This window comes from Eleutherodactylus coqui, chromosome 1, assembly GCF_035609145.1.
Source record: "Eleutherodactylus coqui strain aEleCoq1 chromosome 1, aEleCoq1.hap1, whole genome shotgun sequence".
NCBI classification, from domain to species: domain Eukaryota; kingdom Metazoa; phylum Chordata; class Amphibia; order Anura; family Eleutherodactylidae; genus Eleutherodactylus; species Eleutherodactylus coqui.
Genome location: NC_089837.1, coordinates 267,860,867 through 268,149,224, shown reverse-complemented (window position 1 = coordinate 268,149,224; position 288,358 = coordinate 267,860,867). Strand labels below are relative to the sequence as shown.

At 47.2% G+C, this 288,358-nt stretch overlaps 2 protein-coding genes and 1 long non-coding RNA gene across 3 annotated transcripts in view; all 3 read left to right on the top strand.

Moving 5' to 3' along the window:
* Positions 1–74,840: 74,840 nt before the first annotated feature.
* LOC136633173 (uncharacterized) lies at positions 74,841–86,032 on the top strand. Its single transcript, XR_010793239.1, has 3 exons — positions 74,841–74,855; positions 85,441–85,605; positions 86,001–86,032. It is a non-coding gene; the product is annotated as an uncharacterized lncRNA (long non-coding RNA).
* An 18,584-nt stretch (positions 86,033–104,616) lies between these two features.
* On the top strand, positions 104,617–239,287 carry TNNI1 (troponin I1, slow skeletal type). The gene is made up of 6 exons (XM_066608655.1): positions 104,617–104,654; positions 123,476–123,607; positions 124,520–124,609; positions 171,695–171,871; positions 172,568–172,679; positions 237,745–239,287. Exons 2-5 carry the CDS (start codon positions 123,482–123,484, stop codon positions 172,673–172,675), a joined length of 501 nt encoding a protein of 166 aa, XP_066464752.1. The 5' UTR covers positions 104,617–104,654; positions 123,476–123,481; the 3' UTR covers positions 172,676–172,679; positions 237,745–239,287.
* A 44,685-nt stretch (positions 239,288–283,972) lies between these two features.
* The window catches only part of LOC136611720 (troponin T, cardiac muscle isoforms-like), a 465,566-nt gene continuing 461,180 nt past the window's right edge, over positions 283,973–288,358 (top strand). Inside the window, exon 1 of the mRNA XM_066591524.1 lies at positions 283,973–283,979. The gene's annotated coding sequence lies outside the window, so the exon portion shown is untranslated. The remainder of the gene's footprint in view (positions 283,980–288,358) is intronic.

The following is a 288,358-nucleotide window of genomic DNA, read 5'->3' as shown; positions in this document are numbered from 1 at the left end:
TTCTATGATGGAGGAGAAGGGAGATTGTAGTTTTTTTATGGGGGCACTATAACGAAGGGCCACAAACAGGTCCCTTTAACAAAGGCGGTCCAGAGGCAATCAATATAACTAGGGGCACAGAGGGGCACTTTTTTTTACTAAGGGAGAATTACTGAGAGATAGCATAGCTTGTGATGGCAGTCTGGGCCCAGATAGAGAAGTAAAACAAAAAGAGACATAACCAATCAGAGAATAACATTTTCATAAGGGTTTTCTATAGTCCACCAAATATAACAGAAGCCACTGAAAATGCATTAATAAAGCAAAAAGATGAAGCGGCAAACCATGAGGTAATTTTTATGGGAGACATTATCCGTCGAAGTAGTGTTAGTTAGCAGAACGACCAGCATAGGGCTCCAAAGCGGTCATACTACTAACTGATGAGAAAAAACATATGTGTGGGTGTGGCAGGGAGGAAGATAAAAGCGTCAGTTTCTGCCACACTAAGAAATTCTTCAAAGCTGGAAGAGACTGCGCTCTCTGGGATGAAGGCCTGTGAGATCCCAGAGAGGAGTATATATGTTTGCTGTCCTGAGATGGTTCCTGAGAGAACTCCTGAATGAATTATTATTGATGGACTATGCAGAACGGGTATGCTTTAACAGAAATAATAGCATGAAGCCTGGATACCTGCATCACAGAAGGGGAAATAAAAATAAAAAAAATTAAAAGCAATCACAGAAAATGGCCGTTGCTTACTGACTGGGGAGTGCATATAGATGCATCCTCCTCTCACCATGCAGGTAGCTGACTACCAAATGGAGGAGCCAATTTCCCCTTCTGTAATGCATTTATATTAGTGTAGGGACCCACTACAACGCAAGGAACCGTGAAGTGGTTAGTTGGCTCATGTATCTTGGCCAACATTCAACCAATGCCTTGCATTTATTATCTATCATTCACATGCAGCGTGGCATTAAGACTCCAGGGGGAGCCCAGGGTGGCAGTACCAATGTGGTTCACTGATGGAAATGCAGCGCAACCTGCCGAATTATCATGGCGTCATTAATAGGTTGCTGGTCTGCATGGTGAACTACATATATCAGAATGGTCTGGCACCCTGTATCCACTATGTGTGGGAGTATACACCAAGCATCCACCCCCCTCATTATCAAGAGGCAATGTGAGTGGTTGTTTTATCGGTGTCCTACACAGGTGTTATCGGCTCCTCCATTTGGTAGTCAGCTACCTGCATGGTGAGAGGAGGATGCATCTATATGCACTCCCCAGTCAGTAAGTAACTGCCATTTTCTGTGAAGCCTGGATACCTGTATTATCTTGAAAATAAATAGACTTGCTTTACTTTCACTAAAAACTGGCCTGTGTGGGTTTTCTGAGTGCTGCCACCAATCGTCTCAGAGTAGAAGACAGCAATCCTGAGCGAGTGACAATCCCCAGATATTCATATGTAGTGTAACGTGATGCAGGCAATGAAAATGGCGCAGGTTCAAGCCATGATAAGCCAGAGCTAATGTGGTGAGCACTACTGTGAGAAGTCTATGGAGACTGAGAAGTACAGGAGGCCAGAAAGTGCAGTTGCCATGGGCAATGGATGTGTCATGCAGCAGATGACAGCTGCAAACAAGCCCTTGGAATTTCTTTCATGTTGGTGCTACAGCCTGGAGGCATATACACCTGGTCATTCTCTGGCTTGAAAGCCACCTCAGTACAAAAGAAAGGTTGAGTGTGAACTGTGTCCAAGTCCGGAGGAGCTGCACTGCTGCACATCAAGCCTTGAGAGTGGTGAGATGATTCCCAGGGTTCGTGAAGGTTTGCGTCTTCTTCAAAAGTACAGTGTGAATGAGGCACACCTGAGTCATTTACCTCTAGAATTCATGGTAACTAGCAACAATAAGAGTGTGTTATGTAATGAACATGCCGTTACTATGTTTAACCAAATGTATGCTGTTGCAGTGAACATCTTGGGTGAAAGTGAAGTGGTCATTAATAGCAACCTGCTGTCTCCTACACCTACAAGTAAAAGAAAGGTATGTGAGATGAATGTTGTTGAAAACTGTGAGCTGGAGAATGAACAAAGTGATTATGTTGCAGTACATTCTGAGCTGACAAGTGAAATGTAAACAACTAGAGATGAGCGAGCACCAAAATGCTTGGGTGCTTGTTGCTCAAGTCGAACTTTCTGCGATGCTTGAGAGTTCGTTTTGTGTAACGAACCCCATTGAAGTCAATGGGCGACTCGAGCATTTTTGTATATGACCCATACTCCGCTAAGGTTTTCATTTGTGAAAGTCTGGAAAACCTACGAAAGTGATGGAAACGACACAGAAATGGATAGGGCAGGCAAGGGGCAACATGCAGGGCTGCATCTCAGGTTCCCAGGTCTCACTATTAAGCCACAATAGCGGCAAGAGTGCCCCTTCCCCCCTAACAATTTTTACTTCGGACAAACCCTCATTAGCAAGGCACACCTTAGCTAAGCACCACACTACCTCCAACCAAGTACAATCACTGCCTGCGGGGCACACCGCTGCCTCTTCTCCTGGGTTACATGCTGCCCAACCCCCCCCCCCCCACTGCATGACCCTGCGTCCGCAGCGCACACAAAAGTGTCCCTGCGCAGCCTTCAGCTGCCCTCATGCCACACGCTCGCTGCATAGCCACACCACCCTCATGTCTATTTCTAAGTGCGTCTGCGATGAGGAGGAATCGGAGGCGACCCTCTTCAAAAGGGGGTTGGGGGGGCGATAGCCCACAATGCTGTAGAGAATCGATGAGAAATTGACATTCGATCTTCATTCTAATCCTGCGCCACCTCCGTCAGGAGCTGCAAACGTGGGCATAAAGGGGACTCAGGTGCCAGCCCAGCACTTCTACACATCCACAATGCAGTAATACTCTGTGTGGGAAGTATGTGAGCGGGCCCTGGTCAGCCTCTGTCCCAGCAAACACCTTGTGTGGCCCAAGGTGCTGTGATTGACATAGCAATGGGGACTCCATGTGTTCACACACTATTCATTCTGTTTGGGTGTCGGATACCTCATCAACAACGCAAGGGGTAAACCATCTGCACTCTGCACCCTACCCGAGTCTGTCAGTGTTTTGAGGACAGACAGGTAAAACACCTCTATGGGAAGTCTGTGTGCACCCACAGCATGGGTGGGTCCCAGCAACCCACAGACAGTACATGAAGAAATCCCATTGCAGTGCCCCAGATAGCTGTGGTAACGTGAGAGGAAATACATGTTGGCCTCGGCCCACACTCCATGCCCGAGTAAGTCAGTGTTTTTTGGGGGGCCAGATAGGTAGAACACCACAATGGGAAAACTTAGTGCACCCATAGTATGCACAGACCCCTGTAATATTCCTGTAGCAAAAGTATAAGCTAACCCCAGTAGTAGTTATGTTGCAGAAGTCTAGGGAGACCCCAGTAACATTTCTGTAGTAACAGTATAGGCAGACCCCTGTAACATTTCTGTAGCAGAAGTCTAGAGAGACCCCAGTAACATTTCTGTAGTAACAGTATAGGCAGACCCCTGTAACATTTCTGTAGCAGAAGTATAGGCAGACCCATGTAACATTTCAGTAGCAGCAGTATAGACAGACCCCAGTAACATTTCTGTAGCAACAGTATTGGCAGACCCCAGTAACATTTCTGTAGCAACAGTATTGGCAGACCCCAGTAACATTTCTGTAGCAACAGTATTGGCAGACCCCAGTAACATTTATGTACCAACAGTATAGGCAGACCCCAGTAACATTTCTGTAGCAGCAGTATAGGCAGACCCCAGTAACATTTCTGTAGCAGCAGTATAGGCAGACCCCAGTAACATTTCTGTAGCAGCAGTATAGGCAGACCCCAGTACCATTTCTGTAGCAGCAGTATAGGCAGACCCCAGTACCATTTCTGTAGCAGCAGTATAGGCAGACCCCAGTACCATTTCTGTAGCAGCAGTATAGGCAGACCCCAGTACCATTTCTGTAGCAGCAGTATAGGCAGACCCCAGTACCATTTCTGTAGCAGCAGTATAGGCAGACCCCAGTACCATTTCTGTAGTACAAGTATAGGCAGACCCCAGTACCATTTCTGTAGTACAAGTATAGGCAGACCCCAGTAACATTTCTGTAGCAGCAGTATAGGCAGACCCCTGGAACATTTATGTGGCAGAAGTATAGGCAGACCCCAGTAACATTTTAGTAGCAGAAGTATACGCAGACCCCTGTAACATTTCAGTAGTAACTGTATAGATAGATCCCAGTAACTTTTCTGTAGCAGAAGTATAGGCAGACCCCTGTAACATTTCTGTGGCAGCAGTATCAGCAGACCTCTGTAACATTTATGTAGCAGAAGCATATGCAGACCCCAGTACCATTTTTGTAGCAGCAGTATAGGCTGTAAGGAAGGACTAGCAGCCAGAGGATTCAGAATTTCAGCAGTGGACTGCGTAGAAGACTGGGTGCCCGATACATTGCTGGATGCATTTTCTGCCATCCACGTCAGGACCTGCTCACACTGCTCTGTTTGCAATAAAGGTCTACCACATGGACCCATAAATTGTGATATGAAGCTGGGGACCCCAGAAACTTGCCTCTCTCCTAATCCCGCAGCAGCCAGCTGGGAATCACCTGGACCAGGAACTCGGCCTGTGCCCACACCCTCACTGGGAACTCCGCTTCCTCGCCTGCGTCCATGTCCTCGACCCCTACCCCTCAGCATGGAGGATTACGAATAGAGCAGACACAGACCACTGTAAATAATTATGGAATTATATGCGTACACTTTCACGCAGAGAGCGGAATTGTAACGCTAACTCCAGGCAGAAAAAAATGGAAGGAATGCCGCAAACAGGCCTAGCAGTGCTATAGTGATGCACCAAAACTCCCACCAGGCACCCAGTGAAATGCAGACGGTCAGAGGTAGCCCAACAAAAGAGCTTTTGGGGGGGGTTGAAAAAGAAGACAGGCTATATACTGTGTATATCACTTTCCCTCTATAAGTACCTGTGTTGGCGGTACGCTGAGCGTCAAATTCACTGCAGACACAGGCCGGTGTAAATAATATTGGAATTATGTGCATACACTTTCTTGCTAAGAGCGGTATAGTAAGGCAGACTCCAGGCAGAAAAAAATAGTCAGGAAGGCCGCAAACAGGCCTAACTGCAATAGTGATAGACTAAAACTCCCACCAGACAACCAGTAAAATTTAAACGGTCAAAGGTAGCCCAACTGAGGAGCTTTTATTATTTTTTTTTGTAAAAGAATGCAGGCTGTATTGTGTGTATATCACATTCCCTCTATAAGTGGCTGCATTGGCCATACACTGTGTGTCTCTAATTCACTGCGGACACAGACCGGTGTAAATAATTATGGAATTGTTTGCGTACACTTTGTTGCTGAGAGCGGTGTTGTAAAGCAAACTGCAGGGAGAAAAAAAAATTATACGGAAGGCTGCAAACAATTCCAATAGTGATGCACTACAACTCCCAGCAGAGCCCTGTAAAATTTAGACGGTCAGCGGTAGCCCTAAGAAGGAGCTTTTTTTTTTTTGTTAAAATACAGGCTATATAGTGTGTATATCACTTTCCCTCTATCAGTCACTGTGGCCGTACGCTGTGCGTCAAATTCACTGCAGACACAGCCCAGTGTAAATAATTATGGAATTGTTTGCGTACACATTGTCACTGAGGGCGGTATTGTAAACCATACTCCAGGGAGAAAAAAATTATACGGAAGGCTGCAAATAGGCCTAGCTGTGCAATAGTGATGGACTACAACTCCCAGCAGAACCCTGTAAAATTTAGACGGTCAGAGGTAGCCCTAAGAAGGACCTTAGTGGTTCTTGGAGACAGGATCCTACACTACACTACCACTTTCCCTTTCTCAGCAGCACTTTCCCTATACTCTGTATTACAGACTGCAGCCTGAGAACGCTATACCTGTAATGGCCTGCAGAGCCCGATATAAAAAAAAAAAATGTGCAAAACTGCTACCAGCAGCCAAAACAGTAATGCACACGGTCAGATGTGGCCCTAAGAAGGACCGTTGGGGTTCTTGTACACAGGATCCTACACTAAGGCCGCCTGCAGACGAGCGGGTCGGATCCGGCAGCGAGAATTCTCGCCGCGGGACCCGACCCAAGAGCCTGCAGGGACGAGCGCGTACTCTCCCGCGCCTGGCGGCCCCAGCTCTTTCATGTGCCGGCTGCAGCGCAGCCAGCGCATGTGCAGACCGGAGCCGGCGGCCGGGTGAGTGCGTTCCCCGCACAAAAATAGGACATGTCGCGGTTTGCTTGCAGCGCGAGATTTCGCGCGGCCAAACCGCGGCCGTCTGCATAGGAGTGCGTATTGTAATGCACTCCTATGCAAACTTTCAGTGGCGGAAATCCCGCGGGAAATCCCGCCGCGGGATTTCCGCCCATGTGCAGGCGGCCTAACACGATCCCTTTATAAGCAACAGCACTGTCCCTGATCTCTCCCAGTGTGTGTCTGTGGCGAGCCGCGGGCGTCCCCACTTTAAATACTCGATGGTCACTTGATCTTGCCAGCCACTCACTGCAGGGGGGTGGGATAGGGCTTGAACATCACAGGAGGAAGTTGTAATGCCTTCCCTGCATGTCTATTGGCCAGAAAATGGCGCTAAACATTCAGGGAAGGAAATGGAATTGACTCGAATATCGCGTGGTGCTCGCCTCGAGTAACGAGCATCTCGAGTACCCTAATACTCGAACGAGCATCAAGCTCGGATGAGTACGTTCGCTCATCTCTATAAACAACCTTGGCTGATAAAGTTAACCCCAAAGTGGATGGAGTGTGTAATGAAAAACTGTTGTTGGTTGACAATGTGGCGACCAGGCGTAAGACCCAGGAAAGGGAAGCAGTGGGGAGACAAAATGGTAGTCACGGTGGCTCTGCTGCTCCTCCTGGAAGGTAGAACGCAGTCCCTTCCAACTCTACCACTCTATGATTCTATAACCCCCCTGCTCAGTGCAGAATTCACTAAACCATCCCAGACGGATATTTGTCCAGCCTTTGTTTGAAAAAAGAAAAGTAAGGACAGCGGTCCTTCCTCTAATGCCAATATAAATGTAAATTACAGTGGTGTAGAAGAGAACTTACCCGGCGTAGGTGGAAAAGTTCCCCCAGTGCACAGGGAAACTCTCCACCCGACACCTCCACGTCCCAGTATGCACGTAGAATAATTCCAACAGATGGTTTCCTAAACTTCCCAGAGGTGTGGGAAGTTGCTGGCCCAGGTTAGTTGTATCCCCAAATTATTGAGGCTCAACCCCTTTAAGAAAAGGAAGCAGTGGATGGCAAGAATGAAAATGTTACCTTAGGCACTCTGAGGAACCATGGAAGCCAAGATGGAAAATGCAGGTATAAACCTGCTTGATTTATTGTAAAAAGCAATCCTAAAAATATATATACACACACACATATGTACCAATGCACAAAATGCAATGCGTTTCGGCGCACCAAAAGGCGACTTTATCAAGCATCATGCATACAATAAATCAAGCAGGTTTATACCTGCATTTTCCATCTTGGCTTCCATGGTTCCTCAGAGCGCCTAAGGTAACATTTTCATTCTTGCCATCTATTAAAGGAGAACTCACCACCTCCTGTGGTAACCTGTTCCACTCATTGAGCGCCCTCACTGTCAGAAAGTTTTTTTCCTAATATCTAATTTTGTCTTCTCCCTTTCAGTTTCATCCCATTGCTTCTAGGCTTTCCTTGTGCAAATGAGAAAAGGGATAATCCCTCTGCACTGTGGCAGCCCTTCAGATATTTGTAGACAACTATTAAGTCTCCTCTCAACCTTCTTTTTTTGCCAGCGAAACACTTGCTATACTGCAAATATATCCAAGTCTTTTTCGCATGTGCTGGTGCTCAGCCCAATTCCTCCCATTCTGTATGTGCTTTTTTCATTTTTCTTGCCCACATGTAGGACTTTGCATTTCTCCTTGTTAAATACCATTCTATTAGTCGCAGCCCACTATTCAAGCTTTTCTAGATCTTTTTGAATACTCTCTCTCTTTTCCCTTGTGTTAGCTATCCCTCCTAGACTTGTGTTGTTGGCAAATTTGATCAGTTTTCCATCAATTTCCTCCTCCAGATCATTTATAACAATGTTGAACAACACTGGGTTTAGGACAAAGCCTTGTAGTACCCCACTTGATACATTCTTCCACTTGGATGTGCAGCCATTTATGACCACTCTTTAAATACGATCACACAGCCAGTTGTGAATCCACCTAACGGTTGCCTTGTCAATCCCATATTTGGTCATTTTTTTCAATAAGTATGGTATAAGATATTTTGTCAAATGCTATACTAAAGTCAAGATATACTATATCCACCGCATTTCCCTGATCAACCCAGTTGGTGATTCAGTTATAGAAAGAAATTAGATTCATCTGGCATGACTTGTTTGTTACAAACCCATGCTGACTCTGGTTAATTACTCTATTTTTATCCAAGTACTTGCATACATGCTGTTTAATAATTTGTTCAATGATCTTTCACGGTATAGAAGTCAGGCTCAAAGGCTTGCAGTTTCCTGGATCCACCTTCTTCCCATTTTTGGAGATAAGGACAACATTTACCCTTTTCCAATCTTCTGGGACTTTATGAATTTTCAAAGATTATGGCGAGTGGTTCAGCAATTACCTCCGCTGCTTCCTTTAGGATGTAATTTATCTGGACCTTGAGACTTAAATTCATTTACAGTTGCTAAGTGTTCCCCCACCATCTCTCTGCTTATAGATAGTCTGCATTCAGTGGTAAATTGGCAGTTGTTATGGCCCGCTGCCGCTGGGATAGGTCAGGGTAAGATGGTGATACCCCAGTGGAGTGCTACCTGTGAAGTCGAATATGGGAAGCTGTTGACTTGTTGTGACGCCAGCTTGTGTATAGGTAGACACTAGAGATGAGCGAACGTATTCGTCCGAGCTTGATATTCGTGCGAATATTAGGGTGTTCGGGATGTTCGTTATTCGTAACGAACACCATGCGGTATTTGGGTTACTTTCACTTCCTTCCCTGAGACGTTAGCGCGCTTTTCTGGCCAATTGAAAGACAGGGAAGGCATTACAACTTCCCCCTGTGACGTTCAAGCCCTATACCACCCCCCTGCTGTGAGTGGCTGGGAAGATCAGATGTCACCCGAATATAAAAGTCGGCCCCTCCCGCGGCTCGCCTCAGATGCCTTGTGAGTTAGATGAGGGACAGTGCTGCTGGTACCGGAGCTGCTGTAGGGAGAGAAATAGCAGTTAGTGTAGGCTTCAAGAACCCCAAAGGTCCTTATTAGGGCCAGTAATACCTGTGTGTTGGCTGCTGTTAGCAGTGACTTTTTTTTTTTTTTCTCAAAATCGCCTCTGCAGACCGTTGCACCTGGCATTAGGGACAGAAGTGTTGGATAGGCAGGGAGAGTGTTAGGAGTGAGTGTAGCCTTCAAGAACCTCAACGGTCCTTTCTAGGGACATATTTAACCGTGTGCAGTACTGTGCTGGCTGCTGTTCGCAGTGCTGCATATTTTTTTTTCTTCTCAAAATCGCCTCTGCAGAGCATTGCACCCTCCATTGATACTACAGGGAAAGAATTGTGTAGGCAGGGCCACAACACAGTTATTAGTTATTGAATATACGCAGTGGGTCCTTTTGATGTAAAAAAAGGGAAAAGAAATCTATTTGTCCTGCCTCTGTCCGTCCTAAGGGCTGTGGACACGTGTGAGCTGCGTGTACAACGTTAAAAAATCAGACGCACCCAGCTACGGTTTACTGCTGGCTTCGCCATTTGCTTTCCTTAATTGGGAAAAAAATACCTGCTCTGCCAGAGTTAATAACTCTGCTACCCTCAAGTTCTGTGACACATTAGCAGGGCCACAGCACAGTTATTAAACTTAGATTATTCATTCGCTAGAGGCAGTGGAGCGTTTCGTTTTCAAAAAAGGGAAAAAAATTATATTTGGCCTGCAGTCTTGCGCCAATTTATTTCCTGCCTGTGAAATCAAATCACTGGTAATACAGCATGCTGAGGGGTAGGGGTAGGCCTAGAGGACGTGGACGCGGCCGAGGACGCGGAGGGCCAAGTCAGGGTGTGGGCACAGGCCGAACTCCTGTTCTAGGTGTATCGCAGCCGTCTGCTGCGCGATTAGTAGACAGGCACGTTTCTGGCGTCCCGACAGTCATCGCACAATTCATGGGTCCACGCGGGAGACGGTTATTAGAAAATGAGCAGTGTGAGCAGGTCCTGTTGTGGATGGCAGAAAGTGCTTCGAGCAACCTATCGTCCAGCCACAGTTCTGCGCCGTCCACTGCTGCAAATCCGAATCCTCTGTCTGCTGCTCCTCCTTCCTCCCAGCCTCCTCACTCCACTACAATGACACATGCTCAGGAGCGGGAAGACTCACAGGAAGTGTTCTCGGGCCCCTGCTCAGATTGGGCAGCAGTGGTTCCTCTCCCACCAGAGGAGTTTATCGTCACTGATGCCCAACCATTTGAAAGTTCCCGGGGTCCGGGGGAAGAGGCTGGGGACTTCCGCCAACTGTCTCAAGAACTTTCTGTGGGTGAGGAGGACGATGACGATGAGACACAGTTGTCTTGCAGTGAGGTAGTAGTAAGGGCAGTAAGTCCGAGGGAGCAGCGCACAGAGGATTCGGAGGAAGAGCAGCAGGACGATGAGGTAACTGACCCCACCTGGTGTGCAAGGCCTACACAGGACAGGTCTTCAGAGGGGGAGGCACGGGCAGCAGCAGGGCAGGTTGCAAGAGGCAGTGCGGTGGCCAGGGGTAGAGGCAGGGCCAGACCGAATAATCCACCAACTGTTTCCCAAAGCGCCCCCTTGCGCCATGCCACCCTGCAGAGGCCGAGGTGCTCTAAGGTCTGGCAGTTTTTCACAGAGACGCCTGACGACCGACGAACAGTGGTGTGCAACCTTTGTCGCGCAAAGCTCAGCCGGGGAGCCAACACCAACAGCCTCACCACCACCAGCATGCGCAGACATATGATGGCCAAGCACCCCACAAGGTGGGACGAAGGCCGTTCACCGCCTCCGGTTTGCACCCCTGCCTCTCCCCCTGTGCCCCAACCTGCCACTGAGATCCAACCCCCCTCTCAGGACACGGGCACTACCGCCTCATGGCCTGCACCCACACCCTCACCTCCGCTGTCCTCGGCCCCATCCACCAGTGTAGTTCAGCGCACCGTCCAGCCGTCACTTGCGCAACTGTTGGAGCGCAAGCGCAAGTACGCCGCCACGCACCCGCACGCTCAAACGTTAACCGTCCGCATAGCAAAATTCATCAGCCTTGAGATGCTGCCGTATAGGGTTGTGGAAACGGAGTCCTTCAAAAATATCATGGAGGCGGCGGCCCCGCGCTACTCAGTTCCCAGTCGCCACTACTTTTCCCGATGTGCCGTCCCAGCCCTGCACGACCACGTCTCCCGCAACAATGTACGCGCCCTCACCAATGCGGTTAGTGGCAAGGTCCACTTAACTACGGACACGTGGACAAGCACAGGCGGCCAGGGCCACTACATCTCCCTGACGGCACATTGGGTGAATTTAGTGGAGGCTGGGACAGAGTCAGAGCCTGGGACCGCTCACGTCCTACCCACCCCCAGAATTGCGGGCCACAGCTCGGTGGTGGTATCTGCGGAGGTGTATGCTTCCTCCACTAAAGCACCCTCCTCCTCCTCCTCCTCCGCAACCTCTGTTTCGCAATCAAGATGTGTTAGCAGCAGCATGTCGCCAGCAGTCGGTGTCGCGCGGTGTGGCAGCACAGCGGTGGGCAAGCGTCAGCAGGCCGTGCTGAAACTACTCAGCTTAGGAGATAAGAGGCACACGGCCCACGAACTGCTGCAGGGTCTGACACAGCAGACCGACCGCTGGCTTGCGCCGCTGAGCCTCCAACCGGGCATGGTCGTGTGTGACAACGGCCGTAACCTGGTGGCGGCTCTGCAGCTCGGCAGCCTCACGCACGTGCCATGCCTGGCCCACGTCTTTAATTTGGTGGTTCAGCGCTTTCTGAAAAGCTACCCACGCTTGTCAGACCTGCTCGGAAAGGCGCGCCGGATCTGCGCACATTTCCGCAAGTCCCACACGGACGCTGCCACCCTGCGCACCCTGCAACATCGCTTTAAGCTGCCAGTGCACCGACTGCTGTGCGACGTGCCCACACGGTGGAACTCTACGCTCCACATGTTGGCCAGGCTCTATGAACAGCGTAGAGCTATAGTCGAATACCAACTCCAACATGGGCGGCGCAGTGGGAGTCAGCCTCCTCAATTCTTTTCAGAAGAGTGGGCCTGGTTGGCAGACATCTGCCATGTCCTTGGTAATTTTGAGGAGTCTACCCAGGTGGTGAGCGGCGATGCTGCAGTCATTAGCGTCACCATTCCTCTGCTATGCATCTTGAAAAATTCCCTGCAAAGCATAAAGGCAGCTGCTTTGCGCTCGGAAACGGGGGCGGGGGAAGACAGTATGCCGCTGGATAGTCAGGGCAACCTCCTGTCTATTTCTCAGCGCGTACAGGAGGAGGAGGAGGAGCATGAGGAGGAGGAGGAGGAGGGGGAAGAGACAGCTTGGCCCGCTGCTGACGATACACCGGCTGATTGCCTGTCATCCTTTCAGCGTGTATGGCCTGAGGATGAGGAGGAGGAGGAGGAGGAGGAGGAGGATCCTGCAAGTGATCTTCCTACTGAAGACAGCCATGTGTTGCATACAGGTACCCTGGCACACATGGCTGACTTCATGTTAGGATGCCTTTCTCGTGACCCTCGCGTTGCACGCATTCTGGCCACAACGGATTACTGGGTGTACACACTGCTCGACCCACGCTATAAGGAGAACCTGCCCACTCTGATTCCCGAAGAGGAAAGGGGTTCGAGAGTGTTGCTATACCACAGGACCCTTGCGGACAAGCTGATGGTAAAATTCCCATCCGACAGCGCTAGTGGCAGAAGGCGCAGTACCGAGGGCAAGGTAGCAGGGGAGGTGCGGAGATCGAGCAGCATGTACATCCCAGGCAGTGCAACAGTCTCTAAGGGCCTGGACAGCTTTATGGCTCCCCACCAAGACTGTGTCACCGCTCCCCAGTCAAGGCTGAGTCGGCGGGAGCACTGTAAAAGGATGGTGAGGGAGTACGTAGCCGATCGCACGACCGTCCTCCGTAACGCCTCTGCCACCTACAACTACTGGGTGTCGAAGCTGGACACGAGGCCTGAACTAGCGCTGTATGCCCTGGAGGTGCTTGCTTGTCCTGCGGCTAGCGTCTTGTCGGAGAGGGTGTTTAGTGCGGCTGGGGGAATCATCACAGATAAGCGTACCCGCTTGTCAACCGACAGTGCCGACAGACTAACACTCATCAAGATGAACAAAGCCTGGATTTCCCCAGACTTCTCTTCTCCACCAGCGAACAGCAAGGATACGTAAGCAATACGTAGGCTGCACCCGCGGATGGAAGCTACGTTCTCTCTCACCATCCAAAACGGGGACATTTCTGCTTCATCAATCTGTGTCTAATATTCCTCCTCCTCCTCCTGCTCCTCCTCCTGAAACCTCACGTAATCACGCTGAACGGGCAATTTTTCTTAGGGCCACAAGGCTCACTCAAATAATTTTTCTGAACAATTTTTAAAAGTTTCAATGCGCTTAAAAGCGTTGGAACTTTAACTTGAACCAATTTTTCGTTAAACTGGGCTGCCTCCAGGCCTAGTTACCACTTAAACCACATTAACCAAAGCGATTAATGGGTTTCACCTGCCCTCTTGGCTGGCCATGGCCAATTTTTTGGATGTACATTAGTACTGTTGATACAGCAATTTTTGTGGGCCCTCGCCTACAGTGTAATCAAATGAATTTTTAGCCCACCTGCATTACAGCTGACGTTACCTCAGCTGTGTTGGGCAATGCAATGGGATATTTTTATGTACCGCCGGTGGGTTCCAGGGAGCCACCCATGCTGTAGGTGCACACGGAGTGTAACCTACATGTGTCCACTTGTAAAGAACCCCAGTCTGACTGGGGCATGCAGTGTGGGCCGAAGCCCACCTGCATTAAGCACGACATTACTACCTCAGATGTGTTGGGCAATGCAATGGGATATAGTTTTATGTACCGCCGGTGGCTTCCTGGCACCCACCCATGCTATGGGTCCACAGAGAATTATAAATGCATCTGAAAGCACATCTAAAGAACCCCAGTCAGACTGGGGCATGCAGTGTGGGCCGAAGCCCACCTGCATTAAGCACGACATTACTACCTCAGCTGTGTTGGGCAATGCAATGGGATATTTTTATGTACCGCCGGTGGGTTCCAGGGAGCCACCCATGCTGTCGGTCCACAGGGACTTCACAATAGGGGGTTGTACCTGCCTGTGTCTATGAATTAAAAAGCCCGGTCTGACTGGGGCATGCAGACACCTTGACAGAATGAATAGTGTGTGGCACATAGGTTCCCCATTGCTATGCCCACGTGTGCAGCTCCTGATGGCGGTGGCACAGGATTATATTTCTCATTGCTTCTGTACAGCGTTGTGGGCTATCGCCCCGCCCCTTTTAAAGAGGGTCGCTGCCTAGCTGTGCCAACCCTCTGCAGTGTGTGCCTGCGGTTCCTCCTCATGGCAGACGCACTTATAAATAGACATGAGTATGGCGTGGCATGAGGGCAGCTGAAGGCTGCGCAGGGACAACTTGGTGTGCGCTGTGGACACTGGGTCGTGCGGGGGGGGGGGTTGGTCAGCATGTAACCCAGGAGAAGTGGCAGCGGAGTGTCATGCAGGCAGTGATTGTGCTTTGTTGGAGGTAGTGTGGTGCTTAGCTAAGGTATGCATTGCTAATGAGGGCTTTTCAGAAGTAAAAGTTGTTGGGAGGGGGGGGGGGCACTCTTGCTGGTATTGTGGCTTAATAGTGGGACCTGTGAACTTGAGATGCAGCCCAACATGTAGCCCCTCGCCTGCCCTATCCGTTGCTGTGTCGTTCCCATCACTTTCTTGAATTGCCCAGATTTTCACACATGAAAACCTTAGCGACCATCGGCGAAATACAAAAATGCTCCGGTCGCCCATTGACTTCAATGGGGTTCGTTATTCGAAACGAACCCTCGAACATCGCGGGAAGTTCGTTTCGAATAACGAACACTCGAGCATTTTGGTGTTCGCTCATCTTTAGTAGACACTAGAGATGAGCGAACGTACTCGTCCGAGCTTGATACTCGTTCGACTATTAGCGTGTTTGAGATGCTCGTTACTAGAGGCGAGCACCACGCGATGTTCGAGTTACTTTCACTTTCATCTCTGAGATGTTAGCGCGCTTTTCTGGCCAATAGAAAGACAGGGAAAGCATTACAACTTCCCCCTGCGACGTTCAAGCCCTATACCACCCCCCTGCAGTGAGTGGCTGGCGAGATCAGGTGTCACCCGAGTATATAAATCGGCCCCTCCCGTGACTCGCCACAGATGCATTCTGACAGAGATCAGGGAAAGTGCTGCTGGTGCCGGAGCTGCTATAGGGAGAGCGTTAGGAGTGATTTTAGGCTTCAAGAACCCCAACGGTCCTTCTTAGGGCCACATCTGACCGTGTGCAGTACTGTTGAGGCTGCTTTTAGCAGTGTTGCACAATTTTTTTTTTTGTATATCGGCCGTGCAGAGCATTGCGTCCTCAGTCTGCAGTCATTGTACAGAGTATAGGGCCAGTACTGGTGAGGCAGGGAAAGAGATATTTAGGCTATATAGGCAGTGGGCTTTTTCCAAAAAATTGGGGAAAAATACTATATTTGGGCTGCCTATGACCGTCTTCAGTTTACTGCGTGGCTGCTGGGGGTAGTAGTCCTAATTAATACGCAGCTAAGCGTTACAGCAGGCTTGCGCAAAATTGTTTCCTGGATCTGCTGTCTGTTACATCAGCGCCGTCATCCCGCCAGAGGGAAACAGTACACATAATATTATACGCTGCCTACAGTATCTATCTGCTGGGGGTAGTAGTCCTAATTAATACGCAGCTAAGCGTTACAGCAGCCTTGCGCAAAATTGTTTCCTGGATCTGCTGTCTCTGTTACATCAGCGCCGTCATCCCGCCAGAGGGAAACAGTATACATAATATTATACGCTGCCTACAGAATCTATCTGCTGGGGGTAGTAGTCCTAATTAATACGCAGCTAAGCGTTACAGCAGCCTTGCGCAAAATTGTTTCCTGGATCTGCTGTCTGTTACATCAGCGCCGTCATCCCGCCAGAGGGAAACAGTATACATAATATACGCTGCCTACAGTATCTATCTGCTGGGGGTAGTAGTCCCAATTAATACGCAGCTAAGCGTTACAGCAGCCTTGCACAAAATTCTTTCCTGGATCTGCTGTGCGTTCCGTAAGGGAAGTCAGCCTCCAACCACAGGCCAATAAGCGGCACATTTAATTACAGCGTTCTGTTTCTGCACTACTGGTAATACAGCATGCTGAGGGGTAGGGGTAGGCCTAGAGGACGTGGATGCGGCCAAGGACGCGGAGGCCCAAGTCAGGGTGTGGGCACAGGCCGAGCTCCTGATCCAGGTGTATCGCATGCCGACAGCTGCGGGATTAGGAGAGAGGCACGTTTCTGGCGTCCCCACATTCATCTCACAATTAATGGGTCCACGCGGTAGACCTTTATTAGAAAATGAGCAGTGTGAGTAGGTCCTGTCGTGGATGGCAGAAAGTGCATCCAGCAATCTATCGACCACCCAGAATTCTGCGCCGTCCACTGCTGCAACTCTGAATCCTCTGGCTGCTGCTCCTCCTTCCTCCCAGCCTCCTCAGTCCATTAAAATGACACATTCTGAGGAGCAGGCAGACTCCCAGGAACTGTTCCCGGGCCCCTGCCCAGAATGGCCAGCAATGGTTCCTCTCCCACCGGAGGAGTTTGTCGTGACCGATGCCCAACCTTTGGAAAGTTCCTGGGGTCCGGGGAATGAGGCTGGGGACTTCCGGCAACTGTCTCAAGAGCTTTCAGTGGGTGAGGAGGACGATGACGATGAGACACAGTTGTCTATCACTCAGGTAGTAGTAATTGGAGTAAGTCCGAGGGAGGAGCGCACAGAGGATTCGGAGGAAGAGCAGCAGGACGATGAGGTGACTGACCCCACCTGGTTTGCTACGCCTACTGAGGACAGGTCTTCAGAGGGGGAGGCAAGTGCAGCAGCAGGGCAGGTTGGAAGAGGCAGTGCGGTGGCCAGGGGTAGAGGCAGGGCCAGACCGAATAATCCACCAACTGTTTCCCAAAGCGCCCCCTCGCGCCATGGCACCCTGCAGAGGCCGAGGTGCTCAAAGGTCTGGCAGTTTTTCACTGAGAGTGCAGACGACCGACGAACAGTGGTGTGCAACCTTTGTCGCGCCAAGATCAGCCGGGGAGCCACCACCACCAGCTTCACCACCACCAGCATACGCAGACATATGATGGCCAAGCACCCCACAAGGTGGGACGAAGGCCGTTCACCGCCTCCGGTTTGCACTGCTGCCTCTCCCCCTGTGCCCCAACCTGCCACTGAGATCCAACCCTCCTCTCAGGACACAGGCACTACTGTCTCCTGGCCTGCACCCACACCCTCACCTCCGCTGTACTCGGCCCCATCCACCAATGTCTCTCAGCGCACCGTCCAGCCGTCGCTAGCGCAAGTGTTGGAGCGCAAGCGCAAGTACGCCGCCACGCACCCGCACGCTCAAGCGTTAAACGTGCACATAGCCAAATTTATCAGCCAGGAGATGCTGCCATATAGGGTTGTGGAAACGGAGGCTTTCAAAGGTATGATGGCGGCGGCGGCCCCGCGCTACTCAGTTCCCAGTCACCACTACTTTTCCCGATGTGCCGTCCCAGGCCTGCAGGACCACGTCTCCCGCAACATTGTACGCGCCCTCACCAACGCGGGTACTGGCAAGGTCCACTTAACAACGGACACGTGGACAAGCACAGCGGGCAGGGCCACTATATCTCCCTGACGGCACATTGGGTGAATTTAGTGGAGGCTGGGACAGAGTCAGAGCCTGGGACCGCTCATGTCCTACCCACCCCCCGAATTGCGTGCCCCAGCTCGGTGGTGGTATCTGCGGAGGTGTATGCTTCCTCCACTAAACCATCCTCCTCCTCCTCCTACGCAACCTCTGTCTCGCAATCAAGATGTGTCAGCAGCAGCACGTCGCCAGCAGTCGGTGTCGCGCGTCGTGGCAGCACAGCGGTGGGCAAGCGACAGCAGGCCGTGCTGAAACTACTCAGCTTAGGAGAGAAGAGGCACACGGCCCACGAACTGCTGCAGGGTGTGACAGAGCAGACCGACCGCTGGCTTGCGCCGCTGAGCCTCCAACCGGGCATGGTCGTGTGTGACAATGGCCGTAACCTGGTGGCGGCTCTGCAGCTCGGCAGCCTCAGGCACGTGCCATGCCTGGCCCACATCTTTAATTTGGTGGTTCAGCGCTTTCTGAAAAGCTACCCACGCTTGTCAGACCTGCTTGGAAAGGTGCGCCGGCTCTGCGCACATTTCCGCAGGTCCTACAAGGACGCTGCCACCCTGCAACATCGGTTTCATCTGCCAGTGCAACGACTGCTGTGCGACGTGCCCACACGGTGGAACTCTATGCTCCACATGTTGGCCAGGCTCTATGAGCAGCGTAGAGCTATAGTGGAATACCAACTCCAACATGGGCGGCGCAGTGGGAGTCAGCCTCCTCAATTCTTTACAGAAGAGTGGGCCTGGTTGGCGAACATCTGCCAGGTCCTTGGAAACTTTGAGGAGTCTACCCAGATGGTGAGCGGGGATGCTGCAATCATTAGTGTCACCATTCCTCTGCTATGCCTCTTGAGAAGTTCCCTGCAAAGCATAAAGGCAGACGCTTTGCGCTCGGAAACAGAGCCGGGGAAGACAGTATGTCGCTGGATAGTCAGAGCACCCTCCTGTCTATATCTCAGCGCGTTCAGGAGGAGGAGGAGGGGGAGGAGGATGAGGAGGAGGGGGAAGAGACAGCTTGGCCCACTGCTGAGGGTACCCATGCTGCTTGCCTGTCATCCTTTCAGCGTGTATGGCCTGAGGAGGAGGAGGAGGAGGATCCTGAAAGTGATCTTCCTAGTGAGGACAGCCATGTGTTGCGTACAGGTACCCTGGCACACATGGCTGACTTCATGTTAGGATGCCTTTCTCGTGACCCTCGCATTCTGGCCACTACGGATTACTGGGTGTACACACTGCTCGACCCACGGTATAAGAAGAACCTTTCCACTCTCATACCCGAAGAGGAAAGGGGTTCGAGAGTGATGCTATACCACAGGACCCTGGCGGATAAAACTGATGGTAAAATTCCCATCCGACAGCGCTAGTGGCAGAAGGCGCAGTTCCGAGGGCCAGGTAGCAGGGGAGGCGCTGAGATCAGGCAGCATGTACAGCACAGGCAGGGGAACACTCTCTAAGGCCTTTGACAGCTTTCTGGCTCCCCAGCAAGACTGTGTCACCGCTCCCCAGTCAAGGCTGAGTCGGCGGGAGCACTGTAAAAGGATGGTGAGGGAGTACGTAGCCGATCGCACGACCGTCCTCCGTGATGACTCTGCCCCCTACAACTACTGGGTGTCGAAGCTGGACACGTGGCCTGAACTCGCGCTGTATGCCCTGGAGGTGCTTGCTTGTCCTGCGGCTAGCGTCTTGTCAGAGAGGGTGTTTAGTGCGGCTGGGGGAATCATCACAGATAAGCGTACCCGCCTGTCAACCGACAGTGCCGACAGGCTTACACTCATCAAGATGAACAAAGCCTGGATTTCCCCAGACTTCTCTTCTCCACCAGCGGACAGCAGCGATACCTAAACAATACGTAGGCTGCACCCGCGAATGGAAGCATTGTTCCCTATCACCATCAAAAACGTGGACCTTTTAGCTTCATCAATCTGTGTATAATATTCATCCTCCTCCTCCTGCTCCTCCTCCTGAAACCTGACGTAATCACGCCGAACGGGCAATTTTTCTTAGGCCCACAAGGCTCAGTCATATAATTTTTCTAAACAATTTTTATACGTTTCAATGCTCATTAAAGCGTTGAAACTTGCACCTGAACCAATTTTAATTTTAACTGGGCTGCCTCCAGGCCTAGTTACAAATTAAGCCACATTAACCAAAGCGATTAATGGGTTTCACCTGCCCTCTTGGTTGGGCATGGGCAATTTTTCTGACGTACATTAGTACTGTTGGTACACCAATTTTTTGGGGCCCTCGCCTACATTGTAATCCAATTAATTTTTTGCCCACCTGCATTAAAGCTGACGTTACATCAGCTGTGATGGTCACTGCAATGGGATACATTTATGTACAGCCGGTGGGTTCCAGGGAGCCACCCATGCTGTCGGTCCACACGGAGTTGTAACTGCATGTGTCCACTTCTAAAGAACCCCAGTCTGACTGGGGCATGCAGTGTGGGCCGAAGCCCACCTGCATTAAATATGACATTACCTCAGCTGTGATGGGCAATGCAATGGGATATATTTATGTACCGCCGGTGGCTTACTGGCACCCACCAATGCTGTCGGTCCACAGGGACTTCACAATAGGGAGTTGTACCTGCCTGTGTCTATGAATTAAAAACCCTGGTCAGGTTGGGGCATGCAGTGTGGGCCGAAGCCCACCTGCATTACAGCTGACGTTACCTCAGCTGTGATGGGCACTGCAATGGGATACATTTATGTACAGCCGGTGGGTTCCAGGGAGCCATGCATGCTGTGGGTGCACACGGAATTCCCATTGCGGAGTTGTACCTGCCTGTGACTATTTATAAAAAAACCGCAGTCTGACTGGGGCATGCAGACACCTTGACAGAATGAATAGTGTGTGGCACATAGGTTCCCCATTGCTATGCCCACGTGTGCAGCTCCTGATGGCGGTGGCACAGGATTATATTTCTCATTGCTTCTGTACAGCATTGTGGGCCATCGCCCCGCCCCTTTTAAAGAGGGTCGCTGCCTAGCCATGCCAACCCTCTGCAGTGTGTGCCTGCGATTCCTCCTCATGGCAGACGCACTTATAAATAGACATGAGGGTGGTGTGGCTATGAGGCCAGCGTGTGGCATGAGTGCAGCTGAAGGCTGTACAAGGACACTTTTGTGTGCGCTGTGGACAGTGCGTCGTGCGCGCGCGCGCGCGCGCGCGCGGGGGGGGGGGGGGGGGGGGGGGGGTTGGGCAGCATGTAACCCAGGAGAAGTGGCAGCGGAGTGTCATGCAGGCAGTGATTGTGCTTTGTTGGAGGTAGTGTGGTGCTTAGCTAAGGTATGCATTGCTAATGAGGGCTTTTCAGAAGTAAAAGTTGTTGGGAGGGGGGGGGGCACTCTTGCCGTTATTGTGGCTTAATAGTGGGACCTGGGAACTTGAGATGCAGCCCAACATGTAGCCCCTCGCCTGCCCTATCCGTTGCTGTGTCGTTCCCATCACTTTCTTGAATTGCCCAGATTTTCACAAATGGAAACCTTAGCGAGCATCGGCGATATACAAAAATGCTCGAGTCGCCCATTGACTTCAATGGGGTTCGTTACTCGAAACGAACCCTCGAGCATCGCGAAAATTTCGTCCCGAGTAACGAGCACCTGAGCATTTTGGTGCTTGCTCATCTCTAGTAGACACACATTCTGATTAAAATATTAAATGCAAAAAGTGGAGAACTAAACTAAAAAAAGGGGTGAACCATCTTTTCCCCCAGGAGCACGAAGGTGTGGTACCTCAGTGCAGTTGGTGAGTAGGTGAGAAGGGACTCCAGGGGTTGGGTTAAAAGTAAACCAAACCAAAGGGAGTTTATTTTACACAAACAGAGAAGGGTTCCAGTTAATGTGCTTGGGGCAGTTCTAGAGATGAGTGAGCATACTCATCCGAGCTTGATGCTCATTCGAGTATTAGGGTGTTCAAGATGCTCGTTACTCGAGACGGTGTTCGAGTCAGTTCCATCTCCTTCCCTGAGAAATTTGTGCCATTTTCTGGCCAATAGACTAGCAGGGAAGGCATTACAACTTTCTCCTGTGACGTTCCAGCCCTATCCCACCCCCCTGCAGTGAGTGGCTGGCGAGATCAAGTGACCGCCGAGTATATAAAGTGGCACCGCCCGCGGCTCGCCACAGACGCACGCTGGCAGAGATTAGGGAGAGTGCTGCTGCTGCTGGTATAGGGATAGTGTTAGCCTCTACAAGAACCCCAACGGTCCCTCCTAGGGCCACAGCTCACCTAGTGCACTACTGTTGTGGCTGCTTGGAGCAGTTTTGCAGTTTTTTTTTTAATATATCGGGCGTGCAGCCCTATTACAGCTATAGCGTTCTCAGGCTGCAGTCTGTACTACGTAGTATAGGGAAGTATTGGTGAGGCAGGGACAGTGGTAGTGTGGAATACTGTCTACAACAATCCCAACGCTCCTTCTTAGGGCTACCTGTGCATTTAACTGGTTGCTGAGAGTTGTAGTACCTCACCATTGCACAGCAAGGCCTGAGTTCAGCCTTCAGTTACATTTTTTGCTGGGGGCAGTTAGCGTAAAGTAAGCGCTCTCTGCCTGCAAGTGCACACCAAGAAAGCACTAATTTTTTTCACCGCTCTGTGTTACCAGTCAGTTGCCGGCACAGTGTACATTGCCAGACAGCCATAGAGGGAAAGTCCAATACACACTCCATTGCCTGCATTGCATTGAAAAAAACAACAATTTTAAACAAGAAATCCTTTTTACGGCTGCTTGTAACCCAGTGCATATTACTGCATGGCCTGTGGGACTTGAGGTGCATCTCAACTGCATAGTGCACAGCAAGGCCTGCGTTCAGCCTTCAGTTACAATTTTTGCTGGGGGCAGTTAGCGTAATGTAAGCGCTCTCTGCCTGCAAGTGCACGCCAAGAAAGCACTAATTTTTTTCACCGCTCTGTGTTACCAGTCAGTTGCCGACACAGTGTACGATGCCAGACAGCCATAGAGGGAAAGTCCAATACACGCTCCATTGCCTGCATTGCATTGGAAAAAAACAATTTAAAAAAAGAAATCCTTTTTACGGCTGCTTGTAACCTAGTGCATATTACTGCGTGGCCTCTGGGACTTCAGGTGCATCACAACTGCATATTGCACAATTAGTCCTGCTTGCATCATTCCTTATAATTTATCTCTGGCATTATTTTGCGTTGTATAACCGCTGGCAGCCACCAACTGCGCGGCAATAATTCACAAAATTTTTTACACCGCTCAGTGTCTGCTTGATTCTTAATCCCCCATGCTGAAGGGTAGTGGTAGGCGTAGATGACGCGGGCGAGGACACGGAGTTTCAAGTGAGGGTGTGGGTATAGGCCGAGTTCCTGGTCCAGGAGAATCACAGCCAGCTGCTGCGGGAGTAGGAGAGAGGACAGTTTCTGGGGTCCCCAGCTTCATATCACAATTTTTGGGTCCACGCCGTAGACCTTTATTAAAAACCGAGCAGTGTGAGCAGGTCCTGTCGTGGATGGCAGAAAGTGCATCCAGCAATCTATCGACCACCCAGTCTTCTACGCCGTCCACTGCTGCAACTCTGAATCCTCTGGCTGCTGCTCCTACTTCCTCCCAGCCTCCTTCCTCCATGAAAATGACACATTCTGAGGAGCAGGCAGACTCCCAGGAACTGTTCTCGGGCCCCTGCCTTGATTGGGCAACAATGGTTGCCCAATGCTGTGGGTGCACACACAATTCGCATAGGGGAGTTGTACCTGCCTGTGTCTACTTATAAAAAACCCCAGTCTGACTGGGGCATGCAGTGTGGGTCGAAGCCTACCTGTATTTTATCTGACGTTAGCTCTGCTGTCCAGGGCACTGCAATGGGATTTATTTATGTACCGCCGGTGGGTTCAAGGGAGCCACCCCTGCTGTGGGTCCACAGGGACTTCACATAGGGGAGTTGTACCTGCCTGTGACTATTTATCAAAAAACCCCAGTCTGACTGGGGCATGCAGTGTAGGCCGAAGCCCACCTGTTTTTCATCTGACGTTAGCTCTACTATCCGTGGCACTGCACTGGGACAAACTACAGGAGCAATACAGCGCTAATGAGACGTGCACAGCTACGCTAGCATTGGAGTCTGCTCCTGGCCCACAATTGCTGAGGGTTTGTGCAGAGGCCTATGTCCTGGGTGCAGTGAAAGTCCGCTTCCTGCCTACGATTGCTGAAGTTGTGGGCCGAGGCCTATGTCGTGGGCGCAGTGCAAGTCTGCCATGTTTGGCCGCTCAGATTTATTAATTGTTCATGTCTTGGGTTGCCTAGGATCCACCTATGCTGTTGGTGCCCACTTAGGTCCCATCGCGGTATTTGACCTGTCTGGCACAAAGACACTGACTGACTTGGGTAGGGGGCAGAGTGCAGATGGCTTTTCCCTTGCGGTGTCGATTGAGCTAGGCGACACCTTGACAGAATGAATACTGTATGGGCACATGGATTCCCCATTGCAATGCCCACGTTTGCAGCTCCTGACGGAGGTGGCACAGGATTGGATTTCTCATTGCTTCTGTACAGCATTGTGGGGTATCGCCCCACCCCTTTTAAAGAGGGTCGCTGCCTGGCCCTGCCAACCCTCTGCAGTGTGTGCCTCCAGTTCCTCCTCATCGCAGATGTACTGAGAAATAGACATGAGGGTGGTGTGGCTATGCAGCCAGCATGTGGAATGAGGGCAGCTGAAGGCTGCGCAGGGACACTTTTGTGTGCGCTGCGGACACAGGGTCGTGTGGGGGTGGGGTGGGGGTTGGGCAGCATGTAACACAGGAGAAGAGGCAGCGGTGTGTCCCGCAGGCAGTGATTGTACTTAGTTGGAGGTAGTGTGGTGCTTAGCTAAGGTGTGCCTTGCTAATGAGGGTTTGTCCAAAGTAAAAATTGATGGGGGGGGGGGCACTCTTGCCGCTATTGTGGCTTAATAGTGGGACCTGGGAACCTGAGATGCCGCCCAGCATGTTGCCCGTCGCCTGCCCTATCCGTTTCTGTGTCGTTTCCATCACTTTTGTGGGTTTTCCAGATTTTCACAAATGAAAACCTTAGCGGAGCATGGGTCATATACAAAAATGCTCGAGTCGACCATTGACTTCAATGGGGTTCGTTACTCGAAACGAACTCTCGAGCATCGCGGAAAGTTCGACTCGAGCAACGAGCACCCGAGCATTTTGGTGCTCGCTCATCTCTAGACAGTTCCCATTGGATGATGTTAGTTCCAACAATTACATTTGCAGGCATTGCTTACTTCTGCATTAGTGCTCAGGGAATTATTCTCAGTATCTAGACTGGTAGATTTTGCTTTTCCTTCCAGCTCGTATTCCTTGGCTGTGCCTATGGCTGGCAAACTTGATTTCTGTTCTTTCTATGTCTATGAATGGCTGACATATGCTCTCTTCTCCTTTTCCTTTTCTCTCTCGTGTCAAATCGTTCTTGCTCTTTGTGTACTCACACTTGTAGTTGTTATCTCCTTCCCACTGCACTGGCTGTTACTGGTGTTCTCTTGGTTCCTCTCCGGTCTCTACCTCTGGGAAGTCTTGACACGTCTAACTCCAGGACTAGACTAACTTAACTCTGCCTACTCCTTACCTTATAGTGTCACACTAATCCAATCTGAAGGGGGAATCTATTATGCAATCCCAAGCTGTCTCTGATACCTGGCTAAACACTCCCCAGACTGTTGCTAGGTGACCTTGACTTTCCATGGGAATCAACACATTACCAATGCATATAATACAGTGAGGAATATGAACAGAACAACATCATACCACTTCACACTTATCATACACCATATTGAACTTGATTTACCACTGAGATCATCATAGAAAGTGCTGAAGTACCCAATTCTGGGGTACTACGCTTCCCCACAACTTAAAGGAAAGCCATCCTCAGTGCTCTCTATACCTGAAAGGTGAAATTAGAATCAACTAGTGATAGACTAGAGTGGTATATTTTCCATCAATCATCTCCTAACATCCCCAGTAAAGCTTTAGTCACAGTAAAGGGGCATATTAGGGAAAATTAATCACTCACGAGGCTGGAGAGGGCATAAATTACCACACCTCACTCCTCCCTCGGCTGGGTTACAGCCCACTCCAGCATGATCATTGGAGTTTCACTTCCGGTGCCAGTATAGTTAATGCAACAGCATGCAGGGAAATAAAGGTATGGGTACTATCTTTTTTTAAATATTTGCTGAGCCAGGCCTAACCCGGAATACATCAGCATTTACTATGTGGACCTTACATGATACTTCTCCCCAAAGCCTAAGAAAACAGAGCTTGCACACCAAAACTGTCACACAGATAGAAAGAGTTGCCTGCAAGGTAAAACTCCTAGTGAAAGGAGTGGAAACATCACACATCTCTTCCTGACCTAGGAGACTGGAAACGAAAGTAGTGGAAACATCATATGTCTCTTCCTGACTATGGATACGGATAAGTTCAACATCTCAGACTCTTTCAAAAATAGATGGAGTTTTACATCAGGATGGAGCCCTTTGGAATTGCACAAACAGACACTAGAATTAATCCTTATGAGCTGGTTGCCTAAAATTTACTTTTTGTTTTTGGAAATTCTTTTGCCAACACAGATCTGTATGACCAAACCACTTAAAACTTGGATTCTTCTTTTTTCCTCTTGCAATGACAATTAAACCAAGCATTACAAACATGATAAGCCTTCTCTTACTTTCCAACAGCACATTTCTTAAAGGAGATGTCTCGAGGAAGCAGTGATTTTTTTTTTTGCCCAGTCCCCCTAATTAAACATACATTACTAATTACCCCTGTAAATGACTTTTCTAGCTGGTTCGTATTTACCGTTCCAGCGTTTCAGCAACTTATAAAAGTTTCCCCAAGATGGCCGCCGGCTCTTTCCCCGTCGCTCGCTGCAGCCCGACGTGCGCGCTCCCGAGACGCTGCCAGCTGTGTCTCCATGGCAACCGGACGCCCCGCAGCCGCCGACCAGACGCCCCGCACCGCCAGGCAGCAGGTAACCGGCGCTACGCTCCCGGCTCCCCAGCGCTAGACCCTCAGCCCAGGTGAAGGCCCCGGAGCCCAGCGCTAGGTTCCGGGGCCTTCACCTGTCAGTGAACATCACCCCCGGCCCAGCGCTAGTTCCCCCGGCCTAGCGACAGCCCCCCCCCGGCCTAGCGACAGCCCCCCCATCGCAGCGGCAGCCCCCCCCGGCCTAGCGACAGCCCCCCCCATCGCAGCGGCAGCCCCCCCCCCCCGGCGCAGCGACGACAGCCCCCCCCCGGCCCATCACTTACCTGGACGGCAGGACAGCTGGACGGCAGGACGGCAGGACAGCTGGACGGCAGGACAGCTGGGCGGCTTCTCCGGACAGCTGGGCGGCTCTGCACCTTCCTCTAACAGAGGATGGTACAGAATGGCCGCTCCAGCGCGCTCCCGAGCAGTGACAGCTCCTCTGCGCATGCGCAGAAGAGCTGTAGCGGGGAGCACACTGAAGCGGCTCGTGCTGAAAGGAGAAGACCGGACTGCTCAAGCGCGTCTAAAAAAGCAAGCTGCCAGCGAATTTAGACGGAACCATGGAGACGAGGACGCTAGCAACGGAGCAGGTAAGTGAATAACTTCTGTATGGCTCATATTTAATGCACGATGTATATTACAAAGTGCATTAATATGGCCATACGGAAGTGTAGAACCCCACTTGGTTTCGCGAGACCACCCCTTTAAGCATAATAATAATAAATATTATTATGCGATCTTTAGCAGTAGTCATTATAAAAGTCCTCACACTAGCCACTTTCAAATTTAGATGAGTCCTTTAAAGAAATGTTGGTGGACATTGATGGACAATACAGCCATAATTAGAGGTGTTTGAGCTTTGGAATAAGTTGGCGCAATACAAATAAAGATTATTATTATTCTATGCTTCTTCCCTAATGCATCTCGGGGCACACAGTCCATAATAAATAGAGTGCATCTTGGCTGAATCCATTGTGGCAGGGTCCACATTAATAAAGGACAAGGGCTCGGCCTACGGGACTTCATAAAGTTTGTACGTTGATTATCAATTTAATGACACTGTGACTTCGAAATATTGACTAAATGTGGAAGTATTAAACTCAGCTCCAACATTATAGTAATAATAATCTAAGGATCACGTGCAGAAAAACAATAAACCCCTTGGAATTTCTAATGCACATGATGAGCTGGTGGATTGCAAAAAAAAAAAAAAGCTCAATGAACAACAGGCTCAACAGTTTGGAAACTAAATGTCTCTACCAATGTTGGAGTCTCTGGAAAATAACAAAGAAATGCAGCAGGAACAGCTCAGACTGGCACGGAAGTCTTTTGGAAATAAACAAAGTGGCAGTCTTTAGCTCAACCAAGTTGAGAGTCTTTTATTTGGGTCACCACTGAGCTTTTCCTTCCTAATCTACAGATTCAGGGTCAGTGGTGAACACAGTGGGAGAAGCCACTGAGCCAAATGAACTACCCTTAGCTGAGGAAAATGGGGACACCCTCCAGGATTGATATAATTCTTCATCGTGGTCCCACTCAAGCTCAGATTGTGCAGCAGAGCATGTGCTGCTGGTTGTAAGCTGCAACCGTTATTTATTACATTACTTTCAAATTTAGGCATAGGCGCTGCTTTATATATAGCCTTCAGCACATGCACCTGTGCTCCTGGGGTAGTCTGTGACTTTTTAGGCCTCGGAGGCCATGCAGAACAATCCAGTTTTGCGGCTAGAGCTATATTTCACCTTCCCTGGTGAACTATGGCTCCAGTCAGCTTGGGCTTAGCTAGCTGTGCTCTGCATTCCACTGTGAGGGATTGATGACCCCGTACCCCTAGTGGTAGAGCATAGAAATTGTGAAGGCATTTCATGTAGTGCAGGAAATAAAAGCAAACTAGAAAGAAGTGTTGCAAGTATAGTTTCCTGTGAAGCTAGTAGCAACCAAATGTCCCTTGGGACTAAAATAGTAAAATTGCAAAGGAAAAGAAGAAGAAAAAGACTGCATGCAGTCCTAAGAGTGAAGGCAAACTAGAAAAATGTGTTGCCAGTGTAGTTTTCTGTAAAGCTCAGGTAGTTGCTAGTAGCAACCAGATGTCCCCTAGCACTACAAATGGTAAAATTGCAAAGGAAAAGAAGAAAAAAAAGATAGACTGCTTCTCTGATGTAGTCAGTGCAAACTCTAAGGGCCAAGAAAGTGAACAGCTGTACAGAGTTCAGGATGAACTTGTCATGATGTGTGATGTAATGGATGCTCTTGTGAGGCAAGGGTTACTGGTAGAAGAGAACGTTAGCCTTAAGCAGTTAGAGAAAGATGTAGAGACAAAGATAAGCCTGTCAAAACAGATCTCAAGACTTCATAATATGGTTACAGATATGACAAAGAAAATTAAGGAGAATACTGCATGCTTGGTCTCGATTGTGGAGCAAAAGAGAGAAAATCCTGGAAGGATTGAAAGCTGCAAATCAACAGTATGAAGAAAAAGCAGCTGTTTATGACAAACTGAAGAAGAAAAAAAAGATGTGTGAATAGTGGCTCACTAAATTGAAAATCACATCTGTGAGATATGCCCTTAAACACAACCGTGCTGAGGAAAAGGCTTGCCAGAACAAGGCCGAAGTGCTCTCCTTGACACACCCTGAAAGTGGTGTTGGAAGAAAAGGCTGTGTTTCAAAGGCTCATCCATGAAATTGAACAAAAAAGTAAGGCACTGGGTGTCGGTTATTTGTATTGTGGAAAGGAAGATTCAGAGATTAGAAAGGTCTAGTAGCCAGTTCAGGCGCAAGTAAAAGACCTTGTTTAAAGAATCTTAAAGAAATTACACCTGCACCAAGTGATGAGTTCTGCAGCCTGAAAAGATTGCATCAAATGAGGTGAAACCAGAAGAATTGTCTGCCTTGCAAAGGAGTTCCAGGCTGAAGTGGTTTTAGGTGCATCAAATGAACTACAGTTTGAAGTTAGTTGTGTGTCAAGTGAGGTAAAGAATAAAGAAATTCCTCTTCCAGAAGCAGAGGAGACAGAAGTTATTTCTGTCAGCGCTGATAGTGAGAATAAAAGTGGTGTTTTAGCATCAGGGAAGGCGAAAGTTGAAGAATGTCTGAAGGTGCCAGTTAAGGAACAGGCTTAAGAGAATGTCAGCTTATCAGTTAATGCTGATACAAAGTATCACATTTAGAGATGAGCGAACGTACTCGTCCGAGCTTGATGCTCGCTCGAGTATTAGGGTACTCGAGAGGCTCGTTACTCGAGACGAGCACCACGCGGTACTTGAGTCAATTCCATTTCCTTCCCTGCATGTTTTGCGCCATTTTCTGGCCAATAGACATGCAGGGGAGGCATTACAACTTCCTCCTGTGACGTGGCAGCCCTATCCCACCCCCCTGCAGTGAGTGGCTGGTGAGATCAAGTGACCGCCGAGTACTTAAAGCGGTCCCGCCCGCGGCTCGCCTCAGACACATGCTTGCAGAGATTAGGGAAGGTGCTGTTGCTCATTCAGGCATAGCGTTAGCATCTTCAAGAACCCCAACAGTTCTTCTTAGGGCCACATCTGACCGTGTGCATTACTCTTGTGGCTGTTGGGAGCAGTTTTGCACCCCAATTTTTTTTTCCATCTCGCGCTCTGCAGGCTATTACAGCTATAGCGTTCTCAGTCTGCAGCCAATTATACAGAGTAAAGGGGCAGCACTGGTCAGGCAGGGACAGTGGTAGTGTAGAATCCTGTCAACAAGTACCCCAAAAAAGCTCCTCCTTAGAGCTACCTGTGAGCGTGTGCATTACTGTTGTAGTGGCTCACTATTAGCCAGCTAGGCTTTTCTGCAGCCCAGCGTATAATTTTTTCGGCCTACAGTGTGCGTTACATAACCGCTGTGACCCTCCAAGTGCAGGCCAATAATTGCCTAATTTTTTACACCGCTCTGTGCGTCCCGTCAACTTCACGCACAGCGTATGCCCACAGCCGCTGATAGAGGGAAAGACATATACACGCTATCTAGGCGGCTGTTTTTTTTTTAAAAACTGAAAGAACACTCCTCCTTAGGGCTACCTGTGAGCGTGTGCATTACTGTTGTAGTGGCTCACTATTAGCCAGCTAGGCCTTTTTGCAGCCTAGCGTATAATTTTTTGCGGACTGCAGTGTGCGTAACATAACCGCTGTCAGCCTCCAACTGCACGCCACTAATTGCATAATTATTCAGACCGCTCTATGTCTGCTCTATTGGTAATACACCATGCTGAGGGGTAGGGGTAGGGGTAGGCCTGAATTCTCTCGCTGCTGCTCCTTCTTCCTCCCAGCCTCCTCACTCCATGAAAATGACACAATCTGATGAGCAGACAGACTCCTAGGAACTGTTCTCGGGCCCCTGCCTTGATTGGGAAAAAATGGTTCCTCTCCCACCTGAGGAGTTTGTTGTGACCGATGCCCAACCTTTGGAAAGTTCCCGGGGTCCGGGTGATGAGGCTGGGGACTTCCAGCAACTGTCTCAAGAGCTTTCAATGGGTGAGGAGGTCGATGATGAGACGCAGTTGTCTATCTGTGAGGTAGTAGTAAGGGCAGTAAGTCCGAGGGCGTGTGGGCCGCAGCCAACATGTATTTCCTCTCATGTAACCTCAGCTATCCAGCACACTGCAATGGGATTTTTTTCTGTACCGTCTGTGTGTTCCTGCTAGCCACCCATGCTGCGGGTGCACACAGACTTGCCATAGCAGAGTTGTACCTGCCGGGCACTTTTAAAAGTAACCCTGAATGTCTAGGGCATGGCGTGTGGGCCGCAGCCAACATGTATTTCCTCTCACATATCCTCAGCTATCTGGAGCACTGCAATGAGATTTCTTTCTGTACCGTCTGTGTGTTCCTGCTAGCCACCCATGCTGCGGGTGCACACAGACTTGCCATAGCGGAGTTGTACCTGCCTGGCACTTTTAAAAGTAACCCTGAATGTCTAGGGCATGGCATGTGGGTCGCAGCCAACATGTATTTCCTCTCACGTAACCTCAGCTATCCGGGGCACTGCAATGGGATTTCTTTCTGTACCGTCTGTGTGTACCTGCTAGCCACCCATGCTGCGGGTGCACACAGACTAGCCATAGAGGAGATGTACCTGTCTGTCCCTAAAACACTAAAAGACGGGTAGAGTGCAGAGTGCTGATGGTTTACCCATTGTGTTGTCGATGAGGTATCCGACACCCAAACAGAATGAGTAGTGTGTGGACACATGGAGTCCCCATTGCTATCTCACTCGCAGCACCTTGGGCCACACAAGGTGTTTGCTGGGACAGAGGCTGACCCAGGGCCCGCTCACATACTTCCCACACCGAGTATTGCTGCATTGTGGAGATGTGTAGAAGTGCTGGACTGGCAGCGGACTCCCCTTTATGCCCACGTTTGTAGCTCCTGACGGAGGTGGCAAAGGATTGGAATGAATATGGAACGTCAATCTATTATCAGTTCTCAACAGCATTGTGGGCTATCGCCCCCCCCCCCCCCCTTGCCTTTCGAAGAGGGTCGTTGCCTGGCCCTGCCAACCCTCTGCAGTGTGTGCCTCCGGTTTCTCCTCATGGCAGACGTACTTATAAATAGACATGAGGGTGGTGTGGCTATGAAGCCAGTGTGTGGCATGAGAGCAGCTGAAGGCTGCACAGGGGCACTTTTGTGTGCGCTGTGGATGCAGGGTCGTGCGGGGGAGGGGGGGGGGTTGGGCAGCATGTAACCCAGGAGAAGAGGCAGCGGTGTGTCCCGCAGGAAGTGATTGTGCTTGGTTGGAGGTAGTGTGGTGCTTAGCTAAGGTGTGCCTTGCTGATGAGGGTTTGTCTGAAGTAAAAATTGTTAGGGGGGGGGGGCACTCTTGCCGCTATTGTGGCTTAAAGGGGTTGTCTCATGAAAGCATGTGGGGTTATGCACTTCTGTATGGCCATATTAATGCACTTTGTAATATACATCGTGCATTAATTATGAGCCATACAGAAGTTATTCACTTACCTGTTCCGTTGCTGGCGTCCTCGTCTCCATGGATCCGTCTAAAATCGTCTCTTCTGGCGATTTTAGACGCGTTTGCGCTGTGCGGTCTTCTCCCTTCTGAATGGGGCCGCTCGTGCCGGAGAGCTGCTCCTCGTAGCTCCGCCCCGTCACGTGTGCCGATTCCAGCCAATCAGGAGGCTGGAATCGGCAATGGACCTCACAGTGAAGATCCCGGCGGCCATCTTACTAAGGTAAGTAAGAAGAAGGAAGAAGTCGCCGTAGCGCGGGGATTCGGGTAAGTACTACCCGTTTTTTTTTTTTAACACATGCATCGGGTTTGTCTCGCGCCGAACGGGGGGGCCTATTGAATAAAAAAAAAACCTGTTTCGGCGTGAGACAACCCCTTTAATAGTGAGACCTGGGAACCTGAGATGCAGCCCTGCATGTTGCCCTCTCGCCTGCCCTATCCGTTTCTGTGTCGTTTCCATCACTTTCGTAGGTTTTGCAGATTTGCATAAATGAAAACCTTAGCGAGCATCGGTCATATACAAAAATGCTCGAGTCGCCCATTGACTTCAATGGGGTTCATTACTCGAAACGAACCGTCGAGCATCGCTGAAAGCTCGACTCGAGCAACGAGCACCCGAGCATTTTGGTGCTCGCTTATCTCTAATCACATTGCTAGCTGAGGTGCAAGCTGGAGAAAGTGTTCCTGTGGCAGATTAGGTAGAAGTTGAAGTTGGGTCCAGTGTGTTAGCTGAAGTGAAGACTGAAAAAAATGTTTTTAAGGTAGTTGAGAATGTGCAAGAAAGTGAAAAGGGTTCTCAGTTTACAGAACATGAAGAAAGTTACAGTGATAATTGAGCACAGAGAGATCCCCTATCATGGTGCTTTGACCCTAGTTATTCTGCTAGCATAGTTAGCAGAATAACCAGCAGATGGCTCCAAAGAGGTCATTCTGCTAACTGATGTAGCAAAAAAGGTGGCAGCATATAATGATGCAAGATGAACTCCTTGTCTAAAGGAACATGCTTTATTGTTTAATAGTTTAAAATTTAGGCGACGTTTCGACCTAGAAAAGGTCTTTTTCAAGCCTACAAAGACAATAACAAAAATGTATAACACTGGATATAAATCTACACATACATATCTAAAATATTTACATAGAAATAAAACAACAAGAGACTAAAAACAAAATGATACGCACCAAAAAACTGATGAAACACAGTGTGGAATTCATGTTCCGTATGCCCAGTGGGTGCAGCAGCGAGCTCTTAAATAGCATAGTGGTGAAAAAGTTATAGACATAGCTCCACCCATATGATGTCATATCCGGTTTGCATTAAATAAAGAGTTGCTTAGTAACCAACAAACAAAGGGCACCACCCATATGATGTCATATCCGGTTTGCATTAAATAAGGAGTTGCTTAGTAACCAACAAGCAAAGGGCAAAGCCTAACCGCAAAACTGTCAATGTATACAAAAATATTAATCCATACTACTGTGTCACATAATGCAATTATCGTTATTAACCAGGCGCTACCAAGGAGTGAATATATATAGCTACCGAGGTGATCAGCGCGGGATAGCGTGGAAGGGCTGGCATATATAGAGAGGCATATATGAGTGTAAAAACACAAGTGAGGATGTTAATGCGCAATGCAGTAAGGGGGCGTGTCAACACATGACAAATCAAGCCCAGATGCGCTCGGCATAACAGCGCACGTCGAGGAGTGACGTAAGCACGAGCGCCACATGGGGGCGTAATGTCACATAATAAAAGGCATTAGTGTGTGATGTCGCATAGGGGCGTGTCATTGAGTGACAACTCACATCTGAATACGCCCAGCGCAACAGCGGACATCAGGGAAGGACGTCAGCGCATGCGCTGGATGGGGGCGTGTCAATACATAGCGTCTGACATCACTGCGTTCCCCACGGCAGTGAGCGTCAAGGAGTGATGTAAATGCGTCCAGCGCAAGGCCCGTATGGATCCAGCATCAACACTAATGAAACCTAACAGTGGCAAAGCCGTGCTGCGCATGTCAAACAAGAAAACTATTAATGGCATATCGCCGCAGTAAAGCGCTGAATATATGGCAGCTCCCACATATTAGAAGATAATATTAAACCACTATAGAAAGACATGATGGGAATAATAGCATGAAATCTGGATACCTGTCTTATGTTGAAAATAAATGGACTTGCTTTACTTTCACCAAATTCTGGCCTGTGTGAGTTTTCTGAGTGCTGCTAACCATCTCACAGTAAGGCCTCATTCACACGAGCGATGAAGTTGCGCGATTTTGTCACGTTGCTACAATGCTACAAATCACATGTATGAGAAGCCCATGCTTTCCTATGGGTTACTTCTCACATGCGATGTTTTGCAGCATGCAACAACCCGACACAAAAACCTTGCGGGTCTGGAGATAGGCCTGCGACACACGTGGTTTAGTAGCCCATGTTTTCCTGTTGCATCACATCACATTTTTGTGCGGTGCAATGCAACTTTGACAGTAGGAAATCCTCCTGTCAAAGCCAAATATGAGCCCCAAACTGCAAGAAAACATAAAAAAAGACATACATCACCTTCGAAGCGCTCTCCGCCACCGCAGCTTCTCCCCGGGTCCTGGCACTGCTTCTCTTCTTCATCCTCTGGCTGGGGATTGAAAAATCCGTGCCTATTGGAAGCGCTGGCTGTGATTGGCTGACGCTTAGCCAATCACAGCAAGTGCTAGATGAATGGCAGTGATTGAACCAACCAACTAAGCATCAGCCAATCATAGCCAGCGCTTCCAGCAGCCGGGAATTTTTCAATCCCCGGACAGAAGATGAAGAAGATGATCAGTGCGGGGACCCGGGGAGAAGCTGCCGCGGCGCCCCATACAGCGTGGGAGAGGTGATGTATACTTTTTTTTTTACTTCAGTTACAGCTTATTTTCGGGGTAGGGCTTATATTTCAAGCCCCACCCACCAAAAACTCCTTGCATGTGATGCTACACATGAGTCTTTGTAGAGTCACATGCGACTTGGTAGCGCTACAAAATCGTGGTATCGCTGCGAGAAGACGCAGCGATATTGCACTGCGATTCTGTGTCGCCCGTGTAAAAGAGGCCTAAAAGACTGCGATCCTGCGCGAGTGACAATCGCCCAAGTTGTCACATCGAATATAAACAGGGAACCTGAAACTTGCAGATTTCATAAAGGAAACAAATTTCTGACAATAACTAAAGACCATTACCTCACCCAATTTGTGCAAGACCCAACTAAAGGGACGACCATTGGACATAATATTAACCAACAGACCTGACAGAATAACACAGGTGCAGGTTGGGGGCACCTGGGAAATGGTCACCATGATATAAAAAATTTCCACTTGTCTTTCAATAGTGAGTTTTATCGGGGAGCTACAAAAATACTAAACTTTAAGGCCTCATGTCCACGGTACAATTAACATTTTAAATCCGCAGCGCTTTTCCTGCACGTGGATCCGCGCCTCATAGGGATGCATTAGACACCCGCAGGTAGTTGAATACCTGCGGATGTCATTTTTCCCTGCAGGCGCGGGTCCCGCGTGCAGGAAAATACCCGGACATGCTTCATTTAGGTGCAGGTCTCCGGCGGGTACGGCTTCCGCAGGCTTCTATTGAGGCCTATGGAAGCCATCCAGATCCGCAGGAGACTCGTGCCTGAATTAAACTCACCTGCTCCAGGCGATGCAGGTCTTCCTTCCTTCGCGGCCAGAAACATCTTTCTTCGGCCCGGCGGATGTGCCCGGCAGCCAGCGGGCCGAGCACATCCGCCGGGCCAAAGAAAGAAGATCCAGCCGTGAAAAGGGAAGACACGCACAGCCGGCAGCAGGTGAGTTTTTTCTTATTTTCAGCCCTCATGTCTGCGGGGCAGGAGGGACCCGCTACGGATTCTCCATGGAGAATCCGTAGCGGGCCTGATTTTCCCTGTAGACATGAGGCCTAAGAAGGCAAAGTTCAAACTGCTTAGCGATGTTCTAAACCTTATTACCTGGGACAGACAGAAAACATTTTTAAAACAAGCTTAAAATCGCCCTGTGAGCGGTTCATACCTTACAGAAGTAAAAAAGTTAGGAATAGGAAAAAAACAATGCGGCTTAATAAGGATCAGAGATGAGCTAGCACCACAATGCTTGGGTGCTCGTTACTCGAGACGAAATTTTCGCGATGCTCGAGGGTTCGTTTCGAGTAACAAACCCCATTGAAGTCAATGGGCGACGCGAGCATTTTTGTATATCGCCGATGCTCGCTAAGGTTTCCATTTGTGAAAATCTGGGCAATTCAAGAAAGTGATGGGAACGACACAGCAACGGATAGGGTAGGCAAGGGGCTACATGTTGGGCTGCATCTCAAGTTCCCAGGTCCCACTAATAAGCCACAATAGCGGCAAGAGTGGGCCCCCCCCTCCCAACATTTTTTACCTCTGAAAAACCCTCATTAGCAATGCATACCTTAACTAAGCACCACACTACCTCCAACAAAGCACAATCACTGCCTTATGACACTCCGCTGCCACTTCTCCTGGGTTACATGCTGCCCAACCCCCCCCCCCCCCCCTCCGCACGACCCAGTGTCCACAGCGCACACCAAAGTGTCCCTGCGCAGCCTTCAGCTGCTCTCATGCCACACCACCCTCATGTCTATTTATAAGCGCGTCTGCCATGGAGAGGAACCGCAGGCACACACTGCAGAGGGTTGGCACGGCCAGGCAGCAACCCTCTTTAAAAGGGGCGGGGCGATAGCCCATAATGCTGTACAGAAGCAATGAGAAATCCAATCCTGTGCCACCTCCATCAGGAGCTGCACACGTGGGCATAGCAATGGGGAACCTATGTGCCACACACTATTCATTCTGTCAAGGTGTCTGCATGCCCCAGTCAGAGCGGGGTTTTTTATAAATAGTCACAGGCAGGTACAACTCCGCAATGGGAATTCCGTGTGCACCCACAGCATGGGTGGCTCCCTGGAACCCACCGGCTGTACATAAATAAATCCCATTGCATTGCCCATCACAGCTGAGGCAACGTCAGGTTTAATGCAGGTGGGCTTCGGCCCACACTGCATGCCCCAGTCAGACTGGGGTTCTTTAGAAGTGGACACATGCAGTTACAACTCCGTGTGGACCGACAGCATGGGTGGGTCCCAGGAAGCCACCGGCGGTACGTAAATATATCCCATTGCAGTGCCCAACACAGCTGAGGTAACGTCAGGTTTAATGCAGGTGGTCTTCAGCCCACAGTGCATGCCCCAGTCTGACCGGGGTTTTTAATACATAGACACTGGCAGGTACAAATCCCTAATGTGAAGTCCCTGTGGACCCACAGCGTGGGTGGCTCCCTGGAACTCACCGGCGGTTCATAAATAAATCCCATTGCAGTGCCCATCACAGCTGAGGTAACGTCAGGTTTAATGCAGGTGGTCTTCGGCCCACACTGCATGCCCCAGTCAGACTGGGGTTCTTTAGAAGTGGACACATGCAGTTACAACTACATGTGGACCGACAGCATGGGTGGGTCCCAGGAAGCCACCAGCGGTACATAAATAAATCCCATTGCAGTGCCCATCACAGCTGAGGTAACGTCCGATTAAATGCAGGTGGTCTTCGGCCCACACTCCATTCCCCAGTCAGACTGGGGTTCTTTAGAAGTGGACACATGCAGTTACAACTCCGTGTGGACCGACAGCATGGGGGGGTCCCAGGAAGCCACCGGCGGTACATAAATATATCCCATTGCATTGCCCATCACAGCTGAGGTAACGTCAGGTTTAATGCAGGTGGTCTTCGGCCCACACTGCATGCCCCAGTCAGACTGGGGTTCTTTAGAAGTGGACACATGCAGTTACAACTCCGTGTGGACCGACAGCATGGGTGGTTCCCTGGAACCCACCGGCGGTACATAAATATATCCCATTGCAGTGCCCAGCACAGCTGAGGTAACGTCAGCTTTAATGCAGGTGGGCTAAAAATTACTAGGATTACAATGTAGGCGAGGGCCCAAAAAAATTGGTGTACCAACAGTACAAATATACTTCAGAAAAATTGCCCATGCCCAACCAAGAGGGCAGGTGAAACCCATTAATCGCTTTGGTTAATCTGGCTTAATTTGTAACTAGGCCTGTAGGCGGCCCAGTTAAAATAAAAATTGGTTCAGGTGCATGTTTCAACGCTTTATTGAATTGAGAATTGAAACGTATAAACATTGTTTACAAAAGTTATATGACTGAGCCTTGTGGGCCTCAGAAAAATTGCCCGTTCGGCGTGATTACGTGAGGTTTCAGGAGGAGGAGCAGGAGGAGGAGGATGAATATAATACACAGATTGATGAAGCTAAAAGGTCCCTGTTTTTTATGGTGATAGAGAATGATGCTTCCATCCGCGGGTGCAGCCTACGTATTGTTTAGGTACCGCTGCTGTCCGCTGGTGGACAAGAGAAGTCTGGGGAAATCCAGGCTTTGTTCATCTTTATGATTGTAAGCCTGTCGGCTCTGTCGGTTGACAGGCGGGTACGCTTATCCGTGATGATTCCCCCAGCCGCACTAAACACCCTCTCTGACAAGACGCTAGCCGCAGGACAAGCAAGCACCTCAAGGGCATACAGCGCGAGTTCAGGCCACGTGTCCAGCTTCGACACCTAGTAGTTGTAGGGGGCAGAGGCATCACGGAGGACGGTCGTGCGATCGGCTACGTACTCCCTCACCATCCTTTTACAGTGCTCCCGCCGACTCAGCCTTGACTGGGGAGCGGTGACACAGTCTTGCTGGGGAGCCATAAGGCTGTCAAAGGCCTTGGACAGTGTTCCCCTGCCTGTGCTGCACATGCTGCCTGATCTCCGCGCCTCCCCTGCTACCTGGCCCTCGGAACTGCACCTTCTGCCACTAGCGCTGTCGGATGGGAATATTACCATCAGTTTGTCCGCCAGGGTCCTGTGGTATAGCATCACTCTCGAACCCCTTTCCTCTTCGGGTATGAGAGTGGAAAGGTTCTCCTTTTACCGTGGGTCGAGCAGTGTGTACACCCAGTAATCCGTAGTGGCCAGAATGCGTGTAACGCGAGGGTCTCGAGAAAGGCATCCTAACATGAAGTCAGCCATGTGTGCCAGGGTACCTGTACGCAACACATGGCTGTCCTCACTAGGAAGATCACTTTCAGGATCTTCCTCCTCCTCCGGCCATACACGCTGAAAGGATGACAGGCAAGCAGCATGGGTACCCTCAGCAGTGGGCCAAGCTGTCTCTTCCCCCTCTTCCTCATGCTCCTCCCCCTCCTCCTCAACGCGCTGAGATATAAACATGAGGGTGCTCTGACTATCCAGCGACATACTGTCTTCCCCCACCTCCGTTTCTGAGTGCAAAGCGTCTGCCTTTATGCTTTGCAGGGAACTTCTCAAGAGGCATAGCAGAGGAATGGTGACGCTAATGATTGCAGCATCCCCGCTCACCATCTGGGTAGACTCCTCAAAGTTTCCAAGGACCTGGCAGATGGCTGCCAAGCAGGCCCACTCTTCTGTAAAGAATTGAGGAGGCTGACTCCCACTACGCTGCCCATGTTGGAGTTGGTATTCCACTATAGCTCTACGCTGCTCATAGAGTCTGGCCAACATGTGGAGCGTAGAGTTCCACCGTGTGAGCACGTCGCACAGCAGTCGTTGCACTGGCAGATTAAACCGATGTTGCAGGGTCCGCAGGGTGGCAGCGTCCGTCTTGGACTTGCAGAAATGTGCGCTGACCCGGCACACCTTTCCGAGCAGGTATGACAAGTGTGGGTAGCTTTTCAGAAAGCGCTGAACCACCAAATTAAAGACATGGGCCAGGCATGGCACGTGCGTGAGGCTGCCGAGCTGCCGAGCCGCCACAAGGTTACAGCCTTTGTCACACACGACCATGCCCGGTTGGAGGCTCAGCGGCGAAAGCCAGCGGTCGGTCTGCTCTGTCAGACCCTGCAGCAGTTCGTGGGCCGTGTGCCTCTTCTCTCCTAAACTGAGTAGTTTCAGCACGGCCTGCTGACGCTTGCCCACCGTTGTGCTGCCACGCCGCGCGACACCGACTGCTGGCGATGTGCTGCTGTTGACACATCTTGATTGCGAGACAGAGGTTGCGTTGGAGGAGGAGGAGGGTGGTTTAGTGGAGGAAGCATACACCGCCGCAGATACCAGCACCGAGCTGGGGCCCGCAATTCTGTGGGTGGGTAGGACGTGAGCGGTCCCAGGCTCTGACTCGGTCCCAGCCTCCACTAAATTCACCCAATGTGCCGTCAGGGAGATATAGTGGCCCTGCCCGCCTGTGCTTGTCCACGTGTCCATTGTTAAGTGGACCTTGGCAGTAACCGCGTTGTTGAGGGCGCGTACAATGTTGCGGGAGACGTGGTCGTGCAGGGCTGGGACGGCACATCGGGAAAAGTAGTGGCGACTGGGAACCGAGTAGCGCGGGGCCGCCGCCGCCATCATGCTTTTGAAAGCCTCCGTTTCCACAAGCCTATACGGCAGCATCTCCAGGCTGATCAATTTGGCTATGTGCACGTTTAACGCTTGAGCGTGCGGGTGCGTGGCGGCGTACTTGCGCTTGTGCTCAAACAGTTGCGCTAGCGACGTCTGGACGCTGCGCTGAGAGACATTGCTGGATGGGGCCGAGGACAGCGGAGGTGAGGGTGTGGGTGCAGGCCGGTAGGCACTCGTGCCTGTGTCCTCAGAGGGGGGTTGGATCTCAGTGGCAGGTTGGGGCACAGGGGGAGAGGCAGTGGTGCAAACCGGAGGCGGTGAACGGCCTTCGTTCCACCTTGTGGGGTGCTTGGCCATCATATGCCTGCGCATGCTGGTGGCTCCCCAGCTGATCTTGGCGCGACAAAGGTTGCACACCACTGTTCGTCAGTCGTCTGGTGTCTCTGTGAAAAACTGCCACACCTTAGAGCACCTTGGCCTCTGCAGGGTGGCATGGCGCGAGGGGGCGCTTTGGGAAACAGTTGGTGGATCATTCGGTCTGGCCCTGCCTCTACCCCTGGCCACCGCACTGGCTCGGCCTGTGCCCACACCCTGACTTGGGCCTCCGCGTCCTCGCCCGCGTCCACGTCCTCTAGGCCTACCCCTACCCCTCACCATACTGTATTACCAGTAGTGCAGAAGCAGAACGCTGTAATTAAATGTGCCGCTTATTGGCCCTTGGTTGGAGGCTGACTTCGCTTACGGAACGCACAGCAGAGGCAGGAAACAATTTTGCGCAAGCCTGCTGTAACACTTAGCTGGCTGCGTATGAATTAGGACAACTACCCCCAGCAGAGACCCAGTACACTTGTGGACAGGAATACAGCGGTGATGTAAGAGGTAACACAGAGGCAGAAAAGAATTTTGCGCAAGCCTGCTGTAACACTTAGCCGGCTGCGTATGAATTAGGACAACTACCCCCAGCAGAGACCCAGTACACTTGTGGACAGGAATACAGCGGTGATGTAAGAGGCAACACAGAGGCAGAAAAGAATTTTGCGCAAGCCTGCTGTAACACTTAGCTGGCTGCGTATGAATTAGGACAACTACCCCCAGCAGAGACCCAGTACACTGAGGACGGTCACAGGGAGCCCAAATGGATTTTTTTTCCCAAATGTTTTTGGAAAGGCCCACTGCCCATATACACTTAATATGTCTTCTGTCCCTGCCTCACCACTACTGGCCCTGGACAATGTAAAATTACTGCAGGACGCAATGCTCTGCACGGCCGATATACAAAAAAAAAAAAAAAATGTGCAACACTGCAAAAAGCAGCCTCCACACTACTGCACACAGTTAGATGTGGCCCTAAGAAGGACCGTTGGGGTTCTTGAAGCCTAAAATAACTCCTAACACTCTCCCTATAGCAACTTCAGCAAGACAGCACTTTCCCTGAACTATGTCAGAATGCATCTGTGGCGAGCCGCGGGAGGGGCCGATTTATGTACTCGGGTGACACCTGATCTCGCCAGCCACTCACTGCAGGGGGGTGGTATAGGGCTTGAACGTCGCAGGGGGGAGTTGTAATGCCTTCCCTGTCTTTCTATTGGCCAGAAAAGCGCGCTAACGTCTCAGAGATGAAAGTGAAAGTAACTCGAACATCGCGTGGTACTCGTCTCGAGTAACGAGCATCTCGAACACGCTAATACTCGAACGAGTATCAAGCTCGGACGAGTACGTTCGCTCATGTCTAGTTGGAACAAAAAATCGTTCTGAAAATCTGGAGAAAATATTTACTTAATTTATTTAAACACCACTTGGCCAACCTGCATACGTTGTATCTTTATACAAATAGAGTTATTGTGTTAAATAGACAATAACTGTTTCATTAACTCTTTCTATGGACTATCATAGTTGCAGCGACATTATTAAACTATTGTATTGCGTTTTCCATGGTACTAAATCAAACTAAAATGTAGGTTTCTTGTTACATCTTTAAAACTAGAGTATATAGCTGCCCCTATGTTGTTGATTTGGTCTGCATATTTGAGGCTTTATTTGTAGCTATTCAGTCAGCACAATCGAGTGCAGACCAATGATGGGGAAAAAGCAGCAGGAAATAAGATGGTAGTCATGGTGACTCTGCTGCTTCCCTAAAATCGTGATCTGGTGCAATGCGCTGAGCACTGTGGTAAACTTGGCAGTTATTCTGTGCTGCCCGTGAGGTCATGTGGAGTAAGATGGTGGTACCCCGATGGAGTGCTAACTGGGAAGTCAGGTAGGGGAAGGTGTTGTTTTGTCATGATGTTAGCTCGTGTACACATAGGGACCCATTCCGAGCAAAGCAATAAAATATAGAAAGTGGACAACAAAACAAAAATAGTGGTAAAATATCTGTCCTCACTGGAGTGCTTAGTGTGGTACCTCAGTGCAGATATAGATGGTGGAAAGGGACCCCAGGTGTTGGGTGGTAATGTAAACCAAAAACAGTTTTATACTTCAAAGTAGAAAAGGAAGTAATTTGACTTGTTGCACTCAGTTCACATTAGATGACTTTAGAAGAAACAATTACAGTTGCAGGAATTAATTACTTCTGCAGTTGCTCAGGGGCTTGATACAGGGAACTACATTGATCCCCTGTGCTTTTCCTTCCAGTTTTGCTCCCTGGCTGTGTCTATGTCTAGCTGACTTAGTTTCCTCCCTTGCTGTTCTTATGCATGCCTGACTTAGATCTCATACTCCTCTTCTTCACTTCTCTATCTTTCCTCTTGTAGTTTACAGCTCTTGAGTACTGACACTTTAGTTGTTCTCCTTCCCATCACACTGCCTTTATCCTTAATCCTCCCTGGTCTCTCTCAAATTTAAGCTTAACTCTATACTTGGAAGATTGACTTAACTCCTCCCACTCTCTATTCTTACATTGTCATCCCAACCCAGCTTATAGAGTGTATCAACCAATTACAGGCCCTCTAAACCTGGCTAAACACTCACGTGACTATTGCCAGGTGAACAGATGCAGCAAAGGAATTATTCATCCCTGCGGGGAATAAAGAATTCCCTACCACAGCTGTCACAGATGACAGCTGCGGTAAGGTATCCAGCTGCCGGCAGCCTGTAATTATTTTTCAGGATAGGGCTTTAAATATAAGCCCTTCCCTAAATTTAAAAAAAAAAACCTCACCTTTCTGCAGCTGCCGTGGCTCAGTTGCGTCCAATCGGCTCTTCTCCTGCACTGCTCTGAGTAGTATTGAGCAGGCAGGGATTTAAAATCCCTGCCTGCTAAATGGGCTGACTCTGATTGGTTGAGTACTGTGACCAATCAGAGGCAGCTCTCAGCTATTGAATGACAGCTGAGAGCTGCCTCTGATTGGTCCCTGCGCTCAGCCAATCAGAGCAGCACCATTGAAAAGGGATTTTTGTAGAATTGTATTTTTCAGACCATATGAGATAACAGAAGCAGGTTGTTTGTTTTTTTTCCCTCTCCTCCCCTTTTTTACTTCATTGTACCATTGGAGTTAATAGAGAGAGGTTCACAATCTGAGTTGTCCTTGTTGGGATGGGTTCTACATTGAGGCAGTGTGTTTACTAGGGCTACAACGGGTAGTATTTTTGAGGAGTTCAATATAATTTATGTTGAAACTCAACTTTTAATTTATATCTTTAAACAAAGGTTTATTTCTGTCTGTAAGGTTCTTCAATTTAATTACCCTAGACTCCTTTTGGATGGGATTTCAAACCCCTGCATATAGTCAGTCTGCTAGTGAAGTCTTTGATTATACTGTGTTTATACAAAAAATAGCATGCAAGCTCATAGCTACAGTATGACCTTTCATCAGAACAATACTCAAAGGTACAAATGGTTAAAAATAGGAACAACAGCTGATGTTAGACTTTTATTCTTAAACCTTGGCAAGACTTCAAACAGCTGATCACCAACAAAGCATGTCTAAAGATATAACTGTCGTCAATAATAAGTCGTTTTTATAAGCATTGTCAGGGTATGCTTTCCATAAAACATTATTGCTGTAAATAGACAAGTCATTTTATCGTGTTTATTGCCTCTGTTTTCATAATTGTGGTAAAGCTACTGCACTTTATTCAAAAACCTCAATAAAAATAACTCGCAGAGTTACAATGGATCCAAAAATACAGTAACAGGCATCATGAAAAAAATTGCATACGCTTTTTCTTTTTAAACACAAAAAAACCCAGAAGAAAGACTGGTTGACGGGCATTTTCTTGGTAGTTTCAGGTCATATTATGCTGAAGTGGATCTGCCATAGCAACGTGACAAATCAGAGGCTGAGCTTTACAATTCTGCCACAGATTTGCTTGTGGACCCTAAAGTGAATTTAGCTCAATTCCACAAATCTGCTTGTAGCCATGTCAAGAATTGACATGTGAAATCTATTTTTTTCCACAACATGGACTTTAAAATCCCCGTCAGGAAAAATCTGCAGTGTATGAATTATAGTACAGGCTCTCATTCAGTTCCATGGGATGTAAAAATAGTGTGGATTCTGCACAAAGGTCCACATAGCTAGTGCAAATTTTAATGCAGGCAGATTTAAGCTATTTTCAATTCTGTATGAAAATCCGTATGCTAGCCATTCCAATGTTGGTGTGGAATTTTTCGCAGGACCAGAAAATGTCACTGCATCCTGGCAGAATAACTCTGCGTCTTATACAATGGATAACGGCGATCGCGGAAAAGTTGAGAAAAAAGTAAAAAAAACAAAAGCTTCACCTCCCCTCATGGATCGGATCCATGAGGGAAGGTGAAAATACTCACCCCCCTTCCTCCGTGTCCTCCAGCCGGTGTCGGGACCATCCGCTGGCTTCTGCGATGTGCCGATGTGGCGCGCATGCGCAGAAGGCCGGCGAGCCCGGCAAATTCAAAATCTCCATGCACCCGGCTGTCACAGATAGCCGAGTGCAGGGAGATATGACTGGGGACCGCTGTATGTGGTTTCCAGTCATATGATCACCATTATCCATCGGATAACGGTGATCATATAAAGTTAAAAAGTTTAAAAAAAAAAAAGTTAAAAGTTAAAAGTTAAAAAAAAGTTTAAAAAGTTAAAGTTTCATCTCCCCTTACGGATCATATCCGTAAGGGGAGATTACATTACGTACCCAAGGTCCCGGATTTGTTCCCTGGTGGGATGTTGATCCGTGGACCTTACCCCAGCTTCTGCGCATGCGCCCGTCAGCATGATGGCGGACGCATGCGCAAAAGTGAAAGATTGCCCAAGAAATTTAAAATCTCCCTGCTGCTGGCTACCAAAGGTAGCCAAGAGCCTGGAGATGTCACGGGGGGCGATGAAACATCTTCTCGGAGGCTTCCGCATTTGAATGCAGATGCGATTATCCTCCATGGACCCTTCTGGCTGCTGCGCATGCGCCCACCGGCAAAATGCCGGACACGTTCGCAGGAGTCGGGGAGCCCAGGAAATTTTAAATCTCCTTGCTCCCAGCGACCGTCGCTGAGTGCTTGGAGCTGTGACCAGTGGCCCCGCTGAGCGGTCCCCGGTCACGTGATAAAGTAGTGATCTAACATTAGGCCGGTCATGCATGACCGGAGAGGAATTACGGGTTCTGCATGCGTTTGATCAGCAGTAATCCACAGATCAATCGCATGCATTGGATTACACAATTCCCCCCAATTAGCAGGTCGAAATTGCGTAATCCACTTGCAGAAAACAGAACACAGCATGTTATATTTTACCGCGGATATCCGCAACCTAGAGCCCCTTGTGCTCTATGACCGCAGATATACCTGCAGCCCATATGCAAACACATTGTGAACGGGCTGCGGGTACCCAGGTCATCTCTAAGCGACGGCGCAGGTAGTATTTTTAGGAAGTCAATTTATTTTCTGTATAAGTGGGCAATGGGGCCTGGAATTTATTCAGTTGTACCCTGAAATCCAGCGGGCATTCCCTCCATTATGGGCCTAGCCATGTGTCCTGTAAGTGGTTTAGGGCCACAATGGGTATGTTTCTGAACACGGGACAAACAGGGCTATCCATTTTGGGGTGAACGTCTTCATTCCTATGTTTACCGTACAAAAAAACCTGTTTTTAAATTGACACAATTGCCAAAAAAATGAAAATCATAATTTTTTCCTTCTGCTTGGCTTAGATTCATTTAAAAACTGTGAAGTCAAAAAAGTCATCATACCCCTAGATAAATTCGTTAAGGGGTTTACTTTTCAAAGTGGGGTCACTTGTGGGGGTTCTCCATCGCTTTGGTCACTCAAGGGCTCTACAAGTGGGCAATGGGGACTAAATCTCCTTCAAGCAAAATTTATGTTCCGAAAGCCACCGGTTGCTCCTTTCATTCTGGGCCCCATTGTGCATACAGATGTAATAATAGGGCCACAATGGGTATGTTCCTGAACACAGGACAAACAGGGGTATCCATTTTGGGGTGAAAGTCTTCATTCATATATGTGCTGTACAAAAAAACTGCTTTTAAAATGACAGAATTACCAAAAAAATGAAAATTGTATCTTTTTTCCTTCTGCTCGACTTAGATTCATTCAAAAACTATGAAGTCAAGAAAGTCATCGTACCCTTAGATAAATTCGTTAAGGGGTCTACTTTTCAAAATAGGGTCACTTGTGGGGGTTCTCCATCGTTTTGGTCACTCAATGGCTCTACAAGTGTGCAATAGGGCCTAAATCTCCTTCAAGCAAAATTTCTGTTCCGAAAGCCACCGGTTGCTCCTTTCATTTTGGGCCCAATTGTGCATACAGACGTAATACTAGGGCCACAATGGGTATGTTTCTGAGCACGAGACAAACAGGGGTATCCATTCTGGGGTGCAAATCCTCATTTTCATGTGTATTATAGAAAAAAGTCCTGTCTTTAAAATGACATATTTGCAAAAATGAAATTTTAGTTTTTCTCTTCTAAATTGCATTGACTCCTGAAAAAAAACTGTGGAGTTAAAATACTAATGACACCCCTCAGTGAATACGTTAAGGGGTGTAGTTTTTAAAATGGGGTCACTTGTGGGGGTATCAATCATTTTGACTCCTATGAGCCTTTTCAATCTTGGCTTGGTGTAGGAAAACAAAGTGTTCCTCAAAGTGCTGAAAAGTAATGTTAAATTTGTATGTCTCCTAAATGGTTAAAAAAAAAACGAGAGTTTTTCCAATATGCACCCAAAATAAAGTAAACGGATGGAAATATATATCTTAGCAAAAATTTCTATATTATGTTTGCACATATTTGAGATATTGCAGTTGGAAATGTGAAAAAATGACGATTTTTTCAAAATGTTCCCAATTTTGGCGCTTTTAATAAATAAACACAAATTCTATCGGTCTTTTTTTTCCGCCTAAATGAAGTACAACATGTGGTGAAAAAACAATGTCAGAATCGCTTGGATATGCAAAACTTTTCTGGTGTTTTTCCATGTTAAAGTGACACATGTCAGATTTGCAAAATTTGGCCTGGTCATTAAGGCGCAAAGAGGCTTGGTCACTAAGGGGTTAAAACCTTGCGAGCTTTGTGTGTTACGAGATGCACAAATATTAAACGAAAATGAACCCCATTCTTTTGTATAGGGTAATATACATGAGTGTCAAGTCCTATCTTTGGTTTTTCCCTCTGAATGTCTCGCCAATTGTTTTCAATGGGACAGGAAATGACATCGCACAGCATGCGATGTGCATGTGATTGCGATGCAAGGTTTCCCATTTAAATAATGGGAAACACTTGCTGATCCTCCGCGCGACTAAAAGCACAATGCACAAAACTCGCACTAGAATATCTGCCTTGTAAATATGGCCTAAAAGTGAATCATAGCAAATAAAGAAATCCAGTAGCTCCACATTTAAAATTTAGTGCTTGAGGACTTCCGGTTCCAGCGCAGGGATGTAAAGACACCAGACTAGGAGCTCCTTCTCCCTCAGAGTGAAGTGATAGGAAATTAGTTGTTCAGGAAGCTGCGGAGAAACTTCTGGATCGCAAATGCCCACCATGCCGACATTGCTCTCCTGTTGGCAGACACCATCTTGCCACCACCATGTGCTGTATACAGTGTGCGCCACAGTGAGGGTAGAGACATCAAACTAGTATGTATTATACCTCTTGCAGTTCACAGAGGTCCTTTACCAATGTGGAACATCTTACTGCCAGTTACCCTCCAATCGGGATCAACTGGTGTGCACTTAGCAGTTAACAAGTAGCAGCTGATACAACTTCCAACAGCATCACTGGTGAGTGCCCTGCCTTAAACATCTATTTTATAAATCCATTCAGAACAACGCTGCTTATGTTCAAGACAGTGACTTTAATTTTACCAACCTCTCCAGGCACTCCATTTTATATAACAAAACCCGCAGGCTACATTTTTAAGTACTTTTTATGGACCACATGTCCTCATGTGATCAGATATATTGGGAAATCCACTTCCGTTCACACATTCACACTGTTAAAGTATCTGGGAATGTTTAGCTTGCAAAAAAGAAGGCTGAAAGGAGACTTAATAGCTGTCTACAAATATTTGAAGGGCTGTCACAGTGCAGAGGGATTAGCCCTATTCTCATTTGCACAAGAAAAGACCAGAAGCAATGGGATGAAACTGAAAGGGAGAAAACACAAATTACATATTAGAAAAAAATTTCTGACAGTGAGGGTGATCAATGAGTGGAACAGGTTGCCACAGGAGGTGGTGAGTTCTCCTTCACTGGAAGTGTTCAAAGGCTGGAAAAATATCTGTCTGGGATGATTTAGTGAATCCTGCACTGAGCAGGGGGGTTGGACCAGATGGAAGTCCCTTCCAACTCTACCATTCTATGATTCTAAAGGCTCTTTCCCACGAGCATATATCAGTTTTCACGGCCGTCCAATTTACACTGTGATCTAATGCATTGGATTCCAATGTATCAGATCACATGGCCGTATTCCTGAGACGTGAAAGCGTATGGCCAGACCAATATTGCGTTGGTATTTTTTTATGTTGGGCCCAAAAGATAGTCCTGGAACTATCTTTTGGGACGGAATATGGGAGCCCATGGCAGCGGCTGGAGGTGGCAGGGAGTTTAGCAGCGTGGCTGCAAAACTGCCTCCCTCTGCTCTCCTCCACTCTCCCCCATGCAGGCTCACCCCTGCTCTCCTCCCCGCTGGCTCTTTGCAATGGGAGGGGGTGGGCAAGGGGTGGGGCATGGGCAGAGATAAGCTCCCTCCCTCTCCCTGCCCCTTGTCCATAGCCATCAATGGAAGGAGGCTGGACGGCTCCTCCCCTGCCCCGCCCCCTCCCATTGCAAAGAATGAGTGGGGAGGAGAGCGGAGGTGAGCCTGAGATAGAGAGGGAGAGGAAAGAGGTGACGGCATGGTAGTCTCAGCGTATATGTGCTGGGACCAATGCCATCTGACGGGCACAAAAATGTTTGATTTGTGCACCCATTCACCAGTTTTATCCCTCCAAACGTAGCATATATAGCGTTCGGCTGTAAAAACGGCCGCCGATTTACGCTCGTGGGAAAGAAGCATAAGTAAGAGCAGGAGGGAGATAGAGGAGTAAATTGTGTTGTGAGAAAGAAAGGTGTAGTTTAATACAAGAGAAGATTATAATAGAAAGATATAGAAAGGCCGAATAAAGGACATAAAAAGAAGAATTGTATTAAGAAAGGAAAGATATAAGAAAACGAATATATATATATATATATATATATATATATATATATATATATATATATATATATATATAGCGAGAGACAGAGAGAGAGAGACAGGAGATTGGAGAGACAAATATTTCTCTAAAACTCAAACTCCAGAAAGGTCATCTGTTACCTGTTAACTACCTAAACTCAATGAAAATTAAGAATAAACAGGAGTTATATGGTTTTACCCATTAACCTAACTCCTGGAGCTTCCTTCACACCCAAGACCAGCTGCATAGCATTGAATACTACACCTCCCTCCTGGGGAAGGGACTATACATCCTACTGGTGGTCGATGCAAAACACAACTAAGGCTGGGTTCACACAGGGCGGATTTGCCGCGGAAATTCCGTCCGGAATTTCGCCGCAGCAAACCCGCCTGTGGCCGCTAATCTCGGGGTTAGCCAGCCATGTGGACGAGATTTCTCAGAAATCTCGTCCACACAGGACGGCCAATCTGCTGCAGTTAATCCGGCCGAAACCCCAGCTGCGGCGCGGCTTTGCCGAACGCAGCATGTCCGTTCCTTTTCCTTTCTGCTGCGGCCACGCTCTCCTCTGTGGGAGCGCCGGCCGCAGCGGAAGAGCGAGCAGCCGGGACGCTTCAAAGCCGCCGTGGGTTTTTCCGCGGCGCTTCTCCCGGCGGAAATCTTGCCCCATGGGAACCCAGCCTAAGGGCTCCTGTCCAATAGTGCGTTGCATTACTCGCGGCGATAATCCGGCCCCGCTTGTCTTCTGTATCCCCCGCTCAGAGTGCAAGGTGATCGCTCAACGTTTGAGCAATCACCTTGCGCTGTAAAAAAGCGCACAACGATTATCGCTCAAAAATCACTCAATAGATTTTCTCAGCGATAATCTTTGTGTCTAAACCAGGCTTTACTCCTCTCAACTACACACATGGTCACGCTGACTAACTATATGGTTCATTTGTTTAACAGCCGTCTTACTGACAAACTCTGCGTACTTTACTGTTTTGATCTAACTGAAATCTCACTGACTGACTATCTTTTCTCACTATTATTATGACACAGCTACTCCCCTACCTCTCTCTCTCTTCCCTCCCCAGACCAGCACGATCAAATGCCTCCCAACTGTCACTCCACTGGCTTGTAGCCAATCAGAGTTCTATCCGCTGGCAACCAAACAAAATTAACTGTCTACCTGGCAGATTATTAAGGCTGGGTTCACACAGGGCGGATTTGCACAGAAATTCCGTCCGTAATTTGCTGTCGGCTACACTCTCTATCATAGGGACAGGCTGCATCTTAATGGGGAGGGTGCAGCTGTACTGGGGGATAAGATAGCTAAAAGGCTGGAGGAGTGTTTAAACTAGGGACTGGGAGGGAGGGTAAAATGAGAAATAGTGGGGTAGCCAGTGTAACTAGCGACCCGGGTCCAAGCAAAGGGAATGGGGGTCGAGCAGGGGGTGGGGTTAGTACAGTTAGAACTGATATATCAGCCATAAGTACGAATAGCAACAAAACAAATTTAAAAAACAAAAAAAACGATATAAATTGTATGACCACGAATGCAAGAAGTCTGATTGGTAAAGTGGGTGAGCTTGAAGCGAGAATGACTGATGAAAATTATGATATAGTCGGAATTATGGAAACATGGCTGGATGATAAGTGCGATTGGGCGGTGAATTTGCAGGGGTACAATCTCTTCAGAACGGACCGAAGGAACCAGAAAGGGGGAGGGGTATGTCTGTACGTCAAATCGAACTTGAAGCCGAGGCTACGGGAGGATATAGGGGTAGGAGAAGAACAGGTGGAATCTCTGTGGGTAGAAATACAGGGAGGAAAAAATAACAAAATCCTGATAGGGGTCTTCTATAGACCACCAAAAGCAACAGAAGAAACTGAAAACTTACTACTAAGGCAGATAGAAGAGGTGTCAAACCGCAATGAAGTAATTATCATGGGGGACTTTAATTACCCAGGTATAACATGGGAGAACGAAACCTGTAAATCACAGAGGGGCAATAAGTTCTTGAGAGTAATTAAAGATAATTACCTGAACCAACTTGTGCAGGAACCAACAAGAGGGAGGGCCATTCTGGACTTAGTACTAACTAACAAACCGGAACGTATAAAGGGGGTACAGGTTGAGGGCCACTTGGGGAACAGTGACCACAATATAATCAATTTCCAGCTGTCATTCAATAGGAAGCCTTATCAGGGAGAGACAAAGAAACTAAACTTTAGTAAAGCAAAATTTGATGAACTTAGAACTACTATCGGTAACATTAATTGGGACAACATCCTCAAAAATAACGGTACAGAGGACAAATGGGAAAAGTTTAAAAGGATCCTAATCACCTCATGTGAGCAGTTCATTCCCTTTAAACTAAAAGAAACTCAACTAAAAGGAAGCCAATGTGGCTCAACAAGACGGTAAGGGAGGCAATAAATGAAAAAAAGAAAGCGTTCAAACTACTAAAGCAACAAGGCAGCGAAGAAGCGCTAAAATCGTACAGGGGAAAAAAACAAAATATGCAAAGATAAGATCAAAACTGCCAAAGAGGAAGCAGAAAGATTGATTGCCAAAGAGAGCAAAAACAACCCGAAGCTATTTTTCAACTATTTTAACAGCAAAAGGATTTACAGGGAGAGCACTGGCTCTTTAAAAAATAATGCAGGAGAGATCACTGAAGATGACGGAGGGAAGGCAAATCTACTAAACAGTTTCTTCTCAAGTGTATTCACAAACGAAAAGAAAATGCCACACGAGATGCAGGGGAATAAAAGGAACCCATCACAAAATATCTTATACCTAACGCAGGAGGAGGTGCGGAAGCGACTAAAGAAGACTAAAATCGATAAATCGCCGGGCGCAGATGGATTACACACAAGGATACTAAGGGAACTAAGTGACGAGATAGCTAGGCCGCTATATCTAATATTTCTAGACACTATCAAGACCGGTGTAGTACCATTGGATTTGCGCATTGCCAACGTGGTTCCAATTTACAAAAAGGAGAGCAAAAGTGAGCCTGGTAACTACAGGCCAGTAAGTCTCACTTCAGTAACGGGAAAAATTTTTCGAGGGGATTCTGAGAGACGCCATCGATGAATACCTCAAGGAGAACAAGGGAATAACTCCTCACCAGCATGGATTCATGAAGGGTCGCTCATGTCAGACAAATCTGATCAGTTTCTACGATGAAGTAAGCTCTAAGCTGGACCAGGGAGAATCTATTGATCTCGTATATCTGGACTTCTCTAAAGCCTTTGACACCGTGCCACATAATAGGCTAATATACAAAATGAGGCAGCTAGGATTAGGTGAAAAGGTGTGTAAGTGGGTAAAAAATTGTCTCAATGATAGAAAGCAGAGGGTGGTAATAAATGGTTTGTGCTCTGATTGGACCACAGTCGCTAGCGAGGTGCCACAGGGTTCAGTATTAGGCCCCACTCTGTTCAACATATTTATCAACGACCTGATAGAGGGGCTGCACAGCAAAATATCAATATTTGCAGATGACACAAAATTATACAATATAATTAATGCAACAGAGGACAATGTGCGGCTACAAACGGACCTAGATGAGCTGGGGGCTTGGGCAGAAAAAGGGCAAATGAAGTTCAATGTTGATAAATGTAAGTTTATGCACATGGGCAGGAGAAACGGATGTCACCAATATTCAATTAATGGAGTACCGCTAGGAAAAAGTGATATGGAAAAGGACCTGGGGGTATTAGTGGATAGTAGACTAAACTGGAGTAACCAATGCCAGTCAGCTGCTGCAAAGGCAAATAAAGTCTTGGGGTGCATTAAATTGGTATAGGGGCGAAGGATGAGAACATTATCCTTCCATTATATAAGGCACTAGTCAGGCCTCACATGGAATAATGCGTACAGTTCTGGTCACCGGTGCTCAGGAAAGATGTTACAGTACTGGAGGGGATTCAAAGAAGGGCAACTAAACTAATACATGGAATGAAGGGACTGGAATACCCAGAGACGTTCTCAAAATTGGGATTATTTACTCTAGAAAAAAGACGGCTAAGGGGTGACCAAATAACTATGTATAAATACATGAGGGGACAATACAAGGATCTCTCCCATGATCTGTTTACACCCAGGACCGCGACGGTAACAAGAGGACATCCCTTACAATTAGAGGAAAGCAGGTTTCATCACCAACATAGAAGGGGATTCTTTACTGTAAGAGCAGTTAGACTGTGGAATTCTCTGCCGGAGGAAGTGGTGATGGCAAAATCCATAGAGGAGTTTAAAAGGGGACTTGATGTCTTTCTGGAGAGGAAGAACATTACAGGTTATAAATCTTAGGTTAATTGTTAATCCGGGTTACAGGCAGGTAGGAACTGTTAGGGGTTAATCCAGGGAACAGTCTGATTGCCATTAGGGAGTCGGGAAGGAATTTTTTCCCCAAAAGGGCTATCTGGCTTCTGCATAGAGCATGGGGCAGGCTAGACAGGTCCTAGTAGTGGGAGACTCAATTATTAGGGGGACGCACAGGGCAATCTGCCACAAAGACCCATATTGTCACGGTGTGTTGTCTTCCTGGCACTCCAGTTTGTCACATCGCAGATCGGGTTGACAGATTGGGATGGGTTGGTGAGTATCCAGTGGTCATTGTACACATTGGCCCTAATGACAAAGTTAGAGGTAGGTGGAAGCTCCTTAAAAACTATTTCAGGGAACTAAGATGTAAGCTTTGGGCAAGGACTTCCAAAGTAGTATTTTCTGAAATATTACCTGTACCATGTGCCACAACAGAAAGGCAGCGGGAGATTAGGGAGGTAAACAAGTAGCTCCAGAGTTGGCGTAGGAAGGAGGGGTTTGGATTCCTGGAGAACTGGACTGACTTTACTGTTGGCTACAGGCTCTACCGTAGGAATCGGATGCATCTTAATGGAGAGGGTGCAGCTGTGCTGGGGAGAAGATGGCTAGAAGTTTGCAGGAGTGTTTAAACTAGGGACTGGGGGTGAGGGTAACAAGAATGATAGAGGGGAAGACAGTGTAAACCATTACCTGGACTAAGTAATAGAAATGGAGATGGAGCAGTGGGAGGATTTAGTACAGTTAGAACGGGCAGAACAGTTAGTAGGGATATATGTAATATAAAAAATAGCCCAAACCTTCAAAACTGTATAGTGATTAATGCTAAAAGTCTGACCAATAAAGTAGACAAACTAGAATTAATAATGTGCAAGGAAAATTATGACATAAGGGGAATAACGAAGACCTGGTTGGATGAAAGCTGTGACTGGGCGGTGAACTTACAGGGTTACAGTGTGTTCACAAGAGATCATAAATAACTAAAAGGGAGAGGGGCTTGTCTTTATGTGAAATCCAGTTAAAAGTCCATATTACGAGAATAAATATGGGACGGAAATGAACATTTTGAATCTCTATTGGTGGAAATACATAGAGAGAAAAACAATAATAAAATACTCATAGGGGTTTTTTTACAGACCACCAAATATAACAGAAGCTACTGAAAATCTATTATTGAAGCACATAGATGAAGCAGTAAATCACAATGAGGTAATTATTATAGGGGGCTTTAACTATCAGGATATAAATTGGCAAGCAGAAACCTGTGGATCTCATAAAGGTAACAACTTTCTGTCAATTACCTTACCCAACTTGTACAAAACCCGACTAGAGGGATTGCCATTTTGGACTTAATATTAACCAACAGACCTGACAATAACAGGGCTGCAGGTTAGGACAGCACCTAAGAAATAGTGAAAATAATAAAAAACACTAGTGAAAAACACTAGGTGCAAGGAAGTGCACCACCAGCGGGTGACACCACTGCCTCTTCTCCTGGGTTACATGCTGGCATTGCTGTTCAATCGCCCACGCGAGCCTGCGCCCACAGCGCACACAAAATTTTCCCAGGCAGCGTTCAGCTGCCCTCATGCCACACGCTCGCTTGATAGCCACACCACCCTCATGTCTATTTATAAGTGCGTCTTCTGAGGAGAAACTGGAGACGCACACTGCAGAGATTGGCAGGGCCTGGCAGCCACCCTCTTTGAAATTGTGGGAGATAGACCACAATGCTGATGAGACTTGCTGATAAATTACCGTACGATCATAATTCCAATCCTGTGCCACCTCCGTCACAAATTGTCAGGAGCCGCAAATGTGGGCATAAAGGAGACTCAGACGCCAGTACTTCTACATATCTCCACAATGCAGCAGTGCATACTAACACCAAAGAGTGGTTTGAAGCAGAAGGGGTCGCAAAAGTAGCCACCACAGTAACATAGTTAGGTTGAATGAAGACAATGTCCATCTAGTCCAGCCTGTCTATCCTCTTGTGTTGATCCAGAGGAAGGCAAAAAAAACCCAGAGCAGAAGCCAAATAGCCCTCTTGGGGAAAATAATTCCTTCCCGACTCCCTAAAGGCAATCAGACTGTTCCCTGGATCAACCCCTAAAATTTCCTACCTACCTGTAACCCGGATTAACAATTAACCTAAGATTTATAACCTATAATATCCTTCCTCTCTAGAAAGACATCTAGTTCCCTTTTAAACTCCTCTATGGATTTTGCCATCACCACTTCCTCCGGCAGAGAATTCCACAGTCTAACTGCTCTTACAGTAAAGAACCCCTTTCTATGTTGGTGATGAAACCTACTTTCCTCTAAACGCAATGAGTGCCCTCTTGTTACCGTCGCGGTCCTGGGTATGAACAGATCATGGGAGAGATCCTTGTATTGTCCCCTCATGTATTTATACATAGTTATTTGGTCACCCCTTAGCCATCTTTTTTCTAGAGTAAATAATCCCAGTTTGGATAGCCTCTCTGGGTATTTCAGTCCCTTCATTCCCTGTATTAGTTTAGTTGCTCTTCTTTGAATCCCCTCCAGTACTGTAACATCTTTCCTGAGCAACGGTGACCAGAACTGTGCGCAGTATTCCATGTGGGGCCTGACTAGTGCCTTATATAATGGAAGGATAATGTTCTCGTCCTTCACCCCTATACCTCTTTTAATGCACCCCAAGACTTTATTTGCCTTTTCAGCAGCTGACTGTCATTGGTTACTCCAGTTTAGTCTACTATCCACTAGTACCCCCAGGTCCTTTTCCATATCACTTTTTCCTAGCGGTACTCCATTAATTGAATATTGGTGACATCCGTTTCTCCTGCCCATGTGCATAGTCTTACATTTTTCAACATTGAACTTCATTTGCCATTTTCCTGCACAAGCCCCGAGCTCATCTAGGTCCGTTTGTAGCCGCACATTGTCCTCCGTTGCATTAATTATATTGTATAATTTTGTGTCATCTGCAAATATTGATATTTTGCTGTGCAGACCCTCTATCAGGTCGTTGATAAATATATTGAACAGAGTGGGGCCTAATAGTGAACACTGTGGCACCTCGATAGCGACTGTGGTCCAATCCGAGTACGAACCATTTATTACCACCCTCTGCTTTCTATCATTGAGACAATTGTTTACCCACTTACACACGTTTTCACCTAATCCGAGCTGCCTCATTTTGTATATTAGCCTAATATGTGGCACGGTGTCAAAGGCTTTAGAGAAGTCCAGATATACGAGATCAATAGACTCTCCCAGGTCCAGCTTAGAGCTTACTTCGTTGTAGAAACTGATCAGATTTGTTTGATGTGAGCGACCCTTCATGAATCCATGTTGGTGAGTTATTCCCTTGTTCTCCTTGAGGTATTCATCGATGGCATCTCTCAGAATCCCCTCGAAATTTTTTCCCGTTACTGAAGTGAGACTTACTGGACTGTAGTTACCAGGCTCACTTTTGCTCCCCATTTTGTAAGTTGGAACCATGTTGGCAATGCGCCAATCCAATGGTACTACGCCGGTCTTGATAGTGTCTAGAAATATTAGATATAGCGGCCTAGCTATCTCGCCACTTAGTTACCTTAGTATCCTTAGGTGGAATCCATCTGGGCACGGCGATTTATCGATTTTAGTCTTCTTTAGTCGCTTCCGCACCTCCTCCTGCATTAGGTATGAGATATTTTGTGAAAGTCTCATTAAATCAGTTACACTTCCTTTGAATGCTCCCGTCCAGTATCTTGGATAACTGTGGTAACACAAAACATGAGAAATAATACATGCGGACCAGCGCTGACCCCCAGGGATGCGTGCGTTTATCACACCTAAACCAATCCGGCTGTTGACCACTCAGGGCATTATACATCAGCGGACATTCAAAAACAGTCAGTGTACAATCAGTTGACCTGTTATATAGCCGGGATGCTTGCGAAAGCCTAGTGCGCACTAATAGGCACAACAAATGTGGGCATAGAACGAATTTGGATGCTAGTACTGCTTTGAACCTCTCATTAAATCAGTTACGCTTCTTTTGAGTGGTCCAAACCAGTGTCTCAGATAACTGCGGTAACACGAGAGCAAATACATGTCAACCAGCGCTGATCCCCAGACCCCAAGAAGGAGGAGGAGGTGGCATACTTATTCCAAGAAACTGTGATCGAGGTAAGACCCGACAATCCTCTGTGTGGGAACCACGTGAGCGGGCCCAGGGTCAGACTCTGTCCCAGCCTCCACCTGGTTGACCCAATGTGCCGTCAGTTATGGTTCATTTCATTGCTCCAAAGACTGGATGAAAAACAAAAACACTGCTATGGGAAACCCTTGTGTACCCACACAATTCTGTGTATGTGTCAGATAGCTGAACACCGCTATGGGAAACCCTTGTACCCAGAGTATAGGCGAATCCCTGAAACCTTTCGGTAACAAGAGTATAGGCGAACCCCTGAAACCTTTCGGTAGCCAGAGTATAGGCAAACCCCTGAAACCTTTCTGTAGCAAGAGTATAGGCGAACCCCTGAAACCGTTCTGTAGCAAGAGTATAGGCGAACCCCTGAAACCGTTCTATAGCAAGAGTATAGGCGAACCCCTGAAACCGTTCTGTAGCAAGAGTATAGGCGAACCCCTGAAACATTTCTGTAGCAAGAGTAAAGCCGACTTCCGGAAAAATTGCTGTACCAAGAGTATAGGTGAACCCATGAAAAATTGGTGTACTAAGAGTATAGGCAAACACCTCAAACATTTATTTACTAACAGTATAGGCAAAGGCCTGAAAAATTGGTTTGCTATGAGTATAGGCGAAGCCCAGAACAATTAGTTTGCTATGACTTTGGACTAAGCCCGGAAAAATTGGTTTGCTGTGAGTATAGGCGAAGCCCAGAACAATTGGTTTGCTATGAGTTTGGACGAAGCCCGGAAAAATTGGTTTGCTGTGAGTATAGGCGAAGCACAGAACCATTAGTTTACTATGAGTTTGGACAAAGCCCGGAAAAATTGGTTTGCGAAGTGAGCAAAAATGTGTGTACCAAGAGCACAGGTGTACCTCTTAAAAATTAGTTTACCCATGGTGCAGGTGAAACCCAGAAACATTTTTTTAAAGATAGAGCTCGTAGTTGCTTAATTTGCAAACAGAGCCTGGAGGCAGTCCTTGGAAAAAAATAGTTTTAACAGAGCCTTTCGGCCCTCTAAAAAATTGGCTGTTCAGTGTGGTCACATGCTGGTTTAGGCTAAGGAAGATCAGAGAGGGATAGATCAAGCAACTTATCCCCTTTTTGGGGGGGATATAGGATGCATGGTTCTCCTGTTCAAGCTGAAAGAATCTTTATGTTCTACTGCTTTCCACCACTGAAGAAGAGAAGTCTGGGGAAACCCAGCCTTTGTTCATCTTAATGAGTGTAAGCCTGTCGGCACTGTCAGTTGACAGGCGGGTACGCTTATCAGCGATGATCCCCCCAGCAGCACTAAACACCCTCTCTGATAAGCGCTGCGGAATAAGTTGGCGCTATACAAATAAAGATTATTATTATTGTAATTATAACACGCTAGTGGCAGTGCAGGCCCGTACCTCCAAGGCATACAGAGCAAGTTTGTGCCACATGTCCAGCTTTGACACCCAATAGTTGTATGGAGCAGAGGGATTATGGAGGACGTTGGTACGGTCGGCAATGTACTTCCTGACAATGTTTTTACAGCGAGTACAGCCTAGACAGGGGAGTGGTGACACCGTCTGGCTGGGGAGCCATAAAACTGGCTAAGGTCTTGGAGAGTGTTCCCCTGCCTGCGCTGGACAGGCTGCCTGATCCCCGCGCCTCCCCTGCTACTTGGCCCACTGAAGTACGTCCTCTACCACTAGCGTTGTCAGATGCGAACCTTAGCATCAGCTTTTCCACCAGGGCCTTGTGGTATTGCATCACTCTCGTACTCCTTTCTTCTTCGGGAATGAGAGTGGAAATGTTCTCCTTATACCGCGGGTCGAGAATGGTGAACACCCAATAATCCTAGTTGGCCAGAATGCATCTAACGCAAGGGTCACAGGAAAAGCAGCTTAACAGGAAGTCAGCCATGTGTGCCAGAGTCACAGTGCACAACACACCGCTTTCCTCACTAGGAGGATGACTTTCATGATCCTCCTCCTCCTCCTACTCTTCAGCCCATACACTCTGAACAGATGTGGGGGAAGTAGTATGGGTACCCTCTTTAGTGTAAGCAGCAGTCTCTTCCCCCTCCTTCTTCTTCTCCTCCTCATCCCCCTTCTCCTCCTCCTCCAATACGCGCTGAGAAACAGGCATGAGGGTGGTCTGGCTATCAAGCGACATACTGTCATCCCCATCTCCTGTTCTAAGCACAAAGCGTCAGCCTTTATGCTTAGCAGCAAATTTCTCAGCAGGCAAAGCAGCGGAATGGTTACACTGATAAGGGCCTCGTCAACACTCACCATTTGTGTAGACTCCTCAAAGTTTCCTAGGACCTGACAGATGTCTGACATCTATGCCCACTCCTCTGTGAAGAACTGCGGAGGCTGACTACCACTCCTCGGCCATGTTGCAGCTGGTATTCTACAATGGCTCTACGCTGCTCGTACAGCCTGGCCAACATGTGCAGAGTAGAATTCCAGTGCGTGGGCACGTCGCACAGCAATCGGTGCACTGGCAGCTGGAAGTGCTGTTGCATCTGTGGTGGACTTCCTGAAATGGGCGCACATGCGACGCACCTTGGTGAGCAGGTCAGAAAAATGGGGGTAGTTTTTCAGAAAGCACTGAACCGCCAGATTGAACACGTGGGCCAGGCATGGCACATGTGTTAGGGCTCCCACCCACTGGCGATTTTTTTTCCTTTGCGTTTTGCGTTTTTTCTCAAGAGCAATTAGAATTTAATGTGTTCCTGTCCACTTGCGTTTTTTTTTTCAGTCCGTTGCAATTTTTAACATAGGAACTGTCAGTTGCATATGTGTCCTTATTTTTCTCTTAATGCACCCATGAATGTCAATGGAAATTAACGGAAAAGGCGCAAAAAAGCCGCGAAAAACGCACGGAAACCGCGCCGAAAACGCTGCGTTTTTCACGCACGAAAATCGCAAACGCCAGTGGGTGGGCGCCCTAAGTCTGCAAAGTTGCATAGTCGCCACCAGGTTATGCCTATTATCACACACGACCATAGCCCTCTGCATGGGGGCTTGCCGTGAGGGGGTACTATGGGGATTAGTTGGTGGATTATCTGCTCTGGCCCTGCTTCTCCCCCAGGCCACCCCACTGACTCTTCCAACCTGTTCTGCTGCAGCACTTGCCTCCCCCTCTGAAGCCCTGTCTTCACTAGGCTTTGCAAGCCAGGTGGGGTCAGTCACCCCATCGTCCACCAGCTCTTCCTCTGACTCCTCAGTCTGCTCCTCCCTTAGGGTGACTACCCACTACATTTTTTTTCACTGTGAAATTTGCAGCGTTTTTTTTTCTGCAGGGGTCTATGGGACTTGTAATGTTAAAATTGTGATTGCCCAAAATCGCGATTTCGTGGTAAATTGCGATTTCACGCGATCGCGATTTTAACATTACAAGTCCCATAGACCCCTGCAGAAAAAAAGATGTTGCGAATTTCGCAGTGAAAAAAAAATGTAGTCTGTAGTCACCCTTAGACTTATTGCTTTAACAACCACCTCACTGACAGGCAACCGTGTCTCATCCTCATCATCCACAAAAAGCTCTGGAGACAGTAATTCAAAGTTCCCACCCTCATCCGTCTGTGACAGTTCCACATTTTTGGCATCGGTCACGACAAACTCCTCACGTGGCTGTGGAACCATTTTTTCAGACTCAGGGCAGGGACCTGAGAAGAGTTCTTGGGTGTATGCCTGTTCATCATAATCTCTCCTTTTTCAGGAGTGACCAGGCTGGGAGGAAGGAGGAGCAGCCTAAGGATTTAGAGGTGCATTCCTTGGGGTGGCATGAGTGGACAGCGTGGAAGACTGGGTGTTGGATAAAGTACTGAAGGCGTTATCCGCTATCCACGTCAGCACCTGATGGCACTGCTGTGCTTTTAATAATGGTCTACCACACAGACCTGCAAAATGTGACATAAAGCTGGGGAGTGGAGGTACGCGGCGCTCTACCAATCCCTCAGCAGCAGGCACTGTTTCACCCCACCCAGGACCTCTGCCCACACCCTCATCGGGACACGCACGTCCACATTCTTGGCCTCGACCCTTACCCCTATTCTTTATCATATAGGATAAAAGATAGAGCAGGGACAGAAAAAATTTAATCAGCGGATACCGCTGATCCCTGGGGCTAATTCACCGCCCACAGAGACTGCTAGATTTGAGAGACTCTGACCAAGGCCAGAATAAATGTAACCAGTGTATAACACTGAGACCTAGGCCTAAATCACCGGCTACAGAGACTGGTAGATTTGACAGACTCTGAGCAAAGCCAGAAATAATTAACCCACTGTATAGTGATGAGAACTAGGCCTAATTCACCGCACTCAGACTTAGCTCTATAGACTTTGAGCAAGGCCAGAAAAAATTAACTCACTGTGTAGCGATAAGAACTACGGGTAATTCACCGCACACAGAGACTGGTAGCTTTTATAGACTCTGCAGGGGGCCAGAAAAAATTAAACCATTGTATAGCGATGAGAACTATGGCTAATTCACCACACACAGAGATTCTCAGCTTTTATAGACTTTGAGCAAGGCCAGAAAAAATTAACCCACTGTATAGCAATGAGAACTACGGCTAATTCAAGGCACATAAAGAATGGTAGCTTATATAGACTCTGAGCAAGGCCAGAAAAAATTAACCCACTGTATAGTCATGAGAACTAGGCCTAATTCCCCACACACAAGAGATTCTTAGCTTTAGAGACTTTGAGCAAGGCCAGAAAAAATTAACCACTGTATAGAGATGAGAACTACGGCTAATTCACCGCACACAGAGACTGGTAGCTTTTATAGACTCTGCAGAGGGCCAGAAAAAATTAACCCACTGTATAGTGATGAGAACTATGGCTAATTCACCGCACACAGAGAATGGTAGCTTTTATAGACTTTGAGCAAGGCCAGAAAAAAATTAACCCACTATATAGCGATGAGAACTAATTCATCGCACACAGAGACTCTTAGTTTTATAAACTTTGAGCAAGGCCAGAAAAAATTAACCCACTGTATAGCACACAAAAGATAGTCAAACAGCTCAGCAGCACTCACTTTACAGGCAATCAAAGTGCAGAGCGGTACAAACGTATCTCCCCAATGCAGAGCTTTCACAGGATCGGATCTCAGTTCCCACAATTCGTCCGGTAACAAAAAATATAGAGGAAGCAGCATCCACAGCAATCTTCAAATCTTTAAAAGGACTTTATTCCACATGGTCCAGGTATTAGCAGACAACGACGTTTTGATCGCAACCTGGGATCTTTGTCAAGCTCAATACACACACTAAAAAACACCCTTATATACATACACCCATTAAAACAATTAGAGCAATTAAAATAAAACTCCTACCGGCTGTGAGTGTTGTCATCAGCTGGCGCCAGGAGGAGCACGTCATTAGTCTTCAGCATAGTGTCGATGCCCATAAGCCAACTGCGCATGCGCGAGATGTATTAACTCTCACGATATCACGCTACACTAGTGAATGCTGATATAGTTCTAGCACTTGCGCAATAGATAAATAAAGTGCCGACACCAGTAAGACCACCACGCATGCGAGGAATGCGCCAACTCTCATGATCTCTCGCTACACTGGTAGATACCAATATACATCCAGCGCATGCGCAATAGGCTTGCCATGAGGGGGTGCTGTGGGAATTAGTTGGTGGATTATTTACTCTAGCCCTGCTTCTCCCCCTGGCCACCCCACTGCCTCTTCCAACTTGTTCTGCTGCAGCACTTGCCTCCAGCTATGAAGCCCTGTCTTCAGTAGGCTTTGCAAGCCAGGTGGGGTCAGTACGCTTTGAACCCCAAAATTCAAATTTAAACTGTGTATACTGTTGTTAGATAGCATAGATTGACAGCACCCACATATGGGTATATAGCGTATGCTTTGAACCCCAAAAATACAAATTTAACCTCTGATACTGTTGTTAGATAGCGTGGATTGACAGCACCCACACAAGGGTATATAGCGTACACTTTCAACTCCAAAAATATAAACTTAAACTGTGCATACTGTTGTTAAATAAGGTAGATTGACAGCACCCACACACGGGTATATAGCGTACGCTTTGAACCCCCAAAATTCAAATTTAAAATATGTATACAGTTGTTAGTTAGCGTGAATTGACAGCACCCACACACGGGTATATAGCGTATACTTTGAACCCCAAAAATACAAATTTACACTGTATATACTGTTGTTAGATAGCGTGGATTGACAAAACCCACACATGGGTATATAGCGTACGCTTTGAACCACAAAAATACAAATTTAACCTCTGATACTGTTGTTAGATAGCGTAGATCGACAGCACCCACACACGGGTACATAGCATACGCTTTGAACCCCAAAAATACAAATTTAAACTCTTATACTGTTGTTAGATAGCGTACATTGACAGCACCCACACATGGGAATACAGCGTACGCTTTGAACCCCAAAAATACACATTTAAACTGTGCATACTGTTGTTAGATAGCGTAGATTGAGTGCACCCAGACACGGGTATATAGCGTATGCTTTGAACCCCCCCCCCCCCCCCAAAAAAAAAAAATGAAAACTGCGTACAGTCAAGTTAGATAGCGTGGATTGACAGGACACACACACGAGTAGATAGCATATGCTTTCAGCCCCAAAATATACACAGGAAGCAGCGTCCAGTCTTATTAGATAGGGTGGATTGACAGGATGCATACAGGGGGATATAGTGTACGCTTAAAGCCCCCCCCCCCCCCCAAAAAAAAAAAGAAAAGATAAAATTTAAATGATAGGAGTTTTGTTACTTCCTATCTAGTCTCTGTACACCACTAGCATCATGCTGCATAAAGCCGGTAACAGTATGCAGTATACAGCCGGGATGCTTGAGAATACTTTGTGTGCACTACTGCTCCCAGCCAGCCAAACTGCTGATGCACACAATGAGAGGAGTTGTAGTCCTAGAAAGGACTGTTGGGTTCTTGGAACAAGGATCCCTGCCTAACCGCAACCTCTAACCTACATTATCACTTTCCCTGAATAGCAGCGGGTCTGTTCTTCAGTTAATGCATCATGCGTGTGAGGCGAGCCTCAGGTGACCAGAGTTTTTATACTCGGAGGTCACCTGATCAGGCCATCCAGTCACTGCTACAGACATGTACAGGGTTGGCACGTCACAGCAGAAGGTGCCAAAGTCTTCCCTGCATGTTTATTGGCTAAAAAATGGCGCTAAACATGTGGGGAGGGGAGATGAAATTTTCTCGATTACCGCGTGGTGCTCGCTCGAGTAACAAGCACCTTCGAGTATGCTACTGATTGAACGAGCATTAAGCTCGGGCGAGTATGCTCGCTCATCTCTAGAAAAGATGGAAACATCTGCTCTGGTACTTCGAGTATCAGGCAAGTTTTTATGACTGGAATAGTGTAACTGAGCAATCGGAAAAAAAACATTAAGAAATCAATGCTTAACTGTTTGTTATTACCAACCCTGTAAATTGGTGGCCTAGTTGTATATTTAATTTTTACATGCATCGGCCCTTCATACTTGGGGAAGGAGGTCCCCATTGAAAAGCTTGCTAAGGGGCCTATTTTTTAGTTATGCCCTGAACATTTACCCAGCCTATCAGCCAAACACAGGATTGATGATTGTGAGGAAGAGTAATAGGAAATTACTGATTTCCTTGAACACACTTGTATATACTGTACATATTTATCTCAGTATATTATTGTCTCGATAATGATTGATGATTATCCATTCAGTCGCATCCGACTTTCGGTCACTCTATGGACCAATGTTCTCCATGCATTCCTGTCTTTCATCGCTTCTTTCAGTTCGAAGATTGATATGTTCCTGGTGGCCTTGATTGTATCTAACCATCTTGTTCTTTGTTGTCCTGATCTTCTCTTTCCACTGACCTTGCACTGCATCAATACTGTTTCCTGTGAGTTAGTGCGCATCACGTGTCCAAAAAGAGAGAGCCGCTGTTTGACGATTTTTCCCTCTAGTGATATTTTCGGTTTCACGTAGAGATGAGCGAGCACCAAAATGCTCGGGTGCTCGTTACGCGGGACGAAATTTTCGCGATGCTCGAGGGTTCGTTTCGAGTAACGAACCCCATTGAAGTCAATAGGCGACCCGAGCATTTTTGTATATCGCCGATGCTCGCTAAGGTTTCCATTTGTGAAAATCTGGGCAATTCAAGAAAGTGATGGGAACGACACAGCAATGGATAGGGCAGGCGAGGGGCTACATGTTGGGCTGCATCTCAAGTTACCAGGTCCCACTATTAAGCCACAATAGCGGCAAGAGTGGGCCCCCCCTCCCAATAATTTTTACTTCTGAAAAGCACTCATTAGCAATGCATACCTTAGCTAAGCACCACACTACCTCCAACAAAGCACAATCACTGCCTGCATGACACTCCGCTGCCACTTCTCCTGGGTTACATGCTGCCCACCCCCACCCCCGCACGACCCAGTGTCCACAGCGCACACCAAAGTGCCCCTGCGCAGCCTTCAGCTGCCTTCATGTCACACCACCCTTATGTCTATTTATAAGTGCGTCTGCCATGAGAAGGAACCGCAAGCACACACTGCAGAGGGTTGGCACGGCAAGGCAGCGACCCTCTTTAAAAGGGGCGGGGCGATAGCCCACAATGCTGTACAGAAGCAATGAGAAATATAATCCTGTGCCACCGCCATCAGGAGCTGCACACGTGGGCATAGCAATGGGGAACCTATGTGCCACACACTATTCATTCTGTCAAGGTGTCTGCATGCCCCAGTCAGACCGCGTTTTTTTATAAATAGTCACAGGCAGGTACAACTCCGCAATGGGAATTCCGTGTGCACCCACAGCATGGCTGGCTCCCTGGAACCCACAGGCTGTACATAAATGTATCCCATTGCAGTGCCCTGGACAGCAGAGCTAACGTCAGATTAAATGCAGGTGGGCTTCGGCCCACACTGCATGCCCCAACCTGACCGGGGTTTTTAATTCATAGACACAGGCAGGTACAACTCCCTATTGTGAAGTCCCTGTGGACCGACAGCATGGGTGGGTGCCAGGAAGCCACTGGCAGTACATAAATATATCCCATTGCATTGCCCATCACAGCTGAGGTAATGTCATGTTTAATGCAGGTGGGCTTCGGCCCACACTGCATGCCCCAGTCAGACTGGGGTTCTTTAGAAGTGGACACATGCAGTTACAACTCCGTGTGGACCGACAGCATGGGTGGCTCCCTGGAACTCACCGGCTGTACATAAATATATCCCATTGCAGTGCCCTGGACAGCAGAGCTAACGTCAGATTAAATGCAGGTGGGCTTCGGCCCACACTGCATGCCCCAGTCAGACTGGGGTCCTTTATAAGTAGACACAGGCAGGTACAACTCCCTATTGTGAAGTCCGTGTGGACCGACAGCATGGGAGGGTCCCAGGAAGCCACCGGCAGTACATAAATATATCCCATTGCATTGCCCAGCACAGCTGAGGTAATGTCATGTTTAATGCAGGTGGGCTTCGGCCCACACTGCATGCCCCAGTCAGACTGGGGTTCTTTATCAGTAGAAATAGGCAGGTACAACTCCGTGTGGACCGACAGCATGGGTGGCTCCCTGGAACCCACCGGCGGTACATAAATATATCCCATTGCAGTGCCCAGCACAGCTGAGGTAATGTCATGTTTAATGCAGGTGGGCTTCGGCCCACACTGCATGCCCCAGTCAGACTGGGGTTCTTTAGAAGTGGACACATGCAGTTACAACTCCGTGTGAACCGACAGCATGGGTGGGTGCCAGGAAGGCACCGGCGGTACATAAATATATCCCATTGCAGTGCCCAGCACAGCCGATGTAACGTCAGCTTTAATGCAGGTGGGCAAAAAATTAATTGGATTACACTGTAGGCGAGGGCCCCAAAAAATTGGTGTACCAACAGTACTAATGTACGTCAGAAAAATTGCCCATGCTCAACCAAGAGGGCAGGTGAAACCCATTAATCGCTTTGGTTAATGTGGCTTAATTTGTAACTAGGCCTGGAGGCAGCCCAGTTAAAATAAAAATTGGTTCAGGTGCAAGTTTCAACGCTTTAATGAGCATTGAAACGTATAAAAATTGTTTAAAAAAATTATATGACTGAGCCTTGTGGGCCTAAGAAAAATTGCCCATTCGGCGTGATTACGTCAGGTTTCAGGGGGAGGAGCAAGAGGAGGAGGATGAATATTATACACAGATTGATGAAGCTAAAAGGTCCACGTTTTTGATGGTGATAGAGAACAATGCTTCCATCTGCGGGTGCAGCCTACGTATTGTTTAGGTATCGCTGCTGTCCCCTGGTGGAGAAGAGAAGTCTGGGGAAATCCAGGCTTTGTTCATCTTGATGAGTGTAAGCCTGTCGGCACTGTCGGTTGACAGGCGGGTACGCTTATCTGTGATGATTCCCCCAGCCGCACTAAACACCCTCTCTGACAAGACGCTAGCCGCAGGACAAGCAAGCACCTCCAGGGCATACAGCGCGTGTTCAGGCCACGTGTCCAGCTTCGACACCCAGTAGTTGTAGGGGGCAGAGGCGTCGTGCGATCGGCTACGTACTCCCTCACCATCCTTTTACAGTGCTCCCGCCAACTCAGCCTTGACTGGGGAGCGGTGACACAGTCTTGCTGGGGAGCCAGAAAGCTGTCAAAGGCCTTAGAGAGTGTTCCCCTGCCTGCGCTGTACATGCTGCCTGATCTCCGCGCCTCCCCTGCTACCTGGCCCTCGGAACTGCGCCTTCTGCCACTAGCGCTGTTGGATGGGAATTTTACCATCAGCTTGTCCGCCAGGGTCCTGTGGTATAGCATCACTCTCGAACCCCTTTCCTCTTCGGGTATGAGAGTGGAAAGGTTCTCCTTATACCGTGGGTCGAGCAGTGTGTACACCCAGTAATCCATAGTGGCCAGAATGCGTGTAACGCGAGGGTCACGAGAAAGGCATCCTAACATGAAGTCAGCCATGTGTGCCAGGGTACCTGTACGCAACACATGGCTGTCCTCACTAGGAAGATCACTTTCAGGATCCTCCTCCTCCTCCTCCTCAGGCCATACACGCTGAAAGGATGACAGGCAAGCAGCATGGGTACCCTCACCAGTGGGCCAAGCTGTCTCTTCCCCCTCCTCCTCATCCTCCTCATGCTCTTCCTCCTCCTCCTCAAAGTGCTGAGATATAGACAGGAGGGTGCTCTGACTATCCAGCGACATACTGTCTTCCCCCGCCTCTGTTTCCGAGCGCAAAGCGTCTGCCTTTATGCTTTGCAGGGAACTTCTCAAGAGGCATAGCAGAGGAATGGTGACGCTAATGATTGCAGCATCGCCGCTCACCATCTGGGTAGACTCCTCAAAGTTTCCAAGGACCTGGCAGATGTCTGCCAACCAGGCCCACTCTTCTGTAAAGAATTGAGGAGGCTGACTCCCACTGAGCCGCCCATGTTGGAGTTGGTATTCCACTATAGCTCTACGCTGCTCATAGAGCCTGGCCAACATGTGGAGTGTAGAGTTCCACCGTGTGGGCACGTCGCACAGCAGTCGGTGCACTGGCAGATGAAACCGATGTTGCAGGGTGCGCAGGGTGACAGCGTCCGTGTGGGACTTGCGGAAATGTGCGCAGAGCCGGCGCACCTTTCCGAGCAGGTCTGACAAGCGTGGGTAGCTTTTCAGAAAGCGCTGAACCACCAAATTAAAGACGTGGACCAGGTATGGCACGTGCGTGAGGCTGCCGAGCTGCAGAGCCGCCACCAGGTTACGGCCGTTGTCACACACGACCATGCCCGGTTGGAGGCTCAGCGGCGCAAGCCAGCAGTCGGTCTGCTCTGTCAGACCCTGCAGCAGTTCGTGGGCCATGTGCCTCTTCTCTCCTAAGCTGAGTAGTTTCAGCACGGCCTGCTGACACTTGCCCACCGCTGTGCTGCCACGCCGCGCGACACCAACTGCTGGCGATGTGCTGCTGCTGTTGACACATCTTGATTGCGAGACAGAGGTTGCGTAGGAGGAGGAGGGTGGTTTAGTGGAGGAAGCATACACCGCCGCAGATACCACCACCGAGCTGGGGCCCGCAATTCTGGGGGTGGGTAGGACGTGAGCGGTCCCAGGCTCTGACTCTGTCCCAGCCTCCACTAAATTCACCCACTGTACCGTCAGGGAGATATAGTGGCCCTGCCCGCCTGTGCTTGTCCACGTGTCCGTTGTTCAGTGGACCTTGGCAGTAACTGCGTTGGTGAGGGCGCGTACAATGTTGTGGGAGACGTGGTCGTGCAGGGCTGGGACGGCACATCGGGAAAAGTAGTGGCGACTGGTAACTGAGTAGCGCGGGGCCGCCGCCGCCATCATACCTTTGAAAGCCTCCGTTTCCACAACCCTATACGGCAGCATCTCCAGGCTGATAAATTTGGCTATCTGCACGTTTAACGCTTGAGCGTGCGGGTGCGCGGCGGCGTACTTGTGCTTGCGCTCCAACACTTGCGCTAGCAACGGCTGGACAGTGCGCTGAGAGACATTGGTGGAATGGGGCCGAGGACAGTGGAGGTGAGGGTGTGGGTGCAGGCGAGGAGACGGTAGTGCCTGTGTCCTGAGAGGGGGGTTGGATCTCAGTGGCAGGTTGGGGCACAGGGGGAGAGGCAGCGGTGCAAACCGGAGGCGGTGAACGGCCTTCGTCCCACCTTGTGGGGTGCTTGGCCATCATATGTCTGCGCATGCTGGTGGTGGTGAGGCTGGTAGTGGTGGCTCCCCGGCTGATCTTGGCGCGACAAAGGTTGCACACCACTGTTCGTCGGCCGTCTGCACTCTCAGTGAAAAACTGCCAGACCTTTGAGCACCTCGGCCTCTGCAGGGTGGCATGGCGCGAGGGGGCACTTTGGGAAACAGTTGGTGGATTATTCGGTCTGACCCTGCCTCTACCCCTGGCCACCGCACTGCCTCTTCCAACCTGCCCTGCTGCTGTACTTGCCTCCCCCTCTGAAGACCTGTCCTCAGTAGGTGTAGCAAACCAGGTGGGGTCAGTCACCTCATCGTCCTGCTGCTCTTCCTCCGAATCCTCTGTGCGCTCCTCCCTTGGACTTACTCCAATTACTACTACCTGAGTGATAGACAACTGTGTCTCATCGTCCTCCTCACCCACTGAAAGCTCTTGAGACAGTTGCCGGAAGTCCCCAGCCTCTTCCCCCGGACCCTGGGAACTTTCCAAAGGTTGGTCATCGGTCACAACAAACTCCTCCAGTGGGAGAGGATTCGGAACCATTGCTGCCCATTCTGGGCAGGGGCCCGAGAACAGTTCCTGGGAGTCTGCCTGCTCCTCAGAATGTGTCATTGTAATGGAGTGAGGAGGCTGGGAGGAAGGAGGAGCAGCAGCCAGAGGATTCAGAGTTGCAGTAGTGGACGGCGCAGAACTCTGGGTGGTCGATAGATTGCTGGATGCACTTTCTGCCATCCAGGACAGGACCTGCTCACACTGCTCATTTTCTAATAAAGGTCTACCGCGTGGACCCATTAATTGTGAGATGAATGTGGGGACGCCAGAAACGTGCCTCTCTCCTAATCCCGCAGCAGTCGGCTGCGATACACTTGGATCAGGAGCTCGGCCTGTGCCCACACCCTGACTTGGGCCTCCGCGTCCTCGCCCGCGTCCACGTCCTCTAGGCCTACCCCTACCCCTCACCATGCTGTATTACCAGTAGTGCAGAAACAGAACGCTGTAATTAAATGTGCCACTTATTGGCCTGTGGTTGGAGGCTGACTTCGCTTACGGAACGCACAGCAGAGCCAGGAAAGAATTTTGCGCAAGCCTGCTGTAACACTTACCTGGCTGCATATGAATTAGGACAAGTACCCCCAGCAGAGACGCAGTATAGTCAGGACAGTCACAGGCAGCCCAAATAGATTTTTTTTCCCAGATTTTTTTGGAAAAGCCCACTGCCTATATAGACTGTATATGTCTTTCACTGTCCCTGCCTCACCACCACTACTGGCCCTGGACTATGCAAAATTACTGCAGACTGTTTCACTCTCAACAGGATGACAGCGGTGATGTAAGAAGCAACGCAGAGCCAGGAAAGAATTTTGCGCAAGCCTGCTGTAACACTTAGCTGGCTGCGTATGAATTAGGACAACTACCCCCAGCAGAGACGCAGTACAGTCAGGACGGTCACAGGCAGCCCAAATTGATTTTTTTTTCTCAAATTTTTTTGGAAGAGCCCACTGCCTATATAGACTCTATATGTCTTTCACTGCCCCTGCCTCACCACCACTACTGGCCGTGGACTATGTAAAATTACTGCAGGACGCAATGCTCTGGACGCAATGCTCTGCACGGCCGATATACAAAAAAAAATGTGCAACACTGCAAAAAGCAGCCTCAACAGTACTGCACACGGTCAGATGTGGCCCTAAGAAGGACCGTTGGGGTTTCTGAAGCCTAAAATCAATCCTAACACTCTCCCTATAGCAGCTCCGGCATCAGCAGCACTTTCCCTGATCTCTGTCAGAATGCATCTATGGCGAGCCGCGGGAGGGGCCGATTTATATACTCGGGTGACACCTGATCTCGCCAGCCACTCACTGAAGGGGGTGGTATAGGGCTTGAACATCACAGGAGGAAGTTGTAATGCTTTCCCTGTCTTTCTATTGGCCAGAAAAGCGTGCTAACGTCTCAGAGATGAAAGTGAAAGTAACTCGAACATCGCGTGGTGCTCGCCTCTAGTAACGAGCATCTCGAACATGCTAATACTCAAACGAGTATCAAGCTCGGACGAGTACGTTCGCTCATCTCTAGTTTCACGTGATCTAATACTACCTTGTTCGTTTTCATGGCAGTCCAAGGTATCTATAGCATTTTCCTCCAGCACCACAGCTCAAATGCATCAAATTTCCTTCTGTTTGTTTTTCTGAGCGTCCAGCTTTCGCATATGTAGTTATTGGAAAGATGATTGCATTGACCAGTCTGGTTTTTGTTGCAATGCTAATGTCCTTGCTTTTCCAGATCTTCTGTATTCCTTTCATTGCAATCCTACCAAGTGTAATCTATCTATTGACTGCCAATTGCAATCCATTTTGGATCCAAGGAAGATATGCTTGTTAAATAGGATATATTTTCACAATGGACAGATCATTTCCTTTGACTGGGAATAGATTTTGGACCCTCTGAATTCCTCTCTCACAATAGTGCCTTGGATTAAAATTGCATGCATTGTAGTCCCTTCTTTGTTCAGAGAACAAGATCTGCCGTACAAAGACAGGTGCACAATAATCAGTCTGACCCCTCCCCTTCTAAAAAAGAATAGCTGTCTGCAAGTTTCTAAATCCCTACGAATGTTACTCACTATTTAAAAATCTGTACATTGCAAAGAGCTTCCAGTCTGATTTTACAGCTTGCCCAGACCAGTTTAAACAAAGGTAAGTGCAAAACCATTATTGCTTTTAGACAAAAAATGTCACAAAAGCATGTTACCTTATTAAATATTTTTAATGAGAAGATGAATACTTGTACATTATCACAGCAGAAGTGTCGCTATGTTTTCCTGCACCCAGGGAAAAGATTCAGCTTGGCACCCCAAGCTTAACTAAGTTAGCCATGCACCCCACCAACGAACTGTAATGTAACCCATTTTTTCAGTATTGCATTCTAAATGCCATAAGTTTCTCTTTTAGCATAGTAACATAGCCATATGACTTTTGTGTAAGGAGTCATATTTGTAAAGAATTATTTTGGAGTTGCATTTATATTTTTAAAAATGTTAATACATTTTTGTAGAATGAGTTATGGTTTTTATACTATTTTGGGGTACATAAGGTTTTTAAAATCATTTTTATGGCTTTTCTTGAGAAGCAGGAGGTACAAAATAACCTGCAATTGATCTGACATTTAACATGCAGAACCATAACTTTGCACTGGGCAGTGCATTTGCTGAGGTAAACATCTGACACCCAGCGAGTACCATGCAAGGGTCCTATTTTAATTAATAGAACCATGCACAATACTTGCTAGGTGTCAGACAATTATCGTGGCTGATGTGCTGCTATTGCGCTCTATTTAGGATGTCAAATTAGATAGGAGAGCATGCCTATACAACCCCTTTAATAACTCTTTTTTTGTGTAAAACTGATGGTACAGCATCCTGTAGTTATAAACCATTTACATGTAGATGGTAATGGAGTACTCCGAGAATTGACTTTTTTTTTTTTTTTTTAAATCAAATTTTATTGCCATTTTTTTTTTTTTAAATTAACAATACAAACAGCATCAACATATCATATACCAAATATGTACAGGTCTGAATATCTATTGTTTCTAGAAGCGTTCAGCTTAGCTTTGGCCCGAGGGGGAAGGAGGGAGGTACCCCACCAACTTCCAAAAATTCGAAACAGGCTAGATAAATCAGTGCGAGTCCATCCGGATCCCCACAGGCGTACGACAGGACAGACCGTATACATATGCAAATATAACATAAAAAGAAGAACGAGTAACGGACAAAATAATAGAGACAATACGAGAAGAGACATGAAAAGGAAAGCAGACTGAGAAGGGAAGAAAAGAGGGAAAAGAGGGAGGGGGGTATAGGGAGGAAGGGAAGGGAGGTGGGGCGGGAGTCCCGGCCATCCTCGGATAGTGTCTAGCAACAGGGAGCTGATGCCCGTCGTCCGGGTCCACCCCTACAATCTGATTCCACTACGTAGGAGTCTCGCCCAGCTAGTACACCTGAGGCTTTCATGGTTGTGATTATGACTATCCAACTGGTAGCTAAGCCTACCAGATGACCGCTCTCCACGGAGCCCACATTTCAACATATTTATCGTGGGTTCCCTTAGACCAAGCAGAGAGCTCCTCAAAGTTTGCTAGGGTATCCACTCTGTCCTTCCACTGGGTGACTGTCAATGGCTCCTTCTGCTTCCACCTTAGTGGAATGAGGGCTTTTGCTGCATCTATTATTAAGGCAACCAGTTTATGCCGCAATGGATGGAATGTCCCGGACGGTTTCCACAGGAGGACCGACTCAGGGGAGAGGATCAATTCCGGGGAGATCTTCCTCAACACCTCCCCCACTTCTTCCCAGAATATCGCTAGGACAGGACATTCCCACCAAATATGTAAAAAGGAGCCAGTTGCCCTCTCGCATCTCCAACAAACACCCTGTTCTATTAGTTTGTGGTCAAAAAGCCACTGGGGAGTCCTGTACCACCTCGCTAGAAGCTTGTAATGGGTCTCCTGCGAGGTGACACAAGGGGAGAGTCCGAAGGCGGTTTTCAGGATAAGTTTGGTCTCACTTGGAGACAGAGAGATGCGGAGTTCTCTCTCCCATGAGACCAGGAAGGCAGGGCGCGTATCCGCTGGTGGGGAGATGAAGTGCCGACGAATATAAGACACTTTTCTAGCTAGGGGGTTACCCCCCGATATTGCTGTCTCAAATGGAGTCAGTGGTCTTTCCAGTTTGTAAGTTTTAAGAAAGGTGTTGAGGACTTTAAGCAGATGGGCCGAGATAAGAAAAGTGGAGGTATGATCAGGAAGTAGGTCTTCCAGCGAGGTGAGAGGGTATTTATGTGAGATGTCGAAAACATCTTGCAATTTTTGTTTGCTAATGTCTGCCACACTCTGGCAGTACAAGGATCTAACTTGAGATCCATGAGCCTATGCAACGAGGAGAGGGGGGCTATAGGGGAGGGGTTCGGGGCCAGGGTCGGCCCGATAGCCTTCCAAGTCTCCAAAGCGCCCTTCGTTAGCGGGTTAGAACTCTGTTTCTTGTTATATCTCACCTCTGGGAACTAAAGTTCCTCAATGAGGTGTGGGCCATGGGCTCCTTTAGCTAGAATCTGTAAAAGCGGGTCCTTAATGGGATGTGTCAGTTCCATCCAGTGATTAAGTTGTGCGGCTCTATAGAATTCTTTGGGACATGGCAGATCCACTCCTCCCTCCGAGCGCCTTCTGATTAGTAAACAATGGGCTAATCTCGGCCTCCCTCCCATCCAAAGGTATCTGAGGAAAATTGTGCGTATACTCTTGAAAAAGTTGAGAGGTATAAAGACTGGGAGGAGCCTGATTTTGTATAGTATGATAGGAATGATATAAGATTTCAGCACATTCTTCCTTCCCAGCCAGGAAATAAAAGGTAGGTCATAGGATCGTAATAGTTTTTTAACTTTCGCTAGTAGGGGAAGGAAATTAATAGCATATAAATCCTCGGCTTTTTTAGTAATTTTGACGCCTAGGAAATCAATAGCCGTGTCCGACCAGGTGAAAGGGGAGCTGTTTTTAATTTTTTGGAATCTGTTGGATGGTATGGAGATATTTAGGGCTATTGATTTAGATTGGTTAGTTTTAAAGTTTGAGAGAGTTCCGAACTCTTCCAACAGGGAGACAAGGTGGGGGAGACCTCCCTCCGGATTTGTAATGAGAAATGCTATATCGTCAGCATACGCTGAAATTGAGAGGGCCTCTCCTCCCACCCTGAGGCCCCATATCAGAGGGTCGAGTCTCACCTTTTGAAGAAATGGCTCCAGGGCGAGGATAAAAAGGGAGGGGGAGAGGGGGCAGCCCTGTCTAGTGCCGTTGTTTATATTAAACGGTGGGGAGAGGGAGTTATTAATTTTCAGTCTCGCATGGGGCATTGCGTATAAGGAGAAGATCGCCTTGACGAATTTGCTTGGGATATTGAAGTGCAGAAGAACCTGTTCCATATAGACCCAGTTGATGCGGTCAAACGCTTTTTCCGCGTCAGTGCTCACAAGAGCAAGTGGGATATTATGCGTCTGAACGTATCTTGTTGCGTGTAGTAACCTAAGACAACCGTCTCTACCTTCTCTCCCCCTGACAAACCCCGATTGTTCGAAGTTGATTAGTTTTGTTATATGGATTTCTAAACGTTTCGTGAGAATTTTAGCCCAGAGCTTCATGTCGAAGCTTATCAAGGAGATTGGGCGGTAGCTACCACAAGATTCAGGGTCTTTATTCTCCTTTCGGACCAGAGTGATGTGCGCCTCTTGTGCCTGCCTTGGGAGGGGAGCTCCCTGCAGCAAAGTGTTAAAGAGTTCTGTTAATTGAGGGACTAGGGTATCTTTGAAAGTTTTATAATAAATCAGGGGGAGACCATCTGGGCCGGGACTCTTCCCGGGAGGGGAGGAGTCTATGAGTTCTACTATTTCCTGGTCAGTAATAGTTTCTAGAAAATTATCGGTGTCTTCCTGGCTGAGTTTTGGTAAGTTTAAGTCGTTAGGAAAGCGGTTTATCTGTTCTTTCATATTAGTAGAGGCTTCTGGAGTTAGGGGGTCCCTAAGATTGTAGAGAGAGGAGTAAAAGCTTAGGAATTCGGTGGTAATCTCCTGTGTGGTAGAGACTTTTTGACCTTTCGGGGTTTTAATCGACTGTATATGATTTCTAGTCCTGGCTTTCTTTATAAGGGCGGACATGTATTTGCTCCCTCTATTTCCTTGGGCGTAGGTGATGTGTTTTAAGTACAGGTGTTTTTTGTTATATTTATTCTCAAGTAGGAGTTTGAGTTCTTTCCTGAGAGAGGCTAATTCCTCTAGCGAGGCCTCGCACATCGACTGCTTCGACGCCCGCTCAAGCTTAGCAATTTGGCAAAGTTTGTTGTCTATTTCTTTTTGTTGTTTTTTTTTAGGCCTGGAGCCTGCTGCAATCAGGAGGCCTCTGACGAAGGCCTTATGGGCCTCCCAGGTTGTAGGGATCAAGACATCTTCGGATTTGTTTAGCTGGAAATATTCCTCTATCGCCTTCTTCAGTTGTAGTTTCTCCTCCTCCGGGTCCAACAAAGAGGGATTGAGTCTCCAACGCCATTCCCTAGGGGACGGGCTAGGAAGACGGAGGTCTAAGTGGACTGGGGCGTGATCAGTGATTGCAATAGGGTCAATAGACGCTTTGGACACGTACTGCAACAGGGAGGGAGACACGAAGATATAATCAAGGCGCTGGAAAGAGGAGTGGACCCGCGAGAAAAATGTATAATCTCTGGAGTTTGTATTTAAACATCTCCAGCTGTCTACTATATTGGTTTCTGATAGTACCCGTATGAGATTTTTAAGTTTTCTTTGGGATATTTGAGATTTTCCTACAGAGGAGTCTAGGAGTGGGCAGATTGTGAGGTTCAAATCGCCCCCTAATATTATCTGGCCAGTGGCAAAATGTTTTAATGCTTCTATTTGTTTGACCAGCCAGGGTATTTGGTTGGTATTAGGAGCATACAAGTTCGCCAGAGTGACTTTGTTATCATTAAGAACCCCCTTAACAAATAGGGCCCTACCCTCCTCGTCTGAGTACTGTCCCTCACAGGAAAAGGTAAGAGATTTATGTAAAAGGACAGAAACTCCCTTTGCGGCCGACGAGGGGTGTGTGTTATGAAATGCGAGAGGGAACTGCCTTCCCGGTAGGGACAGACACCGGTCTCCCCTGTAGTGGGTCTCCTGTAGAAAAACAATTTTTGATCCATACCTTTTAAGCAGTAATGCGATATGATGCCTCTTGACTGGGGAGTTCAGACCATTTACATTCAGCGTAGTGACTCGGATCTGCTCATCCATGTTGTCGCAGTAGTAATTTTATACTGGTCTCTCTCTCTATACAATAGCGGGCGAATAGAATGGAAGAGAAAATCGTTAGTCACACGTGATAAACTTTGCTCCGCTGCTCAAAAGACACAAGGGTCAGCCGGGACTAAGAGGGCCCCAAGGGGGGGGGAGGCGGGGTAGAGGGGTTAAGGATAAAGTGGTAGGGTAAGAATAAGAAGGGTAAGCAAAGAGATAAACAATAAAATGCACGTATGAGTGCAAGAAAGACAATTAAAACAAAGAGCACACTATAAATGTGTTGCGAATACAACCTTCGTGCCCCCGAGGCCGGCACACTCCAAGGAGCCAGCCGGGCCCAGGACAAGAAGGGGGGGGGGGGGGCGAGTTGTCTACTCCTCCAGCTGTGAGGGGCAGACAACAGGATTCAGCCTGCTCATCCAGGCGCCCCCGGGTCACTGAAACAGATATTAATGCATACAAATTACATCGGCCACAGCCTGTGAAAAGAAAGGGTTTAACAGATATTCTATATAGCACGAGAATTACTTCACATTAACAAATTAACACCGTCCCAGAGATCATATCGCCGTCCCGAATATCTCCACGTCCACTACTGTAGGAGGCAGTAGGGATCTCAATAAAGAGCAAAAAATTCAAAAAAGGCAAAGAATGAACATTTGACAGTATAGGAAAAAGGTAACCTTAAGAAATGTCCTTCCAAACTTCGGCGAAGGGCTCCCTGGAGACTCGCCGGCAGGCAAAATATGAACCACAGACAACGTCCAGAGGGCCCGTCAAGTGTCCAAGTTGTCCACCAGCTCTCTTGCTTTTTTCTTTTTGGGTTTTGGGGATTTGGGGTTGCTGGCTAGTTGCCACGGCTCGGGTGGTGTTAGCTTGGGGAGTTTAGGAAACTCCGGAAGTGGCATCCAACAGGGCAGTTCAATGGGATCCATCCCCAGGTGTTCCCAGCAGGCGTGAAGATCTTCTGGAGAGCGGACAATCATCCTTCGGCTCTTGTAGGATATGCTAATTCCGAAGGGGAATAGCCAGGTGTAGCGGATTTCCCTTTCTCTGAGCGCCTCCAGCAGAGGGCGAAGTAAACGACGCTTCGCCAGGGTTGCAGGGGAAAGGTCCTGATAAATCTGGATCAGAGCATCCTCATACTTAATTTCTTTGCGGGATCTTGCTGTTTTTAGGATGATAGCAGTGTCCTGGAAGGATAACAGCCTACAGATAATGTCCCGAGGGGGCTCAGCAGGTCCAGGAGGGGGTCTAAGAGCCCTATGGATACGCTCTATGACTATCGAGGAAGCCCTCTCTGCACCCACCAGCTGCTGAAAAATCTCCATGGTTACCTTATGGAGGGACTCCGCTGCCCAGGATTCTGGAATACCTTTAAGCCTTAAGTTATTCCTCCTGCTGCGGTTTTCAAGATCCTCTTGAAGAATAAGGGCTCGATTAAGATTTTCGTGCTGGTCCTTTAAGATTTTTTCAATTGCTATGGCATGAGAAGAAACAGAGGCTGAGGTAGCCTCCAGGTCCTCAACCCTGCGCCCCAGCTGTTTAATGTCCTCCTTTATCTCAGTAAGATCGGCGATGATGGGGGACAGTGCATTACTTATGAGTTCTCTCATAAATCCTCTAGAGACTCCTCCAGAGTCCTCCTCATCTGAAGAGGACTCTCCCTCCCCAGCTTTACTGTGTGAAGCACCGGCCTCGTGTGCCGGCGCCATTTTGGAAGGGGGGTGCGGGGAGCGGGAGCTGCGCTCCTTTAGGTAGCGCTGCATACCCGCTTGACTTTTAGCCGGTTTGGGGGTGCAGGGGAGTTCTCCAACCTTTTCCCTTGAAGCTTTCTTCATTTTGAAGGCTGCGGTCGGCGTAGCGGGACCTCCGTGGGCGCCGTTAAGAGGGAGCTCCGGGCTTAAGCGGCCATCTTGTTCCACGGCAGGCTCCGCCCCCCGAGAATTGACATTTATCAAATCTCCGCAGCTGCCCTTTTTTATGCCCCACTCAGTAATAATTCTCCCCATGAGCTTCTTTAAGTAATAATGCCCCTCTTGGGCCCATTTAGTAGTAATAATAATGCCCCTCCTGGCTTCATTTAGTAACAATAATGCCCACTTGTCTTTTGTTTAGTAAAAATAATGGCTTTGCTGGCCCCTGTTTTGTAATAATAATACCACTCTTGACCCTATTTAGTAATCATAATGCCCCCTTGTCCCCTTTTTAATAATAACAATGCGCCACGTAGCCCCATTTAATAATAATAATAATGTCCCCATGTGCCTCATTTAGTAATAATAATGCCCCTTTTGACACCCATTTCATAATAACATTGCCTCTTCTGGCCTGCATTTCGTAATAATGCTCATCAGGGCCACCTTTTAGTAAAATACAATTCAGGGCCCTTTTAGTAATAATACCCTTCAGGAATACTCTAGTAATAATAAGGCCTTCCTTGTTTCCTTTTCCTTAATAATAATACCCCTTTTATTCCCTAATGGTAATGTTGCCTGTTATATGCATGATAAAAATAAAAAACACAGACTCATCTCTGCTGTCCCTCACAGCATCCGGCCTCTGTAGTTTATGCGGTATCATTCACATGCTGACTTCTGCATTGCACGATCTCTGTGCTCAATCCTCAGCCTCAGCATTGATGAGGCTGAGGACTGGACGTAGTGATCACGTGATCGGGCAACACGGAAGTCAATGTCAGACCAATGCTGCATGAACTACAGAGACCAGGCACCAGAAGAATCAGCAAGTGTGAGTATATGTGTTTATTCTATGTAAAACAAAAACAAAAAAGTGGTGTCAGCCCCAGGACCCAACTGGCCCACCAGGATATTTACTGGTGGCTTAAATTTCCAATTTGACCCTGATCAGAACACAGGCAAGGGTCAGAACCAGAACATATAAACGGGGGTTTTGTCACAAATGGCAGGATGAGACCACCTATCGAGTGGATGCCTAATATAGTGGGTGCAAGAATGTGATTGGAGATACTGGTTAGGGGAGCACTGGCCCTTTAAGAGGAGGGGTTGCAGCATGTGAGCCCCAGAATGGAAGCCTTAGAGCTAGCAGAGGAGAGGCATGGAAAATATGAATGACAGCATCACCTGACCACAGTCTCAGCAGGAGATGAGCAGGGTAAACAACTGTGGGGTACTTTAACAGTGCGCCCTCTTAGTCCTTCTGCTTCTTGCTGAGTAAAATTTATTTTGATTAAATTAATCGAGAGGGTTCTTCAGAGTTTCCCATGATCTTTTTTGGGGGTGTATCACTTCCAATCCACTAAATAGAACAGTTTCTCTATTATCTTCTTCATGTCTAAGATCTCTTGGTTTAGAAGATGTGGAAGATTGCGCATATCTATTAAGAATTAAAGTCTTTAAGAGGGATATGTAGAATGAATTTGTGATCCTCCAAGAGGATGATTGGCGGAGATTGTATGTCACTGCGTTGACTTGGAAAGGACCAAGAAAGAGGGACAAACTTGAATGAAGGCATCTTGAGGTGTATGTCCCTGGACGATAAGCAGACTCAATCTGCTGGAGAGTGTTTTGGAGGAGTTGTCCATTTTTTTTTATTAGCAGCCTTTTTAATGGGAACAGTAGTATGTGATAGAGAGTGCTTAGTCTGGTCCCAATTTTTCAAAAATTCCTGGTGACAGTGGTTCACAGCAGGCACAGCTAATAAATGGATCATACTCTGATTGGGCCACCGTTGCTAGTGGGATATCACAGTGTTCAGTACTAGGCCCCATTCTGTTCAGTATATTTATCAATGACCTGATAGAGGGACTGAACAGTAAAATATCAGTATTTGCAGATGATACAAGATTATATAAGGTAATTAATACAAATGGACCTAGATAAGATGGGGGTTTGAGTAGAAAAATGGCAAATGAAGTTCAATATTGATAAATGTAAGGTTAGGCACATGGGTAGGAGAAACGGATGTCACCAATATACACTAAATGGGGTATTGCTAGGAAAAAGTGATATGGAAAAAACCTGGGGGTACTAGTTGACTGTAGACTTAAAGGGGTTGTCCCACAGAAGCAAGTGCAGTTATGCACTTCTGTATGGCCATATTAATGCACTTTGTAATATACATCGTGCATTAAATATTGGCCATACAGAAGTTATATACTTACCCCCTCCGATGCTGGCGTCCCCATCTCCATGGCGATGACCAAACTTCTCCTCTGGTTGCCGCAACAGTCACGCTTGCGCAGAGAAGAATCCTCTTCTGGAGGGTCCGGGCTCACGAGCCGCGTCCTGGCTCCTCCCCCTTCTCAGCGTCATCACGTAGCTCCGCCCCCATCACGTGGTGCCGATCAGCCAATGAGGTGGCTGTAATCGGCAGTGGAGCTCAGACTGGAGAAGAACATCCACGGTGCACCATGGGAGAAGACCCGCAGTGCACCATGGGAGAAGACCAGCTGTGCACCTTGGGAAATGACGGTGGCCATCTTGGAAGAAGATTTTTATAACTTCATGAAACAGCTTCATGTTGAGTAGAAACGCTCTAAAAAAAACGATTTAAATGGGTAGTTTGTGATGCTTGCTTAACATGGGGGACTGGGGTGTGAAAATTTTTTTCGTTTTGGCCGCGGGACAACCCCTTTAACTGGAGCAATCAATGCCAATCAACCACTGCAAAGGCAAATAAAGTCTTGGGGTGCATTAAGAGAGGTATATAGGACCACTGGACGAGAACATTATTCTTCTGCTATATAAGGCACTTGTCAGGCCTCACATGGAATACTGTATACAGTTCTGGACACCGATGCTCCCGAAAGACATTGCAGTGCTTGAGGAGGTACAAAGAGTCTTGGAGGTCAGGTAGGAATTTCAAACACTGATCCAGGAAGGAATTTTTTTCCCCCAAGGAGGGTAATTTGCTTCTGCCTCATTGGGGTTTTTTTTTTGCCTTCCTCTGCATCAACAATGGGGGGAGGAAACATGCTGAACTAGATGGACATTGTCTCCCTTCAGCCTAACATACTATGTTACTATGTTACATCTGTGGAAGAAGAGATGTTAGGCAGGTAGATGTGGAACTGCCTTGACACACACCGGTTTGGCTGAGGGCTAACTGTGATGGCAGCACCTGCGTAACTCTGATCTTCACGCTTAACTTCTCCAAGCGGATATCGGCTCTGTACACATAGAGGCTACACTGAACTTAGGAGCGATTCCAGAAGGTCTGAACAGGTGAGTAGTGAAAGGACAGGTTTGAGTTAGGGCTAACTCAGTGGTGCATAAACAAGGAACAGACTGTAGGTCAAGGCAGGTAGCAAACAAATAGCAGAGTTCAGAATAAAGAGCCGAGGTCAGGGAACACGGAAGTCAGATTAGTCAGAACACAGGCAAGGATCAGAACCAGAAAAGAATGAATGTCAGCTTTATCCAAAATTTTAAAATGAGACCAATTGTTTTGGTATCCACCCTAGGATTGAGTGCAAGAATGTAATTGGAGAGGAAGAGGTTAGAGGAGTGCATGCAGGTCCTTTAAGAAGAAGGGCAAAAGCATGAGCCGGCCGTATGGGTAGAAACCTAGGAGCGAACAGAGGAGAGGCATGCAGAGTGAGAATGACAGTGACATCTGACAGCAGCAGGTGAGTGGGGAGAGCAGCGACAGTGTGCTGTAACAGATTGGTCTAGTTTTGATACTGGTCTAGTTTCGATTTCAACAAAAAAGTGCACCCAAAACTAGGACTACATGGTGACACCACATTAATGTAAGGAAATGCAGTCACATTGTGATTTGCAAGTTGACAAATCCTGCAATCATAAGAAATTCATCAGGCTTGGAATTCTTGTGACTGTTGAGTTATGACAACTTGTTGTATTTGATGTGATGAACTGTAGCAGGGCCGTAGTATAATCTATGGCCATGCAATGTCTGTCACAGCCAAGGGCTCTGTGATAACAATGTGTAACATTTTTAACCATTTGTAAAAAGAAAAAAAAAATCATTTTCTCTTGCTTTCTTTTTTTTTTGTTTCTTCAGGAGATCTGTTTAATTTTCATCATGCCAGAGCCGTAAGTATACATTGAGTTTGGGTGGTAGGAAACTAAATTGGCATTTTTTTAATGCAACAATTTACTAACATGCAAAGAGTAGTTAAAAAGCCTGATCCAGAGCTATATCTCAATACTGGTGTCCTATATTGAAATAACAATAGTGTACTTGAATAGGAAAGCATAGATGAGCAACATAATGGTATGGCACATGAGCCCCTGTGAGCCCCAGAACATGGATTTCAATTTTGCGTTGTGGCACCTGTAAGAGATAGAGAGTGAAACTCTATTGCAAAGTTGAAGAGTAGCATGTGAGAAGCACATCCTGGGGTGAGGCACACCCCAGGATGGTCAAAAAGCCACCTCAGATTCATGTCTGTACTTTTGCCAGGCATAAGACCAGACTGGTCAGCGTGTATAATCTCATTAAGAACAGAATTTATGTGCGTCGCCAGTATTTTTGCCAAAATTGTAAAGTTGTTATTAAGAAGCGAGATGGGCCTATAGGAACCACAATCTGTAGGATCTTTTCCAGCTTTAGGGTCAGCCCACATAGGCAATCTGTTTGATACCGAGGCAGCTGGATCTAAAATAAGATTGAAGTCCCCCCAAAATATTATTGGGGCAGATTTGAGCAAGACCATCTGGAATTTAACATCAGCGGGGGGCGGCAAATAAATATTGAATATCGTGAGGAGCCGGCCATGAAAGGTGCCCTGAAGGATCAGAAACCGACCCCCAGAATCAATACGGATTTGTCGGAATATAAATTGGGCTGACTAAGCCATCAGGACACTGACTCCTCTGGCATAGTTGGAATAAATAGCGTGATACCCAGAGCCTATATTGGCCCTCTTAAGAACTAGTATCTTTGAGCCCTACAAATGCGTCTCCTGGAATAATATGATGTGGGGAGAATGAACCTTTAGAAAGTTGAAAGCCAAGGCTGTTGAATTTAGAATTCAAGCCCCTAACATTCCAGGAGATCAACTTGAGATGCATACTAGCCATTGCTATAGAATTGGGCATTGCGCAGAACACCCGCATAACACCGAAAGAAGAGTCGTGCCAAAGAAAAGTGCAATAGAGCAGAATAATTATCTTAGACATATAAACCATAACAAAAAACCCTTCCCACCCTACCCATCTTCCGAAAATTAGGACAGGTTTGGATCCCATAATACGCAACTTTGTGAATGGCGTTAAGCCTGCCCCAGAAAACCAACAGAGAAACCTGAGACAGAAAGAGCAAATATAGTCATATGATCACCCTGCGAAAGAGTATGAGACACAATCGTGTAAGTATGGGCTGTATTACCACAGCTCGCATAGACTCGGCTATAATATGGGCTACTGATATATAGGCTGGTTCCCCTATGGGGAGCCCCCTTAGGCCATTGGCCGCGTATGGTCCAGTTTTGATGCTCATGTGCCACTGTAAGTGCATGGGCATTATAACCGATCTGCAGCTACTTAGCAAACTGCGATGTACTGTGTGTTTTCACAGCCTTCTATCATAACCAGTATTAACATTTTCAGCAAGTTGTACTATAGTAGCTATTCTGTGGGATCAGATCATACAGACTTGCATTTGCTGCACATGCATATCAATGAGCCTTGGCCATTCATGACCGTGTTATCAGTTATCCTTCTGTGTAGCACTTTTGGTAGATATTAGCTTCTGCATACTGGGAACTCCCCATATAACCTTCCATTTTCAAGATGCTTTTGTCCAGTAACTAAATTAATTTTCACTCACAGAATGATATACCATATTGCCCTCTGACAGGTATCATTATAACAAGATACACACTGCTATTCACTTCACCTGTCAGTGGTTTAAAACCCTAGTGATTGCCAATACAACTTTTAATGGCAGTCAGTATGGGGCTTTAAACTTGCCAACATGATTTTTTACAGCACAGCAGATGTAGCCCAACAGGAGTTCTTCATCAAATCTTTTTCCCATAATCTGAGATAGGGAGAGAGAGTGAAGGGAAAGGGAATAACTAGTTGTGTCACATTGTGCTTCAGGGAACTATAGTTCTATGACTTTCTTGGAACACACTGCTACAGGTGTGGTTGATTTTTTTGGCTGATGGTTTGGTCTCATGCACATAAATACCAGCCCCTAAAGGGTGCTAATCATTTTGCCATTTATCCATTTCCCTTTCAGAACTCTGATGCTTAGGGTGCGTTCACACGAGCGCATAAACGGCGCGTTTTTGCGACCAAACGTATATACGTGACCATCTGAGGCAATGGTTTCGAATGTATTCGTTCACATGGGCGATTTTACGGCGCGGAAAAACAGACATACGTGACCGAAATACGTGCCGGCGAATATTCGATGGCCGAAAAGACCGTTTGAAAAGTAGAAACAAACGAAAATACGCTTTCTAGCTCTGGTCGTGATCGGCGAAAAACGTTCTTTCCGGCGATTATACGCTGCGCTTGTGCGAACGTAAATACGCCTACGCTCGTGTGAACGCACCCTTAGAGTCATACATGTTCTGTTTCAGTGTAAGTGCACCCACGGCCACATTTCAAATCTTTTTCAGTTACTGCCTTGGAACAGATTTCGTCTAAAAATCTGGAGAGATTTAAGACTTTAAGAAGACGTGAGATGTTCTGGATCTTAAAACTAAACATTTTGTCACCTATGGGCCTGAACATAGCCCTCGAGAACACGAAGATTCTCCATTCATTTTTTATGTTTGTGTACACATTTAGCAGTTTACTAAATAGGGCTAATAACAACTCCAGTTTATTAAACAGTCATTGCGTTTCCCAACTGTTTTTTATCAAAATAAAAAAAATCACCGTTTTTAAAATTTGAAAAGGTGCGCATTTTACATAAAAGGTATGCACCATCCTACCAGCCATTTTTGGACTTTTTCGTTTCATATACTTCTAGAGGCAGCATAAGTAAGCACCCTCCTTCACTTTCTGTTACTAGAGAGGGGCATCACTTGCCGAAAAGCAGTGTACAGCAAATTAGAAGGAAAGTGAGATGTCTAGTAGCCGGAAATTTAGAGTAATTCTTAGTCCATAAACTAAAATTCAAATAATTAATTTGCACTTTTACCAGTTATCACATTGGCTGTGACCTCATTTACACTGAGAGATGATCGCTCAAACGACAGCTTGAGTGACAGTTTTGAGCGATCATCTTTGCATAGTCTATAGTAGCTAAGTAGCTACTAAAAAGCTATGCAGGCGGAGCGGGACACCACCGCTATCGCTCGGCGAACAATACAGCTGTTTTGCATAAGCAAACAGCTGCATTGTTCTCCCCGCTTACAGCTCATGTCCCGCTGTGAACTACCAGCGGGACGCGAGCTGAAAGAATATTATCAGCGCTGCCGACTGTGATAACAGCCTGCACCACTGACAAGAGTTCATCACTCAATTCTAGAAAACTAGAGTTGAGTGAGGAACGAATCATGCACGAAAACTGCACACTGTCTTGCATTTAGACGCAACGGTTATCGCTCAAAAGACGACTTTGAGCGAATTTTGAGTGAGAATCGTGATGTCCAAATGGGCCTTAACATGCAGAAAGCACGAATTATTTGAAAAGTTATGAGCATTTAAGCATCTCTATGTAAATAAACATCCAAATCTAAATAATTTACCTGGTTAACCTATTTTTCTGCTTCTTTCTTTATGCAAACAACATAAAACAGAGAGGTAAGCAAATATATTTTTAATAGATGTGTTTACTTGTTAGTATTTTTAGTTTTCACATTGCTTCAAAGAATGAAATAGAAGGAAAAAACCTTTTTGTATAGATATATACTTGCAAGAAAAAGTCAATGAACGCTTTGAAATTACCTGGATTTCTGCATTACTAACCAATAACGTGATCAGACTGTAATCTAAATTCTAATTATAGACAAAGACAATCTAACTAAACTAAGAATACACAATCAGTTGTATCATTTATATCTTTGATTGAGCATATTGAATAAACACTCATAGTGCGGAATTTAGTGATCAATTAATTTTATAACTTACAACGTTTGGCCTCTTTCACATGACCGTATGCGTTTTACACTTAGCCGATCACGGCTAAAAAAAAAAAAAATTGTATAAATGAAGAATAGCTGTGATCAAGTCCCGAGCTTTAGCCACGTTTTCTCATCCATGCACATGGGCGGCTGCAGTGTATCGGTGAAAAAATACACTGCAGTATGATAAACCCTTAATCGGCCGAAATCCTCGGAATGACTATTAATGCTTAAATATAGCCAGCTGTCTTTGTTTTCCAGTGTTGGACATAGCTAAACTCCCTTTTTTTGAGCTCCTGTAGAAGCCTATGGGAGTCTCCAGTGTATCTTGGCAAAAGATAGGTCAAAATTTGTTTTTTCACGCGCCATATAAAATATGACACTGATTTCGGTTGGCGATGCCTTAATATTCCCAGCTCAGTTTTTTAATGCGGCTGAAAATCACTCATCTGAATGTATATATTGGAATCCAATGCTTCAGATGGTCGTGTGAATAAGGCCTTAAGAAGGACTTTGGATCATTCCTCACTGCAAATGGGTTTCAATTCATCAATATTTCTAGGAAACATAGCTTGAATAGCCCTCTTTCAGATCATGCGGCAACATCTTGGTAGGATTAGGCCCACTTCTGAGCCTGTAACTGAGTAAACTCGGACAGAACTTGAACCAATTAAAAGCAGTGAGGCAATTTTTGTCATGGACTGATGGTCTGTGTAAAAAAATTGCAGCATGTCCTACTTTTGACTGTTTCATAGATCACTCAAAATGAGGCCAGCAGGGAGGCGGGTGGCTGGGGGAGCATTCTTCCCCGCACGCCTCTATTCACTGCAAGCAGCAGTCGTTCAGTACTTCCCATCCCAAATCTGTTTTGACCGGGGATTCTACTTTCCCCTGGAGCAGGCAAATGCAATCCCAAGAGCAAGAGTGAACTGAGCCTATGTTGGATCTCAAACCTGGGACTTCCTGCACTCCAGGTGACATCTCTCCCCAGTGAGCTAACCAGCTCATGCCTCTACCTGTGTTATGTAAGCAGATGTGGATCCACTGTGTTGCCCAACTAGTAGATTGATCAGGCTGGCAGGGCTGACAACTGACTCTGGAACCCTGGATGCTCACAGCTGAAGACGTGACTTGGAATGCGAAAGTTACCAGGGAATCTAGCCCTATGCTGGTAGCAGGTGGTGGAAAGTCCCTGCCCATAAACAGCAAAGAATTCGCCCTGACAAGGGCAGCCCTGCACAGGAATCTGGGTGCTGTTTAACCCTGTCAGGACTAGTAACCAGGAAGCCAGGAACTAGATAGCACCAAGCCATCCAAAGAATGAAGGAGTGAGCAGGCAAGTTCAGGTATAATCTGGAAGTACCTATCAAACAGAAGATTAAGCACCAACTGGAAACACAGGAACAGCAGGAGCGACTCCAACACGTGTCTTCATGTGAGGACTCATACAATAACACTGCAGCACAGGCTGTCAGATCTGAGATATCTATATAGTGGTGAAGAGATGACAAACAATCTGCAGCTGGGTGGGAGAGGCAGAACCAATTTAACCATGGATGTGCTGGAAAAAGGCAATCACAAATTCAGAGAGCGACGCCCATGTCTGCCATACCTAACAACCTACTCCCTTAAACGAAAATTGCTCTTTTGTATACCGACCACCGGCTTGTTCCTGACTATGTCGCTGCTGAACCCTCTGTACTGCATTGCCCTCTCTGTGTACCGAGCCCTGGCCTGTCTGACCACATTGCCCTCTTTTTCACCCGAGACTCCAATCCAGTGCCAGACTGTGACAGCCTAAATAGTAAGGTATCACACACATATGATGCTGGGGGGGCATATGATTTTGTGGTGTGATGGCAGTCCTGGATTCCATGGAAATACATTACAACACAAAACAGGCAGCAAAGAAAATGCAGAATGGATTTCAACAACGGTCTCTGGGCCCATTAAGACCTCACTGAGACTGGAATGACAATCTCTGAGAACAGAATCTGTGCTAGGGAATTGCAATGACAGGTGCCACACCAGAATAACACCTCTATGTAACAGAATCTGTTCTCTGGCAGAAGAATGACAGGTCCAACTTTGCACATCCCAGTCCCACATAGAGATGAGTGAACTTTGAGACATTCAGCTCAGCAGATTCACCGTACTTCCGCATAATTTTTGGTTCAGACCCAAATAGTTCTATCAGCGGTAAAGCTGGTACTATTGACAGGGGTCTGAACTGCCACCAGATAGTGTAGGGAAGCCCGTTGATGCCTTTGTGATGGCCCCCGTCCAGGGGCAGCAATAACAAATCAGTAGTGACTTCTCTCCACTGTCACTGACTAGTACTGCCCGCCCAGCAGCATTACTACCTCACTACCCCCTTCTCCAAGTGCAGTGTGTGCAGGAGACGAGGAATGAGGTGGTGCCTGTGCTGAGAAAGCAGTGCTAGTGTGACACTATCACTGCCCTCACAGCATCATCACTGTATCAACCTTCCCCTTCCAGGACAGATTGTACTTAAAGAGGGAGGGAGTGAGGTGGTGACACTATTGTGAGGGCAATACTAGTCAGTGGCAGTGGAAAGAAGTCACTGCTGCCACTTGATGATGTGGGGGCCAAAATGGAGACATGGGTTCAGCAGTATTGAACCACCCAAAGTTTGGGTTTGCAGAAAACAGAACCTTGGGTAAAGTCTGACCCAAATTCAGGTTCTACGGGTTCACTTATACATATTTCCATAGTACATATTCTGTTCTCAGAGGCTTTTATTCTGATTTGGGACCTGTCATTGCAGTGCCAGACTAGATAGTGTTCCCAGGGGTTGTCATTTCACTTTGGGAGTTGTCATAAAGTTAAGGAGATTGGCTAATCTGCAGTAAAGAATTGTATTTAATCATATGTACAATGATTGTTTAATAAACTTGAGTTGTTGCTATTAGCCCTATTTAAAAACCTTATTTTGTCCATGTGGGCAACTTTCCATGCAGGCAATTTTTCTGTGGACATTCATGGCTGTGAGCTTTTTTTCTGTGGGCATTTCCTTTGGGCATTTTTCTGGTTCTGCATATTATGTTACTATCTCATTATTGAAAATCTATACGGGCTTCAAATAGAGTGAAATAAAGAAAAACTGAATACTCGCCTCTTCCAGTTTCTCCGCATTCAATGCTGCAGCTTGGCACTCGGTAGAAGTGATGGGTGGTTGCCTGCTGTTCATTGTGGACATAATCACTCAGCTAATCACATGCTTCAGTAGTCATGAGTGCTGAAACCATTGATTTTCTAAACAGTCACGTGCACAATGAACAGCGTGTGACCACCCGCCACTCCTTCCAGACTCCAAGCAGCGGCTGCAGCACAAGTTGGGGGGTCAATGGAATAGGTGATTATTCATTTTTTCACAATATTTTAAGCCCATAGAAGTTTTTTTCAATGTTCCAGAAAACCCCTATAATGTACCTAACACCTAATTCTTGTGGCCTTTTCCACCTTCATGTGTCTCTTTAACATGTTTTCTGAGCTTTTCTGAAACTGTTTGCATCAAGGAATGGTTCACACTAACACATCTCTCAGCAGAAAACCAGATGTGTCAGTAACCAGGCACTGTGCCTTAATTTAATGCGTGAAACACCTGTGAAATCTACAGTCTCATCTCTGTAACTGGAACTCAAGTTTTCCAAATAACTTTCGGAAATGTTATTAACATGGATGTTCATTTATTTTGTTTTTCACCCCGCACTGTGGATGTTTTCATCAATGTGCTCAAATAAAGACATGAACAGTACACTTACATGTAAATTTGTAGGTATGTGTCTGTGTGTGTGCTTGTACGTATGTGTGTGTATATATATAAATATATATGTGTGTGTGTGTGTAAAGAACTATAGGGTGTCCCCAAAAAATGTATATACACGTTGAGTGACTATTATAAAGTCAGTGTTTACTAACATATGCAAAAATGAATAATTATTTTTGTCTAATTGTTTTTGTATTTTTCTCAAAGCTTGTTTTTAAATTGATGACCGTTCAGGCACTGCCGATTAATATGAGGCAATGGAATGCGAAGTATGGTTTTAACATACATACAAATAGCACCACTATACCATACACAAAACTAGTAAGGGCGGATTCAGAAACACTGATTTCAAAAGGATTTCAGTGGTTTTGTTTTCACTAGCTCTCTAAACTTATCTTTAATTCGAGTGATAGTAAGTTGGCTAGGTAGGTTTTTTTGTTTTTTTTTGTTTTAAACTTGTCCGAAACTCTCTTTGCACTTCAACTTCCAGCAGCACTTTAGTATAAATTTCCTTTATTCTATTGCTTCATCAATTATTTCTAAACTGTTAAGCCTGAAAAGAAGTGAAAATTTAGTGGGGGAGATAAATCAAAACTGGTGCAAAGGAAAACTGGTTTAGTTACCCATAGCAGCCAATAAGGTCTATGCTTTCATTTTGCAGAGGTGGAATCTAATTGGTTGCTAAGTTGCTTTTCCTTTGTACCAGTTGTGAATTATTCCCTCCAGTGAGCTAGTGAGTTGTAAGCTGTTAAAGTGTCTGCACTAGAGATGAGCGAGCACCAAAATGCTCGGGTGCTCGTTACTCGGGACGAACTTTTCGCGATGCTCGAGGGTTCGTTTCGAGTAACGAACCCCATTGAAGTCAATGGGCGACCCGAGCATTTTTGTATTTCGCCGATGCTCGCTAAGGTTTCCTTGTGTGAAAATCTGGGCAATTCAAGAAAGTGATGGGAACGACACAGCAACGGATAGGGCAGGCAAGGGGCTACATGTTGGGCTGCATCTCAAGTTCACAGGTCCCACTATTAAGCCACAATAGCGGCAAGAGTGCCCCCCCCCCCTCCCAAAAACTTTTACTTCTGAAAAGCCCTCATTAGCATGGCATACCTTTGCTAAGCACCACACTACCTCCAACAAAGCACAATCACTGCCTGCATGACACTCCACTGCCACTTCTCCTGGGTTACATGCTGCCCAACCGCCCCCCCTCCCCCCCACAGCGCACACCAAAGTGTCCCTGCGCAGCCTTCAGCTGCCCTCATGCCACACCACCCTCATGTCTATTTAGAAGTGCGTCTGCCATGAGGAGGAACCGCAGGCACACACCGCAGAGGTTGGCATGGCTAGGCAGCGACCCTCTTTAAAAGGGGCGGGGCGATAGCCCACAATGCTGTACAGAAGCAATGAGAAATAGAATCCTGTGCCACCGCCATCAGGAGCTGCACACGTGGGCCTAGCAATGGGGAACCTATGTGCCACACACTATTCATTCTGTCAAGGTGTCTCTGCATGCCCCAGTCAGACCGGGCTTTTTAATTCATAGACACAGGCAGGTACAACTCCCTATTGTGAAGTCCCTGTGGACCGACAGCATGGGTGGGTGCCAGGAAGCCACCGGCGGTACATAGAAATATCCCATTGCATTGCCCAACACAGCTGAGGTAGTAATGTCGTGCTTAATGCAGGTGGGCTTCGGCCCACACTGCATGCCCCAGTCAGACTGGGGTTCTTTACAAGTGGACACATGTAGGTTAAACTCCGTGTGCACCTACAGCATGGGTGGCTCCCTGGAACCCACCGGCGATACACAAAAATATCCCATTGCATTGCCCAACACAGCTGAGGTAGTAATGTCGTGCTTAATGCAGGTGGGCTTCGGCCCACACTGCATGCCCCAGTCAGACTGGGGTTCTTTACAAGTGGAAACAGATGCATTTATAATTCCCTGTGGACCCACAGCATGGGTGGGTGCCAGGAAGCCACCGGCGGTACATAGAAATATGCCATTGCATTGCCCAACACAGCTGAGGTAGTAATGTCGTGCTTAATGCAGGTGGGCTTCGGCCCACACTGCATGCCCCAGTCAGACTGGGGTTCTTTACAAGTGGAAACAGATGCATTTATAATTCCCTGTGGACCCACAGCATGGGTGGGTGCCAGGAAGCCACCGGCGGTACATAGAAATATCCCATTGCATTGCCCAACACAGCTGAGGTAGTAATGTCGTGCTTAATGCAGGTGGGCTTCGGCCCACACTGCATGCCCCAGTCAGACTGGGGTTCTTTACAAGTGGAAACAGATGCATTTATAATTCCCTGTGGACCCACAGCATGGGTGGGTGCCAGGAAGCCACCGGCGGTACATAGAAATATCCCATTGCATTGCCCAACACAGCTGAGGTAGTAATGTCGTGCTTAATGCAGGTGGGCTTCGGCCCACACTGCATGCCCCAGTCAGACTGGGGTTCTTTACAAGTGGAAACAGATGCATTTATAATTCCCTGTGGACCCACAGCATGGGTGGGTGCCAGGAAGCCACCGGCGGTACATAGAAATATCCCATTGCATTGCCCAACACAGCTGAGGTAGTAATGTCGTGCTTAATGCAGGTGGGCTTCGGCCCACACTGCATGCCCCAGTCAGACTGGGGTTCTTTACAAGTGGAAACAGATGCATTTATAATTCCCTGTGGACCCACAGCATGGGTGGGTGCCAGGAAGCCACCGGCGGTACATAGAAATATCCCATTGCATTGCCCAACACAGCTGAGGTAGTAATGTCGTGCTTAATGCAGGTGGGCTTCGGCCCACACTGCATGCCCCAGTCAGACTGGGGTTCTTTACAAGTGGAAACAGATGCATTTATAATTCCCTGTGGACCCACAGCATGGGTGGGTGCCAGGAAGCCACCGGCGGTACATAGAAATATCCCATTGCATTGCCCAACACAGCTGAGGTAGTAATGTCGTGCTTAATGCAGGTGGGCTTCGGCCCACACTGCATGCCCCAGTCAGACTGGGGTTCTTTACAAGTGGAAACAGATGCATTTATAATTCCCTGTGGACCCACAGCATGGGTGGGTGCCAGGAAGCCACCGGCGGTACATAGAAATATCCCATTGCATTGCCCAACACAGCTGAGGTAGTAATGTCGTGCTTAATGCAGGTGGGCTTCGGCCCACACTGCATGCCCCAGTCAGACTGGGGTTCTTTACAAGTGGAAACAGATGCATTTATAATTCCCTGTGGACCCACAGCATGGGTGGGTGCCAGGAAGCCACCGGCGGTACATAGAAATATCCCATTGCATTGCCCAACACAGCTGAGGTAGTAATGTCGTGCTTAATGCAGGTGGGCTTCGGCCCACACTGCATGCCCCAGTCAGACTGGGGTTCTTTACAAGTGGAAACAGATGCATTTATAATTCCCTGTGGACCCACAGCATGGGTGGGTGCCAGGAAGCCACCGGCGGTACATAGAAATATCCCATTGCATTGCCCAACACAGCTGAGGTAGTAATGTCGTGCTTAATGCAGGTGGGCTTCGGCCCACACTGCATGCCCCAGTCAGACTGGGGTTCTTTACAAGTGGAAACAGATGCATTTATAATTCCCTGTGGACCCACAGCATGGGTGGGTGCCAGGAAGCCACCGGCGGTACATAGAAATATCCCATTGCATTGCCCAACACAGCTGAGGTAGTAATGTCGTGCTTAATGCAGGTGGGCTTCGGCCCACACTGCATGCCCCAGTCAGACTGGGGTTCTTTACAAGTGGAAACAGATGCATTTATAATTCCCTGTGGACCCACAGCATGGGTGGCTCCCTGGAACCCACCGGCGGTACATAAAAATATCCCATTGCATTGCCCAACACAGCGGATGTAACGTCAGCTGTAATGCAGGTGGGCTAAAAATTCATTTGATTACACTGTAGGCGAGGGCCCACAAAAATTGCTGTATCAACAGTACTAATGTACATCCAAAAAATTGGCCATGGCCAACCAAGAGGGCAGGTGAAACCCATTAATCGCTTTGGTTAATGTGGCTTAAGTGGTAACTAGGCCTGGAGGCAGCCCAGTTTAACTAAAAATTGGTTCAAGTTAAAGTTTCAACGCTTTTAAGAGCATTGAAACATATAAAAATTGTTTCGAAAAATTAGATGAGTGAGCTTTGTGGCCCTAAGAAAAATTGCCCGTTCAGCGTGATTACGTGAGGTTTCAGGAGGAGGAGCAGGAGGAGGAGGAGGAATATTAGACACAGATTGATGAAGCAGAAATGTCCCCGTTTTGGATGGTGAGAGAGAACGTAGCTTCCATCCGCGGGTGCAGCCTACGTATTGCTTACGTATCGCTGCTGTCCGCTGGTGGAGAAGAGAAGTCTGGAGAAATCCAGGCTTTGTTCATCTTGATGAGTGTTAGCCTGTCGGCACTGTCGGTTGACAAGTGGGTACGCTTATCTGTGATGATTCCCCCAGCCGCACTAAACACCCTTTCCGACAAGACGCTAGCCGCAGGACAAGCAAGCACCTCCAGGGCATACAGCGCTAGTTCAGGCCACGTGTCCAGCTTCGACACCCAGTAGTTGTAGGGGGCAGAGGCGTCACGGAGGACGGTCGTGCGATCGGCTACGTACTCCCTCACCATCCTTTTACAGTGCTCCCGCCGACTCAGCCTTGACTGGGGAGCGGTGACACAGTCTTGCTGGGGAGCAATAAAGCTGTCCAGGCCCTTAAAGACTGTTGCACTGCCTGGGCTGTACATGCTGCTCGATCTCCGCACCTCCCCTGCTACCTGGCCCTCGGAACTGCGCCTTCTGCCACTACCGCTGTCGGATGGGAATTTTACCATCAGCTTGTCCGCCAGGGTCATGTGGTATAGCAACACTCTCGAACCCCTTTCCTCTTCGGGAATGAGAGTGGGAAGGTTCTCCTTATAGCGTGGGTCGAGCAGTGTGTACACCCAGTAATCCGTAGTGGCCAGAATGCGTGTAATGCGAGGGTCACGAGAAAGGCATCCTAACATGAAGTCAGCCATGTGTGCCAGGGTACCTGTACGCAACACATGGCTGTCCGCACTAGGAAGATCACTTTCAGGATCCTCCTCCTCCTCCTCAGGCCATACACGCTGAAATGATGACAGGCAAGCAGCATGGGTACCGTCAGCAGTGGGCCAAGCTGTCTCTTCCCCCTCCTCCTCATCCTCCTCATGCTCCTCCTCCTCCTCCTGAACGCGCTGAGATATAGACAGGAGGGTGCTCTGACTATCCAGCGACATACTGTCTTCCCCCGGCTCTGTTTCCGAGCGCAAAGCGGCTGCCTTTATGGTTTGCAGGGAACTTCTCAAGATGCATAGCAGAGGAATGGTGACGCTAATGATTGCAGCATCGCCGCTCACCACCTGGGTAGACTGCTCAAAGTTTCGAAGGACCTGGCAGATGTCTGCCAACCAGGCCCACTCTTCTGAAAAGAATTGAGGAGGCTGACTCCCACTGCGCCGCCCATGTTGGAGTTGGTATTCCACTATAGCTCTACGCTGCTCATAGAGCCTAGCCAACATGTGGAGCGTAGAGTTCCACCGTGTGGGCACGTCGCACAGCAGTCGGTGCACTGGCAGATTAAACCGATGTTGTAGGGTGCGCAGGGTGGCAGCGTCCGTGTGGGACTTGCGGAAATGTGCGCAGAGCCGGCGCACCTTTACGAGCAGGTCTGACAAGCGTGGGTAGCTTTTCAGAAAGCGCTGAACCACCAAATTAAAGACGTGGGCCAGGCATGGCACGTGCGTGAGGCTGCCGAGCTGCAGAGCCGCCACCAGGTTATGGCCGTTGTCACACACGACCATGCCCGGTTGGAGGCTCAGCGGCGCAAGCCAACGGCCGGTCTGCTCTGTCAGACCCTGCAGCAGTTCGTGGGCCGTGTGCCTCCTATCTCCTAAGCTGAGTAGTTTCAGCACGGCCTGCTGACGCTTGCCCACCGCTGTGCTGCCACGCCGCGCGACACCGACTGCTGGCGACGTCCTGCTGCTGCTGACACATCTAGATTGCGAGACAGAGGTTGAGGAGGAGGAGGAGGAGGAGGGTGCTTTAGTGGAAGAAGCATACACCGCCGAACATACCACCACCGAGCTGGGGCCCGCAATTCTGGGGGTGGGTAGGACGTGAGCGGTCCCAGGCTCTTACTCTGTCCCAGCCTCCACTAAATTCACCCAATGTGCCGTCAGGGAGATGTAGTCGCCCTGCCCGCCTGTGCTTGTCCACGTGTCCGTAGTTAAGTGGACCTTGCCACTAACCGCATTGGTGAGGGCGCGTACAATGTTGCGGGAGACGTGGTCGTGCAGGGCTGGGACGGCACATCGGGAAAAGTAGTGGCGACTGGGAACTGAGTAGCGCGGGGCCGCCGCCGCCATCATAGCTTTGAAAGCCTCCGTTTCCACAACCCTATACGGCAGCATCTCAAGGCTGATAAATTTGGCTATGTGGACGGTTAACGATTGAGCGTGCGGTTGCGTGGCGGCGTACTTGCGCTTGCGCTCAAACACTTGCGCTAGCGACGGCTGGACTGTGCGGTGCGAGACATTGCTGGATGGGGCCGAGGACAGCGGAGGTGAGGGTGTGGGTGCAGGCCATGAGACGGTAGTGCCTGTGTCCTGAGTGGGGGGTTGGATCTCAGTGGCTGGTTGGGGCACAGGGGGAGAGGCAGCGGTGCAAACCGGAGGCGGTGAACGGCCTTCGTCCCACCTTGTGGGGTGCTTGGCCATCATATGTCTGCGCATGCTGGTGGTGGTGAGGCTGTTGGTGGTGGCTCCCCGGCTGATCTTGGCGCGACAAAGGTTGCACACCACTGTTCGTCGGTCGTCAGGCGTCTCGGTGAAAAACTGCCAGACCTTAGAGCACCTCGGCCTCTGCAGGGTGGCATGGCGCGAGGGTGCGCTTTGGGAAACAGTTGGTGGATTATTCGGTCTGGCCCTGCCTCTACCCCTGGCCACCGCACTGCCTCTTGCAACCTGCCCTGCTGCTGCCCGTGCCTCCCCCTCTGAAGACCTGTCCTGTGTAGGCGTTGCACACCAGGTGGGGTCAGTCACCTCATCGTCCTGCTGCTCTTCCTCCGAATCCTCTGTGCGCTCCTCCCTCGGACTTACTGCCCTTACTACTACCTCACTGCAAGACAACTGTGTCTCATCGTCATCGTCCTCCTCACCCACTGAAAGGTCTTGAGACAGTTGGCGGAAGTCCCCAGCCTCATCCCCCGGACCCCGGGAACTTTCCAATGGTTGGGCATCAGTGACGATAAACTCCTCTGGTGGGAGAGGAACCACTGCTGCCCAATCTGAGCAGGGGCCCGAGAACAGTTCCTGGGAGTCTTCCCGCTCCTGAGCATGTGTCATTGTAGTGGAGTGAGGAGGCTGGGAGGAAGGAGGAGCAGCAGACAGAAGATTCGGATTTGCAGCACTGGACGGCGCAGAACTCTGGGTGGATGATAGCTTGCTCGAAGCACTTTCTGCCATCCACGACAGGACCTGCTCACACTGCTCATTTTCTAATAAAGGTCTCCCGCGTGGACCCAGGTACCCTGGCACACATGGCTGACTTCATGTTAGGATGCCTTTCTCGTGACCCTCGCGTTACACGCATTCTGGCCACTACGGATTACTGGGTGTACACACTGCTCGACCCACGCTATAAGGAGAACCTTCCCACTCTCATTCTTGAAGAGGAAAGGGGTTCGAGAGTGTTGCTATACCACAGGACCCTGGCGGACAAGCTGATGGTAAAATTCCCATCCGACAGCGCTAGTGGCAGAAGGCGCAGTTCCGAGGGCCAGGTAGCAGGGGAGGTGCGGAGATCGAGCAGCATGTACAGCCCAGGCAGTGCAACAGTCTTTAAGGGCCTGGACAGCTTTATGGCTCCCCAGCAAGACTGTGTCACCGCTCCCCAGTCAAGGCTGAGTCGGCGGGAGCACTGTAAAAGGATGGTGAGGGAGTACGTAGCCGATCGCACGACCGTCCTCCGTGACGCCTCTGCCACCTACAACTACTGGGTGTCGAAGCTGGACACGTGGCCTGAACTAGCGCTGTATGCCCTGGAGGTGCTTGCTTGTCCTGCGGCTAGCGTCTTGTCGGAAAGTGGTGTTTAGTGCGGCTGGGGGAATCATCACAGATAAGCGTACCCGCCTGTCAACCGACAGTGCCGACAGGCTAACACTCATCAAGATGAACAAAGCCTGGATTTCCCCAGACTTCTCTTCTCCACCAGCGGACAGCAGCGATACCTAAGCAATACGTAGGCTGCACCCGCGGATGGAAGCATCGTTCTCTCTCACCATCCAAAACGGGGACATTTCTGCTTCATCAATCTGTGTATAATATTCCTCCTCCTCCTCCTGCTCCTCCTCCTGAAACCTCACGTAATCACGCTGAACGGGCAATTTTTCTTAGGGCCACAAGGCTCACTCATATAATTTTTCTAAAAATTTTTTATACGTTTCAATGCTCTTAAAAGCGTTGGAACTTTAACTTGAAACAATTTTTCGTTAAACTGGGCTGCCTCCAGGCCTAGTTACCACTTAAGCCACATTAACCAAAGCGATTAATGGGTTTCACCTGCCATCTTGGTTGGGCATGGCCAATTTTTACTGAGGTACATTAGTACTGTTGGTACACCAATTTTTTTGGGCCCTCACCTATAGTGTAATCATAGCAATTTCTATGTTCTTCGCCTGCACTCATGGTACAGAAAGGTGTGTGGGGTTGGCCTACACTTTAGCTACATAAATGTAACTTGGGCCTTGGCTATACTGCAGCTACTGAAATGGAACTAAGACTGCGCTCCCACTATACTGCTGCTTCGGAATTGTTCCTGGGGCCTGTGTAGGCTGCTACTATTACTTAAATGGAACTTAGACTATGCTCCTCCCATACTGCTGCTTCGGAATTGTTACTGGGGCCTGTCTTGAGTGCTACTATTACTGAAATGGATCTAATACTGTGCTCCCCCTATAATGCTGCTAGTGATATGTTAGTGGGGCCTGTCCTAATGCTACGGCTGAAATGTTACGAATTCTGGGCTCTGCCTATACCGCTGCTAATGGTATGTCTCTGGGGTGTGGAAACAGAGGCTTCCCAAAGACATGATGGCGGCGAGGCCATTTCCCACCAACGCGGTTACTGTTAAGGTGCATATAACCACGGACACGTGGAGAGGACACGTAGTGCCTCAAAAACATCCCCCTCCTCCTCCAACAATGAAAACATTCTTGGCAAATGCCTTTGCATTGGTTCGTCTGGTGGCAGTCCAAGAATTTCACCTTTACCGACACAACAAGAGAGACCCCCCACCATCCCCCCGCCACGGCCCACTTAATCCTGGCCACATTCCGAAAACCAACAAAATACAACCGTGCTACTAGGTCCGCAGTCACCACCACATTACCACCAACGCGGTTACTGTTAAGGTACATATTACCAGTCTGACTGGGGCATACAGACACCTTGACAGAATGAATAGTGTGTGGCACATAGGTTCCCCATTGCTATGCCCACGTGTGCAGCTCCTGATGGAGGTGGCACAGGATTGGATTTCTCATTGCTTCTGTACAGCATTGTGGGCTATCGCCCCACCACTTTTAAAGAGGGTCGCTGCCTAGCCGTGCCAACCCTCTGCAGTGTGTGCCTGCAGTTCCTCCTCATGGCAGACGCACTTATAAATAGACATGAGGGTGGTGTGGCATGAGGGCAGCTGAAGGCTGCGCAGGGACAGTTTGGTGTGCGCTGTGGACACTGTGTCGTGCAGGGGGGAGGGGGGTTGGGCAGCATGTAACCCAGGAGAAGTGGCAGCGGAGTGTCATGCAGGCAGTGATTGTGCTTTGTTGTAGCTAGTGTGGTGCTTAGCTAAGGTATGCCATGCTAATGAGGGCTTTTCAGAAGTAAAAGTTGTTGGGAGGGGGGGGGCCACTCTTGCCGCTATTGTGGCTTAATAGTGGGACCTGTGAACTTGAGATGCAGCCCAACATGTAGCCCCTCGCCTGCCCTATCCGTTTCTGTGTCGTTCCCATCACTTTCTTGAATTGCCTAGATTTTCACACATGAAAACCTTAGCGAGCATCGGCGAAATACAAAAATGCTTGGGTCGTCCATTGACTTCAATGGGGTTCGTTACTCGAAACGAACCCTCGAGCATCGCGATAAATTCGTCCCGAGTAACGAGCACCCGAACATTTTGGTGCTCGCTCATCTCTATTTATAATACATCTTTATGAAGGTTGGAGCTTTTACTAAGAAAAGGAGCCTTTGTCTGCAGCTATGCAAAAGACAACACTATTGTAAATATGTCATCATACTTGCCACTGTGCTTTCACACAGCAGGGCTGCAAAAATAGCCAGGCTCCTTATATGCCTATCATCAAATTCCTCATATAATGGTTGCCAGTATCCTTAAACAGCACCAGACACAGTATTCCCTATATTGTGAAATCCAGAAATGACCACGTAGTGTTAAACAGTCAGCTATGGATAATTCATCCTGTACAGAACCCCAACAAATCTCCCAACAAACACATTGCTTCTAGAAGCAGCAGTTGTTTATTTTCTCCTCCTTTTTTCTCTTGGTGCTTTACTCATCTATATGTATAGTAGTGTAGGCTACCTCTGCAGAAAAGTATATCTGTGTGTACTGATGACAGAACATTCTTGGAAGATAGTTCTGTTTGTAGTTTCGCCTGTCTCAGTCCCTTTGTTTATGCTTTGCTTTCAACTGTAATAAATAATTTGCAAAAATAGCTAATCATTTATTCGTTGTTTTTCTTTACAGAGAAAATCAAAGATTTCAGCTTCACGCAAACTCTTGTTAAAGGTAATTGTTATCTCAAATAAAGCCTATTATGATGATTTTTTTTACTTTAGCACCACATACAAAATGTTTAGTTTTTTGACAATCTAGAAATTTTATAACCTAGTTTTTAACCCCTTAGTGACCACCCGATAGACTTTTTACGTCCTGGCTTTGTGGGCTTTAACCCCGAGGGCCATAAAAATATGCTCGCTCTGGAGATTAAAGACACGCGGGCCGTGGACGTGACAGCTCCATGCTGTGAGCTACTGGAGGTAGCCGATAACCTGGAGGTGTCATGGGGGGCCGCAGGAAACCCCGCCCCCCCAGTCGTCTGGATACCGGCGATCGCATAAAACTGAATCAAAAGTAAATACAAGTTAACCATTCAGTTCCCCTCATGGATCAGATCCATGAGGGCAAGTACTCACCTCTGTTCTGCACGATATCTCACAAGGTTCTGGTCCTTCCCGGTCATGACGTCGGCTTCTACGCATGCGCGCCCGACATCATATGTCCGGCAAGTGCACAGAAGTGCCCGTGTCCTGGGAAATTTAGGATATATGTTTGCACATATTTAAGACATTGCAGTTGAAAATGTTAAAAAATTACAATTTTTAAAAAAATGTTCCCAACTTTGGCGCTTTTAATAAATACACACAAATTCTATCGGTCTATTTTTACCACCTAAATGAAGTACAATATGTGGCAAAAAACAATGTCAGAATCACTTGGAGATGCAAAACCTTTACAGAGCTATTCTATGTTAAAGTAACACATGTCAGACTTCCAAAATATGGCTTGGCCATTAAGGTGCAAACAGGCTTGGTCACTAAGGGTTTAAGCAAAACAAAAGTTGTCTTTTCTATATATAACAAATATGCGTTGAGTAAACAGAGGTTTGGAGGTTAAATTTAGCCACAATTTATTACTGAAAATACTTTATTAAGGCCGACTCCACTCGAGCATATTTGCATTGTGGAATCCAGAGCAGGCGTCCGCCTCCAGATTCTGCAGCAAATACCACCCATAACACGCTATTAAAAAAAGCTTTTTCCCGCACATGAGCATAAAGCAATTGTGTTTTTCCGCTTGCGGAGGAAAATTCACAGCATGTTCTATTTTTAAGTGGATTCCTCGCGGAGAGCTCCCATTGAAGTCAATGGAAGCTGTCCAACCCGCGGCCCTTCCGCAATAAATATTTCGGAAAGCTTGCGCATTCCACATCCTCGCCTAGTGACGACATGGAAAAATCTGTACTGCGCATGTCCAGCGACTTGCTGTGCGGCCCATCTGCAGTACAGAAAAGAAGAAGAAAATACAGGTACGCGCGGGATACGGACTGGGCACAGGGTTGTATTCCGATATGGGGCCCTGCATGCAGAATCCAATCCAGTCATGTGCAGCCGGCCTAACTATTATTGGCCATCAAAAACATATATACAATGTACTGTGACACAATGCAGACTATGAAGCAATACATAATAACTAATTACATTCATTGTACATAGCATGACAGTGCATCATAAACCAGCCATAACATAAAAAGCAACCTAATATTATGCAATTGCTCCTTATGCTACCAAAATGAAATAAAATATACTGTTACAAACCATATGGAGATACGCTTTAAGGTCCATTTACATGTGACGTTTATCGCTCAAAATTTCTTCAAACGAATGATGATAATCGTTCAATGTGAATGTGAAAATATCCCTCACTTGTCGTTCATAGGGTGTAAAGCTTAATTTTCTGTCAGGTAAAAAGACCTTGTTATCTTGCTGGCTTCTCATGTTGTGTAAACACTCCCTGCTTAGCGCTCCACATAGGAGGTAAAATGATGAGCAAGAGGCAGGCGAGAAGCTTGCGATCCAGCGGCAAGTCTTTCTGTGTAAACACATATGCACGAGAGATGACAACTTTAGCAGTGATGTCACCGCTCATGCAGTTGTTTAAACGACTGTCATCTTGTGTAAAACAGCGATTATGGACTCAGGGTGGCTTCACACTGGCAATGAAATCACAAAAATATGAGGCCAATGGCTTCAAATGGCTCCATGCACATGTGTGATGTTTTAACGCTTGCTATGCAACATTAAAACAAAATCGCGACATGTCCATTCTTCTTGCAATCTCGCCCTATTGTTTTCAATGGGTCCAGCAGCATCAGCACCAGCCCCATTGAAATCAATGGGAGATGCTCGCGATCTTCTGCAACTGCTGTGACAGCACTGGCAGGGGACTCCCCATGGCGAGCATTTTCGGGGGGGGGGGGGGGGCGAGCTTGCCCCGTTGGAAACAATGGAAGAAGATCACTATCTCCCGCCTTGGCTGTGACAGCCACAGCAGGAGATTCCTTCAGCCCTGCTGGGATGGGAGGCTGTTTCCCTGCGGAAATGCCTTGCATTCAGGGCTTCAGAAGGATTGCAAGAGCGATATCGGGGTGTCAATCACATCCCGATATCGCTCTCGCCAGTGTGCAGCAGCCCTCATGGTTCATTCACATAATGAACAAGACAGGACTCATTTACTTCTATGAGAAACTGTTCTACGACATGTGCAGAGAGGATAATAAGATAAGCTGTGACCATCACCTATTGCAAATGGTGGACACTTACACACATTTTCCTGCAATCCAAGCATCCTCATTTTATTAAATAACCTTTTATATGGCACAGTGTCAAATTATTTTGAAAAGTCCACATATGACATCCAATGACTCTCCCCAGTTTAATCCAGAACTTACCTCCTTGTAGAAGCTGATCAGATTGATTTTACAGGAGTGAACCTGACATAAACCCATGTTGATATGGAATTATACGGGTATTTTCATTGAGGTACTCCAGGATAGCATCTCTTAGAAACACTTCAAACATTTTACACACAATAGAAGTAAGACTTAATCTTTTTATTATTTATGTGATAAGATGATAAGTGTAGATGGCATCCATGCATCCTCTGGATAGTTCATCACTTGTTGATCATCAGGGATCTGCCGCTTGGCATACCCACCAATGAGCTGTCAGTGCAGTAGATCCGACATCGTGAGCAGTGGTCAGGGGAGGAAGTGTAATAAACAGGTTGCAGTGAGGAGCCAGAAATGTAGTAGGAGGCAGCTCTCCTATTGATTTCAATGGGAGTGAAGCCTGTCTATTATAGTTTCTTCCCTGACCACTGATGACAATGTCTGGCCTGCCACACTAACAGCGGACTGGCGACTAGACTATTAGCTTATCAGCAGGGATTCCGATTGACAAATCTCTATCAATCAACAAGTGATGACTTGTATAGAGGATGGATGGACTCCATCTAGACTTATCATCTTATTTAACTTTAAATGTGCAAACCATTTTGTTATTCCACATTTTTTCTTCTTTATGTCGTAATATGCCGGATAAAGGTTTTATTTCCCCTCCTTAATGACTTTTCTTGCTCCTGTGTTTAAGTAGCATTAATATTTTGCCTCCTTCTGTCTAATTTTATACAATTCTCTGTCAGCTACACTTCCAGTTTATTTAAACCTCTTATAGACATCCTTAGTAAAATAGTATGTTAGACTGAATAAAGACATATGTTCATCTAGTTCAGCCTATTAACCCCCTTCCTCCCGGTGGGTCCAGAGGAAGTCAAAAAAACATCCCAATAAGGTAGAAGCCAATTTTCCTCATTTAAGGGGAAACAATTCCTTCCCAACTCCGGGTCAGGCAACCTGAATAATCCCTTGATCAAAAACCCGACTAAAGAAATTAGTGACTATAACATTTAATATTGCAGCGCTCAATAAAGGCGTACACGCCTCTCTAAAACTTTTTTATCAAATTTAATATCACCACTACCTCGGGCAGAGAGTTCCATAGTCTCACTGGTCTTACAGTAAAGAACCCCTTTCTATGCTGGTGTAGAAACCTTCTTTCCTCTAGACATAGATGATGCAGTCACAGTCCTGGGTATAAATAGATGATGGGAGAGATCCCTGTATTGTCCCCTGATAAATTTATACATATTTATCATGCTGCCCCCCTCAACAGTCTTTTTTCTAAGCTAAATAACCCCAATTTCGATAACCTCTCTGGGTATTGTAGTCCATGCATTCCATGCAATATTTGCAGATGATACAAAATTACACAAGACAATTAATACAACGGAGGACGATATGCGGCTACAAAAGCTCCTAGATAAGCTGGGGGGCTTGGGTAGAAAAATGACAAATGAAGTTCAATGTTGATAAATGTAAGGTTATGCACATGGGCAGGAGAAACACCTGCCCAATATACACTAAATGGGGTACTGCTAGGGAAAAGTGATATGGAAAAAGACCTGGGGTGCTAGTGAACTTAACTGGAGCAATCAATGCCAGTCAGCTGCTGCAAAAGCAAATAAAGTCTTGGGGTGCATTAAAATAGGCATAGGAGTGAGGGACGAGAACATTATTCTTCCACTATACAAGGCACTTGTCAGGCCTCACATGGAATACTGTGTACAGTTCTGGACACCGGTTCTCTGAAAAGATGTTGCAGTGCTTGAGGGGGTTCAAAAAAGGGCAACTAAACTAATACATGGAATGAGAGGACTAGAATACCCAGAGAGGCTATCAAAATTGGAATTATTTCCCTTGAAAAAAGATGGTTAAGGGGCGATCAAATTACCAGGTATAAATACATTGGTGGACAATACAAGGGTCTCTCCCATAATCTGTTTATACCCAGGGCTGCGACAGTAACAAGAGGGCATACTCTGCGTCTAGAAGAAAGCAGGTTTCATCACCAATACAGAAGGGGGTTCTTTACTGTAAGAGCAGTTAGACTGTGGAACTCTCTGCCTAAGGACGTGGTGATGGCAAAATCCCTAGAGAAGTTTAAGAAGGGACTAGATGTCTTTATAGAACGCTAGATATAGACATTAGGTGACCAGCGGGGTTGTTATCTCAAATGTTGATCCAGGGATTACTCTGGTTGCCATTGTGGAGTCAGGAAGGAATTTTTTCTTCCATAGGAGCTAATCGGCTTGCTGTTTTTTTTTTTGCCTTCCTCTGGACCAACAAGGGAGACGTTAAAACAGGCTCAACTGGATGGACATTGTCCTCATTCAGCCTTACATACTATGTTACTATGTTTATTACTGTAGTTGCCCACCAAAATACGCTTATGAAAACAAACTTATGGAAATCAATGGGTTCTATACTTTGTGTGTAGCGTGTGCAAATTTTACAAGTGCAAAAACATGTGCAAACTCGTTTGTGTGAAGAAGCTCTAAAGCAAATTTGAAAATGGCGTGAATAAAAGCATTTAACAGGTTGGGTTACCAGAGTATTTCACTGTGCATCCTGCCTTTCCACCCCAGGGTTCCATCTAAATGGCCGAACATGGCCTTTAGACAGAACCACAAACAGAATCGTGGGCTTACATTAATGAAATTGAGTCAGAAGCGCTATTTATTCCGTTTGAAAATCGGAAACAAAATGGAAAGGAATTAAACAGAAATAAATGGATTTTTTTTAAGTCATTGAAATTATAGTAACAGAGTGTAAGGCTGGAAAAATACATATGTCCATCTAGTTTAGCCTATTACCCCTCAATGTTGATCCAGAGGAAGGCAAAAAAAAACATGAGGTAGAAGACAATTTTTCTCATTTAAGGGGAAAGAAATCCTTTTCCATCTCCAATCTAGTGATCAGAATAACTCCTTGGATCAACAGGCCTTCAGAGTTATCAGTGACTACAGCTTGTAATATTATTACACTCAACAAAAGTGTCCAGGCCGCTCTTGAACTCTTTTAGTGAGTTCGCCATACCCACGTCCTCAGGTTCTATGTTAGTGCAGAAACCTTCTTTCCTCTAGATGTAGAGCATGCCCCATTGTTACAGTCACAGTCCTGGATATAAATAGATGATGGGGGAGATCTCTATATTGAACCCTGATATATATATACAGTTAGGGCCAGAAATATTTGGACAGTAACACAAGTTTTGTTATTTTAGCTGTTTACAAAAACATGTTCAGAAATACAATTATATATATAATATGGGCTGAAAGTGCACACTCCCAGCTGCAATATGAGAGTTTCCACATCCAAATCGGAGAAAGGGTTTAGGAATCATAGCTCTGTAATGCATAGCCTCCTCTTTTTCAAGGGACCAAAAGTAATTGGACAATGGACTCTAAGGGCTGCAATTAACTCAGAAGGCGTCTCCCTCGTTAACCTGTAATCAATTAAGTAGTTAAAAGGTCTGGGGTTGATTCCAGGTGTGTGGTTTGGGATTTGGAAGCTGTTGCTGTGACCAGACAACATGCGGTCAAAGGAACTCTCAATTGAGGTGAAGCAGAACATCCTGAGGCTGAAAAAAAAGAAAAAATCCATCAGAGAGATAGCAGACATGCTTGGGGTAGCAAAATCAACAGTCGGGTACATTCTGAGAAAAAAGGAATTCACTGGTGAGCTTGGGAACTCAAAAAGGCCTGGGCGTCCACGGAAGACAACGGTGGTGGATGATCGCCGCATACTTTCTTTGGTGAAGAAGAACCCGTTCACAACATCAACTGAAGTCCAGAACACTCTCAGGGAAGTAGGTGTATCTGTCTCTAAGTCAACAGTAAAGAGAAGACTCCATGAAAGTAAATACAAAGGGTTCACATCTAGATGCAAACCATTCATCAATTCCAAAAATAGACAGGCCAGAGTTAAATTTGCCGAAAAACACCTCAAGAAGCCAGTCCAGTTCTGGAAAAGTATTCTATGGACAGATGAGACAAAGATCAACCTGTACCAGAATGATGGGAAGAAAAAAGTTTGGAGAAGAAAGGGAACGGCACATGATCCAAGGCACACCACATCCTCTGTAAAACATGGTGAAGGCAACGTGATGGCATGGGCATGCATGGCTTTCAATGGCACTGGGTCACTTGTGTTTATTGATGACATAACGGCAGACAAGAGTAGCCGGATGAATTCTGAAGTGTACCGGGATATACTTTCAGCCCAGATTCAGCCAAATGCTGCAAAGTTGATCGGACGGCGCTTCACAGTACAGATGGACAATGACCCCAAGCATACAGCCAAAGCTACCCAGGAGTTCATGAGTGCAAAAAAGTGGAACATTCTGCAATGGCCAAGTCAATCACCAGATCTTAACCCAATTGAGCATGCATTTCACTTGCTCAAATCCAGACTTCAGACGGAAAGACCCACAAACAAGCAAGACCTGAAGGCTGCGGCTGTAAAGGCCTGGCAAAGCATTAAGAAGGAGGAAACCCAGCGTTTGGTGATGTCCATGGGTTCCAGACTTAAGGCAGTGATTGCCTCCAAAGGATTCGCAACAAAATATTGAAAAAAAAATATTTTGTTTGGGTTATGTTTATTTGTCCAATTACTTTTGAGCTCCTAAAATGTGGAGTGTTTGTAAAGAAATGTGTACAATTCCTACATTTTCTATCAGATATTTTTGTTCAACCCTTTAAATTAAACGTTACAATCTGCACTTGAATTCTGTTGTAGAGGCTTCATTTCAAATCCAATGCGGTGGCATGCAGAGCCCAACTCGCGAAAATTGTGTTACTGTCCAAATATTTCTGGCCCTAACTGTACATAGTTTTTGGGTCACCCCTCAGCTGTCTTTTTTCTAAGCTAAATAACTCCAATTTTGATAAGCTCTTAGGCCCATTTCACTAACTACTTCAGTTGCACGCCTTAGAACCCGCCCATGCTCTGATATGTCCTTCTTGAACACCAATTCCCAAAACTGTCCACAATATTTGTGGTCTAACTAATGACTTGTAAAGAGGAGAACAATGTTCTCGTCATGTTCCCCTATACCTCTTTTCATGCACCCAATGATCCTATTTGCATTTGCATATTGGTTGCTCCACTTAAACGTATAGTTAAATAAAATCTCCAAGTCCTTTTCCATGTCAGTTTTACCTAGTGGTTTGCCTTTTAGTGTATACTGGTGACATGTATTTCCTCTGCCTATGTGCATAACCTTACATTTATCAGTGTTAAACCTCATTTGCTGCTTTTCTGCCCAAGCTCAAAACTATCCAGATCCATTTGCAATCACATTCTGTTTTCTCTTGTGCTATTGTTATAACATCTGCAAATATTGATATTTTACACTGCAATCCTTCTACTAGGTCCTTAATAAATATATTAAAAAGAATAGGGTCCAATATTGACCCCTGTAATACTCCTCCAGTTACAGTGACCCAATCAAAGTTATGTATCATTAATAACTACCCACTGCTTTCTATTATTGAACCAGTTACTTACTCACTAACACTCTTGCTTCTTTTCTTTTACTATATTACTGACTGCTTCTCTAATGAACCAAAATGGTTCATTTTTACTTTTACTCTTGCTAGTTTTTTTGACAGAAATTTTAGTTGCATTTAAAGATGGTAATTTTTAAAAGTGTCCACTGAGCACGCACTCCTGTTGGTTTACTCTACCCTGCCATTTCAATTTTTTAAATTCACCCATTTCCTTAAAATTAGTCTTTCCTATGTCAAACTTTAAACATTGGTGGTTACTGGAGCCCAAATTGTCTCACACCTTAGAATCAAACACTAAATATAGACTGTTATCTCTTCTGGTTGTTGACCTAACAAGCTGTTTTAGAAATTCTTCCACATGCCTCTATAAAATTCCTGCTCCTGCTTGTAAGTGCACTGGGGATATTCCAATCAGCATTAGGCATGTTGAAGTTACGCTTTATTACAATATCTCCCTTGCTATTCCTATTTTTGTAATTTGATAAACCAAAAGGGTTTTATACTCCTGAGGGCTCTTTCACACGAGCACTGTTTTAGTGCTCAGATAGTCGCACTAAAACTGTGCGGCTTTCTGAGCATTAAATCATGTGAATGAATAGCAGCTGCGAGCATGTTGCGGCTGCTACTTGCGAGATTGCCGGAGGCCCATACATGACAGCAATTCTAATCACAATTCTCTTTTTGGTTTGTTTCTGGTTCTTTGTGTGTATTTTGAATTGTTGTTGATTTAAGACATCATTAACATAAATAGCTACTCCACTGCCCCTTCCTTCTACTCTTAAGGCCCATTTACACCAGCCGATGATCGCTAAAAAATTGCTAATCGGCGATCGTTTTAGCGATAATCGGTTCCTTTAAAATGTACACCCATTGTGCGTTTTTCAGGCACTGTTAGCTGATCCTTCAAGCCAACCTAAAAATCGTCATTCATTCATAAGTTCTCCATGGGGGAGTGCTGATAGCATTGTTTCCCTGTGGAGAACAAAGGATCTGAGTGCAGATAATAGCCCTTGGGCTATTAACTGCTTTCAATGGAGGCTTAATTTGCACACCTAATTGATACTTAAGTAGCTGAGTAGCTACTTAATACTTTATGCAAAATGATCGCTCAAAGCTGTCACTCAAACTGTCGTTTGGGAAATCTTTGAGCGATCATCTTCTGGTGTAAAAAGGGCCTTTACTTTCCTTTACAGTGTGAACCAAGGTATTGCTATTCCCCAGTCATTACAATCCTTGAACCTTGTCTCTGCTATGGCAACCAGGTCTAAATTATCCCTGGATATGATAGCCATTAACTCACAGAGCTTGTTTCCTAAGCTATGGGTATTAGTATACAGTGTGTGGAGCACACTTTTTGTTTGATTCTTAGTAACTACATTAAACTCAACTGCAATTTTAACCACCATGTTTTTGGAGTGATGAATACACTGCTTCATCCTAACTAGTAGAGGACAGAAATCATTGTTTGTCACCAGCGGGCACTGGATTGGAGTCTCGGGTGGTAGCCAGCAAGGGCGGGCAACGTGGTTAGGCAAGTCGGGGTTGGTACACGAGAGGGCGATACAGTACAGAGAGTTCAGTAGAGACGTAGCCAGGAACAAGCCAGGGGTCAGTACATGAAAGAGCAATCTTCTTCTAAGGGAGCAGGTAGAGGTAGGAGCTGGTTTAGAGGCTAAGGTATCAGAGCACAATAAATACACACCGAGGGAGTGACAGGTCCAGGCTTTTATAGCCAGACAGGGAAACGGGTTCTGGATCAGCAGGAGTAATGACAATGCTGCAATTCAGCAGGGAAGAGACACTGCCTGGAGTGCAGGAGATCCCGGGTTCGAGTCCTGACATTGTCATAAATTTAATTTCTGCAAAAGTGTAGCCAGGGGGGCTCCCAGCATTTAATGACTATGTTAAGTCTATGCAGAGGAAAACATTAATGGGTAGAGCTTCAGGTGCGACTCTGTAGAGAGGTTCTGGCATGCAGAGAGAAAAGTGAGCTCCGGTGTTCAGAAATGAAAGAGATCCTTTGTGTTTCGAGAAGCTTTGGTGGTGCATACCTATGGGGAGTCCCATTATCAGTGCTGTCACAGTGTTCAGTGAGGAGGGGACTCCCTGCGGGGATTAACAGAACCCTCGGGGAGTCCCCTAATCCCCACAGAGACTAAGGAGTTAACAGCAGGACATTTAAAAGGTACTTCTGGCCAGAAGCACCTTTTAAATGTCTTGCTGTAAGCAGCAGGGAAGCTGTTGGCAGCGCAGGAGTTTCCAATAACTCCTGCTCCCATAGGAGTCAATGGAAACTCCTGCAAAATGCGCACCAAGGAATGCCTGAGAGGGTGAACGCAAAATTTATGTTTATATTGCAATGGTTATCGACACTACCTAAACTTTTACCCAGTTAAGGTAAGGAAACTTCATCATTTAGGATCCATAGAAGAGGCTGTCTTAGGTGACACTGAGTCCTCTCCAAAACACCTGCTTCCTACATCTCTGACCTGTAGTGACATGCACAGGGGCATACCTGTATTCCGTTTCCACCAGTACTTTTATCCATTAGGATCTGGTGGTCAAGCACAGGATTCCTACACTACCTTGAAGAAGCCCATATCTGTCACTTCTGTGGATGGGGAGCTCCTATTTGATGTCATCAGGTCTCTGTCATCATCTTTTTCAATTTGCAAATTGGAATTTTGCATAGAGAAAATATTTTGCTGGTTATTCCAATGCATTTCGGGGTTTACACATAACCCCTTCCTCAAGCATAAGCACACAACACATAGCATCACTTTTATAACCAAACAACATTACAAGTGGTGGGCGAGGCGGCATACAGGTAAACCACACCCATTTTAAGATATATCCCATCATTATGGGGAAGAAACATTAAAATTAAAAGAGCTCCACATGCATGTGTTATGGATCATAATGAAATTCAGGACGGGGAAGTCTGAGTGACAGAACATGCTAGCAAATGAGAAGAGAAAGGCGACTGGAGCCCTCAACGTGGTCCCACATTGTTAGCAGATGTCACCGCGTTGTCGGGCGGGGCATCATTACTTCATAAAGGTGTAATGTTGTGTTCCAAGATGTGTTACACTCGTACAATGAATGGAAGTTGCATCTGGATGTATATTATTTTCATTTCGCTATGAAATGCATGATCTTGAATAAATACATTTTATTTTAAACTAGCAAAAAAGTAAAGTATTATGCATTCTAACCATAATAGGATAAGAAATCTATCTTTAAAATGTGATAATCATAAAAGTTGTTAAAGTGCATTTACATGGCAAGATGATCGCTGAAAATTCACTCAAACGGCAGTTTGAGTGACAGTTCTGAACAATCACTTTCCATAAACTCTTAAGTAGCTAATTAGCTACTCAAGAGCCTATTAGTGTGTAAATGAAGGCTCCCGCTGTATGCAGAAGACAGCAGAAGCACTTTCTTCTGCATACAGCTGCTTTGTTCTCTGACCTGTCAGCTAGTATCCAGCTGAGAGCTCCAAGCAGGATACTAGCTGAAACAATACTATCAGTGGTAGGTTTGGGTTTTGATGACACTAAAAGTTAGCGCTGAGCAGTAGTGCACGAAAAGTGCACGATGACAGCGCCTTTAGACACGATGATTATTACTTAAAAGATGGCTTTTGAGCGAATTTTGAGTGATAGCTGTTGTGTTTAAACGGGCTTTTATATATATATAACTAGCTGATATACCCGGCTTCGCCTGGGTTTATCTTGTTCGCACTGAAAATTTTATGAAGTCAAGCTTACTTTAGAGTAACCGAGGAATAAAATAAGTATACATATAGAGGAGCATTAGATTCTCCTCAGTCTGCATGTATCGATGTCCCTTTGCACAATGTGTCACCCCTCCCACTTTCCTTATTTAGGACCTAAAGAATTGACGTGCTAAATTTTATATTTGCACAACATTGGGAAGTTAGAGAATTAGATTTGGTACATTACACAGGGATGCCAATACTTTTGCACTTAGCATTAAATAATCGAGTTGTGGCAACTTTACTTTTCCTATTTAGGATCTAAAGATTGGTCGTGCCAAATTTCATGTTTGTTCAACTCCGGGAAGTTACATTACATAGAGGTGCCAATACTTTTGCACTTAGCATAGAATAATCAAGTTGTGACCCCTTTACTTTTCCTATTTAGGAGCTAAAGAATGCCCATGCCAAATTTCATGTTGGTACGACACAGGGAAGTTAGAGAATTAGTGGCAAGTCAGTGAGTGAGTCAGTCGTGAGGGCTTTTACCTTTATATATGTAGATATTGCAAAGTCCATTGATAAATAATACTATTTGGACAGAAAAACCTTTAGAAGTATATATAATTAAATAGCATTCTGATCTATGTTAAAAGAATATTGATTTAATATAAGGTATAGGATGAAAAAAATATTTAAAAAAATATGGAAAAATATATTATCTTCACTTGATCATCATAAAATTACTTTTTTTCTGATGTACGGAATATAGATAATTCATGTAAAATACTTGCTATAAGGGGAAAAGAGTACATAAATAAACACTAATTATACAATAGGGATAACATGGTGTAGTGGAAATATTACTTTATTAAAATTATGTATCAGACACACCAACATTCCCACAGAGAAGTTTGAAGTATATAAAAATATATAACATTATATAAAAAGTACATAGAAAATCAATCATGTTGCTTCATGTCTTTTTCATACCTTTTCCAGAACCCCATTCAACCCTCTAGGCATCAAGCAATCAAATCTAAGGATCCAATACATTTCTGTCTGTTTAAGCTTATTGAAATTGCCAAACTCCACCTTTTCTATGGGGGTTACTTTTAATCTGCTACTGCTACTATTATGACAGAGTAAAAAATGTTATGAAATATTGCTTTATCATTAATTAGTTGCATGACAGAATCCAAGGAGCTGCAGTCTTCACCAAATGTGATCTCCATGGTGCCTACAAACTCATCAGAATACATGAAAGTGATTTAATACCTAGCATGGACATTATGAGTACCAATGTTTTCCCCTTTATTCTGCTTAATGCTCCTGCCATGTTCCAGGAATTTGTGAGTGATATGTTCCAAGATCTCCTGTATCCCTGTCACAGAGTACCTTGACAATGTATTGATTTTTTTCGCCTGACATTCCCTCTCATCACAAACATGTACAGACCATCTTATAGTGCCTACAAAATTGCTTATGTGCCAAGATTATGCTTGTTTGAACAATTAGTTCTGCCATTTCTGGGGTACATCATTTCTGCTTCGGGCCTAATAGAATCATAGAATGGTAGAGTTCAATGGGACCTCCAGGGTCATCGGGTCCAACCACCTGCTCAGTGCAGGATTCACTAAATCATCCCAGACAGATATTTGTCCAGCCTTTGTTTGAACACTTCCATTGAAGGAGAATTCACCACCTCCCGTGGTAATCTGTTCCACTCATTGATCACCCTCACTGTTAGATAGTTTTTTCTAATATCTAATCTGTGTCTCCTTCCTTTCAGTTTCATCCCATTGCTTTTAGTCTTTCCTTGTGCAAATAAGAATAGTATTGATCCCTCTGCACTGTGACAGCCCTTCAGATATTTGTAGTCAACTATTAAGTCTCCTCTCAGCCTTCATTTCTGCAAGCTAAGCATTCCCAGATCCTTAAACCGCTCCTCATAGGACATGATTTGCAGACTGCTCACCATCTTGGTAACTCTTCTCTGAACTTGCTTCAGTTTGTCAAAGCCTTTTTTAAAGTAGGGTGCCCAGAACTGGACACAGTATTCCAGAGGTCTGACTACGGAAGAGTAGAGGGGGATAATTAGCTCATGTGATCTATACTCCATGCTTCTCTTAATATTTGTCACAGACCTACCATCAAGGCCGGAGGCTCTGCTCCTTTCTCTATATCACTTGATCTCTCTATCATTACTTTTAGAGGCTACAACACAAGTCTTGCTCTGTTTAAAGTATCAGGAAGAAGGGGTTGATTTGCATCTCACAATCCAGTCTCCCAAAGATACGGATTGAGTGGAGTAATCGAGGAATGATAGTAGTGAGCGCCAAATATCAGTGTGCCTCATACTTTGGGCTTTATGTTATCAGCCCTATTACCGCATCTCCTCTATATACTCCATTACATCCTTGAATACAACCGCATGCTGACCAATTATTGGTCCTGTTAAAGTATCGGGGAGATAGGGTTGACTGTTATCTTACAATCCAGTCTCCCAAGGATACTAATTGATTGGAGCAATTGGGGAGTGATAATATTGGGCACCAAAAGTCAGTGCGCTTTATATTTTCGGCCTCATTTCTTGAGCCCTATCACTGTGTCCCCCCCCCCCCTTCCTTTATGAACTCCATCATATCCTGGAATACAAATCGCATGCAGACCAATAGTTGGTCTAAGTTTAGGTCTCTATTGTTTCAAAATTGTATATATCTAGTCCTCTAAAAGTGAGGTCAATTGAGGCATCAATTGTTCTACTAATGTGATAATTTTGTTGTTCGCCACTCCAAACTCAAAATCCACCTGGCACTAAGAAATACACCTAAATCAGATATAAATTCCATCTCGTAAAAATGACATTCTCTCAATCTTTATAATACTCCTGATAATCCGCTAAATTAGCGGGGAAATGCGTCGGAGTAATATCAGAGTAACATCCATCAGACCTTTAAAGGTTTCGCTCTACGAGTGCACATAGAGCGTATTGTCATTAAAAATAAAACACACTTGAGGCACAACTATTCCTGAGGTTGTAAGAGTATCATCTGGCTCGTGATAAACATAACACGTTACGCCAATTCCAACAACAAGGAATATAACTCAGTGCCAATTTGGTCGAGCATTTAAAATATCTTCTGTTGCTGTATAGTGGATATAAATTGGACACTAAGTCTACTGCCAATTAGCACCCATACCACATCTACAGAGTGCTTTTTTTTGTAGAATATTGATCAATCCGGCTTCAACAGATAGTAATTTTATGATACGGATTATGTGAATACGATATTGCATACCACTAGAAGTCCTGGATCTTTATTCCAAACATTGGTGATTCTAGGGGGCAACATATTGAATTCTAGTTGGTAGCATATTATATGTGTTTGTTCTGTGTTTTGGATATTTGTTTCCAGGTTATTATATGGTTTATGGTACCGGAATATATGTTACATGTTAGTGCCCCTGTTATTTAGTTTTTTTAATATAATATCTAATAAACATTGTGTTTTTAATTCAGTCCTACTGTGAAGGGGGATGCTTCTCTTAATACATCCCAGAATTGTGTTTACCTTTTTGTCTGCTGCATTACATTTTTGACACATGTTCAGTCTATGATCTATTAATATAACCAATTCTTTTTCACATGTGCTGCTGCTTAGCCCAATTCCTCTCATTCTGTATGTGCTTTTTTTAATTTCTCTTGTCCAGATGTAGAACTTTGCATTTCTTCTTGTTAACTACCATTCTGTTTGTCGCCGCCCACTGTTTAAGCTTTTCTAGATCATTTTGAATACTCTCTCTCTCTCTTCCCTAGTGTTAGCTATCCCTCCTAAACGTGTGTCCTTCAGCAAATTTGATTAGTTTCCCATCAATTCCCCCCACTAGATCATTCATAAAAATGTTAAACAACACTGGGCCTAGAACAGAGCCTTGTGGTACCCCACTTGATAAATTCTTCCACTTGGATGTGCAGCCATTTATGACCACTCTTTGAGTACAATCACTCAGACAGTTGTGAATCCACCTAACATTTGCCTTGTCAATCCCATGTTTGGTTATTTTTTCAATAAGTATGGTATGAGATACTTTGGCAAATGCTTCACTAAAGTCAAGATATACTATACCCACCACATTTACCTGATCAACCCAGTCAGTGATTCTGTCATGGAAAGGAATTTAGATTCGCCTGCATTAACTTGTTTGTTACAAACCCACGCTGTCTCTGGTTAATTACTCCATTTTTATCCAAGTACTTGCATGCATGCTGTTTCATAATTTGTTCAAAGATCTTTCTCGGTATAGAACTAAGGCTCACAGGCCTGTAGTTTGCTGTATCCACCTTCTTCCCTTTTTTGAAGGTAGGGACAACATTTGCCCTTTTCCAATCTTCTGGGACTTCCCCTGTTATTCAGGGATTTTCAAAGATTATGGCAAGTGGTTCAGCAATTACCTCCGCTGCTTCCTTTAGTATCCTAGGATGTAATTCATCTGGACCTTGAGACTTGAATTCATTTAAGTAAGCTAAGTGTTCCCTCACCATCTCTCTGCTTATAGATAGCCTGCATTCTTTTATTCCCCCAACAGCACAGGGAAGATCAGTTGATGTTACATCTACTTTCTCAGAGAAAACAGATACAAAAAGGGAATTTAAAAGTTCGGCCTTCTCAACATCCTTCTTAACCAATTCACAATTTTCATCTTGTAAGCATCCAATAGCATCTTTGACCTGTCTTTTGCTTTTAATATAACTCCAGAATCCTTTTTTGTTGCTTTTGGCCTCGATTCATTACTAGCTTTAGCTTTTTTGACATTTGCCCTACAGTTTCTGCAGACCGCATTATATTCTTCTCTAGATATTTCCCCCTCTTTTCATTTGTTAAACATATTTTTTTTCCTTTTTAACATGTGTGCAAGTTCTGTGTTCATCCATCCTTGTCTCTTTAAATGCTTCCCATTCTTCCTTCTTTGAAGGATTGTTAACGATTCTGCTTTTTGAATCTCATTTCGCAATACTTCCCAACCTTCTTGGACATTTCTGTCCTTAAGAACATCCAGCCATTGGATTCTTCATACCCTCTTTCTGAGTTCATTAAAATCTGCCTTTCTCAAATGCAACCTTAAGGTCTGAGTTTCCTCAGGTCTTCCTCCCTTTTTTATGTAAAATTCAAGGATAGCATGATTACTGCCTCCTCAGGTCCCAGCCACCCTTAGGCTGGATTCACACAGGGCGGATGTGTTGCGGTTTTGCTGCGTTTTTTCCATTGCAGCCGCTTCAAAGGTTAATTTTGTCTTGCGGATTTTCTTGCGACAAAATCCGCAAGCATTTTTTTCTGCAGCGCTTTTTTACTTTTTGCAGCGTATTTTGGTGCAGATTTTGCTGCGTCCATAGAGGTCTATGGACAAAAAAGCGCTGTGGAAAAGACAGAAGAATGGACATACTGCGTCTTGAAAAACCGCGCCGCAGTTGCACTTCCCCACTGTGGCTGTGCGGAAAAAATCCGTCCTGTGAGAACAGCTTTCTGCCCAAACACATATGTGCTGCATTGCACTGCAAATGCAGCGGTTTTGCCGCAGTGCGGATATGCAACAGCAAAACCACTGCAAATCCGCCCTGTGTGAACCCAGCCTTCCTTCTTCAACCATTCCCTCCCTGCTGGTAAGAATTAGGTCCAAGATAACAGATCCCCTTGTTTTCTCTTCTACCCTAGTATGGTCCTGCAGAAACTGTATGCTGTCTTAAAATGTCCGAAGGCCCTTAGCCTGAGGCCTATCCAGGCTTTTTTGGATTTGCTAATTACCAGCAGTCTATCCCACATGTTTCTTTTCTGACTTCTCCAATTTCCGTCTAACTCATCGTGGTGCCAAGAGACTAAAGAGGTCTGTACTATAATAAAATAATGCCACCACGCAACATGACTAGTTAACACAACCGTACCATGACAAAATAACGCCAGCATACCATGACAAAATAATGACAGCATGGATGACTAGATGACAACACCCTACTATGATGTAATAATACTATGATGCAGTAATGCCACCACACACTGTGACTAGAGAACACCACTGTACCATGCTGAAATAATGCCATAAGACTGTGATAAAATAACAGCACCTTGGCATGACGAAATAATGAAAGCATAGATGAATACATGACATACGATGATGTAATAACACCACCACACTGTGACTAGATAACACCACCATAGATAACACCACAATACCATGGCAAAATAATGCCACCATACTGTGATGAAATAATGCCACAACACACAGTGACTAGATCAAAACAGCATACCATGATAAAATAACGCCATCACACTGTGACCAAATAATGGCACCAGACCATGACTAGATAACATCACCATACCATTGTAGAGTTAAAACAAAACACTTCAAGAATTATGAGATTATTTTCATACTGGAAAGCAATATTACTGAGACTATTACTCCCTCGTATGTTTTGTTCCCCTGGGTACCCCTCTATATATTATTAATCCCTGTATCCTTACTTCTGTATACCATGGAACCTGTCTTTGTGCACAATTTTACTGATTTGGTTCTAATTATTGCACTTGCATTTACAAGTTCTGACTGGCAATTATCAAATAGTAGCCTACAGAGTTTGCATGGTTGTGTTTTTTAACTACATGCACCTATTTGCAATGAGTGTGGCCAAAATACATGAACTCTAATTAGGGGGGGTGTTAATAAAGTTTTGGCAAAACAATATATATTAAAAATGGAGTATTATATAAGTAATGGCTACAACAGCTACAACTTGTCTAAATGTGAATTTGTGCTTTAAGTTGCATGACTCCTATGATAACTGCTTGTCTGTGCATTTCCTCCATAGAGTTTAATGCTGGCTAAGGCAAAGGATTCATGGGATCAAGAACATGTGAATACACATGAAGAAAAGCAGAGATACTTAAGTGAGAGAGTGCCACACAGCAACACACATGGTTTGGCACTGGCAGCCTTACAGGTATTTCTTAAATTCTTACATGCTGTTACATCAGTAAGCTAAGTCATTATTTTATAATCACTGGGTGTTCAACTACTGTTGATTTGCACAGAGAATAAAACCCATTGTTTTTAACAGGTTCATTCTCACTTTTGTGCATGTGCCAAAAAAATAACACACCACTTGCTTTAATTTTGTGTGCATTTGCGCACCTAAGACACCCTAAGAGTCTATGGGGGTGAATAAATGCATACCCGATCCCTGCGAAATTGCGCAATGAACTGTGCAATTTTGCAGGGAAATTGAAAACACCGGGGACTAATTAGGCAGGGCATAAAGTACAGTAAACCACACATATACACATGCAATAGAGTGACTTTTAGCGCTGTTAAGGTAGTGCTATTGCGAGTGTACCTGCACCTACGTTGCCCTGCAGGAGCCCTCAAGTGCTTCAACCCTTGCAAAGTTCCATCACAGCCTATTTGCTTGAATGCAGTGAAAGTATGTGAAGAGAACGCTGCCTTAAACTAGCAATGCAGCACCATCAGCACCATTATGCCCTGTACACATTGCGGAAAATTGGACACCTCATTGCTTTTAATGAGAATCTGCACCATAGTCTTTAGGGTATGCTCACATGGCAAATTCTGCCTGACAAAACAACATCAAAATCCGTTACTTCTTGATGCAAAAATGCTCGGAAACACGATTTACCGCTTTGGAATTCTGCATGTGGATTTTGTCCATTGACAGGGTAAATTCTTCATGTGGAAATCCGCATGCGGAGATGCCCAGTGAAAAGGGCTAAATCCGCATGTGGATCCGCAGTCATGCAATTACAAAGCCTCCATAGAAATCCACAGCTCAGCATTTTTCAGTGTATATTTTCAATTTTAAGAAAGAACACTTTCAAATAAGATTTTCTTTTTACAGGAGTTGTGCCGAGAACTCCATGAAAAGGTTGGAATTGTTGATGAGGAAAGATATGACATTGAAGCAAAAGTTCTTCATAATACAAGAGAGGTAATCCAATTTTTTGTACAAAGCAGCAAATGTAAATCCACATATTTCAAATTTCATGCCAATGGCGTCCTAAATTACAGTGTACATGTTGCAGGTGGATGTTGGTACTATGGTGCGGCTGTGACAGACTGAGGCACCACATTTTATGAAAATGAACTGTACTAAAAATAGAAATTAGCTGTATCCATTCCATGGGAGGGCACATTTACTTAAACATTGCATTAGCCTGAAAATTGGCATTGGCTACAGAGGTGATCTAGCAGAATGGCAAGACAGTTCAACTCTCAATAATAATCATCAGCAGCTACTGCGGCCAAACAGCCCCACAGATGCAAGCATCTGCACATTATGCAGAGTGCTACTCCATCAACAATAATCATTATTGCCATCGTCACAAGCTCGTAGCTCCATAGCTAAGTGCATTACATAGCCACAAGTTACCTGTCACCTAGCACCCCTTTCTCTTTTCAACATAACTACATAAACATCACACACAAACATCATATCAGGACATAGGTGTTGCATTAGCCTTCCATTTCAGTCCATAGTGTCTTTACAGTGTATGTACTGTTATTTTGGCGGGGGCCCACATACAGGACACTGGCAGGAGGGTTGACTTGATTGCCTCTATGCGGCTCCAATTTAGAAAGGTAGATCTCCACCGTGTTCAGTCCTCCTAGTTGCGGTTATAAACAGTTGCCACTCCAGTCTAGGCCAGAGCACAGTAGGAACCATCTTTCTGGTGCCGGACAGCAGTTCACACAAGTCAATTAGTCTCTCCATGGTGGGCTCCAGCTATTGGACAGAACAAGTGTCTCATCCTCTACAAGGGCCAGTACCTTTCTCTATGTATTCTGTTAAATATAACAACTTAACAAGTAACTCAGCAATACAATACCTCCTATTGTAGCTGCTCCTCTTGCTATGCACCCTATTTTTTCTTTATCTAGGATCTCTTGTAATATTATATCAGAGTATAATCAATGTTTTCTGATTATATTACTAAATTTTTTTACTATAGGTGGTAGAAAATAATATTTGTTTATCTTTTTGGGGGGCACGGAAGACAAAAACAAATAAATGGATATTCTTTTCTACTACCTGTAGTAAACAATATAATGCAAGTAGTATATAAAATGTAGTGTATTTGATCACTTCTCAAAGTTACAACCTACAATATGTAGTTTGTACCTTAGGCCCCTTCAAAAAACAGGATTAGTAGACATCCACCTGATCCACCTGAACATTTTTTGAAGTTCATCAAGGCAATGTTAACAGTTTTTCTTTAAAAGGAGTCATCAAGATAAAACGCCCTATTAAAGGGGAAGACAAAAGTAAAGGCCCATTTACACTGGACGATTATCGCTAAAAATTCACTAATCGGCGATCGTTTTAGCGATAATCAGTGCGTGTAAATGGGTGCGGGGTACCCGCTTTTCGGGCACTTTTAGCTGATTGTTAAAGTCAAGCGAACTTAAAAAAATAATGGCTCACTTTTATCAGTCATTCTTCACATTCAGGGATGTGCTGATAGCATTGTTTCCCCATGCAGAACAAAGGATCTGAGTGCAGATAATAGCCTTGGGCTATTAGCCTGCATTGAGCGAAGGCTTCATTTGCATACATAATTGGTATTTAAGTAGCTGAGGAGCTACTTAAATACCAATTTTTTTTATGCAAAATAATCGCTCAAAGATGTCGCTCAAACTGTCATTTGAGCGATCTTTGCACGATTATCTGCTCGTCTAAATGGGCCTTAAGTTACTTTTAGACTTGGAGGAAAAATTGATTTTTAAATTACACAGTAAATATTCACTAGGATAAAATCATAGATATGATATAGCATTACATTATTAAGGATTACAATGGTTTTACATCTGTGTTGGAAGCTACAAGTTCCGTCACAGATTCAACACAAAATACTGTAAGAAAAGAGCTGGATGCAGGGCTTTCTTTCCAGTAAAATACCGGGCTTCATAAGTGGAAACCGAACGTTGCTGTTAAGTTCCAACATAAGATACAGCCATTTGGCTATGGGCATTCCTCAGATAGAGCAGGAAATCGGGACCCCCACCGGAGATGTGAAAGCGCCCTTTATGATTATTTCAGGCAGGGGGGTGTATTTTTCTTTAATTAGTTTAGACTTCTCATCTGATGGGTTGTGACTAGAGATGAGCGAGCGTACTCGTCCGAGCTTGATGCTCGTTCGAGTATTAGGGTGTTCGAGATGCTCGTTACTAGAGGCGAGCACCACGCGATGTTCGAGTTATTTTCACTTTCATCTCTGAGACATTAGCGCGCTTTTCTGGCCAATAGAAAGACAGGGAAAGCATTACAACTTCCCCCTGCGACGTTCAAGCCCTATATCACCCCCCTGCAGTGAGTGGCTGGCGAGATCAGGTGTCACCCGAGTATTTCAATCTGCCCCGCCCGCGGCTCGCCACAGATGCATTCTGACATAGATCAGGGACAGTGCTGCTGCTGGTGCTGCTGCTATAGGGAGAGCGTTAGGAGTTATTTTAGGCTTAAAGAACCCCAACGGTCCTTCTTAGGGCCATATCTGACCGTGTGCAGTACTGTTAAGGCTGCTGTGAGCAGTGTTGCACATTTTTTTTTGTATATCGGGCGTGCAGAGCATTGCATCCTCAGTCTGCAGTCCTTGTACATAGTATAGGGCCAGTACTGGTGAGGCAGGGAAAGAGATTTTTCAAACAAATTTGGGAAAAATACTATCTTTGGGCTGCCTGTGATCGTCTTGAGTGTACTGCGTCTCTGCTGGGGGTAGTCGTCCTAATTATTACGCAGCTAACTGTTACAGCAGGCTTGCACAAAATTCTTTCCTGGCTCTGCGTTGCCCGTTACATCACTGCCGTCATCCCGTCCAGAGGGAAACAGTCTGCAGTCCTTGTACATAGTATAGGGCCAGTACTGGTGAGGCAGGGAAAGAGATATACTGTCTATATAGGCAGTGGGCTTTTTCAAACAAATTTGGAAAAATACTATCTTTGGGCTGCCTGTGATCGTCTTGAGTGTACTGCGTCTCTGCTGGGGGTAGTAGTCCTAATTATTACGCAGCTAAGTGTTACAGCAGGCTTGCGCAAAATTCTTTCCTGGCTCTGCGTTGCCCGTTACATCACCGCCGTCATCCCGTCCAGAGGGAAACAGTATACATATATACGCTGCCTACAGTATCTGTCTGCTGTCTCAGCTCAGCCTTTAAAAAAATAGAAGCAAAATACTTAAGGCCTACTAGTGGCCTTTGGACACTTGACTGCTTCTGCGCTGTGAATTCCACTAGCTCAGTCATACGCACCTACGTCTCACTACAGGCTTGCGCAAAATTCTTTTCTGGCTCTGCTGTGCATTCCGTAAGCGAAGTCAGCCTCCAACCACAGGTCAATAAGCGGCACATTTAATTACAGCGTTCTGTTTCTGCACTACTGGTAATACAACATGCTGAGGGGTAGGGGTAGGCCTAGAGGACGTGGACGCGGGCGAGAACGCGGAGGCCCAAGTCAGGGTGTGGGCACAGGCTGAGCTCCTGATCCAGGTGTATCGCAGCCGACTGCTGCGGGATCAGGAGAGAGGCACGTTTCTGGCATCGCCAGATTAATCTCACAATTAATGGGTCCACGAGGTAGACCTTTATTAGAAAATGAGCAGTCTGAGCAGGTCCTGTCGTGGATGGCAGAAAGTGCATCCAGCAATCTATCGACCACCCAGAGTTCTACGCCGTCCACTGCTGCAACTCTGAATCCTCTGGCTGCTGCTCCTCCTTCCTCCCAGCCTCCTCACTCCATTACAATGACACATTCTGAGGAGCAGACAGACTCCCAGGAACTGTTCTCGGGCCCCTGCCCAGAATGGGCAGCAATGGTTCCTTTCCCACCGGAGGAGTTTGTCGTGACCGATGCCCAACCTTTGGAAAGTTCCCGGGGTCCGCGGGATGAGGCTGGGGACTTCCGGCAACTGTCTCAAGAGCTTTCAGTGGGTGAGGAGGACGACGACGATGAGACACAGTTGTCTATCACTCAGGTAGTAGTAATTGCAGTAAGTCCGAGGGAGGAGCGCACAGAGTATTCGGAGGAAGAGCAGCAGGACGATGAGGTGACTGACCCCACCTGGTTTGCTAAGCCTACTGAGGACAGGTCTTCAGAGGGGGAGGCAAGTGCAGCAGCAGGGCAGGTTGGAAGAGGCAGTGCGGTGGCCAGGGGCAGAGGCAGGGCCAGACCTAATAATCCACCATCTGTTTCCCAAAGCGCCCCTTCACGCTATGCCACCCTGCAGAGGCCGAGGTGCTCAAAGGTGTGGCAGTTTTTCACTGAGAGTGCAGACGATCGACGAACTGTGGTGTGCAAGGTTTGTCGCGCCAAGATCAGCCGTGGAGCCACCACCACCAGCCTCACCACCAGCAGCATGCGCAGGCATATGATGGCCAAGCACCCCACAAGGTGGGACGAAGGCTGTTCACCGTCTCCGGTTTGCACCACTGCCTCTCCCCCTGTGCCCCAACCTGCCACTGAGATCCAACCCCCCTCTCAGGACACAGGCACGACCGTCCTGAGGCCCCATCCAGCAATGTCTCTCAGCGTATCGTCCAGCCATCGCTAGCGCAAGTGTTTGAGCGCAAGCGCAAGTACGCAGCCACGCAACCGCACGCTCAAGCGTTAAACGTGCACATAGCCAAATTGATCAGCCAGGAGATGCTGCCGTATAGGCTTGTGGAAACGGAGGCTTTCAAAAACATGATGGCGGCGGCGGCCCGCGCTACTCGGTTCCTAGTCGCCACTACTTTTCCCGATGTGCCGTCCCAGCCCTGCACGACCACGTCTCTCGCAACATTGTACGCGCCCTCACCAACGCGGCTACTGCCAAGGTCCACTTAACAACGGACACGTGGACAAGCACAGGCGGGCAGGGCCACTATATCTCCCTGACAGCACATTGGGTGAATTTAGGGGAGGCTGGGACCGAGTCAGAGCCTGGGACCGCTCACGTCCTACCCACCCCCAGAATTGCGGGCCCCAGCTCGGTGCTGGTATCTGCGGCGGTGTATGCTTCCTCCACTAAACCACCCTCCTCCTCCTACGCAACCTCTGTCTCGCAATCAAGATGTGTCAGCAGCAGCACGTCGCCAGCAGTCGATGTCGCGCGGCGTGGCAGCACAGCGGTGGCCAAGCGTCAGCAGGCCGTGCTGAAACTACTCAGCTTAGGAGAGAAGAGGCACACGGCCCACGAACTGCTGCAGGGTCTGACAGAGCAGACCGACCGCTGGCTTTCGCCGCTGAGCCTCCAACCAGGCATGGTCGTGTGTGACAACGGCCGTAACCTGGTGGCGGCTCTGCAGCTCGGCAGCCTCACGCACGTGTCATGCCTGGCCCACGTCTTTAATTTGGTGGTTCAGCGCTTTCTGAAAAGCTACCCACGCCTGTCAGACCTGCTCGGAAAGGTGCGCCGGCTCAGCGCACATTTCCGCAAGTCCAACACGGACGCTGCCACCCTGCGGACCCTGCAACATCGGTTTCATCTGCCAGTGCACCGACTGCTGTGCGACGTGCCCACACGGTGGAACTCTACGCTCCACATGTTGGCCAGGCTCTATGAGCAGCGTAGAGCTATAGTGGAATACCAACTCCAACATGAGCGGTGTAGTGGGAGTCAGCCTCCTCAATTCTTTACAGAAGAGTGGGCCTGGTTGGCAGACATCTGCCAGGTCCTTCGAAACTTTAAGGAGTCTACCCAGATGGTGAGCGGCGATGCTGCAATCATTAGCGTCACCATTCCTCTGCTATGCCTCTTGAGAAGTTCCCTGCAAAGCATAAAGGCAGACGCTTTGCGCTCGGAAACGGAGGCGGGGGAAGACAGTATGTCGCTGGATAGTCAGAGCACCCTCATGTCTATATCTCAGCGCGTTGAGGAGGAGGAGGAGGAGGGGGAGGAGGGGAAAGAGACAGCTTGGCCCACTGCTGAGGGTACCCATGCTGCTTGCCTGTCATCCTTTCAGCGTGTATGACCTGAGGAGGAGGAGGAGGAGGAGGAGGATCCTGATCATGTTAGGATGCCTTTCTCGTGACCCTCGCGTTACACGCATTCTGGCCACTACGGAGTACTGGGTGTACACACTGCTCGACCCACGGTATAAGGAGAACCTTTCCACTCTCATACCCGAAGAGGAAAGGGGTTCGAGAGTGATGCTATACCACAGGACCCTGGCGGATAAAACTGATGGTAAAATTCCCATCCGACAGCGCTAGTGGCCGAAGGCGCAGTTCCGAGGGCCAGGTAGCAGGGGAGGCGTGGAGATCAGGCAGCATGTACAGCACAGGCAGGGGAACACTGTCCAAGGCCTTTGACAGCTTTATGGCTCCCCAGCAAGACTGTGTCACCGCTCCCCAGTCAAGGCTGAGTCGGCGGGAGCACTGTAAAAGGATGGTGAGGGAGTACGTAGCCGATCGCACGACCGTCCTCCGTGACGCCTCTGCCCCCTACAACTACTGGGTGTCGATGCTGGACACGTAGCCTGAACTCGTGCTGTATGCCCTGGAAGTGCTTGCTTGTCCTGCGGATAGCGTCTTGTCAGAGAGGGTGTTTAGTGCGGCTGGGGGAATCATCACGGATAAGCGTACCCGCCTGTCAACCGACAGTGCTGACAGGCTTACAATCATAAAGATGAACAAAGCCTGGATTTCCCCAGAGTTCTCTTCTCCACCAGCGGACAGCAGCGATACATAGGCTGCACCCTAAACAATACATAGGCTTCTCCCGCGGATGGAAGCATCGTTCTCTATCACCATCAAAAACGGGGACCTTTTAGCTTCATCAATCTGTGTACTATATTCATCCTCTTCCTCCTGCTTCTCCTCCTGTAACCTCACGTAATAACGCCGAACGGGCAATTTTTCTTAGGCCCACAAGGCTCAGTCATATAACTTTTGTAAACAATGTTTATACGTTTCAATTCTCAATTCAGTAAAGCGTTGAAACTTGCACCTGAACCAATTTTTATTTGAACTGGGCTGCCTACAGGCCTAGTTACAAATTAAGCCACATTAACCAAAGAGCTTAATGGGATTCACCCGCCCTCTTGGTTGGGCATGGGCAATTTTTCTGAAGTACTGGTGTACTGTTGGTACACCAATTTTTTGGGCCCTCTCCTACAGTGTAATCCTACTAATTTTTAGCCCACCTGCATTAAAGCTGACGTTACCTCAGCTGTGATGGGCACTGCAATGGGATATATTTATGTACCGCCGGTGGCTTCCTGGGACCCACCCATGCTGTCGGTCCACACAGAGTTGTAACTCCATGTGTCCACTTCTAAAGAACCCCAGTCTGACTGGGACATGCATTGTGGGCCGAAGCCCACCTGCATTAAACCTGACGTTACCTCAGCTGTGATGGGCACTGCAATGGGATATATTTATGTACCACCGGTGGGTTCCAGGGAGCCACCCATGCTGTCGGTCCACAGGGACTTCACATTAGGGATTTGTACCTGACAGTGTCTATGTATTAAAAACCCCGGTCAGACTGGGGCATGCAGTGTGGGACGAAGACCACCTGCATTTAATCGGACGTTACCTCAGCTGTGATGGGCAATGCAATGGGATATATTTATGTAGCGCCGGTGGCTTCCTGGGACCCACCCATGCTGTCGGTCCACACGGAGTTGTAACTCCATGTGTACACTTCTAAAGAACCCCAGTCTGACTGGGGCATGCAGTGTGGGCCGAAGACCACCTGCATTTAATCGGACGTTACCTCAGCTGTGATGGGCACTGCAATGGGATACATTTATGTACAGCCGGTGGGTTCCAGGGAGCCACCCGTGCTGTGGGTGCACACGGAATTCCTATTGCGGAGTTGTACCTGCCTGTGACTATTTATAAAAATCCCCTGTCTGATTGGGGCATGCAGACACCTTGACAGAATGAATAGTGTGTGGCACATGGGTTCCCCATTGCTATGCCCACGTTTGCAGCTCCTGTTGGAGGTGGCACAGGATTGGATTTCTCATTGCTTCTGTACAGCATTATGGGCTATCGCCCCGCCCCTTTAAAAGAGGGTCGCTGCCTAGCCGTGCCAACCCTCTGCAGTGTGTGCCTGCGGTTCCTCCTCATGGCAGACGCACTTATAAATAGACATGAGGGTGGTGTGGCTATGAGGCCAGCTTGTGGCATGAGGGCAGCTGAAGGCTGCGCAGGGACACTTTGGTGTGCGCTGTGGACACTGGGTCGTGCGTGGGGGTTGGGCAGCATGTAACCCAGGAGAAGTGGCAGTGGAGTGTCATGCAGGCAGTGATTGTGCTTTGTTGGAGGTAGTGTGGTGCTTAGCTAAGGTATGCCTTGCTAATGAGGGTTTTTCAGAAGTAAAAATTGTTGGGAGGGGGGGCACTCTTGCCGCTATTGTGGCTTAATAGTGGGACCTGGGAACTTGAGATGCAGCCCAACATGTAGCCCCTCGCCTGCCCTATCCGTTGCTGTGTCGTTCCCATCACTTTCTTGAATTGCCCAGATTTTCACAAATGAAAACCTTAGCGAGCATCGGCGAAATACAAAAATGCTCGAGTCGCCCATTGACTTCAATGGGGTTCGTTACTCGAAACGAACCATCGAGCATCAGGAAAAGTTCGTCTCGAGTAACGAGCACCCGAGCATTTTGGTGCTCGCTCATCTCTAGTTGTGACTTTAATATTAATCTGAGGAATATGTGAAATGAACAGCAATTATTATGGACATTTAATGGTGTGGATTTGTTTCTATGTATGTGGTTTTAATCCCCTAAGAACCAGGGTGTTTTGGTCCTAAAAAGGCCTTTTGGTCCTTGAAAAAGGCCTCACATGGGCCGAAACGTAGCTTACCCTTTTATAGAACAATCATGGAAGAATAAAGATTATTTTTTAATGAGATTCTTTTATGCTGCCACTTCCTTCATCGTTTCTTGGTCCTAAAGTAGCAGATACTTTTTAGGGATTTTAGCCATGTAGTAGCTTTACTGCCTTGTATTTTTTTTTCAGTTACCAAAATTATTTTTGCTGCTTCCTTTCTTTTTCTGTGACATATAGGGCTATTTTTTAAATATTTCTTTTTACTGACTTTTTTTCCCCGTTCTTTAGCTTTATTAGCGCTAAAAAGCTCAAAAGAGATTTTTTTTTTACATTTATAGTTGTTTATTATTAAAATTAGTATATTTGCACTAAATTAAAGTATAGGAATGGTCTCCTCATTTTGTTTCGGACGCTTTGATATATAATTTCTATAGTGTAGGATTACAGGGCACATATGGCGACGGTTTTAGTTGTCATCAGCGGTGAGTCATTTTCTTTTTTATGTATAGATTTTTATTTTATTCAGTTATTTTTCTTTACCTATTTTTGTAACAGTTTTTTTTACAATCTATGTCACTCAGGACTTCATATAAGACTTCTGGGTTTCATTCACATTTGTCTTTTTTTTAATTTCACACTTTTTCATTGTAGCTAGGGCATCCATAGGAAACACTTTTTTGATAACCCAAGAGAATTAGCTAAATGGCTAGACCAAAATCCGCAATGCATCACGCTTGCCTTATAGACCAACGGTACATGGAGGCAACTAATATATTAGCAACAAAAGGCTTAAAGGGATATTAAAAGTAACATACCCGGAATACATAGTGCAGCAGTAAAAAGTTAAAAATGTTTAAAACCGTTTCTTTCAAGGCTCAACCACTCAGGAACCTTTGACTTATGGAGAATTGGTACAACTGTAGTGGGTAGTCATTAAAGATGAGCGAGCACCAAAATGCTCGAGTGCTCGTTACTCGAGTCGAACTTTCAGTGATGCTTGAGAGTTCGTTTTGAGTAACGAACCCCATTGAAGTCAATGGGTGACTCGAGCACTTTTGTATATCGCCGATGCTCGCTAAGGTTTTCATTTGTGAAAACCTGGGAAATTCAAGAAAGTGATGGGAACGACACAGAAACGGATAGGGCAGGCGATGGGCTACGTGTTGGGCTGCATCTCAAGTTCCCAGGTCCCACTATTAAGCCACAATAGTGGCAAGAGTGAGACCTCCCCCCCCCCCCGCACTGTCAGCGTAAAGATCATTTTCCTCTGCCACAGCTATAACAGCTGTGGCAGAGAAGAACGATGTTAGCCCATTGAATTCAATGGAGCTGGCAATACAGCCGGCTCCATTGAAAGCAATGGGCTGCCGGCGATCGCGGGATGAATTGTCAGGAAGGGCTTAAATATATAAGCCCTTCCCTGCAATTCATCCAGAAATGTGTAAAAAAAAATATATATATATGCTCACCTTGTCCCGGCAGAACGATGTTAGCCCATTGAATTCAATGGAGCCGGCAATACAGCCAGCTCCATTGAAAGCAATGGGCTGCTGGCGATCGCGGGATGAATTGTCGAGAAGGGCATTGATTTATGTATTAATATGCTAACACCCCTCGAGTGACTTGTAAAGCTGTTTCCAATCCAGTGAACCTTGCCAGTTTGCAGGTTCTCTCTGTTTCAACGTGTCCCTTACAAACACAACACAAGCAGCTGATGTTGCTTTACTGACTGAAACACTGCGATCCCCCATACCACGCACATTCCATAAACACTACCATAAATTTTTCAATCAATTAATTAATTTTACAAATTTTTGCACAGACTGGGGCTCGCCGGACTTCCCCCAAGGCAGGTGGTTTATGTTCCAATTAATTTAGCACTGTGGACCTGCATACAGGTAATTCATAACACATATCTTATAAACCTGAAAATAACCTCTTAAGGGTGACTACTAGAGATGAGCGAGTATACTCGTCCAAGCTTGATGCTCGTTCGAGTATTAGGGTGCTCGAGATGCTCGTTACTCGAGTCGAGCACCACGCGGTACTCATCTGGATTAAACGAGCACTGACCATTGAATTGAATGGAGCCGGCAATACAGCCGGCTCCATAGAAAGCAATGGGCTGCCGGCGATCGCGGGATGAATTGTCGGGAAGAGCTTAAATATATAAGCCCTTCCCTGCAATTCATTCAGAAATGTGTAAAAATAAAAAAATATATACTCACCTTGTCCCGGCAGAACGATGTTAGCCCATTTAATTCAATGGAGCCGGCAATACAGCCGACTCCATTGAAAGCAATGGGCTGCCGGCGATCGCGGGATGAATTGTCGGGAAGGGCTTAAATATATAAGCCCTTCCCTGCAATTCATCCAGAAATGTGTAAAAATAAAAAAAATATATATACTCCCGGCAGACGGAGTTTAGTGCGGCCTGCGGCAGTCCTCCTGAACTGCTCTGAACAGCTGTGAGTAGTATTCAGCAGCCGGGGATTTAAAATCCCCGCCTGCTGAATGAGCTGCCTCTGATTGGTCACAGCCTGACCAATCAGAGGCAGATCTCACTCACACCCATTCATGAATTCATGAATGGGTGAGTGAGTGCTGCCTCTGATTGGCTCAGGGGCAGCTCTCAGCTGAATGACATTCAACTGAGAGCTGCCCCTGAGCCATATCTATCTATCTATCTCCTATCTATCTATCTATCTGTCTCCTATCTATCTATCTCATATCTTCTATCTATCTCATAACTATCTATCTCCTATCTATCTATCTGTCTATCTATCTCCTATCTAGCAATGGGCTAACATCGTTCTGCCGGGACAAGGTGAGTATATATTTTTTTTATTTTTTTCACATTTCTGAATGAATTGCAGGGAAGGGCTTATATATTTAGGCCCTTCCTGACAATTCATCCCGCGATCGCCGGCAGCCCATTGCTTTCTATGGAGCCGGCTGTATTGCCGGCTCCATTGAATTCAATGGTCAGTGCTCGTTTAATCCAGACGAGTACCGCGTGGTGCTCGACTCGAGTAACGAGCATCTCGAGCACCCTAATACTCGAACGAGCATCAAGCTCTGACGAGTATGCTCGCTCATCTCTAGTAGTCACCCTTAAGAGGTTATTTTCAGGTTTATAAGATATGTGTTATGAATTACACTCTCGCCTGTATGCAGGTCCGCAGTGCTAAATTAATTGGAACATTAACCACCTGCCTTGGGGGAAGTCCGGCGAGCCCCAGTCTGTCCAAAAATTTGTAAAATTAATTAATTGATTGAAAAATTTATGGTAGTGTTTATGGAATGTGCGTGGTATGGGGGATCGCAGTGTTTCAGTCAGTAAAACAACATCAGCTTCTTGTGTTGTGTTTGTAAGGGACACGTTTAAACAGAGAGAACCTGCAAACTGGCAAGGTTCACTGGATGGGAAACAGCTTTATAAGTCACTCGAGGGGTGTTAGCATATTAATACATAAATCAATCCCAATCCAATGCTTCTCGCAGAAGATTGACTTCGAGGAGCGCTTTGTCTTCCTACACTGCAAATTATACAATTACCCATGCCTACTTTTTTCACTATATATTCCATCTCCATTTAGCGGCGAAATAATGCGTCAAATACTGGAGTTTGTCTTCTCTTGGTAGGGGACTTCAACTTTGTTGTCAATCCCTGTTGGCATAGAGCATGGGTGAAGGGTAGTACTGATGACAGTTGCTTGACCCCTTGGGCACTGGCGTAACTATAGGGGATGCAGGGGATGTGGTTGCACCCGGGCCCAGAAGCCTTAGGGGGTCCATAAGGCCTCTCCTCTCCATATAGAGAGTCCAGTAGTATGAGTAAACCATTATAGTTGGGGGCCCTGTTACAGATTTTGCATTGGGGCCCAGAATCTTCAATTTACACCTCTGCCCTTGGGGCACCTCTTACAACAGACTTTTTTGCTAGATCTGTGGCGAGCTAAAAACCCAAGTGTTAGGTACTATTCCTGTCACTCAAACACAAATCGCTCTTTGTCACGTATTAACCTAGCAGTGGTTAATGCCTAGCTGTATTACAGTGTATCGATGGTCAGATACAGATACACGATCAATAGATGAGACAGTGTGCTCCTTCTACACCTCTCTCTACTCCTCCAGACGCCAGACAACCCAGGAACAAATAATACAGTATCTGTTAGGTATAGCACTCCCTGTCTAGCACAGGAACAGTGGGCATTTCTTGATACCTTGCTGAGTCTAGAGGAGTTGCAAGAGGTAGTGGCCTCCTTACAATATAACAAAGCGCCAGCCACCAAGGAACTGCCCATAGAGATATACAAAAATTCAGAGGACTTCTACTCCCACAATTACTCATGTTATTCGGAGAGGCTGAGTGCAGGCGTGAACTGCCCCCATTATTGCAGCAGGTGATAATAACTGTCATCCCTAAGGTGGGAAAGCACCCTAAAACTGTGAAATTTATTAAATACAATTAAAACTGGGGTTTGGGACCAAAAGGAAGATGAACAACATGTAGCATATTGTAGAGACACTATGAGGTAGGGTGACTTAATCGTAGTTGTGTCATAACCGGACTCCAAAAAGCAAGGGCAGCCCAAATATATAATATGGAGGTTCATTTAGGTCAATTCTAATCAAAGAATTTTTCTGTGATGCCTATGACACTATGACATCATATTGCTCTTCCAGTGTTAGGAGCTCCAATTCTCCTTGTTTGTTTCGCATGCTCTGGGCATTTGTGTAGAAACATTTTAGTTTGTGATCGTTGTCTTTTGCTCCTCTACTTTCCATCTGAATTTTTTGTCATTGTTCTTTCTTTCCACTTCTAATAGCAATATTCTCAAATGTATTAATTAGCTGTATATTTTTACCTGGCCTTTCACTTCCCTTCCCATATTGTTCTAGTTTAAAGCTCTTCTAATAAGTGAAGCAAGCCACCCACCAAATATATGCTTACCTGTTTTAGTCAGGTGCAACTCGTCTCTAGCAAGCAGTCCATCATATAGGTAATTCACTCCATGGTCTAGAAATCCAAATCTTTGCTGATGGCACCATCGACATAGCCAATTCTAGAATCCTGTTCTATCTTTTTATTCCATGGCCATGCACTGAGAGGATGGATGAGAAGACCACCTGTGCTCCTACTTCCTTCACCTTCTTTCCAAGGTCTTTAAAGTCTCTGCAGATAGTTGCAAGGTCTTTTTTTGCAGTGTCATTTGTCCCTACATGTATTAGTAGGAATGGATGGTGTTCTGTAGAACTGAGGAATCTTGACAGCCCAAAATCACATAGTAACACTGTTTTTCAGCTTCAGAAATGCTATATTTTCTCCTTATGGAGAGCGCATAGACGATGAATGAGGAGACTCAAAAGGCCATTCATGCTTCTCTGGGTAATATGCAAATAAGGGAGGTGGAGTAATACCTCCACTGTGCCACCTATTGGAAGGAAGCATTCCTTTAAGCTAAAGTTAAACTCTTTTATACAAGTCTCATAACAATGACTGGGAATTAAAAGCAAAGCCAGACTCCATGCACAGACAGCTTTTTCAGGGTATTTGCGCTTCATCAGTGTACAGTAGGTGTGAGAGGCCTGGGACGGGGGTCAAACGCTATCTTTTCTCCTTAGGGAGAGCACCAAGATGGTGAGTGTGGTATTATTCCATCTCCCTTATTTTCATTTTTCAGCTTTACACTGCTACTATTACTGAGCCTATGCACATGGCTGCTGTTGACAGTGCTGGTCCTGGAACCAACATCATTACTGGAAGAGGACATGACACTAGTGTTCTTTTCCTCTACCCCATTTTTTCCAACCCTTGCTTTTACCAGACATTTTTTATTTCTAATTTTAAAGATAAACACATACCGCTGTGTGCAATTGTAACCGTGTAGACTAATTGAAAAGAAAAAATGGTGAAAAAGCTAGACTCTCCCACTCTACTAATAAATTGCGCAAGAAAAGACCGCATATAAATTTAAGGTACACAATAGGTTGCATGAACTGATTGTAACTGCGCAGATAGTTTAAACAGCTTTGAAGGGGAAAAAAATGGTGAAAAACCCAAACTCTACCACTCTACTAATAAATTGTGCAGGAAGACAGTGCATGTAACTTACAATTGATACAGAAGGCTGTGCTTTTTTTGATGAAAAATTTTTTTATCGCTTTGATTTTGCAACATTACAATGCTCAATTCAATCCCATCACCTCCCATTCTCTCTCAGATGAGAAAAAGTAGTAACAAAAAAAAGGAGTAGCTCTACTCAAATGGGGGTCCAGTGATAGAATGCCAGGGTATTTTTTTCAGGTGAATTGTTTTATTTATGATGAGATGGGAAATGTGCATCAATCTTCGAGTGCTGCCAGGCCACTGACTGTACAATCTATATGGTTGATCAGTGGTGATTTATGCACTTTTTAAAATATAAACAACACTTCCGTTCACATTTGAACTAGTGCATATTTTTTCAAAAAGGGTAGCGTTATTCTACGTGCCAGTTTTTAGACTTTCTTGTTCCACATTATCTCTTAGATATATGACTTGTAATCCATCTGTGCTTTCAACAGAAAAATATTGCATAGTGTCCATGTAGGCCTTCACTTCTGTGCAGTCTTGTCCTCTTTAAAAGTAGATGCTATGTTTGAATGGTGGTAACTTTCTCTGGTCAAACCATTACCACCTCATGAATAACAATTTCACATTATAGTGCACCATGTTTCAGTACAATTGAAGCAGTAATTGCTTCACAGAATGTAGTCAATTTAACGATTTTTATATTCTTCGCGTCAATAACCATAGCTCACTCTCCAGGTCATTTAGCATTTCCCTCAAACTACCCATTTACCTTATATTTTGTGACAATCATCCCAGTGGGATACTATTAAGTAGATTGAGCGGCACCAATCCTGGAGTACTCAGCCATTTTAACCATAACTTAGTATATTTATGGCCCGATTTCCATTTAAGGTTAACCTCATCTCTAAATTCTCCTATCGTGGGAGGGAACTCATCTAACTAATGCTATGCTATCAGCTTCCTTGCAAAATATAGGAATCTCGCTATTGCCATTTGTTCGTGCTCCTCCACTGGTAGATCAGTTATATATCCAAGAATGCATATCAATGGTGTGCGATCCAAGTTGAGACCATACATAGAATTGATTAGAGAGTGCACTTCAGTCCAGTATCTATGTAGCTTTGGACATCGCCACATGATAACATTTCATACTGCAGGTGTATTAGACTTACAGTATGAATTTTACATCGCATACATAAAGGGTTGTCCCTCACCCCTGTCTTATGTAGAAAAACGGGGGAACAGTACAGTCCATGCAGTAACTACAATTGTGATAGTCTGTGTGACTCACTTAGCGATAATTTGGGGGTAAGAACTGTTTGGGTAAGAATACAAGGAGAGAACAACAGAAAGGACACTATTGTAGGCATTTACCATAGGCCACTATCTTTCAGAAGACATTGATGAACTCTTTCTAGATCAGATGACCAAGCTCTCAAAAAAGCATCACATAGTGAACATGGGAGATTTTAACTATCCAGACATTTGTTGGGAATCTCTCTCAGGTAAAAGTAATGGATCCAACAAATTCTTATCTGCTCTTGCTAACAATTTTATTTTCCAAAAGGTAGAAGAGAAAACAAGGGGATCTGCTATCTTGGACGTAATTCTTACCAAAAGGAAGGGGATGGTTGAGGAAGTAAGAGTGGCTAGGACCTTAGGAGGCAGTGATCATGTTATCCTTGAATTTTGGATAAAAAGAGGAGGAATACCTGAGAAGACTCAGACCTCAAGGTTGGATATCAGAAAGGCAGATTTTAATGAACTCAGAAAGAGGGTAGGAAGAATCCAATGGCTGGATGTTCTTAATGACAGAAATGTCCAAGGAGGTTGGGAAATATTGCGAAATGAGATTCTCAATGCACAATCGTTAACAATCCCTAAAAGAAGGGAGAATCGGGGGACCAGAATGGATGAACACAGAACTTGCAAACATATTTAAAAAGAAGCAAAATATGTTTATCAAATGAAATGGGCATAACCTGGTGGCGGCTCTGCAGCTTGGCAGACTAACACAAGTGCCATGCCTGGCCCACGTGTTCAATCTGGTGGTTCAGCGCTTTCTTTAAAACTACCCCAATTTGTCTGAGCTGCCCAGCAAGGTGCGTCGTGTGTGCGCACATTTCAGAAAGTCCACTACACATGCTGCCACCCTCAGGACACTGCAACAGCGCTTCCAGCTGCCAGTTGACCGACTGTTGTGCGACAAGCCTACATGCTGGAATTCAACTTTGCACATGTTGGCCAGGGTTTACGAGCACCGTAGAGCCATTGTTGAATACCAGCTGCAACATGCCTGTCGGAGTGGTAGTCAGCCTTCGTACTTCTTCACAGAGGAGTGGGCATGGATGTCTGACATCTAAAAACAGCAGTAGGATTCCCAGCAGCACTGCAATAGTCCTCCAACAGAGTCAGGCAAATGAAAGTGCAAACGCCAGTAACGGAGCCCAAACCAGACAAGCTCCACAAATGCAGTCCAGATAAAGGGAGTAATAACTGGCAGCAATCCAGGATGTAGAAAGATGCAAAACTTGTTTATTTACCCCATAACATAGAACAGTAGCGACGTTTCGGTCAAGTAGACCTTCCTCAAGGTGTACAGTGCAAGGTCGTACCACGTGTCCAGCTTTGACACCCAAGCTTGAGGAAGGTCTACTCGACCGAAACGTCGCTACTGTTCTATGTTATGGGGTAAATAAACAAGTTTTGCATCTTTCTACATCCTGGATTGCTGCCAGTTATTACTCCCTTTATCTGGATGTCTGACATCTGTCAGGTGTTCGGACATTTTGAGGAGTAAACACAAATGGTAAGCGGCGATGCCGCCATTATCAGCGTAACCAACCTGGTGCTTTGCCTGCTGAGAAGGTCGCTGCTAAGCATTAAGGGCAACGCTTTGCGGATAGAACAGGAGATGGGGATGACAATACGTCACTTGATAGCTAGACCACCCTCAGGTCTGTTTCTCAGCGCGTATTGGAGGAGGAGGAGGAGGGAGAAGAGACTGCTGCCCACACTGCAGAGGGTACCCATGCTACTTCCTTCACATCTGTTCAGCGTGTATGGGCTGAAGAGGAGGAGGAGAAGACTGAGAGTCATCCTCCTAGTGAGGACAGCGATGTGTTGCTTACTGGGACTCTGGCACACATGGCTGACTTCATATTAAGCTGCCTTTCACGTGACACTTGTGTTAGACACATTCTGGTCAATACGGATTACTGGGTGTTCACCCTTCTTAACCCACAGTATAAGGAGAACCTTTCCACTCTCATTCCCAAAGAGGAAAGAAGTACGAGAGTGACGCAATACCACAAGGCCCTGGTGGAAAAGCTGATACTAAGAGATGAGGGGAACAGGCAGCATGTCCAGCGCAGGCAGATGAACACTCTCCAAGGCCTTTGCCAGTTTTTCGGCACCGCAGCCAGACTGTGTCACCACTCCCCAGTCTAGGCTGAGTAGGAGGGAACAGTGTAAAAAGATGGTGAGGGAGTACATAGCCGACCATACCAGCGTCCTCCGTGATCCCTCTGCTCCATACAACTATTGGGTGTCAAAGCTGGACACGTGGTACGACCTTGCACTGTACACCTTGGAGGTGCTGGCCTGCACTGCCACTAGCATGTTATCAGAGAGGGTGTTTAGTGCTGCTGAGGATTATCATGGATAAGCGTACCCACCTGTCAACTGACAGCGCCAACAGGCTCACACTTATTAAGATGAACAAAGCCTGGAACCATGCACCCTCTAGCACCCGAAAAAAGGGTAGAAGTAGCTTGGTCTATCCTTCTCTGATCTTCCTCCTCCTTCCCCTCCTCCTCCTCCTCCTCCTCCTCCTCCTAAACCAGCATGTCAGCGTGCTGAACAGCCAACTCTTTAGAGGGCCAAAAGACTGTGTACACACTTTTTTTTTCAGAGGGCTGCCTCCAAGCTCTGTCAAAACAATTTTTTCTGAGGGCCGCCTCAAGGTTCTCACCCCCAATTTTGAAGAGGTTCACCACTAGAGTTCAGCAAACATGCTGGTTCCAGCTTCATATGCCCACTGAGTCCACAAATGTATCCCAGCGCAGCGTCCAGCTATCTGACACCGAGACAGAATGAATTGTCCTGGTTTGGCCACTCTAATTTCTTCATAGTACATGCTTTCTTTCTCTGGGGCACTGGTTAACAAGCCCCTCGGGGAGAGGCAGGGGTTGGGACTGCCACCTGAATCCCATTAAGCAAATATGAGCTGTCGCTCAAAAAATCTTTCAGATTTTTACCTGCACTCTTGGTAAACAAATCTTTCAAGGGTGCACCTACACTATTGCTAAACAGATCCTGTTAGGGGTTCACCTGTACTCTTAGTAAACAAATCTTTCAAGGTTTCACCTGCACTCTTAGTAAACAAATCTTTCAGGGGTTCAACTACAATCTTATTAAACAAATCTTTCAAGGGTTCACCTATACTCTTCGTAAACAAATCTTTTGTTTTAGAATGGGTTGTTGAATTGTGGAGATCTGTAGAAGTACTGGCATCTGAGTCCCCTTTATGCCCACGTTTGTGGCTCATTAAATTTTGTGACGGTGGTGGCATGGGATTGGAATTATGATCATAAATTAATTTATCAGCAATTCTCATCAGCATTGTGGGCTATCGCCCACAATTTCAAAGAGGGTCGCTGCCAGGCCCTGTCAACCCTCTGCAATATGTGTCTCCTGTTCCTCCTCATCCAATATGCACTTATAAATACACTTGAGGGTGGTGTGGCGATCAAGCGACCATGTGGCATGAGGACAGCTGAATGCTGTGCTGGGAAAAATTTCAGTATGCTGTGGCCTACTGAGTAGGCGAAGGGGTGCGCCTTACCCCATCTGGGATAGGGACAGCTGGTCGCTGCGCTGGGAAAAATTTCAGTACGCTGTGGACGCAGGCTCATGCCTGCATCCGGGGGGGGGGGGGGGAATTGGACAGCAATGCCAGCATGTAACACAGGAGAACAGGCAGTGGTGTCACCCGCAGGCAGTGATTGGCCTTCGTTCCACCTAGTGTGGTGCTTAGCTAAGATGTGCCAGTGTGTGTGCCTTGCTGATTATGGTCTGGCCCAACTAAATTGTTAGAGGGTGACCACCAGGCTCTTACCCACAATTTGGCTTAATAGTGCGACCTGGGAGCCTTAGATGCATCCATTCATGCTGCCCCTGCCGTTTCCTATCCATTTCTGTGGTGCTTCCATCACTTTCTGATGTTTTCAGGTGAATCACACCCCCTCCCCTATGCAGAGCATGGGTCACCTTGAAAAATGCTTGAGTCTCCCATTGACTTCAATGGGGTTCGTTACTTGAAGCGAGCTCTCGAGCTTTATAAAAAGTTTGGCTCGAGTAACAACCATTTTGGTGTTCACTCATCTCTAATGCTTATATTCATTCTGGAGCAAATGCTTACAGTGATGATTCAGCAAGGGTTGGAGGAAGAATCACATTTGGGTTGCAGCACTCTTGTTGAGTAAGAGGTGGATTTGGAAATGGAGTCATTGCAGGAAGGGATAGTAAATAAGGTAAACACCCAATGTGATGACAGTGCTGATGACGATGATGACTATGATGAAAATGAACTACCATGCCAATATGGGGTGGACTAGAAGATACTGGACCCTCAGACAATAGTGAGCTGTATGCTTTGTTGTTTGTGCGCTGACAGTCTTATTGTTAGCATTAAGCAACACGATGACTACTGGAGCCACACTTATATAACGTATAAAACCAGATGGGTACATTTTTCTGTCTTCTGAGAGGGACACAAAAATTGGCTATGCAGTCAGCTTGTCACAATTTTCAAATGGCAACACTTGCCACAAGTATGCCTGGCTTGGGAGCAACTCTTTGCTTCCTGCTAAAGCAATGTTCCACCATCTCTGCTAGCACTACTACTCCAACATGTATCAGTACCACTCTAGCAGTAACACTTGCCACAAGTATGTCTGGCTTGGGAGCTCTTTGCTCCCTGCTGAGTCAATGTTCCACCATCTCTGCTAGCACTACTGCTCATTCAGCTTAGAGAACAGGGTGACAAACATTTTACATCCAAAATGCCAACCTGAGACACATCATCATCACCATCAAAGGGATGTTCACCACCACCTTAATAAGTTAGGTCGTGCCTGAACAGTGCCTTTTCTCCGGAAATACCCCAAGCCCAAACACCATGGACTTCTCCGTTAGAAGATTGGAAAATTTTTCATGGGTATACTATCTTATTCATCCTCCATTGTATCATTAGAGAAGGTATTGAATGTGGTAGTTGATGTTGTTATCCCTAAACAAACAAGATTATCAGCCAAAAGGATTTTGAAACCCCTGTGCTTGATGCCACTGATTTGCTATTACTACCACCACCGAACAAACAATTGAATGTGGTGTGCGGTGCTATCAGCTTGCTTACTTCATGTATGTTTCACGATCCACTGCTTGCTCAAGTGGGTTTCCCTGCCCCCTGTCCGGGCTTTAGCATTAAGAAATTCCATGCAAAGAAAGTGTAATCTACGCTTGCTTGAAGAGTAAAATTGATAATCTTCCTTTATTTAATCATATTAAAATTGCCAGGTATACACATCTCTATCCAGATGTGTATCGGCTGCACAGAGCCTTCATCAGTGGTATGATCTGAATAGAGCGTGGGACCAACTTAAATAGGTGTATCAGAACAAATACTTACAATAACTGTCAGCTGTACAGGCTATAGGGCAAAGGAAAGTATATAGAAACATCAAACTTTACTGGCAAGATATTGCTTGTAATAATGCAAATATCAACATGGCACAAAACAGATACCATCGGGCGCTCTACCATAAGTCCATAAATTGTCTTTTTTGCAATATTAACCCCTAGTTACACTTTATTTACATCTATTATGGTTGAGCCCTGCATTTATATTGGTAAAAATAAATATACAGAAAACCATATACAACTCCCATTACTATCCAATAACACAACAATTGACCATCTTATTGGAACAGTTAGCCTGCATATTCAATTTTATCTATATCTTACTAGCTGCAAAAGAAAAAAAAAATCTTTTTTTTCTTGATTGGGTGAGTGCTGCCTCTGATTGGCTGAGCACTGTGACCAATCAGAGGCAGCTCTCAGCTGTCATTCAATAGCTGAGAGCTGCCTCTGATTGGTTACAGTGCTCAGCCAATCAAAGGCAGCCCATTCAGCAGGCGGGGATTTTAAATCGCCGCCTGCTAAATACTACTCAGAGCAGTGCATGGGGAGGATCCGGCTGGACGCGGCTGAGCCCCGGCAGCTGCAGAGAGGTATAGATTTTTTTAAAAACTATTTACACATTTTTAGGATGGTATTCAGGGAAGAGCTTATATTTCACAGCAGCGCTGGCCGGCAGCCCATTGCTTTCAATGGAGCTGGCTGTGTTGCCGGCTCCATTAAATTAAATAAGAGAGCATCGCTCTCCTCTGCCACAGCTGTGACAGCTGTGGCAGAGGATTTCTTCATCTCAGCGGGGAGTCCCATTTTCACTAGACACTAGGCCCCATTGACCGCAGGTGAAACCCCTGGATGTGACAGCAGCAAGGGGGCTCAAATCCACGGAATCCCCTGCTGCAGCTGTCACAGCCGCAGCAGGGGATAGCGGGCAGCGGTCTTTTTGAGTGGATAAACGCTGCTAGCAGCGTTTTTTATGCCGTGAAGTCTGCTTTGGTCATGCTAATTTTTTCAACGCATAACTGATGCGTTTAAAAATTTGTGCGTCAAAACGCCCGTGTGACTGAGGCCTTATACACCAGTTTTAGGTTTTTTTATGAACTTCTAGTTTGGTTCAAACTAATTTAGACCAAATAGAATCAGCAGGCAGGGTGTCTTGATGTTGTCACCAAGTGTGTCCTCCATCTGGTAAATAGGCAGCACTTTCATTGGTTACTTGCATCCCATAACCCAGCCATATATAACATAGGCACTGTGTTACCAGCGCTATTTTACAGCTTAGCACATAAAATATAGAAAATGTGCTCTATAGTTAGGGAGAGATAGTCTGAAGAGATTTTTGGCAGATTTTCTTTACCATTTATGAAAAGTCATAACTTTTTTATTTTTCTGTCGACACGGCCGTATAAAGGCTTGTTTAGCATTTTGCCTGTTTTTTAGCGTTTTTTTAACGCTTTTTTCCATGCACAGTCAAAAGTATGAGCAACTTATTATACGCGTCGTTATGGATGCGACTATACCAAATATGTGGGGGTTTTAATTTTTTTTAACCCTTTTTTTATGCTAATATGAGAAAAAGCATAAAAAAAGGTTTTTTTAACTTTTTTTTACATTCATTTTTAAATTCATTTTTTAAATCTTTTCTTTAACGCAATTTGTGTCCCCCTGGGGGACTTACAACACTGCCCTGATGATCGCTGTGATAAGGCATGGCAGGGCTACAGCGATCTCAGGCCCGGCAACTCCACAGAGGGAGCGCGCTGTTGCACGGGACACCGGCTGTGACTGAAAGCCGACTCCCACTGCAGGATAGCGCTATGACGTAAGGGTACGTCATTCTGCGGGAAGTACCCCGATCCCATGACGTACCTTTACATCATGGGGAGGGAAGGGGTTAAAGACACCAGTCTAGCCTATAAAAATTTGATGCATAAATTATATATTTGCCTGTGGGTTGTGGGGAACTGAAGCACTGAAAACAGTACTCTTTGTGCTTCTGCTCTCACAAATTGTGCCATTCTAGGGTTCTGGCCTATAAGCCCCCTTTCACACGAGTGGATGCGTATTTGTGCACGCCTGATTGCAGTATAATTGCGGACTGTATGATGCGCTTTTTTTGCACACATTTTACTGTACTTTTTGTGCCTGAAAGCTTGTTCATTTGCACACAGCAAACAAAGACACACTGATTAAATGGCTAATAAGTCTGAGTTCCAGATGAGTTATTTTTCCTGCACAATTACGGAGAGTTTGCTGTATATGTCGTTAGTCATAGTGGTAGTAGACAATGGGCTAAGTTGGTGCGCCGAGCTTCCCCCGTTGCCATTCTTTATAAATGGTTCTGCCCTTGTGTTAAATACACAGCACGTAGAGTAGATGACACAACATGCGTCAACTACCACCACCTCTCTTCCCCCTAGTCCCATGCTAAATCCCCCACACACTCTGAGGGCTTAGTCACACGGGCGCATTAGCGCCCGTGTTACTGCAGGAAGAAGACGGCCGCACTTCAGGACGGACGTCTCTCTGCAGCGCCGGAAGAAAGAACATGTGACCGGCTTCATTGTGTTCTTTCTTCGGCACTGCGGGGAGTCGTCTGTCCTGAAGTGCGGCCATCTTCTTCCTGCAGTTAGGGCTCAGTCGTACGGGCGCCGACGCACGCGCGTGACTATGCCCTGAAGCAGATTACATGGATCATGGAATCTTATGCTCTATAACATTACTTTACATATACCTAAAATAAAACAGACAGACACCAATGTGGAATTTAAAGGGCGTGGCATTTATTTTTAATTGGAGTTACCTTATAACCTTTAGGATGCCTGTCCACGGGCGTGATTTCGCCAGCAGTAAACCGCCATGGCAAATCACGCCATCTGAAGTTTTCCATAGCAATGCTATGGAAAGCGCTGGAACACTGTCCACAAGCGGAGAATCATTGCGATTCTCCGCTCACGGTGGGCAATTCGCAGCATGCTGTGCATTGCCCCGATTTTCCGCAGTCAGCCTATCTATCAGATAGGGCTGACCGACGGAGATTCGGCGGCGGCTCCTGCGGCGGAGATCCACCGCGGGATACCACAATGCCCGTGGCAGGGGGCCTTAATAAGAAAATCATAACCATATATATAACAGGTAGACTCAGTCCTAACGACTCAAGTCTACACCAATAACCAATTTATCAAGTCTACACCAATAAAACCATCTTTATACCCACCCATAGGAGGAGGGCGGCATTCCCCCATTTAAACATGCCACAACATTTCGGAACATTTTTTTCCTAAGAAGAGGTAAATGAGGATGGGTTAGTGTGGGCAGCCATCCACAGACAATGTGTATTCGGGAACATGAGGAAACAGAGGTGCCAGCTACTGTTACTCACTGTAGCACTGTAGTGCATTCGGAATGAGATGGATGATGAAAATGAAATGGGAGATGATGAGGTACTTGATCCAGCATGGTGTGAAAGCAGGGAGTATCATCATAGCCACTCAGAGGTGGAAGAGGAAGTGACAGACATTGCGGGGCAACACACTGCCAAGATAGGTAGTAGGAAAACAAAATTACCATACCATCACTAGCAGTAGCAACATCAGGCCCACAGTTAAGTCTGTTCACAAGACCTGCGCAATATGGGCACCCTTTGAAACTGCAGCTTAAGACACAACAGTGATCATCTGTAAGATATGTAAGATTTGAAATGAGGAAAGAATGTAAACAATTTCAACATAACATGTATGAACACGCAATGAACCTCCACCACTTACTGCCTTGGAGAGCAAACCTGGGCCAGAAGGCAAAGAATCGGCCGCATCCTGCTCCGTTCCCTCTTCCACTGCTGTAGCTGTCCCTTCCTTCGTCTTCCTCATTGTTGATGCAGTAGCCTCTAAGCTTTTGACTGCTGTCAGAAAAGGGTGCTCTTCAGTGTGTATGGACTAGAGACGAATGAGCCGGCTGCTGCCGGAGGCTCCATTGAAAACAATGGACTGCCGGCACCCGTGCATTGTTTTTTATGGGGGGGCTTTACATATAAGCCCTTCCCTAAAAAACAATAATTTTAGTGTAAAGAAAAAAAAACAACTTACTTCTCCACCACTGCCGTGCCCCCCGCGGGGATGAAGAATAGATGTTTCCTTCATCCCCGCTAGTAAAAAGAATTCCCTGCTGCTGCCTCTGCCACATCTGTAATAGATGCAGCAGAGGAATTCTTCGAATCCCTACCGCAGCTGTCACACATTTTGGTGCTCGCTCATCTGGTCTGGCACCACAACAGCATTTCTGTGCCAGGCGGTATGATAACGGGTCTTACGTTCTTGATCCTTGCTCTTCCCACTCTTCCTCGGGGATTTGTAGTTTTATGCTGGGCTGAAAGAACCTTAATAGTCCTCTTTAGCACTCTTTGTTGGGCTCGAGAAGCAGAGACGTGATTCTGCAGAGTTTTGCGCATTTCTCTAAAACAATTTCTCAGCACATTCATTCCCAGGATCATGGTTGGGGCATTTCTCTCTGCTACATAATCACCAGTACACCCTGCTGTACTAGCTTGGCCTGTCCTGTGAGGATAGTGGGTTCCCAATATCCTATTACTGGTATGGATTTGCCATTGGTGGCGATAAGATTTAAGAAGTGTTCTGGGGGTTGCACAAGAACTACAGGGTCCCAGTTTGGCTCAAAGAGTGCCTGTCGTATCGTAGTCACTTGAGAACCAGTGTCTAAGAGTGCTGAAATGGGTGCGCCTTCTACTGTTATCAAGATTTCAGGGCAGTGGCCAACATATTTGAACATCCACTGCTGGTTATTCTGAGCAGGACCTACTTTCTTTCTTTCCTCCCGGGCAGCGGTCCATGAACCCGGGGGACAACCTTTTAAACTTGGGCATTCCATGGAGGCACGTCCTGTACTTTTGCAATGCGTACGGAAACGATTTGGGTTTCTCAAGGGAGAAATGGTCCTATCTCTTTGGAATGTTTCAGCAGGAGGCTGAGAAGGCTCACGAGAATACAGACTTGGGGCTTCCAAGTGATCGCGGATGACGGAACCAGAAACATGCCTCTCCAATTCCCCCATCCATTCACACAGAGTCACCACACCCAGCACCATATCCGCCAGTTGTTTCTGTACTGTTTCCATTTGCTGGCTCTGTGGAACTTCATTCTCTTCAGATTTAGTTGCAAGGGTGGTCTGGAACGAAATTCCTGTTTTAGGGCATCGTAGGGATCTGACTTCTCCAAGTAGATCTTCACAGGTGTCTGGAGTCTATCTCTGTAGCTGCAGATTTCATTCCTTCCTTAAGAGATAGGGCATAGTCCCGAAAGCTTTCTATTAAAAAATCATTTTTTCACTTCTAAAGCGGTACAGGTTTCAAAAATATTTTGGAGTCTCTCAAATATCTGCTCTACAGTTCTTCTCTGAGACCTAGGCCAGATTTTAACTTCTCTTGCGGCTGCTCCCTCTAACTGTCCTATCAATATTTCTACCTGCTGTTCTGTGGCTAGGGGATACAATTTGAACATAGCAAACATTTGCTGCGGAACTCTCTCAGGGTGTGTAATTCTCCTTTGTAGCAGGGTAACCAAGGGGCACCCGGGTAATAGGGTAGACTAAGACGCATCATAGCGGAAGTAACTGGAGTAGCAGAAGTGGCGGTTGCAAAGCTTGGGCTGCTGGAGATTGCTTGTTCCTCTGAATCTGACATTTTCAAGCTGCTAGAGGGCTTTTCTACGCTCTAGAGTATAGAGGATTGAAATTTGTCCCACTTGAGCGATTTTTGAAAATAGGGACGCTGGCCCTTTAAAATTTTTAAAGTTGCGCAAAAAGTGGCGATCCTGTTCATGATGCCAAATCTTGCAAAGAGCGACAAGCGGGAAGAGGCCTGCACTCTCTGAGCAGTTTCTAAGATGAGTCTCTAATTACGGCAGGTTAGAGGAGGAAGAGAAACTGAGTCTTTACATGGCTGTTAGTTTCCTCTGGTTCCATCTTGGGTCCTCTCTCGCCCCTCCGACTGAAAGGCTCACTGACTCACTCCATACGCCCTCCATACTGCTTTTCACTTCTGTCTTCTAACCCTGTTTTATCATAAACAACTGCACAATAGAAAATTAACAGGAAACCCCACCTTTTATCCTCACTGCCATGCCTCCACAATGCCATTGCCTCCCCTTTCCTCACCCTTTCTGGCTCACCTCCTCTCTCCTTCCCTCCGTCTGTTTGCAATGGGAGTGGGCGGGGCTAAGCACCCGCCCCCTCCCCACCTCTTGTCCGCAGCCCTCATTGGAAGGGGGCAGAGTGGGGTGGAGCTTAGCTCTGTCCTGTCCCGCCCCCTCCCATTACAAACAGCCGGAGGGAAGGAGAGAGGAGGAGAGAAGAGGGAGGGTGTTTAGCAGGCACGCCGCTAAACTTCCTCCCACCTCCCTTCTCCAGCCGCTGTCATTAGCTCCCGCAGGAGCTCATGCAGCGTCTGATGTATTCCGTCCGGAAAGATAGTTCCAGGACTATCTTTTTGGCGTGGCATGAAAGTGCCTGGTGCTATATTCGCCCAGACGGGCACTTTCATGCCACAGGAATACGGCCATGTGATCTGATGCATTGGAATCCAATGCATCAGATCATAGCGTATATCGGCTGTGAAAACGGCAGCCAAAATACGCTTGTGTGAAAGAGCCCAAACTCTGCAAAGTTGAGGTTGGGAAGGAAAGTTTCATGTCACAGGTCATACACTATAGCAAGACTGAGGACAGCAATAAGACACAAGGTAGTTATACTGAATCAACAAGGTCTCTTCTCAAGTCAAAGATTTCAAAGCAGATTGGGGTTTCAAGATGTGCTGTTCAAGCTCTTCTGAAAATCACAAAGAAACAGTATTGCGGAACATAGATGCAGTGGTTGATAAAGGAAATTTAGCACAAAATCTATTTCATTTTGCTTGAGAAAGGATTCTGAGAGGATCCAAAAGCTTGCTATAACATCATGTATTTTTGTTAGCCATTAAAAGGTATGATGTCTACAAGATTGCTTGGTTTCTCTTACTGAGAACAATCATATTTTGCTCTACTGGCTGGCACAGTACCAAACCCTTTTTTCATGAAAATTGAACAACATATTGTTCAGTGTAAACAGCAGCTGTTCAGTACTGAATGACTGCTGCTTATAGTGAATGGAGGCAGGCACGGGAAGAGAAATCTCCCCCAGCTGCCTAGCCTCCCTGCTGGCCATGCTGTAAACGATACAGCAATACTTGCTCTTGTGTAATAGCACAGGAGTGACTATACACGGGGGCAAGTGTTGGACATTGTTTGCCCGACACTCATTCCATGCAAAAGGACCATTAGACTGGTGACATTTAGTAGAAAGTTTACTTTAGAACTCAGCATTTCACCTGACGTTTAATTTTTCTTTGTGAATACACTGGAGAAAAAACTATTTGATTTGCTGCCTCCTCAACACCCTGTACAACTTTTTCTTATCTATATTTTAAAGGGCCAACACTTTTAGTATTAATATTTTGCTATTTATATAGTTGATGAACAGTTTAGAGTTACTTTTACTGGCAATAAGTCTCTCTGTGTCCACCTTTATTTTACTTAGATTTTTTACATAATTTATTTTAGTGCTTCTTCACTGCTAGAGATGAGCGAGCACCAAAATGCTCGGGTGCTTGTTACTCGGGACGAACTTTTCGCGATGCTTGAGGGTTCGTTTCGAATAACGAACCCCATTGAAGTCAATGGGCGATCCGAGCATTTTTGTATTTCGCCGATGCTCGCTAAGGTTTTCATGTGTGAAAATCTGGGCAATTCAAGAAAGTGATGGGAACGACACAGCAACGGATAGGGCAGGCGAGGGGCTACATGTTGGGCTGCATCTCAAGTTCACAGGTCCCACTATTAAGCCACAATAGCGGCAGGAGTGGGTGCCCCCCCCTCCCAACAACTTTTACTTCTGAAAAGCCCTCATTAGCATGGCATACCTTAGGTAAGCACCACACTACCTCCAACAAAGCACAATCACTGCCTGCATGACACTCCGCTGCCACTTCTCCTGTGTTACATGCTGCCCAAACCCCCCCCACGACCCAGTGTCCACAGCGCACACCAAACTGTCCCTGCCCAGCCTTCAGCTGCCCTCATGCCACGCCACCCTCATGTCTATTTATAAGTGCGTCTGCCACAGGAAAAGCAGGCACACACTGCAGAGGGTTGGCATGGCTAGGCAGCGACCCCCCCCCCATAAAAGGGGCGGGCCGATAGTCCACAATGCTGTACAGAAGCAATGAGAAATCCAATCCTGTGCCACCTCCATCTGGAGCTGCACACATGGGCATAGCAATGGGGAACCTATGTGCCACACACTATTCATTCTGTCAAGGTGTCTGCACGCCCCAGTCAGACCGCGGTTTTTTATAAATAGTCACAGGCAGGTACAACTCCGCAATGGGAATTCCGTGTGCACCTACAGCATGGGTGGCTCCCTGGAACCCACCGGCGGTACATAAAAATATCCCATTGCATTGCCCAACACAGCTGAGGTAGTAATGTCGTGCTTAATGCAGGTGGGCTTCGGCCCACACTGCATGCCCCAGTCAGACTGGGGTTCTTTAGGAGTGGAAACAGATGCATTTACAACTACCTGTGGACCGACAGCATGGGTGGGTTCCAGGAAGCCACCGGCGGTACATAAAAATATCCCATTGCAGTGCCCAACACAGCTGAGGTAGTAATGTCGTGCTTAATGCAGGTGGGCTTCGGCCCACACTGCATGCCCCAGTCAGACTGGGGTTCTTTAGAAGTGGACAGATGTAGGTTAAACTCCGTGTGCACCTACAGCATGGGTGGCTCCCTGGAACCCACCGGTGGTACATAAATATATCCCATTGCAGTGCCCTACTCAGCAGAGCTAACGTCAGATACAATACAGGTGGGCTTTGGCCCACACTGCATGCCCCAGTCAGACTGGTAATATGTACCTTAACAGTAACCTCGTTGGTGGTAATGTGGTGGTGACTGCGGACCTAGTAGCGCGGTTTTATGTAGTTGGTTTTCGGAATGTGGCCATGATTAAGTGGGCCGTGGCGGGGGGATGGTGGTGGTGCTCTCTTGTAGTGTTGTTAAAGGTGAAATTCTTGGACTGCCACCAGACGGACCAATGCAAAGGTATTTGCCAAGAATGTTTTCATTGTTGGAGGAGGAGGGGGATGTTTTGGAGGCACTATGTGTCCTCTCCACGTGTCCGTGGTTATATGCACCTTAACAGTAACAGCGTTGGTGGGAAATGGCCTCGCCGCCATCATGTCTTTGTGAAGCCTCTGTTTCCACACCCCAGTGACATACCATTAGCTGCGGTATAGGCAGAGCCCCGAATTATTAACATTTCAGCGGTAGTATTAGGGACAGGCCCCACTAACATATCACTAGCAGCAGTATAGGGGGAGCGCAGTCTTAGTTCCATTTCAGTAATAGTAGCACTCAAGACAGGCCCCAGTAACAATTCCGAAGCAGCAGTATAGGAGGAGCGCAGTCTTAGTTCCATTTCAGTAATAGTAGCACTCAAGACAAGCCCCAGTAACAATTCCGAAGCAGCAGTATAGGAGGAGTGCAGTCTTAGTTCCATTTCAGTAATAGTAGCACTCAAGACAAGCCCCAGTAACAATTCCCAATGCAGCAGTATAGGAGGAGCGCAGTCTTAGTTCCATTTCAGTAATAGTAGCACTCAAGACAAGCCCCAGTAACAATTCCCATTGCAGCAGTTTAGGGAGATAACAGTCTCTTTCACAGTTCAGTAGCTGCAGTATAGACAAGGCCCCAGTTACATTTATGTAGCAAAAGTGTAGGCAAACCCCACACACCTTTCTGTACCATGAGTGCAGGCAAAGAACATAGAAATTACAATGATTACACTGTAGTTGAGGGCCCAAAAAAATTGGTGTAGCAACAGTACTAATGTACCTCAGAAAAAATTGGCCATGCCCAACCAAGATGGCAGGTGAAACCCATTAATCGCTTTGGTTAATGTGGCTTAAGTGGTAACTAGGCCTGGAGGCAGCCCAGTTTAACGAAAAATTGGTTCAAGTTAAAGTTTCATCGCTTGTAAGAGCATTGAAACGTATAAAAATTGTTTGGAAAAATTATATGAGTGAGCCTTGTGGCCCAAAGAAAAATTGCCAGTTCGGCGTGATTACGTGAGGTTTCAGGAGGAGGAGCAGGAGGAGGAGGAGGAATATTATACACAGATTGATGAAGCAGAAATGTCACCGTTTTGGATGGTGATACAGAACAATGCTTCCATCCGCGGGTGCAGCCTACGTATTGCTTAGGTATCGCTGCTGTCCGCTGGTGGAGAAGAGAAGTCTGGGGAAATCCAGGCTTTGTTCATCTTGATGAGTGTAAGCCTGTCGACACTGTCGGTTGACAGGCGTGTACGCTTATCTGTGATGATTCCCCCAGCCGCACTAAACACCCTCTCTGACAAGACGCTAGCCGCAGGACAAGCAAGCACCTCCAGGGCATACAGCGCGAGTTCAGGCCACGTGTCCAGCTTCGACACCCAGTAGTTGTAGGGGGCAGAGACGTCACGGAGGACGGTCGTGCGATCGGCTATGTACTCCCTCACCATCCTTTTACAGTGCTCCCGCCGACTCAGCCTTGACTGGGGAGCGGTGACACAGTCTTGGTGGGGAGCCATAAAGCTGTCCAGGGCCTTAAAGAGTGTTGCACTGCCTGTGCTGAACATGCTGCTCGATCTCCGCACCTCCCCTGCTACCTGGCCCTCGGAACTGCGCCTTCTGCCACTAGCGCTGTCGGAGGGGAATTTTACCATCAGCTTGTCCGCCAGGGTCCTGTGGTATAGCAACACTCTCAAACCCCTTTCCTCTTCGGGAATGAGAGTGGAAAGGTTCTCCTTATACCGTGGATCGAGCAGTGTGTACACCCAGTAATCCGTAGTGGCCAGAATGCGTGTAACGGGAGGGTCACGAGAAAGGCATCCTAACATGAAGTCAGCCATGTGTGCCAGGGTACCTGTACGCAACACATGGCTGTCTTCACTAGGAAGATCACTTTCAGGATCCTCCTCCTCCTCCTCCTCCTCCTCCGCCTCCTCCTCCTCAGGCCATACACGCTGAAAGGATGACAGGCAAGCAGCATGGGTACCGTTAGCAGTGGGCCAAGCTGTCTCTTCCCCCTCCTCCTCATCCTCCTCATGCTCCTCCTCCTCCTCCTCAACGCGCTGAGATATAGACAGGAGGGTGCTCTGACTATCCAGCGACATACTGTCTTCCCCCGCCTCCGTTTCCGAGCGCAAAGCATTTGCCTTTATGCTTTGCAGGGAACTTCTCAAGAGGCATAGCAGAGGAATGGTGACGCTAATGATTGCAGCATCGCCGCTCACCACCTGGGTAGACTCCTTAAACTTTCGAAGGACCTGGCAGATGTCTGCCAACCAGGCCCACTCTTCTGAAAAGAATTGAGGAGGCTGACTCCCACTGCGCCGCCCATGTTGGAGTTGGTATTCCACTATAGCTCTACGCTGCTCATAGAGCCTGGCCAACATGTGGAGCGTAGAGTTCCACCGTGTGGGCACGTCGCACAGCAGTCGGTGCACTGGCAGATTAAACCAATGTTGCAGTGTCCGCAGGGTGGCAGCGTCCGTGTGGGACTTGCGGAAATGTGCGCAGAGCCGGCGCACCTTTACGAGCAGGTCTGACAAGCGTGGGTAGCATTTCAGAAAGCGCTGAACCACCAAATTAAAGACGTGGGCCAGGCATGGCACGTGCGTGAGGCTGCCGAGCTGCAGAGCCGCCACCAGGTTACGGCCGTTGTCACACACGACCATGCCCGGTTGGAGGCTCAGCGGCGCAAGCCAACGGTCAGTCTGCTCTGTTAGACCCCGCAGCAGTTCGTGGGCCGTGTGCCTCTTCTCTCCTAAGCTGAGTAGTTTCAGCACGGCCTGCTGACGCTTGCCCACCGCTGTGCTACCACGCCGCGCGACACCGACTGCTGGCGACGTCCTGCTGCTGCTGACACATCTAGATTGCGAGACAGAGGTTGAGGAGGAGGAGGAGGGTGCTTTAGTGGGGGAAGCATACACCGCCGAACATACCACCACCGAGCTGGGGCCCGCAATTCTGGGGGTGGGTAGGACGTGAGCGGTCCCAGGCTCTGACTCTGTCCCAGCCTCCACTAAATTCACCCAATGTGCCGTCAGAGAGATGTAGTGGCCCTGCCCGCCTGTGCTTGTCCACGTGTCCGTAGTTAAGTGGACCTTGCCACTAACCGCATTGGTGAGGGCGCGTACAATGTTGCGGGAGACGTGGTCGTGCAGGGCTGGGATGGCACATCGGGAAAAGTAGTGGCGACTGGGAACTGAGTAGCATGGGGCCGCCGCCGCCATCATACTTTTGAAGGACTCCGTTTCCACAACCCTATACGGCAGCATCTCAAGGCTGATAAATTTCGCTATGTGGATGGTTAACGCTTGAGCGTGCGGGTGCGTTGCGGCGTACTTGCTCTTGCGCTCAAAGACTTGCGCTAGCGACGGCTGGACGGTGCGGTGCGAGACATTGGTGGATGGGGCCGAGGACACCGGAGGTGAGGGTGTGGGTGCAGGCCAGGAGACGGTAGTGCCTGTGTCCTCAGAGGGGGGTTGGATCTCAGTGGCAGGTTGGGGCACAGGGGGAGAGGCAGCGGTGCAAACCGGAGGCGGTGAACGGCCTTCGTCCCACCTTGTGGGGTGCTTGGCCATCATATGTCTGCGCATGCTGGTGGTGGTGAGGCTGTTGGTGGTGGCTCCCCGGCTGATCTTGGCGCGACAAAGGTTGCACACCACTGTTCGTCGGTCGTTAGGCGTCTCTGTGAAAAACTGCCAGACCTTAGAGCACCTTGGCCTCTGCAGGGTGGCATGGCGCGAGGGTGCGCTTTGGGAAACAGTTGGTGGATTATTCGGTCTGGCCCTGCCTCTACCCCTGGACACCGCACTGCCTCTTGCAACCTGCCCTGCTGCTGCCCTTGCCTCCCCCTCTGAAGACCTGTCCTGAGTAGGCGTTGCACACTAGCAACACTCATCGTCCTGCTGCTCTTCCTCCGAATCCTCTGTGTGCTCCTCCCTCGCACTTACTGCCCTTACTACTACCTCACTGCAAGACAACTGTGTCTCATCGTCATCGTCCTCCTCACCCACTGAAAGGTCTTGAGACAGTTGCCGGAAGTCCCCAGCCTCATCCCCTGGACCCCGGGGACTTTCCAATGGTTGGGCATCAGTGACGATAAACTCCTCTGGTGGGAGAGGAACCACTGCTGCCCAATCTGAGCAGGGGCCCGAGAACAGTTCCTGGGAGTCTTCCCGCTCCTGAGCATGTGTCATTGTAGTGGAGTGAGGAGGCTGGGAGGAAGGAGGAGCAGCAGCCAGAGGATTCGGATTTGCAGCACTGGACGGCGCAGAACTGTGGGTGGATGATAGCTTGCTGGAAGCACTTTCTGCCATCCACGACAGGACCTGCTCACACTGCCCATTTTCTAATAAAGGTCTCCCGCGTGGACCCATTAATTGGGCGATGAATGTGGGGATGCCAGAAACGTGCCTCTCTCCTAATCGCGCAGCAGTCGGCTGCGATACACCTTGATCAGGAGCTCGGCCTGTGCCCACACCCTCACTTGGGCCTACGCGTCCTCGGCCACGTCCACGTCCTCTAGGCCTACCCCTACCCCTCAGCATGCTGTATTACCAGTGATTTCCCAGGCAGGAAATAAATTGGCGCAAGCCTGCAGGCCAAATAGAATGTTTCCCTTTTTTTTTTTAAAGGGAAGGCCCACTGACTATATTCAATGCGATAAGAACTGTGTTCCACAGAACTGCAGTGTTATATGAAGTGCAGCAGAGCGGTGATTTTTCCCAGGCAGGAAATAAATTGGCGCAAGCCTGCAGGCCAAATAGAATGTTTCCCTTTTTTTTTTAAAGGGAAGGCCCACTGACTATATTCAATGAGATAAGAACTGTGTTCCACAGAACTGCAGTGTTATATGAAGTGCAGCAGAGCGGTGATTTTTCCCAGGCAGGAAATAAATTGGCGCAAGCCTGCAGGCCAAATAGAATGTTTCCCTTTTTTTTTTAAAGGCAAGGCCCACTGACTATATTCAATGAGATAAGAACTGTGTTCCACAGAACTGCAGTGTTATATGAAGTGCAGCAGAGCGGTGATTTTTTCCCAGGCAGGAAATAAATTGGCGCAAGCCTGCTGTTAAACGTAGCTGGCTGCGTATGATTTCTTTATGTTCTCCACCCACCACACACGTACCCAGAACGCTGAAGACTATCAGAGGCAGGCCAAATAGAATGTTTCCCTTTTTTTTTTTTAAAGGGAAGGCCCACTGACTATATTCAATCAGATAAGAACTGTGTTCCACAGAACTGCAGTGTTATATGAAGTGCAGCAGAGCGGTGATTTTTCCCAGGCAGGAAATAAATTGGCGCAAGCCTGCAGGCCAAATAGAAAGTTTCCCTTTTTTTTTAAAGGGAAGGCCCACTGACTATATTCAATGAGATAAGAACTATGTTCCACAGAACTGCAGTGTTATATGAAGTGCAGCAGAGCGATGATTTTTCCCAGGCAGAAAATAAATTGGCGCAAGCCTGCTGTTAAACGTAGCTGGCTGCGTATGATTTCTTTATGTTCTCCACCCACCACACACGTACCCAGAACGCTGAGGACTATCAGAGGCAGGCCAAATAGAATGTTTCCCTTTTTTTTTTTAAAGGGAAGGCCCACTGACTATATTCAATCAGATAAGAACTGTGTTCCACAGAACTGCAGTGTTATATGAAGTGCAGCAGAGCGGTGATTTTTTCCCAGGCAGGAAATAAATTGGCACAAGCCTGCTGTTAAACGTAGCTGGCTGCGTATGATTTCTTTACGTTCTCCACCCACCACACACGTACCCAGAACGCTGAGGACTGTCAGAGGCAGGCCAAATAGAATGTTTCCCTTTTTTTTTTAAAGAAAAAGCCCACTGACTATATTGAATCAATAATATATGTCTTCTGGCCCTGCCTACACAATTCTGTCCCTGTAGTATTACTGCAGGGCGCAATGCTCTGCACAGCCGATTTTGAAAAAAAAAAAATATGCAACACTGCTAACAGCAGCCTGCACAGTACTGCACACGGTTAAATGTGGCCCTAAGAAGGACCATTGGGGTTCTTGAAGCCTACACTCACTCCTAACACTCTCCCTGCCTAACCACCACTTCTGTCCCTGTAGTATTACTGCCGGGCGCAATGCTCTGCACAGCCGATTTTGAAAAAAAAAAATTGTGCAACACTGCTAACAGCAGCCTCCACAGTACTGCACACGGATAGATGTGGCCCTAAGAAGGACCGTTGGGGTTCTTGAAGCCTACACTCACTCCTAACACTCTCCCTACAGCAGCTCCAACACAACAGCACTTTCCCTCAGCTAACTCACAACGCATCTGAGGCGAGCCGCGGGAGGGGCCAATTTTTATACTCGGGTGACATCTGATCTCGCCAGCCACTCACAGCAGGGGGGTGGTATAGGGCTTGAACGTCACAGGGGGAAGTTGTAATGCCTTCCCTGTCTTTCAATTGGCCAGAAAAGCGCGCTAACGTCTCAGAGATGAAAGTGAAAGTAACCCGAACACCGCGTGGTGCTCGTTAAGAGTAACGAGCATCCCGAACACCCTAATATTCGCCCGAGCATCAAGCTCGGACGAGTACGTTCGCTCATCTCTATTCACTGCCTTCTTGTGTTAGTAGTTTAAACACTTTCTGTGAGTTGTTAATAAATATTGAGCCACATTGTTTTTCTGATCTGGGATTAAGCAATGAGAGTAGAGGTAGAGTGCTGGAAGGGGTTAGTAAAGTTAGAACTGTCAGAACAGTTAGTAAGTATACACTTAATATAAAAAAAATACCTAAACTGCATGGTGAGTGATGCTAGAAGTCTGACCAATAAAGTTGACGAACTGGAAGTAATAATGTCTAAGGAAAACTATTGAAAATAGTTAATGGGCAGTTAACTTACAGGGTTACAGTCTGTTCAGAAGGGATTGTAAATAGGAGAAAGGAGGAAGGGTTTGTCTTTTTGTAAATCCTGTTTAAAGCCCACACTACATGAACATATGGGAGACTTCAACTATCCGGATAAGAACTGGAAAGCTGAAACCTGTGGATCTCATAAAGGTAACACGTTTTTGTCAATAACTAAAGGTAATTGCCTTTCCCAACTCGTACAGGACCCAATTAGGGGGATGGCCATTTTAGATTCAATAATAACCAACAGACCTGACAAAATAATATGGGTGTGGGTTGGGGGGCACCTGGGAAATAGTGACTATAATATAATACATTTCCACTTGTGTTTCAATGAGGAGTTTTATTGGGGAACTACAAAACTACTAAACTTTAGGGAGGCAAAGTTATCCTCAAAAACAAGAGTACAAATCTTGAAAAGCATCTTAAATACTCACTCAGAATGGCTCATGCCTTAAAGGAATAAAGTGTTAGGAATAGGAGAGGCTCAATAAAGGTGTTAAAGGGGCAATAAACAACAAATGAAAGACTTTAAACTACTAAAACAAAACGAAAGCAAAAAAGCAGTTAAAACCCAGATAAAAGCAGCGAAGATGGAGACAAAGAGGCTTATTGTCAAAGAGAGTAAAACTAACTAAAAAAAATGTATTAAAAAGTTTTTTTTTTCTCCAGTGTATTCACAGAGGAAAATTAAATGTCAGGTAAAATGCAGAGTTAGGGCGCCCACCCACTGGCGTTTTTTTACCTGCGTTTTGCGTTTTTCCTGCACAGGCATAGAGATAACATGTGTTCCTGTCCACTGGCGTTTTTTTTGCGTTGCGTTTGCGTTTTTAACATAGGAACTGTCAGTTGCATATGTGTCCTTATTTTTCTCCGAATGCACCCATGAATGTCAATGGAAATTAACGGAAAAGCCGCGAAAACGCCGCGAAAACGCCGTTTTTTTTCCCGCGGAAAACGCAAACGCCAGTGGGTGGGCGCCCTTACAAGGTGAATTCTCCACTAAATGTCACCAGTCTAAGCCAGCTACTTTTAGACAGGCTGATAGTCACCCGAATAACTACTCAAATGATCAATTTTGGCTGACTGTCGCCCTGTGTGCACACAGCCCCCGACAGTATATTGAGTGAGAAGTTGCTCAGTTGCCACTAGTTGTTCTGTTTCAGCTCACTGATAAGGAAGACTGCTGAGTAGTTTCCTACGCAGTGTAAACAGGAGTCACTCATTCTATGAGTGACTCTGGTTTACTGTAAATGAAGGCAGGTGGGCTGGAACAATCCCTGGCCAACTCCACCTTTATTCTTTTGTATCCAATATCACTCCTGTGTAGCACAGGACAGTACTAGCAGTACTGTGTAGCACAGGACAGTACTAGTACACCTCTAGGGCGCCTATGCACCTGACAGTCATACTGTGAAAAGGTACTCTAACCCAGGAAGAATTACAGAATCACCTTAAATAGATTTAAATAGACAAACAGTGAGGTTCCGATGGCATACACCCCCGGTTTTAAGGGGAATTAAGTAATTTTTATATTACAGACCATTGTTTTTTTATATTTAACGACTCTATAGTAATAGGGTATTGTTGAATAGTAAATGTGGTGTCAATATTCAAAAAGGGGTCAGAAAGTGAACCCAGAAACTATAGGTCAGTAAGTCTTACTTCTATTATGGGTAAAATGCTTGAAAAGATGCTATTCTGGAGTACTTCAATGAAGATAGCTGTAAAACGCCATATCAACACGGGTTTAAGAGGAGGTAAGTTCTAAACTGGACCATGGATAGTCATTGGATCTTCTTTATCTTGATTTTTCAAAAGTGTTTAATACTGTGCCGCATAAAAGGTTGGTATATAAAATGAGAATGCTTGGTCTGGGAAAAAATGTGTGTAAGTGGGTAAGTAACTGTCTCAATGAGAGAAAGTGGGTGGTTATTAGTATGGTAACATACGCAGATTGGTTCACCATCGCTAGTGGGATACAACAGGGTTCAGTGTGGGCCCTATGCTTTTTAATATACTTATTAATGACCCAGTAGAAGGATTGTACAGTAAAATATCAATATTTGCAGATGATACAAAACTATGCAAAATAATTAACATAATAGAGGACAGTATATGGTTGTAAAAGGATTTGGATAAGCTGGGGATTTGGGCAGAAAAGTGGTAAATGAGATTTAACATAGATAAATGTAAGATTATGCACATGAGCAGAGTAAATACATGTCACTGTTATACACTAAATTGGCTTCTTCCGTCTTTTTTTTTGCCTTCCTCTGGATCAACAAGAGGGAGTGGAAACAGGCTGAACTGGATGGACATTTGTCTTTTTTCAGCCTAGCATACTATGTTACACTAAATAGGAAACCATTGGGTAACCCTGACATAGAAAACGACTTGGGTATCTTTGTTAACTGTAAACCCAACTGTTGTAAACAATGTCATGAAGCTGCTGCCAAGGCAAGTAGAATCATGAGATACATTAAAAGACGTTGTTCTTCCTCCTCCTAAATCACTGGTCAGACCGATCACACGGGGAATATTGTGTACAATTTTGGGCACCAGTACTCAAGACATATCAGAGCTTGAGCAGGTTCAAAGACAGGCAACTTAATTCATAGAGATGGATTAGTTAAACTATAATACCCAGATAGGTTATCAAAATTAGGGTTATTTAGTTTTGAACAAAAGATGGCTAAGGCGGCAACCTAATAACGAAGTATAAATCTATTAGAGTTTAGTACAGAGATCTCTCTAATGATCTACTTTTACCCAGGATCGTGACTGCAACAAAGGGGTTCCCCTTTACATCTAGAGAATAGGAGGTTTTTTTAACCACATAGAAGCAGATTATTTACTGTAAGAACAGTGAGACTATGGAACTCTTCGCCTGAGAACGTGGTGATAGCGAACGCACTAAAAGAGTTCAAGAGGGATCTGGATGCCTTTCTTCAATTTAACAATATTACATGTTAGAGTCACTGATTATTTCAGAAGGGTTGTTGATTAGAGATGAACGAACGTACTCGTCCGAGCTTGATACTCGTTCGAGTATTAGCATGTTCGAGATGCTCGTTACTCGTAACGAGTACCACGCGATGTTCAGGTTACTTTCACTTTCATCTCTGAGACGTTAGCGCGCTTTTCTGGCCAATAGAAAGACAGGGAAGGCATTACAACTTTCCCCTGCGACGTTCAAGCCCTATACCACCCCCCTGCAGTGAGTGGCTGGCGAGATCAGGTGTCACCCGAGTATAAAAATCGGCCCCTCACGCGGCTCGCCACAGATGCGTTCTGACATACTTTAGGGAAAGTGCTATCTTGGTGGAGCTGCTATAGGGAGAGTGTTAGGAGTATTTTAGGCTTCAAGAACCCCAACGGTCCTTCTTAGGGCCACATCTAACCGTGTGCAGTACTGTGGAGGCTGCTTTTTGCAGTGTTGCACTTTTTTTTTTTTGTTATATCGGCCGTGCAGAGCATTGCGCCCTGCAGTAATACTCCAGGGCCAGAAGCGCTTAGGCAGGGACAGAAGACATATTGATTGAATATAGGCAGTGGGCCTTTGCAAAAACATTTGGGGAAAAAATCTATTTGGGCTGCCTGTGACTGTCCTCAGTGTTCTGGGTCTCTGCTGGGTGTAGTAGTTCTCCAAATTCATACGCAGCCAGCTAAGTGTTACAGCAGGCTTGCGCAAAATTATTTCCTGGCTCTGTCTGGGCTGTTAAATCACCGCTGTATTGCAGTCCACAGTGCAACACTCTGCAGTTCTTTGACATACTCCAGGGACTGAAGTGGTGACGCAGAGAAGAGATATATTGATTGAATATAGGCAGTGGGCCTTTGCAAAAACATTTGGGGAAAAAAATCTATTTGGGCTGCCTGTGACTGTCCTCAGTGTTCTGGGTCTCTGCTGGGTGTAGTAGTCCTCCTAATTCATACGCAGCCAGCTAAGTGTTACAGCAGGCTTGCGCAAAATTATTTCCTGGCGTTCCGTGAGCGAAGTCAGCCTCCAACCACAGGCCAATAAGTGGCACATTTAATTACAGCGTTCTGTTTCTGCACTACTGGTAATACACCATGCTGAGGGGTAGGGGTAGGCCTAGAGGACGTGGACGGAGTGCCCGGGGTAGAGGCAGGGCCAGACCGAATAATCCACCAACTGTTTCACAAAGTGCCCCCTCGCGCCATGCCACCCTGCAGAGGTCAAAGTGCTCTACGGTGTGGCAGTTTTTCACAGAGACGCCTGACGACCGACGAACAGTGGTGTGCAACCTTTGTCGCGCCAAGATCAGCTGGGGAGGCACCACCACCAGCATGCGCAGGCATATGATGGCCAAGCACCCCACAAGGTGGGACGATGACCGTTCACCGCCTCCGGTTTGCACCACTGCCTCTCCCCCTGTGCCCCAACCTGCCACTGAGATCCAACCCCCCTCTGAGGACACAGGCACTACCATCTCCTGGCCTGCACCCACACCCTCACCTCCGATGTCCTCGGCCCCATCCAGCAATGTCTCTCAGCGCAGCATCCAGACGTCGCTAGCGCCACTGTTTGAGCGCGAGCGCAAGTACGCCGCCACGCACCCGCACGCTCAAGCGTTAAACGTGCACATTGCCAAATTGATCAGCCTGGAGATGCTGCCGTATAGGCTTGTGGAAACGGAGGCTTTCAAAAGCATGATGGCGGCGGCGGCCCCGCGCTACTCGGTTCCCAGTCGCCACTACTTTTCCCGATGTGCCGTCCCAGCCCTGCACGACCACGTCTCCCGCAACATTGTACGCGCCCTCACCAACGCGGTTACTGCCAAGGTCCACTTAACAACAGACACGTGGACAAGCACAGGCGGGCAGGGCCACTATATCTCCCTGACAGCACATTGGGTGAATTTAGTACAGGCTGGGACAGAGTCAGAGCCTGGGACCGCTCACGTCCTACCCACCCCCCGAATTGCGTGCCCCAGCTCGGTGGTGGTATCTGCGGCGGTATATGCTTCCCCCACTAAACCACCCTCCTCCTCCTACGCCACCTCTGTCTCGCAATCAAGATGTGTCAGCAGCAGCATGTCGTCAGCAGTCGGTGTCGCGCAGCATGGCAGCACAGCGGTGGGCAAGCGTCAGTAGGCCGTGCTGAAACTACTCAGCTTAGGAGAGAAGAGTCAGACGGCCCACGAACTGCTGCAGGGTCTGACAGAGCAGACTGACCGCTGGCTTGCGCCGCTGAGCCTCCAACCGGGCATGGTCGTGTGTGACAACGGCCGTAACCTGGTGGCGGCTCTGTAGCTCGGCAGCCTCACGCACGTGCCATGCCTGGCCCATGTCTTTAATTTGGTGGTTCAGCGCTTTCTGAAAAGCTACCCACACTTGTCATACCTGCTCGGAAAGGTGCGCCGGGTCAGCGCACATTTCCGCAACTCCAAGACGGACGCTGCCACCCTGCGGACCCTGCAACATCGGTTTCATCTGCCAGTGCACCGATTGCTGTGCGACGTGCCGACACAGTGGAGCTCTACGCTCCACATGTTGGCCAGGCTCTATGAGCAGCGTAGAGCTATTGCGGAATACCAACTCCAACATGGGCGGCGTAGTGGGAGTCAGCCTCCTCAATTATTTACAGAAGAGTGGGCCTGGTTGGCAGACATCTGCCAGGTCCTTGGAAACTTTGAGGAGTCTACCCAGATGCTGAGCGGGGATGCTGCAATCATTAGCGTCACCATTCCTCTGCTATGCCTCTTGAGAAGTTCCCTGCAAAGCATAAAGGCAGACGCTTTGCACTCGGAAACGGAGGCGGGGAAGACAGTATGTCGCTCGATAGTCAGAGCACCCTCATGTCTATATCTCAGCGGGTTGAGGAGGAGGGGGATGAGGAGGAGGGGGAAGAGACAGCTTGGCCCACTGCTGAGGGTACACATGCTGCTTGCCTATCAACCTTTCAGCGTGTATGGCCAGAGGAGGAGGGGGAGGAGCATGAGGAGGAGGGGGAAGAGACAGCTTGGCCCACTACTGAGGGTACACATGCTGCTTGCCTGTCATCCTTTCAGCGTGTATGGCCAGAGGAGGAGGAGGAGGAGGAGGAGGAAGAGGATCCTGAAAGTGATCTTCCTAGTGAAGACAGCCATGTGTTGCGTACAGGTACCCTGGCACACATGGCTGACTTCATGTTAGGATGCCTTTCTCGTGACCCTCGCATTACACGCATTCTGGCCACTACGGATTACTGGGTGTACACACTGCTCGACCCACGGTATAAGGAGAACCTTTCCACTCTCATTCCCGAAGAGGAAAGGGGTTCGAGAATGATGCTATACCACAGGGCGCTGGTGGACAAACTGATGGTAAACTTTCCATCCGACAGCGCTAGTGGCCGAAGGCGTATTTCCGCGGGCCAGGTAGCAGGGGAGGCGCAGAGATCAGGCAGCATGTACAGCACAGGCTGGGGACCATTCTCCAAGGCCTTTGCCAGCTTTCTGGCTCCCCAGCAAGACTGTGTCACCGCTCCCCAGTCGAGGCTGAGTTGGCGGGAGCACTGTAAAAGGATGGTGAGGGAGTACGTAGCCGATCGCACGACCGTCCTCGGTGACGCCTCTGCCCCCTACAACTACTGGGTGTCGAAGCTGGACTCGTGGCCTGAACTCGCGCTGTATGCCCTGGAGGTGCTTGCTTGTCCTGCGGCTAGCGTCTTGTCAGAGAGTGTGTTTAGTGTGGCTGGGGGAATCATCACGGATAAGCGTACCCACCTGTCAACCGACAGTGCCGACAGGCTTACACTCATCAAGATGAACAAAGTCTGGATTTCCCCAGACTTCTCTTCTGCACCAGCGGACAGCAGCGATACCTAAGCAATACGTAGGCTGCACCCGCGGATGGAAGCATCGTTCTCTATCACCATCAAAAACGGGGACCTTTTTGCTTCATCAATCTGTGTATAATATCCCTCCTCCTCCTCCTCCTCCTCCTGAAACCTCACATAATCACGCCGAACGGGCAATTTTTCTTAGGCCCACAAGGCTCAGTCATATAATTTTTCTAAACAATTTTTAAATCATTTTCTAATCATTAAAGCGTTGAAACTTTCACCTCAACCAATTTTTATTTTTACTGGGCTGCCTCCAGGCCTAGTTACCAATTAAGCCACATTAACCAAAGCGATTAATGGGTTTCACCTGCCCTCTTGGTTGGGCATGGGCAATTTTTCTCAGATAAATTAGTACTGTTGGTACACCAATTTTTGGGGGCCCTCGCCTACAGTGTAATCAAATGAATTTTTAGCCCACCTGCATTAAAGCTGACGTTACATCAGCTGTGTTGGGCACTGCAATGGTATATATTTATGTACCGCCGGTGGCTTCCTGGCACCCGCCCATGCTGTCGGTCCACAGGGAGTTGTAACTGCATGTGTCCACTTCTAAAGAACCCCAGTCTGACTGGGGCATGCAGTGTGGGCCGAAGCCCACCTGCATTAAGCATGACATTACCTCAGCTGTGATGGGCAATGCAATGGGATATATTTATGTACCGCCTGTGGGTTCCAGGGAGCCACCCATGCCGTGGGTCCACAGGGAGTTGTAACTGCATGTGTCTACTTCTAAAGAACCCCAGTCTGACTGGGGCATGCAGTGTGGGCCGAAGCCCACCTGCATTAGGCACGACATTACCTCAGCTGTGTTGGGCACTGAAATGGGATATATTTATGTACCGCCGCTGGCTTCCTGGCACCCACCCATGCTGTCGGTCCACAGGGAGTTGTAACTGCATGTAACTACTTCTAAAGAACCCCAGTCCGACTGGGGCATGCAGTGTGGGCCGAAGCCCACCTGCATTAAGCACGACATTACCTCAGCTGTGATGGGCAATGCAATGGGATATATTTATGTACCGCCGGTGGGTTCCAGGGAGCCACCCATGCCGTGGGTCCACAGGGAGTTGTAACTGCATGTGTCCACTTCTAAAGAACCCCAGTCTGACTGGGGCATGCAGTGTGGGCCGAAGCCCACCTGCATTAAGCACGACATTACCTCAGCTGTGTTGGGCACTGCAATGGGATATATTTATGTACCGCCGCTGGCTTCCTGGCACCCACCCATGCTGTCGGTCCACAGGGAGTTGTAACTGCAGGTGTCTACTTCTAAAGAACCCCAGTCTGACTGGGGCATGCAGTGTGGGCCGAAGCCCACCTCCATTTAATCGGACGTTACCTCCGCTGTGATGGGCACTGCAATGGGATACATTAATGTACAGCCGGTGGGTTCCAGGGAGCCACCCATGCTGTGGGTGCACACGGAATTCCCATTGCGGAGTTGTACCTGCCTGTGACGATTTATAAAAAAACGCCGTCTGACTGGGGCATGCAGACACCTTGACAGAATGAATAGTGTGTGGCACATAGGTTCCCCATTGCTATGCCCACGTGTGCAGCTCCTGATGGAGGTGGCACAGGATTGGATTTCTCATTGCTTCTGTACAGCATTATGGGCTATTGCCCCACCCCTTTTAAAGAGGGTCACTGCCTAGCCTTGCCAACCCTCTGCAGTGTGTGCCTGCGGTTCCTCCTCATGGCAGACACACTTATAAATAGACATGAGGGTGGCGTGGCATGAGGGCAGCTGAAGGCTGGGCAGGGACAGTTTGGTGTGCGCTGTGGACACTGGGTCGTGGGGGGGGGGGGTTGGGCAGCATGTAACCCAGGAGAAGTGGCAGCGGAGTGTCATGCAGGCAGTGATTGTGCTTTGTTGGAGGTAGTGTGGTGCTTAGCTAAGGTATGCATTGCTAATGAGGGCTTTTCAGAAGTAAAAGTTGTTGGGAGGGGGGGGGCACTCTTGCCGCTATTGTGGCTTAATAGTGGGACCTGGGAACTTGAGATGCAGCCCAACATGTAGCCCCTCGCCTGCCCTATCCGTTTCTGTGTCGTTCCCATCACTCTCTTGAATTGCCCAGATTTTCACAAATGAAAACCTTAGCAAGCATCGGCGATATACAAAAATGCTCGGGTCGCCCATTGACTTCAATGGGGTTCGTTACTCGAAACGAACCCTCGAGCATCGCGAAAAGTTCGTCTCGAGTAACGAGCACCCGAGCATTTTGGTGCTCGCTCATCTCTATTGTTGATCTAGGGAGTTATTCTGATTGCTAGACTTGGAATTGGGAAGGGACTTTTTCCCTAAAATGAGGAAAATTGGCTTCTACCTCATAAGGTTTTTTTTGCCTTCCTTTGGATCAACATTGCAGCAAATTAGACTGAACCAGATGACACATATCTTTTTTTCAGGCTTACATTCTGTTACTATTATCAGCAAAAACAAACCCTAGAAAACTGCATTAGTGGGACACGTGAAGTTTGAAATTTTGAAGATTGGCATTTTGTGGAGTATGAATGTTTCCAATCTATCCTATGACCTACAATTGATCATCATTTAAATATTTCAATTTTGTATAATATTTTCTATGGTAGATTCAAGACCTGAAGATGAAAGTGCTAGATTTGCGTGGGAAGTTTAAAAGACCAGCATTACGTCGAGTGAGGGTATCAGCTGATGCTATGCTCCGTGCACTACTTGGCTCAAAACACAAAGTCTCTATGGATCTGCGTGCTAACTTAAAGTCCGTGAAGAAGGAGGACACTGAGAAGGTATAATAATTTTAAATGATTTGACTTTGAGTATGTTCACAAATGGCAGGTTTGTTGTAAAAATTTCTGTGACTGAAATACATGGGGTAAAATAGCAAGCCAATTTTTCTACCCTAGAGTACCAATAAAGAAAACACTAGCCTGGAGCAGTTAGTGGCAACAACCGTTTTTTTCACTTTCTAAAACTATTATAGAAGTTTCACTTTTTTTTTTCCTATTTTGTATGACCTTGGTACGTCTTTTAGTCTCAAAAATATACGTATCTGGATAAAAATGTTTTCGAAGCATGTGCATGGATTTCCTTAAGCCCCATTCAGATGAATTGTACAGTTGCAGAAATTTCTGAGAAAATCTATCACAAAAAAATTGTCTTTAAAATGTTTGCACGCGAAAAAAAAATATATAAATTTGGTATCAACATAATTCTGCTGATCCAGAGAATACATTTATTATGTTATTTATACTGCATGGTGAATTCCGTAAAAGCAAAACTCAAAAAAACAATGGTGGGATTTCAGAGGTTTCCTCCTAATCCCATAATCAAAAATGTTAGGGCTCTTGAAATGTGATGATGGAAAAACTATACAAAAAAGCTATGTCATTAAGGCACAAAATAGGCCAGTCACTAAAAGTTAAACAATAAGATTTTTTTTTCCATCAAAGAGAAAAAGGTTAACCTGTGTTTTTATCATTTAGGAGCGTCCAGTTGAAGTTAGTGATTGGCGCAAGAATGTGGAAGCAATGTCTGGAATGGAAGGCAGGAAAAAGATGTTTGATGCAGCAAAATCCCCTACTGGACAATAACAAGGTTTGAAAAATTGTGAAGCAATAGTAAAGCAAGCCTCAAGGATATTTTCATTAACCCTTTCCAATCCACTGTCTGACGTCTGAAGACATTATGATTTAAGGCTGTACAGCTCCGATGTTGGAAGATGTCGATTGGGGTTCTCTTACGGTATATTGCCAGCCTCTCTGCTATCAGAGCCTATCCAATGTGTCACCTCATGTAGTACTGGCTTCAGCAAGCAGATAGCTCTGTTGTATAATGGCAGAAAAAGAGTAAGCCCCGTAGGAAAGCGAGGATACAAATATGATTGGAAAGGGTTAATATATAAAGCAGTTGTCTCTTCTGTTATCAAACAGACATAATAGATTGTAAAAGGGGTGAACTGGAAGTACCTGATACTTACCCCTTTACAAAACACTGTAAGGCCTTAGTCACACGGGCGTTTTTTCGCGCGATTTGCAGATCGCATGACGGATGCACATCCGCAAATCGCGTGACCGGGGCCAAAAAAATCGCCCGAAAAATCTGCTCCTAGCTGCGTTTCATTAGAAACAGGCCAGAGCTGTCCAGCGCATTGAATTCAATGGAGCCGGCAATACAGCCGGCTCCATTGAAAGCAATGCGCTGCGGGCGAGCGCGGGATGAATTGTCGGGAAGCGGTTAAATATATAAGCCCTTCCCTGCAATTCATCCAGAAATGTGTAAAAATAAATAAAAATGTATACTCACCTTTCCGCTGCAGCCGGAGTTCAGCCGCGGCCGCCGGCAGTTCTCCTGAACTGCTTCTCTATAGTATTCAGCAGCTGGGGCTTTAAAATCCCTGCCTGCTGAATGAGCTGCCTCTAATTGGTCACAGCCTGACCAATCAGAGGCAGCTCTCACTCACACACCCAGTCATGAATTCATGAATGGGTGAGTGACTGCTGCCTCTCATTGGCTCAGCGCAGGGACCAATCTGCCGGGAAACGTCTGCCGGGACCAGGTGAGTATATATATATATATATATTTTTTTTTTACACATTTCTGGATGAATTGCAGGGAAGGGCTTATATATTTAACCCCTTCCCGACAATTCATCCCGCGCTCGCCGACAGCGCATTGCTTTCAATAGAGCCGGCTGTATTGCCGGCTCCATTGAATTCAATGGGCAAACATCATTCTTCTCTGCCACAGCTGTTACAGCTGTGGCAGAGAAGAATGATTTGTCTTCTATATGTTCTCAATGGGGTCAGCGCTGCTGCCGCCGGCCCCATTCAGCGCATATAGAGAAGAGAACAGGAATCGCAGATCTCAGATAGGTGTGATCTGCGATTTTTGTTCTATAATTTATCGGACGAGCGCATAAAAAGCGCTCATGAGTCCGATACCATTGCAAAGCAAGGGTTTTAAAAAATCACCGGACGCATGCGCATGCGCAAATCGCGCGAAAAAAACGCCCGTCTGACTAAGGCCTTAGCTGATGTTTCTGTGCTTGTTGCTGTTTTGAATTCTGCTCTACTCTAAATATAATCATACACATTGCCTGCATATTTAAGATGGTAATAGTGGCCACTAGATGGTGCTGTAGTACCACAGAATAAAAATAGAGTCTTTAAACAGGAAGTGAGGCACTGTGTTACTGAGACCACATGAGCGCCTAGGGAGTCAAGACAGTAGGTACCAGGTAGCCAGACAAGTAATGAAAAGAAGAAGTTGGCAAATGTCTATTCAGCATGGACATGTAAGACAGTAAAACATGGAGTGGAGGTCTGTGTCTAGGAAGCCACTAAGGGCTCGCTCACATGGGCTTATGTGTCTGACTTATTCTGTGCATATTTTTCACACGTGTAAAATATGCAGTACACAGCAAATACGCATGTACATAGCCTATATTGATGCATATTACACACCAAATCTGCATGTGAGTGGCCCATTAGAAATCAATAGGTTTCAGCACCACATCTTATGCATGTGAAAAATACACGCATAATACATGTGCAACATATGCCTGTGTGAGTGAGCCCCAAGCAGTTCACCTAAAGGCTGAGAGAAAGGCTAGAAGAGTGTCTGAAGCCGGAGGAGAAGTGAATCCTGTAAATTCAATGTGTGACTAAGGGCCCGTTCACACTGCCATTAGCCTCAGTTAACCATTTGTTCCTCTGTTCGGTTTGAGGAGCACAGAAGCATAAATAAAAACTGAATTTAATGTTCTCGCTGTTTTTCTCTTTTAAATATATTACTAAGATGAAGTGGCAAATCACAATGAGGTAATTATTATGGGGGACATTCACTATCTGGATTTTCGGAAAGTAAACCTAACAGAATATCAAGGGTGCAGGTCGGGGAACACATGAGAAATAGTGACCATAATATAATAAATTTCCACTTTTCTTTTAATAGGGAGTTTTATCTGGGAGCTATAGAAATACTAAACTTTAGGAAGGTAAAGTTTAATCAGCTTAGAGTTGACCTTAACCTTATCAACTAGGACAGGTAGTAAATGGGGAATTTTTAAAACAATCTTAAATACTTTTGTGAGCGGTTCATACATCAGGAATAAGACTCATCCCTGCACATACTCGCTCCCATGCTGCTGCACAGAAGCAAGTATCACTGGCTTTCTGACAGAGCGCCCAGTAGAGGGTGATACTTGCTCCTGTGCAGCAGCACGGGAGCGAGTATGCGTGGAGATGAGTGTTGGGCATCGTTTGCCCGATATTTGTCCAGTGTAAATGGGCCTTAACTCTTTACCTTGTTCCCAGATCCTACAAACCCAGCCCCTATCCTAATCTCGCCTCTGTTCCTGGTTAGGTTGACAATAAAAGCTTGTTCCTGCCACTCCCTCAATAGGTCATTATTGTGCTTCAGAGCCTTGATCAAGCTTTACTCCTGCCTACTCCTCTGCTATTTCAAAAAAACCTCCTGATACCATCCTCTGGCTTCCTTCATGACATCGCTTCCCGCCTCCTCCATTTGTACCGCAACATGAGACCTCCTGATACTGACCTCTGGCTTCCTTCCTGACAATGCTACCTGCCTCCTCCATTTGTACCACAACATAAGATCTCCTGATACTGATCTCTGGCTTCTTTTCTGACAATGGTATTCGCCTCCTCCATTTGTACCGCGACCTGATACCTAATAACTCCAATTTAGTTAATCTATCTGGGTATTATAGTCCACCCATTCCATTTATAATTATTTTATTACAGTTGCCCGTATTGAAGCAGCGGAAGGTCTGATATGTCCTTGAGTATCGGTGCCCAAAACTGTACACAATATTTCACATGTAGTCTGACCAGTGATTTGTAAAGCGGAAAATGTGATTGTTCCCAGCAAGAGAAACAAAGTAATCTTGTAGATATGATACCTTTTAATGGCTAACAAAAATACATGATGTTATAGCGAGCTTTTCAACATACTCATCATTCTCATCATGTATTTTTGTTAGCCATTAAAAGGTATCATATCTACAAGATTACTTGGTATCTCTTGTTGGGAACAATCACATTTTGCTCTACTGGCTAACACGGTACCAAACTTTTTTAATCGTAAAGAGGAAGAACAATATTCTTATCATCTGCGCCTATACCTCTTCTAATGCACCCTGCACCTCATGATCCTATTTGCCTTGGCAGCAGCTGCCTGACACTGCTTGTTCCAATTAAGTTACAGTTAATTTAAATCCCCAAGTCCTTTTTCATGTTATTTTTACCCAGTAGTTTCCTATTGCCACTTTTCAGCCTAAATCCCCAACTTATCTAGATCCATTTGCAATCGTATAATGTCCTCTCTTGTGTTAATTACGTTACATAGTTTTTAGAAATGAGCGAGCACCAAAATGCTCGGGTGCTCGTTGCTTGAGTCGAGATTTCCGCGATGCTCAAGGGTTCGTTTCGAGTAACGAACCCCATTGAAGTCAATGGGCGACTCGAGCATTTTTGTATATCGCCGATGCTCGCTAAGGTTTTCATTTGTGCAAATCTTCAAGACCTAAAGTGATGGAAACGACACAGATATGGATAGGGCAGGCGAGGGGCAACATGCTGGGCTGCATCTCAGGTTCCCAGGTCCCACTATTAAGCCACAATAGCGGCAAGAGTGAGCCTTCCCCCCTAACAATTTTTACTTCGGACAAACCCTCATTAGCAAGGCACACCTTAGCTAAGCACCACACTACCTCCAACCAAGCACTGCCTGTGGGACACACCGCTGCCACTTCTCCTGGGTTACATGCTGCCCCCCCCGCGCGCGCGCACGACCCTGCATCCACAGCGCACACAAAAGTGTCCCTGCGCAGCCTTCAGTTGCCCTCATGCCACACGCTGGCCTCATAGCCACACCACCCTCATGTCTATTTAGAAGTGCGTCTGCCATGAGGAGGAACCAGAGGTACACACTGCAGAGGGTTGGCAGGGCCAGGTAGCGACCCTCTTTAAAAGGAGCGGGGCGATAGCCCACAATGCTGCAGAGAATCGATGAGAAATTGACGTTCAATCTTCATTCCAATCCTGTGCCACCTCCGTCAGGAGCTGCAAACGTGGGCATGAGTTACATAGCAATGGGGAATTCATCTGCCCACACAGTATTCATTTTGTCTAGGTGTCGCATAGCTCAATCGACACTGCAAGGGGAAAGCCATCTGCACTCTGCCCCCTACCCAAGTCAGTCAGTGTCTTTGTGCCAGACAGGTCAAACACCGCGATGGGAACTAAGTGTGCACCAACAGCATAGGTGGGTCCTAGGCAACCCAAGACATGAACAATAAATAAATCAGAGCGGCCAAACATGGCAGACTTGCACCGCGCCGACGACATTAGCCTTGGCCCACAGCTTCAGCAATAGTAGGCATGAAGCGGACTTTCACTGCACCCAGGACATAGGCCTCTGCACAAACCCTCAGCAATCGTGGGCCTACTACGGACTCCAATGCTAGCGTAGCTGTGAACGACTCATTAGTGCTGTATTGCTCCTCTAGTTTGTCCCAATGCAGTGCCCCGGATAGCTGAGTTAACGTGAGATAAAGTATAGGTTGGCTTCGGCCCACACTCCATGCCCTTTTTTCATAGTCACAGGCAGGTACAACTCCGCTCTGGGAAGTCTGTGTGGACCCACAGCATGGGTGGGTCCCAGGAAGCCACCAATGGTACATAAATAAATCCCATTGCAGTGCCCTGGATAGCTGAGCTAACGTGACATAAAGTACAGGTGGGCTTCGGCCCACACTGCATGCCCGAGTCAGACTGGGGTTTTTTAATTAATAGACACAGGCAGGTACAACTCCCCAATGGGAAGTCTGTGTGGAGTGGACCCACAGCATGGGTGGGTACCAGGAAGCCACCGACAGTACATCAATAAATCCCATTGCAGTGCCCCGGACAGAAGAGCTAACGTCAGATAAAATACAGGTGGGCTTCAGCCCACACTGCATGCCCCAGTCAGACTGGGGTTTTATAATTAATAGTCACAGGCAGGTACAACTCCGCTATGGGAATTCTGTGTGCACCCACAGCACGGGTGGCTCCCTGGAACCCACCGGCGGTACATAAATAAATCCCATTGCAGTGCTCCGGATAGAAGAGCTAACGTTAGATTAAATACAGGTAGGCTTCGGCCCACACTGCATGCCCCAGTCAGACTCGTTTTTTTAAATAATAGTCACGGGCAGGCACCACTCCGCTCAGGGAAGTCTGTGTGGACCCACGGCATGGGTGGGTCCCAGGAAGCCACCGACGGTACAAAAATAAATCCCATTGCAGTCCCCCGGATAGCTGAGGTAACGTCAGATAAAGTACAGGTGGGGTTTGGCCCACACTGCATGCCCTAGTCAGACTGGGTTTTTTTTTATAAATAGACACAGGCAGGTACAACTCCCCTATGAGAAGTCTGTGTGGAGTGGACCCACAGCATGGGTGACTCCCTGGAACCCACCGACGGTACATAAATAAATCCCATTGCAGTGCCCCGCACAGCTGAGCTAACGTAAGATAAAATACAGGTGGGCTTCGGCCCACACTGCATGCCCGAGTCAGACTGGGGTTTTTTAATTAATAGTCACAGGCAGGTACAACTCCCCAATGAGAAGTCTGTGTGGAGTGGACCCACAGCATGGGTGGCTCCCTGGAACCCACCGACGGTACATAAATAAATCCCATTGGAGTGCCCCAGATAGCAGAGCTCACGTCAGATAAAATACAGGTGGGCTTCGGCGCACATTGCATGCCCCAGTCAGACTTGTTTTTTTTAAATAATAGTCACGGGCAGGTACAACTCCCCTATGGGAAGTCTGTATGGAGTGGACCCACAGCATGGGTGGGTCCCAGGAAGCCACTGACGGTACATTAATAAATCCCATTGCAGTTCCCCGGACAGAAGAGCTAACGTCAGATAAAATACAGGTGGGCTTCGGCCCACACTGCATGCCCGAGTCATACTGGGGTTTTTTAATTAATAGTCACAGGCAGGTACAACTCCGCTATGGGAATTCTGTGTGCACCCACAGCACGGGTGGCTCCCTGGAACCCACCGGCGGTACATGAATAAATCCCATTGCAGTGCCCTGGATAGCAGAGCTAACGTCAGATAAAATACAGGTGGGCTTCGGCCCACACTGCATGCCCCAGTCAGACTAGTTTTTTTTTCTTGGGCCAGATACGTAGAACACCGCGATGTGAAAACTTAGTGTAGCCATACTATGCACAGACCCCTGAAGTACTCCTGTAGCAATGGTATAAGCTGACCCCACTAACAGTTATGTTGCAGAAGTCTAGGTAGACCCTAGTAACATTTCAGTTGCAGCATTATAGACTGACCCCAGTAATATTTCAGTAGCAGCAGTGTAGGTAGAGCCCAGTAACATTTCAGTAGTAACAGTATAGACAGACCCCAGTAACATTTCATTTGCAGCATTATAGACTGACCCCAGTAACATTTCATTTGCAGCAGTATAGACAGACCCCAGTAACATTTCAGTAGCAGCAGTGTAGGCAGAGCCCAGTAACATTTCATTTGCAGCAGTATAGACAGACCCCAGTAACATTTCAGTAGTAACAGTATAGACAGACCCCAAAAACATTTCAGTTGCAGCATTTTAGACAGACCCCAGTAACATTTCAGTTGCAGCATTATAGACAGACCCCAGTAACATTTCAGTAGTAACAGTATAGAAAGACCCCAAAAACATTTCAGTTGCAGAAGTATAGACAGACCCCAGTTACATTTCAGTAGCAGCAGTGTAGGCAGAGCCCAGTAATATTTCAGTAGTAACAGTATAGACAGACCCCAGTAACATTTCATTTGCAGCATTATAGACAGACCCCAAAAACATTTCATTTGCAGCAGTATAGAGAGACCCCAGTAGCATTTCAGTAGCAGCAGTGTAGGCAGAGCCCTGTAACATTTCAGTAGCAGCAGTATAGGCAAAGCAGCACATTAACATTTCCGTAGCAGCAGTATAGGCAGAGCCCAGTATTAGTAACATTCCAGTAGTAACAGTATAGACAGACCCTGTAACATTTGCCTAGCAGCAGTATAGGCAGAGCCCAGCATTAGTAACATTTCTGTGGTAACAGTATAGACAGACCCCAGTAGGATTTCAGTAGCAGCAGTATAGGCAGAGCCCAGTAACATTTCAGTAGTAACAGTATAGCCAGACCCCTGTAGCATTTCAATAGCAGCAGTAGAGGCAGAGCCCAGTATTAGTAACATTTCAGTAGTAACAGTATAGGCAGACCCCAGTAACATTTCAATAGCAGCAGTAGAGGCAGAGCCCAGTATTAGTAACATATCTGTGGTAACAGTATAGACAGACCCCAGTAACATTTCCGTAGTAGCAGTATAGGCAGAGCCCAGTATTAGTAACATTTCAGTGGTAACAGTATAGACAGACCCTAGTAACATTTCCGTAGCAGCAGTATAGGCAGAGCCCAGCATTAGTTACATTTCTGTGGTAACAGTATGGACAGGCCCCAGTAACATTTCCGTAGCAGCAGTATAGGCAGAGCAGCACATTAACATTTCCGTAGCAGCACTATAAGCAAGGCCCAGTATTAGTTACATTTCAATTGTAACAGTATAGACAGACTCCAGTAACATTTCCGTAGCAGCAGTATAGGCAGAGCCCAGTATTAGTAACATTACAGTAGTAACAGTATACACAGACCATGGTAACATTTCAGGAGCAGAAGTATCGGCAGGCCAAAGTTACATTTCTGTTGCAGAAGTATAGGCAGATCCCTGTAGCATTACTGTGGTAGAAGTATAGGCAGGTAGAACCGAGTTACATTTCTGTAGCAAAAGTGTAGGCCAACCCCTGACACATTGGTGTACCATGAGTGCAGGCGATGCCCATAAAAATTACTTGGATTACATTGTAGGTGAGGGCCCAACAGTACAAATGTACCCCAGAAAAATTGCCCATGCCCAACCCAGAGGGCAGGTGAAACTCATTACTCGCTGAGCTTACTGTGGCTTAATTTGTAACTAGGCCTGGAGGCAGCACAGTTAAAAAAATTGGTTCAGGTGGAAGTTTCAATGCTTTAATTAGAATAGAAACGTATAAATATTGTTTACAAAAGTTATATGAGCCTTTTGGCCCATCGAAAAATTGGCCGTTCGGGGTGATTACGTGAGGTTTCAGGAGGAGGAGGACGAATATCATACGCAGATTGACAAAGGTAAATGTCCCTGTTTTTTACGGTGATAGAGAACAATGCTTGCATGCGCGGTTGCAGCAAAAATAATCTTTAGGTACCGCTGCTCTCCGCTGGTGGAGAAGAGAACTCTGGGGAAATCCAGGCTTTGTTCATCTTTATGAGTGTAAGCTTGTCGGCACTGTCAGTTGACAGGCAGGTATGCTTATCCGTGATGATTTCCCCAGCTGCACTAAACACCCTCTCTGACAAGACGCTAGCCGGAGGGCAAGCAAGCACCTCTAGGGCATACAGCGCGAGTTCGTGCCACGTGTCCAGCTTTGACACCCAGTAATTGTACGGAGCAGAGGCGTCACTGAGGACGGTCGTACGATCGGCTACGTACTCCCTCACCATCCTTTTACAGTGCTCCCTCCGACTCAGCCTTGACTGGGGAGAGGTGACACAGTCTTGCTGGGGAGCCATAAAGCTGCCAAAGGCCTTGGAGAGTGTTCCCCTACCTGTGCTGATCATGCTGCCTGATCTCCGCGCCTCCCCTGCTACTTGGCCCTCAGAACTGCGCCTTCTGCCACTAGCGCTGTCGGATGGGAAGTTTACCATCAGTTTGTCCACCAGGGCCCTGTGGTATTGCATCACTCTCTTACCCCTTTCCTCTTCGGGAATGAGAGTGAAAAGGTTCTCCTTATACCGTGGGTCGAGCAGTGTGTACACCCAGTAATCCGTAGTTGCCAGAATGCGTCTAACGCGAGAGTCACGAGAAAGGCATCCTAACAAGAAGTCAGCCATGTGTGCCAGGGTACCTGTACGCAACACATCGCTGTCCTCACTAGGAAGATCACTTTCAGGATCCTCCTCCTCCTCCATAGGCCATATACGCTGAACGGATGTGAGGCAAGCAGCATGGGTACCCTCTGCAGTGGGCCCAGCTGTCTCTTCCCCCCCTCCTCCTCAGGCTCCTCCCCCTCCTCCTCCTCCTCAACACCCTGAGATATAGACATGAGGGTGCTCTGACTATCCAGCGACATACTGTCTTCCCCCGCCTCCATTTCCGACAGCAATGCGTCAGCCTTTATGCTTTGCAGGGAACTTCTCAACAGGCATAGCAGACGAATGGTGATGCTAATGATTGCAGCATCGCCGCTCACAATCTGGGTAGACTCCTTAAAGTTTCCAAGGACCTGGCAGATATCTGCCATCCAGGCCCACTCCTCTGTAAAGAATTGTGGAGGCTGACTCCCACTACGCCGCCCATGTTGGAGTTGGTATTCCACTATAGCTCTACGCTGCTCATACAGCCTGGCCAACATGTGCAGCGTAGAGTCGGTGCACTGGCAGATTAAACCGATGTTGCAGGGTCCGCAGGGTGGCAGCGTCCGTGTTGGACTTGCAGAAATATGCGCTGACTCGGCGCACCTTGCCGAGGAGGTCTGACACGTGTGGGTAGCTTTTCAGAAACCGCTGAACCACTAAATTAAAGACGTGGGCCAGGCATGGCACGTGCGTGAGGCTGCCGAGCTGCAGAGCCGCCACCAGGTTACGGCCGTTGTCACACACGACCATGGCCGGTTGCAGGCTCAGTGGCGCAAGCCAGTGGTCGGTCTGCTCTGTCAGACAATGCAACAGTTCGTGGGCCATGTGCCTCTTCTCTCCAGAGCTGATTAGTTTCAGCATGGCCTGCTGACGCTTGCCCACCGCTGTGCTGCCACGCGACACCAACTGCTGGCGACATGCTGCTGCTGACACATCTTGATTGTGAGGTAGAGGTTGCGTAGGAGGAGGAGGGTTTGGTGGTGGTGGCATACACTGCCGCAGATACCAGCACCGAGCTGGGGCCCGCAATTCTGGGGGTGGGTAGGACGTGAGCGGTCCCAGGCTCTGACTCGGTCCCAGCCTCCACTAAATTTACCCAATGTGCCGTCAGGGAGATATAGTGGCCCTGCCCACCTGTGCTTGTCCACGTGTCCGTTGTTAAGTGGACCTTTCCAGTAACCGCGTTGGTGAGGGCGCGTCCAGTGTTGCGTGAGACGTGGTCGTGCAGGGCTGGGACTGCACACCGTGAAAAATAGTGGCGACTGGGGACCGAGTAGCCGCCGCCATCATGTTTTTGAATGCCTCCGTTTCCACAAGCCTGTATGGGAACATCTCCAGGCTGATCAGCTTGGCAATGTGGACATTTAAAGCTTGAGCGTGCCGGTGCGTGGCGGCATATTTGCGCTTTCGCTCCAACGCTTGTGCTAGCGACAGCTGGACGCAGAGCTGAGAGACATTGCTGGATGGGGCCGAGGACAGCGGAGGTGAGGGTGGGGGTCCAGGCCGGGAGACGCTTGTGCCTGTGTCCTGAGAGGTGGGTTGGATCTCACTGGCAGGTTGGGGCACAGCGGGAGAGGCAGTGGTGCAACCCGGAGGCGGTGAACGGCCTTCGTCCCACCTTGTGGGGTGTTTGGCCATCATATGCCTGCGCATGCTGGTGGTGGTGAGGCTGGTAGTGGTGGCTCCCCGGCTGATCTTGGCGCGACAAAGGTTGCACACCACTGTTCGTCGGTTGTCCGCGCTCTCAGTGAAAAACTGCCACACCTTTGAGCACCATGGCCTCTGCATGGTGGCTTGGCACGAGGGGGTGCTTTGGGAAACAGCTGGGGGATTATTCGCTCTGGCCCTGCCTCTACCCCTGGCCACCCCACTGCCTCTTCCAACCTGTCCTGCGGCTGCAATTGCCTCCCCCTCTGAAGACCTGTCCTCAGTTGACTTATCAAACCAGGTGAGGTCAGTCACCTCATCGTCCAGCGGCTCTTCCTCCGAATCCTCTGTGCACTCCTCCCTCGGACTTACTGCCCTTACTACTGCCTCACTGATAGACAACTGTGTCTCATCGCCATCGTCCTCCTCACCCACTGAAAGCTCTTGAGACAGTTGCCGGAAGTCCCCAGCCTCATCACCTGGACCCCGAGAACTTTCCAAAGGTTCGGCATCAGTCAAGACAAACTCCTCAGGTGCGAGAGGAACTATTTTTTCCAAATCAGGGCAGGGGCCCGAGAACAGTTCCTGGGAGTCTGCCTGCTCATCAGAATGTGTCATTTTCATGCAGTGAGGAGGCCGGGAGGAAGGAGGAGCAGCAGCGAGAGGATTCGGAATTGCAGCAGTTGACAACGTAGAAGACTGGGTGGTCGATACATTGCTGGATGCACTTTCTGCCATCCACGATAGGACCTGCTCACACTGCTCGTTTTTTAATAAAGGTCTACGACGTGGACCCAAAAATTGTGATCTGAAGCTGGGGACCCTACGTGGAACTCTGCGTCCTTGACCGCATCCACGTCCTCTACCCCCACCCCTCAGCATGGTGGATTAAGAATTGAGCAGACACTGAGCGGTGTAAAAAATTTTGCGAATTATTGCCGCGCAGTTGGTGGCTGCCAGTGGTTATATAACGCAAAATGAAGCCAGATATAAATTATAAGGACGGCTGCAAGCAGGCCTAGCTGTGCAATATTCAGTTGTGATGCACCTCAAGTCCCACAGGCCACGCAGTAAAATGCACTGGGTCACAAGTAGCCGTAAGAAGGATTTATCTTTTAAAATATATTTTTTTCAATGCAATGCAGACAATAGAGCGTGTATCGAACATTCCCTCTATGGGTGTCTGTCACCGTACACTGTGCGGGCAGCTGACGGCAAACACACAGCGGTGTAAAAAAATGGTGGTTTCTTGGCGTGCAGTTGGAGGCAGACAGCGCTTACGGTTCGCAAACTGCACCCAGAAATAAATTAAACGGAAGGCTGCACGCAGGCCTTGCTGTGCAGTATACAGATGTGATGCACCTCAAGTCCCACAGGCCACGCAGTGAAATGCACTGGGTCACAGGTAGGCGTAAAAAGGATTTATCTTTTAAAATATATTTTTTTTAATGCAATGCAGGCTATAGAGGGTGTATCGGACATTCCCTCTATGGGTGTCTGTCACCGAACACTGTGCGGGCAGCTGACGGCAAACACAGAGGGGTGTAAAAAATTGGTGGTTTCTTGGCGTGCAGTTGGAGGCAGACAGCGTTTACGTTACGCAAACTGCACCCAGAAAAAAATGTAACAGAAGGCTGCAAGCACGCCTAGCTGTGCAATACTGAGGTACTATAACTCCCAGCAGCCACGGAGTTAAATGCACACAGTCACAGATAGCCCTAAGAAGGACCGTTGGGGTACTTCTAGACAGGATTCTACACTACCACTGTCCCTGCCTCACCAATACTTCCCCTATACTACGTAGTACAGACTGCAGCCTGAGAACGCTATAGCTTGCACACCCGATATAAAAAAAAGGGCAAAACTGCTCCCAGCAGCAACAACAGTAGTGCACTAGGTGAGCTGTGGCCCTTAGAAGGACCGTTGGGGTTCTTGTAGACGCTAACACTCTCCCTATAGCAGCAGCATCACTCTCCCTAATCTCTGCCAACGTGTGTCTGTGGCGAGCTGCGGACGGGCCCACTTTATATACTCGGCGGTCACTTGATCTCGCCAGCCACTCACTGCAGGGGGGTGGGATAGGGTTGGAACGTCACAGGAGGAAGTTGTAATGCCTTCCCTGCATGTCTATTGGCCAGAAAATGGCGCTAAACATGCAGGGAAGGAAATGGAATTGACTCGAGTACCGCGTGGTGCTCGTCTCGAGTAACGAGCGTCTCGAGTACCCTAATACTTGAATGAGCATCAAGCTCGGACGAGTACGCTCGCTCATCTCTAATAGTTTTGTTTAATCTGCAAATATTAATATTTTACTAAACAGTCCCTCCATTAATAAATGTATTAAAAAGAATAGGGCCCAATACTGACCCCTGTAGAACCTAAATAGTAATGCTAACCCATTCAGAGTATAACCCAAGAATTTTTCCATTTAGAGTTCCATTTAAAACCATCCTCTGCTTTCTATCACTGTGCTATTTATTTACCCACTTACACACATACTCACTCAGATCAAGCATTCTCATTTTATATGACAAACATTTATGTGGCACAGTATCAAATGCTTTGGAAAAATCAAGATCTACAAGATCAGGTGACACTCCCTGGTCCGGTCTGGAACTTACCTCCATGTTGAAGCTGATCAGATTGGTATGACAGGAGTGACCTTTCATAAACCAATATCTCAAACATTTTACCCACAATGGAATTAAGACTTACCGGCCTGTAGTTTCCAGGTTCACTTTTTGAGCCTTTTTTTTAATAGTGATACCACATTTGTTATGCGCAAATCCAGTGGAACAGGCTTCATCACTGTAGAGTCTTTAAATATAAGAAACAATTATCTGTCTATCACCTTATTTATTTCCCTAGGAACCCAGGGGTATATACCATCTGGACCAGGCGATTTGTCTATTTTAATATTTTTAGGGCGCTCTGCACTTTGTTCTGGGTTAGCTGGTGACATTTAGTAAAGAGTAGAGATGAGCGAACACCAAAATGTTCGGGTGTTCGTTATTCGGAACGAACTTCCCGCGATGCTCGAGGGTTCGTTTCGAACAACGAACCCCATTGAAGTCAATGGGCGACCAGAGCATTTTTGTATTTCGCCGATGCTCGCTAAGGTTTTCATGTGTGAAAATCTGGGCAATTCAAGAAAGTGATGGGAATGACACAGAAACGGATAGGGCAGGCGAGGGGCTACATGTTGGGCTGCATCTCAAGTTCACAGGTCGCACTATTAAGCCACAATACCGGCAAGAGTGGGCCCCCCCCCCTCCCAACAACTTTTACTTCTGAAAAGCCCTCATTAGCATGGCATACCTTTGCTAAGCACCACACTAGCTACAACAAAGCACAATCACTGCCTGGATGACACTCCGCTGCCACTTCTCCTGGGTTACATGCTGACCAACCGCCCCCCCTCCCCCCCACAGCGCACACCAAAGTGTCCCTGCGCAGCCTTCAGCTGCCCTCATGCCACGCCACACTCATGTCTATTTAGAAGTGCGTCTGCCATGAGGAGGAACCGCAGGCACACACTGCAGAGGGTTGGCATGGCTAGGCAGCAGCCCTCTTTAAAAGGGGCGGGGCGATAGCCCACAATGCTGTACAGAAGCAATGAGAAATAGAATCCTGTGCCACCGCCATCAGGAGCTGCACACGTGGGCATAGCAATGGGGAACCTATGTGCCACACACTATTCATTCTGTCAAGGTGTCTGCATGCCCCAGTCAGACTGGTAATATGTACCTTAACAGTAACCGCGTTGGTGGTAATGTGGTGGTGACTGCGGACCTAGTAGCACGGTTGTATTTTGTTGGTTTTCGGAATGCGGCCAGGATTAAGTGGGCCGTGGCGGGGGGATGGTGTGGGGGCTCTCGTTGTGTCGGTAAAGGTGAAATTCTTGGACTGCCACCAGACGAACCAATGCAAAGACATTTGCCAAGAATGTTTTCCCTGTTGGAGGAGGAGGGGGATGTTTTTGAGGCACTACGTGTCCTCTCCACGTGTCCGTGGTTATATGCACCTTTACAGTAACCACGTTGGTGGTAATGTGGTGGTGACTGCGGACCTAGTAGCACGGTTGTATTTTGTTGGTTTTCGGAATGCGGCCAGGATTAAGTGGGCCGTGGCGGGGGGATGGTGTGGGGGCTCTCGTTGTGTCGGTAAAGGTGAAATTCTTGGACTGCCACCAGACGAACCAATGCAAAGACATTTGCCAAGAATGTTTTCCCTGTTGGAGGAGGAGGGGGATGTTTTTGAGGCACTACGTGTCCTCTCCACGTGTCCGTGGTTATATGCACCTTTACAGTAACCGCGTTGGTGGGAAATGGCCTCGCCGCCATCATGTCTTTGGGAAGCCTCTGTTTCCACACCCCAGAGACATACCATTAGCAGCGGTATAGGCAGAGGCCAGAATTCGTAACATTTCAGCCATAGCATTAGGACAGGCCCCACTAACATATCACTAGCAGCAGTATAGCGGGAGCGCAGTCTTCGTTCCATGTCAGCAATAGTAGCACTCAAGACAGGCCCCAGTAACAATTCCGAAGCAGCAGTATAGCGGGAGCGCAGTCTTCGTTCCATGTCAGCAATAGTAGCACTCAAGACAGGCCCCAGTAACAATTCCGAAGCAGCAGTATAGCGGGAGCGCAGTCTTCGTTCCATGTCAGCAATAGTAGCACTCAAGACAGGCCCCAGTAACAATTCCGAAGCAGCAGTATAGCGGGAGCGCAGTCTTAGTTCCATTTCAGTAGCCTTAGTATAGCCAAGGCCCAAGCTACATTTATGTAGCTAAAGTGTAGGCCAACCCCACACACCTTTCTGTACCATGAGTGCAGGCGAAGAACATACAAATTGCTATGATTACACTGTAGGTGAGGGCCCCAAAAATTTGGTGTACCAACAGTACTAATGTACCTCAGTAAAAATTGGCCATGCCCAACCAAGATGGCAGGTGAATCGCTTTGGTTAATGTGGCTTAAGTGGTAACTAGGCCTGGAGGCAGCCCAGTGTAACGAAAAATTGGTTCAAGTTAAAGTTCCAACGCTTTTAAGCGCATTGAAACTTATAAAAATTGTTCAGAAAAATTATTTGAGTGAGCCTTGTGGCCCTAAGAAAAATTGCCCGTTCAGCGTGATTACGTGAGGTTTCAGGAGGAGGAGCAGGAGGAGGAGGAGGAATATTAGACACAGATTGATGAAGCAGAAATGTCCCCGTTTTGGATGGTGAGAGAGAACAATGCTTCCATCCGCGGGTGCAGCCTACGTATTGCTTACGTATTGCTGCTGTCCGCTGGTGGAGAACAGAAGTCTGGGGAAATCCAGCCTTTGTTCATCTTGATGAGTGTAAGCCTGTCGGCACTGTCGGTTGACAAGCGGCTACGCTTATCTGTGATGATTCCCCCAGCCGCACTAAACACCCTCTCCGACAAGACGCTAGCCGCAGGACAAGCAAGCACCTCCAGGGCATACAGCGCTAGTTCAGGCCACGTGTCCAGCTTCGACACCCAGTAGTTGTAGGGGGCAGAGGCGTCACCAAGGATGGTCGTGCGATCGGCTACGTACTCCCTCACCATCCTTTTACAGTGCTCCCGCCGACTCAGCCGTGACTGGGGAGCGGTGACACAGTCTTGGTGGGGAGCCATAAAGCTGGCCAGGCCCTTAAAGACTGTTGCACTGCCTGGGATGTACATGCTGCTCGATCTACGCACATCCCCTGCTACCTTGCCCTCGGTACTGCGCCTTCTGCCACTAGCGCTGTCGGCTGGGAATTTTACCATCAGCTTGTCCGCAAGGGTCCTGTGGTATAGCAACACTCTCGAACCCCTTTCCTCTTCGGGAATCAGAGTGGGCAGGTTCTCCTTATACCGTGGATCGAGCAGTGTGTACACCCAGTAATCCGTCGTGGCCAGAATGCGTGCAACGCGAGGGTCACGAGAAAGGCATCCTAACATGAAGTCAGCCATGTGTGCCAGGGTACCGGTACGCAACACATGGCTGTCTTCACTAGGAAGATCACTTTCAGGATCCTCCTCCTCCTCCTCCTCCTCAGGCCATACACGCTGAAAGGATGACAGGCAATCAGCCGGTGTACCGTCAGCAGCGGCCCAAGCTGTCTCTTCCCCCTCCTCCTCATCCTCCTCATGCTCCTCCTCCTCCTCCTGTACGCGCTGAGAAATAGACAGGAGGGTGCCCTGACTATCCAGCGGCATACTGTCTTCCCCCGCCCCCGTTTCCGAGCGCAAAGCAGCTGCCTTTATGGTTTGCAGGGAATTTCTCAAGATGCATAGCAGAGGAATGGTGACGCTAATGATTGTAGCATCGCCGCTCACCACCTGGGTAGACTCCTCAAAATTACCAAGGACATGGCAGATGTCTGCCAACCAGGCCCACTCTTCTGAAAGGAATTGAGGAGGCTGACTCCCACTGCGCCGCCCATGTTGGAGTTGGTATTCGACTATAGCTCTACGTTGTTCATAGAGCCTGGCCAACATGTGGAGCGTAGAGTTCCACCGTGTGGGCACGTCGCACAGCAGTCGGTGCACTGGCAGCTTAAAGTGATGTTGCAGGGTGCGCAGGGTGGCAGCGTCCGTGTGGGACTTGCGAAAATGTGCGCAGAGCCGGCGCGCCTTTACGAGCAGGTCTGACAAGCGTGGGTAGCTTTTCAGAAAGCGCTGAACCACCAAATTAAAGACGTGGGCCAGGCATGGCACGTGCGTGAGGCTGCCGAGCTGCAGAGCCGCCACCAGGTTACGGCCGTTGTCACACACGACCATGCCCGGTTGGAGGCTCAGCGGCGCAAGCCAGCGGTCGGTCTGCTGTGTCAGACCCTGCAGCAGTTCGTGGGCCGTGTGCCTCTTATCGCCTAAGCTGAGTAGTTTCAGCACGGCCTGCTGACGCTTGCCCACCGCTGTGCTGCCACACCGCGCGACACCGACTGCTGGCGACATGCTGCTGCTAACACATCTTGATTGCGAGACAGAGGAGGAGGAGGAGGAGGAGGAGGAGGGTGCTTTAGTGGAGGAAGCATACACCTCCGCAGATACCACCACAGAGCTGGGGCCCGCAATTCTGGGGGTGGGTAGGACGTGAGCGGTCCCGGGCTCTGACTCTGTCCCAGCCTCCACTAAATTCACCCAATGTGCCGTCAGGGAGATGTAGTGGCCCTGCCCGCCTGTGCTTGTCCACGTGTCCGTAGTTAATTTTAACCGTGGCAGTAACCGCATTGGTGAGGGCGCGTACAATGTTGCGGGAGACGTGGTCGTGCAGGGCTGGGACGGCACATCGGGAAAAGTAGTGGCGACTGGGAACTGAGTAGCGCGGGGCCGCCGCCTCCATGATACTTTTGAAGGACTCCGTTTCCACAACCCTATACGGCAGCATCTCAAGGCTGATGAATTTTGCTATGCGGACGGTTAATGTTTGAGCGTGCGGGTGCGTGGCGGCGTACTTGCGCTTGCGCTCCAACAGTTGCGCAAGCGACGGCTGGACGGTGCGCTGAGCTACACTGCTGGATGGGGCCGAAGACAGCGGAGGTGAGGGTGTGGGTGCAGGCCAGGAGACGGTAGTGCCTGTGTCCTGAGAGGGGGGTTGCATCTCAGTGGCAGGTTGGGGCACAGGGGGAGAGGCAGGGGTGCAAACCGGAGGCGCTGAACGGCCTTCGTCCCACCTTGCGGGGTGCTTGGCCATCATATGTCTGCGCATGGTGGTGGTGGTGAGGCTGTTGGTGTTGGCTCCCCGGCTGAGCTTTGCGCGACAAAGGTTGCACACCACTGTTCGTCAGTCGTCAGGCGTCTCTGTGAAAAACTGCCAGACCTTAGAGCACCTCGGCCTCTGCAGGGTGGCATGGCGCGAGGGGGCCCTTTGGGAAACAGTTGGTGGATTATTCGGTCTGGCCCTGCCTCTACCCCTGGCCACCGCACTGCCTCTTGCAACCTGCCCTGCTGATGCCCTTGACTCCCCCTCTGAAGACCTGTCCTCCTGAGTAAGCGTTGCACACCAGGTGGGGTCAGTCACCTCATCGTCCTGCTGCTCTTCCTCCGAATCCTCTGTGCGCTGCTCCCTCGGACTTACTGCCCTTACTACTACCTCACTGCAAGACAACTGTGTCTGATCGTCATCGTCCTCCTCACCCACAGAAAGTTGTTGAGACAGTTGGCGGAAGTCCCCAGCCTCTTCCCCCGGACCCCGGGAACTTTCGAATGGTTGGGCATCAGTGACGATAAACTCCTCTGGTGGGAGAGGAACCGCTGCTGCCCAATCTAAGCAGGGGCCCGAGCACAGTTCCTGGGAGTGCTCCCGCTCCTGAGCAGGTGTTATTGTAGTGGAGTGAGGAGGCTGGGAGGAAGGAGGAGCAGCAGACAGAGGATTCGGATTGGCAGCAGTGGACGGCGCAGAACTGCGGGTAGACGATAGGTTGCTCGAAGCACTTTCTGCCATCCAGGACAGGACCTGCTCACACTGCTCATTTTCTAATAACCGTCTCCCGCGTGGACCCATTAATTGGGCGATGAATGTGGGGACGCCAGAAACGTGCCTCTCTCCTAATCGCGCAGCAGTCGGCTGCGACACACCTGGATCAGGAGCTTGGCCTGTGCCCACACCCTGACTTGGCCCTCCGCGTCCTCGGCCGCGTCCACGTCCTCTAGGCCTACCCCTACCCCTCAGCATGCTGTATTACCAGTGATTTGATTTCACAGGCAGGAAATAAATTGGCGCAAGACTGCAGGCCAAATATAATTTTTTCCCTTTTTTGAAAACGAAAGGCCCCACTGCCTCTAGTGAATGAATAATCTAAGTTTAATAACTGTGCTGTTTTCCTGCTAATGTGTCACAGAACGTGAGGGTAGCAGAGTTATTAACTGTGGCAGAGCAGGTATTTTTTTTCCCAATTAAGGAAAGCAAATGGCGAAGCCAGGAGTAAAACGTAGCTGGGTGCGTATGATTTTTAAAGGTGTCACACGCAGCCGACACGTGTCCACCGCCCTTAGGACGGACAGAGGCCGGACAAATAGAATTATTTTCCGTTTTTTGGCACCAAAAGGCAGCACTGCGTATATTCTATGAACATGAGAAGTTTAATAACTGTGCTGTGTCCCTGCTAATGTGTCACAGAACGTGAGGGTAGCAGAGTTATTAACTGTGGCAGAGCAGGTATTTTTTTTCCCAATTAAGGAAAGCAAATGGCGAAGCCAGGAGTAAAACGTAGCTGGGTGCGTATGATTTTTAAAGGTGTCACACGCAGCCGACACGTGTCCACCGCCCTTAGGACGGACAGAGGCCGGACAAATAGAATTATTTTCACTTGTTTTACAAGCAAAAGGCAGCACTGCATATATTCAATGAATAATAACTGTGTTGTGGCCCTGCCTATACAATTCTTTCCCTGCAGTATCAATGGAGGGTGCAATGCTCTGCAGAAGCGATTTTGAGAAGCAAAAAAAAATGCAGCACAGCTAACAGCAGCCTGGACAGTACTGCACACGGATAAATATGGCCCTAGAAAGGACCGTTGAGGTTCTTGAAGGCTACACTCACTCCTAACACTCTCCCTGCCTATGCAGCACTTCTGTCCCTAATGCCAGGTGCAACGGTCTGCAGAGGCGATTTTTAGAAAAAAAAAATTGCCACTGCTAACAGCAGCCAACACACAGCTATCAGTGGCCCTAATAAGGACCTTTGGGGGGTCTTGAAGCCTACACTAACTACCAATTCTTTCCCTACAGCAGCTCCGGTACAAACAGCACTGTCCCTCATCTAAATCACACGGCATCTGAGGCGAACCGCGGGAGGGGCCGACTTTTATGTTCGGGTGACACCTGATCTTCCCAGCCACTCACAGCAGGGGGGTGGTATAGGGCTTGAACGTCACAGGGGGAAGTTGTAATGCTCTCCCTGTCTTTCAATTGGCCAGAAAAGCGCGCTAACGTCTCAGGGAAGGAAGTGAAAATAACCAGAACACCGCATGGTGTTCGTTACGAATAACGAACATCCCGAACACCCTAATATTCGCACGAATATCAAGCTCGGAAGAACACGTTCGCTCATCTCTAGTAAAGAGTTTACTTCATAACACTGCATTTCACTTGACATTTTAGCAAAAGAACTATTTTAAAAATATTAAAGGAAAAATTGTAGAGGGTGATGGGGAGAAAGCAAATATATTAAAGGGCCAACACTTTCAGTATTAATCTTTTAACTTATTTTTTACCTTCTAGGTTTTTAGTGCTTCTTCACTGCCTTCTTGTTTTAGTAGTTTAAAGTGAATCTGTCTGCTTGAACATGTTGTTCAAACTGCAGGCATCATGTTATAGAGCAAGAAAAGCTGAGTAGGTTGATATATAGTTTTATTGGAAAAGGTTCAGTTTAACTTGCATTTTATTAATTTATGTCTGTGCTCATTCTGAGCTGAACAGTCCAATGGGCGGTTCTATCAGTGAATGACTGTATATACAGGGGTAACCGTCAGACACTGATAAGACTGCCCATTGAACTGCTCAGCTCAGAATAAGCACAGATATAAATAAATAAAATAAAATTTATACTGAATCTTTTCCCATAAAACTATACATCAATATGCTCAACTTTCCCTGCACTAGAAGATGCTGTCTGCAGTTTGGACATCATGCTCCAGTTGACAGATTCCTACTAAATGCTTTATTTTTGTTATCACCCCCTTTACTTTATTGAGCCACATTGTTTTCTTCCTATTTTAATCCTTTTATTCCTGTAAGGTATGAACCGCTCACAGTGAGAATTTAACATGCTTTTAAAAATGTCCCATTTATTGTCTGTACTCTTATTTTTGAGGACATTGGCTCCCTGATAAAACTCCTTATTGAAAGACAAGCAGAAATTTATTATATTATGTTCACTATTTCCCATGTGTCCCCCAACCTAAAGTGGGGGGTGGGAAGTTAGTGCATCTTATAAAGCGAACGTGTTAAAATTCAAGCCGGCCACCACTATTAGAAGATCGCACGTTCGTAATTCCGAACGGCACTATTGCAGGATCGCACATTCGCACATCCATAGCAAGGGAACTGCTGCCATACGTACTGCTGATTGGTGGTGAGTGCAAGTGGGGACTGCTGCTGCTCCCCAGCCTCCACCAATCAGCTTCCTCCCACCATACCATGAGCGCCACTGCTACAAAGCTCCACTGCTACAAAGCTCCACTGCTCCTGCTGTGGAAAAGAAAGGAAAGGAGTTATAGTGGCCCTCTATCTCCCAGTACTATCAAATGCACTGTCATCTAAAGTCCCTGGGTGAGTTCAAAATATTTTTTTCATATTTTCTTCCTCTAAAACCTTGATGCATCTTATCATCTGGTGCATCTTATAGAGCAAAAAATACAGTACCTACTTCGGATTTGCCATTTCATCACCTTGCGCTGCCAGCAGAGGGCGCAGAAGAGTGCATGGCTGTTATACAGCTGAGCGCTCTGTGCCAGGTATAGAGAACAGAGCTGGACCGCTCTGTTCTTCATACCCAGCCTGTCATCAAGGAGCGGGATACAGCTGAAACAATAGTATCAGCCGTATCCTACTGTGAATTCCTGATAAGGCTCATAGTCATCTTTCAGCACGCTGAAAGACAACGATGAGCGATGGCATAACGAAAACTGCATGATGTAAGTGCAGTTACACACAATGATTATCGCTCAAAAGACGTTGTGTCTAAATGGACCTTTACTTTTAAACCACTATCTACATTATCTTCCCCTCTATCTGTCTGGTTACATTCCTCCCCAGTCCCTAGTTTAAATACTCCTCCAACCCTCGAGCCATCTTTCCCCCCAGCATAGCTGCACCCTCCCCATTGAGATGCAGCCTATCCCTACGGTGCAACCTGTAGACAACTGTAAAGTTGGTGTTACGATCGTGTGGGTAAAACTAAGCACATGGCCCACACGATCATGACCAAAAGGGGACGGAACACACAGGGTGCACCAGGGATTCACACGGGTTTCAGGCAACTGACCCTGTGCTACAGGGGAGGATGATGTGGCCCTACCTAAGCGGGGGATTCGCCCCAATAAAGGGCGGCCCAGCGGTCTTCGGATCTGGGCCCTAGCTGATCCTAGGAGCCACGCACTAGAACACATGCCAAATGACAGGGACTGAACAGGACACACAGAGCCAGAATACACAGCATACAAAATGCAACCACTAGTAACAGATGATAAGCTGAATATAAATTCCAGGTATTAGTTGACATTTTGTAAAAAACGTGAAAGCTAGCAGGCCACTTCACGGCTCCTGGTTATACCACTAGTCATTACACTAACCAGGAGTTCACACAGAAAGCTGCAACAGAACAGGACACAGATCGCAGGTCATACAGCAAGCTAACACCAAGCTGACAAAATTTAAACGTACAAACGGACATACATCAGCAAGACCAGATCACACATCAAGCTTGCAACAAGACTGACACGACGGACCCTACTGGCACGGACTCTACCGGCTCAGACTCTACCGGCACACATGAACACAGATGAAACTCACAGCAAGTCTATGTGTCCTCTTACCAGGGGATAGACAGACAGCCAACCAGGCTGACATAGGAAACTGTGTCAGGGATCCACCAACTGACACACTGGACCAGAGAGACACAGACCTACTTGCAAACACAGATCAGAGTAGGAACAAGCTGAACATGACTGATAACAAGTTAGAAAACACAGAAGTAACATGACTGCTCAACTTGGGACCCAGCCAGCGACTGACCAGGAGCTGGGTTTATATGTGAGCAAAGACCCAGGAGATTGGCTAGCAGGAAGTACCACACCCAGCCAGCTCAATTAACACTCAACCACCTGTAGATGTGCTGCTAGGAGTACATAGTACAACAGATCCCAGCACAACATCCTGACAGTTGGCCTAGTTCTCCATGAACCCTAACCCCTCCTATTTACGGGGAGCTGTTGAGCCACTTGATCACCTTTTCCAATCTTCTGGGATTTCTGTTCTCCAGTAATTTACAAAGATTATGGGAGGGGCTCAGCAATTACTTCTGCTGCTTCTTTTACTATCCTAGAATGTAATTCATCTAGACCTTGAGACTTGAATTGATTTAAATTACTTAAGTGTTCCCTCACCATCTCTCGGCTTATAGATAGCCTGCATTCTTTTATTCCCCCAATAGCACAGGGAAGATCAGTTGATGTTCCATCTACTTTCTGAGAGAAAACAGATACAAAATAGGAATTTAAAAGTTCAGCCTTCTCAACATCATTCTTAACCAATTCACCATTTTCATCTTGTAAGCATGTAATAGCATCTTTGACTTTTCTTTTGCATTTAACATACCCCCAAATCCTTTTCTATTGCCTTTGGCCTCTGTTGCAAGCATCAATTTATTATCAGCTTTAGATTTTCTGGCACTTGCCCTACAGTTTCTGCAGACCACATTATATTCTTCTTTAGATATTCCCCTCTCTTTCCATAAGCATATTTTTCTTCGCTATTACCATGTGTGCAAGTTTTGTGTTCATCCATCCTGGTCTCCATTCTTCCTTCTTTTAGGGATTGTTAATGATCGTGCTTTGAGAATCTCATTTCGCAATATATCCCAACCTTCTTGGACATTTCTGCCTTTAAGAACATCCAACCATTGGATTCGTCCTACCCTCTTTCTGAGTTCATTAAAATCTGCCTTTCTGAAATCCAACTTTGAGGTCTTCCTACCCTTTTTATCCAAAATTTAATGATAGCATGATCATTGCCTCCTAAGGTCCTAGCCACCCTTACTTCCTCAACCATTTCCTCCCTACTGGTCAGAATTAGGTCCAAGATAAAAAAAAAAAAAAAACACCTGTTTTCTCTTCTACCTTTTGGAAGATAAAGTAAGTGTGGATAAGAAATTGTTGGATCCATTACTTTTACCTGAGAGAGATTCCCAACAAATGTCTGGATAGTTAAAATCTCCCATGATCACTATGTGATGCTTTTTTGAGAGTTTGGTCATCTGGTTTGGAAAGAGTTCTTCAACATCTTCTGCTTGTCCAGGTGGGCTATAGTTAATGTCTACAATTGTGTCTTTTCTGTTGTACTCTCCTTGTATTCTTACCCAAACAGTTTCTACAGAACTAATATGCTCTGAAGCTTGAATCTCTGTGGAGATGAATGTTTTCCTAACATACAATACAATACCTCCTCCCCATCTTTAAGTCTGTTTCTTATAAATAAGTTGTTTCTGTTACCATTCAGCGGTTGCTGGTCCTCCCGGGGCAGCTGTGTGTGGGGTCCCGCATTCGGGGTGCATCCCCCCGGCTTGTTGTCCGGCTGCTGTGGGCGTGCGCCGCGTGGTGCTGGTGGCGCGGCGCCGTGCGCGCGCAGATGTGAGTGCAGCTGCCGTGCACAAGCTCCCTTTTATTATGTTCTGTTGGGAGTTGGCTGTCTCCCTCCCTCCGCCCCTGGGCGGAGGCTTTTGTTTAAAGGTCAGACAGAGACTTGCAATCACTGCCAGTTATTGGTTTCCCTCAATGTGCTAGCTAGTCTGCCTCTGTTGGTCTCCTGCCTCAGTCATCTTGTCTGCTACACTTTGTTATTGTCCGTTAGGTTTTTCCCATCTGCCTCAGTTCTGCTTAGTATTGTTCGTGTTGGTTATTTACATGTGCCTTTTCTGTCGGTATTCTACCCTTTCCATCCAGGTACGCTAGCGTCCCTTTCTGGTACCTAGTAAGAGTAGGGACCACCGCCCAGTTGCCCACCTGGGGTTAGCCAGGAGTGGAGGCAAGCAGGCAGGGACAGGGGTTGTGGGTGAGATCTAGGGCCCCTGGGCTGGCGTATCAAGGGTAGTATACCGTAACATAATAACTGGCCCTTAAAATTGCTCTCCAATGGAGGCTATGAGTACCCTCACAAGTCAGTTGCAAGATTTAGTGGTCGTGATCCAAGACCTGTCCAGTCACATGGTGGCCCAGGAGGAGCAGAGGTTAGTGCGTGTTTCGACCGCCCCTTCTATTCCCGAGCCCAAGTGTCCTCTTCCTGAGGTATTTTCAGGGGAGAGGAGCAAGTTTTTTGTTTTTCAGCAGGCATGTAGATTGTATTTTCAGATGCGGCCCCGCTCCTCCAGCTCAGAATCACAGAAAGTTGGATTGATTATGTCCTTACTTCAGGGTTTCCCCCAGACATGGGCCTACTCCTTGCCCAAGAGTTCGGCTTGCCTGCAGTCAGTTGATTTGTTTTTTCAGAAACTTGGAGGTATTTTTGATGAGCCGGACCGTGCGGGGTTGGCGGTATCTCATCTCTACGTCAGGGGCAGCAGTGGGTAGAGGACTATTGCTCTAAATTTAGACTGTATGCAGGTGAAACCTCTTGGAATGATAGCACCCTTAAAGATGTGTTCTTGTTGGGTCTTTCTGACGCTGTCAAGGATCTACTCATTTCTCATTCTGCTCCTGTGACACTCAATGGTGCAATGGAATTGGCGGTGAAAGCTGACAGGAGGCTGAGATCTAGAAAAGAGGAACGCCAGGCCTGTAAGGCTAGGGAATCCGGCAGACCTGCTCCCCCTTCTTCCATGCCAACTTGTGGTGCCGAGCCTATGGAGGTGGATCAGCTAAGCCCCCAGGAAGGGCGACGGTTCTGGATGACTCATCGCCTCTGCCTCTATTGTTGGAAATCCGGACATCGTGTAGCGACCTGTCCTCAGAAGCGTCTACAACATCAGTCTGAACCAGCGGAAAACTTCAGATTCTAGGTGATCTTTGGGAGGATCGCCTAGGATCACAGGTACTCCCTAAGTTGTTGGTGCCTTGCCAGATTGGCTTCCAGAATTTCACTTGGTCTGGTCAAGCTTTTATTGATTCGGGTGCTGGCGCCAATTTGATTAGTTTAAGTTTTGTCAGACCTCTGATGACTGAATTCTCAATACGCTTCATTAGCATTGGTTCTACCCCTCTGTCTGCATGGGTTGTACAATGGAGGACTCCCATGTTATAGTTCACTGTGGGTGTTCTCCATTCTGAGAATCTGTCGTTCTTGGTAATGGAAAGGATGTCTGTTGATGTAGTGCTTGGTATGCCCTGGTTGGCACTGCACAATCCCCGATTTGATTGGTCCACTCGGGAATTGACACATTGGGGGTTCTCCTGTCATAGTCACTTAGCTACTACATCCATGTGTTCAGCAGATACCATACTTATTCCTGAGTATTTGTCCGATTTTCATGATGTATTTTCCAAGAAACTGTCCGAGACTTTGCTTCCCCATAGGGAATGGGACTGTGGTATCGATTTGTTCCCCCACAGTCCCATTCCTAAGGGAGCCATCTTAAATTTGTCTGGATGTGAGCACGAAGCCCTTAAGTCCTATATCTCAGAGTCTCTGGTCAAACAACATATCAGGCCGTCCAGTTCCCCTGCCGGGGCAGGTCTCCTCTTTGTAGAAAAGAAGGATGGGACATTGAGGCCTTGTGTGGATTATCGGGCTTTGAATAAAATGGCAGTGAAGAACCAGTGCTCCTTGCCCCGATTCCTGATTTGTTGAATCAGGTGGTAGGGGCCCACTGGTTTTCCAAATTGGACTTGAGGGGACCTTACAATTTATTTTGCATCCGAAAGAGAGATGAGTGGAAGACCGTGTTCAACACCTCGTTCAGACATTTTGAATGTCTAGTCATGCCCTTTGGACTTTGTAATGCCCCCGCTGTGTTGCAGGGATTTATGAACGCGGTCTTCCACGACTTCCTGGGGGTATTTTTGGTCATATATCTCGATGACATTCTGGTATACACCCCAGACTGGGACTTACATGTGCGGCACCTGAGACTGGTTCTGACCCGTTTGCGTGAGTACCAACTTTTTGTCAAGTTGGAGAAATTCATTTTCGGTACTAAACAAGTGTCTTTCCTTGCTTATGTGATTTCACCCACAGAGAATCAAATGGAGTCTGATAAAGTGGCAGCAATCTCCCAATGGGTCAGACCAGATAACCTGAAAGCTCTCCAGCGGTTTTTAGGTTTCGCAAATTTCTACCATAGATTCATTAAGAATTATTCTGTTATTGCTCAACCCCTGACCGATCTTCCCAAGAAGGGTGCTGACTTGGTAAGATGGTCGCCTGAGGCCCTAGAGGCTTTTAGTAGTCTCAAAAGGGTATTTACTGTTGCCCCGGTGCTAGTACAGCCTGAAGCGCGGCTACTATTCTTCATTGAGGTCGATGCGTCTGAGGTGGGGGCGGGGGCTGTATTGTCTCAGGAAGTTAGCGGGAGACCAGGGTATAGTCCATGTGCGTTCTTCTCGCAGAAGTTCAATTCGGCGGAACGTAACTACGATGTAGACAATCGTGAGTTATTGGCGATTAAGTGGTCTCTAGAAGAGTGGCGTCACCATCTTGAGGGGGTAAGGCATCACATTACTGTGTATACTGATCATAAAAACTTGGTATATCTCGCCAATGCTAAGAGACTCACAGCTCGTCAGGCCAGGTGGGCATTATTTTTTGCCAGTTTTAAGCTCGTCGTTACATATATTCCAGGGGAGAAGAACGTGAAGGCAGACGCCCTCTCACGGAGTTTTGGTTCGCTAGAAAGTGAGACAGTGGCTCCTGAGAATATCTTGGCACCTGGGGTGGTGGTGGCAGCTGTAGAATCTGATCTCGTTCCTCATCTACAAAATTGTCAGCAGGACACTCCCTCGGTGGTGCCAGAGGGCAGATGGTTTGTACCAGAGACCTTGCGTCTCAAAGTCATTGAAGAGTCTCACTCATCTGTTCTTGCAGGCCATCCGGGGGTTCAGTGTACTCTGGACCTTTGTACTAGACACTACTGGTGGCCAGGCATGTCTCGGGAGATCCGCGACTTTGTTAAGGGATGCTCTGTCTGTGTACGCAGTAAAAGTCGTCGGCGTCATCCGAAGGGGCCTCTGAGACCGTTACCCGTGCCTTTTCGTCCGTGATCGCATTTATCGGTAGATTTTATCACTTATCTACTGGAGTCTCAGAGGTTCTCCACTATCCTAGTTGTTGTAGACCGTTTCTCAAAGATGGCACATTTTGTGGCATTAAAGAAGCTACCTTCTGCAATAGAATTTTCCAAGATTTTTTTAAAAGAAATCATTCATCTACATGGGGTTCCCGAGAACATTGTATCTGATCGCGGTGTTCAGTTTGTTGCACAATTTTGACGAGCCTTCTGTAGAAACCTGGGAACGTCGCTTTTAGAGATGAGCGAGCATACTCGCTAAGGGCAATTGCTCGAGCGAGCATTGCTCTTAGCGAGTACCTGCCTGCTCGAGACAAAAGGTTCGGGTGCCGGCGCGGGGGAGCGGTGAGTAGCGGCAGTCAGCAGGGGGGGAGCGGGGGGAAGAGAGGGAGAGAGAGAGATCTCCCCTCCGTTCCTCCCCGCTCTCCCCCGCAGCTCACTGCCCGCCTCCGGCACCTGAACATTTTGTCTCAAGCAGGCAGGTCCTCGCTAAGGGCAATGCTCGCTCGAGCAATTGCCCTTAGCGAGTATGTTCGCTCATCACTAGTCGCTTTCCTTCTTGTCAGCATTCCACATGCAAACTAATGGTCAGACTGAGCGGAAGAACCAGGATTTAGTGCAAAATTTACAGTTGGCAGAATTCCTGCCGTTGGCAGAGTTTGCACTAAACAACCGTAGTTGTTCTTCCACTGGGGTATCTCCATTCCTTTGCGTATATGGTCAGCATCCTCGCTTCCTTACAGCTATTTCTACTCCGTCAGCCTGTCCTGCAGCTGATGTCGCCACAGATGCGCTCCAGGGGGTATGGAACGCAGTACAGAAGAACCTGGAAGCTACGTGGGCTTGTATGCAGTTGCGTAGTAGGAGGAGTCTGTCAGTATCTGAACCTTACAGGATGGGACAGAAGGTAAATTTGTCTTCTAGAAATCTCAAATTGAAGGTTCCGTCTTTGAAACTGGTACCGCGTTACGTGGGTCCCTTTGTCATCACGCGGGTAGTAAATCCGCTTGCTTATGAACTTGATTTGCCTGCTACATGGAGGGTTCATACGGTTTTTCATAAGTCATTATTGAAACCTTCTGTCCCTTCGGTGAGCTCCCTCTAGATGTATTTCTGGATTTTGGAGCTGGCATCAATTTAATACATCAGGATACAGTCAAACATTTAGGCTTAGTAATGAATTCTTTGGATTTTCCTATTCCTGTGTCCACCATTGACGCCTCTCCGCTATCAGAGAGAAGTCTGAGGTTCTGTGTGCCTAATATTCATTTAAAGATTGGGTTGTTCCATATGGAAATTATAACATTACTTCCTACGCAAGTAGTCTTGGGGTTGCACTGGTTACACCTACATAACCCGGTAGTTGACTGGGTGAAGGGGAACATCACAAAATGGAGCCCTTTTTTTCTGTCCTGTTGCATTTTTCTTAATGTAGCTTCTATTCAGGCTGAAGAGTTACCTGAATTAATCGCTCAATTCACTGATGTGATTTCCCAGGAGGGGGCAGACAAATTACCGCCGCACAGAAAGGGGGATTGTGCAATTAAATTTCTCCCTGATTGTAAGTTTCCCAAGAGTCGCATGTACAACATATCTGCAACTGAGAGACAAGCTCTTAAAGATTATATCCTGGACAGTTTGAGAAAATATCATATACGGCCTTCTACTTCCCCGCTAGCAGCTGAGTTCTTTTTTGTGAAGAAAAAAGATGGCAGTTTACATCCCTGTGTTGAGTTTAGAGAACTGAACAAGATCACGAAACGCAATCTATACCCACTTCCCCTTATCCTGCATCTGTTTTTGCAGTTGAATGGCTCCAACTGGTTTTCTAAACTGGATTTACATGGGGGCATATAATTTAATCTGAATTAAGGGGGAGCCAAGTGAAAGACCGCGTTTAATACCCCAGAGGGGCATTATGAGAGTCTGTTGATGCCTTTTGGTCTCACTAATGCTTCTGCTGTGTTTCAATCCTTCATCAATGAGGTTCTCTATGAGTTTGTGGACAGATATTTTGTGGACGATATTTTGATTTTTTTTCCCCTGATTTTGATTCTCATGTTTCCCATGTTATCCAGGTCCTCCAAGTTTTGCGCAAGAACTGTTTATTCACCAAAAGAGAAAAATGTGTGTTTGCTGTATAAGAGATCACATTTTTGGGGCACATTATTACCCAAGAAGGTTTTGAGATTGACCCTGAGAAGGTTCAAGCGGTTCAGGACTGTGTCCTACCGGAGAATGTAAAAGCCCTACAAAAGTTCTTAGGATTCGCCAACTATTACCGTAGATTTATTAGAGATTTTTTGGTGATGGTTAAACCTCTTACTGATATGAAAAAGAAGGGGTGCTTCCCGACTGAATGGTCTGCTGAAGCACTGTAGTTGTTTCAGAAATTAAAGAAGTGTTTTGTTATGGCAACGGTTCTGGTGCAGGCAGTTTTTCTAGGCCTTTTGTTGTTGAGTTCGATGATTTGGAGGTGGGGGTTGGAGTGGTTCTGTTTCAGGGAACGGTGACATTGCAAGATCTTCACCCGTGTGCGTTCTTTTCTCATAAATTTTTTTCTTCAGAACAAAATTATGATATTGGTGACAGAGATATGTTGGTGACTAAATGGGCATTTGATGAGTGGCATCATCTTCTAGACGGGGTGCGACATAAGGTGACGGTTTTCACGGATTACAAAAACCTTATATATCTGGAATTAGCTAAGAGATTTAATCCTAGACAGGCACTGTGGTCATTTTTTTATTTCCCGTTTCAACTTTTTAGTTACTTATCGTCCAGGTTGGAAGAATGTGAAGGACGATGCACTGTTGAGAAGTTTTCTTCCAGTAGTTTCTGATGAGCCTCGTGTCCCCATCCTGTCTGAAGAGGTAGTGGTGTTGGCAGTGTTGTTGGAGTTAGAGGAGCAAGTCCATAGAGCACAAGATTTAGCCCCGTCAAAGCTTCTTGTTTTGGTATACTTTTTGTTCCAGTTCATCTAAGGTTACAGGTGTTGGCCGAGGTTCATAGTTCCGTATGGGCCGGGAATTCTGGAATTAATAATACCCGTAAGCTACTCTTGAGAACATTTTGGGGGTCATCATTATGATGGGATGCTTTCAGTTTTGTTTTGTCTCGTGAGGTGTGTGCCAGAACTAAGTCACCTTGCAATCGGCTGGCCGGTAAGTTATTACCTTTGCCAATCCCTATGAGATCTTGAACTCATTCATCCATGTACTTCATTATGGATTTCCCACCTTCCGAAGGTAACACAGTCGTTTAGGTGGTAGTGGATCAGTTTAGCAAAATGTGCCATTTTGTGGCACTTCCTGGTTTACTGAATGCTAAAACGTTGGCCAGTTTTTTTCACTTACCACATCATTAGATTACATGGATTTCCAGAGAATATAGTCTCCAATCATGGGGTACAATTCGCTTCCAGCTTTTGGCGAATAGTCTGCTCTCGTTTGGGTGTTCAGCTCTTGTTTTCCTCGGCATACCATCCAACGGGCAGACTGAGAGATGTAATCAGAACCTGGAACAATATTTACGCTGCTACGTCTCGGAAAACCAGAAGGACTGGTCGAGGTTCTAACCACTAGCTGAGTTTGCTCTAAACAATAGATCACTGGAGGCTATGGGGACACTGTTCTTTTGTAATTACGGATTTCACCCATGTTTTGGTCCTCTTTCCAAGCGGGTTTCGGAGGTACCAGGACCTAATGCGTTCTGTTCTGATATTGAGGCCGGCTAGGCTGAGGTTCAGAGAAATATACAATGATCAGTTCAGAGGGCAAGCGGGTTGCAGACAGTCATCATTCTGAGGGGACAGTATTCTGTGTTGGAGACTTGGTTTGGTTGTCTACCAGAAATATAAAACTCAAGCAACCGTCCTTTAAACTAGGCCCATGATTTATTGGTCTGTTTAAAATCATTGAGAAGATTAATGCAGTCACTTTACGGTTAGAGATTCCCAGTTCAATGAAGATTACCAATGTTTTGCACAAATCCCAGCTCAAAAAATTAATTGATTCTGGGAATAGTTTACCACCTCTGGCTCCTGCTTTAGTGGATTTGGAGGTGCAGTTTGTGATAAATCGCGTTTTGGACTCTCGTCAAGTCAGGGATTATTTGCAGTACCTTGTACATTGGTGAGCTTATGATATAGAAGAAAGATCATGAGGATCGTCTGGTAAAAAATGTTCACAGAATGAATCTGAGTCGTCCCGATCCTAAGTGTCCTGGGCCCCTTCTAGAGGGGAAGGTCTTGGTGCAGCTGTTCTGAGATCTTCACCTTGCTTTCAGGCCGGACCAGGTTTTAGCTGAGTCTCTGCTTTTCCTAGGGCTAAGGGGCATGAAGTCTGGTGAGTAATATCAGTTCTCACCTATCTCTGATGGCCCTGCCCTATATAATCTGCTCTAGAATTGACCTCAGTGTTGGTCAATTTCAGTCTGCTCCTTGGTATGCTAGGAGGAGCACAGCTTGTCTTTGGAGCACCATTTCCCTGCTGCAGTCTACCACAGATAAGTGCTTACTCCTGGGATAAGGGGTTTTGTTTAAGGAGAGATTTTTCCTTTTGGTTTAGTTACTTTAGTTATGCACAGTGGTGCTTTGGTTTAGTTTTGCATGGTTGTGCTTCTTTACATTTATTTATCCTTCCTGTTTAGTCAGGACTCTGATTGTGCTGGCTGTGCTCCATCCAAAAAGAGGGTTTAAAGCAGAGCATCAAGATGACAGCGCCCAGTGTAAAATCCCTTATGCAGTTTATCCTGAACAGACAAATGTGCAGCATAGAAATGGATGCAAAAACTGCAAGAATGTACCTGTCAAGTAAGTATAAATCCAGTTCTCAGTGTGATAATTAATATTTATGGTGTGATCTGCACTGAGCAGGCTAGAACAGAGTGGGCTGACAGAGATCCTCCCTCTACAGGCTCTTCATTATTGCACTCCAGGTCATATGATTCACTCTGATGATATTACTTTGGGAGTAATCCAACAATGAGCATACTTGGAGTGCAGAAAACATGCACTTCCTGTTCATCATTGCCAGGAGAATCTCTGGAGCACATCACTACTGGAACACATTCCACAAAGCATACCTTTAGAGTGTGCTAGCTGTGCTCCTTCCTAAAACAGGGTTAAAGCAGAGTATAAAAATGTCGGTACCCAGTGCAATAACTCTGATCCAATGTATCCTGCACAGACAGATGTGTGACATTGAAATGGATGTGGAAGCAGCACAGATGTACCAGTCAGAAGTCATTTCTGTGTTTGCTGATTATTTGAAAGCATGTGCAGCGTCCGAGGAGCAGGCCCACAGTCAAGGAGACAATGGGGTAGAGAGAGGCCTTGTCATGGAGCTCTACTATCTCCTCCCCTGGGGGTAGCTTGGGAAACAACCAATGTGCTGCTGGGGGAGATCAAGGGGAATAGTAACCGGAGCTTACCTGTAGTCCAATTGTCACTTGTGACGCCATCGTTCCATCCTCTGCGGCGGATCTCCCAGATACAACAAAGTAGTCCACACTCAGGGTCTTTTTCCGAATGAGAACCGGGAATGGTTGATTCTAATCGTTTTCTTCAACATTTAAACTTCTGTGCAAATAAAACAGTTTTTGTACAGTAGCCAATTATTGTGGTGCAGCAGAGAGGATTCTCGGGGCATTTGTTTAATCCACAGTCTAAGTTATCTGTGAGATTTCTCTCCCAGCAAACTCTCACTTTCCTGTCATGTTCCTCTTGCTTAGTAGTGATTTTCTATTCCTCCAGATACATGCGGTACCGATGCTGCACACCCAAGCATTTCCCTCATGTTCAGGCTTTCACTGTCTCTACACATGGAAGCCATAAGTAGCCTCTTGCCAGGGCTAGGCCCTGGAGGTAACAGCAGACCACCTTTTTGACTCTTCCATGGTTTTCTCTGTCTCTCCTTGTCTGACGTTGACTCTCGACCCTTCACTCTCCACCAGAGGCGTAACTTGAAGCTCCTGGGCCCCAATGCAAAACCTGGAACCGGGCCCCCAACTATAATGCTTTATTCATAGTACTGGGCTCCCTATATGGAGAAGAGAGGCCTTATGGGCCCCCTAAGGCTCCTGGGCCCGGGTGCAACCGCATCCCCTGCATCCTCTATAGTTACGCCCCTGCTCTCAACCCTTCACTCTCGACCCTTCACTCTCGACTTTCTCATTGCAATCAGCAAACACATATAGCATGACCTCACATGACACATACAAAATGTTACATTTTCAGACATGACAGAACATATGAGACATTAACTGATTAAGTCCTGCAGCCATGCAATATACATAAACCTAATACATTCCACAAATAAGACACTTACAAGACAATGGCATGAGACAGACACAGAATATTATGGAGGGGCACTGTTAACTCTGGGCCACTACACATGTGTAGTATATAGACTGATGATAGAGGTATGCACAAGTTAAAGTATTTGCTTCACTGCAGATGTTTTAACTTAACCCTTTCCAATCCACTGTCTGACGTCTGAAGACATTCTGATTGAAGGCTGTAAAGCTCCAATATAGAAAGATGTCTAGCAGGGTATTCTTACTGTAGATCACTGGCAGCTCTGTTGTTAGGGGCCTCTCCAGCATGTCACATACCACAGTACTGGCTCTAGCCAGCTGATGGCGCCATTGTATAATGGCAGAAAGAGAAAAGCCCCTAGAAAACCCAGAATCCAAAATTGGATTGCAAAGGGTTAAAGGGGTTTTCCGATATGTTACAATCCCTTCCCCATGTAGTAACATAAGAAATGGTCATATACTCACATCTCCCTTCTCCTGATATTTCTTGCGTGGCTGCTCCCTGACTCTGGTCTGTTTTTACAACTACAGTTCTGCACGGTTTACAGTACATCATAGGGGCTGCAGACAATAAAAGAGTTCAGCAATCAATTGGACTGCAGTTGTAACAAGGGGGCATCCTCTACATCCAAAGTAAAGAAGGTTTCTACACCAACATAGAAGGGGGTTCCACACTGTAAAGATCAGTGCAACTATAGAGCTCTCTGCCTGAGGACTTAGTGATGGTATACTTGCTAAAAGAGAGGCCTGGAAGCCTTTTTTTGGGTGCAATAATATTACATGATATAGTCATTAGCTTACTTCAGAAGGGTTGTTGATCCAGAGATTTATTCTGACTGTCAGATTTGGAAGGAATTTTTCCCCAAAATGAGGAACATTGGACTCCACGTCATATATATATATATATATATTTTTTTGCCTTCCTCTAGATCAACATTGCAGGATATTAGGCTGAACTGAATGAACAAATGTATTTTTTTTCTAGCCTTACATACTACTGTGTTACTATGTGTTGTGGCTGTATATGGCCCAGAGCATAGCAAGACAGTTCAGAAGTCAGGGATAGGATATTAGCATTTCTCTTTATCCCTCACAAAGTTATGTCACTGTATGTATACTATTAACCTGTTTTTTTTTTATTTTACTGTCATTTTTATTTGAAATTTTACAATAATGCAATAAACAGTTAACTGGAATGCATCACAGTCTCATTAATGCACAAGAAAAGCAGTTTGCAATTATATAGATTTCGGGGAAAGAAAGAAGAAAACATGGCTGAAATTCTAATTATGAATAATCTTTTTCTTAGTGGCCTGGTCCAATCTTGAAGCTGAACTATTATAGAAAGCAATCCGAATACTAACAGCCTGGCCAGGGCCTAACCTGAATTAAGTGGGATAGGAAAGATTTAGGAATAGATAGGGATGGGGAAAAGGGTGACCCCTAAGACAGGGGGAGCTTTTCCCATAGGATGGATGCTACAAAAGACAGCCACAGGCTACAGGGTGGCAATTTAATAGGCATTTTATATTACAGTTGTTTTCATAGGGAGGCTAGTGATCTATTACTTTACCGGGGAAGAGTGAATTGTAGCCATGGGGTCCATATTTTCAAAACTTTTCCGTGCCCATCAGCCAAAATATAGATCATGTTTTTCATTTATTAGATACCAGTCCATCCTGCGCTTGACCTCAGTAAAGTCCCATGAAGTTTTGTGCCATAAACAGGCAATAACTTGTTTTGTAGCCAGAAAAAGGAAGGAAATTAGTTTCCTGGAGTCGGGGGACACATTACTTATGAGTTTGTTTAACAACGCCTACCAAGGGTTTTTGCGTATGTTGTGGCTTGTGACTGAATAGATTAGGGAGTAAACTCTAATCCATAGTCTTTTAACCTGAGGACAGGACCCCCTCGGTATTGCGTGGGCTACTGGATCTGGGGTTAAATACCAATGGAACAAGATTTTAAATGAAGTTTCTAGCATTAATATATTTGTGGTTCCAGTCTTCGCCTAGATCCCTTTCTCAATGCATTACGTATGGTAATTGTATACAGTAGGGGGAATGCACCAATCCTGAGTAAATTTGCGAAATGAGGCCTCTTGCATGTGGGTAATTATAGTAATATCTTTCAAATGGAGTTATAGTCAATGGAGAGTACGTATTCTTAAGGAGAGAGGATATAAAATGTTTTAGCTGCAGGTATCAGAACACTTCCAAAGGCGGTAAGTTATATTTTTTTCCTGTAGGGTAGGAAAAGGGGTGGATCCATTTATTGAAAGCAATTTGTATTATTTGGTATGGCCTAATTTCGTCCAATTTCCAAACGATTGGGGTAATTCCATTTCCGTCAGAAACAGGATTTCACAGAAGTGGCATAAGATGCAGCTTCCCTGAATACCTTATGGAGTCCCAAATATGAAGGGAGTGGCTGGTAATGGGATTGCTGATTGGGGGCCTATGACTAAGTGGTATCCATAAGATGGAGTCAGTATTAAGGGGGTGTATTTCAGTTGCTTCCAAGGACACAGAGAGAGGGGTGTTAGAGGAGGAGTGCAAGAGAGCTAGCTGAGCAACCCAGACCGCCTGTTAGTATTTTAAATAATTAGGAACTCCCAAACCGTCCTTCCGTCTTTGTCTATACAAAAGGATTGCGAGACCCTTGGAAACGAGTCGCTCCAAACAAATCAAAGGGATATCTGCTGAAGAGTTGTCAGCATATATCCAGGTACCTGTATTGAGAGAGCTTTGAAATAGTATAAAAGCTTAGGAAGGAGTGTCATCTTTAAGGTGTTATCTCTCCCAATCCAGGAGCTGTGGTATCGGCTCCAACTTTCCAGAGTACCCTTTTTTTGCGGAGGAGGGGAATGTAGTTTTGACTATATAAGTGTTAAGGACCGCTACACAGTCACATAACCTTTCAGGCCTTGGGTTCCAAATTAGTCCATACTTGGATGCATCCCAGAAACCAAGAACTAGACAGATAGTTATCAGTTTCCTCAGGTACGTAGAAAAAGCCAAGGCAGGTAACAGGTGACTTTCTCTGTCAAGAGGCGTGCCGTACACTGAGCGTTTATTGACTTGGTATAGTTCTAATACAGGAAAGGAATGCGTCATTAGTCACGGCGTTAATCTCATTGGGTTAGAAAAACATTAAGAATCATGCATTGTTCAAACAGCAGCATAGTGTGAGAATTTATATGTGGAATGTCCTTGAAATGTTTGTTTCTCCCAACGTTATCTAGTCCTCCCTTGTGAGTTTGGATGGTCGCAGCGTCTTATTAGCACGATTCAGTCTTTTCCAAACCTCAGGTTGTGGGGGAGTCTCTTCTGATAACAATTGTACCAGGCTTGGTTCTCAGAAGAATAGAAAGAAATCATTATACACTGTACCGAACCTCCTTCCCTAAACTTATTTCTGCTTTGTTTACTGTTTTACTACGCACAAGCTTATTTACATCTTATAATGCTCCATTTTGTATCTAGCAGCCATTTTGAGACAGATTCTTCCATATTATGAGCCTGTACCTTCTCATAAGGATGCATAGAAGTTTGTCAATTGGATGCCCAGGTAGCCCAATGAGCCTGTCGCCCGCTGAATGGAAAAGTTTGTCTGAAGCAAAGCTACCGACTCAGGAGATAGCATGAGGTTAAATGCTTTGGATTTTGTATGGTTAATTGTTAAACCAGAGAGATACTCGAATCTGGATAGTTCCACCATTAGGTTGGGTATGGTAGAGTGAGGGGAAGATATGTACATTAGAAGATCATCTGGAAAAGAGCCAAAAATGCAATACCTTGTCTACGGTGGACAATTTAGCTCTTCTGGTTTATAGTATGGCTTGCTGCATATTCTTAGGTTTTGCGGCCATTGTGCCGACCCTACGGCCATTCTGTCGGTCTTATGGCGATTGTGCCTGCTCTGCATCTTATCGGGTATTGCATTTTTGGTTCTTTTCCTGTGAAATATATTTTTGTGTTCCCCCTCACCTCTGTGATTTTAGAAGATCATCTGCAAACATTGAGCATTTGTGGTAAACTAAAGCAACCTCAATCCCCTTTATATCAGGATTATTATGAAATTTAATAGCCAGGGGTTCTATGGCCAGGATGAAGAATGGGGACAGAAGGCAACGCTTTTGTGTCCCTCAGTGGATCAGGAATATATCTGAACAGAAGCCCCTATAACTCACAAAGGCCCCGTGGTGGGCATATAATATCCGTAACCAGGAGAGGAACTCACCGGGGAATCCCCACTGGTCAAGAACCAAGAATAGGTACTCTCAACCTAAAGTGTCAAAAGCTTTGTGTATGTTTAGGAATAGTAGCATGGCTGGGATACCTCTGGTTCTACAGAGGTGAGTGAGGTGGATTACTCTTCGAATGCTGTCAGGGGCCTGACAGCCTGGGACAAATCCAACTTGATATTTACCAACTGGTAAAGGAAGGGCCTCATTTAAACGCATTGCTAGGATTGTGGTGAGGAGCTTTATGTCCACGTTTATTAAGGAAATGGGGCGATAATTCTGTTTGTCCAATGAGTCTCTCTCTGGCTTAGGTATCATGGATATCAAAGCCAAAAGGGCTGTCTGGCTGATTTGATGACCATCCCTCATTGCATTGAAGTAATCTGCTAAATAAAAATATAGAATTGGTGAGAAAAAATTTTATAATATGGGGCAGAAAAACCCTTTGGGCCAGGTCTTTTATTGGCCTTCAGTGCTTTAATGGCATTTGTCACTACTTCTTGGATAATTTTAGATGCAAGATTGTCAAGAAATGTTTCTTTAAGTGTAGGTAGTAGTATTACTTGGAGATAAGAGGTGATTTGGTTTATAGGGAGGGAACATTGCTGTGAGTACAATTTGGCTAGGAACTTTTGGAATTCTCGAGTTATTGTGAGTGGGTTTGCAGTGACTTGGTTTGTACGTAGTTTGCAAAAGGAATTTATGTTGCGGTTTGAGTGGAGTCTGTGGCCAAGGATAGAAGGTTTATGGTTAAGTACGTAATATCGTTGACGGGAACAGCGTAATTTCTGTTCTATGGAGTCAGTAAAGCAAAGATCCAATTTGGTTCTAGCTCGAGATAACACTTGGAGATTACTTTAGATGGGTGTTTTTTGGCCACCTCTTCAAGAGAGACACTCTGTCCTAATTGTGTTGTTGTGACATATGTTCCCGTTTACGGCGGGCAGCTATTTGTATTAGGTAACCTCAAATCACTACTTTGTGTGCTTCCCAGAGAGAAATGGAGGAGGAGGTGGATGCACTGTTAATTTGAAAATATTCTTCCAGTCATCGTGTTAATAGGGAGACAACCTCAGGGATTGCTAAAGAGTCGTTAATGGTCCATGATGTATTTGTGGGTTTAGACATCAAGGAATTACAGGTGACAGACAGTGGGCTATAAACCGACCATGGGACTGAGAGGATTTTAAACTGTAGTATTTGAGGTATGAAGGTCTATTCTCCTGTATAGAAAGTGCAGAGCTGAAATAAATCTGTATAGTGGTAATTAGTGGTTGGGTTCAGTTCCCGCCAACTGTCTACTAAGTAGTATGGCTAAGGGTAAAAGTTGTGCGAGATCGAATGTTGGGGCAGCGGAGAAGGGGCTGGGAGAGTGATAGAATTCCTATATTAGAGTCGGGTTGAGAATGCAGTTTAAGTCACAGCAGAGAATCACTGTGTCTGTTTTATTGCCCTCAACCAGTTTAAAAAGTTTCATTGAAATATTGAATTTGCCTAGAATTTGGAGCGTAGTAGGAGATGATTGTCACTAGGACATCCTGGATGGAGCCTGTTAATAATAGGTAGCGACCCTCTGGGTCCGCAGTGGTGGAGACATGCATGAAAAGAACTGACTTACTCAAACAGATGGTGACTCCCTTGGTTTTGGTTGAGGCTTGAGCTGAATAAAATGTGGGATATTGGGGAGAGATAGTGTGGGGCAGAGTTGGTGGAGAAATGGGTCTCTTGCAGGCACACTATCTTCGTGTCTGCTTTTGTAGTATCGGAATGCCTTTGAATGCTTTTGCAGGGAATTAAAGCCCTGTAGATTGTAAAAAGTTATTTTTCGGTCCATGGGGGAAAGTAAGGAATATTATGAATGGAAACTTTCTCAGAGCCTCCACCTCATGGAAGGGGAGGTAGAAAAGGAAAGAAGCGGGGGAAAATGGGATGTGGCCAACAAGCTCTAGGAGCAATGGGTGGAATTGCCTTGCTGGCAGCAGCTAATACGGATCTCATTGTTATAGGGGAGTTTAGAGGTGGGAAGCCATGTCAGCTCCGTAGTGGAGTGGATTATAGTACTGATGGCTAAAGCTAGGGAAAAAACCTATGGGAGGTGGGGAGAGAAAGGGGAAGAGGAGAGAGAGGAAGGGGGAGCTGAGCAAAAGAAAACCTGGCGGTGATGCCTGAATGTTACTTATTTGTAGATATTAGCCTGTTTAGAAGGTGCATTGTTCTATTCTCCTAAAAAGTTGTCACCATGAGTGTTTCTGTCACAGCCTTTTCTCCTTGTTTGCTGGATGGGAACTCATTGGATATAATTGTGAGGTGGTATACCACTCGTAAGGATGCAAAGAAATGCTCACAATAGGTGAGGGAGAAAGAGGTTGCAGAAGAGTTTCAGGTCAAGTTATCTCGAAGACCTTGTATGACTGCTACACCAAGAGACTATGGATTATTTCTGGGAGTTGCAGCATTTTTCTCTCTGAATCCAGGTGTAGATATAGGAGGTGAGGGAGATGTAGGAGAGGAAGCTGCAGAGCCCGGCTGAGGTGAAGGTTGCTGTAGGTTTAATTCTTTGAAGCAGTGTCGGGCGCCCTCAGTGCACTTTGTCCAGATATGAGAACGTCAGCTTAAATGGAAAGCCCCATCTGTATTGTATGCTTTTCTGTTGCAGAATCAATAAGTATGGCTTGAGGGCCCGCCTCTTGGATAGTGTTGATGGCGCCACATCGGGGAGCAACTGGTAGTCAAAGCCCTGGAATGTTAGCATGTGGGAGGAGTGAGCAGCGCGCATCAATTTCCGATCATTTTCCTATCTAATCACAGGACTGTTCTAGATGATAGACAAGACACACAGAGTTAGGGTGAGTTCTGCACAGTCACTCCAAGTTAGGCTACACAAACACCTGACATTGACCTAAAATTGACACAGACATAGCCAATACACATAGTGACAAACAGGTAAATACAGTTAACAGTACAAACACATACACACCAGAGGAGATAGATATTAAAGTACTGGAGGGTCCCTACTCTGGGACACTACACTATGTTCATATCTGTGTTAGAGTCTCCGTTGCCTATTCCATCAAATTTGATGGGTGGTATTGCAGTGCATAAAACATTATTCTTACAATCAAAACACCAGAAACCATGACCACATGGCAAGAGAGACTAATTCAGTGCATCACTGCTAGTTTTCTTTACTAAAGACTAGAGATGAGCGAACGTGTTCTTAACGAACACTTACGCACCCAGACACCGGCTTATCCGAGGACTTCAGTGTCCGCGCGTAAGTATTCGGCCGGCGCCGGGCGGCGGGGGGAGGTGCGGCGGCGCGGGCGGCAGCAGCGGGGAACAGGGGGGAGCCCTCTCTCTCTCCCTCTCCCCCCCACTCCCCGCCGCACCCCCCCGCGCTGCCACGGCGACCCCCGAACTTTTTTCGCCCGAGCACGGAATTGCTCGCAAAGTTCGGTGCTCGGGTGAAAAGGGGCGGAGCCGAACACGTTCGCTCATCTCTACTAAAGACTGAAAAGAGGCACGGATTCCATTGTAAATGGAAAACATAACACAAATCTGAACAGAGCCTTAGAAATCATTAACGCTTTGCAGGATTGGTCAGTATTTTGCATTAGTATTTGTATTTATATGCCAAAAGTGGGAGAGAAAGTTTTATACTTTAGTCGTCATCTTGTTATCATCATCAGCAAGATTACAATGAAAGCTAATGCACTCTCGTGTGTGTGTGTGTGTGTGTATAATACATATAGCTGAAAAAGACATATGTTGTTTATCCAAAGGCTGAAAAAGACATATGCCTATCTATTATTCTGCAATGTTAATTTAGAAGAAGTAAAAAAAAAAACATGAGGTAGAACCCAATTTTTCTTACTTTAGGGGGAAAACTTTATTACTCAATTCCAAATCTGGCAGTCAGAATAATTCCCTGAATCAACAAGTCTTCTGAAGTATCCTAGTGAGTATATCCATATAGTACTCTTAATGAGTTTGCTATCATCACGTACTCGGCAGAGAGTTCCATAGTATCACTGCTCTTACAGTAAAGAACCCCTTCTATGTTGGTGTAAAAAACCTTCTTTCCTCTAGACTTAGATTATGCCCCCTTGTTACAGTCACAGTCCTGGGCATAAATAAATCAGTGGAAATATCTCTGTATAAATTTATGCACAATATTCCATGTTTGGTCTGACCAGTGATTTGTAAAGAGGAAGAAGAAAGTTCTCATCATGTACATCATGATTCTGTTTGCCTTTGCCTTGCCTGATATTGGTTAGTCTAGTTAAACAGCTTCTACGGTAAAAAATTGTATTCATTCATTATGTAACTATTTCCCCAGTATATATAATTTGGCTACCTTTTTAGCTAGTCCTGGAGTCCTCTTCTTTAGGTGAGTCATGTGATCTCATTCTGACCACCTGAGATTTACTTTGCTTTACATTGTCTAAAAAAGTCAGCTTCTATGTCAGGGATACACAGAAACTCCTGTTACTGATCATAATCTGACAGCTCCTGTCACACAGTTATAATTGAAGAGATCAGTTTATCCTCCTGACTTTATGGGTGCATTCACACAAGCGCATATATGGCACGTTTTTGTATATCGTATATACGTGACCATCTGAGGCATTGGTTTCGAATGTATTCGTTCGCACGGGCGATTTTACGGAGCGTAAAAACGGCAACCCGAAAAAAAACGGAACATACGCGACCGAAATACGCACCAACGCATATTCGATGGCCGAAAAGATAGTTTGCAAAGAAGGAACAAACGATAATACGCTTTCTAGCTCTGGTCATGATCGCTGAAAAACATTCTTTCCGGCGATTATACGCTGCGGACGTGCAAACGTAAATACGCCTACGCTCGTGTGAATGCACCCTATATTTATGGTCTGTAATTTATGTAGGTGATAAGTAGTGATAACTACACTGTTCTCACTGCAGGCAAAGATGGTATTGACTCATGTGATGGTCATGTGTTGCTGTGCTGATGCATCATGTGACCGGTAGCATAGAATAGTGAAAGAGCAAGAGAACAGGGATAAAACTCAACATTAAGATCATGCCTGATAATTGACAGGAGGCTGCACTGCACAGAAGTGACTGCAGCATATGCAGGAGACATCCAGAATGTGATAGACAATCAGGTGAGGAAGAAGAGGGAGTAACAAGCTAGGACTCTGCGATCATAGGCATAGTGCTGCAAGTCAAATTGTGTATAAAAAAAGAAAAGAAAAATGTAAAAAAAAAACATTTTAAAAATCTTTTTCTAATATTAGCATAAAAAAAGGTAAAAAAAAATTAAAACCCCACATGCTTTTTATTTTGTACGGCAAAAAGCGTAACAAAAAACGCTAAAAAACAGAGGCAAAATGCAAATTTTTAGCATTTTGCCTCCCAAAAAATGCAATAAAAGTAATCAAAAAAGCCGTACATTCCCGAAAATGGAACCAACAAAAATTACAGCTCGTCTCGCAAAAAATAAGCCCTTATAGAGCTCTATACATAGAAAAATAAAAAAGTTACAGGACTTTGAATGCAGCTATAGAGAGTAAAAAAAAAGATTTCCAAAAAAAGGGTTTTTATTGCAAAAAAGTGTAAAACCTAAAAAAATATAAGAATTTTGGTATCGTTGTAACCGTACTGACCCGCAGAAAAAATTTAGTGTGTCATTTATGCTGCATGATTAACGCTGTAAAAAAAAAAATCTATGGCAGAATTGATGTTTTCTCTCCCTGTTATCATAAAAAAATAATAAAAGTTTTACGATATAGCCTATGTACCCAAAAGTAGCACCGATAAAAACTACAGCTCGCCACACAAAAAACAAGCCCTTATAAGGCTGCGTCGACGGAAAAATAAAAAAGTTATGGCTTTTGAAAAATGGAGATGGAAAAATACCAAAAATTGCTTGGTCCTCAACACCAAAATAGGCCATGTCATTAAGGGGTTAAGTTTACAGTTAACTAAAATCCCCAAGTCCTTTTCCATGACAGTTTGAAAAATCGAAATAGGAGTTCCAATGACTCTTACCAGTCCAATCTAGAACTTACCTCTTTGCAGAAGCCAATCATATTAATTTGACATGACCTTTTCCTCATAAAACTATGTTGATTCTGAGTTCTGCATCTATTTTCATTGAGGCAGTCCAGAATAGCATCTCTTAGAGACCATCCAGTTTACCCACAATAGAAGTTAAAATGTTCCTAACTTTTTAGACAACTTATACTCATCTAATAGCCTGTCATAATTCTTTTTTACCACTGAATATCAAGGGTGACTGACTACTAGAGATGAGCGAACACCAAAATGTTCGGGTGTTCGTTATTCGTAACGAACTTCCCGTGATGCTCGAGGGTTCGTTTCGAACAACGAACCCCATTGAAGTCAATGGGCGACCAGAACATTTTTGTATTTCGCCGATGCTCGCTAAGGTTTTCATGTGTGAAAATCTGGGCAATTCAGGAAAGTGATGGGAATGACACAGTGACGGATAGGGCAGGCGAGGGGCTACATGTTGGGCTGCATCCTAAGTTCACAGGTCCCACTATTAAGCCACAATAGCGGCAAGAGTGGGCCCCCCCCCCTCCCAACAACTTTTACTTCTGAAAAGCGCTCATTAGCATGGCATACCTTTGCTAAGCACCACACTACCTCCAACAAAGCACAATCACTGCCTGCATGACACTCCACTGACACTTCTCCTGAGTTACATGCTGCCCAACCGCACCCCCTCCCCCCCACAGTGCACACCAAACTGTCCCTGCGCAGCCTTCAGCTGCCCTTATGCCACACCACCCTCATGTCTATTTAGAAGTGCGTCTGCCACGACGAGGGACCGCAGGCACACACTGCACAGGGTTGGCACGGCTAGGTAGCGACCCTCTTTAATAGGGGCGGGGCGATAGCCCACAATGCTGTACAGAAGCAATGAGAAATACAATCCTGTGCCACCGCCATCAGGAGCTGCACACGTGGGCATAGCAATGGGGAACCTATGTGCCACACACTATTCATTCTGTCAAGGTGTCTGCATGCCCCAGTCAGACTGGTTATATGCACCTTAACAGTAACCGCGTTGGTGGTAATGTGGTGGTGACTGCGGACCTAGTACCACGGTTGTATTTTGTTGGTTTTCGGAATGTGGCCAGGATTAAGTGGGCCGTGGCGGGGGGATGGTGGGGGGGCTCTCTTGTAGTGTCGGTAAAGGTGAAATTCTTGGACTGCCACCAGACGAACCAATGCAAAGGCATTTGCCAACAATGTTTTCCCTGTTGGAGGAGGAGGGGGATGTTTTTGAGGCACTACGTGTCCTCTCCACGTGTCCGTGGTTATATGCACCTTAACAGTAACCGCGTTGGTGGTAATGTGGTGGTGACTGCGGACCTAGTACCACGGTTGTATTTTGTTGGTTTTCGGAATGTGGCCAGGATTAAGTGGGCCGTGGCGGGGGGATGGTGGGGGGGCTCTCTTGTAGTGTCGGTAAAGGTGAAATTCTTGGACTGCCACCAGACGAACCAATGCAAAGGCATTTGCCAACAATGTTTTCCCTGTTGGAGGAGGAGGGGGATGTTTTTGAGGCACTACGTGTCCTCTCCACGTGTCCGTGGTTATATGCACCTTAACAGTAACCGCGTTGGTGGTAATGTGGTGGTGACTGCGGACCTAGTACCACGGTTGTATTTTGTTGGTTTTCGGAATGTGGCCAGGATTAAGTGGGCCGTGGCGGGGGGATGGTGGGGGGGCTCTCTTGTAGTGTCGGTAAAGGTGAAATTCTTGGACTGCCACCAGACGAACCAATGCAAAGGCATTTGCCAACAATGTTTTCCCTGTTGGAGGAGGAGGGGGATGTTTTTGAGGCACTACGTGTCCTCTCCACGTGTCCGTGGTTATATGCACCTTAACAGTAACCGCGTTGGTGGTAATGTGGTGGTGACTGCGGACCTAGTACCACGGTTGTATTTTGTTGGTTTTCGGAATGTGGCCAGGATTAAGTGGGCCGTGGCGGGGGGATGGTGGGGGGGCTCTCTTGTAGTGTCGGTAAAGGTGAAATTCTTGGACTGCCACCAGACGAACCAATGCAAAGGCATTTGCCAACAATGTTTTCCCTGTTGGAGGAGGAGGGGGATGTTTTTGAGGCACTACGTGTCCTCTCCACGTGTCCGTGGTTATATGCACCTTAACAGTAACCGCGTTGGTGGTAATGTGGTGGTGACTGCGGACCTAGTACCACGGTTGTATTTTGTTGGTTTTCGGAATGTGGCCAGGATTAAGTGGGCCGTGGCGGGGGGATGGTGGGGGGGCTCTCTTGTAGTGTCGGTAAAGGTGAAATTCTTGGACTGCCACCAGACGAACCAATGCAAAGGCATTTGCCAACAATGTTTTCCCTGTTGGAGGAGGAGGGGGATGTTTTTGAGGCACTACGTGTCCTCTCCACGTATCCGTTCCATGTAAGCAATAGTAGCACTCAAGACAGGCCCCAGTAACAATTCTGAAGCAGCAGTATAGCGGGAGCGCAGTCTTCGTTCCATGTAAGCAATAGTAGCACTCAAGACAGGCCCCAGTAACAATTCTGAAGCAGCAGTATAGCGGGAGCGCAGTCTTCGTTCCATGTAAGCAATAGTAGCACTCAAGACAGGCCCCAGTAACAATTCTGAAGCAGCAGTATAGCGGGAGCGCAGTCTTCGTTCCATGTAAGCAATAGTAGCACTCAAGACAGGCCCCAGTAACAATTCTGAAGCAGCAGTATAGCGGGAGCGCAGTCTTAGTTCCATTTCAGTAGCCTTAGTATAGCCAAGGCACAAGTGACATTTATGTAGCTAAAGTGTAGGCCAACCCCACACACCTTTCTGTACCATGAGTGCAGGCGAAGAACATAGAAATTACTATGATTACACTGTAGGTGAGGGCCCCAAAAAATTGGTGTACCAACAGTACAAATGTACCTCAGTAAAAATTGGCCATGCCCAACCAAGATGGCAGGTGAATCGCTTTGGTTAATGTGGCTTAAGTGGTAACTAGGCCTGGAGGCAGTGTAACGAAAAATTGGTTCAAGTTAAAGTTCCAACGCTTTTAAGCTAATTGAAACTTATAAAAATTGTTTTGAAAAATTATTTGAGTGAGCCTTGTGGCCCTAAGAAAAATTGCCCGTTCAGCGTGATTACGTGAGGTTTCAGGAGGAGGAGCAGGAGGAGGAGGAGGAGGAATATTAGAGACAGATTGATGAAGCAGAAATGTCCCCGTTTTGGATGGTGAGAGAGAACGTAGCTTCCATCCGCGGGTGCAGCCTACGTATTGCTTACGTATCGCTGCTGTCCGCTGGTGGAGAACAGAAGTCTGGGGAAATCCAGCCTTTGTTCATCTTGATGAGTGTTAGCCTGTCGGCACTGTCGGTTGACAAGCGGCTACGCTTATCTGTGATGATTCCCCCAGCCGCACTAAATACCCTTTCCGACAAGACGCTAGCCGCAGGACAAGCAAGCACCTCAAGGGCATACAGGGCTAGTTCAGGCCACGTGTCCAGCTTCGACACCCAGTAGTTGTAGGGGGCAGAGGCGTCACCAAGGATGGTCGTGCGATCCGCTACGTACTCCCTCACCATCCTTTTGCAGTGCTCCCGCCGACTCAGCCGTGACTGGGGAGCGGTGACACAGTCTTGGTGGGGAGCCATAAAGCTGGCCAGGCCCTTAAAGACTGTTGCACTGCCTGGGATGTACATGCTGCTCGATCTACGCACATCCCCTGCAACATGGCCCTCGGAACTGCGCCTTCTGCCACTAGCGCTGTCGGCTGGGAATTTTACCATCAGCTTGTCCGCAAGGGTCCTGTGGTATAGCAACACTCTCGAACCCCTTTCCTCTTCGGGAATCAGAGTGGGCAGGTTCTCCTTATACCGTGGATCGAGCAGTGTGTACACCCAGTAATCCGTCGTGGCCAGAATGCGTGCAACGCGAGGGTCACGAGAAAGGCATCCTAACATGAAGTCAGCCATGTGTGCCAGGGTACCTGTACGCAACACATGGCTGTCTTCACTAGGAAGATCACTATCAGGATCCTCCTCCTCCTCCTCCTCCTCAGGCCATACACGCTGAAAGGATGACAGGCAATCAGCCGGTGTACCGTCAGCAGCGGCCCAAGCTGTCTCTTCCCCCTCCTCCTCATCCTCCTCATGCTCCTCCTCCTCCTCCTGTACGCGCTGAGAAATAGACAGGAGGGTGCCCTGACTATCCAGCGGCATACTGTCTTCCCCCGCCCCCGTTTCCGAGCGCAAAGCAGCTGCCTTTATGGTTTGCAGGGAATTTCTCAAGATGCATAGCAGAGGAATGGTGACGCTAATGATTGTAGCATCGCCGCTCACCACCTGGGTAGACTCCTCAAAATTACCAAGGACATGGCAGATGTCTGCCAACCAGGCCCACTCTTCTGAAAGGAATTGAGGAGGCTGACTCCCACTGCGCCGCCCATGTTGGAGTTGGTATTCGACTATAGCTCTACGTTGTTCATAGAGCCTGGCCAACATGTGGAGCGTAGAGTTCCACCGTGTGGGCACGTCGCACAGCAGTCGGTGCACTGGCAGCTTAAAGTGATGTTGCAGGGTGCGCAGGGTGGCAGCGTCCGTGTGGGACTTGCGGAAATGTGCGCAGAGCCGGCGCGCCTTTACGAGCAGGTCTGACAAGCGTGGGTAGCTTTTCAGAAAGCGCTGAACCACCAAATTAAAGACGTGGGCCAGGCATGGCACGTGCGTGAGGCTGCCGAGCTGCAGAGCCGCCACCAGGTTACGCCCGTTGTCACACACGACCATGCCCGGTTGGAGGCTCAGCGGCGCAAGCCAGCGGTCGGTCTGCTGTGTCAGACCCTGCAGCAGTTCGTGGGCCGTGTGCCTCTTATCGCCTAAGCTGAGTAGTTTCAGCACGGCCTGCTGACGCTTGCCCACCGCTGTGCTGCCACACCGCGCGACACCGACTGCTGGCGACATGCTGCTGCTAACACATCTTGATTGCGAGACAGAGGAGGAGGAGGAGGAGGAGGGTGCTTTAGTGGAGGAAGCATACACCTCCGCAGATACCAGCACCGAGCTGGGGCCCGCAATTCTGGGGGTGGGTAGGACGTGAGCGGTCCCAGGCTCTGACTCTGTCCCAGCCTCCACTAAATTCACCCAATGTGCCGTCAGGGAGATGTAGTGGCCCTGCCCGCCTGTGCTTGTCCACGTGTCCGTAGTTAAGTGGACCGTGGCAGTAACCGCGTTGGTGAGGGCGCGCACAATGTTGCGGGAGACGTGGTCGTGCAGGGCTGGGACGGCACATCGGGAGAAGTAGTGGCGACTGGGAACTGAGTAGCGCGGGGCCGCCGCCTCCATGATACTTTTGAAGGACTCAGTTTCCACAACCCTATACGGCAGCATCTCAAGGCTGATGAATTTTGCTATGCGGACGGTTAACGTTTGAGCGTGCGGGTGCGTGGCGGCGTACTTGCGCTTGCGCTCGAACACTTGCGCAAGCGACGGCTGAACGGTGCGCTGAACTACACTGCTGGATGGGGCCGAGGACAGCGGAGATGAGGGTGTGGGTGCAGGCCATGAGGCGGTAGTGCCTGTGTCCTGAGAGGGGGGTTGCATCTCAGTGGCAGGTTGGGGCACAGGGGGAGAGGCAGGGGTGCAAACCGGAGGCGGTGAACGGCCTTTGTCCCACCTTGCGGGGTGCTTGGCCATCATATGTCTGCGCATGGTGGTGGTGGTGAGGCTGTTGGTGTTGGCTCCCCGGCTGAGCTTTGCGCGACAAAGGTTGCACACCACTGTTCGTCGGTCGTCAGGCGTCTCTGTGAAAAACTGCCAGACCTTAGAGCACCTCGGCCTCCGCAGGGTGGCATGGCGCGAGGGGGCGCTTTGGGAAACACTTGGTGGATTATTCGGTCTGGCCCTGCCTCTACCCCTGGCCCTGGACACCGCACTGCCTCTTGCAACCTGCCCTGCTGATGCCCTTGACTCCCCCTCTGAAGACCTGTCCTCCTGAGTAAGCGTTGCACACCAGGTGGGGTCAGTCACCTCATCGTCCTGCTGCTCTTCCTCCGAATCCTCTGTGCGCTGCTCCCTGGGACTTACTGCCCTTACTACTACCTCACTGCAAGACAACTGTGTCTGATCGTCATCGTCCTCCTGACCCACAGAAAGTTGTTGAGACAGTTGGCGGAAGTCCCCAGCCTCTTCCCCCGGACCCCGGGAACTTTCGAATGGTTGGGCATCAGTGACGATAAACTCCTCTGGTGGGAGAGGAACCGCTGCTGCCCAATCTAAGCAGGGGCCCGAGAACAGTTCCTGGGAGTGCTCCCGCTCCTGAGCAGGTGTTATTGTAGTGGAGTGAGGAGGCTGGGAGGAAGGAGGAGCAGCAGACAGAGGATTCGGATTGGCAGCAGTGAACGGCGCAGAACTGCGGGTAGACGATAGGTTGCTCGAAGCACTTTCTGCCATCCAGGACAGGACCTGCTCACACTGCTCATTTTCTAATAACCGTCTCCCGCGTGGACCCATTAATTGGGCGATGAATGTGGGGACGCCAGAAACGTGCCTCTCTCCTAATCGCGCAGCAGTCGGCTGCGACACACCTGGATCAGGAGCTTGGCCTGTGCCCACACCCTGACTTGGCCCTCCGCGTCCTCGGCCGCGTCCACGTCCTCTAGGCCTACCCCTACCCCTCAGCATGCTGTATTACCAGTGATTTGATTTCACAGGCAGGAAATAAATTGGCGCAAGACTGCAGGCCAAATATAATTTTTGCCCTTTTTGGAAAACGAAAGGCCCCACTGCCTCTAGTGAATGAATTATCTAAGTTTAATAACTGTGCTGTGTCCCTGCTTATGTGTCACAGAACGTGAGGGTAGCAGAGTTATTATAACTCTGGCAGAGCAGGTATTTTTTTCCCAATTAAGGAAAGCAAATGGCGAAGCCAGCAGTAAAGCGTAGCTGGGTGCGTATGATTTAGCAATGTTTTTCACGCAGCTCACACGTCTCCACAGGCGTAAGGACGGACAGAGGCTGGACAAATAGATTTGTTTTCAGTTTTTTCCCACCAACAGGCAGCACTGCGTATATTCAATGAACATGAGAAGTTTAATAACTGTGCTGTGTCCCTGCTTATGTGTCACAGAACGTGAGGGTAGCAGAGTTATTATAACTCTTGGAGAGCAGGTATTTTTTTCCCAATTAAGGAAAGCAAATGGCGAAGCCAGCAGTAAAGCGTAGCTGGGTGCGTATGATTTAGCAATGTTTTTCACGCAGCTCACACGTCTCCACCGCCCGTAAGGACGGACAGAGGCTGGACAAATAGATTTGTTTTCAGTTTTTTCCCACCAACAGGCAGCACTGCGTATATTCAATGAACATGAGAAGTTTAATAACTGTGCTGTGTCCCTGCTTATGTGTCACAGAACGTGAGGGTAGCAGAGTTATTATAACTCTGGCAGAGCAGGTATTTTTTTCCCAATTAAGGAAAGCAAATGGCGAAGCCAGCAGTAAAGCGTAGCTGGGTGCGTATGATTTAGCAATGTTTTTCACGCAGCTCACACGTCTCCACAGGCGTAAGGACGGACAGAGGCTGGACAAATAGATTTGTTTTCAGTTTTTTCCCACCAACAGGCAGCACTGCGTATATTCAATGAACATGAGAAGTTTAATAACTGTGCTGTGTCCCTGCTTATGTGTCACAGAACGTGAGGGTAGCAGAGTTATTATAACTCTGGCAGAGCAGGTATTTTTTTCCCAATTAAGGAAAGCAAATGGCGAAGCCAGCTGTAAAGCGTAGCTGGGTGCGTATGATTTAGCAATGTTTTTCACGCAGCTCACACGTCTCCACAGGCGTAAGGACGGACAGAGGCTGGACAAATAGATTTGTTTTCAGTTTTTTCCCACCAACAGGCAGCACTGCGTATATTCAATGAACATGAGAAGTTTAATAACTGTGCTGTGTCCCTGCTTATGTGTCACAGAACGTGAGGGTAGCAGAGTTATTATAACTCTGGCAGAGCAGGTATTTTTTTCCCAATTAAGGAAAGCAAATGGCGAAGCCAGCTGTAAAGTGTAGCTGGGTGCGTATGATTTAGCAATGTTTTTCACGCAGCTCACACTAGTCCACCGCCCGTAAGGACGGACAGAGGCTGGACAAATAGATTTGTTTTCACTTGTTTTTCCACCAAAAGGCAGCACTGCGTATATTCTATGAATAATAACTGTGTTGTGGCCCTGCCTATACAATTCTTTCCCTGCAGTATCAATGGAGGGTGGAATGCTCTGCAGAGGCGATTTTGAGAAGCCCAAAAAAAATGCAGCACAGCCAACAGCAGCCTGGACAGTACTGCACACGGATAAATATGGCCCTAGAAAGGACCGTTGAGGTTCTTGAAGGCTACACTCACTCCTAACACTCTCCCTGCCTATGCAGCACTTCTGTCCCTAATGCCAGGTGCAACGGTCTGCAGAGGCGATTTTGAGAAAAAAAAAAATCCCACTGCTAACAGCAGCCAACACACAGCTATCAGTGGCCCTAATAAGGACCTTTGGGGGGTCTTGAAGCCTACACTAACTACCAATTCTTTCCCTACAGCAGCTCCGGTATAAACAGCACTGTCCCTCATCTAACTCACACCGCATCTGAGGCGAACCGCGGGAGGGGCCGACTTTTATATTAGGCGAACACCTGATCTCGCCAGCCACTCACAGCAGGGGGGTGGTATAGGGCTTAAACGTTGCAGGGGGAAGTTGTAATGCCTTCCCTGTCTTTCAATTGGCCAGAAAAGCGCGCTAACGTCTCAGGGAAGGAAGTGAAAGTAACCAGAACACCGCATGGTGTTCGTTACGAATAACGAACATCCCGAACACCCTAATATTCGCACGAATATCAAGCTCGGACGAACGCGTTCGCTCATCTCTACTGACTACCCATTACAGTTCTTTTTTCACTGTAAAATCCGCAGCATTTTTTTTCTCCGGGGGTCTATGGGACTTGTTAATGTTAAAATTGCATTGTGCAAAATCACGATTTCGCGGTAAATTGCGATTTTTGCCGCGATGCGTTTTATAACATTTGAAAGCCCCATAGACACCTGGAAGAAAAAAACACAGCAAATTCGCAAACGCTAGTGGGTAGTCACCCCAAGGCGGAAGTGCAGTCCCCTCTGCAGTCCACTGTCCATTGTTAGGCACTAGAGATGAGCGAGCACCAAAATGCTCGGGTGCTCGTTTCTCGGGACGAAATTATCGCGATGCTCGAGGGTTCGTTTTGAGTAACGAACCCCATTGAAGTCAATGGGCGACCCGAGCATTTTTGTATATCGCCGATGCTCGCTAAGGTTTTCATTTGTGAAAATCTGGGCAATTCAAGAAAGTGATGGGAACGACACAGCAACGGATAGGGCAGGCGAGGGGCTACATGTTGGGCTGCATCTCAAGTTCCCAGGTCCCACTATTAAGCCACAATAGCGGCCAGAGTGGGCCCCCCCTCCCAACAATTTTTACTTCTGAAAAGCCCTCATTAGCAAGGCATACCTTAGCTAAGCACCACACTACCTCCAACAAAGCACAATCACTACCTGCATGACACTCTGCTGCCACTTCTCCTGGGTTACATGCTGACCAACCACCCCCTCCCCCCTCCCCGCACGACCCAGTGTCCACAGCGCACACCAAACTGTCCCTGCCCAGCCTTCAGCTGCCCTCATGCCACGCCACACTCATGTCTATTTATAAGTGCGTCTGCCATGAGGAGGAACTGCAGGCACACACTGCAGAGGGCTGGCATGGCTAGGCAGCGACCCTCTTTAAAAGGGGCGGGGCGATAGCCCACAATGCTGTACAGAAGCAATGAGAAATCCAATCCTGTGCCACCTCCATCTGGAGCTGCACACGTGGGCATAGCAATGGGGAACCTATGTGCCACACACTATTCATTCTGTCAAGGTGTCTGCATGCCCCAGTCAGACCGCGGTTTTTTATAAATAGTCACAGGCAGGTACAACTCCGCAATGGGAATTCCGTGTGCACCCACAGCATGGGTGGCTCCCTGGAACCCACCGGCGGTACATAAATATATCCCATTGCATTGCCCATCACAGCTGAGGTAATGTCGTGCTTAATGTAGGTGGGCTTCGGCCCACACTGCATGCCCCAGTCAGACTGGGGTTCTTTAGAAGTGGACACATGCAGTTACAACTCCCTGTGGACCCACGGCATGGGTGGCTCCCTGGAACCCCAAAAATTGGTGTACCAACAGTACTAATTTACCTGAGAAAAATTGCCCATGCCCAACCAAGAGGGCAGGTGAAACCCATTGATCGCTTTGGTTAATGTGGCTTAATTGGTAACTAGGCCTGGAGGCAGCCCAGTTAAAATAAAAATTGGTTGAGGTGAAAGTTTCAACGCTTTAATGAGCATTGAAACGTATAAAAATTGTTTACAAAAATTATATGACTGAGCCTTGTGGGCCTAAGAAAAATTGCCCGTTCGGCGTGATTATGTGAGGTTTCAGGAGGAGGAGCAAGAGGAGGAGGAGGAATATTATACACAGATTGATGAAGCAAAAAGGTCCCCATTTTTGATGGTGATAGAGAACGATGCTTCCATCCGCGGGTGCAGCCTACGTATTGCTTAGGTATCGCTGCTGTCCGCTGGTGAAGAAGAGAAGTCTGGGGAAATCCAGGCTTTGTTCATCTTGATGAGTGTAAGTCTGTCGGCACTGTCGGTTGACAGGTGGGTACGCTTATCCGTGATGATTCCCCCAGCCGCACTAAACACACTCTCTGACAAGACGCTAGCCGCAGGACAAGCAAGCACCTCCAGGGCATACAGCGCGAGTTCAGGCCACGTGTCCAGCTTCGACACCCAGTAGTTGTAGGGGGCAGAGGCGTCACCGAGGACGGTCGTGCGATCGGCTACGTACTCCCTCACCATCCATTTACAGTGCTCCCGCCAACTCAGCCTTGACTGGGGACCAGTGACACAGTCTTGCTGGGGAGCCAGACAGCTGGCAAAGGCCTTGGATACTGGTCCCCTGCCTGCGCTGTACATGCTGCCTGATCTCTGCGCCTCCCCTGCTACCTGGCCCTCGGAACTGCGCCTTCGGCCACTAGCGCTGTCGGATGGGAAGTTTACCATCAGTTTGTCCACCAGCGCCCTGTGGTATAGCATCATTCTCGAACCCCTTTCCTCTTCGGGAATGAGAGTGGAAAGGTTCTCCTTATACCGTGGGTCGAGCAGTGTGTACACCCAGTAATCCGTAGTGGCCAGAATGCATGTAACGCGAGGGTCACGAGAAAGGCATCCTAACATGAAGTCAGCCATGTGGGCCAGGGTGCCTGTATGCAACACATGGCTGTCCTCACTAGGAAGATCACTTTCAGGATCCTCCTCCTCCTCCTTCTCCTCTGGCCATACACGCTGAAAGGATGACAGGCAAGCAGCATGTGTACCCTCAGCAGTGGGCCAAGCTGTCTCTTCCCCCTCCTCCTCATGCTCCCCCCCTCCTCCTCCTCCTCCTCCTCCTCCTCCTCAGGCCATACACGCTGAAAGGATGACAGGCAAGCAGCATGGGTATCTTCAGCAGTGGGCCAAGCTGTCTCTTCCCCCTCCTCCTCATGCTCCTCACCCTCCTCCTCCTCCTCAACGCGCTGAGATATAGACATGAGGGTGCTCTGACTATCCAGCGACATACTGTCTTCCCCCGCCTCCGTTTCCGAGTGCAAAGCGTCTGCCTTTATGCTTTGCAGGGAACTTCTCAAGAGGCATAGCAGAGGAATGGTGACGCTAATGATTGCAGCATCCCCGCTCAGCATCTGGGTAGACTCCTCAAAGTTTCCAAGGACCTGGCAGATGTCTGCCAACCAGGCCCACTCTTCTGTAAATAATTGAGGAGGCTGACTCCCACTACGCCGCCCATGTTGGAGTTGGTATTCCGCAATAGCTCTACGCTGCTCATAGAGCCTGGCCAACATGTGGAGCGTAGAGTTCCACCGTGTGGGCACGTCGCACAGCAGTCGGTGCACTGGCAGATGAAACCGATGTTGCAGGGTCCGCAGGGTGGCAGCGTCCGTCTTGGAGTTGCGGAAATGTGCGCTGACCCGGCACACCTTTCCGAGCAGGTATGACAAGTGTGGGTAGCTTTTCAGAAAGCGCTGAACCACCAAATTAAAGACATGGGCCAGGCATGGCACGTGCGTGAGGCTGCCGAGCTGCAGAGTCTCCACCAGATTACGGCCGTTGTCACACACGACCATGCCCGGTTGGAGGCTCAGCGGCGCAAGCCAGCGGTCGGTCTGCTCTGTCAGACCCTGCAGCAGTTTGTGGGCCGTGTGCCTCTTCTCTCCTAAGCTGAGTAGTTTCAGCACGGCCAGCTGACGCTTGCCCACCGCTGTGCTGCCATGGCGCGACACCGACTGCTGGCGATGTGCTGCTGCTGACACATCTTGATTGCGAGACAGAGGTTGCGTAGGAGGAGGAGGAGGAGGAGGAGGGTGGTTTAGTGGAGGAAGCATACACCGCCGCAGATACCACCACCGAGCTGGGGCACGCAATTCGGGGGGTGGGTAGGACGTGAGCGGTCCCAGGCTCTGACTCTGTCCCAGCCTCCACTAAATTCACCCAATGTGCCATCAGGGAGATATAGTGGCCCTGCCCGCCTGTGCTTGTCCACGTGTCTGTTGTTAAGTGGACCTTGGCAGTAACCGCGTTGGTGAGGGCGCGTACAATGTTGCGGGAGACGTGGTCGTGCAGGGCTGGGACGGCACATCGGGAAAAGTAGTGGCAACTGGGAACCGAGTAGCGCAGGGCCACCGCCGCCATCATGCTTTTGAAAGCCTCCGTTTCCACAAGCCTATACGGCAGCATCTCCAGGCTGATCAATTTGGCAATGTGCACATTTAACGCTTGAGCGTGCGGGTGCGTGGTGGCGTACTTGCGCTTGCGCTCAAACAGTGGCGCTAGCGACGTCTGGACGCTGCGCTGAGAGACATTGCTGGATGGGGCCGAGGACAGCGGAGGTGAGGGTGTGGGTGCCAGGAGACGGTAGTGCCTGTGTCCTCAGAGGGGGGTTGGATCTCAGTGGCAGGTTGGGGCACAGGGGGAGAGGCAGTGGTGCAAACTGGAGACGGTGAACGGCCTTCGTCCCACCTTGTGGGGTGCTTGGCCATCATATGCCTGCGCATCCTGGTGGTGGTGGCTCCCCAGCTGATCTTGGCGCGACAAAGGTTGCACACCACTGTTCGTCGGTCGTCAGGCGTCTCTGTGAAAAACTGCCACACCGTAGAGCACCTTGACCTCTGCAGGGTGGTATGGCGCGAGGGGGCGCTTTGGGAAACAGTTGGTGGATTATTCGGTCTGGCCCTGCCTCTACCCCTGGCCACCGCACTGGCTCGGCCTGTGCCCACACACTGACTTGGGCCTCCGAGTCCTCGCCCGCATCCACGTCCTATAGGCCTACCCCTACCCCTCAGCATGGTGTATTACCAGTAGTGCAGAAACAGAACGCTGTAATTAAATGTGCCGCTTATTGGCCTGTGGTTGGAGGCTGACTTCGCTTACGGAACGCCAGGAAATAATTTTGCGCAAGCCTGCTGTAACACTTAGCTGGCTGCATATGAATTAGGAAGACTACTACACCCAGCACAGACCCAGAACACTGAGGACAGTCACAGGCAGCCGAAATAGATTTTTTTCCCCAAATGTTTTTGCAAAGGCCCACTGCCTATATTCAATAAATATGTCTTCTGTCCCTGCCTCACAATATATGTGTTCTGTCCCTGCCTCACAATATATGTCTTCTTTCCCTGCCTTACCACCACTTATGGCCCTGGAGTATTACTGCAGGGCGCAATGCTCTGCACGGCCGATATACAAAAAAAAAAAAAAGTGCAACACTGCAAAGCCTCCACAGTACTGCACACGGCTAGATGTGGCCCTAAGAAGGGCCGTTGGGGTTCTTGAAGCCTAAAATACTCCTAACGCTCTCCCTATAGCAACTCCACCAAGACAGCACTTTCCGTAAACTATGTCAGAACGCATCTGTGGCGAGCCGCGGGAGGGGCGGATTTTTATACTCGGGTGACACCTGATCTCGCCAGCCACTGCAGGGGGGTGGTATAGGGCTTGAACGTCGCAGGGGGAAGTTGTTATGCCTTCCCTGTCTTTCTATTGGCCAGAAAAGCGCGCTAACGTCTCAGAGATGAAAGTGAAAGTAACTCGAACATCGCGTGGTACTCGTCACGAGTAACGAGCATCTCGAACACGCTAATACTCGAACGAGTATCAAGCTCGGACGAGTACGTTCGCTCATCTCTATTAGGCACTCAATTTTTCTAGCAACTAGGACCTCCAAAAGACCCCCCTCACGATGAGATCACGTCTGGGTGTAATTAATAGCCTATGGCCTTCTGAAGGCCCCTACAACTATCACTGTTCATCTATTAAAATGTGCTTGTAGCACGACTTACTAGGATGCCTGCGAAAATACAGCATAATGCATAGTATTGCATTATGCTATAAGTAGACATGAGTGAGCGTACTTGTCCGAGCTTGATGCTCGTTCGAGTATTAGGGTACTCGAGATGCTCGTTACTCAAGACGAACACCACGCGGTGTTCGAGTCACTTCCATTTTCTTCCCAGAAAAGTTTGCGCCTTTTTTCTGGCCAATAGAAACACAGGGAAGGCATTACAACTTCCTCCTGTGAAGTTCCAACCCTATCCCACCCCCCTGCAGTGAGTGACTGGGGAGATCAGGTGACACCCGAGTATCTAAACTGGGGCCGGCCGCGGCTCGCCACAGATGCACGCTGAGAGACATTAGGGAAAGTGCCGTCCTGCTGTAGCTGCTATAGGGAGAGTGTTAGGCTGTTATCTTCGTCTTCAAGAACCCCAACGGTCCTTCTTAGGGCCACATCTGACTGTGTGCAGTACTGTTGAGGCTGCTTTAAGCAGTTTTGCACATTTTTTTTTTTTTTTTTGTATATCGGGCGTGCAGACCATAGCGTCCTCAGTCTGCAGTCATTTTACTGAGTATAGGGGTAGTACTGGTGAGGCAGGGACAGTGGTACAGGGAAAGAGATATACTGGCTATATAGGCAGTGGGCTTTTTCAAAAAAATTGGAAAAAAAAATCTTTGGGCTACCTGTGACCGTGTTCAGTTTACTGCGTGTCTGCTGGGGGTAGTAGTCGCTCATTATTACCCAGCGAAGCCTGTGACCGTGTACAGTTTACTGCATGTCTGCTGGGGGTAGTAGTCACTTATTACCCAGCTAAGCGTTACAACAGGCTTGCGCATAATTGTTTCCTGGCTCTGCTGTGTCTGTTACATGATCACCGTCATCCCGCCAGAGGGAAAGAGTATACATATATACGCTATATACGGTGTCTGTCTGGTTTTTCACCTCACCATTTAAAAAAATTGAAGCAAAATACTTAAAGGGGTTGTCCCGCGAAAGCAAGTGGGGTTATACACTTCTGTATGGCCATATTAATGCATTTTGTAATATACATCGTGCATTAAATATGAGCCATACAGAAGTTATATACTCACCTTCCCTGCGCTGGCGTCCCCGTCTCCATGGTGCCGTCTAATTTCAGCGTCTAATCGCACGATTAGACGCGCTTGCGCAGAAGGGTCTTCTCCCATCTGGTCGGTCCGGGCACGAGCTGCGTTATGGCTCCGCCCCACTCTACGCATCATCACGTAGCTCCGCCCCATCACGTGTGCCGATTCCAGCCAATCAGAAGGCTGGAATCGGCAATGGACCGCACAGAGCCCACGGTGCACCATGGGAGAGAACCTGCGGTGCATCGTGGGTGAAGATCCCGGCGGCCATCTTGGAGGAAAAGAAGGAAGAAGTTGCAGAGAGGTGATTCGGGTAAGTAAATTTTTTTTTTTTTTTTTTTTAAATTTCAACACATCCCTTGGGTTTGTCCTGCGCTGAACGGGGCCGCCTATGCAAAAAAAAAAAAAAAACCCGTTTCAGCGCGGGACAACCCCTTTAAGGCCTACCACTGGCCTTTGGCCACTTGACTGGTTCTTCGCTGTGAATTCCAGTAGCTCAGTCATACGCACCTAGGTCTCACAACAGGCTTGCGCATAATTGTTTCCTGGCTCTGCTGTGTCCGTTACATGATCGCCGTCATCCCGCCAGAGGGAAAGAGTATACATATATACGCTGCATACGGTGTCTGTCTGGTTTTTCACCTCACCATTTTAAAAAAATTGAAGCAAAATACTTAAGGCCTACCACTGGCCTTTGGCCACTTGACTGGTTCTGCGCTGTGAATTCCAGTAGCTCAGTCATACGCACCTAGGTCTGACTATAGGCTTGCGCATAATTGTTTCCTGGCTCTGCTGTGCATTCCGTAAGCGAAGTCAGCCTCCAACTACAGGCCAATAAGCGACACATTTAATTACAGCGTTCTGTTTCTGCTCTACTCGTAATACAGCATGCTGAGACTGTTATCTCCCTAAACTGCTGCAACGGGAATGTTACTGTGGCCTGCCTTGACTGCTACTACTACTGAAATGGAACTAATACTGTGCTCCCCCTATACTGCTGCTTCGGAATTGTTACTGGGGCCTGTCTTGACTGCTACTATTACTGAAATGGAACTAAGACTGTGCTCCCCCTATACTGCTGCTAGTGATATGTTACTGGGGCCTGTCTAGACTGCTACTACTACTGAAATGGAACTAATACTGTGCTCCCCCTATACTGCTGCAAGTGATATGTTACTGGGGCCTGTCTAGACTGCTACTACTACAGAAATGGAACTAATACTGTGCTCCCCCTATACTGCTGCTAGTGATATGTTACTGGGGCCTGTTTAGACTGCTACTACTACTGAAATGGAACTAATACTGTGCTCCCCCTATACTGCTGCTTTGGAATTGTTACTGGGGCCTGTCTTGACTGCTACTATTACTGAAAAGGAACTAATGCTGTGCTCCCCCTATACTGCTGCTAGTGATATGTTACTGGGGCCTGTCTAGACTGCTACTATTACTCAAATGGAACTAATACTATGCTCCCCCTATACTGCTGCTTTGGAATTGTTACTGGGGCCTGTCTTGACTGCTACTATTACTGAAATGGGCGGTTGGGCAGCATGTAACCCAGGAGAAGTGGCAGCGGAGTGTCATGCAGGCAATGATTGTGCTTTGTTGGAGGTAGTGTGGTGCTTAGCTAAGGTATGCCTTGCTAATGAGGGTTTTTCAGAAGTAAAAATTGTTGGGGGGGGGGCGCGCTCTTGCTGCTATTGTCGCTTAATAGTGGGACCTGGGAACTTGAGATGCAGCCCAACATGTAGCCCCTCGCCTGCCCTATCCATTTCTGTGTCGTTCCTATCACTTTCTTGAATTTCCCAGATTTTCACAAATGAAAACCTTAGCGGAGCATAGGTCCCATACAAAAATGCTCGGGTCGCCCATTGACTTCAATGGGGTTCGTTACTCGAAACGAACCCTCGAGCATCGCGGGAAGTTCGACTCGAGTAACGAGCACCCGAGCATTTTGGTGCTCGCTCATCTCTAGCTATAAGCATTCAAATGATTCTTCTAGGGACTAAAAAGAAAAAAGTGAAAAAAATTATATATATAATTTTTTTCTATTTTTAATGTTCAATAATTTTTATTGGAAAAGACAGAAGAAAACATGACAATCATTAGGTAGCACAACTTGTGTGCCCAAATTTGTCTTTTTTTTCAAAGAATTTATAACGAGATTAACCAAGAAATAACAGGCTGGGTTTGGGAAGGGTGCTGGAAAGTGGAGTAGGTAGGGGGAGTTCAGAGTAGTGATTCCAAGGTATTGCCTAAGATAACATAAAATAGATATTTTTTTTAATTATTCCAAAAAAGAAATAATATAAAATGTTTAAAAAATCTCCTTTTTCCAATCATCACAACAGAAAAGATAAGTAAAACTTTGTATCGCTTAATCCGCAAAAGTTGATTCTATTAAAATATCACATTGTTATTCTTGCATAGTGAATGCCATAAAAAAAAACAAGAATTGCAGTTTTTTTCGGTTACCTCATCTTCAAGAAAAAGATCGAATAAAAAGCGATCAACAACTCACACATTACCCAAAATGGTACCAATAAAAACTATGGGTCACCTCGCAATGAGCCTTCACACAGTTGCATTGGCAGAAAAATAAAAAAGTTATGTGAAGGTCAAAAGGTGGTGAGTTGTGGGAGTGAGCAGGGGTGAGCGGGTGGGGGGAGAGAGTGAGAGAGAGATCTCCCCCTTGTTCCTCCCCGCTCCCCCAGCTGCTCCCCGCCCCCCGCTACAATTACCTCTCAAAACTGGGGTAATTGTAGCTGACTTGTTCCATTTTAAATACTGCCTTTTTATAAAACCCATTGAAATCAACGGGGAACAAAACTGAAACATTTAATTCATTTTTATTTAGGTTTCTCTGCTCCTCAAACGAAACAGAAGTGCTTAGGCCTAATTCCCACGGGCAAATTTCCACCGCGTCTAGTACGGCGGAAATCTGCGGCGTTGCCCCGCAGCTACTAGGTTCTATTGAACCTAATAGCGCAATGCTCACGGTGCGGAATTCCGCAGCGTGAAATTACCCGTAATCACCCGCCGCATGCTCTATTTGCCATGGGCGTATGCACGGACAGCTTCCATTGCAGTCAATGGAAGCCGTCCGTCACGCTATCTTCCGCTGTACCACAGCGGTAGATAGCATGAAAAGGCTTCCCCGCCCACCGACGCCTGCGTCATATGACGGACTCCGCTGTGGAATTCTGCTCGCGGAGCCCATCACGGCCGTGGGCACTAGGCCTTAAGGCCAATTACACACAGGCGAGTGCGATATCGGGCCGTGAAACTCGGACTGATATCGCACTCACCAGCATGCAATTTCCCTCAGATGCGAGGCCTTTTTGTTTCAAAAATGACTCACATTACGTCAAGGATGTAGCAATCCACCGCCGTGGCTTTTCATTGCACTCCCATGCATTGCACTCACGTGAACCTCGCAAGCCATTCAATGCTTTGCCTGCCCAATTGAAAACAAAGGGTGATGCATTCCAAGGGAATGCCCAAAGATAGGACATGCCGCTTATGTATATTATCCCATTTAAAAGAATAAGGTTCGTATGCGTGCAGGATTTGTGCATCTCGCAATGCACAAATCTTGTGTGGTTTTTCTCAGCCATGTAAAAACTGCCTAACTGAGCCTAATGCCAGTGTGGACGAGCCCTTATATAAAAATTTTATTAAAGGGAATGTGTCATCAGAAAATGGCCTATCGTTTTAAGTTTTATATGTTGCATTCACAGTTTTTGAATGTTTTCCCTATGGATATGCTATAAATATATTTCCCTGTAATACCCTTTTAAATTGCAGTATATAAACTGGACAACCCCTATAAACTCTAGGTGTTATACTATGTCTGACCATAATTTATTTTAGTTGTGAAAAGAAATCTAATATTGTAACTTGTTTTGATTTTAGCTTTTCTCTTACTTTTTTCCAGAATCACATGGATCTTCACTTGCTTCATTTCTTTTTTCTGCTGCTTTTTCTCAACTTGCTGTTTTGTTTTTTTTAAAGCAAATCAATATACTGCCCTGTAACACTTCTCTGCAACTGTTAAGTCACTCAAGTGAACAGAAATCACTTTACTGTCAATGTTTATCACTGAACATAATTTTACACTTTGAATAGAAGAGTTATCTACATTCTGTTTGCACTGATCTATAATAAAGGTTGTAACACAGGAACATGTATAATGCAATTAACAGTGAAAAGATTCTGAAAGACCAACTCTTTGAGAACACCACCCCCTTATTTAGACCAAATTTCTTGTGACAGATTTCAGTCCCAGCAACTGAATTTTGAGTGGTCATCTCCAAGAGGATTCACTGTATTTACAGAATCACTTGGTTCATAATTTACTCTATATAGAGAACTATGTAAACTGTAAAATGCTGTTCAAAACTGGACACACGCTTTACATTTGTCAAGTAGTGAACATGACTCTACTAATGTCTGCCTGCATCCATTGAAAATACTGTGTTTTTAGCATCCTATAACTCTAAACAAGACAAAATGGGATTACCAGCATATTCTGGTTAGGGCTACTTGCCCATTTTAAGATTTGGAAACAAAACTTTATTTAGTTTCCAGCAGACGGGAGAAAAAATATATATATACTGTTTCCTACATCATTCATTCATTTATTACTCTCACCTTGTGTTTTTTAACTGCCTTTTTACAGTGGTCACTAATGGGCTCCTCAAAGGGTTGCAGGACCTCTCTTCCTCACTGGCGGCTGAGTGGAACATCAGTGTTGTTCCTCTCTCCACAGGTTACACTGCTTCCCCCATGTGCTGAATCCTGTTCTCCCTTCTGTGTCCTTTGATAAACAGGTCCCAGTATACTGCTGTCTATGTCCATCTGTAGCAGAGATGCTAGGGTTTCTTTTCCATTCCCCTGTTACTGTCCCTCTGCACTATATTGTTGTAATACAGTTGTTTGCTGGTTGATAGCGGTTTCTTGTGATAAAGTTAGGCAATGTTACTAGAAGGAAGGATGGGAATCTGAAGCATGTAGTGTTCACATGGGCGGACACTGCGGTTGACATCACTGTGTTATAAAAGAGGAAGCTCCATGAGTGCCATATTGTAGAGCGAGTTCAAATTTGATGCAATAAGTGGCGGTCAGTAACTACAAGGGCCTGCTGTTCACTGAGACACTCTCAGCCTGCTATGCAGTTGAGATAGTGGCAGAATTCACTGGGCAACTAAACCAGGATAGCTTTGACTTTGAAATGTGATTAGCCTCTGGTGAGAAATCAGAACTGTGGCATAAGCTATGCTTCAGACCTAGTGACCACCGCATGACTTCAGACCTAACAAGCTGTGAGAGCTCCGATGCGAGCTACTGTGGCCAGCTGGTCACTAGCTGTTCTTTATTTTGGTTTACAAATACCGATAAGACTTTACCTGTACACTTTCAGACATGAGCTGCAATTCTGCTTTGCTATTGCCTGTTACCAGTTAATAAAGAACTATTATTAAGCAAAATGTCTGTGCCTCTTCTGGATATCAGGAAACAAACATCTGACTATTTGCAACTATGCAGTAGGACCTTTCTTTGCTTCCCTCCACCTAGTGAGTGACTTTATGGCACCATCCACATTACCAGGCAAGTGACACTACTGACATAAATGTGGCCATGCTTGTAGTTTCTCCTCTGGTTCAAGTAATGGTATCCCAGTCAGTAAGGCTTCCATATCCCCTCCTAAGTGAGGGACCCCCAGTAGCTGAGGGACTCGGAAGTTATTTCTGCTGGTCCCTGTAGCAACTGTGCCAACCTTCACTTAGTAACTCAGTATGTAAGGCTGAAAAAAAGATATATGTCCATCCAGTTATCCTGCAATTCACTTGTCTAATCTCATTAGGCTATGTTCCCACGCACTATTCATCTAGCGGTTCTATGGTGTTTTTGATTACATCACAAACACTGCTGAAAACCAAGTGCATTTTTACAGCTGATGGCTCTTGCACACAGCGATTTAGCAAAATTACTCATTCAAACTGCACAACCAAGGAACAAAATAGCGTGCGTAATTGCACGATTTTGTGGTGTTTTACCTGCTAACACCGGGGACTGATTAAACTGCTGAGCCAGTTTAAAACTGTGTCTCCTGCAAAAATGCACAGTAAAATGTGTGGTAACACGCAAAAACACATGATTATACTCCATTCAGAGCCTAATCACGTCATCTGGTTAGCGAATCTACACATGCGATTGTGTGCAGGAGCTCTAAAGAAAAGATTTTGTAATGCTGTTTGGGAACATAGCCTTGCATTCTCCAACACCGCCAAGTCTTTTCATATTGTTTTTGGTAGTTCCAAAATCAAATGTTCAATTGTTCCTCCCCCAATGCCAGCCCTACTGTATTATTGCAACTACTTCCCACAATCACACTCTTTCCATGTGAGTCTCCTCTTATTTTTCAATTTACATAGCCCAATAACAGTCTAGTCCTGGTGCAGATGTAAATTCATATCTAGCACACTTCTTTAGCAAAATAAAGAGTTTTACTACTTTGAAATATTAATGTATTGCAATAAATATATCCATTCACATAATATATATTTTTATTTTTTAAACAAATATACATTAGGCTTATATCCTGTCTCTTTCACAAGTATACTGACCAAAACTCAGAGCATTAGCATTTGGTTTACACAACAATTTACTATCATACAAGGTGTAGAAAAAAAGACTGATCCGGAGCTATATCTCAATACTGGTGTCTAATGGTGAAATAACAATAGCATAGGAAGGTATGCGTGCGCTACACAATAGTATTTGCGCAGGGGCCCCTATGGGGCCTTGCACTGCACCATACCATGGTGGAGTGCATGCAAGCCCTTCTATTCAAGTATGCTATTGTTATATCAATATAGCTCTGGATCAATCTTTTTGACTACACATTGTATAAGCCTAATGGTTGTGTACATAATTTAAGAAACACACACTGTATTTCTCTGACTAAAAGGCATATTCTTTAGCAAAGAAAAAAAGCTTGCTAAAAAGTGTTTGTCTTTTGGTCAGAGAGATCAGGTACAGCGCTTTTGCAATGTAACTGATTATTAGGACCCCCAACACCACCAGGGAATACCTCACCCCACTTTGTAGTTCCCGTCCAGCTACCATTGATTATCAGGGACTGTGAATCCTGACCCTTCTCCTGTGCAGTAATGCAGACACCAGGGGGTGAGGTCAGGGATTAGAGCCTCTGATAACCAACGTCAGCCAGACAGGAGCTGTGGAGTGAAGGTAAAGTACTTCCTGGTGGGGTGGACACCCAGCCAGAGATACAAGTTAAAGCAAAATTTCAGAACAGCTATCCAAAAAATAAGTAGGCCATGCAGCAAGACGATGACCCAAAGCACACAAGTCGCTGAAAAAAAGAGTGATCAAAGAAGAGTAAAATTAAAGTTTTGGAATGGTCAAGTCAAAGCCTTGACCTTAAATCTATAGAAATGTTGTGGAAGGACTTGAAGCGAAGGAAAACAACCAAAGAAACAAAGTTGAAGCTGCTTTTTAAGGAGGAATTGACTAAAATTCCTGGACTAATCAACAATTACTGGAAAATTTAGATACAGTTACTGAAAGTAACTTTTGCCACTCACAGACCTATCTGGGATACCGCCAGACATCACGGCTGCTCCCTCTGACATTTAATAAATCATCCTGATGAAGTAGTGCACATGTTAAGAGCACTACAGAAACGCATCGATGACGTGATTTTAGTGAGTTAGTAACCTCTCCAGATAGATAGTTGAGGTGTTAGAACTAGACGGCTGCCCGATATCATCCGTCGGGCGGCTACATCGATACCGATCTAGTTTCTCTTTATTCGCAGCGCTGCTGTGTTGAAGCATAGGGTTCCTTACCTAGAAGACTCTTATTATCAGAAGGACTTTAAGTGATCTGAACCATTGAAACAGCATTTAATAGCAGTGCAGGCATATGGGCAAATTTAACCCCTGAAGTGCTGGCTGGATTTGCTAAACAGTTAGCGATTACTCCCTGACCTGGTCTTTGATATTCAGAGCAGTATCTTTGGTCTTGGGCCATATGTATATTGAGTGGAAAGGTTCTTTATGTACAAGTTAACCCGTTCCTCTCCGACTCTGGTCTAAATAACAGTGGACTATAACTTGGAATTATTTAAGGGAGAAACTATTTAACTAGAAGAGAAATCCAGCTTCTTCTCTTTACTATCGCCTTTCCACTTTCTTATGGCACCATTTAACCCTTTGCTAACTGGACCTTCTGAATTCTAACTGGGCCCTATATCATACGCCTGTACTGATATTCTAAGTGGAATATAATACACACTCCACTCTGAATAATACCAGTCTTAGGCTTTTACAGTTGGTCCTCTTTGACATTTAACCCCTTCCTTTCTTTCAGTGGTGCATAACCGTTAATCACCACACTTACATAAGGGAATATTAATAGAAGTATTAACAACACTGTACTTCTTCCTTTATTTTGTACGGAGGGTTTCAGCTGAGCCTACAGGGTACAGCTTTGTGTCTATGTAACACGTATAACACCCCTTCTTCTATCTGGAATTTTCGTCTGATCTGGGGACCCCCAATGAGGGCAACCCCGTAATTTTTGTATCAGCAGGAGGAGGGTTAAAACCCCACTCAATTCAATAACCGTACCACATTAATAATGGAAGGTTGTTATCCTATGTTCCCTCTCAACTTAGACCTGGGATTTTAGACACCTAACATCCATTAGTGGGGTTATTTCACAAGAAACTTGCTCTGAATCATAGAGTGAAGGGTTTTTCCCTAATACCTCAATTAAAGATATATGTTTTGTTCTGTCCAAATTGATTTTAATCTTTATTAATAAAGTTAGATATAGAGAAAATGGTCTTTGAGACAGCAGACAGAAAATTACTGGTGTTTGGTAGTAGTGAAGGGCTGATGTCTTGGGAAGGGGTTTATAATTGGGTGTCATCAGTGTAGAGATGCATGACTGCTAAACAAAGTGAGCAGCTGATATCCATGTTATAGGGTCACCAACATTTCTGAATAGGACAAATTATTCAGATGCACGTAGTACAGAAATAGGACAATCAACCCATGGCCCCACACCTTATCAAATTTGTTATGACAACCTCGAGCCATATATGTCAATTTGTGCATGGGTACAACCTTGTCGATTTTCATATATTCAGGCAGCTCCAGTAGACTTGTTAGGATGCTTCCAATTAAGCAGTATTACCTTTTTAGCATAGAAGAACAACAGTTTATAGAGTATGGGTTTCTACGTTAACTGGAATGTCACCTACAAGACCAAAGAGGAACACCTTAGAATGCAATATTTGTGGTGCTTCCAGAATCTGCACACACTAACTGACTAGCCAGGTAAGAAGTGGGGAAGTGCCAATTCTTCTCCTTCCATGGGTAAGCAGAACAGTTCTAATCTAATTTTTAGAATAAAGCCTCTTCATAGTATGCAAAGGATTATTTTGCGGAAAACATTTAAAAAGTGCCTATAAACCAACATGAGAGAATTATGAAGAGCATATTAAAATGAATCAAGAGCATATTAAAATGAATCTTGTAAGAGCAGAAGAGTATCATCAGAATATAATGCCATATGCTCTTCATAAGTCCACAACTTAAACTTGACTACTGACAGGGACATAGAAATTTGGATTGCAAGTGGTCCAATTGCAGTGGCAAACAGGGATGGAGGCAGAGGGAAACCCTAGTGCATGCCCCTAGTGAGAGGGAATTGTGTAGATATATGAATATTAGTCCTGACATGAACTACAGGAGAATGGTACAGAACCTGTACTCACCTGATGAAAATCGACCCAAACCCAAAATGGTCCGTCACCACCCACAAATATCTCCACTCCACAGAATCAAAGGCTTTAGTTTGGTCAACAAATACAAGAGCATGCTTTCTTGAGTTAGAATGCTCAAGTGTAAGATTAGTAAAAAGTTGCCAAATGTTCATATTCGGACTCCTGCCCAGCATAAATCCTGACTGATCAGCGTGGATAATCTGAGTAAAAGCTCAGTATTAATGTGGATTTCCAATACTTTAGCCAAGATACTGATGTTATTATTGAGGAGAGAAATAGGGTGGTAAGAGCCACAATCACCTGGATCTTTCCCAAGTTGGGAGATCAAAACTATTAGAGCCCCACCCCCCTCCCACTCACCCCATCCTGCATCGTAACAGGTAGAACACCCACCTGTGGAATAAAGTTAATGTGTAGCAGATTTAGTGTGGATTTCCTGCAATGGAAAATACACACCAAAATCTGCATTGGTGTTGATTTTAACATAGATTCAAAGCAGACGTCACCCCTTCAAATAAAAGGGTGAAATACATGATTGAAAACCTGATGGATCCCCTTATAGTCAATGTAGTTCATCAAGTATTATTGTAGGGCTCCAGATGGTTGCCAGTGTGCCCAAGACTTTGCGATGGTAGCAAGATATTTCAGTCTTGTCACTATCTGCAACTCAACTGTCCTTGCCAGATCTCACAGCTACCGCATAATATGGGAAAATCTCTACTGCATCTTACAGGTGTGCCTTATACTTGGCATGTCAATTAGATTGCCCACACCCATTTGCTCATGCTGCCCATAAATGTATTTAGACACTTCATCCATGCTTCTCTTCTGCTGTCTCTACCTCAGCAGGCTGCCTGTCAGAAACACTATCTTTTCACCTTAGGCCTCAATCTGACGAGCGCTCTTTTTGCGTGGGTATGTGCGTAAAAAAAAAGAAAAAAGCTGCTCGCATGAGCGGTAAACGCATGAACAGGAAAAGTTTGCACATGAAACTTTGCCCTTCACTGAAGCAGCTGCTCTATGAAGGTCCCCCTATCACTGAACACCGTGACAGCACTCTTGCAGTGTTCAGTGATAAGAAAACTGCAGTGGGGATGAAAGAATTCCCTGCCACAGCTGTCACAGCTGTGGCAGCGGAGTGCAGTGCAATCCCATTGCTTTCAAGGGGGCCAGCATTGAAAGCAATGTGATGAAGGCGACCCCTGTAGCAATGATTTTCGGGGAAGGGCTTGAAATATAAGCCCTTCCCTGAAAATCATCCCTAGCTGTAGAAAAGAAATACATTAAGTCACTGGCTCTTTTCACTTTCCCCGGCAGTCATGTCTGTATTCTGGTTGCCGAGGATTGTAAAATCTTCGCCTTCAGAAAACGCTGCCTGAATGGCTGAGTGCTGTGACCAATCAGAGGCAGCGCTCAGCTGTCATTCAATGGCTGAGTGCTGTCTCTGACTGGTCACAGAACTCATCCAATCAGAGGCAGCACTTTCTGGAGGCGGGGATTTTTCAATCCCCGAGCACCAGAATACAGAAGAAGACTGCCGGGGATGGGGAGAAGAGCCGGACAGCGCTTCTAGGTGAATTAAGATTTTTTCTTTTCTCAGCAGCTAGGGATGATTTTCAGGGAAGGGCTTATATTTCAAGTCCTTCCCTGGGAATCATTGCTGTAGGGGTTGCTTTTATCCCATTGCTATCAATGGGGCGGCAGCAGCGCCAACCCCATTGAAAGCAATGGGATGGCATTGCTCTCCTCTGCCACAGCTGTGACAGCTGGGGCAGAGGAGTGCATCTTCTCCCTATGTTTCCAATGGAGCCAGAGCTGCTGTCGCTGGCCCCATTGACAACAACGTGAAGGCCCTGAATGTGACACCATCCAGGGGTTTCACATCCAAGGAATCCCCTGCTGCAGCTGGGGATAGTGATCCGCTCCCATTGCTCCCACCGCTCCCACAGCTTTAATGGGGCAGCAGTAGCGCCGGCCCCATTAAAAGCAATGGGATGGCATTGCGCTCCTCTACCACGGCTGTGACAGCTGTGGCAGGGGATTCTTTTGTCCCCGTTGCAGTCGCCTCATCACTGAACACTGCGACAGTGCAGCATCCCATAGGGGTTGTGGTTGTCATGGGTGACGCTACTACACACTTGTTTGACCGTCGTCGGAGAATAAATGCAGCCACGATCAGTTCTTGAGTACCACGGGTCCCTAGGAATGGTTAGAGCCTGGCATAAACTTTACTTAGAAACTTTAACAGGTAATACAGGGCAGTTCAATTAAAGTCATTACAGTGCAGGCAAGACAAAGGATTTGAGGTCAGGGAGGAAACTCGGGATGACACCGGTCCTGCAGTCTACGTTACCTGTCAGGAAGCACTCCTGGAAGAGGAACACTGCGGAGGAGGAAAGGGGTAGGGTCACTCCACAGACACTCTGACAGTAATTATTATCTTGTAGTACCTCCACCCTGACTTGAAGACGCGTGTATGTGACAATTAAAGGGTGTACCTCTACGCGGTGATCCAGGCTCCAGATGGCCGCATAGGAAATTTAGACAATTAGATAGTACCTCTGCACTGGCCTTGAGAAAAAGTTACTTACAAATGCTCTCTCAGTCTTGGGGGCTCACTCCACTTACATCTAGCTCACAAGCAGCACGGAATATCTCTCCTCCTCTTCCATCTTCACCACAAGAAGGCTAAATGTGCCTCCATGTGGCTCTTTGTTAGGTGGAACTCAGGTCGCAGACAAGATGGAAGACCTGCTACTCCAGAAGATGGAACTCCTTTCCCGCTGTCAATCGCTCCTATTTATACCTTCTCTCATACCACATGACATGACAGACTTGATACATTTACATGCAGGCTTTGGATTTTATTAAAAGTTAACCTCTCAAGCACTGCAGCTGTGCAACACTCACACTGGAAATGACCAGACAGACTTGCACAGTGCATCTACATAAGACAAACATGTATGACATGGACGAGACCAGGATGATGTACTGTGTCACTACAACAGTGCTGTCACAGTGTTCAGTGATGCGGGGACTCCCCGTGGGGATTAACGGAAACCCTCAGGGAGTCCCCTCATTCCCGCGGGGAAGAAGGAGTTAGCAGCGGGATGTTTAAAAGGTGCTTCTGGCCTCTCTCTATTAAAGCCAGAATCGTGCTGCACACTGATGAGGGGCAAGCACCCGAAAACAGCTGTCTGTGCATGGAGTCTGGCTTTGCTTTCAATTTCTGGTCATTGTTACAAGGCTTGTATAAAGAGTCTGACATTGACTTGAAGGAATGTTGCCTTCCAATAGGTGGCACTGTGGAGGTATTGTTCCATTTTCCTTATTTGCATTTTAGCTAGGGGAATTGTTCCATCTTTCCATTTGCATCAGGAGAATTCTAACCCAATGAGGAATGAGTAGAATAATAGCTTTCTGTGTGATGAATATACCAATTGTTCTGTTCTCAGGGGGCAATAACTGCTATCACATTACTGCTGATAATTAGAGGCTCCTGTCACACAATTATAATGAAGAAGATGATAGTTCATAAATGCATACTAATGGTCTTTAGCTGATTTTGGTGAATGTAGATTAATGATATTTACACCTTCTTCCCTGCAGACAAAGATAGTAAAGTCTGCAGCTGCTCATGTAATTCTGTATGATGCATTTTGGGATTGATAGCACAGAACACAATAAACTCAATATCAAGATGGGGCCTGATAAGCATCAGGCCAGAGGCTGCACTGCATGAAACAGAATGCAATAAACATAAGAGACATCCATAGTGTGACAGGCAATGGAGAGAGGGGTGCAGGGATTGAAAAATATATTTTCACTGGAGTGTTTTTTAAATAGTTTTTATCACGCCCCCTTTCTCATGTATTTTCCCAGCTTCATGGGTTAGATCTTAAAGTCTTTGCCAATAAGTTTGTTCTTGAGACTTTTCCCCATTTTTGTAGCCCATCTTTGAACTCATTCTATTTTATCAATGTACTTTTATATTTTAGGTCTAAGAACTGAGCAGAGTATTTCAAATGTGGTCTCACGAAAACTCGATACAGTGGAATCAGAATCTCCCTCTTTCTACTGGTTATGCATTTAGTTATGCATCCAAGCATCCTACTTGCTTTCCGTGCTGCCTGACCGCACTGTGGACTCATTTTGAGGCTGTCAGAAAGCAGAACCCCTAAATCCTTCTCTTCTGAATTAATACATAACACAGAACAGTCAATACAATACTCAGTCTGATTATTTATTTTTCCCAAGTGCATTATTTTACATTTGGAAACATTGAACTGCAATTTTCATTGTTTTGGCTATTTATCCAATAAGGCTAAATCATTTTCCATATTCAAGATACCACCATCAATCCTATTGCACACTTTTAAGTCATCCACAGAAAAAAAAAATCTTCCCCATTAAGGCCTCATGCCCACGGCCGTGTTGGACTCCACCAGCGGTATATGGCAGCGGAGTCCGACACGGCGCCCCACAAAGACCCTATACTCACCTCTCCAGATCCGCTGCGGGAGCCCTGTCCGGCGTGGAGGCAGTGCATGACGCGCCAACGGTGGGCGGTGATGCATATTCTCGTGATACTTCCGCTGTGCTTACAGTGGAAGTATCGTGGGACGGACGGATTCTATTGACTATAATGGAAGCCGGCCACGCGTTTTCCCGCAGCAAATAGAACATGACGCGATTTATTTCACACTGCGGAAATCCGCAGTAGAATTCCACAGTGTGAACATTGCAAGGCAGAAAGCTATTAGGTTCAATAGAACCTAATAACTGCAGAATAACGCTGCGGATTTCCACTGCGTGAAATGCAGCAGAAATCCCTCTGTGGCCATTAGCCCTAAACCTTCTCCTATAACAGGATGTAAACGTACATCCCGTGGATGGTGCAGATTCAGAAGTGAGCCCACAACATTGTGCTGCTGGAGCCGGCTGTAGTGCAGCAGTGAGAACATTAATCATTGTTCTTAACCCCTTGCATGCCATGATCAATGTACATCGTAGCACGTAAAGGATTCAAAGAGGGAGCGCACTCCCTCTGTCATATCATCTGCCCTCTGCGATGGGTTGCCATGGCAACTGGAAGCTATACACTGGTGTCTAGGCCTGCATTACAATGTATTAACATAGCAATCAAAGTTTTAGCGGTTCAAGTCCCCTACAAGAACATTCAAATAATGCAAAAAAAAAAATGAAATAAAAGTGATTAAAAAAGCCGTATGTACCCAAAGAGGGAACAATAAAACTGCAAATCTTCACATAAAAAGCAAGCCCCCACAGAGCTCCATTTGTGGAAAAATAAAAAAAGTGGGACTTTGAGTGCAACAATGTAAAAAATAAACAATTTCCAAAAAAGGGTTTTTATTGTGTATAAATGGAAAAACCTAAAACACAATTAAGATTTTTGGTATTGTCACAATTCTTCCAGCCCACAGAAAAAATGTATCATGTCATTTATGCTGCATGATTAATGCTGTAAAAAACAAAACACAATGGCAGAATTTATGTGTTTTCTCTCCCTGCCCTCCAAAAAAAATCTATTAAAGTTTTACTATACATTTAATACACCCAAAAATGGTTCCAATAAAAACTACAATTTGCCACACAAAACTCAAGCCCTCATATGCCAACAGAAAAAAGTTATGGCTTTATGTCTAAGGATATTAAAATCCCCCCAAAATCGTTGAATCCATATGACCAAAATAGGACTACCAAAGGATGACCTGTCATCAATAAATAATAGTCAGGGGTCTGCCGCTTGGATTCCCACGGTCAGCGGATTACGGACACCGTTGTCACTATGAAAAGTGCAGGAAACAAATCATGCTGACATAGTACAGCAGCCCAGGGTGGTATTGTAGGGGTAACTCATTGAATTCACAGAGGAAAATGAAATGTCAGATGCACTGGTGTACATATAGGGGGTGCTGGGGTCGCAGTTGCGACCCGGCTCCTAAGCCCCTTTCCAGGACACTGACTGACTGCACTTACTTTCACTATGGTCTCTGCGCAGCCAGGCAGCTTCTCCTGCACATCCGTGCTTCCTCCCGTACCTCTGCTCAGACTCCTCCCCCATCTGGTTCTCCAGCACTAAGATCATCAGAGGGGAGGAGTCTGAGCAGAGGTTCGGGAGGAAGGACCGATGTGCAGGATAAGCTGCCTGGCTGTGCAGAGACCATAGTGAAAGTAAGTGCAGTCAGTGAGAAGGAACGTCCTCGGTATGATTAAGAGGGGGGGGGGGGGGAGAACGAGGGTTGTTCTGTGTGTGATGGGGAGTAGGGGAAACGAGGGGTGTTCTGTGTGATGGGAGTGGGGGGGAATGAGGTGTTCTGTGTGATGGGGAGTGTGGGGGGGGGACAGGGGGGGTTTCTGTGTGATGGGAGTGGGAGGAAACAAAAGGTGTTCTGTGTGATGGGGAGTGTGGGGGGAAACAAGAGGTGTTCTGTGTGATGGGGAGTGTGGGGGGGAAACGAGGGGTGTTCTCTGTGATGGGGAGTGGGGGGGGGCGAGGGGTGTTCTGTGTGATGGGGAGTGTGGGGGGGAAACGAGGGGTGTTCTGTGTGATGGGGAGTGTGGGGGGGGGGAAGAGGGGTGTTCTCTGTAATGGGGAGTGGGGGGGGGACGAGGGGTGTTCTGTGTGATGGGGAGTGTGTGGGGGGGGGAACGAGGGGTGTTCTCTGTGATGGTGAGTGGGGGGGGGACGAGGGGTGTTCTCTGTGATGGGGAGTGGGGGGGGACGAGGGGTGTTCTGTGTGATGGGGAGTGGGGGAGGGAAATAGGTGTGTTCTGTGTGATGGGGAGTGGGGGCAGGGACGAGGGGTGTTCTGTGTGATGGGGAGTGTGGGGGGGGACTGGGGGGGTTTCTGTGTGATGGGAGTGGGAGGAAACAAGAGGTGTTCTGTGTGATGGGGAGTGTGGGGGGAAACAAAAGGTGTTCTGTGTGATGGGGAGTGTGGGGGGGGAAACGAGGGTTGTTCTCTGTGATGGGGAGTGGGGGGGGCGAGTAGTGTTCTGTGTGATGGGGAGTGTGGGGAGGAAACGAGGGGTGTTCTGTGTGATGGGGAGTGTGGGGGGGAAACGAGGGGTGTCCTCTGTAATGGGGAGTGGGGGGGGGACGAGGGGTGTTCTGTGTGATGGGGAGTGGGGGAGGGAATGAGGTGTGTTCTGTGTGATGGGGAGTGGGGGCAGGGACGAGGGGTGTTCTGTGTGATGGGCAGTGTGGGGGGGAAACGAGGGGTGTTCTCTGATGGGGGGGACGAGGGCTGTTCTGTGTGATGGGGAGTGGGGGCGGGAGCGAGGGGTGTTCTGTGTGATGGGAAGTGGGGGCGGGAACGAGGTGTTCTGTGTGATGGGGAGTGGAGGGGGGGAATGGGGGGTCTTCTGTGTGATGGGAAGTGGAGGGGGAACGAGGGGTTTTCTGTGTGATGGGGAGTGTGGGGGGGGAACGAGGGGTGTTCTCTGTGATGGGGAGTGGGGGGGGGACGGGGGGAGTTCTGGGTGATGGGGAGTGGGGGGGGGAACGAGTGGTGTTCTCTGTGATGGGGAGTGGGGGGGGGACGAGGGGTGTTTTGTGTGATGGGGAGTGTGGGGGGGAAACGAGGGGTGTTCTCTGTGATGGGGAGTGGGGGGGACGAGGGGTGTTCTGTGTGATGGGGAGTGGGGGGGACGAGGGGTGTTCTGTGTGATGGGGAGTGTGGGGGGGGGATCAACAGGTGTTCTATGTGATTGGGAAACGAGGGGTGTGCTGTGTGATGGGAAGTGGGGGCGGGAACGAGGTGTTCTGCGTGATGGGGAGTGGGGGGGACGAGGGGTGTTCTGTGTGATGGGGAGTGGAGGGGGGATGAGGGGTGTTCTGTGTGATGGGGAGTGGAGGGGGGAATAAGGGGTGTTCTGTGTGATGGGAAGTGGAGGGGGAACGAGGGGTGTTCTGTGTGATGGGGAGTGGGGGGGAACAAGGGGTGTTCTGTGTGATGGGAAGTGGGGGCGGGAACGAGGTGTTCTGCGTGATGGGGAGTGGGGGGGGACGAGGGGTGTTCTGTGTGATGGGGAGTGGAGGGGGGACGAGGGGTGTTCTGTGTAATGGGGAGTGGGGGGGACGAGGGGTGTTCTGTGTGATGGGGAGTGAGTGGGGGGGGGGAACGAGGGGTGTTCTCTGTGATGGTGAGTGGGGGGGGGCGAGGGGTGTTCTCTGTGATGGGGAGTGGGGGGGGACGAGGGGTGTTCTGTGTGATGGGGAGTGGGGGAGGGAAAGAGGTGTGTTCTGTGTGATGGGGAGTGGGGGCAGGGACGAGGGGTGTTCTGTGTGATGGGGAGTGTGGGGGGGGGGGACTGGGGGGGTTTCTGTGTGATGGGAGTGGGAGGAAACAAGAGGTGTTCTGTGTGATGGGGAGTGTGGGGGGAAACAAGAGGTGTTCTGTGTGATGGGGAGTGTGTGGGGGGGGGGAAACGAGGGTTGTTCTCTGTGATGGGGAGTGGGGGGGGGGGGCGAGGAGTGTTCTGTGTGATGGGGAGTGTGGGGGGGAAACGAGGGGTGTTCTGTGTGATGGGGAGTGTGGGGGGGGAAACGAGGGGTGTTCTCTGTAATGGGGAGTGGGGGGGGACGAGGGGTGTTCTGTGTGATGGGGAGTGTGTGGGGGGGAACGAGGGGTGTTCTCTGTGATGGGGAGTGGGGGGGGGAAACGAGGGGTGTTCTCTGTGATGGGGAGTGGGGGGGGGGGAAACGAGGGGTGTTCTGTGTGATGGGGAGTGGGGGAGGGAATGAGGTGTGTTCTGTGTGATGGGGAGTGGGGGCAGGGACGAGGGGTGTTCTGTGTGATGGGGAGTGTGGGGGGGAAACGAGGGGTGTTCTCTGTGATGGGGGGACGAGGGCTGTTCTGTGTGATGGGGAGTGGGGGCGGGAACGAGGGGTGTTCTGTGTGATGGGAAGTGGGGGCGGGAACGAGGTGTTCTGTGTGATGGGGAGTGGAGGGGGGGAACGGGGGGTCTTCTGTGTGATGGGGAGTGGAGGGGGGAATGAGGGGTGTTTTGTGTGATGGGAAGTGGAGGGGGAACGAGGGGTTTTCTGTGTGATGGGGAGTGTGGGGGGGGGAACGAGGGGTGTTCTCTGTGATGGGGAGTGGGGGGGGGACGGGGGGAGTTCTGGGTGATGGGGAGTGGGGGGGGACGAGTGCTGTTCTCTGTGATGGGGAGTGGGGGGGGACGAGGAGTGTTTTGTGTGATGGGGAGTGTGGGGGGGAAACGAGGGGTGTTCTCTGTGATGGGGAGTGGGGGGGACGAGGGGTGTTCTGTGTGATGGGGAGTGGGGGGGATGAGAGGTGTTCTGTGTGATGGGGAGTGTGGGGGGGGATCAACAGGTGTTCTATGTGATTGGGAAACGAGGGGTGTGCTGTGTGATGGGAAGTGGGGGCGGGAACGAGGTGTTCTGCGTGATGGGGAGTGGGGGGGACGAGGGGTGTTCTGTGTGATGGGGAGTGGGGGGGAACAAGGGGTGTTCTGTGTGATGGGAAGTGGGGGCGGGAACGAGGTGTTCTGCGTGATGGGGAGTGGGGGGGACGAGGGATGTTCTGTGTGATGGGGAGTGGTGGGGGGACGAGGGGTGTTCTGTGTAATGGGGAGTGGGGGGGACGAGGGGTGTTCTGTGTGATGGGGAGTGTGTGGGGGGGGGGGCAACGAGGGGTGTTCTCTGTGATGGTGAGTGGGGGGGGGACGAGGGGTGTTCTCTGTGATGGGGAGTGGGGGGGGACGAGGGGTGTTCTGTGTGATGGGGAGTGGGGGAGGGAAAGAGGTGTGTTGTGTGTGATGGGGAGTGGGGGCAGGGACGAGGGGTGTTCTGTGTGATGGGGAGTGTGGGGGGGGACTGGGGGGGTTTCTGTGTGATGGGAGTGGGAGGAAACAAGAGGTGTTCTGTGTGATGGGGAGTGTGGGGGGAAACAAGAGGTGTTCTGTGTGATGGGGAGTGTGGGGGGGGGGGGGGAAACGAGGGTTGTTCTCTGTGATGGGGAGTGGGGGGGGGGCGAGGAGTGTTCTGTGTGATGGGGAGTGTGGGGGGGAAACGAGGGGTGTTCTGTGTGATGGGGAGTGTGGGGGGGAAACGAGGGGTGTTCTCTGTAATGGGGAGTGGGGGGGGACGAGGGGTGTTCTGTGTGATGGAGAGTGTGGGGGGGGGGAACGAGGGGTGTTCTCTGTGATGGGGAGTGGGGGGGGGAAACGAGGGGTGTTCTCTGTGATGGGGAGTGGGGGGGGAAACGAGGGGTGTTCTGTGTGATGGGGAGTGGGGGAGGGAATGAGGTGTGTTCTGTGTGATGGGGAGTGGGGGCAGGGACGAGGGGTGTTCTGTGTGATGGGGAGTGTGGGGGGGAAACGAGGGGTGTTCTCTGTGATGGGGGGACGAGGGCTGTTCTGTGTGATGGGGAGTGGGGGCGGGAACGAGGGGTGTTCTGTGTGATGGGAAGTGGGGGCGGGAACGAGGTGTTCTGTGTGATGGGGAGTGGAGGGGGGGAACGGGGGGTCTTCTGTGTGATGGGGAGTGGAGGGGGGAATGAGGGGTGTTTTGTGTGATGGGAAGTGGAGGGGGAACGAGGGGTTTTCTGTGTGATGGGGAGTGTGGGGGGGGGAACGAGGGGTGTTCTCTGTGATGGGGAGTGGGGGGGGGACGGGGGGAGTTCTGGGTGATGGGGAGTGGGGGGGACGAGTGCTGTTCTCTGTGATGGGGAGTGGGGGGGGACGAGGAGTGTTTTGTGTGATGGGGAGTGTGGGGGGGAAACGAGGGGTGTTCTCTGTGATGGGGAGTGGGGGGGACGAGGGGTGTTCTGTGTGATGGGGAGTGGGGGGGATGAGGGGTGTTCTGTGTGATGGGGAGTGTGGGGGGGGGGATCAACAGGTGTTCTATGTGATTGGGAAACGAGGGGTGTGCTGTGTGATGGGAAGTGGGGGCGGGAACGAGGTGTTCTGCGTGATGGGGAGTGGGGGGGACGAGGGGTGTTCTGTGTGATGGGGAGTGGAGGGGGGACGAGGGGTGTTCTGTGTGATGGGGAGTGGGGGGGAACAAGGGGTGTTCTGTGTGATGGGAAGTGGGGGCGGGAACGAGGTGTTCTGCGTGATGGGGAGTGGGGGGGACGAGGGGTGTTCTGTGTGATGGGGAGTGGAGGGGGGACGAGGGGTGTTCTGTGTGATGGGGAGTGGAGGGGGGAATGAGGGGTGTTCTGTGTGATGGGAAGTAGAGGGGGAACGAGGGGTGTTCTGTGTGATGGGGAGTGGGGGGGGGGGGAACAAGGGGTGTTCTGTGTGATGGGGAGTGTGGGGGGGGGGGCATCAACAGGTGTTCTATGTGATTGGGAAACGAGGGGTGTTCTGTGTAATGGGGAGTGTGGGAGTGTGCATGATTAGTGCCGTAAAAAAATTGCAGAATTAATGTTTTCTCTCCCAGGCCTCAAAAAAAGTGAATAAAAGTTTTACAATACATTTTATGTACACACAAAAGACACCAATAAAAACTACAGTTTGCCACGCAGAAAACAAGCCCTCATACCGCCATGTTGGTGGAAAAATATAAAAGTTATGGCTTTTGAAAAGTAGAGAAGTGAAACCCAAAAAAAATCATTGCATCCTTATAGCCAAAATAAGCCCTGTCCTTAATGGGTTAAAGAGCAGAAGGGGGGAATTGTTAGCAGCGTGCGGCGTGTTGGGAAACCATGTACTGTAGCTAAACATGTCTGTTCAGATTCTGCAGAGACGAATGCTAGCTGGAAAAAGCCCTAATGGTGGTCTGGGCCGGCTAGAGATGAAAGCTGAAAGTGACGGTCACCAGCGATCACTGGAGGTAATTGCACGGTAATCACTATCAGCGAGCCGGCATCTGACTTCACTATTAGAGGTATGCTAGAACTGAGCCGCTGTACGTGTGTAAGTGGGTAAAAAATTGGCTCAACGATAGAAAGCAGAGGGTGGTAATAAATGGTTCGTACTCTGATTGGACCACAGTCGCTAGCGGGGTGCCACAGGGTTCAGTATTAGGCCCCACTCTGTTCAACATATTTATTAATGACCTGATAGAGGGGCTGCACAGCAAAATATCAATATTTGCAGATGACACAAAATTATACAATGTAATTAATGCAACGGAGGACAATGTGCGGCTACAAACGGACCTGGATAAGCTGGGGGCTTGGGCAGATAAATGGCAAATGAAGTTCAATGTTGAAAAATGTAAGACTATGCACATGGGCAAGAGGAACGGATGTCACAAATATTCACTTAATGGGGTACCACTAGGGAAAAGTGATATGGAAAAGGATCTGGGGGTATTAGTGGATAATAGACTAAACTGGAGTAACCAATGCCAGTCAGCCGCTGCAAAGGCAAATAAAGTCTTGGGGTGCATCAAAAGAGGAATAGGGGCGAAGGACGAGAACATCATCCTCCCACTATATAAGGCACTTGTCAGACCTCACATGGAATACTGCGTACAATTCTGGACACCGGTGCTCAGGAAAGATGTCACAGTGCTTGAGGGGGTTCAAAGAAGAGCGACTAAACTAATACATGGAATGACGGGACTGGAATACCCAGAGAGGCTATCCAAATTGGGACTATTTACTCTAGAAAAAAGAAGGTTAAGAGGCGACCAAATAACCATGTATAAGTACATGAGGGGACAATACAAGGATCTCTCCCGCGATCTGTTTACACCCAGGACCACGACGGTAACAAGAGGACATCCGCTACGATTAGAGGAAAGTAGGTTTCATCACCAACACAGAAAGGGGTTCTTTACTGTAAGAGCAGTTAGACTGTGGAACTCTCTACCGGAGGAAGTGGTGATGGCAAAATCCATAGAGGAGTTTAAAAGGGGACTTGATGTCTTTCTGGAGAAGAAGGATATTACAGGATATAAATATTAGGTTAAGTGTCAATCCTGGTATACAGGCAGGTAGGAACTATTAGGGGTTGATCCAGGGAACAGTCTGATTGCCATTAGGGAGTCGGGAAGGAATTTTTTCCCCAAAAGGGCTAATTGACTTCTGGCCTTGGGGTTTTTTGCCTTCCTCTGGATCAACACAGTAGGATAGACAGGCTGGACTAGATGGACAATGTCTTCATTCGGCCTTACATACTATGTTACTATGTTACTATGTATTGGTGACTAAGGGCTCAATGCCACAGCCGTAAGCGTACAACACTGTGGGAGACCACCAGCATTTCACACATTTCCCAGCCATGCACGCTGCCAGCAGGGACCGCATAAGGCTTTGTGTGGCACAGCGCATGCACAGTGGGATTCTTTTTTTAATTCCGTTTAGAGTGACAATGCGTATGGAAGCAATGTATTGCGTGTGGGCAGTGTATCATACAAGTGTACAGGGCTCACGTTGCGTGGTACGCAGAGAAAGAGAGCATGCTGGGATTTATTTCTTTTGCATATGTACACGCAGTCCAATGGGTTTCACTGACTCCGTTCACTGCGCACCACGTGTGTGTGCATGCAACGCATGCATAATACGTGGTGAAAACCTGGTCGCGGACATGAGCCCTAACATATTATAAAAGTTAGCTTATGCTGTCTCTATTGTATATATTGTTATTATGCTATTATTAATTGTTTAGTATTATAAATTATTTTTTTCTTTCTTGGGTAAGCAAAGCGTGCCTTGAGGCTTGTGTTCTAGATGTTTTAAAAATCTGCTAAAACCCCTGATTACTAATGATCTATTGATGGGTCATTAAAAAAAAAGCAGCTAAAAGTGATATCCAAGGAGTAACCATGAAAAGGAGTGGCGGTTGGATGGGTCTGGAAGGGGGGCCCAAGCTAAACTTTTGCACCCGGGCCCATGAGCCTCTAGCTACGCCCCTGGTCAGATGAGATGCAAAGTGAAAATGTAAATCTTTCCACTGAATTTCACCAGTCTAACCCAGGAAGCAGTTCAGAGCCATCTTAAAAAGATTAAAATAGATAAATCATCGGGTCTTGATGGCATACACCCCTTGGTTTTAAGGGAATTAAGGAATGTGATAGACAGACCCTTGTTTCTTATATTTAAGGACTCAATATTGATAGGGTCTGTTCCACTGTAGCCAATGTGGTGCCGATATTCAAAAAGGTGTCAAAAAGTGAACCTGTAAACTACGGGCCAGTAAGTCTTACTTTTTTAGGGTAAAATGTTTGAAAGTTTTCTAAGAGATGCTATCTTGGAAGACCTCAAGGAAAATGTATAATCCCTGCTGTATAATTCCGTATCAGCAGGGGTTTATAAGAGATTCTGTCAAAACAATCTGATCAGCTTCTATGATGAGGTAAGTTTTAGACTGGACCATGGAGAGTCATTATATCTTGTTTATCTGAGCTTTTCCAAAGCATTTGATACTTAGCTGCATAAAAGGTGTCATGTCTGTGTAGCACACGAGCACTAAGATCAGCACGGATGCAGGGTGACGATAACCACAACAGTAGTAGTAGCCTATTGCACTGACAAACAGTGCGCACCACAACCAAAGCACATAACCCAGAAGTAAGGCCCGTCCGACACCAGAGTACAACATTCCGCACGGTGACAGGGAACGTCCATACTGTAGAAAATAGTGGCACAACACGCTATGTGAAACAGTAGCGCTACTCCAGGGAGAGGGAAGGAAGCCTGGCCCTAACCTAGCAGGGAGGGTAATAAGTCCCTGCCTAAAGCAGGGAGATCACCGTGATAAAAGGGGGCCCAGCGGTCTTCTTTCTGGGCCCTGATTGTCCCTCTAGGAACCCCTGAAGAGTTGAACCAATACGCAAAGCAAAAACAGAAATGAAAAGTAACAAAACAAACTGGAAAGGAACCAGCAGCTACTTATCTGCAAGTTGAAAAACACCCAGCACTGCAGAGCTCTAAACTCCAAGTTCTCCACTATGGAACAGAATAAGGAGCACTGCTCACCAGGAGGGGTGAGAATATATAGGCACTCTGCATATGAAACAATGGCAAAGTGAATAGAAAACCACACCTCCACCCTACTCTCAGGCATGGCTAATCCAGCATTCATCAATGCAGCAAGGCAGATAGCACCAGCAGACCCTGCACATGATGCATTAACCCTTGACCTGCTTAACCAGGCAACCGGTCTGTGTTGAAGCCACCATGCCACAATGTTGTCACGACCGACAAGCTGCGACAAAAGGTTGATATATAAAATGAGAATACTTGGTCTGGGTGAGAATGTGTGTAAGTGGGTAAGTAAGTGGCTCAGTGATAGAAAGCAGAGTGTAGTTAAAAATGATACATACTCTGATTGGGTAACCGTTTCTAGTGGGGTACCAAAGGGGTTGGTTTGGGGCCTTATTCTTTTTAATACATTTATAAATGACCTGGTAGAGGGATTGCACAGTAAAATATCAATATTTGCAGATGATACAAAACTATGTAAAGAAATGAACACAAAAGAGGACGCAAGGCAGTTGCAAGAGGATTTGGATAAGTTGGGGCCTTGGGTAGAAAATTGCAAATAAGGTTTAACACTCATAAATGTAAGATTATGTACATGGGCAGAGGAAATAGATCTCAACATTACAAATAAATTGGAAACCACTAGGCATGGCCAACATGGATATGGGGTGCATCAAAAGAGGTACAGGAGCACATAATGAGAACATTGTTCTTCCTCCTTACAAGTTACTGGTCAGACCACACATGGAATATTGTGTACAGTTTTGGTCAACAGTATTCAAGAAGGGCATATCAGAGCTTGAGTGGGTACAAAGGCAGGCAACTAAAGTAATAAACGGAATGGGTGTACTACATTACCAAGAGAGGTTATCAAAATTGGGATTATTTAGTTTAGAAAAACAACAGCTGAGGGTGACCTAATAACTATGTATAAATATATCTTGGGTCAATACAGGGATCTCTCCCATGATCTGTTTATACCCAGGACTGTGATTGTAAGAAGAGGCCATCCTCTATGTCTAGAGGTAAAAAGGTTTCCATAACGACATAGAAGGAGGTTCTTTACTGTAAAAATAGTGAGACTATGGAACTCTCTGCCTGAGGACGTAGTCATGGCAAATTCGATAAAAAAGCTCAAGAGAGGCCTGGATGTTTTTTTATTGAGTGATACAATATTTTATGGTCTAATCACTAATAGCTTCAGAAGGGTTGTTGATCCAGGGATTATTCTGATTGCCAGATTGGAGTCAGGAAGGAATTTTCTTTCCTTAAATGGGGAAAATTGGCTTCTACCTTATTGGAGTTTTTTTTGGCATTCCCTGTATCAATATTGAGGGGTAATAGACTTAAATGGATGGACATATGTCTTTTTTCGGCCTTACACTCTATGTTCATATGTTAGTAGATTTGTAATAAAAATCAATTCACAGGGGGGACAAAAAGGAAATCCTCAAGATCTCCACTATACCTCAGGAGTCGCAATGTATTTTGGGGGTTATAAAAAGCAAAAGGCGCTCAGGAATATACTCCCACATGATAGATTTTAGTAGATGTAGTAGGTTTGTAAAAAAAATCACTTCACAAGGAAGACAGAAAAGAAATTCTGAAGATTTCCATTATCTCCCTTAACCCCTTGAGTGGCAGGTTTCCTACCACCCTGTCGTGCCCACCAGGGCAGGTTTTCTAAAATGGTCTAATCATTGAATTTCAACTAGTTTTGCAGTTGCGTCTCAAGAGCCATAACTTTTTCATTTTTCCATTGACATGGCCATATGAGGGCTTGTTTTTTGCGGGACAAGTTGTGATTTTTTAAACAGGGGGGAGGAAAAAAAGAAATGGGGAAAAAAGAAAAAAAGGGGCCATGTCATTAAGGGGTTAAATAATGTATTAACTTCCTTCTCTGGGTCATTACGAGGCACACGGATACCACATGTGTGATTGTATTTTTGATTTTTTTACAAAGTAAAGGGAGACAAGTGTTTTTTTAATTTTTTAAATAATTTTTTAACTTTTTTTTTTTTAATTTTTTTTTTTTTTTTGTCCCTTTAGGGGACTTCCACAGGGACCCATCAGGACCCCTGATCACATTCCGGGGGTCCGATGGTGACAGCCCTTTACATGCTGCAGTGACAACCCTTTACATGCTGCAGTCACATAGACTGCAGCATGTAAAGGGTTAACACAGCAGAGATCGGAGGTTTTCTCTGATCTCTGCTGTAAGAGCTAGTACCTAGCTGTCCTCTGACAGCTAACAACCAGCTCTCCCTGCCACCGAGACCATCGGCTTGCTTCTGACAAGCCGATGGTCTCTATGGCAACTTGTAAACAAAGCAGGACATTGCCGACATGTCGGCAATATCTTCTGCTGGTTTTTCAAAGCCCTTGCACTGCTCTGTGTGGGTCTGTGCAGGCAGAGCACACTGTCACAGCTTGTGGCATTGTGCTCTGCAGCTCCCATAGTGATACATAGCCCGGAAATCTTCCGGGCTGTATCGCTATGAGCAGTGGAGCTCGTCCCGGAAAATTTCCGGGCGTGCCACTCAAGGGGTTAATGCAGATATGATCAATAAATAGCTGTCAGTGGTAAATGACCCACATCAACATGCAGTAAAGTCCAACAGTATTTCTTGAGAGCCCCCTTTCTCAAGCAGATAACATACTAAAGCAGCTGGCAATGCCAGGAGTTGGCATGCACCAATCCCAGAACTGACCAGAGCAACAGAAGTTTCAAATCATTCCATAGACTGCACTCTAAATTCTTAAGTGAAAGAGTATGGCCTCATGTCCATGAGCGGGTTTAATTTTTGGATCCACAAATCAAGCCGTCCATAGGGAGACATGGGCGGCTGCAAAATAAATGAAGCATTCAGATTTGTTTTGCGGACTCTTTGATTTGTAAAACAAATTGCAGCATGCCCCACTCTTCTGCAGATCCCGCAGGGATGGCTTCCACTAAAGTCAATGTAAACCGTCAGATCCGTGGCACACTCGCAGCTGTCACTGTAGCCGTGTAGTGAATCCCACGCGAAAGCAGGAGATTTGGAAAAAAAATCTCTACTGCGCATGTGCGATGACGCGTCAGGCAGTGGGCCCACTCATAACCCGGCGCGCCCGCCCACATCCACAGAGCAGAAGGCGTAAGATCCGCACGCAAAGCAGAGGATCCAGACTGGTAAGTAATGTTCTCTTGCCGTGGGCAGGGTGGGATTCTGCAGTGTGCTACAGCCCACAGAATTCGAAATGCCCGTGGACATGAGGCCTATCTATATCACCCGCGAAAACCTAAACAGATTAGGGTGGTGTTTGACTCAAGTAGCAGGCATCATAGTGTATCTCTGAATGATGTTCTCCTCACTGGTCCCAACCTGATCAATAATTTGGAAGGAAGGCTTTTGAAGTTCAAAAAGGAGCCATGCACCATTATTGTTGACATTGAACAGATGTTTCATGGTTTTATTGTATGACAAGACCACAGGAATTATCTCAGGTTTCAGGTGCAATGTATGGCCTACATAGGACTACATCTGAAAGTAGAACTGAGTATGGTGAAGATGCCCGACATTCTGTTGAAAGAAACTGCAGAGCAGGCCATAGATCTGCCCAAAAGGACACAAGGTATGTTTCTAAAGCTCATCTGAGGTAACATAAAATTACTTCCAATAGTGCTGCTGTCATGAAAGCCTTTCATTCTACTGATCATGCCATAGAATTCAGAGACTTAAGTCGAGGCCCAGCAACCCACCAGTACAGAGAAGTCTGGGCCTGAGGTGGGACTTGCTGGATCTGATGGAATTTGTGGCACCTGTGACCATACAAGGTAATTTCTGCTAAGATAGCACTCAGAGATTATTAAAGACTGGGATGCTCTATTGCCAACTGACAAACAGTTGAAGTGGGAATCTTGGAAAAAATATTTATGTGCCTTGAATAAGATTCACATGCCATAATGCTACACTACAATGTCTATTACGATGAGCCAGAGATAAGAAATCCGCATCTTCTAAGATGCCTTTGCTGATGCCAGAGCAGCTGTCACCTATTTAAAGGTAATAGACTCTTGCAAAAAAATTTACCTGGGAAAGCTAAATTAGCCCCTAGGGCTGAATATACCATCCCTAGGCTTGAACTTTGTGGGACTGTACTAGCTATACAGATTGCAGACTTTATATAGTGCAAGCTAGATGTCCACGAAGATCACATCAGAATCTATACAAACAGCAAAGTTGTTCTAGGTTACATATACAACCAGACAAAATGCTTCTATGTTTATGTCAGTATCTGACTAGAAAGGATTAGGAAATCCCCTAAGCCTGAACAATGGCATATAAACCCTGCAGATCATTCTACCAGGCCAGCATCTTCTGTTGCCTTTGCAAATTCTTCTTGTTTGACAGGTCCAGTGTTTTTCAGTGTCCAAGACCCTGACGATGATCTGGAAATTTGTCTTGAAGTCAGTACTCTCATCACCAGATCAGGAGAGATGTTTGGCTTGGGCTATCATTGCTTTGAATACTTCTCCAGGTGGATAAAGCGTGTACGCAACATTACAAGGCCCATGTGGCAGGACCCAAAAAGGAATCTCCTCATCATTCCTGGCCATCACCATGTTACCACCCTGCTTATACAGCATTATCATGAAAGGTAACTTGCTGTCAAGCTAGAAGGGAGTGTGCTGTTACAGCTAGTAATGACTAATAAAAAAAGAACTATGTGTTCACTGTTCTATTCTTGTGCTTTGCTCCTAACATGTTGTCATTTTTATAATCGTTTCATTTATACTTGTTACCGTATATTTACCATAATGCTTTTCTATATGTAACCAGTGGCACCTTGTTTTTGCACATGATAGACATCACAGACCTGGAGAGATGATTTTTAGAGATGAGCGAGCACCAAAATGCTCGGGTTCTGCTTACTCGAGCCGAGCTTTTTGTAATGCTCAAGAGCTCGCTTTGAGTAACGAACCCCAAGTTAATGTGAGACTCAAGAATTTTTCAAGGTGACCCATGCTTTGCATAGGGGAGGGTATGCAATTCACCTGAAAACATCAGAAAGTGATGTAAACACCACAGAAATGGATAGGGAACAGCGGGGGCAGCATGCTTGGATGCATCTTAGGCTCTCAGGTTGCACTATAAAGCCAAATAGTGGGCAAGAGCCTGATGGTACCCCCCTAACAATTTAGTTGGGCCAGACCATAATCAGCAAGGCACACGCACTGGCACATCTTAGCTAAGCACCACACTAGGTGGAACGAAGGCCAATCACCGCCTGCGGGTGACACCACTGCCTTTTCTTCTGTGTTACATGCTGGCATTGCTGTCCAATCCCCCCTGGACGTAGGCACAAGCCTGCGTCCACAGTGTACTGAAATTTTTCCCAGTGCAGTATCCAGCTTTCCCTATGCCAGACGGAGTAAGGCACACCCCTTCGCGCACTCAGTAGTCCACAGCATACTGAAATTTTTCCCAGCACAGCGTTCAGCTGTCCTCATGCCACACGGTCGCTTGATAGCCACACCACCCTCATGTCTCAGGGCCTGGCAGTGTCCCTCTTTGAAATTGTGGGCGATAGCCCACAATACTGATGAGATTGGCTGATAAATTAACATATGATCATAATTCCAATCCCATGCCACCTCCGTCACAAAATTTCATGAGCCACAAACGTGGGCATAAAGGGGACTCAGATGCCAATACTTCTACACATCTCCACAATTCAACAACCCATTCTAAAACAAAAGATATTTTTACCCAGAGTGCAGGTGATTTGTTTACCAAGAGTATAGGTGAACCCTTGAAAGGTTTGTTTATTAAGAGTGTAGTTGAACTCCTGAAAGATTTGCTTACCAAGAGTGCAGGTGAAACTCTGAAAGATTTGTTTACCAAGAGTACTGGTGAACCCCTAAAAGGATTTGCTTACAAAGAGTATAGGTGCACACTTGAAAGATTTGTTTACCAAGAGTGCAGGTAAAAACCTGAAAAAGCAGCTTGTACTTGCTTAATGGGATTCAGGTGTCGGTCCACCGACAGGCAAGCTAGCGCCTGTCCCAGCCCCTGCCTCTCCCCGAGGGGCTTGTTAACCAGTGCCCCAGGGAAAGACAGCATGTACTATGAAGAAATTAGAGTGGCCAAACCAGGACAATACATTTTGTCTCGGTGTTAGATAGCAGGACACTGCGCTGGGATACATTTGTGGACTCTGTGGGCGTATGAAGCTGGAACCAGCACGTTTGCTGAACACTAGTGGTGAACCTCTTCAAAATTGTGGGCGAGAGCCTGGAGGTGACCCTCAGAAAAAATTATTTTGACAGAGCCTTTTGGCCCTCTGAAGAATTGGCTGTTCAGTGTGCTGACAGGCTGGTTTAGGAGAAGGAGGAGGAAGAATATCAGATAAGGATAGACCAAGCTACTTCTACCCTTTTTTCGGGTGCTAGAGGGTGCATGGTTCTCCAGTTCCAGCATAAAGATACTTTATGTTAAGCTGCTTTCCACTGCTGGAGAAGAGAAGTCTGGGGAAATCCAGGCTTTGTTCATCTTAATAATGTAAACCTGTCGGCGCTGTCAGTTGACAGACGGGCACACTTATATGTGATAATCCCCCCAGCAGCACTAAACACCCTCTCTGATATTACGCTAGCGGCAGGGCAGGCCAGCACCTCCCAGGCATACAGTGCACGTTCATGCCATGTGTCCAGCTTTGACACCCAATAGTTGTATGGAGCAGAGGGATCACAGAGAACATTGGTACGGTTGGCTATGTACTCCTTCACCATCTTTTTACACTGTTCCCTCCTACTCAGACTAGACTGGGGAGTGGTGACACAGTCTGGCTGGGGTGCCATAAAACTGGCAGAGGCCTTGGAGAGTGGTCCCTCGCCTGCGCTGGACATGTTACCTGTTCCCTTCATCTCCCCTGCTAGTTGGCCCACTGAACTATGTCCTCTACTGCTAGCATTGTCAGATGGGAAGTTTAGTATCAGCTTTTCCACCAGGGCCTTGTGGTATTGCATCTCTCTCGTACTTCTTTCCTCTTCGGGAATGAGAGTGGAGAGGTTCTCCTTATACCATGGGCCGAGAAGGGTGAACACCCAGTAATCTGGGTTGGCCAGAATGCGTCTAATGTGAGGGTCATGGGAAAGGCAGTTTAATATGAAGTCAGCCATGTGTGCCAGAGTCCCAGTACTGAAATGTGCGCACACGCGACTCACCTTGCTGAGCAGCTCAGACAAATTTGGGTAGTTTTTAAGAAAGCGCTGAACCACCAGATTAAACACGCGGGCCAGGCATGGCATGTGTGTTAGTCTGCCAAGCTGCAGAGCCGCCACCAGGTTATGCTTATTATCACACACAACCATGCCTGGTTGGAGGTTCAGCAGCGAAATCCACAGATCTGTCTGCTCCGTCCTGTAACAGATCTTGGGCGGTGTGCCTCCTGTCACCTAAGCTCAGGGGTTTGCGCACGGCCTGCTGACGCTTGCCCACGGAAGTGCTGCAGCACCTCAAGCTACCAACTGAAGGCGACGTGCTCACAGATGGTGGCTGAGAGGTGGAGGAGGAGGAGGGGGGGGGGTTGGAGGAGGTGGCATAAAAAGCTGGAGAAACCATTACCGAGGTAGGACCCGCAATCCTCGGTGTGGGTAGCACGTGAGCGGACCCAGGGTCAGACTCAGTCCCAGCCTCCACCAGGTTAACCCAATGTGCCGTCAGGGAGATGTAGTGTCTCTGCCAGCCAGCACTTGTCCACGTGTCGGTGGTTAAGTGGACCTTCCCAGTAACCGCGTTAATGAGGGCAAGCTTAATATTCCGTGACACATGCTGGTGTAGGGCGTGGACGGCACAGCAGGAAAAATAGTGGTGACTGGGGACCGAGTAGCGAGGGACGGTCGCCGCCATGAGGTTGCGGAAAGCCTGAGTTTCTACCAGCCTATATGGCAGCATCTCCAGGCTCAGCAGTTTAGAGATATGCATGTTTAGTGATTGTGCATGCGGGTGGGTGGCTGCATACTTGCGCTTGTGCTCTAATGTTTGTGCTATAGACAGCTGAACGTTGCACTGGGACACATTGATGGAGGCAGTGGAGGACCGTGCAGGTAAAGGGGTGGGTGCAGGGCGGGGGATCGTATCTTAGTGCCAGCATATGACACACAGGGGAAGAGGCAGTGGTGTGACCTGCAGGCGGTGAATAGCCTTCGTTCCACCCCGACGGGTGCTTAGCTCTCATATACCTGCGCATGCTGGTGGTGGTCAGGCTGTTAGTGGTGGCTCCCCTGCTGATTTTGGTGCGGCACAGGTTGAACACCACTGTTCGTCGGTCGTCCACGCTCTCATTAAAAAACCTCGAGACCTTCGAACATCTAGTCCTCTGCACAGGAGCTTGCCGCGAGGAGGTGCTGTGGGGAACAGTTGGGGGATTACTTGCTCTGGCCCTGCATCTCCCTCTGGCCACCCCACTGCTTCTTCCAACCTGTTCTGGTGCTGCACTTGCCTCCCCCTCTGAAGCACTATATTCAGCAGGCTTACCAGCCCTGGTCGGGTCAGTCACCTCATCATACACCAGCTCTTCCTCTGAATCCTCAGTCTGCTCCTGATGATGCACAAAAGTGCTAAAAAGGACTGTTGGGTTCTTTGAATTATGGGTCCCTGCCTAAACGCTCCTTCTAATCTACACTAACGCTCTCCCTCATGCACAGCAGCTCTGTCCCACAGCTAATCCAGCCTCCGTGTGAGGTGAGCATCAAGTGACCTGAGTTTTTATGATCCTAGATCAACTGATCCAGCCAGCCAATCACTGCTATAGATGTGCAGAGGGTTGGCACGTCATAGCAGGAGGCGCCAAAGCCTTCCCTGCCTTCCCTGCATGTTCATTGGTTAAAAAAGCCGCTAAACATGTAGGGAGGAGAGGGGGAAATTTTCTCGAACACCGTGTGGTACACGGAAAAGTAGCCTAAGTACATCCAGAATTGAATAGTAAGTTTTGTAGTTTTCAAAACATTCCCTACACTTCTGGGGTAGTCTCTCTCAGAAAAATGAGCAACAAAGCGATCAGGTCAATGTTTTGACGTTTCAAACACCATAGCTACCTTTGCCATTTGGCAGCAAGATAAAATGTCAAAAACTTATGGCCCTCTCTAGGGGAAAATGATGGGCAGTCGGTTAAGGGGTGGTTTTGATAATTGGCCCACACATGTAACCTTAGTTGTGTGAACGTAGTCTTGTAAAAGTAGATTTTGAGGCGCAGCGGAGAAGTGCGCATCAGCTTGTGCATGCTAGGTTGTTTGCCTCCGGCTAAATTTTTAAATCCCTGCGTTTCTTTTTTTGTCTCCCCGCCAGCACAACAGCGGCATAGGGAGGATTGTCCTCACCGCAGCCAGCAGGCGAAGAGGGAACCAGCATTGGCGAAACCTGTGACTCCAGAAGCAGCTGCACAGACAGAATGCAGGCATTTTACTGGCCAAACTTTTTTTTAGCTAAGCTCCGCCTGCTTAATACCCTATTGACAACAGGTGGCTGTCGCTTTTTGCTCGAGCCAGAGGCCATTGGTGGTTCAGAAGTGCCTTCGCACCCAGCCTACAACAGTAGTCCTCAGCATTTGGAAGCTGGGCCCTAGCCTCCCCCTGTGCCTGGTAAGTAGCACACTCTGGCTGCTTGCTACTCCCTAGCAATGTATCATGCAGGGCAAGCCTTTATTTACATAGGCATGGTTGCAAAAAATTTAGCAGGGACAGGAGCTTTGGCCACACTCTCACAGCCCCTAAAGGGCACTCCCGTCACTTGTAGGTTTTAGCATTCTATCTGGATGGCTTCATCTAAAAGCGATTGCACTGATCCTCCACTTACATTGATTACACAGAAACATGCTCCTGAAGTCATGGCGTGCAAATGTGTTTACCACCAAAACAAAGGGGCAAAATTGGAATTCCGCCCCTTTGAACACATTTAAAAAATGTCTCTGCATCTGTGGGTAAATGCCCTTAGAACATTTTGCTCGCTATTAGACATGAGCGAACGTACTCGTCCGAGCTTGATACTCGTTCGAGTATTAGCGTGTTCGAGGTGCTCGTTACTCGTGACGAGTACCACGCGATGTTCGAGTTACTTTCACTTTCATCTCTGAGACGTTAGCGCGCTTTTCTGGCCAATAGAAAGACAGGGAAGGCATTACAACTTCCCCCTGCGACGTTCAAGCCCTATACCACCCCCCTGTAGTGAGTTGCTGGCGAGATAAGGTGTCACCCGAGTATAAAAATCGGCCCCTCCCGCGGCTCGCCACAGATGCGTTCTGACATAGTTTAGAGAAATTGCTGTCTTGGTGGAGTTGCTATAGGGAGAGCGTTAGGAGTATTTTAGGCTTCAAGAACCCCAACGGTCCTTCTTAGGGCCACATCTAACCGTGTGCAGTACTGTGGAGGCTGCTTTTTGCAGTGTTGCACTTTTTTTTTTGTATATCGGCCGTGCAGAGCATTGCGCCCTGCAGTAATACTCCAGGGCCAGAAGTGGTGGTTAGGCAGGGACAGAAGACATATATTGTGAGGCAGGGACAGAACACATATATTGTGAGGCAGGGACAGAAGACATATTTATTGAATATAGGCAGTGGGCCTTTGCAAAAACATTTGGGGAAAAAAATCTATTTGAGTTGCCTGTGACTGTCCTCAGTGTTTTGGGTCTGTGCTGGGTGTAGTAGTCCTCCTAATTCATACGCAGCCAGCTAAGTGTTACAGCAGGCTTGCGCAAAATTATTTCCTGGCTCTGTGTTGGCTGTTAAATCACCGCTGTATAACAGTCCACAGTGCAACACTCTGCAGTTATTTGACATACTCCAGGGCCAGTAGCGGTGACGCAGAGAGAGTAGAGATATATTTATTGAATATAGGCAGTGGGTCTTTGCAAAAACATTTGGGGAAAAAAATCTATTTGGGCTACCTGTGACTGTCCTCAGTGTTCTGGGTCTGTGCTAGGTGTAGTAGTCCTCCTAATTCATACGCAGCCAGCTAAGTGTTACAGCAGGCTTGCGCAAAATTATTTCCTGGCATTCCGTAAGCGAAGTCAGCCTCCAACCACAGACCAATAAGCGGCACATTTAATTACAGCGTTCTGTTTCTGCACTACTGGTAATACACCACGCTGAGGGGTAGGGGTAGGCCTATAGGACGTGGACGCGGGCGAGGACAGGGAGGCCCAAGTAAGGGTGTGGGCACAGGCCGAGCCAGTGCGGTGGCCAGGGGTAGAGGCAGGGCCAGACCGAATAATCCACCAACTGTTTCCCAAAGCGCCCCCTCGCGCCATGCCACCCTGCAGAGGTTAAGGTGCTCTGCGGTGTGGCAGTTTTTCACAGAGACGCCTGACGACCGACGAACAGTGGTGTGCAACCTTTGTTGCGCCAAGATCAGCTGGGGAGCCACCACCACCAGCATGCGCAGGCATATGATGGCCAAGCACCCCACAAGGTGGGACGAAGGCCGTTCACCGCCTCCGGTTTGCACCACTGCCTCTCCCCCTGTGCCCCAACCTGCCACTGAGATCCAACCCCCCTCTGAGGACACAGGCACTACCGTCTCCTGGCCTGCACCCACACCCTCACCTCCGCTGTCCTCGGCCCCATCCAGCAATGTCTCTCAGCGCAGCGTCCAGACGTCGCTAGTGCCACTGTTTGAGCGCAAGCGCAAGTACGCCGCCACGCACCCGCACGCTCAAGCGTTAAACGTGCACATTGCCAAATTGATCAGCCTGGAGTTGCTGCCGTATAGGCTTGTGGAAACGGAGGCTTTCAAAAGCATGATGGCGGTGGTGGCCCCGCGCTACTCGGTTCCCAGTTGCCACTACTTTTCTCGATGTGCCATCCCAGCCCTGCACGACCACGTCTCCCGCAACATTGTACGCGCTCTCACCAACGCGGTTACTGCCAAGGTCCACTTAACAACAGACACGTGGACAAGCACAGGCGGGCAGGGCCACTATATCTCCCTGACGGCACATTGGGTGAATTTAGTGCAGGCTGGGACAGAGTCAGAGCCTGGGACCGCTCACGTCCTACCCACCCCACGAATTGCGTGCCCCAGCTCGGTGGTGGTATCTGCGGCGGTGTATGCTTCCTCCACTAAACCACCCTCCTCCTCCTCCTCCTACGCAACCTCTGTCTCGCAATCAAGATGTGTCAGCAGCAGCACGTCGTCAGCAGTCGGTGTCGCGCGGCACGGAAGCACAGCGGTGGGCAAGCGTCAGCAGGCCGTGCTGAAACTACTCAGCTTAGGAGAGAAGAGGCACACGGCCCACAAACTGCTGCAGGGTCTGACAGAGCAGACCGACCGCTGGCTTGCGCCGCTGAGCCTCCAACCGGGCATGGTCGTGTGTGACAACGGCCGTAATCTGGTGGAGACTCTGCAGCTCGGCAGCCTCACGCACGTGCCATGCCTGGCCCATGTCTTTAATTTGGTGGTTCAGCGCTTTCTAAAAAACTACCCATACTTGTCATACCTGCTCGGAAAGGTGCGCCGGGTCAGCGCACATTTCCGCAACTCCAAGACGGACACTGCCACCCTGCGGACCCTGCAACATCGGTTTCATCTGCCAGTGCACCGATTGCTGTGCGACGTGCCCACACAGTGGAACTCTACGCTCCACATGTTGGCCAGGCTCTATGAACAGCGTAGAGCTATTGCGGAATACCAACTCCAACATGGGCGGCGTAGTGGGAGTCAGCCTCCTCAATTATTTACAGAAGAGTGGGCCTGGTTGGCAGACATCTGCCAGGTCCTTGGAAACTTTGAGGAGTCTACCCAGATGCTGAGCGGGGATGCTGCAATCATTAGCGTCACCATTCCTCTGCTATGCCTCTTGAGAAGTTCCCTGCAAAGCATAAAGGCAGACGCTTTGCACTCGGAAACGGAGGCGGGGGAAGACAGTATATCGCTGGATAGTCAGAGCACCCTCATGTCTATATCTCAGCGCGTTGAGGAGGAGGAGGAGGGGGAGGAGCATGAGGAGGAGGGGGAAGAGACAGCTTGGCCCACTGCTGAGGGTACACATGTTGCTTGCCTGTCATCCTTTCAGCGTGTATGGCCAGAGGATGAGGAGGAGGAGGATCCTGAAAGTGATCTTCCTAGTGAGGACAGCCATGTATTGCGTACAGGTACCCTGGCACACATGGCTGACTTCATGTTAGGATGCCTTTCTCGTGACCCTCGCGTTACACACATTTTGGCCACTACGGATTACTGGGTGTACACACTGCTCGACCCACGGTATAAGGAGAACCTTTCCACTCTCATTCCAGAAGAGGAAAGGGGTTCGAGAATGATGCTATACAACAGGGCGCTGGTGGACAAACTGATGGTAAACTTCCCATCCAACAGCGCTAGTGGCCGAAGGCGCAGTTCCGAGGGCCAGGTAGCAGGGGAGGCGCAGAGATCAGGCAGCATGTACAGCGCAGGCAGGGGGCCAGTATCCAAGGCCTTTGCCAGCTTTCTGGCTCCCCAGCAAGACTGTGTCACCGGTCCCCAGTCAAGGCTGAGTTGGCGGGAGCACTGTAAATGGATGGTGAGGGAGTACGTAGCCGATCGCACGACCGTCCTCGGTGACGCCTCTGCCCCCTACAACTACTGGGTGTCGAAGCTGGACACGTGGCCTGAACTCGCGCTGTATGCCCTGGAGGTGCTTGCTTGTCCTGCGGCTAGTGTCTTGTCAGAGAGTGTGTTTAGTGCGGCTGGGGGAATCATCACAGATAAGCGTACCCACCTGTCAACCGACAGTGCCGACAGGCTTACACTCATCAAGATGAACAAAGCCTGGATTTCCCCAGACTTCTCTTCTTCACCAGCGGACAGCAGCGATACCTAAGCAATACGTAGGCTGCACCCGCGGATGGAAGCATCGTTCTCTATCACCATCAAAAACGGGGACCTTTTTGCTTCATCAATCTGTGTATAATATTCCTCCTCCTCCTCCTGCTCCTCCTCCTGAAACCTCACATAATCACGCCGAACGGGCAATTTTTCTTAGGCCCACAAGGCTCAGTCATATAATTTTTCTAAACAATTTTTATACGTTTCAATGCTCATTAAAGCGTTGAAACTTTCACCTCAACCAATTTTTATTTTAACTGGGCTGCCTCCAGGCCTAGTTACTAATTAAGCCACATTAACCAAAGCGATTAATGGGTTTCACCTGCCCTCTTGGTTGGGCATGGGCAATTTTTCTGAGGTACATTAGTACTGTTGGTACACCAATTTTTGCGGGCCCTCCTGCATTACAGCTGACGTTACATCAGCTGTGTTGGGCACTGCAATGGGATATATTTATGTACCGCCAGTGGCTTCCTGGCACCCACCCATGCTGTCGGTCCACACGGAGTTGTAACTGCATGTGTCCACTTCTAAAGAACCCCAGTCTGACTGGGGCATGCAGTGTGGGCCGAAGCCCACCTGCATTAAGCACGACATTACCTCAGCTGTGATGGGCACTGCAATGGGATATATTTATGTACCGCCGGTGGGTTCCAGGGAGCCACCCATGCCGTGGGTCCACAGGGAGTTGTAACTGCATGCGTCCACTTCTAAAGAACCCCAGTCTGACTGGGGCATGCAGTGTGGGCTGAAGCTCACCTGCATTAAGCACGACATTACCTCAGCTGTGAGGGGCAATGCAATGGGATATATTTATGTACCGCCGGTGGCTTCCTGGCACCCACCCATGCTGTCGGTCCACACGGAGTTGTAACTGCATGTGTCCACTTCTAAAGAACCCCAGTCTGACTGGGGCATGCAGTGTGGGCCGAAGCCCACCTGCATTAAGCACGACATTACCTCAGCTGTGATGGGCAATGCAATGGGATATATTTATGTACCGCCGGTGGGTTCCAGGGAGCCACCCATGCTGTGGGTGCACACGGAATTCCCATTGCGGAGTTGTACCTGCCTGTGACTATTTATAAAAAAACGCGGTCTAACTGGGGCATGCAGACACCTTGACAGAATGAATAGTGTGTGGCACATAGGTTCCCCATTGCTATGCCCACGTGTGCAGCTCCAGATGGAGGTGGCACAGGATTGGATTTCTCATTGCTTCTGCACAGCATTGTGGGCTATCGCCCCGTCCCTTTTAAAGAGGGTCGCTGCCTAGCCGTGCCAACCCTCTGCAGTGTGTGCCTGCGGTTCCTCCTCATGGCAGACACACTTATAAATAGACATGAGTGTGGCGTGGCATGAGGGCAGCTGAAGGCTGGGCAGTGACAGATTGGTGTGCGCTGTGGACACTGGGTCGTGCGGGGGGGCGGGATTGGTCAGCATGTAACCCAGGAGAAGTGGCAGCGGAGTGTCATGCAGGCAGTGATTGTGCTTTGTTGGAGGTAGTGTGGTGCTTAGCTAAGGTATGCATTGCTAATGAGGGCTTTTCAGAAGTAAAAATTGTTGGGAGGGGGGGGGGCCACTCTTGCCGCTATTGTGGCTTAATAGTGGGACCTGGGAACTTGAGATGCAGCCCAACATGTAGCCCCTCGTCTGCCCTATCCGTTGCTGTGTCGTTCCCATCACTTTCTTGAATTGCCCAGATTTTCACAAATGAAAACCTTAGCGAGCATCGGCGATATACAAAAATGCTCGGGTCGCCCATTGACTTCAATGGGGTTCGTTACTCGAAACGAACCCTCGAGCATCGCGATAATTTCGTCCCGAGAAACGAGCACCTGAGCATTTTGGTGCTCGCTCATCTCTACTCGTTATATTTCATTTTAGCAAGCAAGCATACTGCAGGCAACACTGCAGCCATACATGGCTGTAGAGCAAACTTGGCCAGAAAGGCTCTTGAAGTGCAGGGGGTGTTAATGGGTTGAAGTGTATGTAAATGTTTGCAGACTGTTCAAGTATTTAGTGTGTCAAGACATACAGTGTTTTTTTTTTCTTCCACCCAACAGCATTGGAGCCTATCCCCACCAATGTGGGGCTAGACTCGTTCTTCAACCACATCAACTCATGCACCGCAGAAGCGCTAGTCCTACGGAATGCGGACAGCTTTTTGGATGGCTGCCTCCTACCACTGGGGGGTGAACATGCCTCCATCTTCCGGACATTCCGCCCTGGATTGCCCATGAGTGTGTTTGGCTGGTGTGGGGGCCCATACATCTTATAGTGCCCTGCTTGTCCATGTGTTGCACGAGTATGGATATTTTCCAGCACCAATTTTTTCAAAGTTGCCGTGTTATGTTTTGAGTGGTATTGTTTCTACATTAAAGTTTGTATGCTTTTTCAAAAGGCGTATCATTCATTGTCTGTGTGTCAAAGGGCAAAGTTATGATTTGAAATTAGACATTACAATATTTTCACGTGCAAACCACACTCATGATGAAAATCATCCTAAACCAGAATGCTTTTGTTCAGCGCAGGTGTTTGGGGGTCCATGATGTATGAGCACGTGTCCAGAAATAAGCAAACAAGATATCCAGTCCTTTTGAATTAATATAAGTGAGTATAAGCAAGGCTTTTTGCTACCTTGGTTTCAAAACCACAAAAACCATACTTTTCTGAGAGCTATTCTTTCTAAAGGCATACTTTGTTAACAGCTTAGCTCTGCCTCTCTGGTTGGCAGAACATGCAGATATTATCAACTAGCATAAGGTGTATCCCCAGCTGTAACTGAGGAAGGAGGCTTGGCCCGATGCTCTTTGAAAAAGGAATGGCTACGCTGAGCTTACTTATATTATTGGGCAGTGTTTTAGGTTGTGGTTAGCTGCACCTAGACCATTTTATTTAGAATTTTTGTCAATTCACTAATTTGGGTGTTTTACAGTTATTGACCTAAAATTACACACAATTTGAAAAACATTACGAAGTCTTAGTTCCCAATTTGGCAACCACACCATGGTACAATTCACAAGTGTCTGTTTATCTCTAAGGTCTATAGACGGCATGGGTGACAAATTAGTGTAAGCTCGCAACCCACGACAAGTGGCCCCGTATTTTTGCGAGTCCCTAACTATTCAAAAAAAAGTGCCAAGGTGTCCCTGTATATATATATAAAAAAAAGGCACTGCTGGCTTTAAAAAAAAAAAAATCTTGTCTGGAGTGACCAAATTATCTACTTCCCTACACATGGTCCAACTGCCAGGGAATGTGTCCGTGCGGGCTCATGAAATAATCTGCAAACTGCTCTCTAGAGATGAGCGAGCACCAAAATGCTCGGGTGCTCGTTACTCGGGATGAAAATTTTGCGATGCTCGAGGGTTCGTTTCGAATAACGAACCCCATTGAAGTCAATGATTGATGAAGCTAAAAGGTCCCCGTTTTTGATGGTGATAGAGAACAATGCTTCCATCCGCGGGTGCAGCCTACGTATTGTTTGGGTATCGCTGCTGTCCGCTGGTGGAGAAGAGAAGTCTGGGGAAATCCAGGCTTTGTTCATTTTGATGAGTGTAAGCCTGTCGGCACTGTCGGTTGACAGGCGGGTACGCTTATCTGTGATGATTCCCCCAGCCGCACTAAACACCCTCTCTGACAAGACGCTAGCCGCAGGACAAGCAAGCACCTCCAGGGCATACAGCGCGAGTTCAGGCCACGTGTCCAGCTTCGACACCCAGAAGTTGTAGGGGGCAGAGGCGTCACCGAGGACGGTCGTGCGATCGGCTACGTACTCCCTCACCATCCTTTTACAGTGCTCCCGCCGACTCAGCCTTGACTGGGGAGCGGTGACACAGTCTTGCTGGGGAGCCAGAAAGCTGTCAAAGGCCTTAGAGTGTGTTCCCCTGCCTGTGCTGTACATGCTGCATGATCTCTGCGCCTCCACTGCTACCTGGCCCTCGGAACTGCGCCTTCGGCCACTAGCGCTGTCGGATGGGAATTTTACCATCAGTTTGTCCGCCAGGGTCCTGTGGTATAGCATCACTCTCGAACCCCTTTTCTCTTCGGGTATGAGAGTGGAAAGGTTTTTCTTATACCATGGGTCGAGCAGTGTGTACACACAGTAAACCATAGTGGCCAGAATGCGTGTAACGCGAGGGTCACGAGAAAGGCATGCTAACATGAAGTCAGCCATGTGTGCCAGGGTACCTGTATGCAACACATGGCTTTTCTCACCAGGAAGATCACTTTCAGGATCCTCCTCCTACTCCTCCGGCCATACACGCTGAAAGGATGACAGGCAAGCAGCATGGGTACCCTCAGCAGTGGGCCATGCTATCTCTTCCCCCTCCTCCTCATCCTCCTCATGCTCCTCCTCCTCCTCCTCTTCAACGCGCTGAGATATAGACAGGAGGGTGCTCTGACTATCCAGCGACATACTGTCTTCCCCCGCCTCTGTTTCCGAGCGCAAAGCATCTGCCTTTATGCTTTGCAGGGAACTTCTCAAGAGGCATAGCAGAGGAATGGTGACGCTAATGATTGCAGTATCGCCGCTCACAATCTGGGTAGACTCCTCAAAGTTTCCAAGGACCTGGCAGATGTCTGCCAACCAGGCCCACTCTTCTGTAAAGAATTGAGGAGGCTGACTCCCACTGTGCCACCCATGTTGGAGTTGGTATTCCACTATAGCTCTACGCTGCTCATAGAGCCTGGCCAACATGTGGAGCGTAGAGTTCCACCGTGTGGGCACGTCGCACAGCAGTCGGTGCACTGGCAGATGAAACCGATGTTGCAGGGTGCGCAAGGTGGCAGCGTCCGTGTGGGACTTGCGGAAATGTGCGCAGAGCCGGCGCACCTTTCCAAGCAGGTCTGACAAGCGTGGGTAGCTTTTCAGAAAGCGCTGAACCACCAAATTAAAGACGTAGGCCAGGCATGGCACGTGCGTGAGGCTGCCGAGCTGCAGAGGCGCCACCAGGTTATGGACGTTGTCACACACGACCATGCCCGGTTGGAGGCTCAGCGGCGCAAGCCAGCGGTCGGTCTGCTCTGTCAGACCCTGCAGCAGTTTCTGGGCCGTGTGCCTCTTATCTCCTAAGCTGAGTAGTTTCAGCACGGCCTGCTGACGCTTGCCCACCGCTGTGCTGCCACGCCGCGCGACACCGACTGCTGCCGACGTGCTGCTGCTGACACATCTTGATTGTGAGACAGAGGTTGCGTAGGAGGAGGAGGGTGGTTTAGTGGAGGAAGCATACACCGCCGCAGATACCACCACCGAGCTGGGGCCCGCAATTCTGGGGGTGGGTAGGATGTGAGCGGTCCCAGGCTCTGACTCTGTCCCAGCCTCCACTAAATTCACCCAATGTGCCGTCAGGGAGATATAGTGGCCCTGCCCGCCTGTGCTTGTCCACGTGTCTGTTGTTAAGTGGACCTTGGCAGTAACCGCGTTGGTGAGGGCGCGGTCAATGTTGCGGGAGACGTGGTCGTGCAGGGCTGGGACGGCACATCGGGAAAAGTAGTGGCGACTGGGAACTGAGTAGCGCGGGGCCGCCGCCGCCATCATACTTTTGAAAGCCTCCGTTTCTATAACCCTATACGGCAGCATCTCCAGGCTGATAAATTTGGCTATGTGCACGTTTAACGCTTGAGCGTGCGGGTGCGTGGCGGCGTACTTGCGCTTGCGCTCCAACACTTGCGCTAGCGACGGCTGGACGGTGCGCTGACAGACCTTGGTGGATAGGGCCGAGGACAGCGGAGGTGATGGTGTGGGTGCAGGCCAGGAGACGGTAGTGCCTGTGCCCTGAGAAGGGGGTTGGATCTTAGTGGCAGGTTGGGGCACAGGGGGAGAGGCAGCGGTGCAAACCGGAGGCGGTGAACGGCCTTCGTCCCACCTTGTGGGGTGCTTGGCCATCATATGTCTGCGCATGCTGGTGGTGGTGAGGCTGGTGGCGGTGGCTCCCCGGCTGTTCTTGGCGCGACACAGGTTGCACACCACTGTTCGTCGGTCGTCTGCACTCTCACTGAAAAACTGCCAGACCTTTGAGCCCCTCGGCCTCTGCAGGGTGGCATGGCGCGAGGGGGCGCTTTGGGAAACAGTTGGTGGAATATTCGGTCTGGCCCTGCCTCTACCCCTGGACACCGCACTGCCTCTTGCGACCTGCCCTGCTGCTGCCCTTGCCTCCCCCTCTGAAGACCTGTCCTCAGTAGGCGTAGCAAACCAGGTGGGGTCAGTCACCTCATCGTCCTGCTGCTCTTCCTCCGAATCCTCTGTGCGCTCCTCCCTCGGACTTACTCCAATTACTACTACCTGAGTGATAGACAACTGTGTCTCATCGTCATCGTCCTCCTCACCCACTGAAAGGTCTTGAGACAGTTGCCGGAAGTCCCCAGCCTCATCCCCCGGACCCCGGGAACTTTCAAAAGGTGGCATCGGTCACGACAAACTCCTCCAGTGGAAGAAGATTCGGAACCCTTGCTGCCCATTCTGGGCAGGGGCCCGGGAACAGTTCCTGGGAGCCTGCCTGCTCCTCAGAATGTGTCATTGTAATGGAGTGAGGAGGCTGGGAGGAAGGAGGAGCAGCGGCCAGAGGATTCAGAGTTGCAGCAGTGGACGGCGCAGAACTCTGGGTGTTCGATAGATTGCTGGATGCACTTTCTGCCATCCACAACAGGACCTGCTCACACTGCTCATTTTCTAATAAAGGTCTACCGCGTGGACCCATTAATTGTGAGATGAATGTGGGGACGCCAGAAACGTGCCTCTCTCCTAATCCCGCAGCAGTCGGCTGCGATACACCTGGATCAGGAGCTCGGCCTGTGCCCACACCCTGACTTGGGCCTCCGTGTCCTCGCCCGCGTCCACGTCCTCTAGGCCTACCCCTACCCCTCAGCATGGTGTATTACCAGTAGTGCAGAAACAGAACGCTGTAATTAAATGTGCCGCTTATTGGCCTGTGGTTGGAGGCTGACTTCGCTTACGGAACGCACAGCAGAGCCAGGAAATAAATCTGTGCAAGCCTGCTGTAACACTTAGCTCGCTGCGTATGAATTAGGACAACTACCCCCAGCACAGACCCAGTACACTGAGGACAGTCACAGGCAGCCCAAATAGATTTTTTTTCCCAAATGTTTTTGGAAAGGCCCACTGCCTATATACACTGTATATGTCTTCTCTCTCTGCGTCACCACTGCTGGCCCTGGAGTATGTAAAATAACTGCAGACTGTTGCACTGTGTAATGGAATACAGCGGTGATGTAACAGCCAACACAGAGCCAGGAAATAATTTTGCGCAAGCCTGCTGTAACACTTAGCTGGCTGCGTATGAATTAGGACAACTACCCGCAGCACAGACCCAGTACACTGAGGACAGTCACAGGCAGCCCAAATAGATTTTTTTTCCCAAATGTTTTTGGAAAGGCCCACTGCCTATATTCAATAAATATGTCTTCTGTCCCTGCCTCACCACTACTGGCCCTGGAGTATGTAAAATAACTGCAGACTGTTGTACTGTGGACTGGAATACAGCGGTGATGTAACAGCCAACACAGAGCCAGGAAATAGTTTTGCGCAAGCCTGCTGTAACACTTAGCTGGCTGCGTATGAATTAGGACAACTACCCCCAGCACAGACCCAGTACACTGAGGACAGTCACAGGCAGCCCAAATAGATTTTTTTTCCCAAATGTTTTTGGAAAGGCCCACTGCCTATATTCAATAAATATGTCTTCTGTCCCTGCCTCACCACTACTGGCCCTGGAGTATGTAAAATAACTGCAGACTGTTGTACTGTGGACTGGAATACAGCGGTGATGTAACAGCCAACACAGAGCCAGGAAATAATTTTGCGTAAGCCTGCTGTAACACTTAGCTAGCTGCGTATGAATTAGGACAACTACCCCCAGCACAGACCCAGTACACTGAGGACAGTCACAGGCAGCCCAAATAGATTTTTTTCCCCAAATGTTTTTGGAAAGGCCCACTGCCTATATTCAATAAATATGTCTTCTGCCCCTGGCTCACCACCACTACTGGCCCTGGACTGTGTATAATTACTGCAGGGCGCAATGCTCTGCACGGCCGATATACAAAAAAAAAAAATGTGCAACACTGCAAAAAGCAGCCTCCACACTACTGCACACGGTTAGATGTGGCCCTAAGAAGGACCGTTGGGGTTCTTGAAGCCTAAAATACTCCTAACACTCTCCCTATAGCAACTCCAGCAAGACAGCACTTTCCCTGATCTCTGTCAGAACGCATCTGTGGTGAGCCGCGGGAGGGGCCGATTTATATACTCGGATGACACCTGATCTCGCCAGCCACTCACTGCAGGGGGTGGTATAGGGCTTGAACGTCGCAGGGGGAAGTTGTAATGCCTTCCCTGTCTTTCTATTGGCCAGAAAAGCGCGCTAACGTCTCAAAGATGAAAGTGAAAGTAACTCGAACATCGCGTGGTACTCGTCTCGAGAAACGAGCATCTCGAACATGCTAATACTTGAACGAGTATCAAGCTCGGACGAGTACGTTCACCCATCTCTACTGCTCTCGCACTCACAGAGAGGATTCAGCTGGCCGACCATGCAGCCTTGATTCATCCTGCACTTCCGCGTGGAAAGTGGTGAGTTAAGCGTCAGCTGCATTCCTAACAGCATTGCTTTGCCGGCAAAAATTATGCAGCACCACAAACACTTTAATTACCGCGCACATGTTGTCCGGCGCCACTTGAATGGCTCTGTGGAAGACCCGCCACCTGTTCATAAGTATTCCAAAGGTGCATTCTACATAACGCTGGGCACGCGTGAGAAGATAATTGAAAACATGCCTCCTGGTATCCATGTCCCTGCGACCAAAGGGACGCATGACATGATTAGACAGTCCAAAACCCAAATCTGCTACAAACAAAAAAGGAGCAGATGGGCCAGCCAGCCCAGGAAGAATGCATGGTTCTGGAAAAGCAAGCTGGCCAGCCAAAAGCTGCCTATTCATTCTAGAAGCACTGAAGACGCGAGCTTCAGCAGCACTTCCATAGGTCCCAATATCAACTATCCAGAAGCAATAATTGCTATCCGCCACCGCCAAAAGGACCACAGAAAAAAAATGGCGGTAGTTGAAGTAGCAGGACCCTGAATGTGGTGGTTTTTGGACACAAATGTGTTTCCTGTCCAGGGCCCCAATGCAGTTGGGAAACTGCGCATTCTCCCAAAACCCCCTAGCAATATCCTGCCATCCCTCTCGTGTTGGAGGTTCCAGGACTTTCGGGACCAGGTGCTCTCAGAGGCAAAGACATTTTTCGGGACCATGTCCGAAATCGTGGCAATTCTGCGTTGAAACTCCAGATGCAGTGATACATAGGAATTGCCAGTAGCCAGGAATCTGCAAACACAAGGGAAAAGGCAAAGCTTAGTCATGAAACGAAATAGAGACAGGTTCCCCTATCTAGTCTGATCACATTGCATTGAAATCTATGCACCACCTCTAACCTTTTAGGGTTTGCCGCATTTGGCCAAACCAAACAACACCCGCCAGCACATGCAAATTTGCTTAAAGGGTGGGGGCAAATACGGCACAACCGAGAGCTAACAACACACGTATAGGAGTGCAGGTTATAGCAGTGGTTGCCAAAGGGGTTTTGCAGGCACCACACTAAGCACACTGCTATTTAAACATTACCCACACCCCCACCCGCATACGTATGTAAAAGAATTATGAGAGGGAAAAAAAAGCAACAAGGCCGCATTTGTAGGAAAAGGGACAAAGTCATGGAATGTCACATACTGCAACTGTCGCAAGCTCCATTGAATATGACATCTGTACACAACACTATTTATAATTTTGGGGCCAATTACAGTTACCGTATTTCAATAAAACACAGGACCATTAACAGTGGGTTTGGCCGTCACATGCACTTTTATATATGTCAATCAAGAGGATGCACTACTTTGGAGCGTAACAGGAGACTGGCTTATGCAAAATGCTCTTCCGAAAAACAGACACACATACTTTCCATTACTTATGTACCACAAGATGATCAGCAATCTTTCTGTGACAGAGACACAATCGCGCATATTTGTTTCACAGCGCAAAAGTGTCGGGCGCACTGCCGCCAAAAGAAGGTCAAATTGAAAGACAGTGAGCTGGCAGAACAAAGTGAACTGGTCAGGATGCCGCTGTAAACCCTCATATAGCTCCAGGAAATGGTCTGCACTCTGGCGCTCCTGAAGTAGAGGGTGCACCCAAAAGCGTGTCACTCTGTGGCTCCTAAGCTCAGAAAAATTTGCCCGAAGGGCATTATGAGTTATGCTTGCGGCCTTGCCCTGCCTCCTTTTCCGTGCAGCGCAGAAACAGATATGAGATAGCCACGCCACAACATCATTATGAATTCCACAATCTATACTTTCACCGCTAGCATGAACGCTATGTGAGCGGCCGCCCCAACCAGTCCTAGATGCTGGAGAGAGACATAGAGCACGTATGTCCTACAAAATTGCTACGCCATGTGGGTGGGGGCAGTCATTAACCCTTTTCTCCCTTTTCCTGTGCACTGATCATGCACACTTCTCGCCGTATTTACGCCCATGAAACAATGGTCGTGTGAACGGGCGAGAAAGCATATATAAGCTGAAGTTCAGAGGGTAAAAATGTCTTTTCGGGCGCATAAACGCCTCCACCGAGCAAATGTTTTTTTCGCCAGCGCTGTATATGCACTCATGTAAAAGAGCCCTAAAATTGTATTATTCAGTAACTGTATTTACCATTAATTAGCATTACGCTATTATATTTAGATTAGCATTTATGACGAGCCAATTATTTTGGTTTGGGTTAGTCTAGGCTAGGGCAAACATTTCTGACTATATTATGGAAGAAAAAAAATTATGGATATGGACTCTCCAGTAAAGAATATTGAGTAGCAGGTTTGGGAGAATACAGTCCATTCTACTGAAAATTAAGACTCAACTGTCCCTTGTTCACAGCCACTCTTCAAGGATGAAAAGTGGAGGAAAATGTTTTTAAATCTGCCTGCGATTACAAGGTGATTTCTTCAAGATATATTCCAGAAAAATGTGTGTGACGGTAAATGCAATTGATAAATTACCTCTATTGTCCTAATAGAGACTTAATTGGTTTAAGTGTCTAGGACAGCATGAGCTATAAATACTGCTCTAAATATTGGAGCACTGCAGATTGCTCAGTGTTCAAACTGAGCCACAAGATTACAGAATGTCATCAATGCAATGCTTGCATGTGTGTTAGAAAATATTGTAAATCAGTGTTATTAAACATACGGTATATATTCTGCACAGCTAATACTCTATTTATTATATTACTTGCATTTGAGAGACTAATAGTTCCATATTAGGAAAACCTGGTGTCATAGATTGTCTGTGCAGCTTTTGTTTTAGCATTTTGTCCCTGCAACATGTGCACTTATATGGTGAGTGCTTTCAATTGTGAAGTGGTCAAATGATAACCAAGAATAGAAACATCCAGCCAATCGAAATAAAGTGTAGTGTATGTTATCTTTTGTGTTTTTGCACTGAGAATATAAGAGCTGAATGTTTTATATGTCTCATTTTACCACTACAACAGCTACACAACATCTACAGGTATGGTCTGTTTTACCTGCACACATTAAGCAAATAGAAATAGATGTATGTTAGTGTACATTATTTCATATTTTTATCACTTATTCTCCTTTTTCCATTTTATACATTGTATTAACTCAGCACTTTTTAATTTATCATCTAAATTATGCACTTTCTTTGAATTACAAAAGTATATCAGTTTTCTTGGCTGGATACACAACGTTTTGGAGTATTTTGTGCAGCATTTTTGTTGGTGTTTATAATAACTTTTTGAAAGTCTAAAACTCTATGGTCAGATATTCATTCTTTTAATGTCTATAGTGAATTATGGAAAAGTCTACAATCACGGATTTTTCTGTTTCTGGGATTTTTTCAGTTTCTAACTGTTAGACAAAATTCAACATGCTGTGAGTATGCATAAAAAATACTATGTAAAATATGTGAAATCCACAGCATTTTTTACAGGCATTGAAAAGTTATGAAAAACAAATTGCGTGAAAAAAGCCTTTAACCCCTTGAGTGGCGGGTTTCCTACCACCCTGTCATGCCCACCAGGGCAGGTTTTTTAAAATCATTGAATTTCAACTAATTTTGCAGTTGCGTCTCAGGAGCCATAACTTTTTCATTTTTCCATTGACATGGCCATATGAGGGCTTGTTTTTTGCGGGACAAGTTGTGATTTTTTAAACAGGGGGGAGAGAAAAAAAATTGGGAAAAAAGAAAAAAAGGGGCCATGTCACTAAGGGGTTAAATAATGTATTAACTTCCATCTCTGGGTCATTACGACGCATGGTTAACACATGTGTGATTGTATTTTTGATTTTTTTACAAAGTAAAGGGAGACAAGTGTTTTTATTATTTTTTTTTATAATTTTTTAACTTTTTTTTTTTTTTTAATTCTTTTTTTTTGTCCCTTTAGGGGACTTCCACAGGGACCCATCAGGACCCCTGATCACATTCCGGAGGTCCGATGGTGACAGCCCTTTACATGCTGCAGTCACATAGACTGCAGCATGTAAAGGGTTAACACAGCAGAGATCGGAGGTTTTCTCTGATCTCTGCTGTAAGAGCTAGTACCTAGCTGTCCTCTGACAGCTAACAACCAGCTCTCCCTGCCACAGAGACCATCGGCTTGCTTCTGACAAGCCGATGGTCTCTATGGCAACCTGTAAACAAACCAGGAGATTGCCGACATATCGGCAATATCTTCTGCTGGTTTTTCAAAGCCCTTGCTTTGTTCTCTGTGGGTCTGTGCAGGCAGAGCACACTGCCACAGCTTGTGGCATTGTGCTCTGCAGCTCCCTTAGTGATACATAGCCCGGAAATCTTCCGGGGTATATCACTATGGGCAGTGGAGCTCCTCCCGGAAAATTTCCGGGCGTGCCACTCAAGGGGTTAAGGCTATATTCACACAGGCGAGAATCTTGCAGGAGTTTAATGTGTTGCGAAACGCCCCAAACTCGCTAGAATATGAACCCTATTTTTTGAATGGACATAATCACAGGAGTCTTTTTTTTTTCTTCGCAGAGATGCGGTGAGAATAAAAATTGCAGCATGTTCTATCTTTGGGCGCTCCCACAGAATGCCTCACACATTGTTTTCATTGAGATCTTAAAAGACATTGCATGGCACTCGCATGTCTTGCGGAGTGCATGGGGGTGTCTTGTGATATTTCTCATTGAAATCAAACACGCGACTAAAGATTGCAATTTTACAGAGGTGATGCAAGGCATTTTTTAATAGAATTTCTCGGCACGATACCGCACTCGCCCATGTGGATGTAGCATCACTGTTAGTAGAAACATGGTAAATTCTTTTAACTATTGTGTTTCATGCCTAACTATTTGTAAAAATGTCAGTCAGTCACAAATGAAATATGAAAATATTTTTTTTGGTTTGCAACAATCACAAATTGACATTTTGAGCGTTAAATGATATTAAAATCATCATTGAGTCTTTAGTGACATGCCAAATGTTTTCCTAAGCGGTTTCCAAGTGAAACATGCACCAATCACTGAAACAAAGGGACAGAGATGCTTGGCTGATTGCTGTGCTTCCACTGTCATGTTTGGCTCTGAGCAGCTCCCCCTGGAGAGTTACAGCTAGCAGGTGGGATTAGCTTGTGGAAAAAAAAGAAATGGCATGTCATTTTTTGTGATATGTAATCTGCATTGGGAAATTCACATAAGGATTAGTCTCATTGAAAAGAGGATAATTTTGTGCAGATCCATGACAAAATCATGTGCAAACGAGCAGAAAACCATTGCTCAACCACGCCTTGGCTTTTTCCAATATGGATTGAACACATTTATATGTAGCCTCACTATATCTTCTGGTATATTTCATAATGTACATTTTTCTTAACATTTTGACTCATATACTGTATGTCTGTACCATATGTAGAAGGGCAGTACACAGAATGGCCTGTAAAGGGGTGTAGATAGGCATTCTTGTACCAGAAAAGGAGAGAGAGAACACCTGTGGGTGTGGCAGGAAATAACATAAAAGGATCAGTTCCTGCCACGCTTATAGTGAAGCTGGCTGCCAGCCAAAGAGAGAGGTTTGAGCAGTATCGGTAGCATCAGGACTGGGAGCCTAAAGTCCAGCGTGTACCAGTCTGGGTCTTTCACAAAGGAGAATGCCCTCTAAACCCCCCGGGTAGAGGATAGTGACAGAGACCCTGTGGGTTTTAAACCCTGAGTCCTGATAAGTTTTAGAAATGACTGCTGTCATATGAAATAAAAGCTGGCAGATGCCAGAATTTTAAGAGATTCGAGTCTCTTGAGCCTTGTTGCACATGGTACCAACCCTGCTGATTGGCAAGGATGGCGATCTAAATAGCAAGTACCCCCAGGTTGCCACACAGAGCACATGTGAAAGCTTTACTTCTAAGGCATATTACCTGAAATCTTTCAATCACAAGCTGGAACAGAGTGCATAAAGTAGTTCGAAGGACAGTTGCTTTTAATAACATACAATGGACCATGATGTAGTTCATCCTACAACTACTACAGCAAAGAGCTCCACATTTCTAAATTTAAAAGTAAACACATTTCTACTTCCTAAAAACAAAAAGATTTTAAAAAAGGATGCCCTACCAATTATGCCATTGTCCCATGCCACAGTACAGAAGTGTATCTAGGTCTTCCTGCCTTTAGGGCAAATATAAAGTTTAGTGCTTCCATCACACATTGATTAACAAGTTGATGCACAGGGATTTCTACAAGCATGAAATTTCTGTCCGATTTTTAGACCAAAAAAACTGCTCAAAAATTAGGCAACAATGTGTGTGCTCATGGGATTTTTTTTTTCAGACAGAAAGTGCAAGTAAAAAAAAATTGCAACATGCCCTATTCGTGTCCAATTTTTAGTCAAAAACTGTGGGGTCCCGTACAAAAGATTGCACATGGATGGGATGTCTGTGATCTCTCCAATGCAAGTTGCACCCAAGAAGATTGGGCACAACTTTAAAATCGTACGTGTGCAAATAGCCTAACTTAACCTCTTTTAATTTTATTCCTACGTTGTGCGGTCTAAATCTCGAAATCTGAGGGTGAGTCTCCACAGTGCAGTTTCTGTGCAGCCGTGATGCTGCTGAAATACGTCCTGAGGCCTCGTTCACACGGGCGACACGGCATCACCGCGAGGAAATTGCAGCAATATCACATTACTGATCCGTGCATTTTGCTGCGGTTTCTCGTGGTTATACCGCGATTCTGTAGCACTACAAAGTCGCATGTGGTGCTATAAAGTTGAGCGACTTTGTAGCGCCAAATGCGAGCCCTAACTGCAGGGGAAAAAAAGTATACATCACCTTAGAAGCGGTCCCTGGTACTGTTTTTCATCTCTTCTGGCCGGGGATTGAAGAATCCCCGCCTCCTGGAAGCGCTGGCTGATGCTTAGCCAATCAGAGCCAGCACTTGATGAATGGCTGTGATTGGTTTATCGAGCAACGGCTGTTATTGGCTAAGCGTCAGCCAATCAGAGGCAGTGCTTCCAGGAGGCGGGGATTTTTCAATCCCCGGCCAGAAGAAAAGAAGGAAAATAGTGTCGGGGTGAAGACGCACTGGAGATGACAGCACATATTTTTTTCTGCAGTTAGAGCGTAGTTTATGGCTTTGACAGTAGGATTTCCTACTGTCAAAGTTGCAATGCACCGCACGAAAATCACGTTTTCGTGCGATGCGATGCAACAGAGAGGAAGGCTCCATAGGGAAACACAGACTACAAAGCCTCACGAGTCGCATGCTACAAAACATGCTTCAAAACTGTCAGAATGTCGCATACTACAAAACATCGCAGATGTGAATTAACTCATAAGAAAGCATGGCCTTCACATACTTGTGATTTGTAGCAACGCGACAAAATCACGTGACTTTGTCGCCCGTTTAAACAAGGTC

Excerpts from the sequence above, each read along its gene's own strand:
- TNNI1 (XM_066608655.1), top strand. The coding sequence starts at position 123,482 with ATGCTGGCTAAGGCAAAGGATTCATGGGATCAAGAACATGTGAATACA. Across the intron at positions 123,608-124,519 it reads TGGCACTGGCAGCCTTACAG|GAGTTGTGCCGAGAACTCCA; the intron begins GTATTTCTTAAA and ends TTCTTTTTACAG. Across the intron at positions 124,610-171,694 it reads TTCTTCATAATACAAGAGAG|ATTCAAGACCTGAAGATGAA; the intron begins GTAATCCAATTT and ends TTTCTATGGTAG.